This window comes from Chlorocebus sabaeus, chromosome 8, assembly GCF_047675955.1.
Source record: "Chlorocebus sabaeus isolate Y175 chromosome 8, mChlSab1.0.hap1, whole genome shotgun sequence".
NCBI lineage: Eukaryota > Metazoa > Chordata > Mammalia > Primates > Cercopithecidae > Chlorocebus > Chlorocebus sabaeus.
The window spans coordinates 105,979,435-106,226,671 of record NC_132911.1 but is presented as its reverse complement, the minus strand read 5'-3'; the positions used below and the strand labels follow the sequence as shown (position 1 = coordinate 106,226,671).

The following is a 247,237-nucleotide window of genomic DNA, read 5'->3' as shown; positions in this document are numbered from 1 at the left end:
CACTTTCCACTTGAAGATTGTTGAAACAGAAGTAACACTCCAAAGTGTTCTGAGGGTTTTCAGGTTACCACAGTTTCCTGACTGCAGAGAAATCAAGAAAGTGTCTTTGTCACACTCAATTCCAGCCTGCGGAAGAATCTGCTTCAGTGATGAGGAGTTTGAAGCTTTGTCCTTCCAAGTTATTCTTCCAACTATATAGGCTTGGCCAAAAGCCTGTAGTTCTGTTTGTTTTTTTTTTTTTCCACCAGAAATATGTTTGTGATTCCAGGACCTGAACTGGAAGATTTTCTTCTTTCAGTACAACCAAACTATCTGACTAACAAGCCAAGTGGTAAGTGAACTCCTCCCTGTAGAATTGTTTGGAAAATTGGCGTTCCTTTTTTTTTCTTAAGTACACACACGAGCTTCTCTTCAAGTTCAATAAGGACTTCATCACCTGCCTTACCCTTACTTCAACACCTGTGGTTGATGATATTGTGCTACTATTACTTGACAAAACCTCTTGAAAAGATGGTGATTTGGGGATCTGGCTTGGAGGAAGTTGAAGATATTCACAGCAGTAGACCATGTGGTTGAGGCTGTTGACAGGGTCTTTGACACCAATGCACGCTGACCAACATGCAGAGCTGCTTTCCTCTAAAAGGCAGTGTGAGGCCTGGTGTGGTGGTTTACGCCTGTAATCCCAGCACTTTGAAAGGCTGTGGTGGGTGGATCACTTGAGGCCAGGAGTTTGAGACCAGCCTGGCCAACATGGTGAAATTCTGTCTCTACTAAAAATACAAAAAAAATTTAGCCGGGCATGGTGGCACATACCTGTAATCCCAGTTACTTGGGAGGTTGAGGCAGGAGAATCACTTGAACCCGGGAGGCGGAGGTTGCAGTAAGCTGAGATCACGCCACTACACTCCAGCCTGGGTGGCAGAGCTAGGCTTTGTCTCAAAAAATAACTAAATAAAATAAAAATAAAAAGGCAGTGTGACTGGATGGGCTGCCACACTTCCAAAGGGTCCCTCCCAGGACCCGAGCTGGAGTTTTCTTTCCATCAATGTGTACTTGGCGAAGGCTTTCCACAGTTTTGAAGAAGTTAGTAGTATCTATTTTTTCCAAAATGGCCTCAAAAACATGGTTTTTGTTTTCATTTTTGTTTTTGTTTAGAAGGCATTGGTCAGTATACAAATAATGTACAAGACCCAGAAAGTCATAAACAAATGTTTGTAGTTTTGTTCTTTTCCATGCTGCAGAGAAAGAGTATCACTTTCAATTATTCAAAGATCTGCTTTAAAACATAAGAAATATTATACATATAAAATGTAAGAAAGGAATATTACACATTTTGGAGTGGGTGACACCAATGGAAATATTCTGCCTCAGCTTCAAGCCCTCAAAGAGACCAATTTCAAGACATGTGCCTTCACTAACATCTCTCCAATCACGCAAAGATTGTTTGGCTTGTTAATGGGATAAGAAATCTTACAAGATGCAGCTGGAGGCTGGGTGCGGTGGCTCACGCCTGTAATCCTAACACTTTGGGAGGCTGAGGCGGGAGGATCACAAGGTCAGGAGATCAAGGCCATCCTGGCTAACATGGTGAAACCCCGTCTCTACAAAAAATACAAAAAAAAAAAAAATTAGCCGGACGTGGTGGTAGGCGCCTGTAGTTCCAGCTACTCGGGAGGCTGAGGCAGGAGATGGCGTGAACCTGGGAGGCGGTGTTTGCAGTGAGCCGAGATCGCGCCACTGCACTCCAGCCTGGGGACAGAGCTAGACCCCGTCTCAAAAAAAAGTTGCAGCCGGGCGTGGTGGTTCATGCCTGTAATCCCAGCACTTTGGGAGGCCAAGGCAGGCGGATCATCTGAGGTCAGGAGTTTGAGACTAACCTGGCCAACATGGTGAAACCTGGTCTCTGCTAAAAATACAAAATTAGCAGGGCGTGGTGGCGTGTGCCTGTAGTCCCAGCTGCTCAGGAAGCTGAGGTAGGAGAATTGCTTGAACCCTGGAGGTGGAGGTTGCACTAAGCCGAGATCACGCCATTGCCTGAGTGACACTCCAGCCTGAGTGATAAGAGAAAAACTCTTCTCAAAAAAAAAAAAAACAACTTATAAGATGCTTCCAAATAAGCTTCTTAATTTGAGATGAAACCATTTGACAAGATCCTAGTCTTCCCCAGACAGGATCCTTCTCATGAATCCACACTTTCCGAGATATATTTCAGGATATGGAGATGTCAGCTGTTTTTTCAGCTTTGTCGGAGTCAGGTTCTCATTGGCACAATCTTCCCTCATTAGAAGCACCGAGAGTTGGTATCAGATTGCATTAGCAATGAAAGATCACGGGGCATGAAAATTTAGCCACACTGTACTTTCTTTTTTTTTCAACATTTTAAAAATTAAGCTACACCCAACAAAAGCAAAGACAGACATTTTTATTCAAAATAATAGGGTATACTTTATTTCATTTTCATCAATGGTAAACTATTTTAGAAATCTTAAAGTAGCAACAGTAACAATTGTGTATTATCCAACCACATACTTACTTTTCATGTGATAAAGACAATTGAAGCAAGCAGAAAGTCAAATTTGAAAATCTATTCCAGCAAACTGCTCAATTCACTAGTTACCTGTGTAATTAAAGAGCTGATTGCAAAAGCTTGGGAGTCTTTGAATAATCTCTAGAAGTTCCCCACAGTAGTGAACTATATAATGAACTATGATGACCAATTCTATAGGTTTAGAAAGAATTACACATCGTCTAGCATGTTACACTTTCAACTACATTTATAAACTATTTTATTCTATTCTATTCTGTTTTATTTTTTGAGACAGAGTCTTGCTCTGTTGCCTAGACTGGAGTGCAGTGGTGCAGTCTCAGCTCACTGCAGCCTCCACCTTCCAGGCTCAAGCTATCCTCCTGCCTCAGCCTCCTGAATATCTGGGACTACAGGTGCATACCACCACTGCAGCTAATTTTTTTAAAGGTTTTGTAGAGATGGGGTTTCACCATCTCACCCAGGCTTATAAATTATTTTATGCTGCCAGTATCTTCACAGATACAGGAGAAGTAGAATATAAAAAATTGAAACTAGAAAATTGTGATGTTCTTTCATTTCCTGCTAGACCTCATATGACTAATTTAGAGGATAAGTGTGACAAGACCACCTGGAATAACGGTCTTGACTTTTCTTACATACACTTGACTACAACACTCTGTTAACTTTTCACTCATGTTAGCAGCAGTATCTTAGGCATAATCTTGTGTCTTATTCATATTGACTCTGATTTCCTGCAAATAATTATATAACCCTGGAGAGCTAGTCTTGGCCATGTCTTCATCATCAATAAGACACTGCCTTTTTTTCTCTTTTTCTTTCCTTTTTTTTTTTTTTTTGTTTGAGACAGAGTCTCACTCTGTCCCCCAGATTGGAGTGCGGTGGCATGATATTGGCTCACCGATATTGATATTCACTCACCTCTGCCTCCCACGTTCAAGTGATTCTCCTGCCTCAGCCTCCCAAGTAGCTGCGATTACAGGCACACACCACAACACCTGTCTAATTTTTGTATTTTTAGTAGAGACAGGGTTTTACCCTGTTGGTCAGGCTGGTCTCGAACTTCTGACTTCAAGTGATCTGCGAACCTCAGCCTCCTGAAGTGCTAGAATTTCAGGCATGAACCACTATGCCCAGCAAAAGACTACATTCAAAAAGTGTCTTGGTCAGGTGTGGTGGCTCATGCCTGTAATCCCAGGACTTCGGGAGACCGAGGTGGGTAAATAGCTTGAGCCCAGGAATTCAAGACCAGCCTGGGCAACATAAAAAAACCCAGTCTCTACTAAAAATACAAAAATTAACCAGGTGTGTTGGTACATACCTGTGGTCCCAGCTACTCAGGAGGCTAAGGCAGGACAACCCCTTAAGCCCAGGAGGTCAAGGCTGCAGTAAGCTGAGATCACACCACTGCACTCCAGCCTAGGCAACAGAGCAATACCATGTCTCAAAAAAAAAAAAAAAAAAAAAAAAAACTCTTTGAGGAAAGGAAATCAGTTTATTGAAGAGATATCAGTTTATTGAAGAGATATCTGCACCGTTCACCCCCATGTTTATTGCAGCATTATCGCAATAGTCAAGATATGGAATCCACCTAAAAATGTCCATCAACAGATAAATGGATAAAGAAAATGTGGCATATATACACAATGTAATACCATTCAGCCATAAAAAAAAAGAATGAAATTTGGCCAGGCGCAGTGGTTCATGCCTGTAATCCCAGCACTTTGGGAGGCTGAGGCGGGCGGATCATGCAGTCAGGAGTTCAAGACCAGCCTGACCCACATGATGAAACCCCATCTCTACTAAAAATACAAAACTTAGCCAGGCGTGGTGGTGCGTGCCTGTAATCTCAGCTACTCAAGAGGCTGAGGCAGGAGAATTGCTTGAACCTAGGAGGCAGAGGTTGTAGTGAGCAGAGATTGCGCCTCTGCACTCCAGCCTGGGTGACAGAACGTGACTCTATCTCAAAAAAAAAAAAAGAAAGAAAGAAAGAAAGAAAGAAAGAAAGAAAGAAAGAAAGAAGGAAAGAAAGAAAGAAAGAAAGAAAGAAAGAAAGAAAGAAAGAAAGAAAGAAAGAAAGAAAGAAAGAAAGAAAGAAAGAAATAAATAAATTCTGTCATTTGCAACAACATGGATGAGCCTGGAGGACACTATGTTAGGTGAAATAAGTCAGACACAGAAAGATAAATACCATGCATTCTCACTCATATGTGAGAGCTAAAAAAACCCAAAAGAGCCCATAGAAACAGAGAGCAGAACTGTTGTTCTTAGAGGATGGGAAGGGTAAAGGGGAGGGTAAGGTAGGGAGAGATTGGTTAATAAGTACAAAATTCCAGATAAAGAAAAGGAATAAGTTCTAGTGATCTATAGCATTGTAGGGTGAGTATGGTTAACAAGAATTTATTTTATTTATTCACATTAGCTATCATTAGTTTATTATAAAAGAGAGACATGGAAACTACTTATGTGATGAAAGGTTTCAGAACTTCAGTGGAATGGGCAGCTTCATGTTGATGCATTTTAATAGTGATTTATTTCAGTCTACGTATTTTCCAAGAATGTCACCATCTCTGAATAAGAAATAATTCCTGGCAGGGTCCAGCATGGTGGCTGATACCTATAATCCCAGCACTCTGGGAAGCCAAGGGGGTGGCTTGAGCCCAGGAGTTCAAGACCAGCCTGGGCAACATGGTGAAACCCCATCTCTACAAAAAATACAAAAATCTGCTAGGTGTGGTGGCGTGCACCTGTAGTTCCAGCTGCTCCAGAGGCTGAGGTGGGAGGATTGCTTAAGCCTGAGAGGTTGAGGCTGCAGTGAGCTGTGATTGTGCCACTGTACTCCTTCCTGCCTGGGTGACACAGTGAGACCCTGCCAAATGGAAGGAAGGAAGGAAGGAAGGAAGGAAGGAAGGAAGGAAGGAAGGAAGGAAGGAAGGAAGGAAGGAAGGAAGGAAGGAAGGAAGGAAGGAAGGAAGGAGAAAAAAATCCTTGTCATCTAGAACTACTTCGGTGCCTTCATATTGTGGGAGAACTTTATCTTCAACTTTCACACTAACTGGTTGAATTTCTTCGCCCTTTCCTTTAGAGCCTGATCCAACAACTACTGCCATACCTTTCCTTGAGATTTTTCTGGAAGCACAATGCCCCCTTTGGTTACAGCTTCGGTGACACTTCTTTCAACCAATACTTTGTTAAAGAGTGGAAAGAACTTCTAAGTGCTCCTGCTGCCACTGATAGTACTCTGCTCTCACATTGCCCTGCAAGTAGAGACCTCCAATAATTTAAATTTTAAAAAAAATTATTTTATTTTATTTTGTTTGAGACAGGGTCTCGTTCGGTCACCTAGGCTGGAGTGCAGTGGCGTGATCATGGCTCATTGCAGCACCAACCTCCTGGACTCAAGTGATCCTCCTGCCCTAGCCTCCTGAGTGCTGGGACTACAGGCACTCACAGATATGCCCAGCTAATTTTTTTTTTTTTTTTTTTTTTTTTGTATTTTTTGTAGAGACAGGGTTTTGCCATGTTGTCCAGGCTGGTCTCGAACTCCTGAGCTCAAGCCATACACCAGCCTCAGCCTCCCAAAGTACTGGGATTACAGGCATGAACTACCACAACCTGCCAATTTTTTTTTCTTTAAAGGGAGATGCTCTGTGTTGCCCAGCAACTCTCAGGCTGAAGCTAGTCTTCCGCCTCAGCCTCCCGAGTAGCTAGAACTATGGCACGCACCACCACACCTGGCTGGTTAACAATGATTTCATGTATATGTTCAAAAAGCTAGAAGAGAAGATTTTGAATATTCCCAACACAAACAAATGATAAATATCTGAGGTGATCTATATGCTAATTCCCCTGATTTGATTGTTACACATTATATACACGTATCGCAATATTACTCTGAACCCATAAATTTGTACAGTCATTATGTATCAACTAAAAGGAAAACGAAATAATGAAGGATGCTAAATGCTTGCCCGACCTATCTTGTAGCATTGATGTCAGTATTGATTAGGTTACATGATAAGAAAACATCTTGTAACCTCTCAAAAAAAAGTAGTCTTTGATATTTTCCGTGGTCATCTTGCATAAACCAATAGTTTTTCTTTGTACTATCAGTCTTATAATACAGTATTGAATACGCTGAGAAAAATAATCGTATATATGATGTCCTGCAACTATCCTGTCTTTATCATTTCAATGATTGTGAATTTGTATATTTATAGAAATCAATTCATGGACACCAAAAAATAATTTTTATTATCAGATGAAATAAACTCTTAAAAGCAAGTGCTGGCTGGCCACGGTGGCTCACACTTGCAATCCCAGCACTTTGGGAGGCTGAGGTGGGTAGATCACTTGAGCCCAGGAGTTCCAGACCAGCCTGAGCAACATAGTGAAAACCTGTCTCTACAAAAAAATATTTAAAAATTAGCCAGGTGTGGTGGTGTGCACCTGTAGTCCCAGCTACTCAAGAGGCTGAGGAGGGAGGATCTCTTGAGCCAGGAGGTTGAGAGTGTAGTGAGCTAAGATTGTGCCATTGCACTCCAGCCTGGGCAAAAGAGAGAGACCCTGTTTACAAAAAAAAAAAAAAAAAAAAAAAAAAGCTGTTTTCCAAGAAAAATGAAATATTTTCACCTAAGAATGTCTTACTCTTTTCAACTTGTCTGGAATGAGTAAAGGTAATCTATTTGCAGTGGTTTAACCACAAATATCAGGCCGGGCATGGTGACTCACACCTGTAATCCCAGCACTTTGAAAGGCTGAGGTGGGTGGATCATGAGGTCAAGAGATTGAGGCCAACCTGACCAACATGGTGAAACCCTGTCTCTACTAAAAATACAAAAATTAGCTAAGCATAGTGGAGCTCTCCCGAGTCCCAGCTACTCGGGAGACTGAGGCAGGAGAATCACTTGAACCCAGGAGGCAGAGGTTGCAGTGAGCCGAGATCGTGCCACTCTCCTCCAGCCTGGCAACAGAGCAAGAATCCATCTCAAAAAATAATAATAATAAAATAATAAATAAATGTGTACTCTCAAGTTGCAATGTTTTAAAATAAACTTCAACTGTTTCATGCTTTCTGAAAAATTTCAGTGCTTCCTAAAAATTGTCAAAGCAATTTTCCATCAGAAGTTCTTCATGACTGATTTTTTTTTTTAAGTGGGAGAGAACAATAAGTAACAGAATATTGCATTCTTTGAAGTCCATATCCCACCAAAATTGTATCCTTAAAGCTTTGCAATTTACCTAAGATGTTTTGTAATTTGCAGGTAAGTTTGCATTGATACTGCCTATCACATAATTTTATGAACTTCAAGCTTTCTATAACTTCCCAAGTGGAAGCTGAATCATTCAAGTGGAAGCTGAATCATTCTCTGGCCAATAGATGAACTCTGATTAATTATTAATAATGATAAAGCTCTTCACTGCACATTACCATCATTGGCATCATTCCTTGATATACAATGAAATATTAGCACTTTTTGTAAAAGATAATAAAAGACTTTTGTTTTGACAATGTTTTAAAATAGTGACAGTTCCAAAACAAACAAAACTCACACAGGTATACACAACCGACAACAGCTGAGAAAAATCAGACACAAAAGGAGAACAATAACAAAAACCTGTGTGCACCAAGCCTTGCAAAACTGTGCAGTTGTTGACAAAAACAAATTAGACCACGTGGGGAGCAGGCAAAACACCAACTGTAGAACAATGCCACGTTCGCTATCATTTTAGGTGAGATGCTCAGTAATGTCCCTAGTTTTACTTTGTTTTAAAATTTTGTCTAGTTGAAAAATGGGATATTTTTATGTTTTCTCAAGGCAAAGAGAACCATGACTTATATTTTATAATTTGCATAGCTTGTTTGAGAGGTATAATTATTGTTACGCTTCTGGGATGCATAGCAGGCCCATGGCAATGCCTCCCCAATCTCTACCACTAGCTCATGCCCCTCCCTACATTGACACCATACAGTTCTTCCAGAAACCAAATAACCACTTAGGCATAAGCCTGGTTTTTAGCATATGATATTTTTCTAAAAGCTTAAGTATTTTATTATCCTATAGTTGAGAAAAGGGGGCAGTGGGGCCAGGCGCGGTGGCTCACGCCTGTAATCTCAGCACTTTGGGAGGCCGAGGCAGGCGGATCACGAGATCAGGAGATCGAGACCACGGTGAAACCCTGCCTGTACTAAAAATACAAAAAATTAGCCAGGCGTGGTGGCGGGCGCCTGTAGTCCCAGCTACTCGGGAGGCTGAGGCAGGAGAATTACTTGAACCTGGGAGGCGGAGCTTGCAGTGAGCGGAGATCGTGCCACTGCACTCCAGCCTGGGCGACAGAGTGAGACTCCATCTCAAAAAGAAAAAAAGAAAGAAAAGAAAAAACAAATATTTAATTTGAATTAGTTGCAACCTTAGGTTGTCTGAGGATACAAGGAGTTGGCAAAAATCAATTCTTCTCCATGACTTTATTTCTACCCCTTTGTTTCTGTTCTCTTTCCTGTAATTCTAATTAATGAGAGAAAGACTTCATTACCGTACTCTCACATTTCCTTCCTCTGTTTATTTGTTCTACTTTCTAAGAGATTTCTTCAACTTTATCTCCCAAGCCTTCTATTAAACTCTTAAAATTTAACAATCATTTAAAGCCAAGGCAGGTGGATCACTTGAGGTCAGGAGTTCAAGACCAGCCTGGCCAACATGGTCAAAACCTGTCTCTACTAAATATAAAAAAATTAGACTGGCATGGTGGCGGGCACCTGTAATCCCAGCTACTTGAGAGGATGAGGCAGGAGAATCACTTGAACCCGGGCGATGGAGGTTGCAGTGAGCCAAGATCATGCCACTGCACTTCAGCTTGGGTGACAGAGTGAGAATCCATCTCAAAAATAAATAAAAATAAAATTCCCTAAATTTCTCTCTTGTTCTCTGATTCAATGGTTTTTATATTTTTCTAGTTTTTAGGGTGCAATTTTTATTTCCCAACTGTTTCTGAATATATAATAGGGTATTATTTTTAAGTTATCCAATGTTCTCTGAATCATTTGTCTCTTCTAGGGCCGATTTCTCTGTTTAATTTGGTTTTTCTCTTTCTTGCTGCAGCCTTTTCTTGACTGTCTAGTGATCCTGGGTTGCTCATTGATATTAAAAATGAGGCAATTGGAAAGCTTATTTATTGGGAACTTGACTATGTGGATGAGCTTGTGGAATGGAAGGCCTTTTTTTTTTTTTTTTTTGAGACGGAGTCTCCCTCTGTCGCCCAGGCTGGAGTGCAGTGGCCGGATCTCGGCTTACTGCAAGCTCTGCCTCCCGGGTTTATGCCATTCTCCTGCCTCAGCCTCCCGAGTAGCTGGGACTACAGGCACCCGCCACCTCACCCGGCTAGTTTTTTTTTTGTATTTTTTTAGTAGAGACGGGGTTTCACTGTGTTAGCCAGCGTGGTCTCGATCTCCTGACCTCGTGATCCGCCCGTCTCGGCCTCCCAAAGTGCTGGGATTGCAGGCCTGAGCCACTGCACCCGGCCGGAATGGAAGGCTTTGATCACAGATGAGTAGTTGGGAGTCAGCCAATTTGCTTTGGGACCCCAAAATACTAAAATGCAGAGTTCCTACACTGTCATCTAGTTCTCTCCAGACAGGCTGGTCAGTTTTCTTAGAGAAGGATCTTCCTATTTATTTTAGCCTCAAGGGTAAACACTAGGCAGCCTGACATTCTGTAAGCAGGGGAAGGAAAGGCAACTGCTCCACAGGCAGACTCCTGTTTTCAGCAGTCTGTTTCACACTTCACATCTGCACTCTGTTATACTTGCCAGTTTTGGGTCTTTGAGTCTTGAATGTCTCTGAGTTTCCACAGGGAAATCAGCCCCTTCTTCAGTGAAAGCCACACCTGAAATATTCACGATACAGTTTCCAGCCCTGTGCTTTGTCAGCTACCGCTCCATTTTCTGTTTTCTGTCTCCAGAAACATGGATGACCTCTCTCATCAGCTCACTGTCACCCAGGCTGGAGTGCAGTGGCACAATCATGGCTCACTGCAGTCTCAACCTCCCAAGCTCAAATGATCTTCCCGTCTCAGCCTCCCGAGCAGCTGGAACTACAGGTGTGCACCACTAGGCCCAGCTAATTTTTTTGTAGAGACAGGGTCTCACTATGTTGCCCAGACTGGTCTCGAACTCCTGGCCTCAAGCAACCCTTCTGCTTCAGTCTCCTAAAATACTGTGGTATTACAGGGGTAAGCTACTGTGCCCAGCCTCAACTCATGTTTAACATTATTTGAGATTTCCTCTTCATACAGAGGAGTATCTCTTTTGGGAGGGGATAAGAAGAGTTATGGACAGGGAGGTGTTGCTGTCATTATTTTATTTATTTATTTATCTTTTTTTTTTTTTTTTTTTGAGATAGAGTTTCACTCTTGTTGCCCAGGCTGGAGTGCAATGCACGATCTCAGCTCACCACAACCTCCGCCTTCCGGGTTCAAGCAATTCTCCTGCCTCAGCCTCCCAGGTAGCTGGGATTACAAGCATGCGCCACCACGCCCGGCTAATTTCTTATTTTTAGTAGATACGGAGTTCCTCCATGTTGGTCAGGCTGGTCTCGAACTCCCGACCTCAGGTGATCCACCCACCTCTGTCTTCCAAAGTGCTGGGATTACAGGCGTGAGCCACTGCGCCTGGCCTATTTATCTTTTGAGACGGAGTTTTACTCTTGTTGCCCAGGCTGGAGTACAATGGCACAATCTTGGCTCACCACAACCTCCGCCTCCCAGGTTCATGTGATTCTCCTGCCTCAGCCTCGCTAGTAGCTGGGTTTACAGGAATGCACCACCACGCCTGGCTAATTTTCGTATTTTTAGGAGAGATGGGGTTTCTTCATGTCGGTCAGGCTGGTCTCGAACTCCCAACCTCAGGTGATCCACCCTCCTCAGCCTCCCAGATTGTTGGGATTACAGGCATGAGCCACTGCACCCAGCCTCTGTCATTATTTTCTAAGACCTGAGTTATTATTTCTGTAATTATGGGTTCATCCAAAGCCTCTCATTTTTTTAAATTTGTCTGTTTGTATGCATCCAAATAAAACAGGCATCATTATTCTTTGTAAACTTATTTTTAATCTACACAAATGAAATTGTGCTAAAGATCTTAGTCACCTTTTTATTTTTTTTTCAATCAGCTCAAGCTTATTAATTACATTTTTCAGGCCAGGCACAGTAGTAGCTCATGCACAGTAGCAGCTCATGCACAGTAGCTCACACCTATAATCTCAACACTCTGGGAGGCTGAGGTGGGAGGATCATTGAGCCCAGGAGTTCAAGACAAGCCTGGGGAACATAGGGACACCTCCATTACTACAACTAAAAAAAAAAAAAAAAAAAAAAAATGGCGTGTACTTGTAGTCTCAGCTATTTGGGAAGCTGAGGCTGGAGGATTGCTTGAGCCCAGGAGTTCAAGGCTGCAGTGAGCTATGATCATGCCTGTGACTAGCTCACTGCATTCCAGCCTGGGCAACATAGTGCGACCCTTTCTCTTAAAAAATTTTTAGGCCGGGCGCGGTGGCTCAAGCCTGTAATCCCAGCACTTTGGGAGGCCGAGACGGGCGGATCACGAGGTCAGGAGATCGAGACCATCCTGGCTAACACAGTGAAACCCCGTCTCTACTAAAAAATACAAAAAACTAGCTGGGCGAGGTGGCGGGCGCCTGTAGTCCGAGCTACACGGGAGGCTGAGGCAGGAGAATGGCGTAAACCTGGGAGGCGGAGCTTGCAGTGAGCTGAGATCTGGCCACTGCACTCCAGCCCAGGCCACAGAGCAAGACTCCGTCTCAAAAAAAAAAAAAAAAAAAAAAAAAATTTTTTTAAAAATCCAACTATAATTGTTGATTCATCTATTTCTATCATTCTTCATTTAATATGTATTTGAAGCTGATTTATTGTTTATATGTACATGGTGGTTATACCATCTTGTATTTATTAACGTAGACTATCCTGTACTAACTCTTATGCTATTTTTTACTTAAATTCTATTTTGTCAGATATTAAGATTGCTCCCAGGCCAGGCGTAGTGGCTCAAGCCTGTAATCCCAGTACATTGGGAGGCTGGGGTGGGTGGATCACTTGAGGTCAGGAGTTTGAGACCAGCCTGGCCAACATGGTGAAACCTTGTCTCTACTAAAAATACAAAAAATTAGCCAGGTGTGGGGGTGGACACTTGTAATCCCAGCTACTTGTGAGGCTGAGTCAGGAGAATCACTTGAACCCAGGAGGTGGAGGTTGCAGTGTGCCAAGATCACACCAGCCTGGGCAACACAGTGAGACTCCACCTCAAAAAAAAAAAAAAAAAAAAAGAGATTGCTCCCTTGGCTTCCTTTTAATTTATTTTCTTTTCTTTTTCTTTTTCTTTTTTTTTTTTTTTTTAGAGACAGAGTCTCACTCTGTCACCCAGGCCAGAGTTCAGTGGCACGATCTCAGCCTCCTGGGTTGAAGGGATTCTCCTGCCTCAGCCTCCCGAGTAGCTGGGACAACAGGCGCCCACCACCACGCCCAGCTAATGTTTTTGCATTTTTTAGTAGAGAAGGGGTTTCACCGTGTTAGCCAGGGTGGTCTTGATCTCCTAACCTTGTGATCCGCCCGCCTCAGCCTCCCAAAGGGGTGGGATAACAGGTGTGAGTCACCATGCCCGGCCACTTAATTTCTTATGATTGCCTGGTATGTATCTGTTTTTATCTTTCTATTTTTAACTTCTCTTTCTGTTTTAAATGCATCTTTTATATAAACATCTTTCTTTGAATTCAACATAGGTGTCTCTGTTTTCAATGAGTAACTGTGACGGTTAATTTCATGTGCCAGTTGACTTGGACATAGGGTGTTTAGATATTTGGTCAAACATCATTCTGGGTGTGTCTGTGAGGATGTTTCTGGTGGAGACTGACATTTGAGTTGGTAGACTGGGTAAAGCCGATTACCCTCCCCAGTATGTGTGAGACTCATCCAATCAGTTGATGGCCTGAATAGAACAAAAAGGTTGAGGAAGAGGAATGCCTGCCATCTGATTGCCTTATCAAGGGCATCATGGGTCTGGCTTACGCAGGAAAGACAACTCAGAATTGCAACCTATTGATCCATGCTAAAAGAAAAGATTTCGCTCTACATTTAAAGACCGGTGTTTATATGTTATACGTGCTTTTATGTTTTGACTTAAAATAAAATGTAGCTATGTGTCTTTTTTTTCCCCCCCAAAAACTTGATTTTGTAAGCAAGTCTTTTGATTATCAGGCAAACTAACCATCTTGATTGCCTCTGGAAAGGGGGCTTTTCCTGTAAAATAGTGAATCATCAAATGCTTTTCAAAACCTCTAAACCCCTGTTGTCTCAGGCTTGCGAGAGTGGGGCCTTTCACTTTGTGCACTCAGTGGAAAGGTGCCTGTCATGGTGGGGGAGCTTTCCTTACCATGCTGACCTGTAGCTCTCCAGTTATAGCTCTCTATGTTATACCTATGAGGAGGTGTAATTGGTTGCCACGATGTTTTTTTGTTTGTTTGTTTTTTGGTTTTTTTTTTTTTGAGGCAGAGTCTCGCTCTGTAACCCAGGCTGGAGTGCAGTGGCATGATCTCAGCTCACTGCAGCCTCTGCCTCCCAGGTTCAAGTAATTCTCCTGCCTCAGCCTCCCGAGTAGTTGGAATTACAGGCATGCACCACCACACCCGGCTAATTTTTGTATTTTTAGTGGAGACGGGGTTTCACCATGTTAACCAGACTGGTCTTGAACTCCAGACCTCAGGTGATCTGCCTGCCTCGGCCTCCCAAAGTGCTGGGATTACAGGCGTGAGCCACTGTGCCCCGGCAGTTGCCATGAATTTTCACAGAAATTTTTCACTTCCAGGTGGGGTAGGATCTGAAACAGTCTCCCCACTGCATAGAAGTCCCTGAATTACTGAGCTGATACATTCTTGTCTGCAGCATCTCAGGTTGTTACTGTTTCAGGGACTGGAAACTCAAATGCTTTAGGGGCAAAGTAGGTAACCCACATGAGAAAAGCAGGACAAAGGGCCTGGGTGCAGTGGCTTATGCCTGTAATCCCAGGATTTTGGAAGGCTGAGGCGGGCAGATCACCTGAGGTCAGGAGTTTGAGACCAGCCTGGCCAACATGGTGAAACCCTGTCTTACTAAAAACACAAAATTTAGCTGGGTGTGGTGGTGGGCGCATGTAATCCCAGCTACTGCGGAGGCTGAGGTAGGAGAACTGCTTAAGCCTGGGAGGTGGAGGTTGCAGTGAGTCAAGATTGCAACACTGTACTCCAGTCTCGGCAACAGAGAGAGACTCTGTCTCAAAAAAGGGAAAAGAAATTGGGAAGTTGAAGAAGACAGAACTGAAAAATAAAGAAGAGCAAAATAAAAATTTTGAGAGGCAGTACAAACACGGCCTTTGTGACTCAGAAAATCTAGTTTTCTAGATTATGGGTACACAATCTGTTTCAAAGTAAGTTCAATGATATTCAATTACTTTTTTTTTTTTTTTTCAGATGGAGTCTTGCTCTGTTGCCCAGGCTGGAGCACAGTGCCGTCATCTCGGTCCACTGCAACCTCCGCCCCCTAGGTTCGAGCGATTCTCCTACCTAAACCTCCTGAGTAGCTGAGATTACAGGTACCCCACCACCATACCCAGCTAAATTTTTTAGTAGAGATGGGGTTTCACCATGTTGGCCAGGCTGGTCTCGAGTTTGTGACCTCAAGTAATCCGCCTGCCTTGGCCTCCCAAATTACCAGGATTACAGGTGTGAGCCACCACACCCAGCCCTCAGTGACTTTTTAAATACTGTCTTATACGCTGCAGAGGTCATGAAAATTTTCCACGTGCTTTTGAGAAATTCTTCTTGAGAGATTCTTCTCTGCTCATCAGTGAGGAATTAATTTTGAGTGACTTCCAAATCCCTTTGAGAAAAAACTGTGTATATTGTTTTCCACCACTCAATTGCATTAGAGCATTAGTGTGAAGATTTTCGGCAGAGCAAAAATTGAGTGTATTATGATTATTTAAGTGTTAAAAGTTTTAGACAAAGGTTTCATTTTGTCTACAAAGTCTGCCAAACTCTGGCTAAAACAAAACAAATAGACAAGCAGTATAAAATTAGGCATCAGTTACATGCCTTTTTTAATGAAACCTATTAGAAGTAGATAATTGTGTAAGAAAATTAGAGTTGTAGTAATAAGAAATTAAAAACTAACTAAAACACATCAGAACCAAACACCCAGAAAGAGCTCTGTTTTATGGTTCAAGCAAACAATAACTAAAAGGTGTAAAAGTTAATTCTCTGATTACATATATTTTGGGGAGTTATTGAAGTTGCTGAAGATTAAGGATATTCAAACAGTTACAATTTCGGAGGCTGCTTTGTGATGTTACCTTGTTTGAAGCAGGACGTGATTAGGAGGCGGTTTGTCACTAATAGGAAACAGGCAGCAGCATCTAGATATAAAACTTAGAATAACTGCAAATCAGTTACAACTTGTATAATTAATGGGTTAATTGTTCATATTAAAAGTAAAAATATTTTATATTGTAACCTTAAGTAACTAGATAAAATGAAATGTAACACATAGTAGGGGACTTTAGTTTTTGACATTTTATAACTTATGTGTACTTAAAGAAGACTGTTTTGCCATAAATATCGAGTTTTTGAGTGATTATTTTAGGCAATAATCCAGGACAGGAAATACAAGATTAGTGTCAAAGTCATATGCCTACAATGGCCAGGTACAGGACACAGTAAATGAGGGTGGCCTGGTATGAGAGCACAGAGACAGGGACCAACTGGGAGTGTAAATTTGATTAGAAAGGGACAGCTGTTGACAGATGGGAAGGTGGGTGACATGATCTCCAAAAATTTTAAGTGATTTTGGATATAGGGATTTTTGTGTGGCATCTCCTGATTTTTAATTTAGCAAATATTTCAATTTAAAGCAAAAACCTGCCAGGTGTGGTGGCTCACGCCTGTAATCCCAACACTTTGGGAGGCCGAGGAGAGTGGATCACTTGAGGTCAGGAATTCGAGACCAGCCTGGCCAACATAGTGAAACCCATCTCTACTAAAAATATAAAAAATTGACCGGGCATGGTGTGTGTGCCTGTAATCTTAGCTACTTGGGAGGCTGAGGCAGGAGAATTGCTTGAACCCAGGAGGTGGAGGCTGCAGTTAGCCAAGATCACGCCATTGCACTCCAGCCTGGGCAACAGAGTGAGACTCTGTCTCAAAGAAACAAAACAAAACAAAACCTGGCAGTTAGCACTTGTGGAGTTAAAAAATAAAATTAGCTGGCTGGGCGCAGTGACTCACACCTGTAATGCCAGCACTTTGGAAGCCTGAGGCAGGAGGATCACAAGGTCAGGAGTTCCAGACCAGCCTGGCCAATATGGTGAAACCCTGTCTTTACTAAAAAATACAAAAATTAGCTGGGTGTGGTGGCGGGCTCCTATAATCCCAGCTACTCAGGAGACTGAGGCAGAAGAATCTCTTGAACCCAGGAGGTGGAGGTCGCAGTGACCTGGGATTGTGCCCCTGCATTCCAGCCTAGGTGACAGAGCACGACTCTGTCTCTAACTACCTAAAGAAATAAATATTAAATTAAATAAATAAACAAAAAAAACCCCCAAAAACCATGAATCCAGCAAAACCTATACTGCCTGGATTCAGCTTGCTGATCATCTCTAGATTACCAGAAGAAGAATGACATTTACATTAATTAAATGCCAGGTTATATACATAAAATAAGTTTATTTATATTTCAAGTAACTCAGTATACAGGTACAACCATGTCTATAACACAATGAGGAAACTGCAGCTTAGAGAGGTTAGGATAGCATTGATAATCACTTCTATAGGTAGCAAAATGTCTCATAAGAAAATTAAACAAATCAAGTGATAAATGGACCACAAATGACCTAGCATAGATCTGTTAACTATAATAGGCGGAAAAATCAGTATGAAAGCAGAATACTGTATTTAAGGGAACACACACTGAGAGAAGACTGCATGAACAATGTAATGTAAATTTTATTTACATTTTTTTTACATTATTTTTATTTTCCTCGTGTGATTTAGACGTGGAGAGGGTCTCTGCATTTGTGAACTTGATTTCCAGTTCAAAACCCTCAGATTTTACTGAGATGGCTAAGCTCTTCGTCTGAGTTTTGACCCTTTGTTTTTCTGCTTTTCTACTCACAATGGAGATTGGGAGGCACCTCCTGGGATAAGGTGGAGTTACTGCAGGAATTTCCTCTCTCACTGCATTTGAATGCAAAGTTCCACAGGAGGTAGTTTTCAGGACATATTGCTGAGTTGGTGTAACACTCAAAATATAGTAGAGATGCTCTAACCATATAGTTGCATTTAGAAGTTGAATTATTCTTTATACTTTCTGAATGTCTAGAATGTTCGACATTTGATATATATTATTTTAAAATCAGAATTAAATGCTACTTTTGAAGTGTAATAGAAAATAGTAGATAGCACATACATTTAAAACACTAACTGGTCTGCAAACAGCTTGGAGGAACAGCTTTCCTGGACAACCTTAGCCACTAAGTGTTCATTCATCCCATGCTTAACTCCTGAGCTTTGACATTTGTGTCCCTACTGAGGCTTCTTGACTTTCCTGGAATTCCATTGACTGGTCTCTTGGAAGACCCAATCTGGATTCATTGTCATTTAAGAATAAGTTTCCCCTCTTCACAGCCTGGACTCCTCCACGTGCACTGGCCAGTCTGGGTGTGGAAAGTTCCTTCCCAACTATTCTGGTAAAATTCTTTTTCTCCTCTTTGAAACCACCATCCATTTTCATCTCTTCTGGTTTAGAAGCCATTCACTGAATTTCTGTTACTTTTGTGGTTACCCTTAAATTTTTAAGTAAGGACATGTAACTTGACAATGTCTAAGTTAATCATCATTGCCATAGCTTTCCTCCTCTCTGAAACCATACTAGACCGTAGAGTGACTTCACTTGGATTATTCCCCCTCACTTCCATATTGTTCCATCGTTTAGTCTCGTTTTTTCTTGTTACGTTGTTTTCACTGTTTTTCCTATAATCAACACTTGTTGAATTTGCCCAGGTGTTTCCTGATTTCTTTGTTCATCACTGTTTCTTGAGTGTTGCTCTCTTTTGAGTTCAGTGTCCTTCTTCTGAATATACCTCTGTGAGTAGTCCCTACAGTGAGGTTCTCTTGATGGTGAACTCTCTCATATGCTTGAAATGTCTATACTTCACTGTTTCTCCACCATGATAGGTAAACTAGGATGGCAGTTATTTTTTTCTCAGCACTTTGAAGATATTATTCCATTAGCTTTTGGTTTTATTTATTCCATTAGCTTTTATTTATTAGCTTTTGGTTTTATTGGTTAATTTTATTTATTATGGGCCGGGCACGGTGGCTCACACCTGTAATCCCAACACTTTGGGAGGCTGAAGCAGGCGGATTACTCGAGGTCGGAAGTTCGAGACCAGCCTGGCCAACATGGTGAAACCCCATCTCTATGCACCTGTAACCCCAGCTACTCAGGAGTCCGAGGCAGGAGAATTGCTTGAGTCTGGGAGGCGGAGGTTGCAGTGAGTCAAGATCGCACCACTGCACTCCAGCCTGGGCAACAGAGTAAGACTCCATCTCAAAAAAAAAAAAAAAAAAAAAAGTATTCTGCTTGGAACTTAGTGTGAATACTAAATTTCTATTTTAATTTCATCTTCAGCTTAAGCAGGCTTTTACCAGGACAGCCTCTGTGCAACCTGAGTTGAAGGTATGTTTTTCAGAAATGTGTGTGTGTGTGTGTGTGTGTGTGTTTGCTTCTGCCGGAGTCCTGCTTTGTTTTGTCTGAATCATGAATTTCCTGTGTTGCCCAGGCTGCTGGTGGCTCGTCTCGAACTCCTAGGCTCAAATGATTCTCCTGCCTGAGCATCTTGTATAGCTGGGATTACAAGTGCACACCCACCACGCTTAGCTCCACATTCTATATTAATGTCATAGCTTGAAGATGTGCGAATCACGGAAGTGGAATAAACTGAGCCCCAAACTCATGTTAGGGCAAGCCATAGTGTGAAATTATCAGACGTGACTTTTTTTAAATCCCTACTTAAAGTCTAAGCTGAAACAGACAAGCTTCCTTGTTATTTCCCTGTGTTAGTGAGTGTATGTTTTCTAGTTCTTCCCTTCCCTAAGGGCATAACCATTCAAAGTTTTTAGCTACAAGCAGGGGTCTCAGTTCCAACTCTATGCCTACTCTACTGTCCCCTTGTGGTCATGAAAAACCAAGTGCCCTGATGACCTAGATGGAGGTCAATACCCGCAGCCAAGCTGCTGCAGTGGCAGCCTTAGCCCTTCTCTCTCTCTAGTTTCCAGTTTCAGCTTTGATTTTTGGCCTTTGGAGATTTCCCTTGCTTTCTCAGGGGCTCAGCTACACATTTAAAGGGATGTTTGTTGTGTTTTATCCAGCATTTAAAGAAGTTTGTAGCAGGAAGATTTTTTTTTTTTTTTTTTTTTTGAGATGGAGTCTCACCCTGTCGCCCAGGCTGGAGTGCAGTGGCGCAATCTTGGCTCACTGCAACCTCCACCTCCCAGGTCCAAGCGATTCTCCTGCCTCAGCCTCCTGAGTAGCTGGGATTACAGGCACCCACCACCACGCCCACCATGCCCATGTTGGCCAAGTTGGTCTCCAACTCCTGACCTCAAGTGATCCGCCCGCTTGGCCTACCAATCACTTGGATTATAGGCCTGAGCCACCATGTCTGGCTGCAAGATTTTTATGTTATCCCCCTAGTAGTTCTAGAAATGGAAATTCATGTAGTTCCAGTCTTCCTTCTTCTTCTTCTTCTTTTTTTTTGTGTGTATTTCTCCATATTCAAGATGCGGGAGTCTTTGGTTTTTCAGAACAAAGACTCCCCTGTCTAGAATATGGATAAGAGTTCCAAATATGGTTGGCATCCTTCCTACACAATAAATCGCATCACAGATCTCCTGGATTAAATATTTTATTCCACTTACTGTTAATTGTAAAGTACCAGAAGTCACCCCAGGGAATAGATTCCAGGGAAAACACCCCAAAATGCAACCATAATAGGTCTGTTGCCCGATGCACTCAACAAGTCAATACGTGGAGACACCATGTTACAGCAGAGAAAGAGGGTTCATCATAGGGCTGCCAAACGAAGCAACAAGGGGGAACCTCAAATCCATCTCCCCAAGAAGTTTGGGGCTAGAGTTTTTTTTGTTTTTCAGACGGAGTCTCGCTCTGTCACCCAGGCTAGAGTGCAGTGGTGCAATCTCGGCTCACTGCAAGCTCCACCTCCCGGGTTCATGCCATTCTCCTGCCTCAGTCTCCTTAGTAGCTGGGACTACAGGCGCCTGCCACCACACCCGGCTAATTTTTTGTATTTTTAGTACAGATGGGGTTTCACCATGTTAGCCAAGATGGTCTTGATCTTCTGACCTTGTGATCACCTGCCTCAGCCTCCCAAAGTGCTGGGATTATAGGCGTGAGCCACCACACCTGGCCTGTTTTGTTTTGTTTTTGAGACAGAGTTTTGCTCTTGTCACCCAGGCTGGAGTGCAATGACACGATCTTGGTTCACTATAACCTCTGCCTCCCAGGTTCAAGCTATTCTCCTGCCTCAGCCTCCCACGTAGCTGGGACTACTGGCACGTGCCACCACGCCTGGCTAATTTTTTGTATTTTTAGTAAAGACGGGGTTTCACTGTGTTAGTCAGGATGGTCTCGATCTCCTGACCTTGTGATCCACCCGCCTCATCCTCCCAAAGTGCTGGGATTACAGGTGTGAGCCACCAGGCCCGACCGTTTGGTGCTAGAGTTTTTAAGAGTCTGGGAGTGGGCCAAAGAGGGCAGGGTGAAGTCATGGGACAGGGATGAAGAAACTGTGTTCTCATGCTGATTTCATTCTTCTATGGGGGTCTTCAAACTGGTTGATGTCAGTTGTTTGGCTGGAATTCAGGATCTGAAAAACATCTTAAGCAATTATTTAAAGCCTTATGATTCTAATGTCAGAGATACTATCCATAGGAACAATCAGGATGCAAATGCGCAGTATTAGTGCACCCTGATTCATGCTTAATTATATCGAGAGGTTTTTTTTTTTTTTTTTGGTTTGTTTTTGTGTGTGTGTGTGTGTTTATTTTATTTTATTTTTTTGAGACAAGGACTGTCTCTGTTGCCCAGGCTGCAGTGCAGTGGCACAGTCTCGGCTCACTGCAACCTCTTCCTCTCAGGCACAAGCAATCCTCCTGTCTTAGCCTCCTGAGTAGCTGGAACTCCAGGCGTGCGCCACCATGCCCAGCTAATTTTTGTATATTTTTGTGGAGATGGGGTTTCACCATGTTGCCCAGGCTGGTCTCGATCTCCTGGACTCAAGCAATTCGCCTGCCTCAGCCTCCCAAAGTGCTAGGATTACAGGCGTGAGTCACAGAATTTTTGTTAATCCTGTGAGGACAGCTTCAAAGTCTCCTTTTATTCTCATTTTTGCAAGTTCATTTAGAATTTTAAAAACAATTTCAGCCAGGTGGTGACGCATGCCTATAATTCCAACACCCTGAAAGGCTGAGGCAGGAGGATCACTTGAGCCCAGGAGTTTGAGACCAGCCTGGGCATTATAGTGAGACCTCATTTCTATAAAAAAAAAAAACAAAAAACAAGATTAGCTGTGTGTGGTGGTGCCCACCTGTGGTCCCAGCTATCCAGGGGACTGAGGTGGGAGAATCACTTAAATCCAGGAGGTTGAGGCTGCAGTGACCCAGGATCGCATCACTGCACTCCACCCTGAGAAACAGAGCAAGACCTAATGCAAATGACCCTTATTGACATGAAATCTCACCCATATTTTAGAGATTCCCAGGCACTGGGGGAGACAACCCCTTTTATTGGGCTTATTAAAATGAGAGGAGGGCCTAGTTTACAAGGCTGCCTTTAACGCATTGATTTGATTTGCTTTACATTTGTTTTGGATGAAATTCACTTCAAAAGTGGGCCTGACAATTATGTTAAAGGGGATTTTCTTGTTGTTAAGGTCAAGAAACATTGCCTTCATTTAGTATAGATCAATTGAAATGACCCAGCTTAGTGCTAAAGCAACTGACAAGGAAAAAGATGAGCTTTGATTTTTATAAAATGAGAAACAGGAAAGCAGGAGGAAAATGAGAGAGGATCTCAGGAAAGGGACGGAAGGTGGACACAGACAGGTTGAAACTTTGGGATGTATAAGAGTTAGGGACCTGGTCGGGCACAGTAGCTCATGCCTGTAATCCCAGCACTTTGGGAGGCTGAGGTGGGAGGATCACCTGAAGTAAGGAGTTTAAGACCAGCCTGGCAAACATAAGGAAACCCCGTCTCTACTAGAAATACAAAAATTAGTCGGTCATGATGCTGCACGCCCGTAGTTCCAGCTACTCGGGAGGCTGAGGCAGGAGAATTGCTTGAACCTGGGAGGCACAGGTTGCAGTGAGCCGAGATCATGCAGTCCAGCCTGGGCCACAGAGTGAGACTGTCTCAAAAAAAAAAAAAAAGTTAGGGACCTGCCTGGAATCATGGCACACATTTTGACATGGAGTCTCATTCCACTCTGTCACCCAGGCTGGAGTGCAGTGGCACGATCTCGGCTCACTGCAACCTCCACCTTCCGGGTTAAAGCAGTTCTCCTGCCTCAGCCTCCAAGTAGTCGGGAATACAGGCGCCTGCTGCCACACCTGGCTAATTTTTTGTATTATAGTAGAGATGGGGTTTCACCATGTTGCCCAGGCTGGTTGCGAACTCCTGAGCTCAGGCAATCCGCCCACTTTGGCCTCCCAAAGTTCTGGGATTACAGGCATGAGCCACGGCACCTGACTCAGTTACCTCTTTTAAGAGTGCCATCTGGGCTGGGCGTGGTGGCTCACGCCCATAATCACAGCACTTGGCGAGGTCGAGGCGGGTGGATCGCTTGAGTTCAGGAGTTTGAGACCAGGTTGACCAATGTGAAGAAACCCTGTCTCTACTAAAAATATAAAATTGGCTGGGCATGGTGGTGCATGCCTGTAATTCCAGGAGGCTGAGGCAGGAGAATCACTTGAACCCGGGAGGCGGAGGTTGCGGTAAGCCAAGATCACACCACTGCACTCCAGCCCGGGCAACAAGAGCGAAACTCCATCTCAAAAAAAAAAAAAAGAGGTAACTGAGGCCAGTCGCGGTAGCTCACACCTGTAATCCCAGCACTTTGGGACTTTGGGATGCCGAGGTGGGCGAATCATAAGGTCGAAGTTTGAGACAGCCTGGCCAATATGGTGAAACCCTGTGTCTACTAAAAATACAAAAATTAGCCAGGCGTGGTGGTGGGCGCCTGTAGTCCCAGCTACTCGGGAGGCTGAGGCAGGAGAATCGCTTGAACTCAGGAGGTGGAGGTTGCAGTGAGCTGAGATTGCACCATTGCACTCCAGCCTGGGTGACAACAGCAAAACTGTCACAAAAAAAAAAAAAAAAAATCTAAAACTACATTTGTTGTAACTTTGTCTTTTGACAACCTTCTTCCAATCCTGGGTCTCCATTTAATTACTGACCTTCCTTCATTGGGTAGCTACAGAGAAAAGAGAGTAAAAAGAGAAAGAGAAGGAAGAAGTGAATAAAAGACAAAGAAAAGGTGTGTGACCTTTTCCTCTTCTCTCAATCACTGAAATAATACACCACTGATTTCCCTATGCATGGGAACTCCAGAACTTGAGCCAGTTCAAGGTAGGTGCCAGAGCCAACCTTTAATCATTGGTTGATTCAGTAACCATGTTCTGTAATATTATTCTCAACATTTGACAATGACATTACTCATAATGATTGGTATCTCTGTGTGAACATGGCTGAAAGACCAAGGCTAGGCTAATGGTCCTGTATAGACTGCACATATAAAACCGATTTTTTTTTTTTTTTTTTTTGAGATGGAGTCTCACTCTGTCGCCAGGCTGGAGTACAGTGGTACGATCTCGGCTCACTGCAACCTCTGACTCCCTGGTTCAAGCAATTCTCCTGCCTAGTCTCCCTAGTAGCTGGGATTACAGGCACATGCCACCACACCCAGCTAATTTTTGTATTTTTAGTAGAGACAGGATTTCACCATGTTGGCCAGGATGGTCTTCATCTCCTGACCTCGTGATCCATCCACCTCGGCCTCCCAAAGTGCTGGGATTACAGGCATGAGCCACTATGCCTGGCCATAAAACCGATTTCTAGTCTGTGGAAACAACCACTCATTAAAGCCATTTGTGCACCCGCCTATTTTGCCTAGTCACTTCCCTTCTGCAAAACTCATCATCCATTTCTGATTACAAAATACTAGGTTAGTCTGTCTGCCCTTGTTTCTAGCTAATCACAAGTATGATGTTCTGACTCTGCTAAATACCAAGGAAAATCAGGAATACAGAAGTCATAGGCTCTGACCAAAGTAATGAGTGTAGGGTTTTACACATGAGGTACTCAAAACATCTGCTGAATGAATAAATACATGTTTTTGAGAATTGTCTTTACTATACCAAGGTGAAAGGGTATAGTGATAATCTGACAGAATTTAAAAGCAATATTGGGGCCGGGTGTGGTGGCTCACGCATGTAATCCCAGCACGTTGGGAGGCTGAGGTGGGAGGATCACTTGAGGTCAGGAGTTGAGTCCAGCCTGACCAACATGGTGAAACCCCGTCTCTACTAAAAATACAAAATTAGCTGGGCGTGGTGGCCATGCCTGTAAACCCAGCTACTCGAGAGGCTGTGGCAGGAGAATTGCTTGAAACCAGAGGAGGAGGTGTGGTGAGCCGAGATCGCACCACTGCACTCCAGCCTGGGCAACAAGAGCGAAACTCCGTCTCGAAATAAATAAATAAATAAATAAATAAATAAATAAATAAATAAATACACTATTGGGATAATTAATAACAGTATCTACTCACAGGTGTTGCTGAAGATGGAATGGACTAATATTGTGAAAATGTCCAGTAAAACTTTAGAGCCCTGGCCGGGTGCAGTGGCTCATGCCTGTAATCCCAGCACTATGGGAGGCCGAGGTGAGTGCATCGTGAAGTCAAGAGATCGAGACCATCCTGGCCAACATGGTGAAACCCCGTCTCTACTAAAAATACAAAAACTAGCTGGGCGTGCTGGCGCGTGCCTGTAGTCCTAGCTACTCGGGAGGCTGAGGCAGGAGAATTGCTTGAACAGAGAAGGCGGAGCAGAAGTTGTAGTGAGCTGAGATTGTGCATTGCGCTCCAGCCTGGCAAAAGACCCCTCTGTCTCAAAAAAAAAAAAAAACAAAAACAAAAACCCACAAACTTTAAAGGCCTATACATATGTTAATTAGCATCAGTATATGGAATATAGATATTATGGATAACTAGTCCAAAGATTAGGAGTCAAATATCCACTCTTCCCCAATGGTTCCCAATTGTGTGACCTTGGGAAAGTTACTCAGAGTTGCTCCCTCAGACTTATTTTTCTCATCTGTAAAGTGGGGATATTCATACAGTTATTTTCCTTCCATGTATAGATGAGAGAGTTATTGCAGAATGCTTCAGAAGTTGTAAAACATGATGTAGATGTTGATTTTTGTTTGTTTGGATGATTAGTACATGATCCAGTGGACAGAATGCCAACGGATACACACTATTACCCCAAGAGTGACAATTTAAAAAAATACATTTCTCAGAAAGTGTATCCATTTAGGGTCGGTGCATATGGTTGTTGAATCTGTGGACCCCTCAAGGGGTCCACTGCACTCTAGCCTGGCTGCCGAAGTGAAATGTTCCAGCCACTGAGGCAGTCAGAATTAAATCAACCTCATTGTAAGTATCAGGAAATCCATCTCCCAAGCAGCTCTTTCCATGACTTCTAATGGATAGTGAAGTGGGAAAATTTGCATTCCCTGTGGGTTTGATAGTGACAACACTGGATAGAGAATTGTGAGCTGATTTCAAGGCCCAATTGTACTTTCTGATTGTGTGGTCACAGACAAGTCATTTATCACTGCTTAGCTGGAGAAGAGAATAATGCAATCTACTCTGCAGGACTTTTAGGAGGCTAAAGTAAGTTTGTGCATGAAATGTCATTTTGTAGACTGCAAAGCACCAAACAAATGTAAGTATTGGTATTCTTCCCAGACACTGAGGGAGATGTTACTGAGCACTAAAATTTCCTGACACATAAACAGCAGAAGTAGAGAGAATTGGTGGGGGGAGGGGGGGAGAGGCGTGGCAGAGGTTGGGGAGCAAAAGGCCTGGATAATTCACACACTGGAATAATCAACTCCTGAATCATATAGACTTAGCCAACCTGGGTCCAATGTAGAGCTCTGGTAGCAACTGCAGTGGCTGGAAAATGAGGCTTAGCAGGAAAAGTTGAAGGGGCTGTTTCTTCTACAGAAAAGATAGACGAGAAGGAACCCGCGCTTTCCAGGTACACACAGGCAGCCTTGGGAAATGTGGCCAGCAGATGTGCACCATTTCCAAAGAGAAGGGGCTGACAGGTGTCTGGTGAGGATTTGTTTGGATGGACACAGTGGGAGTTTTCTGTACCATACAGCAATGGAGCAGGCCAAAGCTGGCTCTAGAGCTGCTATGAGCTGGTCACGTACTCAGCTAAGAGCCCCCAGCAGGCGGAGCGGAGCAGGGGAGACAGCAGCCCGGAGTTTGGCCATGTTGAATAAACAGGCTGGCCCCTCACAGTGAAAGTTTTGTCTTTGTGAGATGGAGCTAAAAGATGCCCCTAGGACAGGGACCTTACCTTGGCAGGTAGCTCACCCCAGAACTAAACTGTACTTTAATCCCTAAATTTGTTCCTTGTGACAATTTACTACAGCCTTACATAACCCTAAATATACAGCAAAATTCTGAGCTAGGCATGGTGGGGCACGTCTGTAATCCCAGCTACTTGGGAGGCTGAGGTGGGAGGATCACTGGAGGCCAGGGGTTCAAGCCCAGCCCGGGCAACATAGTGATAGTCATCACTCATTCATTCATTTCTTATCTTTTGGGCTGGTGACACTTACAGACTGGTAGAAAAACCAGGGTGAATATCACCTCAGTTTTTCATGAGGCAGTACACTGAACAAAGACAAGCTTAGTGAATAACTGTGGTATAAAGTAGAGGAATGGAAGGCCAAGGCAGGGGGATGGCTTGAGGCTAGGGGTTCGAGACCAGTCGGGGCAACATAACAAGACCCTGTCTCTACAAAAAATAAAAAAAAATAATTAGGCTGGGCGTGGTGGCTCATGCGTATAATCCCGCACTTTGGGAGGCAGAGGCGGGTGGGTTACTGAAGATAAGGAGTTCGAGACCAGCCTGGGCAACATGGTGAAACCCAATCTCTAGTAAAAATATAAAAAACATTAGCCAGGCATGGTGGTGGGCACCTGTAATCCCAGCTACTTGGGAGGTTGAGGCAGGAGAATCACTTGAACCTGGGAGGTGGAGGTTGCACTGAGCTACGATCATGCCACTGCACTCCAGCCTGGGTGACAGAGCAAGACTCTATCTCAAAAAAAAAAAAAATTAGCCAACATGGTGGCGCCAAACTGTAGTCCCAGCTACTCAGGAGGCTGAGACAGGAGGATTGCTTGAGCTCAGACAGTTAAGGCTGCAGTGAGCTGTGATTGTGCTACTGCACTCCAGTATGAACAACAGAGCAAGACCCTGTCTCAACAGAAAATAATAATAATAATAATGATAAAAAGAGAATAAAAGAGTGAGCCATGGAATCAGGGGTGAGAACCATCTCTCCTAACTGTGGAGAAGAGAATAATATCATAGAGGAAGTAGCATTGGGGTCAGGGAGTGTGGACAGGTAGCTTTCGGCAGGGCAACCAATGGCAGGAAGGGTGTTTAGGGCATGAATCTTTGTGTGGAAGTGGGTATTTGATTTTTTATTATTCATGGGTTTTACCATGTCTTTAACCGAAGTGTAGGCCTTTTTTTTTTTTTTTTTTTTTGAGACGCGAGTTTCACTCTTGTTGCCCAGACTGTAGTGCAAGGCACGATCTCACTGCAACCTCAGCCTCCTGGGTTCAAGCAATTCTCCTGCCTCAGTCTCCCGAGTAGCTGGGATTACAGGCATCTGCCACCACACCCGGCTAATTTTGTATTTTTAGTAGAGACAGGGATTCTCCATGTTGGTCAGGCTGGTCTGAAACTCCCGACCTCAAGTGATCCGCCTGCCTCGGTCTTCCAAAGTGCTGGGATTACAGGTGTGAGCCACTGAGCCCAGCCTCGTACGCTTGTTAAGAACAGCAAGTGTGCATTATACTTCTTTCATGAGCTGTGCAGCTCACAGCACAGTATTCCCTCTATATCCATGGAATCAATGTCTCATTCTGTCCTGCTTTCCCAATTCTTGTCCACAATTTCTCCTCAGAGACATTGCTCTAACCACATCCTTCCTCTAGGCTTTTATTTATCCTTCACATGTTCAAATCATATCCATCTTGTGAGGCCACCTTCTTCCCCCTTTTTTTTTTCTGAGACAGGGTCTCGCTCTGTCGCCCAGGCTGGAGTGCAGTAGCACGATTTCAGCTTACTGCAAACTCCACCTCCCGGGTTCAAGGGATTCTCCTGCATCAGCCTCCCGAGTAGCTGGGATTATAGGCACGTGCCACCATGCCTGGCTAATTTTTGTATTTTTATTAGAGACGGGGTTTCGCCATGTTGGCCAGGCTGGTCTCGAATGTCCGAACTCAAAGTGATCTGCAGCCTCAGCCTCCCAAAATGTTGGGATTACAGGCGTGAGCCACTGTGCCTGGCCAGCCACCTTCCCTTTTTATCCTGGAGAGAAAGGACTCAATCTCCTTTGAACTCCTATTTATAAAGCTGAACCACAAGAAATTGTTGTTTCTGTAGATCAAAAATGGCCAAATACTGGCTATTTTATGTGGTTCAACCTAGTATACCTTCTGCTGACTCAGCGCTCAGTCTCATTTTGTAGTACTTTCCATCACTAGAATGACAGTTTCTTTCTTTTCTTTCTCCCTGCCTCCTACTCCCACCCCCACCAAATGGAAGCCCCATGAGAGCAGGACCTGTGCTCTTATTCTTTGTTGTGGTTCTAGCGCCCAACATACTGCATGGTGCATGGTAGGAGCTCAATGTCTGTTCAGTGAATGAATGAATGCTTTGCCCTGGGGTTTGGGCATTAAACATATTTGATCTGGTTGTGGGATTGCGTAAGTCTCTCAGTTCTAAAAGTCAAGTTGTGAAAATAAATAAATATTTAAATAAATAATAAAAAGAAAAAAATAAAGCCAAGTTGTGGGGTGTAGCAGGTCAGTGGTTCCTCAAATCACTGGTACACTAGAAACACCTGCAAAGCGTTTCTAGGGGAGCAAAAGTCCTGGATAATTCACAAACTGGAATAATCGCAAATTCCAGGCTGACTCCAGATCAATAGAATCACAGCAGTGTGGAGCAGCCCAGAAATCTGTAGGTATCTTTGTCTCCAAAGATGAGTCTCAGGTAGCCACTGGAATAGCTATCAAACCTGCACTTGTGCACGACCAGATTCCATGCACCCACGGGGCATGAACTGCAACTATCTTGGTAATTGCCAGGTTCTCAGTGCATGGCACAATGCCTAGCAGGTGGCAAACAGCGACAAACAGTTGTTAATGCATCTTGGAGGTCTTTTAATATTTCTGAGAGCACCTTAAGCTGCCAAGGCCCATTAGGCTAGTTGAAAGAGGTCTTAGAAGATTGAGCCTGAGAACCTAGGGTCCCCTTGCGCTCCCACACTTCAGACGCTTGTATATTTGTGGCAGTGTGTAACAAGCCAGGTGTCATTGAGCAATTTAACCTCCCTGAGCCTCAGATTCTTATGTGAAAAGAGGGCATTAGGTTAAATGACCACTAGGGTCCCATGGGATTGATCTTGCTTTCCATAAAGACTACTACATACTGTGTGACTTTGGGCAAGTTACTTCTCTTGTTGAGGCATCTGAAATCTCACTTCTCCCACTTCTTGTCACTGACTGTAAGCCCCATGAGGCTGGCAGAAACCTTAGTTATCCCATAGCATGTATCTGTAATAGTGCTTGGCATACAGTCATATATAGTCTCATATGTAGGTAGATAGATTATGTATGTATGTATGTATGTATTTATTTATTTTGAGATAGTGTCTTGCTCTGTCACCCAGACTGGAGTGCAGTGGCATGATGTTGGCTCACTGCAACCTCTGCCTCCTGAGTTTAAGCAATTCTCATACCTCAGCCTCCCCAGTAGCTGGGATTACGGGTGTGTGCTACCTCGCCTGGCTAATTTTCTTATGTTTTTAGTAAAGATGGGTTTTGCAATGTTGGCCAGGCTGGTCTCCAGCTCCTGGCCTCAAATGATCCGCCTGCATCAGCCTCCCAAAGTGCTGGGATTACAGGCATGAGCCACCTCACCCGGCCAATAAATCACTTTATTGGACGAATGATAGGAATTTTTTTAATGCAGTGAAAAGGTAGAAGCTAGCTTAATTAAAAATTGTATATGTCAACCCGAACTCAGTATGCTGCTAGTTGAAAACTTAAAAGTGATACATATCTTTCCTCCTTTATTTATTTATTTATTTATTTTGGTAGAGATGAGATCTCCCTGTGTTGCCCAGGCTAGTCTCAAACTCCTGGGCTCAAGCGATCCTCCACCTCGCCTCCCAAAGTGTTGGGATTACAGTTTGAGCCCCTGTGGTTGGCCCCTCTTTTTAAAATAACAAATGTATTGAGATATAATGCACATACTATAAAATTAACCCATTTAAAGTGTGTAATTTAAAAAGCTGGGTGCAGTGGCTCACACCTGTAATCCCAGCACTTTGGGAGGCTCAGGCTGGTGGATCACCTGAGCTCAGGAGTTTGAGACCAGCCCAGCCAACATGGTGAAATCCCATCTCTACTAAAAAATATAAAGATTAGCTGGGCATGGCGCCGGGTGCCTGTAATCCCAGCTAGTCGGGAGGCTGAGGCAGAAAAATCGCTTGAACCTGGGAGGCGGAGGTTGCAGTGAGCCGAGATCATGCCATTGCACTCCAGCCTGGGTGACAAGAGCAAAACTCCATTTCAAAATAGTAAAAATAATAATGCTATAATGAACATTTGTGTAGAAGTTTTTGTGTGAACATACATTTTCAATTCTCTTGGGTTGGTATCTAGGAATGGCTTATGGTAACTCTGTGTTTGACTTTTTGAGGAAATGTCAAAACTGCCAAACTGTTTTCCAAAGTAGTTGCTCTATTTTACATTCCCATCAAGAATATATGAAGGTTTTAATTTTCCACATCCTTGCCAACATTTATCTGTCTTTTTAATGTTAGCCATCTTAGCAGTTGAGAAGCAGCAGTATCACATCATTGGTTTGATTTGCATTTCTTCGATGACTAATGATGTTGAGAATATTTTCATGTGCATATCGGCCACTTGTATATATTCCTTAGAGAAATACTGATTGAAATAATTTACCCATTTTATTTTTTCAGATTTTAAATTTTATTTTATTTATATATTTATGTATGTATTTGTTTTTCAGACAAGGTCTCACTCTGTTGCCCAGGCTGGGATGCAGTGATGTGTCTCAGCTCACTGCAACCTCCGCTACCCATTTCAAGCAACCCTCCAGCCTCAGCCTCCTGAACAGCTGGAACCACAGGCATGAGCCACCACACCCAGCTCATTTTGGTATTCTTTGTAGAGATGGAATTTCACCATGTCGCCCAGGCTGGTCTTGAACTCTTGAGCTCAAAGAGATCCACCCGCCTCGGCCTCCCAAAGTGCTAGGATTACAGGCGTAAGCCACCACACCTGGCTGGATTTTTAACTTTATTTGGCACTATGATGTGTTTTATCCGGGTTAGGAGGCTTGACTTAATTTCAGACAACTCAGTGCTCTCTGATAGTCTTTTATCCTAATATGAGCTTTAATTTTTCACCTTCAAAATACTTATTTTCCAGACTACAGTCCTTGATGGAACAGTCGGGAGTCAAATATGCTGCCTTCTACTTTTTGTGTTATTACATCTTCACAACCCAGGACTTTACTGTTTTTTACTCATCTTCTTTCATACGTTTAAAACCAGGTACAGTGGCTTACACCTGTAATCCTTCAGCACTTTGGGAGGCTGAAGCAGGAGGACTGCTTGAGCCCAGGAATACCAGATATAGTGGCACACACCTGTAGTTCCAGCTACTTGGGAGGCTGAGGTAGGAGGATCACTTTAGCCTGGGAGGTTGGGGCTGTGGTGAGCCATGATCGTGCTACTGTACTCCAGCCTTGGATGACAGAGAAAGACCCTGCCTGAAAAAAATAAATAAATTTGAGCTCATTTTCAGCCCCTTGTTTCCCCTTTGCCCATTTAAAAATGGGGTTGTCTTTTTATTGTTGAGTTGTAAGATATATATATATACACACACACACACACACACATACATACTCCAGACACTAGTCCCTTATCAAATATATAATTTGCAAATATCTTCTCCCATTCCATGGGTTGCCTGTCTTGATGGCATCCTTTGAAACACAAAAGTGTTAAATTTGTTTAAGTCCAATTTATCTATCGAATTAAAATGAGTTAAATTCAATTTATCTTTTTTTTTCTTTGCTGTTTGTGCTTTTATATCTAAGAAACTATTGCTTAATCCAAGGTCACAAAGATTCACTCATGTTTTCTTCTGAATTTTAGAGCTTTAGCTCTTGCATTTAGGTTTACAATTCACCTTGAGTTAATATTTCCATATGTATATAGGTATCAGGTAGGGTCGATCTTTAAACAACAACAACAACATGATGTTTAGATGCCATGAAGTAGGTGGCAATGCCTTAACCTCATGCATGTTGTCAGGTCTGAGAGCCTCTTCCATCCTTGTCAAGGGGAGTGCTAATGTTCTCTCCTTTCATACAAAACAGTATTTTTATCTTTCTATCTTTTTTTTTTTTTGAGACAGTCTCGCTCTGTCACCCAGGCTGGAGTACAGTGACGCAATCTCAGTTCACCTCCCAGGCTCAAGTGTTCCTCCCCCCTCAGCATTCCCAGTAGCTGGGTCTATAGGCGTTCACCACCATGCCTGGCTAATTTTCTGTGTTTTTGGTAGAGACGGGGTTTCACCATGTTGCCCAGGCTGGTCTCCAACTATCAAGTAATCCACCCGCCTCAGACTCCCAAAGTGCTAAGTTTACAAGCATGAGCCACCGTAAAAAGATCTTTTTTTTTTTTTTTTGAGACAGAGTCCTGCTCTGCGGCCTAGGCTGGAGTGCAGTGTCGTGATCTTGGCTCACTGCAACCTCTGCCTCCTGGGTTAAAGCGATTCTCCTGTCTCAGCCTCCCCAGTAGCTAGGATTATAGGTGTCTGCCACCGCGCCTGGTTAACCTTTGTATTTTTAGTAGAAATGGGGTTTCACCATGTTGGTCAGGCTGGTCTCAAACTCCTGACCTCAGGTGATCTGCCCGCCTCGCCTTCTAAAGTGCTGGGATCACAGGTGTGAACCACTGTGCCCAGCCAAAAATCTTTTCTTATAGTGAAATTTAGCACACATATAGAAAAGTACACAAAACAAAAATGTACAGCTAAGGCTGGGCGCAGTGGCTCATGCCTGTAATCCCAGCATTTTCGGAGGCCAAGACGGGTGGATCACTCGAGGTCAGGAGTTCGAGACCAGCCTGGCCAACATGGTGAAACTCCGTCCCTACAAAAATACAAAACGTTAGCTGGGCGTGGTGGCGGGCATCTGTAATCCCAGCTACTCAGGAGGCTGAGGCAGGAGAACTGCTTGAATCCAGGGGGTAGAGGTTGCAGTGAGCCGAGATCACACCACTGCACTCCAGCCTGTGTGACAGAACGAGACTCTGTATTAAAAAAAAAAAAAAATGTACAGCCAAGTAAATGATAATAAATGAACACCCTGTAACCAAAACCCAGGTCAAAAAATAGATCGCTGTCAGCACTCCAGAGATTCCCCTTGTGCTACTTTCTAATGAAAACTCCTTCCTTCCCCATAAAGTAACTGCTACCCCTTAAGGTAACCTCGTTTGCTTTTCTTAGTTTTGCTCCCTAAACATGCATCCTTAACAACAGAGTGTCACTTTGCCAGTTTTTGAAGCTTATATCAGTGAAATTGTACCATTTCTGATTTCTTTTATTTAACATTATTTTTGTGAGATTCATTCAGGTTTTGCAAAGAGCTTTGGTTCATTCATATTTATTACTGCATGGTATTACACTGCATGAACATGCCATAATATTCTATTTTTCATGGTTATTTGGATTATTTACAGTTTGGGGCTGTTACAAAGAATGCTGCTATGAACATCTTTTTCTGTGTCTTTTCTGTTCAAACAATTCTCCAGCCTCAGCTTCTCATGTAGCTGGGATTACAGGTGTGCACTACCCAGCTAATTTTTGTATTTTTAGTAGACACGGGGTTTCACCATGTTGGCCAAGCTGGTCTTGAATTCCTGACCTCAGCTGATTCGCCTGTCTCAGCTTCCTGAAGTGTGGGGGTTACAGGCGTGAGCTACTGCGCCCGGCCTATTTTTTATTTAAAAACTTTTTTTTTTTTTTTAAAATAGAGATGGGTGTCATTATGTTGCCTAGGCTGGTCTTGAACTCGTGGGCTCAAGTGATCCTCCTGCCTCCTCCTCCCAAAGTGCTGGGATTATAGGTGTGAGCCACCATGCCTGGCCCTTCCATGTATTTAGATCATCTTTGATTTCTCTTAAGAAAAATTCTTTTTGATATAATATAGTTTATTTAAAGGAAGGGAAGATCATTCAGCTTGGGTAGATATAAGGAGAATTGATATCAGAAAAAGTTTTGGGTTAGTCAAGAAGAGATGGCATATGAGCTGAATCTTAGAAAAAAAAATGTAGGAGTAAATTAGGTAAATAGGACAGAAGTATATTCCAGGCAGAGAAACAACACAGGCAAAGGTATGGTATCAAGAAACCATATGATACATAACTCTAAGTAGTTGGAAAACGTTGATACATAAATGCAAAGAAGAGAGTGGCAGGGGCGACTGATGTAGACAGGGGCCACTACCTGGGAAGCACAGAACACTCAACCAAAACTTGGGGATGTGGGTAGACCTTCTAGTAGCTGACAGTCTCATCCATCTTCTGGTCCTCTGTGCTATCAACCTACTCATCCATGTTACAATGAAATTCAATGTAGTTGAAGCTTCTGCTCTCTGTGTAGCTTTTTTCTTTTTTTAAGAGACAGGGTTGGCTGGGTGCAGTGGCTCACATCTGTAATCCCAGCACGTTGGGAAGCCAAGGTGTCACCTGAGATCAGGAGTTCAAGACCAGCCTGGCCAATATGGTGAAACCCCATCTCTACTAAAAATACAAAAATTACCCAGGCGTAGTGGTGGGTGCCTGTAATCCCAGCTACTTGGAGGCTGAGGCAGGAGGATTGCTTGAACCCAGGAGGTGGAGGTTGCAGTGAGCCCAGATTGTGCCATTGTACTCCAGCCTGGGTGACAAGAGTGAAACTCCGTCTCAAAAAACAAAAACAAAAACAAAAAAAGAGACAGCGTCTTGCTCTGCTTTTTGGGCTGGAGTGCAGTGGTGCAATCATAGCTCACAGCAGCCTCGATCTCCAGGGCTCAAGCAATTCTCCTGCCTCAGCCTCCCCAGTAGTTAGGACTACACGTGTGCACCATTATGTCGGGTAATTTTTTTTCTTTTTTGTATAGATGGGGCCTGGCTATGTTGCCCAGGCTGGTCTTGACTCCTGGCCTTAAGTGTTGGGAATATAGTTGTGAGCCACTGTACCCAGACAATGTGTTGCTTTTTTTGAATTCTCCTGGTGACACCTGAGTTCTTTCAGGGCAGTCTGGGCCTATATACATACATTTCTGTAGTGGTCATTTCAGTTGCCATTGACGCATATATGCTCCATTTGTACCATGGGTATAGATGAACATCCAAGAACTCTTGTTTTCAGAGCTTCTTTTTCCCTCATGAGGACACTGCATTTGTATATTCTTTTCTTTCTTTCTTTCTTTTTTGAGATGGAGTCTCGCTCTGTCGCCCAGGCTGGAGTGCAGTGGCACAATCTTGGCTCACTGCAAGCTCCACCTCCTGGGTTCATGCCATTCTCCTGCCTCAGCCTCCCAAGTAGCTGGTACTATAGGTGCCCACCACCGCGCCCGGCTAATTTTTTGTATTTTCAGTAGAGATGGGTTTTCGCCATGTTAACCAAGATGCTCTCGATCTCCTGACCTTGTGATCCGCCCGCGTCAGCCTCCCAAAATGCTGGTATTACAGGAGTGAGCCACTGCACCCAGCGCGCATTTGTGTTTTCTGAATTCTTGGCTTGGACTTAGGTAGTGCTGTTTCATGAATTCCCTCCAGGAAATATCCTTGTTGTGTACACACAGCCTGCAAAGGATGCAGAGCAGGGCCAAGAGAGTGCCCTAGATCTTTAGAGGATGCCATCTCAGTCACCACGGCCCCCATCCAGATTCAACATTTCGGTTCACTGGTTGTAGTGGGGATCAGTATATAGAGCTGAAGAGCAGAATGTGTTCTCTTCCTTCTCATTGAGCCCAAGAGGTGTTTACCGGTTTACCCTAATGGATACAACCCAGGAAGAGCCGGATGGAAGAGATGCATAGGACTAGGTATGGGAGAGAAGTGTAAGGAGCTTCCATGCCTTCCGTGTTCATGCCACTCTCCCAGCACCTCCACATTGTCAGCGGTCTGGAAGCTCCTCAAAAATACTTTAAACCTGTGTACAGGCTTTGTGCATCTTTTATTGGTTGTTCTTATATATTATTTAATCATTTTAATATTATTTTAAATGGTGTTTTAAAATGTTAATTTCCTAATTCTTTTTTTGTATATAAGACAATGAATTTTTGTTGGACATTAACCTAGCTATTAACAGCTTAGTTAGTTGAACAACCTAGGAGCAACCCTTAACTACTGTGAGATGGAGTGGGATTGGGTCCCAGTCGCTTGTGGTAGTAAAACACTTATCAGCCCACCTTTTATTGGCGTTTCTCCTATCCTCATACATTTCTCCATTCCCACACAGTGCTTCCTGCAATCAGCCTCCAAATAAACGATTTACAGCCAAATCCTTGTCTCCAGGTCTGCTTTTGGGGAAACCAAATCTAAGATATGGCCTATTTCAGAGAGGCAGTCCTTCAGGTATGAACACTGAGTAAGTAAGAGGGGTTTGTTAGCACTCCCCACTGCACTGGGTGAAACTAGACATCAATCCCTGTTGTCTTAGCCCCAAGTACCTGTCAGACCTGCTCTACCTCAGCTTCTCAGTTTGTATTTCTGGAACTGAGATGCATCCCAGGGGAAAAAGTGGCTCCAAACAGAGGACTCACTTGGGTCTTATTCATTCCTTGGACCCTGGTTTGGTAATTCATCATTATTTTGTTAGCTTTCTGGGCCATTAAGCAAATGTGAAGAAATACTTTGCCTGACTTTTCCAGCTGTCCTTGAAGGGAGAATTAGTTCAAATTATTAGAAAGGAGCTCCCTTTAAAAAGGAGTCTGTTTTCTAAGGTTGTACTGCACTATACTCTTCAAAGAGCTTCTGTTGACCCCTGCTTATCTCCATTCCCTTATCTGTATTTCCTCAGCCCCCACACATGTGATGGTCTTTCACAACTCCATGCCTTTACTTGTTTTTCTCTGTTCAAAGTGTGACCCACCAAGGTGTTACAGCCCTGGGAGAGGAAAATTCTTCCTAATATGCCATCTGGGACAACAAAAAGGTAGCAAAGCCAAGATGATTATCAAAGACCAGAAAGGCAGTTTGCCAATAGGCTCTCTAGAGGGAGCAGACCAACTTTCAACCAGGAGAAAAAGTCTCAGTTCTAGGAAACTAGGAGTGGGTAAATCAAGTCGAAAGCAGGATAAAAGCATAATGAAAAGATGAAGGAGAGATTTGGAAGAAAGAGAAGCGAGGCAAACTATGGGCATGGTGTGGTTAGGGGGCAATTCTAAAAAGATTAGATTTAAGCCAGGTATTCTATTTGCTCAGAACATTCTTTTTTCTTTGTTTTTTTTTGTTTTTTTTTTGTTTGTTTGTTTGTTTGTTTTTGAGACCCAGTCTCGCTCTGTCACCCAGGCTGGAGTGCAGTGGCGGGATCTCAGCTCACTGCAAACTCCGCCTCCTGGGTTCATGCCATTCTCCTGCCTCAGCCTCTCCAGCAGCTGGGACTACAGGTGCATGCCACCACGCCCGGCTAATTTTTTTTTTTTTTTTTTTTGTATTTTTAGTAGAGACAGGGTTTCACCGTGTTAGCCAAGATGGTCTCGATCTCCTGACCTCGTGATCTGCCTACCTCGGCCTCCCCAAATGCTGGATTACAGGCGTGAGCCACCATGCCCGGCCTGTTCAGAACATTCTTGAAAGCTCAGCTTGGCCAGATGTGGTGGCTTAAGTCTGTAATCCCATCACTTGGGGAGGTTGAGGCGGGTAGATCACCTGAGGTCAGGAGTTTAAGACCAGCCTGGCCAACATGGCGAAACCCCATCTCTACTAAAAATACAAAAAATTAGCTGGGCGTTGTGGTAGGCGCCTGTAGTCCCAGCTACTTGAGAGGCTGAGGCAGGAGAATCGCTTGAACCTGCGAGGTGGAGGTTGCAGTGAGCCAAGATTGCACCATTGCACTCCAGCCTGGGCAACAAGAGTGAAGCTCCGTCTCACAAAAAAAGAGAAGGCTCAGCTTAAGTGACTTTTCTTAATTCTCTTGGCTGGAATCACTTCCTCCTTCAACCTCCACATTACTCTTCTTCCATTTATCATATCATTTTTTTTCTCTATTGGCTTTGAATAGTCTGTTCCTTCTAAATTATTAACTTCTAGATGGCAGTTGTGGTACAGTGGAAAGAACAATGGAATCCAAGTCAGAAGACCTGGATTTCAGTCTCAGCTTCAGTACTTACCTCAGGTGCTTGAGCCCTGGTGTCCTCATCTAGGTAACGGGGATATTATAATTTACCCTATAGTGTGATTAAAGTATTAAAAGGTAAAAAGTGTAAAAGTTGAACATAGATGGGAGGGCAAGGTGGGCCAATCGCTTGAGCCCAGGAGATCAAGACCAGCCTGAGCAGCATGGCAAAACCCCATCTCTACAAAAAAAGACAAAAATTAGCCGGGCGTGGTAGCCTGTGCCCGTAGTCCCAGCTACTCGGGAGGCCAGGGCAGAAGAATTGCTTGAGCCTGCTAGGTAGAGGTTGCAGTGAGCTGAGATCATGTCATTGTACTCCAGCCTGGTGATAGGAATGAAATCCTGCCTTTAAAAAAAAAAAAAAAGTGGAACATAGCATCTGACAAGTAAATGTTTCCATTTGCTGAGCCTAGGTGTCTGACATACATTACCTTATTTAGACCTCACTGCAACCCTGTGTAGATAGATAATTACTATGGAATATTTAACAAATGAGGAAAAAAGATGCAATGGTAGGTTAAATCTATTTTTTTTTTTTTTTTTTTTAGAGGCGTGAGCTAGCGCGCCTGGCCAAATCTAATCTAAATCCAAGTAAGGCCACGTAGTTAAGTAGCAGAAACAGAACTGAAATTTAGATCTGGGCTGGGCGCAGTGGCTCCCGCCTGTAATCCCAACACTTTGGGACGCTGAGGTGGGTGGATCACCTGAGGTCAGGAGTTCGAGACCAGCCTGGCCAACACGGTGAAACCCTGTCTCTACTAAAAATACAAAAATTACCCATGGTGGAGGTGCCTGTAATCCCAGGCACCTCAATCACCTGAACCCAGGAGGCGGAGGTGGCAATGAGCCGAGATAGTGCCATTGCACTCCAGCCTGGGTGACAGAGCAAAAACTCCATCTCAAAAAAAAAAAAAAAAAAAAAAATTTTTTTTTTATATCAGTTTGGCTTGAAATCTAGTGGTGTCTACTGGTTTACCTCCTTCCTCAGGACTCACAGGGACATCTAATAGTGACCTTGAAATCACTTTTTAGTCTAAACTAATCTGGGCCAATGGTTGAGCTGGTAACCTACAAAAGTGTTCCATTATCTGCCTCAACGGTACTGGGTCTATCCTGATTTATAAGTAATTTTTCACACATTTTGCTCAAAAGAACTTCCTAAGCAAAACTGTGTGTGTGTGTAATTCATTAACAGACCACCTCTGTAGAAGGAACTTCATGTTCTCAGTTTTTGCCTTCGAAGAGGTACTTGATCTTTTAAAGGAGGTCATAGACCTTTGAGAAGAAAGTCCTGAATTGGTTCCTTAGGGGAAAAAATAAAAAAGATTTATTTGATTAAAAAAAAATTTTTTTTTGAGATGGAGTCTCGTTCTGTTGCCTAGGCTGAAGTGCAGTGGCGTGACCTCAGCTCACTGCAACTTGCCGGGTTCAAGCGATTATTCTGCTTCAGCCTCCTGAATAGTGGGGATTACAGGCGCGCACCACCACGCTTGGCTAATTTTTGCATTTTTAGTAGAGATGGGGTATCACGAAGTTGGCCAGGCTGGTCTTGAACTCCTGACCTCAGGTGATCTGCCAGCCTCGGCCTCCCAAAGTGCTGGGATTACAGGCATGAGCCACCAGGCGCGGTGGCCAAAACTCTGAACGTGTCTGATAGAAGGAATTCAGTTTTAAAAGATCTTATCTTGGCCAGGCGCAGTGGCTCAGGCCTGTAATCCCAGCACTTTGGGAGGCCGAGGCGGGTGGATCACCTGAGGTCGGAAGTTCGAGACCAGCCTGGTCAATATGGTGAAACCACATCTCTACTAAAAAAGAAATACAAAATTAGCCGTGGCGCATGACTGCAATCCCAGCTACTCCATAGGCTGAGGTAGGAAAATCGCTTGAACCTGGGAGGCGGAGGTTGAGGTGAGTCAAGACCTCGCCATTGCACTCCAGCCTGAGCAACAAGAGCGAAACTCCGTCTCAGAAAAAAAAAAATAATTTTCCGTTCTGATTCCACTGATAACAAATTGAACTCCTTCGTAGAACAGGTTTATTGTCTTTCATTAAAAAGTAATAAAAAATCACGAATCATTTATATCAGGAAATTAGTGGAAATTTCCACATTTTGTCTTTGGACATGTGATGGTGGTGAGGAAACTGGGGAGACTGAGGAAATAGAAGTTGCTGCAAAGTCAACTCCATGATCCTACCATCTCTTTCTGGAAAGGCCCTTACATAACTACTTACTTTTCCAATAAAAGCCTGTATATGTCTTGCCCCTTAACTGATTTTACCAACTTCCACTTTAAATACAACTGCGGATGAAAGATGAGAGGCAACAAGAAACTCCTAAGGATCCGCCAAATAATTAGGGCTGCCCCAGGGGAATACGGGCGAGAGAACGCAAGAGCCCCTCTTCCTCCTCACCTCCTCTGGGACTCACACTTACCCTCCCTCCCGGCGGGCTCGCCCGCAGCCACCTCCTTCCCTAACACGTGCTCTCCGGAACACTCACTCTGGAGACATCCCACCCCCGGCGGGGCTGGGCTCGGGAGCCGAACGGACCAATCGGCACGCGCCTTACAGCGTCGTGGCCGGACAACGTTGAGCCGCCCAATCGAGGGGGCCTTACCGCCCGTTTCCCGGAGCCCCGCCTCTCGCCGCCGCGCCCCCGCCCGCCGGTCTCCTCCCTCCTCCTCCTCCTCCTCCCGTTCGCCCCTCCCCCGCCGCTCCGGAGCGGAGCCTGCGAGACGGAGAAACTGGGGCAGAAGTGAAGATGGCGGCGGCGGTGTTGGCGGCGGCGGCGGCGGCTTCTCGCTAGTGACGCGCGGTGCGGGCTCATCTCCTTCCCCACCTCCCCTAGTCCGGACCCCGTCCGCCGCCGGGACCAGACCGTCCCCGTAGCCCGCAGCCAGCAGCCGCCCCTTTCCTCCCCCGGCCGCCCCTCTCCCAACGCCCGTCTGCCGCTGGCCGGCGGCGCGCCCCTGGTCCCGGCCGCCAGCCTCGCACTCCGAGCTGTCGCCGGGGGAGCGGGTGGCGTGTGGATTCGCCCTCCTGCCCACCCCTCCGGGCCACGGACACACGCCCGGCAGGGAGGCGGCGGCGGCCCCTGCGTATTTGCTTCCCTCCATTTGGGGACTGGGAGGCGGCGGCGGCTGTGGGTTTTGGGGAGGGGTAGAGGGCTGGGGGGCGGGCGAGAGCGGGAGGGGGCCGCCCTCGGGAGGAGGACGAGAAGGAAAGCACCATGACGTCCATCCATTTCGTGGTTCACCCGCTGCCGGGCACCGAGGACCAGCTCAATGACAGGTAATAGGGCCGGCGGGTCGGCGGGCGCGGGGGGAGGGGCGCCCTCCCTCCCTCCCCTCCCCCACGGGCCGTACCGGGCGGGTGCGGGTGTTTACGCGCCGGCCGGCCAGCTGGGGTGGGGTGCGGGGGTCCTTACTGCCTCCTGCTAGGCTCCTTCCGGGGCAAACTTCTGATCCCGGGGGCAGGGGGCCGCGGGGGGAGCGCGGTGTAGACGGGACTCGCGGTGTAGACCGGAGAGCGCGCTGTAAACCCCCTCCCCCCTCCCGAGAGGAGCGGCGTTGAACTCGGCGGGGATGGGGGGATGGTTTCTGGCTCCCGGGGGGCAGGCGGTAATTACTGCCCGGCCAAGGCCCGAGGAATCCATATTAGTCAAAGTTGAATTGAGACAGACAATGCGGATGGGGGATGGTGGAGGTAAAAAGAGAGGGAAGAAGAGAAGCGGGGCCAGGGGCCCCAGGGTAGGCTAGGCTGGGCTCGTCTCGTCCCGGGCCCCCGGCAGCTGTGTCCGGTGGGGTGGTCTGGACCTGGGAATCCCGGGGTGGGGTGGTGAGGAGAAGCCGATTCCCGGCAGATCGCTGGGGGCAGGGGGGAGGTGATGGTTGGGGGAGGGAGTGAGGGAGGAAGCGCCATGATTATTGTTATTATTATTAAATTTGAGCCCCTGCAGTGAGGTTTGTCTGCCCCAGGAGGGGATGGATTCAAGCGGGGGTGGGGAAGTGCATTGGATTCCCTTTGCTCTCCTCCTGAAATGGTGCTGGCAGCTCCTGCTACCAGCCCCTGTGATGCGAGCTTTTTTGTTTCCTTTTCTATTCTAATGATAGTGTTTTCCTGAGTTGTAATTTGACAGCTGAAAACCGTGCGTAGAGTGTCAAAGGAAAACTCTTACGTTTGCAGTTCGCAATGCTGCTTTTCTTAACGCGCTGTAAATTTCTGGGTTGGGTTTGCTATGGGCGGAGGATGAATTATGATTTTATTTTATTTTTTGTTTTTTATAAGAAGGCTGTTTTGGTTTGGATTTCTCCCTTTCTTCCGCCACCGTTCCTTGCCAGTTTAGGATATTGAATTGCGGTGCCGCATGCTCTCAGGGAACTGAGATAAAGCAGGAAAAGTTCCTTCACTGTTGGAAAACAGACTCAGGAGGTTGAGGGAGGCCTCCATTAAAGCATGTCTTAGAATCTAAGGCTCAGATCTAATGATGGGCTAAATGTTTACAGGATCAGAAAGTGGAGCATTTTAAGTCTTCCTCTCCCCCAATACTTCAGTGCTCTCTACATTTCTTTTGCGTATAGAAGGCCATCTGGTCCCAAGTTTAGAAGTTAGGATTTTTGCTAAGTGACCGGGTGACTTAAGTTGCAGATGCCCTATTTGTTATGCGCTTCCCGGAGGGAGGAAGAGGCCTAACTTGCTGTTGAGATACTGGCCTCTTGTCTCTGTATCTAACCGCCTCAAGTGGAGCAGACAGCTTTTAAATCCAGAGCTGGCGGTTTAGTTTCTGCACTTGGTTCAGATTTGCCTAATCTTTGCTGTAGCCATATTGTATTTAACATGTTTGGGAATCTTTTGAAATACTTACTGAAAATACTAACCACTCAGAGTTGTCACATAATTTTTTTTAATTCTGAAATAACTTTTAAGTTATTTAACATTTTGTTATGTGGTTCTTAGTCTGATTTTACTGCATTAAAGATCTTTTGGAGACATTAACATAAGATATTTTGGTAAAATTTAGAAACAGGCTAGTAGTGAGGATAACTACGGTCATTAATAGAACCGTGTTGGTAGTGCTTGTCTTGTTACTTACAAAATCACACCAGAGAGGAGAGAAGTAGGGCATGTTTTCTATATTAGTCTTAACTTTATGTACCAAAAATCCTGACTAGCTTACTCAGTTGACTCTGCATGCCAAAACCTATTTTGTGGTCGTGTTGGGCATTTTGATTCATTTTTGAGCATTCCTTTTGCTTCATCTATTTGATAAATTTATGAGTAATGTATCTTTTTAAATGCTAATTCTTTTTCCATTCCTAGTATAAACAATCAGCTTTGATTCTTGTATCATTATACAGCATTAAAAATATTTAGATCATTGTGACTTTTAATTTCATGAAATTAGGAAAAAAGTGAACTTGAGCATGTGCATCAAGGTGGCAGATATTTGAAAAATAGAAAGGTACTGTAGGTGAAATGATAAAGACCTATATGGTTGTATCTAGTAGCGGTAAACATGTCTTGTCCGTTGAGATTTGTGAAGGCAGCATTTAAGATAGGCACATACCCAAAGTTTTGAAGTAATTGATTTGTGGCAGGAGCTGTTCTGTGTCTCCCTTTCAAAAGGAAGGCTCCTTTTTGCATACCTAGTTGTAAAGTAATAGGATCAACCTGTCACTTGAGAAAAATCTGTTTCCATAAGAGACTGGTTTTCTGGAACCTTTTGACTAACTAGAATAAGCGTATTTTCATCTAAAGATAAAAACTTTACCAAGTTTTAGTAAGTTTGGCCAATAAAAAGGAGACTGCTACTGTAACTTGACTTTTTTTTTTATTATGAGAAATGTATGAGAGTCACAAATAAAATGATCATCATAGTTACGTATGAAAAGGGTGTAAATCGACTTTATACTTTGGTCTAAAAGTAATAAGATTAGACAGGCAGAATGGTACTGCAAATAAATTGCTCAGTTGAAGAAAACTTTTGGTTCCCAAAACAGTAGTGTTTTCTTCTCCAAATACGTTTTCTTTCTTTACCCACATCCTGTTAAAAAGTCAAATATTTTCTTCACCTTAATAGTCTGATGTCTCAAGTGTCTAAAATGTACAAAGCATGAAAAAGGAACCTTTTTTTTTTTATAATTTGTGTTTTCAGACTTGCCAATAATGAATAATAATGATGCCTGAATGAAATTGATGAATATAGGTGGGGATGGCTGGGGTGGAAAGAAGAGGATGTTGGCTGTGACTTCCGAGAATGATTACAAGGTACCTGGCACAGAATGCTGGGCCCTCAAGCAAATATTCATTGAGTTGAATTGAAACCATTCAGTGCTCAGATACTTTGGACATTTTCATCTCCTTTCCAGTGGATTTCTTGAGTTAGTACTATGTTCCTGCTTAAAACATTGTCTCAGAGAAACAGTAAAACAATATAAAGAATGTGGTTCTGCATGTCGAGCTTGAGGGGAGAGCTGGAAAGGCCTGCTCACTAATAGCCTGGAAAGTGCCTCACTAATGAGCTGAAAAAATAGGCACAGAGATTTACAGCATTTATCCAGGGGTACAGCTACTGAGAGACAGCTGAGGTCCACATGATGGGTCTTCTGACTTTTTTTTTTTTTTAAGTTCAGGGCTCCATTCCACTTCACGTGGCTTGTATTCCAGAATGGTTTTGCTGTCTCAGACATCCCAGCCTTCAGGCAGCCACCTGTCTTAGAGTTTTGGTTCCATTTTCCCCTCAACTGCTCTCTCTAGGGCTCCTGATCAGTTTATGCCTTTTTTTCAGAGGCTGACCCTCTTAACCTTTTCTTGGTACTAGGTTAGGATAGGTCTTCTTAAGGTGATGTGGCTATGACATTTGTTGTCCTTGTCCTAAATTATTCCTCAAGATGCAGGTTAGTTACAAAACAAACCAGTTCTTATTGCTTGTCTGTATGTGGGATTTTCCTGTGAGATTTGCCTTTTGGCATTACAATGTATTGGGCAATCATAAACAGTCTTTATTGAGATTGTCATATCAAAAGGATTTTTCTCTAAGGAGTTTCCCTTTCAGGTGTTATAACACAAGGTAAGATACTATAGACAGGAGTTTGAAACTGTGCTGGTAGCCTAGTCGTTTAACCTCTTAGAACCTCCCACATCAGTCTCTGAATTAGGTGTAGCACTCTCCTCAAGGTCAGGGAGGAACAGTTGAGACAGTGGATGGGAAAAGATCAATATTATAATGTGGATTCTGTGGAAAACATTATGAAGAGATGGTTACTTTTAACTTTTTATGTGTTGCTTGGTTTCCAGATAGCAAAGCAGGAACTCAAAAAAGTTGCCCTAGAATATCCTTAGCATTGAGAGCAGAATTGACTCTTAGTTCTAGATTAGTACTTCTCAGCTTGGTGTGATTTTGCACCCCTCCACACCCCACCTCCTCCCCATATTGGACAGTGCATGGAGACATTTTTTTATTGTCACAGCTGGGGCACTGCTACTGGCCTCTAGTGGATGGAGGCCAGAGATGCTGCTAAACCTCCTATAATGCACAGGATAGCCCCCACAGCAAAGAATCACGGGGTCCAAAATGTCAGTTGTGCTAAGGTTAAGGAAGCCCATCCTAGATGATCTTCAATGCATTTAGTTGTAAAAATAAGTGAAAACGACTTTTATGAAGAATATTTCAAGCAGTATACATTCTTTTTTTTTCTTTTTTGAGACACAGTTTCACTCTGTCATCCAGACTGGAGGCAGTGACCCAGCCGGTCTCAGCTCAGTGCAACACCTACCTCCTGGGTTCAAGCGATTCTCCCTCCTTAGCCTCCCGAGTAGCTGAGATTTTAGACCCACACTGCTGTCTGGCTAATTTTTGTATTTTTTAGTAGAGGTGGGGTTTCGTCACGTTGGCTAGGCTGCTCTTGAACCTAACCTCAGATGATCCGTCTGCCTCAGCCTCGCAAAATGCTGGGATTACAGGCATGAGCCAGTGTGCCTGGCCGTAATAGATGTTCTTAATTTTTAAAACATGATTATTTAAATTAAGATTAAGGTCCAGCCAGTGGCTGACGCCTGTAATCCCAGCACTTTGGGTGGCTGAGGCGGGCGAAACACTTGACGTCAGGAGTTCAAGACCCTTTGGCCTGGCCAACATGGCAAAACCCCATCTCTACTAAAAATACAAAAATTAGCCGGGTGTGGTGGTAGACGCCTGTAATCCCAGCTACTCAAGAGGTTGAGGCAGGAGAATTACTTGAGCCCATGAGGCAGAACTTGAGTCCGTGAGGCAGAGCTTGCAGTGAGCCGAGATTGTGCCACTGCACTCCAGCCTGGGCAACAGAGCAAGACTCTGTCTCAAAAAAAAAAAAAAGAAAAAATTAATTAAGATTAATTGAAATTAAATAAAAATTTAAGTCACTTCATCCGTAACTAGTCACATTTTAAATTCTCTGTAGCCCTACTAGCTACTCACTACCACATTGGACAGTGCAGGTACAGAGCTGTGCCATCGTCACTGAAAGTTCTCTTGGATAGTGTTGGCATAGAAAGTGTGTTTTTGCACAAGTCTTGGCATTTAGTGAGTGTTTGTTATGTTTATTAAGAACTTTTAGGTTTTAAAGACTCAGGCATATCTTCACCCTCTCAGTAGGAGCCAGAAAATATGCCAGGGATTATATGAACCACAACAAAGGTTGTGGTGAGTAGGGGTTATGATAATTGAAAGCTGCTTGAAATTTTATTGTGCTGCATCAAAAAACAAAACAAAAACAACAACAAAAATCAATCAAAACCCCCCCCAGACATTAAGTTGTGTGGGATAGAGCATCATATCACCAAATCAGTGAGAAATCTCACCATTTGATTATTGAAATTGTTAGCTAAAAACAATACTAAATTCATTATGCCAGGTGCGGTGACTCACACCTGTAATGCCAGCACTTTGGGAGGCTGAGGTGGGCGGATCATCTGAGGTCAGAAGTTTGAGACCAGCCTGGCCAACATGGTGAAACCGCATCTCTATTAAGATACAAAAATTAACTGGGCGTGGTGGCGGGCGCCTGTAGTTGCAGCTACTCAAGAGCCTGAGGCAGGAGAATTGCTTGAACCTGGGAGGCCGAGGTTGCAGTGAGCCACGATTGTGCCACTGCACTCCAGCTTGGGTGACAGAGCGAGACTCCATATCAAAAACAAAAACAAACAATAAAAAACCAATACTAGATTTATTGTATTGGAAAAGTAGTCTGGCCTAATAAAACGTTTAAATGAATTTGCTTAAGTAAGATTAACAACAGGGTATAGAATAACCAAACAAAAATAGAAAATCAAAACAAAGGCAGAGCAATTTTATAAATCAGGAGATCTGTGTCTGAATCATAGGACTAGGAATAAACAGACACTTGTGAAGAAAATTACAGGATACACAGGAATATGACTAGGAATAATGGGTGAAATTAGGAAAGGTCAGAGTTTTTTCCCCTAACAATTAGACAGTTAGGTTATTTAGGAAATAGTCTCTAAAGGAAAATTTAATTGCTGAAGACTGAGTTACATGGATGTAGGTCTTATAAGGTATATTAAAGGGAGCAATTTTATGTTGCAGGAGGATGTACTTAATGTCTCCCTTCCCTCATTTTATCATACATATTTATTTTGTTTTTTGAGTCTTGCTCTTGCCCAGGCTGGAGTGCAGTGGCACCATATTGGTGCAGTCTTGGCTCACTGCAACCTCTGCTCCCTGGGTTCAAGCAGTTCTCCTGCGTCAGCCTCCTGAGTAGCTGGGATTACAGGTGCCAGCCACCATGTCCGGCTAATTTTTGTATTTTTAGTAGAGATGGCGTTTCACTATGTTGGTCAGGCTGATCTCGAACTCCTGACCTCGTGATCTGCCCACCTAGGCCTCCCAAAGTGTTGGAATTAGGCGTGAGCCACTGTGCTCGGCCATATTACACATATTTCTCATTAAGAAGACAGACTCCAGTTAGCATCCATGTTTCTGTAATTTTGACTCCTTGGCATTCTGGTCAAAGGAAAATAGCCACTCCTCTTGGCTCACTGTGGTTATGAATTGCTGATTTATTTTTAGAACTGTTTTTTAAGTTTTCCCGAGTATTATTTTTAAGCTTTTTTATTTTGGAAAACTTTAACATATACAAGAGTAGAGAGAATAATATAGTGAACAACCGTGTTGCCATCACCCAGTCTCGACAGTTGTCAACTCATGACCAATCTGATTTCAACTCTCCATTTATTCTCCTCTCTCAGGTAATTTAATTGCTATAGCTTCACTATATATCTCAAAATATGAAGCCTTTAAAAAAAAAACCTGAAAAATCCTTAATAACAAAATTGCCCAGATTTTCCTGTTGTCTCATAAATGCTTATTTGTGATTGACAATTTTGATAATTTTACTTAATACAGCTGATTGGGTTCTAACATGTTAAAAAATTTGACATTCGTAGAATAAGAGAAACTTGCTTGGATTGTAACCTTAGAAGAAGGGGCCACTGGGGAATTATTTAGTTCCTTAAAGCTCAGTGCTGGCCGGGCGCCGTGGCTCACGCCTGTAATCCCAGCACTTTGGGAGGCAGAGACGGGCGGATCACGAGGTCAGGAGATCTAGGCCATCCTGGCTAACACTGTGAAACCCCGTCTCTACTGAAAATACAAAAAAAATTAGCCGGGCATGGTGGCGGGTGCCTGTAGTCCCAGCTACTTGGGACGCTGAGGCAGGAGAATGGCGTGAACCCAGGAGGCGGAGCTTGCAGTGAGCCGAGATAGTGCCACTGCACTCCAGCCTGAGCGACAGAATGAGGCTCCGTCTCAAAAAAAAAAAAAAAAAAAAAAAAAAAAACCCTCAGAAAAAAGCTCAGTGCTATAACTTGTTTTTTTTTTTTTTGAAATGGAGTTTCGCTCTTGTTTCCCAGGCTGGAGTGCAATGGCATGATCTCTGCTCACTGCAACCTCCGCCTCCCGGGTTCAAGTGATTCTCCTGCCTCAGCTTCCCAAGTAGCTGAGATTACAGGTGTGAGCCACCACGCCCAGCCAATTTTTAGTAGAGACAGGGTTTCACCATGTTGGTCAGGCTGTTCTTGTATGCCTGACCTCAGGTGATCCACCTGCCTTGGCCTCCCAAAGTGTTGGGATTACAGGTGTGAGCCACCATGCCCGGCCTCAGTGCTATAACTTCTTAACCTCCAGAAAGACAGCATTTTGTCAACAGTCACTTGTAGTTGTTAGATAATGATGATAAGATAGGATTCTTGAAATTAAATGATTAGTCACTTTGAGAAATAAGATTGTCATGTGAAAAGTTTGCAGCATTTTCATAAATTAATAGACAGGTGAGGTATTAGTAAACTGGACTTGGCTATAAGAAATTATTCTCTGAGATCATATTTCTTACTACTTTCTGGAGAGAATCAGTGAGGTGGTTAACAAACCCCTTCAAAGTTAGAAATACAATAAATTCTTAGATAACCATGCTTTGTAACATTGTCATTTTGTCAGGATATTAAAGAAGGTGTTAATATTTAATGTTATTTTACTTGTAAATATACTATTTATGTTACTTGCACAGCTAAAGTACTGTTATTTGTTCAATTTCTGACAGTATCATTCACTTGATAAAATGTCTTTGACTCTTATTTTCATCTTTATTGAGTTATACTTTACAATCAGTAAAATTAACCCATTTTAGGTGTACAGTTTGATGAATTTCGGCAAATGTGTTCAGTTGTGTAACCACCACCACAATCCAGGTACAGAACATTTTCATCACCCCAAAAAGTTACCTGGTGTCCCTTTGTATTTTCAGTCACGTCCCCCAAGGTCCTGACTACCTAGCAACCACTGTTCCGCTTTCTCTCACTGTAATTTTTTCCTTTTTGAATTTCATAGAAATGGAATCATGTATCTGTTTTCTTTTGCTTAGAACAATGCTTTTGCAACAGATCTGTGTTGCAGCATGTAGTGGTTTTTTCTTTTCTATTAAAAGTAGTATTTTCTTTGCTTGAACCAGGGAGGCAGAGGTTGCAGTGAGCCAAGATCGTGCCATTGCACTCCAGCCTGGGCAACAGAGTGAGACTCTGTCACAAACAAAAAAGGTAGTACTTATTTCATGACTGTACCACAGTTTTTAAATCTGCTTTCTAGCTGATGTAAATTTGGGTAGTTTGCTCTTTCTAGCTATTCTCTAATCTTTATTTTTTTCTTGTTTATTATTTTAATTTTTTTTTTTTTTTTTTTTTGAAACAGGCTCTTGCTTTATTGCACAGGCTGAAGTGTAGTGATGTGAACATGGCTCACTGTAGCCTTGACCTTCTGGGCTCAAGCGATCCTCCTGCCTCAGCCTCCTGAGTATTTGGGACTACAGGCTTGCATTATCACACATGGCTGATTTTTATTTTTTTGTAGAGTTGGAGTCTCTCTGTGTTGCCCAGACTGGTCTTAAACTCTTGGGCTCAAGCAATTATCCTGTCTCAGCCTCTCCAAGGTGCTGGGATTACAGGTGTGAACCACTATGCCTGGCCTTATTTATTTATTTATTTATTTATTTATTTAAAATTAGAGACATGGTCCTGCTGTGTTGCCCAGTCTGGTCTCGGACTCCTGGCCTCAAGCTGTCTTCCCACTTTGGCCTCCCAAGTGTAGTGGTTTGTTAGGAGACACTGTGGTTTGCCGGAGACACCGTGGCTTGTAGGAGACACCGTGGCTGGCCTGAAGTTTTTCTTGGCTTCAATTTGTTACAATATTTTTCATAGGAAAAATCCACTGATAATAAAAACCTAGATTTTTCTTGACAGCAAATTTTTGTGTTAATTAAAAAACATACTAGTATATGTAAAAAGATTATATTTTAGAATTCCATTAAATGTAATGGTTGTATTCTAGATTGCTAGTTATAACGATTATGATAGTGGTTAGTCTACAAAGCACTGTGATGAATGGATCAGTAGATAAGTTTTTATTTTCTTCCCCATGAGTTCAGATCCCATTTCTGTAATATAGAAGTGTCGAGAACCTGCTGTTTCAAGAAATTGGCTCTGCTCCAGCATGAATCTGCTGTTCAGAATTCAGATGATGAGGTATTCCAGGTCTTTACTTGAATTCAGATACCAGGTCTACCTCACAGACAACCTGGAACTCCAGAGATGGCCTTACCTGTGTCTTCAAGACTCTTACTTACAGGCATGATGGAAATTCATTTGGGTGTTTTCTGTGACAGCCTCCTTGTTATGAAGTGAGAAGTGGAGGAAGATGGTTTTTTAAGCCTAAAGAAAAGCTAAATTTGAGATTAGGAAGTTAATTTGATGGAGAAAACTAAGAAAGCACAGACAATATGGTAGGGTTATTTTAATTTCTAAATGATGAAAACAGAGTTTTATATGGAAGGCTTTGGGGAGAGGGGTATTAGGTTTTTTCAGCTCATTATCTGTTTTCTTATGTTGTAGTAGTGACTTTGTTTCTTGTCCAGAAGTAATTCGAACTTGTCCAATTATTGCTCTGTAACAGCCTTTGCCTCTACAAACCCTACTTTAAGTCTTTTAAGGAAGCATTACCAATCAAACAATTTTTATGAAATTGTGGGCAATTGTAGTTTAAACATTTGTTCTCTCATTCTCTCTCTCTCTCTCTCTTTCTTTTTCTTTCTTTTCTTTTTCTTTTTTGGAGACAAGGTCTCACTCTGTCACTCAGGCTGGAGTGCAGTGACACAGTATTGGCTCACTGCAGTCTCAATCTCCCAGGCTCAAGTAGTCCTCGCATCTCAGCTTCCCTAGTAGCTGGGACTACAGGTGCATGCCACCACACCTGGCGAATTTTTGTATTTTTCATAGAGATGGGGTTTTATCATGTTGCCCAGGCCGGTCTCAAACTCTGAGACTCAAGTGATTCTCCTGCCTCAGCCCCCAAAGTGCTGGGATTACAAGCATGAGCCACCATGCCTGGCTAAATATTCATTCTCTTAATAGGCTTATATTTCTCGTGATGTTTAAACTTGTCTTCATCTCCAGGATATTCATAGATGTTTTCCTTAAGTGATTGTGTTTTTCCTGCTTATCAGGTATTCTGATTATTATATGTAGTTTAGAGAATAATTGAGTAGGGGGAGTATGGGCAGTGGGACCTTTTGTTTCTGTGGTTGTTTTTTGGGGGAAGTACTTTTTTTTTTTTTTGCCTCTTATAGTTGTCAATAGGAGGATGAACCCAAATTGCTGCTACATGAAATGATCGCTGGTAGAGTTCTGTCACTGCCTAGGGGATGCAGAAACAGAAATGAGTGATTCCTGTAGTATAGGTTGGCAGGCCATGGTTTGTAGGTCAGAGATGACATGCGGGCTGATTTTGTTGGCATCTGCTCATCTTTCTGCTACTTTTGAGAGCTGAGAGCTGCTGAAGAGTACATATGATACTTGCATGCAGAGACAGGAGTCTGTACTGTAGTACAGTACAGGAATTAGCAGCCACCCCATACCGTCCCTGAATGTTTCTGGTTTCATGAAACTCTAGAGTGGCAGGGACTTGAGGACAGTTGGTATTTTGCTTCTCTCTAGGGTCTCTGCTCTTCAGAGGGCTCTGGGAATGTGAAAAGCTTCTTCAGTTGACATGAAGATTCAGTCTTTGTCTTTCTTTGATCAATTTTAAGACATTCTTGAGAGATAATAGCATGTTTTGGGGATTGGGGACATGATACGTTTAAGTTTTTTTTTTTTTTTTTTTTTTTTTTTTTTTTTAAGTAGAAGGTTTTTCTGACAGTTGAATTGAAATTATTGTAACATACCTAATCAAATTGTAGTAAAATCATGGATTGTGGTGGCTTTTCCCAGTTAGGAGGTCTTTTGATTTAAAGCAGTGCATCTCATGGGATGGACTGTCATAAGGAGCAGCAAAGCTTGAAGACCACTGTGTAGTCTTCAGGAGCAGCAGAGCTTGAAGACCTCTTTTCTTTGTCTTAACATTAATTGATGATGGCAAATAGGGCCAAACTTGCCAGTTCTTCACTGCCTCCAACTTTCCTTTTCCCGTTAGACTTACAGGTTTTATACCTGTCTGTTTGAGAATAGAATATTTTCCTGTTCCTTGATTTTCTCTCTCTCTCTGTCTCTCTTCCTCTCTTCTGTTCCTTGAATTTTACTCCCACCGTGTGTGTGCGTGGTAAAACTAAAATGCGAGGAAATAATTTTCTCAATTAAGAGAGAAATTTTTAAGCTAGAGTAGTTTGTTTTTGTTCACTTCTTTTTTTTTTTAACCACAAAATTGGGAAAATTTAGATTAAGTTACATAAATTCTAGGTCCTCTATACAACTGTGAGATACTGAAAGGATAGCTTTTTAAAATGCATTTGGGTGCTTGTAAGGTCACAGTCTAGCTGGGAGAAATGAGGCTCATCCATAGATAGTAGCACTATGAAAGACTGGTACAAGAGGTAGAGTTTGGGCTGTGTAAATGTTTTCCATGCTATTGCCTGCACAGAGTTGGAGAACAGTGTTAAATTAGTTTTTCTTGTTGAGTAAATGCTTGTGTGCTTCCCATGTGCAAAAAGTGCTACGCCAGGGATGGCTGGTGTGTTTCAATTGCCATACCAAACCATCCTGAAACTTTGGGTTGAGAAGTGTTTGGAACTTTTTCTGGCTCATGGGGAAAGCTTGGAGAAGAGTGAGGTTGTAGATTAGCGAGCTCAGGGAGTGGCATCAGGTGGGTATGCCATGTATTGTTTTTGTATCTTTTTTTTTTTTTTGAGACAGTCTTGCTGTGTTGCCTAGGCTGATCTTGAACTCCTGGGCTCAAGCAACCCTCTTGCCTCAGCTTCCTGGGAGTAGCTGGGATTACAGACAAGTAGCTAGGATTACAGGTGAGTGCCACTGCACCTAGCTTGTTTTTCTAACCTTTTATTTTGAAATAATTACAGACTCAAAAGAAGATGCAAATTAGTACAGAGAGGTACCATGGATCTATCACCCAACTTCCTTCAGTGGTAACACATTATGCTAGATATTTTTGGCATCCATGTCAGAATACTAGAGATAGAAACATTCTCTGCATGTGCATTTTTGATTTTTTTTTTTTTTTTTTTTGTTGAGACAGAGTCTTGCTCTGTCGCCCAGGCTGGAGTGCAGTGGTGCCTTCTTGGCTCACTGCAACCTCCACCTCCCAGGTTCAAGCGATTCTCCTGCCTTAGCCTCCCGAGTAGCTTGGACTACAGATGCCTACCACCACGCCTGGCTAATTTTTTGTATTTTTAGTAGAAACGGGGTTTCACCATGTTGGCCAGGCTAGTCTCAAACTCCTGACCTCCTTTGGCCTCCCAAAGTGTTGGGATTAGAGGTGTGAGCCACTGCACCCAGCCAAAATTGTTTATTCTAAGATAACATAGATTAGAAGACATAAGTTTAAAGAAAACTTTGCATTTTTAGATGTGATTGTAAATTGATGAGATATAGACTGGGCACAGTGGCTCACGCCTGTAATCCCAGCACTTTGGGAGGCCGAAGCTGGCCGATCACCTGCGGTCAGGAGTTCGAGACCAGCACGGCCAATGTGGCGAAACCCTGTCTCTACCAAAAATAGAAAAATCAGCCGGGTGTGATGGCAAGTGCCTGTAATCCTAGCTACTCAGGAGGCTGAGGCAGGAGAGTCACTTGAACCTGGGAGGTAGAGGTTGCAGTGAGCCGAGATCGTGCCATTGTACTCCAGCCTGGGCGACAGAGTGAGACTCTGTCTCCAAAAAAAAAAAAAAAAAATTGATGAGATAATATGTAGTGATTTAAATTTTTAGATAGTCTGATATGGTGGTAGATAGAATGTAAGTTGGAGTAAGCAAGATCGTGAATTTGTTCTTTGTATCCGACACTGGCTATATGATGATACGACCTTGAATAAATGATACAACTCATTTGTAAAATGAGAGAGTTGGGCTAGATCATTTGGTCTTTTTTTAAACTCCTATTTCCATGCTCTTGTGATTGTGGTAGGGAATAGCTTTTTTCATCATATACCTGTTTGCCATTTATATGTCTTTTGAGAAATGTCTATTCAGACCTTTTGCTCATTTTTAATTAGATTATTAGATTTTTTCCTGTAGAGTTGTTTGCGCTCCTTATATATTCTCATTATTAATCTCTTATCAGATGGATAGTTGTAAATATTTTCTCCCATTTTGTGTATTGTCTCTTCACTTGGTGGATTGTTTGCTTTAGTTTGCAGAAGCTTTTTGTTTATTTATTTATTTATTTATTTATTTATATTTTTTGGGATGGAATCTTGCTCTGTTGCCCAGGCTGGAGTGCAGTGGCATGATTTTGGCTCACTGCAACCTCTGCCTCCTGGGTTCAAGCAATTTTCCTGCCTCAGCCTCCCGAGTACCTGGGATTACAGGCACCCACCACCATGCCCAGCTAATTTTTGTATTTTTAGTAGAGACAGGGTTTGACCATGTTGGCTAGGCTGGTCTCGAACTCCTGACCTTGTGATCCAGCCTCCTTGGCTTCCCAAAGTGCTAGTATGAGCCTCCGCGCTCAGCCTGCAGAAACTTTTTAACTTGATGTGATCCCATTTGTCCATTTTTGCTTTAGTTGCCTGTGCTTGTAGGGTATTACTCAAGAAATCTTTGCCCAGTCCAATGTCCTGGAGAATTTCCCCAATTTTTTTTTGGGAAGTTTCAAACTTTGAGGTCTTAGATTTAAGTTTAACCCATTTCGATTTGATTTCTGAGTATGGTGAGAAAGTTTTATTCTTCTGCATATGGACATCCAATTTTCTCATCACCGTTTATTGAAGAGACTGTTTTTTCCCCAGTGTATGTTCTTGGCACCTTTGTTGAAAATGAGTTCACTGTAAATGTATGGATTTGTTTCTGGGTTCTCTTTTCTGTTCCATTGGTCTGTGTGTCTGTTTTTATGCCAGTACCATGCTTTTTGGTTACTATAGCTCTGTAGTATAATTTGAAGTCAGCTAATGTGATTCCTCCAATTTTGTTCTTTTGCTCAGGATAGCTTTGGCTATTTTGGGTCTTCTGTGGTTCCATATAAATTTTAGGATTGTTTTTTCTATTTCTGTGAAGAACGTCATTGGTATTTTGATAGAGATGGCATTGAATATATAGATTGTTTTGGATAGTATAGACATTTTAACAATACTGATTCTTCCAATCCATGAACATGGAATATTTGGAAAAGGGTTTTTGTATTATAGAATGACTCAGAGGAAGAAAGAACTGTGAATCTATGATTGTCCATGATTTCTTTTACTTAATTATGTTGATGAATGGAAAATAAGTGAACAAGGAAAGTGGGAAAAAGATTTTTATTCTTTTTTGTTGTTGTGGTTGTGGCAGAGTTTCACTCTTGTTGCCCAGGTTGGAGTGCAGTGGCGATTTCGGCTTACTGCAACCTCTACCTCCTGGGTTCAAGTGATTCTCCTGCCTCAGTCTCCTGAGTAGCTGGGATTACAGGCGCGTGCCACCATGCCTGGCTAATTTTTTGTATTTTTAGTAGAGATGGAGTTTTGCCATATTGGCCAGGCTGATCTCGAACTCCTGACCTCAGTTGATCTGCCTGCCTTGGCCTCCCAAAGTACTGGGATTACAGGCGTGAGTCACTGCACCCAGCCAGATTTTTATTCTTTAACTCAGTGCAACAAATACTTTGCCAGCTAACCTGTGTATACATTGGAATACAAAAATGGCTGGCCTCTGCCCTCATGGAGCTTTCAGTTTAATGAGGAGACAGACATGTAAAGAAGGAATTAAGTGCTAATTGATAATATAAGTGATAGGGAAGAAGGATCTAATGGTTGCGTAGGAAGGACTTTGAAGACAAGGTTGCAGGACCTGTGGACTGGTTTATCCTCTTCCTTCAGTTCTCTTGAATTTTGGTCTATAGGCATTGATGGAGGGAAGATAGGATACCTGAGCCTTGCAGAGAGTCTATTTGCTCATTGTGCACAGGCTGGGATTGACTATATGGCCTCTTCAAATGCTGCTCGCACAGATACTTAAAAATGAGACCAGGTCAGGCAGCACTTTGGGAGGCCAAGGCAGGCAGATTACGAGGTTACGAGATCGAGACCATCCTGGCCAACAAGGTGAAACTCCGTCTCTACTAAAAATACAAAAAAATTACCTGAGCGTGATGGCATGTACCTGTAATCCCAGCTACTTGGGAGGCTGAGGCAAGAGAATCGCTTGAACCAGGGAGTCAGAGGTTGCACTGAGCCTAGATCGCGACACTGCAGTCCAGCCTGGTGACAGAGCAAGACTCTGTCTCAAGAAAAAAAAAAAAAGTATATATAGATAGATAGATAGATAGATAGATAATTTGAATTTAGATATATCTGTTAAGCTTTGTAATAACATTTTATCTATCTTTGGAAAGTTTGTTTTATGATATTGACACTAATTATCAAGTATTGCAATTCCTGCAGAATTTGTAGAGTGATACTGTGTATCCGAAAGATACTGTGTGCCTACCACAGACAGGCCCTATGGAAGAGAGCTCTGAGAACTGGAAAGACTATAGAGTTGGAGTTAGGAGGCTTGGTCATTCCACTGACCAGTCACATAGTCATTTTCATGCAGTGAGTTTCATTTTACTTGTTTGTAAATGAGGAGGTATATTTAATGTCTGAAAGTCCATTTCAGCCTTGAATCTGTGTGATTGTAGAGCTATAGATACTGTTTTATGAGTTACATTTGATATATGTTGGCCAGTTCTGCCATTTTAAGGTTTGATTTTTATTTCCTGCCTCAGACCTGCCCTTCTACTTTTTTTGTACTTATTCTAATAGGTATTTAGTAGTAGTGGACAGAAAATAGAGCTTTCTAAACTCTTGCTATCAAAGTTTAACTGAAGAGGAGCTCTTAAAAAGCATCCCCAGGTCTTCTTTATTGCTTCCTCACCCCTTCCCCCTTTATTTTGTTTTTTGGCATGGAGTCTTGCTCTGTCGCTCAGGCTGGAGTGCAACTTTATCAAGTATGTGATAAAGCAAAAGCACATTGATGATGGCATATCACCTGAGTTTGAAAATGTTTGTTTACTTTTGATTTCTAATGGATTAAGGGTGTTGCTCTTGTTTTTTGGGAAGGCTGTTTAGGAGGTCCTAGTACTGCCAAATGCTCAATGAGAAGCTTTTTAACTTCTGTTTTCCAGGAAACCCATTGTTCTGTGTATTAGACTGTAATAGATATTACCTTGTGACTTTACACTGCTGAGTAGAATGTTTTGAGATGTTCATCGAAACTTTACACCAAGAAGGATTTTAGGTTTTATTTTATAGCTGACGAAACTGAGGGCCGGAGTGCTTAGGTGATCAGTTAAGTGGCAAAGACTCCACCCTACATTAACTTAGCCTTATTGCATTTCCTTTGCAAAGGATAGAGGAAGTTACTTGTTTTTCTACGTGTGTGTGTGTGTGTGTGTGTGCGCGCGCGCATGTAATTATGTATTAATGTGAACACACACTGTGTATATGTATGTTTGTGTATTTATGTAATTATAAATATGAATACACGGTGTTTGTGTATATGTATCCGAACAGGGGTGTGCGTGTGTGTGTGTGTGTGTGTGTGTTTGCGTGTGTGTGTGTATATGTGTGTGTGTGTGAAGTCATTAAAATGGTGTTTAATTATTCAGCAAGATTTAGGGGCGTCTGCTGCCTGTCATTCTAGTCTTGGGTATCTGGTGGTGGTGGTTGGTTCATGAAAAGAGACAATTACAGGACCGTGTGACAAGTACAGTAAAAGGGGAAAGTTCAGGATTCTTCACTAGAGGCACCAGTTCAGTCTTGGGCAGGGGAAAAACTTACCTGAAGAAGTGTTGAAAATGAGAATCGGGATAGTGAATGAAGAGGAGGTAGGCTGAGGGGTTGGTGGGGGAGCTGTAGGATGTAGGACAAGGTGTTAAGAACTAGAAGAGCTCTCTAGGCAGAAGGAAGAGCACATGCGAAGACCCAAAGGTGAGAGACTGCTGTGTATTTGAGGAACTAAAAGAAGCCCAGAATGCTTAGACTGATGTGTACATAGAGTTTCAAATCAGTTGAATAATTTTCTTATAGAAAAGGATGTCTTGTTAATTATCTTCAATAATGACTTTGGTAATATCATGATCAAGTAAATATGACGTGCTAGGCCATAAATTGGCCATAACTGGTAATATAGTTGGTTAGGCATAGAGTAATGGAACCAGTGCACTAAGGGTTATGAATTCCATTTTCCATGTAGGCAAGTTGCTTCACCTCTCTCCAGCCAAGTTGTTGGTGTTTGCTATTGTTAATTAGGATGATCAAGCTTGAATGGATGATTCAGGTCAAATGCCTCACTGTCGTTGGGAAAAAACCTGCACATCTTTCGGAGAGACCTGTAGAATCACTGAACTGAATAAAAGACAATGTATTTTTCTATCTAAGAGGTGAAAAAGTCTATGATACTAACCGTGGTAAAGACTAAAGTTTCTTAAGTGCTAAAACAAAATGACGGTATACTTGCCTCTGGGTTATAGTTGATTACTTTTGATATTTCTTGATATGATTTTTTATTTTATATACTTCTGTATATGTATATATGTTATTTTAATAATAGAAAAAGAATAAATTCTGGCCAGACGCGGTGGCTCATGCCTGTAATCCCAGCACTTTGGGAGGCCAACGCGGACAGATCACGAGGTCAGGAGTTAAGAGACCAGCCTGACCAACATGGTGAAACCCTGTCTCTACTAAAAATACAAAAATTAGCCAGGCGTGGTGGTGCGCGACTGTAATCCCAGCTACTCAGGAAGCTGAGGCAGGAGAATCGCTTGAAACCGGGAGGCAGAAGTTGCAGTGAGCCGAGAGTGTGCCACTGCACTCCAGCCTGGGCGAGAGCGAGACTCCGTCTCAAGAAAAAGAATACATTCCTAGGAAAGTGTTTTAGCTTATTTAACTATTCACCTAAAATAAGAACATGAAAATCATTGAATAAAGAATGGTGATTTAGTTTCATCTAAAATATTTTTTCCTCCAGAAATTTTTTGTTTTTTTAAAGACAGAGTCTCACTCTGTTGCCCAGGCTGGAGTGCAGTGGCAGGATCTTGGCTTACTGCAACCGCCGCCTTCCTGGTTCAAGCAATTCTTGTGCCTCAGCCTCCAGAGCAGCTGGGACTCCAGGCGTGTGCCACCATGCTTGGCTAATTTTTACATTTTTAGTAGAGATGGAGTTTCGTCATGCTGGCCAGGCTGGTCTCGAACTCCTGGCCTCAAGTTATCTGCCTTCCTTAGCCTCTCAAAGTGTTGGGATTACAGGTGTGAGTCACCATGCCTGGCCCTAGAAACTTCTTAAAAGAAATATAATTCCTTTTTTTTTTTTGAGATAGAGTCTTGCTCTGTCCCCCTGACTAGGGTGCAGTGGCGTGATCTCAGCTCATTGCAACCTCCGCCTCCCAGGTTCAGGTGAAAGATAATACATTATAAATTTACCTTTTTTTTTTTCCCCTGTATTTTCTTTAGGAGGCATTCCTTAAATGGAGATTCTTGACTGGGGTGTGTGTGTGTGTGTTTGTGTAGTTTTAGTGAGATTTTTATTTTTGTTTTTTCCAGTATTCTATTGTAAACATTTTCAAACATGCAGAAGAATTGAAAGAACGAACAATGAATTATCTGGATAACCTTTTAGAAGGTAGATAATACCTTCTAGGTTCAGTAAATTTTTTTTTTAAGTGAAAGCAAGTTTATTAAAAAGGTAAAGGAATAGAGAATGGCTAGTTGGTAGGCAGAGCAGTCCCCAAAGGCTGCTGATTGCTAATTTTTATGGTTATTTCTTTTATTATATGCTAAACAGTAGCATATACCCTAGTAAATAATACACCTGACAGGCCAACTCTCAACCATCATACTGGTAACATATACCAATAGAATGTTATTTCCGGATCTTAATAATAGGGATTATTCATGAGTTTTTCTGGGAAAGGAGTAGGCAGTTACTAGGAACTGAGGGTTCCTCCCCATTTTAGACCATATAGGGTAACTTCCTGACGTTGCCATGGCATTTGTAAATGGTCATGGCACTGTTGGGAGTGTAGTAGTGAGGACTACCAGAGGTCACTCACATTGCCCTCTCGGTTTTGGTGGGTTTTAGCCAGCCTCTTTACTGCTACCTGTTTTATCAGCAAGGTCTTTATGGCCTGTATCTTGTCCTGACCTCTTATCTCATCCTGTGACTTAGAATGCCTAACTGTCTGGGAACGCGGCCTAGTAGGTCTCAGCCTTACTTTAACCAGCGTCTACAATTCAGGATGGATTTGCTGTGGTTCGAACGCTTCTGACATATTTCCCCCCTCCCTTTTATAAGAAAATCTTTAATCCTAGGGATTGTAAAGGGAGGAAGATGGATCTTCTGTAACTTCTTGACTGAATAAGGGTGATGATAGTCCTGCCTAACTTACTAAGATTTTGCTATATTTGCAAAATATGTGTGTATGTAAATAACTTTGAACTATTTGAAAGTTGCAGTCATTGTAATACTTCATTTTTAAATACATGTGCTTGTATCTTCTAAATATGAACCTTTTTCTCCTTTTTCTATATAACCACTGTACCGTTATCACACTTTATAGGAAATTAACAAAACTTCCCTAATACCATCCAATACTCAGTGTATATTCATTTTTCTCCACCTGTCCTCAAAATGTGTGTGTATAATAGTGGGAATTTTTAAACCAGAATTCAGTCAAAGTTCACATGCTGCATTTGGTTTCATTTGAATTTTATCGTGCAGTAATTTTTACAAACATATTTGTGGTTTTTCCAAGGGCTACATGTAATCATTTGATGTTGACATTCTATATTAAAGCACAATTGTCACTTTCAGTTTAATTTTCTTTGAGACAGGGTCTTGCTTTGCTGCCCAGGATGGAATGCAGTGGCACCATCACTGTACACTGCAGCATCAACTTCCCAGACTGAAATGATTCTCCCACCTCGGCCTCCCAAGTAGAGATGGGGTCTTACTATGGTGCCCAGGCTGATATTAAATTCTTAGGCTCCAGGGATTGTCCTGCTTCGGCCTCCCAAAGTGTTGGGATTACAGGCGTGAGCCACCACACCCATCTTCGATATTCATTGTCTTTTTTTTTTTTTGAGACGGAGTCTCGCTCTGTCGCCCAGGCTGGAGTGCAGTGGCCGGATCTCAGCTCACTGCAAACTCCGCCTCCCGGGTTCACGCCATTCTCCCGCCTCAGCCTCCCGAGTAGCTGGGACTACAGACGCCCGCCACCTCGCCTGGCTAGTTTTTTGTATTTTTTAGTAGAGACAGGGTTTCACCGTGTTAGCCAGGATGAAGGGTCTTGATCTCCTGACCTCGTGATCCGCCCGTCTCGGCCTCCCAAAGTGCTGGGATTACAGGCTTGAGCCACCGCGCACGGCCTATTCATTGTCTTTTAATTGGTCTGTGTATATGTTTGTTTGTCACTGACGTGTATGTATGTTTTGTTGAATTTCTCAGCATTGCTTTCTCTAGATCTCATGAAGTCTTGTACCTTTTGCAAGATTGGCAACTTCATTTTGCAAATATTTTGCATCGGACTACATGGTATTGTCAGATTAACAGCCTGTGACTAGCAATGGCTTAGCTTCAAAAGATGTGGAAGCAATAGGCCAGTTTGTGCACTTGTTATGTTTACAGGGATGTTTGGAGACCATTTTACTAAGAGATTAATGGTTGGTGAGGGTTTTGGGTTTGTCAGCTTTTGTTCCCTTACGCAGTCTCCTGATTGCAGGGACGAGGAAATAACATTCTATCAGTATTCGTTACCGGGTATGATTGTTGAGAGTTGGCCTGTCAGTTGTATATATAAAAATGTGGCTTTTTTTGTTTTTTTTTGAGATGGAGTCTCGCTGTTGCCGAGGCTGGAGTGCATTGGCACGATCTCAGCTTAGCCTCCCGAGTAGCTGGGATTACAGGGGCCTGCCACCACGCTAGGTTAATTTTTGTGTTTTTAGTAGAGACGGGGTTTCACCATGTTGGCTGGTTGGTCTTGAACTCCTGACCTCAAGTGATCCACCCACCTCAGCCTCCCAAAGTACTGGGATTATAGGCCTGAGCCACCATGCCTGGCCCAAAGTGTTGCTTCTTGATACTACATAAGGATTGACTTTGACTGGGCACGGTGGCTCATGCCTGTAATCCCAGCACTTTGGGAGGCCGAGGCGGGTGAATCACAAGGTCAGGAGACTGAGACCATCCTGGCTAACACGGTGAAACCCCGTCTCTATTAAAAATACAAAAAATTAGCGGGGCGTGGTGGCAGGCGCCTGTAGTCCCAGCTACTTGGGAGGCCGAGGCAGGAGAATAGCGTGAACCTGGGAGGTGGAGCCTGCAGTGAGCCAAGATCGCACCACTGCATGCCAGCCTGGGCGACAGAGCGAGACTCGGTCTCAAAAAAAAAAAAAAAAAAAGGATTGTCTTTTATTTTGAGCAAATGTACTACTCAGATGAGTCTATGGTTAAATAGATTTGTAAATAAGTATTTGAAATAAATGTTGAAGGAAGTTCATAGATATAAATTAATAGAAAGTTTTTATGTTTTTAAAAAATAATCCTTCTTGGCCGGGGTGCGCGTGGCTCATGCCTATAATCCCAACACTTTTGGAGGCCGAGGCGGGTGGATCACGAGGTCAGAAGATCGAGACCATCCTGGCTAATGTGGTGAAACCCAGTCTACTAAAAATACAAAAAATTAGCCAGGCGTGGTGGTGAGCACCTGTAGTCCCAGCTACTTGGGAGGCTGAAGCAGGAGAATGGCGTGAACCCAGGAGGTGGAGCTCGCAGTGAGCCGAGACTGTGCCACTGCAGTCCAGCCTGGGTGACAGAGCAAGACTCCATCTCAAAAAAGAAGAAAATAAAAATCCTTAATATTAATAGGAAGAAAATTTGTTTTTTAAATGTAGTACAGTAGAAGGAAGATGGTAAGGAAGATAGTAAAGATGAAGCATAAATGAGGCTTTAGTCATACACTAATGGAGCCATGGCCCAAGAAAATATTGAAGCCAGGGCTACCATGTTAAGGCATGCATCCCAAGAAATAAAACCAGGCTGGAATTTCTTTTTATGACCTAGCCTTAGAAGTTTTGCAGTGTCACTTCTGCCTCATTATCTTTGCAAGAAGCAAGTCATCAGGCTAGCTTATATATGAGGAAGAGTAATTAGACTCTGCCTCTTGATGGGAGAAGTATCAAATAGTTTATGGATTTCTTTTAAACCACGGTGATCATTAAGAAAATGATAAATTAATAGTAAAGCATAATTATTTAGAAAGAGATTTGGGTACTATGAATGTTTTAGAAAACACTGATACCATGTATTTGAAAACAAACTATAAGGACTTAACATTTATGGCATTGGACAGAATAATGCATATTATGGAAGTATAACTACTAATGAACAATTTCCAGAGAGAATTATTGAACTCGACAGTTGGTTTACCATCACAGAGGCCCCCCTAAAAGCATCTAGGTCCGAATCACAAGGCAAGTCAATATAAATGTGTTTCTTTGACATCACTAGTATTACTCATATAGTCAGGAGATTGATTAGGTACATCGTTTAGGAAATGTGAAACACGTGAAGTCTTCTGAGACTTAAAGATTGAAATGTGAGTTAGTGATTAGTTCTGCTTCCCAGGTTCAAGTGATTCTCATACCTCAGCCTCCTGAGTAGCTGGGATTACAGGTGCGTGCTATCACACCTGGCTAATTTTTGTATTTTTAGTAGAGATGGAGTTTCGAGTTTTACCATATTTCCCAGACTGATCTTGAACTCGTGGGCTCAAGTGATCCGTCTGCTTCGGCCTCCCAGAGTTCTGGGATTACTGGCATGAGCTACCTGCCCGACCAGGAACTTTTTCTTAATCATGGTTTGACATAAATGTTGGAGAATCTTTTACATTAGAGATATTTTGAAAGCCTAATGGGCTGTGAGTTTTATAATCAATACAGAAGTTTTCTTTGTGTGATTACATGGAACACTGGTAGAAACTGACATTATAGTAAATTATTGTTTTGTGGAGGTCTCCCTATGGAGATTGAAGAACGTAAGTTTCTGGGCTAGAATTATATAATATTTAGAGGCTGATTAGGTAAATCATGATGTTTGCACATTTTAATGTTATTTTAATGCACTGTTATTTTTAGCATTGTTACTATGCACGAAGCACTGTGTTTTCCAAACGTTGTTTTATTTCACATCCTGACACTGTTCTTGGGGAAGAAATTTGAGTTGAAGGAGATAGTGTGGTTCTCTTGCTGTACAGCCGCGTAGTGGTGGGTCTCTGAGCACAGGTCTTTTTTTCTTTTTTTGAGACAGAGTCTCACTCTGTCACCCAGGCTGGAGTGCAGTGGCGCGATCTTGGTTCACTGCAGCCTCCGCCTCCCGGGTTCAAGCATTTCTCCTGCCTCAGCCTCCAGAGTAGCTGGAACTACAGGAGCCCTCCACCACACCCGACTGATTTTTGTATTTTTAGTAGAGGTAGGATTTCACCATATTGGCCAGGCTGGTCTTGAACTCCTGACCTTGTGATCCGCCTGCCTTGGCCACCCAGAGTGCTGGGATTACAGGCATGAACCACCGTGCCTGGCCTATATGAACTAAAGTTTTAAATATTTGTAGATAAAAACAAAATGTCACAGTAAAAGACTGTGCTCCAGCCTTTAAAAACAGTACATTAACTGTTAGCTTTTGTCTACATGAATTTTTAAAAAAAACTATTAAAATTTTAATCTGTTGGCAGAGGACAGGATCATTATTGCATATATTTTCTTCCCTTTTGCGTGGGATTTGATGGAGAGGACACCATGTATAAAGTGACAGTCTCCATGCTTATTTTTTCTTTTTTTGAGACGGAGTCTTGCTCTGGTGCCTTGGCTGGAGTGCAGTGCTGTGATTGACTGACAGAAACCTCTGCCTCCTGGGTTCAAGCGATTCTCCCGCCTCAGTCTCCCAGGTAGTTAGGATTACAGGCGTGCATCACCACACCCAGCTAATTTTTATATTTTTAGTAGAGACGGGGTTTCTACCAGCCTGGCCATTTTGACCAGGCTGGTCTCAAACTCCTGACCTCAGGTGATCCACCCGCCTTGGCCTCCCGGAGTGTAGAGATTACAGGTGTGAGTCACCGCACCTTGCCTCCATGTGAATGTTGAAACAGGGACCATGGTTCATGTTTGAAGTCAGTGTGCCAGTACCTATTTATGAAGCTCTTGCTTCTCCATCCTTACATGCTAGGGTGTGATATGGCGGACTACGCACATCATATTATAATCATTATATCATTACCATAGTAACACTAAATTGTTTCTGTCTTTTATGTGTTTGGGTGAGAAAGTTTGTGAACAGTTGGTCTCTGGTTTTGTATAATATTCTAATATCTTTAGTCAATCCACACAGTACCTCCTTTGTACTAAATGCCTAGATGTGCAAAAAGTTACAGGCCTTATCCTTAAGGGTAAGCTTACTATATAGTTCGGAAAATAGAAATGTGAAAGGTAGAATAGCAGTATCAGAGATGACAATTCAAAGCAATAAATGATTAATTGCAAAATTGAATGGGATTAGCTGGGTGCAGTAGCTTGTTCCTATAGTCCCAGGTACTGGGGAAGGCTGAGGTGGAAGGATCACTGGAACCCAGGAGTTTGAGAGTTGGAGGCTATAGTGCAGTATATGATTGTGTCTGTGAATAGCCACTACACTCCAGCCTGGACAACATAGTGAGACCTGTCTCAAAAAAGAAATAGAGCCGAGAAATTCTGGAAGAGGTCAAAAGAGGAAGTGCTTACTGGACTGTGGTACCTTAATTATACTAGTTGTAGGTATTTTTGATAGATCACTTGGGTGGGATAGAGGTAATTGTAAATGTAATTTGGAGAAGTTGAGATAACCAGGAATTTGATAGATTCCATGCTTCACATTATTTTTACAGTAAATATGAAATACAGAACAATTTATACATGAACTTCAGTTATGTCCAGGTATTGAGTTAGTTATGAGATCTATTTTGAATATTTTTCAAGAGTGCTTATTTTTTAATGGGATGTAATGATAGATATTTGGGTTCATCTGTGATCTCTTCATCCAAAGTGGTACTGATTATAAGAAGTAGCAGTTGTAATAACAGCATTTCTGCATCCCCAAATTCCTTTTTACCAGTCTCATTTAACAGTTTTTCTTTCAGTCAGAAATGGTAACAGAAGAAACAGCAGGAGCAGCTAACATTTTGTACTAGGCTCTGTACTAAGCATATTGTGTGCTGTAATACCCTGTTGATGCAAATGTCTAAGTAACCTTTGCCATCATTCAAATGAATTTCTGTTTAAAATTATTTTTTGGTATGTGTTGAGCGACTCAGTAACCCTTCGTTGGTGTTTCAGATGAAAGCTCTTGATTTAGTTTAAAGGTCAGGCCTTTAGGTCTTGATTGTTGTGGTTAGAGTTTTTCTTGCTTGTCTGGTCAAGCCAATAACTCAAACTAGTAAGAGAGTTTAGAGAGGTAAGGTCAAGGCCCTTTTAGACTTGCTGGTTTTAGGTGGAACTTGGAACTCCTTTGTAGCCCAGCAGAGTTCTTTTGGTTTTTAAAGAGACTTGTCACTAAATTTGTCTGTGTGTGTGTTTTATTTTGGTCTTTGCTCTGTTCCTCGCTCTTCTTCACCCCAAGCTCCTGTCTTCCATCTGCTCTATGGCTGTTTACCCATCTCTTCCACCCTTGTCTGAAGCATTGTGGGTATTATATTCTCATGCCTTCTGTCTTACATGGTGCTGTCCTTCCTTTTAGAGCATCTTGGGGCTTCTCAGTGGCTTCATGGAGCCTAGGAACCCTGTAACAATGTGTTGTCTACCTCTACTTATTGATGTACGCAATTCAGATTTTTTCTTTTTTGAGACAAGGTCTTGCTCTGTCACTCAGGGTGGAGTGCAGTGGCACAATCATGGCTCACTGCAGCCTCAACCTCCAAGGCTCAAAAGCGATACTCTGACGTCAGCCTCCCAAGTAGCTGTGACTATAGGCGTGTACCACCATGCACAGCTAATTTTTAAGTTTTTTGTAGAGATGGGGTCTCACTGTGTTGCCCACATTGGTCTCAAACCCATGGACTCTGTGTTCCTCCCTCCTTGACCTCCCTGAGTGCTGGGATTACAGGCATAAGCCATCGTGCCCAGCCACAGTTCAGATTTTTAGGGCACTCCTGACGATTTCTGTTAATGTATACTAACCTTTAAAATATTGAAAGATGATTAAAATTGCTCGTATACATTTTAAACACAAATAGTACCTTTAATGTTCTATCACCTTTGAGGAAAAGATGAGAATCATTGCTGTACAGTTGGTTGGACTAGTGAGTCTTTGTACAGTACTTCATCCAAAAAGGCAGGATTGATTTTTGTTTTTTTCATTTAACTGTTTCAGTGGCATTTTAAGGAATTTTCGATCCATTTTGATTGTTTAAAAAGTTCTGTGTCATTTTCAGAAAGGCTTGTCCCTACTCTGTTTCTGGTATGCCATTTTTTTGGTTTATTAAGATGAAACCAAATTTTTTTTGGCTGTACATTGTGTTGGCTAGATATATGATTTCTGGTTGGGAATAATTTTTCCTCAAAATTTTGAAGGCATTGCATCATTGTTTCATAACTTCCAGTATCCCTTTTGAGTTCAGTTCTGTTTTGATTCTTTCTGCTTGACATCCCCCTAACCCTATGCCTTAAGACCTCATGCCCTGAGATATTTTAGGGTCTTCCTTTAGTCCCTTGGGTGAGAAATTTCACACTGATGTACCTTGATGTAGGTCCTTTCCTTATTCATTGTATTTTGGGTCCAAATACTTCATGGGTCCCTTTATTCTGGAAGCTCCTGTCATTCAGGAAATTTTCTTGTTATTTCTTTAATACTTTTCTCTCCCCATCCATTTTACCATTTTTCTCTTTTTGGAATTCCTGGTGGTTGAATGTGTGACACCTTCATAGCTACTGTGATTTTCTTACCTTTTCTCCCCTGTTTTCCATCAGACCGACTTCTTAAAAAATATTCTGTTAAATATATATATATTTCTTTTTGGGCTGGTTTCCCCAAAGAGGAATCCTGTCAGGTAAGAGAGTGGCTGTAAGCATTCTGGGATGGGGGCTGATTACTGATTTTAACAGACAGCTTTCACTTTTTCTTCTGGTCTCTGACACCCCTTCTCCTTTCCACACCGATTCTGGGTGTGTTCCCAGGCTATTATTACTCTGGTTGAATTTTGCTAAGTAGGAAATGTTTAGCCTCTGGAAGGGGAGCAGTCTCCTGTGTAGAGGGTGGAGAGCTAGGGGTTTAACTGCTCCTTATGCTAATTTCCAACAGTTCCTGTTTTGCATTATCTTCAGGCTTTAGAGGAATGTGATGCCTCCAATTCCTAAAAATTGACCTGTTCATTTTCGGCTTCCTCCTGCCATGTAGGGTTTAGGTTTAAAAGTTTTGTCGTGAACTCATTGACCACTTGTCTGTCGGCTTTCCAGCTTCCAAAATTTGTTGAATGCACTAGCCTCCTTTTTCTCTTTGTCCTTGTAACTTTAGAATTCATTTGTGTTTCAAAATTTGTCATCTTAGTGGAATTGCAGGAGGTATTTAAGATATACATACATTTAACTAGAAGTTACATGCATGAAAATTATTCCTGTTTTCTCTAAATATACAACTTCTCCATACCGTGTGTGTGTTTTAATGTGATTCTCTCTTTAGCACACACACTTTTCTCATAATCTCTGCTCTTGTGTCTGTGGTTCTTGACCGTGGTCTGTTGTTTGCTCTCAAGGAGAGGCTTGAAGCCTGCTATTGGCGTTGCAATAACTCTGCATTTTCCTCCTGAATATGAGTATCCCAGGATATGCACATTTAATAACTAACTTATCAAAGTGCACTCAAGCCTCACTCAAGATTTAATTTTGTGAGGCTTCTGTTGATCTTCAGGCTTTAAAAAAATTATTCTAAAGTCACTATAATCAGGGTTTGTGTATTTGTGTGTGTGTGTGTGTGTGTGTGTGTGTGTGTGTGTGTGTCTCCCTCTACCCTTGTGTTACATTTCTTTTTTGAAATGTTTTTCTACTTACTTTGCTTTTACAAGTAGATTATAAACTACTTGAGATGTGTGGATTTGAATCAGTGGTTCTCAGCTTTCCTTTTTTCCTAAGAAGTTTAGGCTTCTTGAAGGGTAGGTTACACTGGATTCTGTAACTGTGGCCCACTATTAAGGGTGGTATTCCCGAGTATGTAGAGAAGCCCCCTCCACAGGTGTTTCTGTTGGTCTCCTCTCCCTGACCTCCTCCCCTGCTGTATTTTATAGTTCATTTTATTTCTTGTAAAACCTTATACTGGGGGCATTCAGGAAGTATTTGTTAATTGAATTGGACCTGTGGCAGATTGTGGCCTGATGGCAAGGATAGAGGGGAGGTTTTCTTACATGCCTTCTTTCCCACTTTTCCTCTTAACTGAGTAATTACAGGTAAATCACTTAACCTCTGTAGTCACTTGTCTTCTCAAATGTAAAACAAGGAGACTATTATACCAGAGACTCACTATTAAATGGAAATATCTGTATGTTTCTTTTCCCTGAGATCAAAACAGTTAAGAAACATTGAATTGTACAATTCTCTGCTGTGGTGCCATTTTCTAAGAAAAGCTTCACAGTCCATGATTAGTGAGAAAAAGGTTTTGTTTTGTTTAGAATGCTCTTTTTATTTTTTTGACTTTTTAAAATTTAAAAACCATCTTTTCTTAAATGTTAGTAGTAGTAGTTGTTCTTTTCTGAATCTCATTTGGAAAAATAAAAAGTTGGTAAAATTATATTTGTTCTTATAATTTGAAGGAAGTTTTACTTATCTGTTAAATTCAGAAGTCAGAGATAAGTGCTTTATGCCTTAAAAACAAATCTGTGACTCCTCACTTTGGGGAGCGGGTTTCTGTATATTCATTAAAGAAAGGTTGTTGATGTTTGTCAATGTTTCTGCCTTTACTGATATTTTGTCTGCTTGAACTGTCAGTATCTGAAAGAAGTGGATATGGCTTGGCTGTGTTCCCACCCAAATCTCATCTTGAATTGTGATCCCCATAATCCCCACATGTCAAGGGAGGGACTCGATGGGAGGTGATTGGATCATGGGGGTAGTTCCCCCATGCTGTTCTCATGATAGTGAGTTCTCATGAGATCTGATGGTTTGGTTTGTTTGTTTGTTTGAGACAAGGTCCTGCTCTGTCACCCAGGCAGAGTGGTGCAGGGGTGGGGTCTTGGCTCACTGCAAACTCTGCCTCCTGGGCTCAAGAGATTCTCATACCTGAACCTTCCCAGTAGCTGGGATTACAGGCGCACACCACCACGCTTGGCTGATTTTTGTATTTTTCATAGAAATGGGGTTTCACCATGTTGACCAGGCTGGTCTTGAACTCCTGGCCTCAAGTGATCCACCTGCCTCGACCTCCCAAAGTGCTGGGATAACAGGCATGAGCCACCATGCCCAGGCGAGAGCTGACTGGTTTATAAATCAGGTTTCCCTGTTCTCGTTTGGTTTATAATTCAGTTTTCCCTGTTCTCATTTGCTCGCTCGCTCTCTAGCTGCAATGGAAGACGTGTCTGTTCCCCTTCTGCCATAATTGTAAGTTTCATGAGGCTTCCCCAGCCATGCAGAACTATGAGTCAATAAAACCTCTTTTCTTTGTAAATTACCCAGCCTCGGGTATGTCTTTATAGCAGTGTGAAAACAGACTAATACAGAAGTATATGTTAACTTTCTCTGCTGAGCGTGATGGCACTTGCCTGTAGTCCCAGCTACTTGGGAGTCTGAGGTGGAAGAATCATTTAAGATCAGCCTGGGAAATATCATAGGGAGATCCCACGTCCCAAAAAAAAAAAGGCATGTTAAATTTTTCATTAGAGTTGACAGCTTCTCAAATGGCCAGTTTTTGTTATATATGTTGTTGAGGCTGTGGTATTAGAAACTTTCAGATTCATGAACATTATTCAGTGTTCTTTGTAGTTTGTTCCTTTTATTATTATATAATCTCTGTCCCTATTAATGCTGTCTTCACTACTGATACCTGACTTTTTTCCCCTTAATCTTTGACTTGTAATATGTGAGATTAATCTATTTGAATAAGTAGACTTATTTCTGCTCTCTGAATTTCATATTTTTTGATCCATTTACTTTGCTGCTGCTGCTGCCGGTTTTTTTTTTTTTTTTTTTGAGTCTAGCTTTGTTGCCCAGGCTGGAGTGGCATGATCTCGGCTCCCTGCAGCCTCTGCCTCCCAGGTTCAAGTGATTCTTCTGCGTCAGTCTCCTGAGTAGCTGGGATTACAGGCATGTACCACCATGTGTGGCTAATATTTGTATTTTTAGTATGGACGGGGTTTCACCATGTTGGTCAGACTGGTCTCGAGCTCCCGACCTCAAGCTGACCACCATGTTGGTCAGGCTGACCTCGAACTCCTTGGCCTCCCAAAGTGCTGGGATTATAGGCATGAGCCACCACGCCCGGCCTCTTTGCTGTTTTCTTCTTCTTCTGTTAGATAGTTAGTTTTCTGCATTCCTTTTTTCCCCTCCCTCGTGATTCGAAAGTTATAGACTGTATTTTCATTATTTTAATGGTTACTATTAAAAGTTTCAGTTACATAGTGTTCTGCTAAAAAGGTGGGCCTAACTGGCTTCTAGGATGAACCCAGCTCTGGCACCCAGTCTCTTTTACTCTGTTTTTCTTGTGTGGAGATACTCATCTTGTATTTCATCTCGGCTTTGTCTTTTGGTTTTCTCTTTTTACAGTTGCCTTTCATAGCTACATATATAGAGTAGGAGACGTTTTCCTCAGGGTGAACTCAGTGCATCATCCATACTTCAGCCATTCTTTCACTCTACTGATTTGCATATCTGCACATAATATTCAGTAAATACTTGTTAAGAAGTGTTTCGTACATTGTTTTCCTTTTTGTTTTAGTTTTACTCACTTTTTTCAGCTTTTGATGGAAAGGAGAGAAAGTGGAGATAACAGGACCAACCACATCTGTAGAATGGTTTTTACATAGACTGTCCACAATCCGGGTTGGTGGAGTGGTCAGGGTAAGAAGGAAGTATAGAGAATTTAGTCTGGGACAAAGGATCTGTATGGTCCAAGTGTGAAATGACACTTACTATTATGACAATATTATGACACTATTATTTATTGATAATATTCTAATAAGACTGCCTCCATTTTGTTAGGTTTGTTTTCTGTTTTTATACACATTGAAGTATTAAACAGATGCCAGTTATCTTTGTGGGAAACAGGAGGGCTACACTGCTGTGTTGTAGCTATGATGATGGCGACCGCGTTTTACAAACATTTGTGTTCTCCTAACAGGGTGATTAATTACTAGGACAGGTTTGAGATGGTGGCAGTTACAAAGAGCATCTGGCTGGAGATGAGTTTAATGTTTGCATATACCCCTACTCACTCCACCATCTTCCCCTTTCAGAAACCCGAAGAGAGGAGGTAGCTGATTATACCAACAAACTTGTTATGCCTTGAGATGTATCTCTGTGACTAGTAAGTGATTTCCAGGCATTTTTTTAAAAAGCACGGCAAAAAAGGCAGCAGTACTGGGGAAGATAATTAGGGACTGGAAGGTAGGCAGCTCTTCTTCATAGTCTTTCCCAAGATTAGCTCTCTTACTGTCATATCCATGCATTATCTAAAAGACCCACTTGTCCCTCCTGCACCCACCCCGCCCCTGTATCTACTGAGAGAAGATGAGAGTGGACACTGAGATGGGATGCATGTGACTTGGTCAGTAATATTAGTCTGTAAACTAAAATATTAGTCTGGGACCACTTGTTGAGTCTGTTGAGTCAGTGTACATTGAGCTATTAGGTTGGTGCAAAAGTAATTGCAGTTCTTGCAATTTTTTTTTTTTTTTTCTTTTTTTGAGACCGAGTTTCACTCTTGTCACCCAAGCTGGAGTGCAGTGGCACGATCTCGGCTCACTGCAGCCTCCACCTCCTGGGTTCAAGTGATTTTCCTGCCTCAGCCTCCTAGGTAGCTGGGATTATGGGCGTGCGCCACCATGCCTAGCTAATTTTTGTATTTTTAGTAGAGGCTGGATTTTACCATGTTGGCCAGGCTGGTCTGGAACTTCTGACCTCAAGTGATTCACCTGCCTTGACCTTCCAAAGTGGTGGGATTACAGGTGAGCTACCGCGCCTGACCTGGTTCTTGCAATTTTAATGGCAAACTGCAATTACTTTTGTACCAACTTAATATTTATTGTGTGACAAAGAACTGGAAGCATTTTCTGGTGGATCCTCGAAGACTAAAACCAAGCTTTTATTATGGTAGTTGTGATACCACACAGAGAGGAATCATTTGTGTTATTTTGTGCTCCATAGTGACAAAACACAATGATGGAGTCCTTAAATTTGGCTGTGGCAGGTTTTTAAATTTTGATGACATTTGTTTGACTCCTTTGGTTTAGATAGCTGAAGGAAGGGTTTCTAGCTTAGAGACCCATTAGAGTGCATTGAAGTAGGTGCAGACTTCAAAGAGCCATTTGATATAGCTTTTAGACCCATTCTGATTATGCAGATCTGTAGGTTTTCAGTAAAAAAAGAGGTTGTCAAGTGGTTTGATTGTACAGCTCACTTGATTAGTTTGGCTTAATGGGAGTAAAGATGCCCAGCAGGGTCTGCTTATATTGGAGAAGGAAAAACAATACTGAAATCTATTGCTGTCTCCTAAAACAAGGCACTTTTGAATCATACAGATCTTTCATTTTCCCACTTAAAGGAATAAAAATACCTACTGCCGTATTATTTGGATTGAAAACATTTATTTGGGCTGTAGGTATTTTACCTGTTTTGGTTTTTTTTTTTTTTTCCTGGTGAGATGGAGTCTCGCTTTGTTGTCCCGGCTGAAGTGCAGTGGCGAGATCTCTGCTCACTACAACTTCCGTCTCCTGGGTTCAAGCGATTTTCCTGCCTTAGCCCCCTGAGTAGCTGGGACTGTGGGTGCGCCCCACGACGCCCGGCTAATTTTTGTATTTTTAATAGAGATAGGGTTTCACCATGTTGGCCAGGATGGTCTCAATCTCCTGACCTCGTGATCCACCTGCCTCAGCCTCCCAAAGTGCTGGGATTACAGGCGTGAGCCACCATGCCTGGCCAGTATTTTATATTTTTTAACAATATGATTTTAGGCACAGCAGATTATTATGCTCTTTAAAAAATCCTTTCAGTTGATAAGGAAATTGGGAAACCATTTTTAGATGAGGATAAAAGACAGGAAAAGCAGATTGTCACTGTTGAGTTCTACCTTTTGGAGGAGGTTTCTATGTTCTAGATACACTCTTTTGGGTTCTGGGGTAGAGAAATGACTGAGACTTGCTCTACTTCAGGAACCTTAGCTCTCAAACCAGTGTCCTCTGGTTCCCCAAGATCTTAATAGTGAGTGTTCCATGTTCAGCTTCAATTTGGGAAGCATAAGATTAAGCATAAACAGGCCTTTTCATTGTAGGGCTTATTGGAGGCTTAATGGAGGTGTATGAATTGTGAATTTCTAAGAGGGGGCTGTCCTAAGCAACGGTCTCCAAACTGGAAATAGTATGCTTATTTACTGCCTCCCTAAACGGACCCCTACTTTTGTGAATATTTTAATCGTTTTGTGTATTTATGGTGTTTTAGAGTGAGTCGTGAGTTCCAAACCCAGTTGAGCCATCAGAATTACTGTGGATGTGTAGACATTTTTTAAAAACAATTTTAAGTTGGTAATATGTTCATGTGATCTAAAAATAAAAAATTGTATCTGTAATCCCAGCACTTTGGGAGGCCTAGGTGGGCGGATCATGAGGTCAGGAATTTGAGACCAGCCTGGCCGACATAGTGAAACCGTGTCTCTATTAAAAATACAAAAAAATTAGCCAGGTGTGGTGGCGGGCGCCTGAAATCCCAGCTACTCAGGAGGCTGAGGCCGGAGAATCGCTTGAACCTGGGAGGCGGAGGTTGCAGTGAGCCAAGATCATGCCACTGCACTTCAGCCTGGGCAACAGTGCGAGACACCGTCTCAAAAAATAAAAGTAAGTAAGTAAATAAATAAATAAATAAATAAATAAATAATTGTAAATTGGCATACAGTGAAAAGCCTCCATCCCTCTTCTGTTTCCTGGCCTTCTACTTCCCTTCCTCATAGATGATTAGTATTATTCCTTCCAGAGATATTTCATGCATGTACTAATATTTATTTAGCCAGGATATATATTATTGAGCCTTGTATTTAGAGTTTTCTGATTTAGTAGGTTTAAATGGGGCCTAAGAATATGTCTTTTTAATTGTTGCCGGGGGATTTCGATGATCCATATTTAGGCACTCTTATTTTAGAGGGTACACATTACTTTTGCATGTGATGTTACCTATTTCTCCAAACAACTTTGTGAAACAGATACATTTTTGACAGAAGTGGGAGCATGAGAGCAAGAGATGTTAAATGATGTATCCAAGGTTACACAGTGTCAGAGCTAGGAGTCAAAACCCAGGGCTTTTGACCGCTAATTTTGCCTTTTCATAAAAGCTACAATGTTGTTGATTGCCCAAACCAAAGAAACAATTTAATGTGTATGTTTATATCCAATTATTCCTATTCTGGTAAGCATTAGATGTTAGAATATTTTATTGTATTACTTGCCCATTGGAAGACCTCCAATGATTGGACTTTCTGTAATTTTCGTATTAAGGCACTTCACCAGTTAGATTCCTGTTACCAATGTAAGGCCCTTAGGCAGCCAGGCTCTGCACTATAATAGGCTTTTATCTGTAATTTTGCTTCCTGATGAGTTCTCCTTCCCCCTTGCTATTGCTTCCAGTTTCCATTTGGTCTCTGCAGCACATTTCCTTAACACCAACCCAGATATAAACCACAGAGGAGGGAGAAGGAGAGGAGAAAGAAGATTCTCTTCTTAGGGGAGAGGACTGGGAGAGTATCCCACGACTGTAAAGTACTGAGTGACTTTCCTGTTTATCTGCTAAACTCTTTCTGGGGCTAATTCTTAGAGTTTCAAAAATTCCTCATACTCTTGTAGCACCATTTGAATTACAGTGTAGCCTACGGGGGATTATTTTGCAGGACAACATTTGTTTGGTGTGTTTTATAAAACCTAGTCTGCTAATATTGGTCACAGCAGAATGTTTTAAAACCACTTTTTATTTTTTATTTATTTTATTTTTATTTTTTGAGACAGAGTCTCACTCTGTCGCCTAAGCTGGAGTGCCAGTGGCACACTCTTGGCTCACTGCAACCTCCGCCTCCCAGGTTCAAGTGATTCTTGTGCCTCAGCTTCCCGAGTAGCTAGGATCACAGGCATGCACCACCACCCCTGGCTAATTTTTGTATTTTTAGTGGAGATGGGGTTTTGCTGTTACCCAGGCTGGTCTTAAATTCCTGGCCTCAAGTGATCTGCCCGCCTTGGCCTCCCAAAGTGCTGGGATTACAGGCGTGAGCCATTGTGCTTGGCCAAAAATTACTTTTTAAGTGTTTAAAAATTTTGAAAGAAAGATTTTTTAAAAAGTCACAAATCTACCGTTTTGAGGCAATGTAGGGCCTAGAGCTAAGACATGAATGCCCATTTATTAAGCTCCCCCCATCCAGATAAATAAGCATTTACTATGTGTCAGGTATTGGGAATTTTGAAATTAATAAAACATGGTTCTTGCCTTAGAGTTTGTTTGGCAGTGAGGGAGACAGATATTTTGTTGCACAAGTAGTTTGAGTATGAGAAGCGCTGTTGGGAAGTATGCACTAGGTATATTGGAATTCAGAGAAATGCCTAGTTTAGTCTGGAATGAAGGGTAAATTAAAGTTTCCCACAGTTCGGTTCAGTGTAGGCTTGAGACTAGTAGCTACGTGTGCAGAAGGCCACAGGGATATAGTTATTCTATCAATCTGTCTAATATCTGTCACCTACCTACCTACATGTTTTCTTTTTTCTGACAGTGCCATTCAGAAGGGATATGGTTATTCTAAGGCCGAGGGAATAGTTATGTAAACAAAAATAAAAGAGTAGTTTGTGAGTATAATTTAGTTAGGGAATTGTGTTTGGAGTACAGGCTCCTTCTGGGAGAGAGAGAGATGTGATTAGAGTGACAGCAGTGACAAGAAGAGAAAAAAACGCCGAAATAAAAACTCATGTATAAGAAACAGGGAGTTACAGTGTGTTCACAGATTTCTTTTTCGAAGAACTCCCAGAGTTAGCTGTCATTCCCTGGATCCTCAAGTTCCTAGCAGATCTTAGGAATCAAATAGGGCCCTATTTAGTTTGAGAACCACTTCAAGCCAGAGCTTGGCAGAGTTGAAGTAGCAATATAGTGAGCTATCCAAGGATGAAAAATACATTTCAGTAATGTTGATAAATGGCTGCCATTTATTGAACACTTAAGTGCCTGCTCTTTCCAAGGTACATTACAAAATTATCTTGAATCCTTACAGCAACACTACCAGACAAGTGGTAGGTAGTTTCTATCTGCATTTAATAGAAGAAGAAACCTTCCGTGCCTCTGGGATGTTAAAATAAGCTCTATCAAAGTTCCAGAGCCAGTTAAAGTAGAGATGGAATCAAACCCAGGTTTCTGTGACACTACAGCATACTCTTCCCACCTCACCAGGCTACCCCTCACCAGAGTGAGGTGGTGCCCGGGGCTGATGAGATGGCAGCTTAGGACATAAAATGACTGTTTCAAAGGCAACAAAACTGCGATTTCATCTTTGATGTTAATAAAATGGCAACAAGAAGCCATCTCCGTAAATCTTGTACAAAGAATCTCTCCAGAAACTAATGGCATCAAGATCGTCGATCAGGAATATAACCCCCTCATTTTCTTGTTTCTATAGAGAAATCAGATTTCATTACAGGTATTATTTCAGTTTACAGTTCTTTCTCAAGGACTGAATAACTTACCAAATAGCAGTGTTTATAGTGTGAAGTACATCAACTATCTCATTAGACATTTTATTTGTATGTAGAGTTAAGTTTGGGTTTGTGGTAATTTGAATACATTATCCCCATTTGGGAGATGCTTTAAGGAATGAAGTCACAGGTATTCAGAATGTGGATGGTCTACGGTGAAGAAAGCCTAGTACATTCTCTTGAAATTTTGGTCGGATGCTACACTTTTTTGGTCAGCAGCTCTGAAGAATTCTTTTGGTCCTATCTGCTAGCGTAGTTTGATTCTTGCATGTATGTATATATAGTCTTACTGTTAAGCAAATGAAATCAGATAAGAGAAGGACTTATGAAATTATTAAGAATAATTAGTGTATAAAGGCCGTATCCTGAGTCTTTTCTTACCGAATTTCTTCTTGTTTGGCGTGTGTGTACTTTCCCCTTTCCTGTTTTGAATGGAGCTGAAAATAACATGATTGATTTTGCTTTAAAGAAACATGACTCATTTTGTGTGTGTTTGTGTGTGTTCAGCATTTCGTTTTTCAGAGATGTGTTTGTCTTTCAAATGGCCCTGGTACTTTGGGATTTCGGTCTCGTTTTCACCTAATTAGGGAGTGTTATTTGTGATACAATATAAGAATTTCTAATCAGAGTATTTTTCAGGTTAGAGGAAGAAACTGGTTGTAGGTATAAATTTTTACAAAGTTTAGCCAATGAAATAACCATGAATAATGTAATTTTTCTCTAGTTTGCAGAGCATTTTTGTCTGCAAACTAGAGAAACATGAATTTTCTCAGTTTAATAGAAATCTTTTTGACAGTTTCAACTAAAAGTGATACTAAGGGGAATAGTTAGAAGTAGTTCACATTAAAAACGCTTATATCCCTTTATGAAGTTACAATATATATTTAGAAACTTCATTTTCTTCTTTGAATGCATCTTGAAGGTGAATGTTATTTAGGATAACGTGAATGCATTATATATAAACTGGCATTTATCATCTTCATAAGCATTAATAAAAGTGTAAGTCCTCCTTACAAACTGTGATTGAAGAAGCCAGCAGATGGAACTTGCCTCACAAAAACCACCTTTTGTCTTTCTGTGTTTTGTTTTGTCTTTCAGTTTGGGGTCATTTAACCCAAGAGTAAAGTCAGTCAGATGTTTGCTACTTGGCACAGATTTATTTGGGTAGGCAGTAAGTGAGAAAAGTGATACCACTGTTTTAGAAATTGTTGAGCCAAATTTAAAGAAATAAAATGTGGTTAAGGCTTGTGACTGAGCAAAGGTTAACAAGGATCAATGTGCAAGCTGAAATCTGAATTATAAGACTGTGATCAGATTGCTTTTCGCCAAAGAAATAACCTTGTAGTAATTCTTTAATTCTTACGTGTCAAACCCGGATGCCTATAGTTGCTAAGCTCTGCGTCCAGGCTGGAGTGCAGTGTGGCGATCATAGCTCACTTTTACCTCAAACTCCTGGACTCAAGAGATCCTTCTGCTCAGCCTCCTGAGTTGCTAGGATTACAGGCATGAGCCATCATACCCAGCTACACCATTTTATAATCTGAACAGATTCAGAGGCCGGGCGCAGTGGCTCACACCTGTAATCCCAGCACTTTGGGAGGACGAGCCGGATAGATCATGAGGTCAGGAGTTGGAGACCAGCCTAGCCAACAAGGTGAAACCCCGTCTCTACTAAAAATACAAAAATTAGCCAGGCATGGTGGCGGGTGCATGTAATCCCAGCTACTCAGGAGGCTAAGGCAGGAGAATCGCTTGAACCCGGGAGGCAGAGGTTGCAGTGAGCTGAGATCGTGCCACTGCACTCCAGCCTGGGCGACAGAGCGAGACTCTGTGACTCTGTCTTTAAAAAAAAAAAAAAAAAAAACACGCACACACGGAATCAGGCATGGACAATGTATTCAAAGTACAGGATTAGACCAACAGATTTTTTATAACAGTATGAAAAATTCATTGATAGGGTTTCAGATTTAACATTGTAACTAGTTTTTGAGAAACTATGACTTACCGAGTTTTGATGTAGTATCAAAGAATATCGAATGCTGGTCATGGTGGAATGCATCCATAGTCTCAGCTACTGGGGAGACTGAGGTGGGAGGATCACTTGAGTCTAGGAGTTTGAGGCCTGAGCAACATAGTAAGACCTTGTCTGTTTTTTTTTTTTTTTTTTTTTTTTTTAAAGAAAAAAGGATATCCGTAATTTAATGTGGAGAAATGAGAACTCTCATATACTGTTGGTGGGAATGTAAGTTAGTACAGCCATTATGGAAAACAGCATGGAGGATCCTCAAAAAACTAAAAAATAGAACCACCATATGATCCAACAATCCTACTGCTGGGTATATGTCCAAGAGAATTGAAATCAGTATATTTAAGAGATGTTTATCATAGCACTAGTCACAGTAGCCAAGATAGGGAATCAACTTAAGTGTCCCCTCAGCAGATGACTGGATTTTTAAAATGTAGTGTATATATACAGTGGGATACTGTTTAGCCATAAAAAATAATGAAATCTTGTCATTTGCAACAACATGGATGAGCCAGGAAGACGTTATATTAAGTGAAATAAGCCAGGCACAGGAAGACAGAAACTACATGTTCTCATTCATATATGGGAGCGGAAAAAAGTTGATCTCATAGTGGTGTAGAGTAGAAAGAATGGTGTTTACTAAAGACTGGGAAAGGTAGTGGGGAAGGTAGGATGAAGACAGATTGGTTAACGGGTACAAAAATACAGTTAAGAAGGAATAAGTTCTAGTGTTCAGTAGCACGGTGTGGTGACTATAGTTATCAATAATTTGTTGTATATTTCAAAATAACTTGAGGAGAAGATTTGAAATGTTCTTATCACAAATGATAAACGTTTGAGGTGAAATCCAAATTATGCTGATTTGATTATTACACATTGTATACATGTATACACGTATACACGTTGTGTACATGTACACGTTGTATGCATGCACCCCATAAATTTATCTATCAGTTGAAAAGAATATCCCTGGGAGGTCAAGGTGGGTGGATCACCTGAGGTCAGGAGTTTGTTTGAGACCAGCCTGGCCAACATGGCGAAACTCCATCTCTAAAAAATTAGCCAGGTGTGGTGGTGTGTGCGTGTAATACCAGCCACTTAGAAGGCCAAGGCAGGAGAATTGATAGAACCCAGGAGGCGGAGGCTGCGGTGAGCTGATACTGCAGCATTGCACTCCAGCCTGGGCAACAGAGGGAGAATAAAAAGAATATCCATAATTTGAGAAGCATTTAAAAGGCATATAAGTAGGAGGTTATTTTGGTTGGCATTTGTGGCTGTTTTGGTAAGAAGAATGAACTATTACTCATTTTCCCCCCAATGTCGATTTAATATTGGTCACTTTAATGGCACTGTCATTTAGAGTATGGCAGTTCTCTGTGAACCTCCAAGATTCTTACAGGGGCTCTGAGGTCAAAACTGTCTTTATAATAAAACAGAGGCTTTTTCACCATTTTGACATCTGTGCTGTGGTTTAAAAGCAGTGGTGGCTAAAATACTGGCTTTTTGGCAGAAATCAAAACAGTGGCACCAAACTGTACAACTAGTTGTCATTGTATTCTTTGCTTTTCTTGTACTTGTAGGGGAAAAAGCCAGTTTCACTTCAAAGTGTCCTTGATGAAACAGAAGTTATTAACTTTGTTAAATCTTTACCTTTGAGCATAAGATCGTTTTAAGAGCACTTTGGCATTTGTTTGAGTTGCACACTAAACAAGCCCCTTTTTTCATGGAAACAATTTTTATTTGAGACTGACTGACAAATAATGGTTATTCAGACTTGGATATTTAACAGACATTTTCTTGAAAATGAGTAAGCAAGCCTGTTACCTTGAGGAAAACAACGAAGGTCTTTGTTTATAGTGATAAATTTGAGCTTTCAAGCAAATTTTAGAATTTTGGGAAACTTGTACCCATTGCTGTGAGTTTGACACTGTAGATTGATAGTAACATTAGCAAATGTGATTTTTGAGTATCTGTGTCAGTCAGTAAATCAGTGTTTTCCAAATGACCAGTGTATGCTGGTCCAAATGACAAAATCATGCTCGAGTTATTCAAAGTTCATTAATAGGTTTCAGATTTCCACATTGGTGTCAACCTTTAAGAAATCATTTGCTGAGTTTTGGTATAATCTCAAAGAATAATGCCTGTAGTTATCTGGAAAGGATATTAAAATATACCTCACTTTTCCCTAACTTTTCTCTCAAGGGCCAGCTTTTCTTCATATACTTCATATACCAAAACAATATACTGTGATAGATAAAGGCAGAAGCAGATCAGAGAATCTAATTTATATGAAGCCTGATAATAAAGAGGTTTGCAAAAATATAAAAGAACTCTGCGTGTCAAATATTTTTGGGAAAATTTTTTATAGGAAGCTAATTTATGTCAATATGTAATTAGTTTATTTTTTAAATATTCAGAAATTTCATTGGTTAACTTTAGTGTTATCAACAGATGTAGCCCACATAAACAAAAGATTTTTGGGGTCCTCAATAGTTTTTAAGAGTATAAGGTGGTCCTGAGATTTAACAAGTTTGAGAATCAAACCTTAGAAGAGGTGAAGAAAGGAAGCTGCTGAGGAAACTGTGATAAAGAATATTATATGCATTTTCCACCGCAACCAAAGGTTCTGATTTACTTTCAGAGAAAACCCTCCTAGGCTGGGCATGATGGCTGACACCAGTAATACCAGGGCTTCGGCAGCCCAAGGCAGATAGGATCATTTGAAGCCAGGAGTTTGAGACCAGCCTGTGCAACATAGCAAGACACTTCTGCCCTATGCCCACCCACCCCACTCTTGTCTCTACAAAAAATAAAAATTAGCCTGATGTGGTGACATGCGTTTGTAATCCCAGCTACTCAGGAGGCTGAGGCAGGAGGATCTCTTGAACCCAGGAGTTTGAGGCTGCGGTGAGCTATGCTTACACCACTGCACCTCCACTCTGTCTGGGTGGCAGAGCAGGACTGTGTCCCTTGAAAAAAAAAAAAAACAAAAAAAACCAGAAACCCTCCTATAAGAGCTAGAAAGAAATGAACATATATGGTCTTTGCTTTCTTGAAGCCTAAATTCTTTTGTTCCTGGTAACATTTTTAGTTCCTGTGTGGCCATCACAACAGTCTTACTCATTGATTCCTCATTGTTAAACTCTTAAGTCTTCTGTGGTCAACTGTGAGATGAGAAAAATTAAGGACCAAATGGGGAGTTTTAAATATAGCTAAATTTATATTTGTTTATTCTAAGATTATAGCCTTCCTACATTTTTTGATGTGAAAACATAGTGATTTTTTTTCTGTGTGTGTTGTCAAAATAATTATATTGCATCTCTCATTTTCCTACCCTCACTTCACATTTACTGTTCCATGAAATCCTAGAGTTGGAGTACCGAAGATCAGGGTTAAATTCAGATACAAGCATTGAAAAATGGATTTTTAAAAATGTGTCTGAAAATCGAGTGTCTAATTCAACTTTCAGGCATATAACGAGCAAGTTTTTCATACACAGATGAAGAGACTCCTTCCTCACTGGTTGGTGCTTCTTGCTTGGGCTGAGGCAAACAGAAGGCTAGTGTGACTCTTTATGGTAGCCCCAGCCCCAGTGGAGTGTATATATTTGTGTGAGATTGTAATTCATCTGGGGGAAAGGATACTTCTAAGGCTATAGGAATAATCCTTCCTGGCTGTTTGCCATTCCCAACCTCATAGGCCAAGGTAGCTCCTAATGTTTGTTGTAATACAGAGTGCATAGGGGGAAAGGCATTGCTCCCTTCGCCCAGAAACAAATCCATGATGCAACATGAGCTGAAGACTCAGTTGGTATAGGAGATCTTATAACAAAGATCTCCTTTGGGCTCCCCTATGAACTTGCCTTAGGTGGTTCGCCATTGGCTTCCTCCAGGACTGTGTGGAAAAGGATTTGGGGTTGGGATACCCTTTGCATTGAATAAACTAGCCCAGGATGTCAGTTTGCTGGGGGTGGGGCTGGAGTGGGGATGTGCCTTCTAGATGTTGGCACCAGTAAATGATCATCAGAAAGGATCCAAAGTTTATGTAGCCTTTTCCCCCAGGTATAGTGGCTGGCAGGTGGGACCACCCCACGTGATAGTGTGAAATTTATTGATATCAGTGATAACATGAAACAGTTGGCATGAGAAGAAACGTTTAAGAAGTGGCAGTGTTTATGGTATGGTGCAAAAGTTGTGTAAAAGAACTGTGTAAAAATTGAGGACTGACTGCCTCTATACTTAAGAAAGTACATGATAATTTAACTGTGGACCATGTTCTGTGGTTAGAGATACGTTGTCTTGTTAGAGAAGTGCTCGTCTCTACCATATATGTAGTACACAGTAGTTGCTCCAAAACAAAAAAAAGTGTAGGCAAGATCACCACTCCAAGACGTAGGCTTTTAGATTTAGACAGTTTGCCATTGGAGAAATGCCAGAAATATTCTTACAGTATTTCTTTTTCTACCAGAATATAGCTGGTCACAGATTTTTTAAGTGTACTGCATTTTTGTTTTGGCAATACCTGCTTTCTTTGACATGGATGACAAGAGGTGGATTTTAAGACTTTTTCTCCAGGAGTCTGTGATTTAGTGTTTTAGGTAACCTTCACTGACTGTATCTGTTGGTTCTTTGCATGAATTATTAAGCCCTTTACTTCAAAATAAAATCATCCAGGTATGTAAAAGTTTTATTCCATGAGTGGATATCCAGAGTTGGGGTGGGGTGGGGTCACTTTAAAGGCAGTTTCCTAATATGATTGTTAGGAAATTATGATTAGTGTTTTTTTTTCCTTTCATGGTAAGTGATCTTTTAAGAGTTATATGGGCAACTATCTTAAATCTGTATATTCACACTGTTCACATGTTTAATTTGAGACGGAAGACCTGGAGAGTTAGTTTTGTTGAGATTAAGATCAGGAACATTTTCTGCCTCTGAAATGAGTTATGTACCAGTAATGTACTTTTTTCATTGTTGGAACTGTATCCATAAAAGCAGAGGGGTAAGGAAAGACTTGGCAAGTTGTATTCTGTCTTAGCTTAGAGTCTGTGAAGACAGTTCAGATAGAAACACAAATGACTAGGTATGAGAGAATTTGTAGACTTCTGTAGGAAGGAAATTACTAGGAAAGGTTCATGGAGGAGGTGGCATTTGATCTGGGTGGGAAATAAGTGGAATGAGACTGGAGGAAATGCACTGGTGGCAGATGATGCCACCTTTGCCATTAAGGTGCTTGCTGAGAGTCACGAAACATGAGTGGATGTACATTGTTTAACAGTTCCAGGTATATGGAAACCATCACCTTGTAGAGAATGTGATGTCAGAAATATCTTTCTGTATTTGAGAATTGAAGCCTTTGAAGGATTTAACTATACCTTTTTTTTTTTTTTTGGCTTTAGAAATTCAGCAAGAAAGGATCCGTCAGGGTTAGTCCAGTTTAGGGGTATTTGAACATGCAGATATGTTATATGTCAGAGGTAGGCAGAGAATTATGAAACTGAAGAACCTGCACTTAGTGCTGTTGCCAGTTGAGGATCAGTGAAAAGATAAATAACCTTTGAAATTGTAATGTTAAATTTGGGGAGAATGAGCTTGAACTTATAGGGGATTTCAAGTATAGCAATGAAATATGTTAGCTTCTACCAAGTACCGTTACACTGTTTTCCTGTCTCTGTTAATTAACATCAATTTGCTGTTACCTTACATTGTTACTTTAAAGAAAAATTTCAGCCTCTAGATCTGTAAAATGATCTATACATTTAAAGGAATGAAATAGTTTATTTAATCAGAATATAGAATAAACGTAGAGAATAGAAGTGTAGAGTACTAAGGATTGTCAGAAGCTTTTTGCTAACTTATTCATTGTGTGTTACAACCACCTCACCAAAGTTCACCTGTCGGTCCTTGAATGAGCTTAAATGCTATTATGAGGTTATTTTCTTTGTTTTTGTTATTTTTTTTTATTATTTTTTTTTTGAGATGGAGTCTCACTCTGTTACCCAGGCTGGAGTGCAATGGCGTGATCTCGGCTCACTGATCCTGGCTCTCTGCCTCCTGGGTTCAAGTGATTCTCCTGCCTCAGCCTCCTGGGTAGCTGGGACTACAGGCATGCACCACCGTGCCCAGCTAATTTTTGTATTTTTAATAGAAACGAGGCTTTGCCATATTGGTCAGGCTCGTCTTGAACTCCTGACCTCAGGTGATCCGCCCATCTCGGCCTCCCAAAGTGCTGGGATTATAGGCATGAGCCACTGTGCCTGGCCAATGAGGTTATTTTCTAATATTATGCTGTACTCTTAAAATTGTTTTTCATCATAACCACATGTAAAAATTTATTCTGAAATGGAATTTGGTGAGCTTCAGTGTTTCTTTTTGTTTTAAAGGGAGAGTAAATTTTTGTTAATATTGCCTATGTAGTATTGCCTATTGTAAACATTGTATGAAGATCCTTTAAAGTAGGCCAATCTCTATTGTATAGAATAATTAGCAAACTAAAAAAACTTCAATTTTTTTTTTTTGGCTAAAGGAAGGGAACAGCATGGATAAGTTAGCAAATTTAAATGAATGTTATCACAGGCCTGCAGTGATTCTGTGATTTGCCTGTCTACTGAGGACTCTATAATGTAAAAGATAAATAAATACTTCTTAAATATAGCTTACTTTTTTGGCGGTGAAGATTTATTTGTTACTGTTATCTGGATTCATGTAAACTAATTTGTAGGGCCCAGTTTAGTCATGATAACTGTCTTGAGATTTGAAAGGATGATATATTTTATGTAAATCTATGGACTGAATTTAAGAGTTTTTTAAAATTTGATATTTGGGGAAGCATTCTAAATGTCTGTATAAAATCATTTGAAAGTTTCAAATGGGTACGATAAAAATTGAATATTTCTTTGTAAACATTACATATATATCTTCCATTGATACACTTGCTTTTCATATATTCATAAGCATTTGAGGACTGAGGCTGGGCACTGTGGCCCATGCCTGTAATCCCAGCACTTTGGGAGGCCAAAACGAGTGGATCCGTTGAGCCCAGGAGTTTAAGACCAGCCTGGGCAACATGCTAAAATGCTGTCTCTGCAAAAAATAGAAAAATTAGCTACAGGCCTGCACCTGTAGTTCCATTTACTCAGGAGGCTGAGACAGGAAGCTAGATTGAGCCTGGGAGGATGAGGTTGTAGTAAGCCGTGATTGCACCACTGTACTCCAGCCTGGGCGGCAGAGTGAGACCCAGTCTCAAAAGAGACAAAAAAAACAGTAAGAATTTCAGGAATAAGAATTTTCAGAACCAGAGATGACTAAAAGAGTTCTTTCTCACATAGATGAGAACTTGAGACCTAGTGGACTTTTAGTGAGTCCAGGTAGTAGTAGATGAGCTGGGAGTAAACCCCAGATTTCTTGCTGTTCGGTGGCGTTGTTTCCCATACAAATTGATGTGCATTTCAGGCATGTATTTCAGATGTGGTTAGGTGTCTCACCAGGACTTTTAAGATTAGAAAATTTAATTGATAGCAGTAACCATTTGTGCTGTCTCTCCCGATAGCCTGAAATTAGAGTTCTTGAGTTCAAATATCTTTTAGCATTCTGATATCCTCAAAGCTTATTTTAGTTTTACAGATAATTGCCTGGAATATTTGGAGCCATGGAAACAACATTTAATTCTTATTCTCAGGCATTGCCCAGTTTTGAAAAAGGCCTTGACAATTTTTTTTCTCTACCAATACTATATATTTTGTGAAAGCTCTGGAGGCACTTTTGAGCTACTTACAAAGGAATGGAAATGAATGAGTTTAGTTGCATGCCAGTGAACAGGTTATCTTCTGAAAGTGTCACTACTGTAGTTACTCATAGTAAATGTGGACCCAGGAAAGTGAGAGCTCCTTCTGCTTCTTAAGGTCTTCTAAAGGCTGCTGTTACTTTCCAGAGCAAACCCACCGTTGTTTATCTTCTCCCTATTTTCTAGTCAGCCTTCTCTTAGAGCTCATGGGTTCCACAATACATTACTCTTAAGGTGTTTTATCTTGGAACACAGACGTGTGCTTTGTAAATGGGCAAACTGGAATTCTTTGAAAAAGCTTAACTTTCTTGAACCAATGAAAACATGTTTTGTTAATGGCAGTAAATGCAAAACTGGGCTACAAAAATGAAAATGTATTTTATTGGGGGCCAAATCACACATGATCAGATATTGTTCTTTAGGAGTGAGAATAAGGTCACCAGTAAGTATCTACTTCTTCACAGAGAAATAAAATATGGCCGCATTTGAAAGTCACTTTAGGCTGGGCGTGGTGGCTCATGCGTGTAATCTCAGTGCTTTGGGAGGCCGAGTTGGGTGGATCTATCGCGGTCAGAAGTTTGAGACCAGCCTGGCCAAAATGGCGAAACCGCATCTGTACTAAATACAAAAATTAGCCAGTGTGGTGGCAGGTGCCTGTAATTCCAGCTTACTCGGGAGGCTGAGGCATGAGAATTGCTTGAACCCAGGAAATGGAGGTTGCAATGAGCGGAGATCACACCATTGCACTCCAGCCTGGGCAACAGAGCGAGACTCAAAAAAAAAGAAAGTTACTTTAGATACTGAATGCAATTCAATATGAGACAGTTACTGTGCACCTTTGAAAGACGCTTTTCACTAGGAGGATAGAACTCACAGGATAAAGTTAAAGAACAACTGACTCCTAATTGAATCTCTTACTGAAATAATTAGGTTATTTTCCCATAGATTATATATGCTTTGTGGCAGGTTTTAAGTCCTAAACTGGCTTTAATGTCATTTATTTTTGGAGTATGTATAACATTTTTATCTGTTAGTACAAATGATTGAAATTTGATTTTATTCATTTTTGTCACTCTTTAGAGAGCAGAATTCGTGGACTTTTCTATTGATTTTATGTTCTAATTTTTCCCATTGCTTTCTACAATTCTTAACTTTTACAAGGATTATTTCTGAAAAAAGTTTTAAAAGATCAGATCAGTTAGTGTTTTTTTTTTATTTTTTTGATAACTTAATAGAATTGAACTCTTAAAATCTACATTTGATTATATCTTTACATTGTAAAATGACTTCCTTAGGTTGACAAAGTACCTAGTTTAGTTTAGCTATTATAGTGTTTTATATTCAAGACTGTTTTCTTAAGAGAAACAATAAAATCATAACAGAAAATACAAGTTAATATCTCTTTGTTATGTAGCCCTTTGAGATTTTTCTAAATCTGTTCAATACTGTTTTAAATGCTATTAGAAATGGGAGGTGTTGTCCTTACTTTATATAGATAAGGACTTTGATGCTCTGGTTTGTTCAGTATTGTGTTATAAGACCGTTCAAGAACTTGAGATGATGCCTTAAGTCAATTAGGCTTTCTATTTTCATTTCATGATATCCATGTGCACTCAAGAATCTCTTGGCATGGATAACACAGTTTTTGTTTTGTTTTTTTTAAACAAATGAGCCTTTGGTTGGGCATTGGTTCAGGTACCAACAACTTTATGCTACCTTTTCTATAAACTCTAGAAGCTTCAGTTTTCTCACCTGGGATTAATGAGAAAATGGGATTAATACGATTATCACTGTTACTGAGGTTGCAAATGGGGTGGTGAGGGAAGGAAATTGCAGAGTCTGCTTGTGATCTTTTTGGGACAAAAATGAAAGAATATGAAAAACAGTCTAGAATATGAAAAACATTCTTACCATAGCAATTGTTTTGTGTGCTACTATTGGAAATTACCAAAATAATAGTACAAGTACCTGTCAGAATTACTTGTTTACAAAAGATCTGTCCATGTGATTTGTTAATGTTTTGTTTTGTTTTAAAGGTTACGGGAAGTTTCTGAGAAGCTGAACAAATATAATTTAAACAGGTAAGAGTTTTAAAATATTTAAATCTTCTGACAAAGAACAATTTTTCTTTATTAAGAAAAAACTCATATTTAGGCAGCAGCCTGATATAATTAAGATTAATGTGGTTGTGTTAGACTTTAAGAATCTTTTAATCTATCAGCTTTTAATGAGTTGGGCTTATTTGAATTATAAATTACATTCATGCTTTTTTTTTTTTTAAATCTGGCATACAGGGAGATATATATGATTATGGAGATATTTTTAAATTATTGCTTTAAAGTAAATATTAGTTTAAAAAACAGGTGTTGCCAACTTTTTTTTTTCTAATTGATTTTAAGAATAAACCCTGTGACGTATTTACCATTTAAAAAATAATTTTACTTACTTTTTCTTTTTTTTAATCTCTCAGCCACCCCCCTTTGAATGTATTGGAACAGGCTACTATTAAACAGTGTGTGGTGGGACCAAATCATGCTGCCTTTCTTCTTGAGGTAAATTATTCACTCTCAGAGAAATGAAAAATAAACAGTTAAAATAGAATTGTGCATCATTGTATTTCTCCTTTATAACAGGAAAATAGCAGTTACTTGAAAGAGTTATCTTGAAGATCTCCCAGTTCTCTTTCCTCCTCTGGCCCAGAGAAAGCTTACATGATTTACCAGAGTGTAAAACTAATTAGTAACAGAATGGGGGAGGCTCCTAAATCTGGTCATTTTCTTAGTTTGAATTTTGTTAGATTGAGATGTTGTAAATTATTTTCTGCTGGTTTCTTGACAGTGTATGTATGTCATATTTCCCCATCTCAGATGTGAGCACCTTTTGGAAGGGAGTTTATTTATTGTCTTCTGAATTGACTGACAGTGATGGGCACAGAATCTATTGAATAAATTCAAATTTTAATACATATTTTTACTTGGAGAATTTTTTCTGTTTTCTTTGCTTTTAGGATGGTAGAGTTTGCAGGATTGGTTTTTCAGTACAGCCAGACAGATTGGAATTGGGTAAACCTGATAATAATGATGGGTAAGATACTATGTCCTTTCTATTTAATATGTATTTAGCTCTTAGGTATTATATTAAACCTGTGTTTTGATTTTGGTAACCCTCAACTTAAAGCATCACAGAAAATTATATGCTTTTAAAACAGTGAAACTATTACTTTCTAGTTTAATTTTAATTTTTATGCAAGCAGTGATTCACAGCCAAAGTAGTAACATTAAAAGTAGCAGAGGAGCTGCTTATCACTTGACAGAAGCAGCTATCAGAAGAATGATAGTACATGTTTAGTAGGTATCAAGTCACATCTACTCTTTAACTGAAATGATTTTATAGATCATTTCCAAATTAAGCAATGCAATTTGAAATAACCGGGTTGTAATGTTGGTCTTCAAAAATTTACCTCTTGTTTTCCCCCAGGTCAAAGTTGAACAGCAACTCGGGGGCAGGGAGGACGTCAAGGCCTGGTAGGACAAGCGACTCCCCGTGGTTTCTCTCAGGTTCTGAGACTCTGGGCAGGCTGGCAGGCAACACCTTAGGGTAAGTTGTGGCCTGTTGAAGGCACCATCTTACTGATGGTCTGTATCATCTTCCTTTGAGTGCTCTCAGTCTGAATGATCATCTTCAACATTATATCTAGCAATGGAGTGAGAAAATTCTCCTGAACTCTGGGCAGGAGTTCATATTGCTCAGGGTGAGCCACCATGATAAAAATAACCCACACAGGCTAATTACAATTAATTTAGGCTCTTGACCTTTAAAAAATGTGTATAATGTTTATATGTGTTTATAATATGCCATTTATTTCATTTAAAATTTTAAATGATTTTATCTTTGGTCCTCTCTTACAACTTATTCTTGGGTAAAAGAAAGTCTAACATTTATTTATTTTTGGCATCCAAATCTGGTAGTTCTTTCTGAATCAATTTAATGAAGTTTGTAAATGATGTAATTAAACCTTACTTATTTTATTATTTTTATTTTTTTGTAGAGATAGGGTCTTGCTGTGTTGCCCAGGCTGGTCTTAAACTCCTGGCCTCAAGTGATTCTCCTGCTTTGGCCTCAGCCACTTTTATCTAAAGTTTATGTACTGTTAAACTAAAGAAACCATATACGGCTGGGCGCAGTGGCTCACGCCTGTAATCCCAGCACTTTAGGAGGCTGAGGCGGGCAGATCACAAGGTCCCGGAGATCGAGACCATCCTGGCTAACACGGTGAAACCCCGTCTCTACTAAAGAATACAAAAAATTAGCCGGGCGTAGTGGAGAGCACCTATAGTCCCAGCCACTCGGGAGGCTGAAGCAGGAGAATGGCGTGAACCCGGGAGGCGGAGGTTGCAGTGAGCTGAGATCACGCCGCTGCACTCCAGCCTGGGCAACAGAGCAAGACTCTGTCTCAAAAAAAAAAAAAAAAAAAAAAGAAGCCATATACAAATTTCGAGCTAGATGCTTTTACTCATTTTATACCTTGATTGGTGTAACTGGCCAGATTTTCTGAAAGTAACCAGTTAATGATTAGATTATGCTACTTCAGTCAGCATGTGTGTTCAAAGGCTGCTCACAGAAAACTAGAAGCAGTTTAACTAGTTTCAAAATATAATTAAATAGAGGAGGAAGTTTTTGGCTTTTTTTCCTCTAGACCACAAATTGGTAGGTAAAGTAAAAGTTAGATTTGAAAATTGGGATTGGGTATGGTGGTTTACACCTCTCAGCATGTTAGGAGGCCAAGGTGAGTGGATCTGTTGAGTCCCGGAGTTTAAGACCGGCCTGGGCAACATGGCAAAACGCCATTTCTACTAAAAATACGAAAAAGTAGCTGAATGTGGTTGCACATGCCTGTAGTCCTAGCTACCCAGGAGGCTGAGGTGGGAGGATCATCTGAGCCCAGGAAGTTGAGGCTGCAGTGAGCCGTGATAATGCCACTGTATACCATCCTGGGCAACGGAAATGAGAGACCCCTGTCTCAAAAACAAAAACAAAAAAGAAAAAAGGAGTTGAGGGGGAATACCAAAATGATTACTTTCTTTGCATTTGTGTTTTCATGCTGAACTAAATTTATTTTGAAATGTGAGGAAAGTTATTTAGTTGAGTACATCCTTTAGCTATACTAAATATAACTCTTGTCTTTGTTAAAATGTTATATGTGCTCTGTTAATGGTCCTAGGCACACAGTGTATGATAAAGAATTCTGAAAGTAGCATGTAATAACATGAAATTTTATTTCATGTGATAAAACTGGAAACATTTTGATTACATTTAAGAGTAAGTATTACCTGTTATACCATTGCCAAATAGTACCTTTCTTAAAGATGAACATTTTTTTGTTTAGTTCAAGGATCAGTAAAGTATAGCCTGCATGCCAAATCCAGCCACCCCCGTTTTTATTGAAAGATAGCCATACTTATTGTCTGTGACTGTCTTTGTACTATAACAGCAGAGATGAGTAGTTGGGACAGACTAGCTTCCAAAGCATAAACTATTTATGATTTGGCCCTTTACAGTAAAGGTCTGCTCATTCCAGGTTTTGCTTATCAGTTTATATACTGGCATTTGTTCCTAATCCTATACTCTATTTAATTTTTAATTTTTTTTGAGGCGGAGTCTCTTGTCACCCAGACTGGAGTGCAGTGGCGTGATCTCGACTCACTACAACCACTGCCTCCCGGGTTCAAGTGATTCTCCTGCCTCAGCCTCCCAAGTACCTGGGACTACAGGCGTGAGCCACCACGCCCACCTAATTTTTGTATTTTTAGTAGAGATGGGGTTTCACCATTTTGGCCAGGCTGTTCTCGAACTGCGGACCTCAGGTGATCCACCCGTCTTGGCCTCCCAAAGTGCTGGGATTACAGGCCTGAGCCGCTGCACCTGACCTACTCTTATTTATTTTTAAATTTTACTTTTCATTTTGAAATAATTTGACCTTAAAAAAAGTTTACAAAAATAGCACAAAGAATTTCTGTATACGTTGCACCCAGCTTCCCTAAATGTTAATGGTTTACATTTACATAATCATCAAAACCAAGAAATTAACATTGATCATTGCTTAATATACAGAGTTTATTTAAATTTCTCCAGTTGTCCACTAATACCCTTTTGTCCAGGATTCAGTCCAAGATCCCCAGTTGCGTTGAGTTGTCATGCTGCTGCTGCTGCTTTTTTTTTTTTTTTTTTTTTTAAAAATAGTGGTAGGATCTTGTTCTGTTGCCCAGGCCGGAGTGTGGTGGCACAATGATAACTCACTATAACCTTGAACTCTGGGACTTAACGCAATCCTCCTGCCTCAGCCTCTTAAGTAGCTAGGACTATAGGCATGGGCCACCACCACACCTGGCTAACTTTAAAATTTTCTTTGTAGGTAATTTTTAAATTTTTTGTGGAGACAGGGTCTCACTATGTTCCCCAGGCAGCCATGCTTCTTTAGTTAGCTCTAATCCTGGCCAGATCCTCTGTTTTTATCTTTCCAACCCTGATGAGTTTGAAAAACCAGTGGTTATTTTGTAGAATGTTTGGATTTGTCTATCGTTTCTCGTGATTAAACTTAAGTGATATATTTTTTGCAAGAATACCACAGAAGTGATGATGTGCCCTTTTCAGTGCATCATATCAGGTGGCATGTGATGTTACTATTGTTTTATTACTGGAAAGGAGGTGTCCTGTGATTAGTTAAGATGGTGTTTACCTGTTTCTCCACTATAAAGTTAACTATTTTCCTATTTTTCATTAATATGTATTTTGTGGGGAGATACTTTGTGACTCTGCAAATATCCTATTTCTCATCATACTTTTGCTCACTGAGTTTAACATTTGTTGATGATTCTTTTTTTGTCTGAATCAGTTGCTACTGTGGTGTTGGCCAAATGGTGATTTTTTAAAAAGACCTCATCATTTTTTTTACATTTATTAATTGGAATTCAACTGTAAGGAAGAACTTTCCCTCCTCTACCCCATTTCTTTATTTGTTTACTTTTTATTAATTTATTTATCTAATTTGAGACAGAGTCTCACTCTGTCACCCAGGCTGAGGTGCAGTGGCGTGATGTCAGCTCACTGCAGCCTCTGCTTCTGGGTTCAAGTGATTCTTGTGCTTCAGACTCCTGAGTAGATGTGATTACAGGCGCGCACCACCACGCTTGGCTAATTTTTGTATTTTTAGTAGAGACGGTTTCACTATGTTGGCCAGTCTGGTCTTGAACTCCTGACCTCAAGTGATCTGCCTTCCTCGGCCTCCCAAAGTGCTAGGATTACAGGTGTCAGCCCCCGCGCCTGGCCTTATTTTTTATTCTATTTTATTTCTTTTTCTCTTATGTTATTTGCATCGTTATGGTCTCATGGATATTTGTTTTATTCTCTGGTTTATAACCCATTTACCTTACTATGTTGCTCAAATTGTCTTAGACTTAAATCCTCTTAAAACTTGGAAATAACCAATTATGATAGAATGTATGGCAGAATGAAGTAGAACGGTAGAATTTTGTGACTTTATTAATAAAAATATACAACAAATATAGTAATAAAGGCGTATACTTGAGTTTGAATAAAACCTCTGTAGACCTACTCTGAAGGAGATTAGGGCTAATTTTAAGACTTTAAAATGCAGACAGAATCGTTGGTTTTCTGAGTCCCCTTACCCATTACTTACACTCCCCGTAACCCCCTCTTCATGCCTCTGTTCTCTCTGCCAGAACAGACTGTGTAAGCATTCTTTAAGCATTAGGCCCGTGATTGCAATACCGTAAAGTGTCGTAATACCTCCTGACCAACTTGATGCCAGTGATTTGTTTACTTATATTTGAGTTTGCAGATGTTTACAAAGTGTAAGCACTTAAATTCTGATTGTTTCTCTTGGCCTGTATGAAAAAATTGTTTGCAGTTTGTTGAAGGTGAAATTGTGATTAAGCTATTTTGTAAATCAAATTTTTTTTACAGTCACACATTTTCCTTTATAATGTGTTTCCTTGATTTGTATGATGCTCTTTTTTTTGTTTTTCAATTTCTGTGTTAATTACAATTAATTTTAAAGAAGTTTGCAATTTATAACATGTATTAGGGAATCTAGGACAGGCAAATCTTGAGTCCTCAAAGGGGAGTCTTTAAACCACAAATTTACCGAATACAATCCAATATGAAAGAGACTGTCCCCGGAGACCTTGGTCCCCACTCCCATCCTGCAGAGTCCGTGCCTGCTCACTTTTGCTGCTGGGAGTTGTCCTGGATCAGGGAGTGAGCGGTCTCTTTGAGAGCCACGTTTGAAAGAGTTGGGATTATTGGTACAGTTTTTTAGTGTGGTTTTTTTTTTTTTTTTTGAGAGACAGGATCTCCCTCTGTTGCCTGGGCGGGAGTGCAGTAATGTGATCTTGACCCACTACAGGCATGCATGCCCCACCACACCCTGCTAATTTTTGTATTTTTGGTAGAGCAGATTTTGCCATGTTGCCCAGGCTGGTCTTGAACTCCTGGACCTCAAGCGATCTGCCTGCTCCAGCTTCCCAAAGTGCTGAGATAACAGGCGTGAGCCACTATGCCCGACCAGCATGGATAATTGGGAATTGATCATTTATTTTGACTGATTATTTTTAGGAATACATACTGGTCCATTTAATGCTTTTTCCTTAGAAGATTTTGCTAATTGTCAGATTTGTGTGCTAAAGATTTCTAGCTGCTACTGTTTTCTTTCTTTAATAATTTAAGTTTATCCTGCAAGGTATTTAAAAAATCTCCTAAGTATTTTTGTTAAACTCATTTTAAACCTGCTTAAGGGTAAGAGCACCAGATTTATTTGGGGAAGAGAAGGGAGTTTATTTGTGTTTAATAAATAGTAAGGTGAATATGGACCTGTTAAGTGTCGAAAGTTCTATTCTGTTACTTGTGACCATTGAACAATAAGCTGCTTTTCGTTGATTTGAGCTACCATATTCCTTTAGGGTTTACTCTGAGCTAATAGCACATGAATTGAAATGTATATTTTTACTTGCAAATAGTTGAAGCCCCCACCAGGTAGGTAAGATAGTTTGTAGCAGGATTCTGACAAACTGGATTCCGTGTTTTTTAAAGGAGGCAGCTGGTAAACTGGTGTTGGCTGTAGGAAAATACAGGGCCACGGCTGGCAAATTCAAATCTGTGTGCCCCTCCCTTCCTTATTTTGTCCCAAGAAAACTTGCAAATCTGGATTGTGTGATAATCTCTTATCTTAAATGTTGGGACTAATTGATATTTTCATGGAAATAAATACACAGTCGCATCATTCAAACGTGTGTGCACGCATGTGTATGTACATTTAAAAAATAAACTATTTTAGGATAGGGTTTTTTTTTTTTTTTTTTTGGAGACAGGATCTGGCTCTGTCACCCGGGTTGGAATGCAGTGGCATGATTTTGGCTCACTGCAACCTCCACCTCTTGGGTTCAAGCCATCCTTCTACCTCAGCCTCCCAAGTAGCTGGGTCTACGGGCATGTGCCACCATGCCCAGCTAATTATTTTTTTGTGGAGACTGGGTTTTGACAGGTTGCCCAGACTGGTCTTGATCTCCTGAGCTCAAAATCTGCCCACCTTGGTCTCCCAAAGTTCTGGGATTACAGGTGTGAACCCAGCCTATGGTTTTAGATTGACAAAAAAATTTCAAATATCATACTGAGAGTTCCCATGTACCCCATGTCTAGTTTCCACTATTATTAAAATCTTATGTTAGTATGGTACATTTGTTACAATTAATGATTGAGTAATGATACTAAAGTTGTCTATAGGTTATTCACATTTCTTTGGTTTTTTGTAATGTCCTTTTTCTGTTCTAAGATCCCATCCAGGACTCCATATTATATTTAGTCACCATTTCTCATTAGATTCCTCTTGACTATGACCGTTTCTCAGACTCTTCTTGTTTTTGATGATACATACACATTTTAAACCAGCCACCTTTTTGAACAAGACTTGGCCCATAGGCTTTAAGTTTGCAAGCTGTGGACTAATTGCATACGAGGCATGATATCCTTAGTTCATTTTGAGTCATTCTGTGTACCTTGAGAACTGTGTAATGGGGTCAAAATTGTAGGATTAATTTGATAAGCAAACCACAGAAAGTAGAAACAAGTTTTCCCAGTATTTTTTAGTTTAACATTAAAAATTACATTGCTCACTGTAATTATAGATAAAAGAAATCAGCTGATTCCAATACTGTCCTTTATGACTACCAACAGACCTCTATTAGAATATGCTTAGTTTAACACATTAATCTTTATACAGATAGTGAGCTGGTTAGAGGAATGTTCAGGGGTGAGTGAGGTATGGCGACTGGTAGGTGGTTTGGATTCTGTTAGGAGAAAACACTGCACATGGCAGGCCAGAGTGGGAATACCTGTATTCTCTATGGCAACAGTCAGGTGAATGGAGAAACCAGAGAGATACTTTGACGGTTGTCTTTAAACTCAATCGAGGGCTTGTGTAGCAGAGATTGTAAACTGGCAGCTGCTGGTGGTGTAATGGATTAAATCAGCAGTGCTTAAAGAAAATAATTTGAGTGTTTTTAGATAGGCAGATAGTCTCTCCTGTCTTCCCTCTTATCTTGGCTTCCCTTGTTTACGTAACTTATCTCCCTCCCGTGGAGATTTGAGTTTGAGATGCCTGTAAGGTCTGCCCAGGAGCAGATGTGTACTTGGTTGCTATTTCTGATCAGGCTTGTAATAGCACTTGCTTGTGGAACAAATTGGTGATGGATTTCTTAGTGAAAATATCGAGTCTTCCCTTTTATCTATGATGACCATATAATTTATTGTCTGAACAGGGATGTTTTTGAGTGAAATTAATAATTAGGCTTAGCCAATAGGCTTAAACGGGCACTATCATAGGCAAACTGGTATATATAGTTATAATTATATCATTTTAAGACTCTTTAATGTGGTTTTTCCTGTTTTCATGTTGAAATAATTTATAAATTTTAGCTCTTCAATGTTTTGAAAATTGCCTGAAGATATTTTTTCCTGAAAGACTTAGTTTTTAAAACTCATAGGAAACTATAAAGTAAAAGTGCTGATTTAATAGTTGATTTTTGTTGTTGTTGTTGTTGGAGACGGAGTCTCACTCTGTCACCCAGGCTGGAGTGCAGTGGTGCGATCTCAGCTTACTGTAACCTCTCTCTCCTGGGTTCAAGTGATTCTCCTGCCTCAGTCCCCCCAAGTAGCTGGGACTACAGGCGCCCACCACAACGTCTGGCTAATTTTTGTATTTTTAGTAGAGATGGGGGTTTCACCATATAGGCCAGGCTGGTCCTGAACTCCTGACCTCAAGTGATCCGCCCACCTCAGCCTCCCAAAGTGCTGGGATTACAGGCGTGAGCCACCATGCCTGGCCAGTAGTTAATTTTAAAAACAATTTAAGGAACTTCTTTTAGAGACAGGGTCTCACTCTGACACCCAGCCTATAGTGCAGTAGTGTGTTGATAGCTCACTGTAGCCTCAAATTCCTGGGCTCAAGCAGTCCTCCTGCCTCAGTCTTCCAAGTAGCTGGGACTATAGGCACACAAGTAGTTGATTAGTAGTTGATTTTATTCCCTATTTGTGTTTCATTGGTTGTGTGTTGTTTTCTGATGCATAATTATTTTAATATATAACTTGAAAACATGTCTACTTTCTAGAGTAGTACTTTCTTTAATACAACTTCAGTTTTAAGTGAATTTAACATTTAATTGTAAAACCATAAAATTTACCATTATAATCATTTTTAAGTATACAGTTTAGTAGTGTTAAGTATGTCCACACTGTTGTGAAACAGCTTTCTCGAACTTTTTCATCTTGTGAAGTTGGAACTTTATACTCGTTAAATAACAACTACTCTTTTTTTCTCTCTCTCTAGTCCCTGGTAGCCACCAATTCTACTTTGTTTCTGTGAATGTTTACTTAAGATGACTCATATAAGTGGAACCATTGAGGTTTTTTTTTTTTTTTTTTGGTGACAGGCTTATTTCAGTTAGCATAATGTTCTGAAAGTTCATCCATGTTGTAGCATATGATAGGATTTCCTTCCTTTTAAAAGCTGAATAGTAGTCTGTTGTATGTATGTATCACATTTTGTTGGACACTTGGGTAGCTTCTACTACTTGGCAATTGTGAATGATGCTGCTTTGAACATGCGTTTGCAAGTATCTTTAAGACCTTGGTTTCAATTATTTTGAATATATACCGGAAGTGCAATTGTGGATCATATGGTAGTTCTTTTAATGTTTTGAGGAATCTCCATATTGTTTTCCAAAAGTGGTTGTGCCATTTCACAGTCCCACCAACAGTGCACATGGGTTCCAGTTTCTACACATACTCGCAACACTTGTAATTCTTTTTTTTTTTTGCTTGATAGTAGCCATCCTAATCAGTATTAGTTGATATCTCGTTGTGATTTGGTTTGGATTTCTCTGATGATTAACGATGTTAAACATCTTTTCATATGCTTGTTGGCCATTTATATATCATGTTTGGAGAAATGTCATTTCAAGTCCGTTGCCCATTTTTTCATCAGGTTATTTAATTTTTTATGGTTAAGTTGTAGGAGTTATTTATATATTCTGGATGTTATCCTCTTACCGGATATATGATTTGCAAATATTTTCTCTCATTCTGTAGGTTGTCTGTTGATTGTGTCCTTTGATACACAAAGTTTTAAAGTTTGATGTAGTGCCATTTGTTTATTTTTGCTTTTGTTGCCTGTGTTTTTGGCATCATATCTAAGCAATAATCACCAAGTCTGTGAAGCTTTTCCCTTATGTTTTCTTTTAGAAGTTTTATCATTTAAGGTCTTATGCGAAGGTCTTTAATTCATTTTGAGTTAATTTTTGTATATAATGTAAGATAAGGGTTCAACTTCATTCTTTTGCATGTGGATATCCACTCTTCCAAGCACCACTTGTTGAAGAGACCATTTTTTCCCCCCTAAGTGGTCTTAGCGCCTGTGGAAGATAATTTGGCCATATATATGAGGGTTTATTTCTGGGTTCCATTTTGTTTCATTGGTCTTTTTTGTTGTTATCCCTAACCCATACTGTTTTAAATACTTTAGCTTTGTTATATGCTTTGAAATTGTGAAGTGTGAATCCTTCAACTTTGTTCTTTTTCAAAACTGTTTTGGCTGTCTGGGCTTGCCTGAGATTCCATGTGAATTTTTAGGGACAAACTTTTCAATTCTTTTTTTGTGTTTGTTTTGTTTTTAAGACAAAGTTTTGCTCTGTTACCCAGGCTGGAATGCAGTGGCACAAACATGGATGGCTCACTGAAGCCTCAACCTGTTGGGCTCAGGCATTCTGCCTGCCTCAGTCTCCGGCATAGCTGAGACCATTGACGCGTTTCACCATGCCTGGCTAATGTTTTGATTTTTTTCTAGAGTCAGGTCTCGCTGTGTTGCCAGGGCTATTCTGGAACTCCTGGGCTCAAGCGATTCTCCCACCTTGGCCTCCAGCGATCCTCCCGCCTTGGCTTCCCAAAGTGCTGGGATTACAGACATGAGCCACCATGCCCAGCTAATTTTTTATTTGCTAAAGAAGAAAAGTCATTGGGATTTTGATAGGGATTGTGTTGAATGCTTTGGGTGGTGTAGACATCTTAGCAATATTCAGTCTTTCAATTCATGAACCCAAGACACCTTTCTTATCTGTGTCGTCTTTAAATTTCTTTCAGCAGTGTTTTCTACTTTTCAGGTTATAAGTCTTAGGTTTTATTCCTAAGTACTTTATTCTTTTTGATGCTACTGTTAAGTGGGGCTTGTTTTCTTTTTTCTTTCCTCTCCCTTCCTGTCCCCTTTTTTCCTTTGCTCTTCTGTCTCCCCTCTCCCCTATCCCTCTCTCCTCTTGTCTCTTTCTGTGAGACAGAGTCTTGATCTGTAGCCAAGGCTGGAGTGCAGTGGCACAATCATGGCTCACTGCAGCCTCCGCCTCCTGGGCTCAAGCCATCCTCCCACTTCAGCCTCCCTGCTGGGACTACACGTGAGTGCCACCATGGCTGGCTAATTTTTTATTTTTTGTAGAGATGGGGTCTTGCCATGTTGCCTAGGCTGATCTCAAACTTCTGGGCTCAGGTAATCCTCCCTCCTGGGCCTTCCAAAGTGTTGGGATTACAGGTGTGAGCCACCATACCCAGCCTGGATTGTTTTTTTAATTTTTTTGTTGACGTAATGTGCTTTTTAATGAACAGTTATTTAAACATGACATTTATTAACTGAAATAAATGCTGTTTCATACTGCAGCCTTGAGGATGCACTGTATTGCTTTTCTCCAAAGTTATCTTGGGCAGTTCTTAGGCTATAAATACAGATACTGCATAAACATGAATTGGTAGTGTACATCAGCAAGTACAGAAGCCCATCAAAAGGATGACAACAGCTTCTCTAGGTTTATTTTTTCATTTTACTGAGGAAACTATTTAAACAGTTTTTTTGTTTAGCCAGAGATTGGGCTTTCCAGTCAGGTGAGAGGAGAAACCATGGAAGTTTGATATATACTGATTTGAGAATCATTATTGGTTAATGTATTCCAAACTTTTAAAGGGGGGAAATGGTTTGGAAAATCAAATTGAAATGAAGTCTCTTTGCATTGGGAGTTTGAAGGTTTCAGCCTTAGGCAGCGAGTACAGTAGGAATTGAGAGTAAAATACCTCTCTCTAGGTCAAATGATCTCCAAGTATTAGATTCATTTTGAAGAGAACAGACGCTGCCCTAATTTAAAAAGCTGAAGTGACTTGTGTGACCATTTTCTTTAAGATGTGATTAAGTACAGAAGGCAGTCATGGTTATCTAGATGAGTTGATTTGAATCTTAATGTTCATGTTTGGGCAGTAAGTGAAGATGTAGATGTCATGCCCTTTCTAAGTTGTTTTCTCACAGGAAAAAATTACCATATTTAAATAGCAGCTCCCTCTTGGACAAGGTGGTTGATAGTGCTGAATATTAATGCAGTACTATCTTAGCAAATGAATGTTTATTTCATGGGAAGCACTGAATTCTAAACTCTGAATTTTAGTTTTTGTGTAACAACATTGGTAATTTAGTCTGATAGGTCTTTCATGCAAAGGCAAGATGTGTTCACTTTATTTTATTTATTTTATTTTATTTTATTTTATTTTATTTTATTTATTTATTTGTTTGTTTGTTTGTTTGTTTGTTTGTTTGTTTTGAGACAGAGTCTCGCTCTGTTGCCCAGGCTGGAGTGCAGTGGCGCGATCTTGGCTCACTGCTACCTCCGTCTCCTGGGTCCTGGTTCAAGCAGTTCTCCTTCCTCAACCTCCGGAGTAGCTGGGATTACAGGCATGTGCCACCATGCCCAGATAATTTTTGTATTTTTAGTAGAGACAGGGTTTCTCCATGTTGGCCAGGCTAGTCTTGAACTCCTGACCTCGTGATCCACCCATCTTGGCCTCTCAAAGTGCTGGGATTACAGTTGTGAGCCACCGTGCCTGGCCGATGTGTTCATTTTGTAGTTGTGATTAAAAATACATAGGTGGCTTTAAAAAATTATTTCCCCAGCACTTTGGGAGGCCAAGGTGGGCAGATCACCTGAGTTTGGCGGTTCGAGACTAGCCTGACCAATATGATGAAAACCCGTCTCTACTAAAAATATAAAAATTAGCCAGGCTAAAAAAAAAAAAAGCCAGGCTATGGTGGCCCACACCTGTAATCCCAGCTACTCAGGAGGCAGAGGCAGAGGTTACAGTGAGCCAAGATGTTGCCACTGCACCCCAGCTTGGGCGACAGAGGGAGACTCTGTCTCAAAAAAAATTTTTTTGTAAGGATGCAAAAGTGTGATGTTTATCTTTATAAAAAGTGAAGTTATATTTAAACATTAAAAAAATTGGATTGGGCATGGTTGTACACACCTGTAATCCTGGCTGCTCAGGAGGCTGAGACGGGAAGATTGCTTGAGCCCGGGAGTTTTGAGACCAGCCTGGCCCACACAGCAAGACCTCATCTCAAAAACACAAAAAAATTGGGACAGTTGTCAGGTATCTTAGTGCATGCCTGTGGTCCCCAGCTACTCAGGAGGCTGAGGCAGGATGATCACTTCAGCCCAGGAGTTCTAGGCTGTAGTGTATTTTGTTTGTACTTGTGAATAACCAGTGCCCTCCAGCCTGGGCAACATAGCAAGATCCCATTTCTTTAAAAAACAGTATTATTATTTTAAAGCCCAGTTCTATTACCTTATTCTTTTGTCGAAACACTACGTAACATGTTATGTCAATTAGGCAAATAACTTTATTTTAGCTGAAAATAATAACAGTGAGACCCAAGCCATCAGAATGATTGTTTAAAAATGCTAATTTTATAAATTCTCCAATATTTAGAAGCCGCTGGAGTTCTGGAGTGGGTGGAAGTGGTGGAGGATCCTCTGGTAGGTCGTCAGCTGGAGCTCGAGATTCCCGGCGGCAGACTCGAGTTATTCGGACAGGACGGGATCGAGGGTCTGGGCTTTTGGGCAGTCAGCCCCAGCCAGTTATTCCAGCATCTGTCATTCCAGAGGAGCTGATTTCACAGGTATGGATCTTGTAGAACACTTAATGTCAGACAACAGGACAAGGTGAGATTTTACTGAATATGTGGGTTGTAGTCATGACTCATATCATGAATTCTGAAATAACTTTTTCTATTTTGATCCTATAAAGTTTGTTTTGTTTTGTTTTGAGAGAGAGTCTCACTCTGCTGCCCAGGCTGGAGTGCAGTGGCTTGATCTCAGCTCACTGACCTCTGTCTCCTGAGTTCAAGCAGTTCTCATGGCTCAGCCTCCCAAGTAGCTGGAATTAATGGGTGTAGCCAGCACACCCAGCTAATTTTTGTATTTTTTAGTGTAGACGGGGTTTCACCATGTTGGCCAGGCTGGTCTTAAACTCCTGACCTCAGGTGATCCGCCCGCCTTGGCCTTCCAAAGTGCTGGGATTACAGGCTTGAGCCACCACACCCTGTCCTAGAAAGCTGATTTTGATAAAGAATTTAATCAAAAGAAAATTACCATAGCACTTCTTTTTATTTTTTATTTCAGGCCCAAGTCGTTTTACAAGGCAAATCCAGAAGTGTCATTATTCGAGAACTTCAGCGAACAAATCTTGATGTGAACCTTGCTGTAAATAATTTACTTAGCCGGGATGATGAAGATGGAGATGATGGGGATGATACAGCCAGCGAATCTTATTTGCCTGGAGGTTGGTGGATCACTGTCATGTTTTTCTCAGTGCTGGAGTGCTCTTTGGACTGGGGAATGGAATTTAAAGTACATAGACTTTTCTGAGTATTCTTTTCAAGGTGGTAGATATTTTTCACTGTAGAGCTGCTTGATTTGATTGTAAAGTTTCTTTTAAGGGAAAATGGGGAAGTGGTTTTGCTCAGTGGATTTGTGCTTGATCCCAACAAAGATATGGCTGTATGTGCATAGCTTTATAACTAGATGACACATGACTCTACAGTATTGTTTTTTGATGCCCTTATTACTGAAAATATGTAATAACTGAACTACATTTTGATCTTGACTGTCTTATCTCTGTGATGTCACAAGTGTTGTATCTTTTTTTTTTTTTTTTTTTTTGTTTGAGACGGAGTCTTGGTCTGTCACCCAAGCTGAAGTGCAGTGGCGTGATCTCAGCTCACTATAAGCTCTGCCTCCTGTGTTCACACCATTCTCCTGCCTCAGCCTCCTGAGTAGCTGGGATTGCCGGCATCCGCCACCATGCCCGGCTAGTTTTTTGTATTTTAATAGAGACGAGTTTTCACTGAGTTATCCAGGATGGTCTCCATCTCCTGACCTTGTGATCTGCCCGCCTCGGCCTCCCAAAGTGCTGGGATTACAGGCATCAGCCACCGCGCCTGGCCACAAGTGTTATATCTTAACGAGTGATTTATATTTCTTGTGATTATGTAGTAAGTAGCTCAGGCAACATTTATGCATTTGGTGTTCTTTAAAATATTTGTTAGTAATGTAAGTTGTGTTTTTCCTCAGGTGATGTCAGTCCCTAGTTTTTTAATGTATTTTAATTTTTAGAGATCTTTCAGCAGTCTACAGATGCTCTTTGTGTGTATCCTTCAGTGATGTTTGTTTCTGTTTATAGAGGATCTTATGTCTCTCCTTGATGCTGACATTCATTCTGCCCACCCAAGTGTCATTATTGATGCGGATGCCATGTTTTCTGAAGACATTAGCTATTTTGGTTACCCTTCTTTTCGTCGTTCATCACTTTCCAGGCTAGGCTCATCTCGAGGTAATTTTGCATTTATTTATTTATTTATTTATTGTCGCAGGCTAGCTGTATGGAAAGATAGTGGTAGAATCGACTTACTGTATTTGAACTTCTAACATTGCAGTTATTATTAGTTTTTTATGAATGCTTTAGCATTAAAATTATTTTGAAGAGCCACAATAGTATTTTAGAGTTGATCTTATTTACATTGTGGAATTGATGTCAAGGACTATGACTTCACCTAAATGTATTTTTAATTAGGAATATGGATTCTGAACTAAAAGCAGAATTCTACTTTACAGTGACATGCAGCATTCAGAAAACAAGTCTTAGTTTATTTGTTTAAAATAAGGAATCTGTTTATTTTAAATCCTGGTTAGATAAAATAATGAAATGTGAAAAAAACTTACTAGAATGGGTTTAGGACCAATATTAAATGTGTAGAAATGTTTAGTTTATTAAAACACTTCTTTTTTTTTTTTTTTTTTTTTTTTTTTGAGACAACGCCTCACTCTGTTGCCTAGGCTGGAGTACAGTGGTATGATCTCAGCTCACTGCAGCCTCCACCTCCTGGGTTCAAGAGATTCTCCTACCTCAGCCTCCTGAGTAGCTGAAATTACAGGTGCCTGCCACCATGCCCAGATAATTTTTGTATTTTTCGTAGAGACTGGGTTTCACCATGTTAGCCAGGCTGGTCTTGAACTCCTGACCTGAGGTGATCCGCCCGTCTTAGCCTCCCAAAGTTTTGTGATTACAGGCATGAGCCACTGCGCCCAGCCTAAAATGCTATTTTCAGAAGTTTGAGGCCAGGCATGATGGCTCATGCCTGTATTCCCAGCACTTTGGGAGGCCGAGGCGGGTGGATCATGAGGTCAGGAGATGGAGACCATGCTGACTAACACAGTGAAACCCAATGTCTACTAGAAAAATACAAAAAAAAATTAGTCAGGCGTGGTGGTGGGTGCCTGTAGTCACAGTTACTTGGGAGGCTGAGGCAGGAGAATGGTGTAAACCCAGGAGGCGGAGCTTGCAGTGAGCTGAGATCACGCCACTGCACTCCAGCCTGGGAGTGCAGGCTTTTTTTTTTTTCTCCAAAAAAAAAAAAAAGTTTGAAATCCTTAAAAGATACAGTACATGGTAGAGGTTAGAAAGATTTTGAAATAAATAATCCTGCCTTTCTCTGCATATGTTTGTGTATAGCTTGTTTACATTATAATTGTCAATATTTTTACTTTCCAGAATGTAAAACTACTTGATTCAAATAACAGAAATTAGCTGTATTTACTGATCTTTAAACTGGAAAATATGCCATGTTATATTGAGAGCTTGCTGCGTATACTTTTAGTACTTAGGAATAAAGTTTTAAAATAACAGATCTGTGGTGATCTTTTAATATATTGAATGGACTATGTAATAGCGTTATGAATTTAAAAATAAATGCATACTTTACTGCCTTAAATGTATCCAGTAATATATTTTCAAATATTCCATATCTAACATAAATAACTCCTTTAAATGTCTCTTCCCCCCTCCCCCCCGCCTTTCTTTTTTGAAACGGAGTTTCGTTCTTGTTGCTCGGGCTGGAGGGCAACGGCATGATCTTGGGTCACTGCAATCTGCCTCCCTGGTTCAAGTGATTCTCCTGCCTCAGCCTCCCAAGTAGCTGAGATTACAGGCATTCGCCACCTCACCAGGCTAATTTTGTATTTTTAGTAGTGACATGGTTTCACCGTATTGGTCAGGCTGGTCTCAAACTCCTGACCTCAAGTGATCCACCCACCTTGGCCTCCCAAAGTGCTGGGATTACAGGCATGAGCCAAATGTCTCTTTTCCTATGTTCATTCTATGTAGGCATTACTTTTAGTTTGAACCATATGGAATAGCTAATACTTGACCACTTTTGACCTATATATATGGCAGTTTTGTATAGTTCAATTTAATTATTGTTTCTAATCCTTATTTATCCTATTCTTAGAAAGTTTATTTTGGTTATGTTATTTAAAAAGTAATATATGAGCAACTTCAGAAAAACTGACTTTAGATAGTTTGTAGGCCAATAGCCATGGGAAGCATTTTGATAAGGAAATCATTTTATAAAGATTCCTTTTTAAAAAAACAGACTGTCTGGTTCCTCAAAAAAATTTAAGACTTATTCATAAAAATCTGTCCTATAAAAATTACTCTAAACAAGGGCTTGGTTTTTAAAAACTTTCTACTTAGCTTACATTAATGGATTCATAGTTTAACCTTTTTAGGGTTTTTTCTATGTGTACATTTTTTGAGTTTGCTTATATGTGTAACATGTGGAAGTTTTAAATTTATGTGCTTTTTAAACCCACCAGTAGACAAATGAGGAGTGTATATTTTCTAGTATATAAATTGAATTCATAGTAAGCATTTCTAATGCAAGCCAACAATTTAAAATTCTTTTAAAAAAACCAAATATAGTTCAGAATAAAGCAGTTCAGCTCTAAAACCATATAGTTGAAATATAGAAAAGTCTGCCTCTAATTTTTTACAATACTAGTTATAATTTTTATACATTCACTTGAAAGGGTTGATGTTTTGAATGTTGCATGTCAGCCTTATTAGATATACATTTACATAAATTTTTATGAGTAGATAAACTGCTATTAGTTGCATCCTGAAGGGTCTTTACTAGAGAGTGGCTTACTTTTATCCCACTGGTGTGACCCAATTGCATACCAGTTCTCCTTCTTCCCTTAGAGAGAGACTCTGAGCTGTTGCGTGAACGTGAATCCGTTTTACGTTTACGTGAACGAAGGTGGCTTGATGGAGCCTCATTTGATAATGAAAGGGGCTCTACCAGCAAGGAAGGAGAGCCAAACTTGGATAAGAAGAATACACCTGTTCAAAGTCCAGTATCTCTAGGAGAAGATTTGCAGTGGTGGCCTGATAAGGTATTTGGAAAAAATTCACACCGCTTCTGTTTAAGTAGATCCCTGACAACCCCTCCCTCCAAGGTTTCCATTTTATTTATTCTGGTTTTTGTACTATCACTCAAGGAAAAACACAAATATAAAACAATACTTTTGTTTTGTTTTAAAATATAAATAGAATGTATCTTTATTTGGCACTCCATGAGTCATCTCAGTGAGATGTATTCAGTGGTGCAACGTATCTTACTGCTTGATGAAGTAAATCAGAGTAATTAGGATGGTAGTTCTAGATAACACATCAGCATGCTATTCCAGTACTTCCTTTCTGGTAATAATTACTCTAATAAATGATGTTACATTCCTTGGTAGAAATTTGTTTTGTCAAATTTCTGAAGTCAGGTGGACACCAGTTTCTGCAGGGCGTGTTTTTGGTCATTGATACAGCATGTATATCATGACAAGATTAGGGATCTGTGTTCCTTGATTAGTTAACTATGCCATTTAATGGCAGTGAGTTCTGACAGATCCTTTGCTGTGAATGCTATGGGAGACAAAGCTGACTGAACAGGAATGGGCTAGGGGAGTATGCTCTGCATCCTGAGGAACAGTGCAATGACTGGATTATAGAAAACATCTAGGATTTGGTAATTGATTTGAATCTTTAAAAATCCATCACTGCCATAAGTGAAACAGAGTTGATGCATCCTGTTCATGGTATGTATGTAATTGATAGTTCATCTTCAGAGGCTCCTATTGGAACCCATGTTTTTCACTTGTTTTTTACTGTGTCTCTTTTTTCTTATTTCCAGAACCATTTGGGTAGGAATTTTTCTGAAGCAGAAATAAACTAAAAGAAGATGGGAACTTTGGGGCCCTACTAGCAGATAAAGGGAGCCTGATAAGGATTTCTTTCCTTTCTTTGATTTAGAACTTGAATCTGGGATATTGAAGGGAAATATTATTTAACTTTCCAAATTTACGTTTCCATAGTTACTGTGAGTCTTGTTGTAGTTCATTTATTTTCCTCTGCATTCAGCTCATGTGGCAAGCTTGAATGCAAGAAGGAACCTGAATTTTAATCAGTCTCTTTGGAAGCAAAAGGTTATTCTGTCTTCTTTGGCAACTGCCAAACTTTCCCTGAATTGCATTCTTTTACTTATTTCCCTAAAGCTAGAAATGTCCCAAGTTCTACTTGTACTTCATGTGGTAGGGAGTGATTTAAACCATTGGGCTTTCACTTTTTTTTCTTTTGGTACATCATTTACCGTTTCCTATTTCTCTTGCCTGAATCATGTTGGAGCTGTGTCTGTTTCATATTGGCAGGAAGTAAAAGAGGACTCTTGAATTATGTTTTAATAGGGCCATCACGTATTATTAATCTAGGTTTCTTTGTCATGTATTATTTTTGATTAATGAAAGTATTTCTGAATAGTACAAGTTTAGCAAGCCTAGTCATTATACTCTGTTAGATTTAGCTAGCCCTTATTGGCCTGGCTAAAAATATGATAAATATGTTTTTAAGTACACTTTGTTTTTAGAGACAGTTGTAAGTGCATCATGAAATCTTGGCACTTTAGACTTTTAGTGCATTATTCCTTGGTTTGTTTAGCCACTGAGTGAATGGAAGAAGAGCGGTATGTGAAACAAAGTATATCCTACCTATATTCTTTTTTCCATTAAACACCAAATTTAAAATAGCAACATCGAAAAACACTTTTTACTAGCACATGATTGAAATCTAAAAATCATACTTGAATTCTGGGAAAGAAAACAGCTTAAGCCTCTAATTAAACTGTTAAGCATTAGCATAGTGATCAATAAATACCATTAGGTGCTTGTTTGCAGGGCTGAATGCTACAAGAGAATATAGAGAGCTATTAAAGGGAAAGAAGATCTTGTTTTTAACTAACTTTAGGAAAACAAAGTATTATACAGAGGCACAGGATAAATACCATGTGCAGAAACTGGCAATATGTGGGACCTATATTGGTTTCCCAAAATTAGTTAGGGGTAGTGATTCCTGAGGAGCAGAAGCTTTTGGGGGGAGGCTTGACAGGGAATAGAGAGGTAGGCGGAGAATACAGGGAGATAGGGTGTCAGGATGCACTTGGTATTTACCACTGGGAAGAGGAGGTACCAGCACCAGATGAGAGTGGTCTGCCAAGAGTAGGGGCTTGTCTAATGAGGGGTCCAGTAGGAATTCCCAGCTCAAGACAGTTTGAATGTCATACTAAGGCTGACACTGGGAAACTAGAGCAGTTGCAGAGCATGCATCTATCATTTTATCTCCTTCATGCCACAGACATTGCTGCTAATTGCCTAGTACCTTGCTACTTATGGGGGCTATATTAATCACAAGATTGGATATTGAGCCTGTCTTAAGAAACTTGTGAGGTTTAGTGTAGGAGACAGGTGATGGTTACTCATTCAAAGTAATATTCTTAAAATGTGGCTTCCTTTATAATCTTGATTGAGGTTTGCTTTTAAAAAAAATCTTGGTAACTTGCATTATTTTGACTGAAAGTGTTATTTCTACGTTCTTGACATACCAGGCTGCTAAAGGATAGTCTCAATTTTGTACACAGTAGTAAACTTGGAATATAGCTGGAAAAGACCTTTGGCTTGCCTCTGATCCATTCATTTTTATGGAGAAGGAAACTTCATGTCTTTGCTTATTTCACATGGCTTGTAAATGGCAGATGTAGCAATGAAGTTTCTTTTTAAATATGGGAAGGATTAGCTTTTTTTAAGGAGTAGGGGCAATCAAAATATGCATCCTAGTTTAATTTCAGAAATGAGCTAATATAATACTCTTAAATATTAAGTATGGTTGCTAATGTTCATAGTAATTTTCATTTTGCCCCTTGTTAGGGTACAAAGTTAATTCTGTTGGTAAAGGAACTGGATTAGTACCTACTTTCCCAGCATCCATTTAGAGGAACAACCAGTTCCTCAAAATTCTACCTTTTTTTTTTTGATGAAATTTCGCTCTTGTCGCCCAGGTTGGAGTGTAGTGATGCGATCTTAGCTCACTGCAACCTCTGTCTCCTGTGTTCAAATGATTCTGTTGCCTCAGCCTCCTGAGTAGCTGGGATTACAGGCACCTGCCACCACGTCCAGCTAGTTTTTTGTATTTTTAGAAGAGATGGGGTTTCACCATGTTGGCCAGGATGGTCTTGAACTCCTGACCTCAGGTGATCCACCCTCCTCAGCCTCCCAAAGTGCTGGGATTACAGGCGTGAGCCACCGTGCCTGGCAGTTTTACCATTTGTAAGCTAATAAAATTATTTTAATGATAGGATGTTCTCTTTTATTTAAGGTTTTGTGGTATAATATTGATCTGAAAATATTTGAGGTGACTGTAAAATACAAAGATTTCCCAAAATTATTCTTTGAATTAAATGTCAAAACTAATATAATATAAAAGCATAATTAAAAATTATAGGCATCTTGAAAGCTCCATAAAGACAGAAGTAAGGGTCATTTAATCATTATTAATTTAGAAACCTTGACTAAATATATGCCATGCGTTAGACCTTTTGTTAGATGTTAGAGTAAGAGATTTTATAGGAAGAAGAAAAATAATAGTAATCTGAGTAAGTACTATAATAGATTTCCATACATACATACATAATAGCTACACAAGAGCACAGGAAGCATTGGGAGATCACAGGAGGCTGCGCAGAATGATTACAAAGAGTGTGGACTCTGAAGTCAAGCTGCTGGATTTCCTGTCTTAACCCTGCCACTGTCTAGTTGTGTGACCTAGATCAAGTTCTTTCTTCTCTCTGCCTTGGTTTTCTCATATAGATAGAGGTAGTAATAATTTTTACATTATGGGTTTGTTATGAGAATTAAATGGGTTAGTTTATGTAAAGTGCAAAGAGCAAGGAGAAACATGGTCCTGTCCCACATAGGGAGAACAGGCAGTTCCTGCAGATCATAGGAGGGTGAGAGAGCCCTGTTGGGTATTTCCAAGTACGTTTATGTGGGAGTTGTATTTTATGTGCCAGGTTCTCTGTTGGTAGTGAATTGGACACAGACCAAAAAGATACAGATCATGCATGCCCCCTTTATCTGACTGGACTAGAATGAATTCAAGTTATGAAAACATTTTATTACAGTAATAATTTAGTGTAATAGGAAATTAAGGGCAGCCTATATGTACCAAAGTGAGAAGGGGAGGGAGTGCCTAACTAAGTCTGTGCTCTAAGTCCAAGGTTATGATGCTCACAGTCAAAGTAGCCAAGTTTATACTGGTTTCTGAAGGTTTTTACCCCGAAACATCAACTTTCTTATTATGCTATCCCTACTCCCTAAAATCCATCCTTTCTTTCTTGTCTCCCCCTCCCTCTCTTCCTTCCTCTCTCCTCCCATACTCTGCCTCCGACTCCTTTCTCCCTGCTCCCTTTACTCACTCTTCTCTAGCCATTCTTTCCATCCTTCCGTCCATCCACCTTTCCATCTAACCATCTATGCATCTACTGTTTTTTACTGTTTCTTTGACTTGTATGACTGCTCGTTACATTTTGTATTGCTGGAATAGCTTTGATAATTCATTTACTTTGGTGAGAAGAGGTAATCTTTCAATTAGGTGGTTCTATAACATGACTGTATTTTCTCTTAGTCATTTTTGCAATTTATTTTTTCTAGTTTAGAAATTTAGTATGTTGCTGAATGTCTGCAAGTAAATTGTAATTATACATGTGTTTATACCAACCTACTTCCAGTAAAAATCTGAACCAAACACATTTTACAAGGCCTAAGCCAGACGAAGACGCCAGAGGAAAAGAAAACCATAGGCTAATAATATCTTTGAACATTGATGCAGAAATCCTCCAAAAAAATTCAGGAAACTGAATTCAATACATATCAGAAAGATTATACATCATGACCAGGTAGAATTTATTCCTGGCATAAGGCTGGCTTTATATATACACATTAATCAATGTGATAGATCGTGTTAGCAGTATGAAACCTGAAAATCACATGAACACCTTGATTGACGCAGAAAAAGCATTTGGAAAAGTTGAGCATTCTTTTTTTTTCTTCTTTTTTTTTTTTTTTAGACGGAGTCTCGCTCTGTTGCCCAGGCTGGAGTGCAGTGGCGTGATCTCGGCTCACTGCAAGCTCTGCCTCCTGGGTTCACGCCATTCTCCTGCCTCAGCCTCCTGAGTAGCCGGGACTACAGGCGCCCGCCACCACGCCCAGCAGATTTTTTGTATTTTTAGTAGAGACAGGGTTTCACTGTGTTAGCCAGGATGGTCTCGATCTCCTGACCTCGTGATCTGCCCACCTCGGCCTCCCAAAGTGCTGGGATTACAGGCGTGAGCCACCATGCCCGGTCGAGCATTGTTTCTTGATAAAAACTCTTTAACAGTTTAGGTGTGAAAGGAAAGCTCCTCCATATAATAGAAACCATATATGAAAAAACCCATAGCTAACAATCAACAGGGAACAACTCAGAGGTTTTCCAGTAATATTTAATGCAAGGCAGGGATGCCTGCTCTTGCCAGTTCCATTCATCATAGTACTAGAAGCACTAATGAACATCAAACAAGAAAAAGAAATAAAAGACAACCAGATTGGAAAGGAAGAAGTACAATTATCTCTATTTGCAGATGGCATGATCTTATATGTAGAAACCCCTCCAAAATTTCACAAAAAAACCTGTTAGAATTAATAAATTCATTAAAGTTGCAGGCTACAAGGTCAGCATACAAAAATCAGCAGTATTCCTATACACAAATAACAGCCTAGCTAGAAAAGAAATTAAGAAAATAATCTTGGCTAGGTGCTGTGGCTCGTGCTTATAATCTCAGCACTTTGGGAGGCTGAGGTGAGAGGATCTCTTGAGTCTAGAGAGCTTCATGGATGGGAAGAATTACTATTGTTATACTGCTCAAAATAACGTACAGATTCATACGTAATCTCTATCAGAATTCCAGTGGCATTCTTCACAGAAATAGAAAAGCAATCCTAAAATTTGTAAAGAACTATAAAATACCCCAAATAGTGAAGGCAATAATGGGAAAATTGTAGGCACCATACTTCTTGGTTTAAAATAAACAAAGCTATAAGCAATCAAAACCATATGGTACTGGCATAAAAACAGAAACATAGACCAATGGGACAGAATAGAGAGCCCAGAAATAAATTCAAACATACATTATTAACTAATTTTTGAGAAGGGCACCAGTGGGGAAAAGATAGTATAAGTGGTACTGGGAAAACTGGATTTTCACATGTAAAATTGGATTCGTATCTTAGACAATACATAAAAATCGACTCAATAGACAAAAGACCTAAATGTGAAGTATGAAACCTTAAGACTGTAAGAAAGTTTAAGGAAAGCTCCTTGACATTGCTCATGGCAGTGATTTTTGGATTTCACACCAAAAACTCAAACTTCAAAAGCAAGAATAAGTAAATGGAACTACATGAAACAAAAAGTCTTTGTGTACAGTAAAGAAAACAATCAACAAAATAAAAAGGCACCCTAGACACTGTGAAAAACTATTTGCAAACCATGCATCTCATACGGAGTTAATATTCAAAATTTATAAAGAACACTTGAAGTCAGTAGCAGAAAAATAACCTGATTAAAAAGCGGGTAAGGACCTTGTAAGACATTTCTTCAAAGAAGACATAAAAATGGCTAACAGATATTTGAAAAGGTGCTTAATAAGTCAGTAATTGTCAGGGAAATGCAAAAGTGGTTTTACACTGTGACACACCATCTCACACCCATTAGGATAGTTGTTATGGAAAAGACGAGATAGCACATGTTGACAGTGATACAGAGAAAAGAGAACCCTCATATGCTATTGGGAACGTAGATTGGTACGGCTATTTTGGAAAGCAGTATGAAAGTTCCTAAAGAAGTTAGAAATAGAGCCACCGTAGGACCCAGCAATCCCTATTATGTACGTATGCAGTGGAGAGGAAATCATGCATATCTGCACTTGGTGGCCCACGTGTGTAATCCCAGCACTTTGGGAGGCCGAGCTGGGTGGATCACCTGAGGTCAGGAGTTCGAGACCAACCTGGCCAATGTGGTGAAACCCGGTCTCTACTAAAAATACAAAGAATTAGCCGGGCGTGGTGGCATGTGCCTGTAATCCCAGCATCTCGGGAGGCTGAGGCAGGAGAGCCGTGTGAACCTGGGAGGCGGAGGTTGCAGTGAGCTGAGATTGCGCCATTTCATTCCACCTTGGGCAGCAAGAGCGAAACTCTCTCCCAAAACAACAACAAAAAAAAAGTATCTGCACTCTCATATTCATTGTAGTATTATTTGTAATAGGTAATATATGGAAAAAACTTAAGTGTCCTTCATGGACAAATGGATAAAGAAAACACACAGACACAACAGAAAAAAAGGAAAAATATTCAGCTTAATAAAGATCCATTTGCCACAACATGGATAGACCTAGAGGACATTATGCTAAGTGAAATAAGCAAGACACAGGGAAAAAACATACTGCATGATCTCACTTATATGTGAAGTCTTTTTTTTTTAAAGGTCAAATATACAGAAGTAGAGAATAAAGCAGTGGTTACCATGGGCTGACAAGGAGTGTGGAGGTGTGAGGGAAGGAAAATGGGGTTAAAGGATCCACAGCAGACATGTAGGATGCAAATCTAGAGCTGTAATGTATGTCATGAGGATTACAGTTAATAAAATGGTATCATATTGTGGATTTTTGTTGAGTAGATTTTAGCTGCTCTTGTCACAAAATAGTAACTGTGAGATGATAGATATGTTGATCTATTATAGTAACAATGTAAATATCTACATGTATCCTATAACATGTTGTAAACTTCAAATATATACAATAAAATTTATTTATGTGTTTATTTAGTTAGTTTTTTGAGATAAAAGTCTTGCTCTGTCACCCAGGCTGTAGTGCAGTGGTATGATCTTGGCTCACTGCAACCACCGCCTCCCGAGTTCAAGTGATTCTTGTGCCTCAGCCTCCCCAGTAGCTGGGATTACAGGCATGTGCCACCATGCCCAGCTAGGTTTTGTATTTTTAGTAGAGACAGGGTTTTGCCGTATTGGCCGGGGTGGTCTCGAACTCCTGGCCTCCCTCAAGTGATCTGCCTGCCTTGGCCTCCCAAAGTGCTAGAATTAAAGGCGTGAGCCTCCACGCCTGACCAAAATTTATTTTAATAGAATCTAAAGGGACTTAAAAGGGGAACATGAAGCCACAGTAGTAGCAAAGACTGTTAAAAGTCAAACACAAAGAGCTAAGTAATAAAAGTTGATGGGAGTGGAGGGAGAAAAATTACAGAGAAATCTATGCTAGGTAAACTTGCTGAAGCTGAACATAAAAACTTTGCTTTGTGCTCTGCAACAAAACTGTTTCAATTTGAGGGGTGCATACATTCTGTATTTTCACTAAGCTCTCAGAAGGTGCTCGATGAGACTTATGTGATGAAGATGCAAAAGTGATTCAGCAACTCAGAACTGTTCCCCCCCGCCGAGGTGGAGTCTCCCTCTGTCGCCCAGGCTGGAGTGCAGTGGCGCGATCTCGGCTCACTGCAAGCTCTGCCTCCCAGGTTCACGCCATTCTCCTGCCTCAGCCTCCCGAGTGGCTGGGACTGCAGGTGCCCACCACCACACCCAGCTAATTCTTTTGTATTTTTTAGTAGAGACGGGGTTTCACCATATTAGCCAGGATGGTCTCGATCTCCTGACCTCGTGATCCACCCACCTCGGCCTCCCAAAGTGCTGGGATTACAGGCATGAGCCACTGCACCCAACTCAGTCCTGTTAATTAACATTAACTGGCAGGGCTGGTGGCTCAGGTCTGTAATCCCACCACTTTGGGAGGCCAAGGCAAATCACTTGAGATGAGGTGTTCGAGACCAGGCTGGCCAACATGCTGAAACCTTGTCTCTACTAAAAATACAAAAATTAGCCAGGCATGGTAGCGTGCATCTGTAGTCCCAGCTACTTGGGAGGCTGAGGTGGGAGAATCGCTGGAACCCAGGAGGTGGAGGTTGCAGTGAGCCAAGATCATGCCACTGCACTCCAGCCTGGGTGACAGAGCGAGGTTCTGTTCCCCCGCTAAAAAAAAATTAATATTCCTTACTGTCTGGGTCTATTTTTATCTAGTCTAGAGGAAACAATAAGTAGATTTATTCCCTTTATATTGTAGAGTTGTATGTTACTCTGTTTCTCTGAATGGTGTTGAGAGGAAATGGACCATTTCATTTGACCCCTTGTTTAAGCTCTTTGGAGCAATCTCCCTGTTGGAACCAGCTGATCAGACTTGCTGGTTATACTGCTTCACCTTCATTGTGCTTCCCACACTGAGGAGAATGAAGGCAGAGGGTTCTAAAAGTGGAAGTTGGCTGGGGAACATCTTTGATTTGTTTTTATTGACATCTGGAAACTTCCAGGATTAACTAGATGTGTCACAAATATAATTTAATATGAAGTAAGAACAAAATGAAAAATCATAAAAAGGAAAAGCTCGGCATAAAAAGCATATGAAAAAGTGGATAGGCAGAGAGAAATGAAGTGTGAATGGACACAGTTGGCCAAATTGCAGTGTATCCTGTAGCTGCCATCCATTCCAATCATGACATGCAGTACATTGTATTTAGTGACAGGAGTTGGAGCTGCTACCTAATGATAAAACCAGTGTTTGCTCATAGTAGAAAATATGTGAAAACCAAGTTTTGTGGGGCAAAATTTAGGAATAGAGAGGCTAACTTTTTCACAATATAAATTAGTAAACATAGGTGTGGCCAGTTAATAGAGTTGGTGTTGCTGGGCCAAGTGTTTTTTAAAGCTTTGGCCACTATTTCATGTCTCATATTTTTAATAGTTTTCCTTCCCGCTTTGAGGAAAGATTTCTAGTTAAATTTACGATCCATTTATGTTGGACAGTTGCAGATTTACTGATTCAACTTCTTTTTGTTGAAAAATAGAGCTACAAACTACTGCTCTTTAAGGAAACATGATAGCCACTTTCTCTAGTTGGATTGAGCAGATGTCAGCTTGCTCAGAAGCAGCAATTCATATTTAATAAAAACATTATTTTCTATGACTTACAAAATGAGTGAGCTAAAATACTGTCCTTGTGTATGTATTTGATTATTTTGTATTTCTCTACATATAATAATTTTCTTTAATACGGATAAATCTGAAGCAGGCAAGACATAGTAGGTGATTTTTTTGTCCTCTTCCTGTGGGTTCATAGTTGTGCTATTCATCTTCATTTGTCCATAGTGGATTTTCAGGGCCTGTAGGGGTTTAATTGGCTCATCCAGGCCTTATCACCCTGGGGGACATTGCCCTATTTCTGAAAGATAAAGGCAAGGCAGTTCCAAGAGGGCCTCATGCACCATGCACCAGGCTCTTGCCACTGGGATGGTTTGTTCAGGATTGTACTGCTCTCGTAAGGCATTTTTACCCAAAGAAGCTGGAGTTAAGATTCATTTGCTCATTCAACAATTGGTCAATGTGTTCCTGCTTTGTGTCATATACCAAGCTGGCATATGGTAATGTAGTTGTGAGTATGATATTGGCCTTTCCACAAGGAATTCAGTGGGGAACACAAACATTAAATAGAATGTAATGTGATCACAGTGTGGTCAACTCTAGACTGAAAGTATGAATAAAGTGCCATAGGGGTTCAGAATGGGAAATGGCCCATACCGCCTGAGAGATCTGGCAAAGGCGTCGCAGAGGAGATGACATTTAAGCAGCATTTTTAAGGTGAGGTGGGCATTGACCAAGACACAAAGGTATTTCAAACATATTAGGCATGGGCGCAGAGTCACGAAAGGTCATGATGTGTTTGAGGAACAATGAAAAATTCAGAATTGCTGCTTTGTGGTGGGGAGTAGGAGAAGAGGTGGGATGACTAGGCAGTTTGCCAAGCAAGGAGTTAGGATATTGTTTTGCAGCAATTTAGACGTCAATAGAGTCCTTAGAGAAGTGACTTGATGTGATTGGTGGGGTTTTGTTTTGTTGTATTTGATTAGTTTTAAGGAGGCGAACATTACTGGCATGATGGGAGAAAGAAACAGGAAAAATCGAAAGTCAGTATGAGAATGCTATAGTTGTTCAAGGAAATTGTGAGGATCTCAGCCAAAGCAGGGATATGGGGACAGAGAAAGAGAAGAATCGGGCCGGGCACGGTGTCTCACGCCTGTAATCCCAATACTTCGGGAGGCTGAGGCGGGTGGATCACGAGGTCAGGAGATCGAGACCATCCTGGCTAACACGGTGAAACCCCATCTCTACTGAAAATATAAAAAATTAGCCGGGCGTGGTGGCGGGCGCCTGTAGTCCCAGCTACTTGGGAGGCTGAGGCAGGAGAATGGCGGGAACCCGGGAGGCGGAGCTTGCAGTGAGCCGAGATTGAGCCACTGCACTCCAGCCTGGGCGACGGAGCAAGACTCTGTCTCAAAAAAAAAAAAAAAAAAAAAAAGGAATCTGAGAGCATCGTAGACATGGGAACCTGGGAGCACCTCTCATCTCTTTCTTTTCTCTCATCAGTCAATTTGATTGTCATGTCTCCCATTACCAGGTGGGTGGTGATGTCATTCATAGAGATAGGGACTACAGGGAAGGCACAGCTTTGCAGGAGATGGCAGATTCATTTTAGAGATGTCATTGTGCTGTTTAAGACAGCTGTAGGTAAGTCTGGAGATACGAGATTTACGCATTTAAAAGCATGATGCTCTAGTGGATGCAGTCACTGAGGCTGAAGGTGAAGCACAATTTGAATACAGGGACAAAGACAGAATCAGTGGCAGGGAGTGCATGGTAGTACCAGGGAGATGGAGGGAAGACCAAGCATAGTAGTGCATGGTAGTAGTGCCAGGGAGATGGAGGGTAGATGGAAGACCAGTAGAGAATGGTGACCTGTGAAGTAAGGAGAGAAGGATGGGTTCCATAACAGATAATGAACTGAGGCAAATCATTTGAAGAGTTTAAAGAGAAGATGGATTGATGAAATACATTGGGCATTGATTTGGCAGTTGGAAAAAATGTTGTAGCCATCACTGAAAACTGGTAAGGTGAAACATGCCCAGGCAGTAATTCACTTTACCATGTTAGACTGAAGGAGAGATTTAGATTTGTTTGGATGGTTGTTGGGAGATATGAGAAGGAGTTGCATACAATGCGTCTGTGGGTTATCTTTAAATAGGGGAGGAAAATCCTTCTTTCTCTGAGATGGGGAGAAGGGAGGAGGTGAGAATGGTGCTTTCATTAAGCAAATCTAGAGCTAGGAATATTGAGGAAGCCTGTGCCTGAGAGCTATCATTTTCTGGTTGAGTCAGAGATGAAGTCAGGGGAGGAGATTAGTCATAGTCGAATTTGATTGAGTGCTCTTTGCACTGGGCTCTGTGCTGTGTACTTTATCCAGCTGACCCTTGAACTATGAAGGGGTTAGAAGCACCCACTCCTCATGCAGTTGAAAATCCACGTAACTTTTAACTCCCCCAAAACTTATTATTGCCTCCTGTTGACTGGGAGCCTTAGCAACAACATAAAGTTGATTAACACATATTTTGTATGTTATATGTAGTATATACTGTATTTATATAATAAAGTAAGTTAGAGAAGAAAATGTTATTAAGAAAATCCTAAGGAAAAGAGCATATATTTAGTATTCATTAAGTGGAAGTGGATTACCGTTAAGGTCTTTATTCTCATTATCTTCACGTTGAATAGGCTGAGGAGGGGAAGGAAGAGTTAGAAGAGAAGTTGTTTTTGCTGTCTCAAGGATGGCAGAGGCTGAAGAGAACTATAAGCAGACCCTAACAGTTCAAACCCATATTGTTCAAGGGTCAACTATATATGTTACTCCATTTGGTTTTTACCCTGTAGTCCCCTCTCCCTTGCCATGATTTGCATTACCTTAATACCCATTTTAGAAATGAAGAAATGGTTTCAGAGAAATTGTATGGTTTACTTGAAGTCACATACTTAATAAGTGTTGGATCTAGGTTTGGGACTCACTTAGTCTGATTCTATTATAGTTAATTCTTAACCGTAGGATTGAGAAGAGAATATGAAGTAGAAAGGTAAAATTTGATGCAGCTTCTATGAGAAAGTCAGTAATGGTTTGTAGATATCCATGCTAAAGGTAAGGGAAGAATTGCTAACTTGGAGAATTCCAAATTTGGTCTCTTTTACATCCCCCAATAAAAGTGACTTGAAAATAGGGTTGACTGGTACAGGTAAAATAGAAGATTAAAATTAGTATTATTTCTGTGTAACAGTCAGGCATAACCTGTTGTTATTGTGTTATATTAATAAATCTTGTAAACTTTACAAGTTTTAGCTGAGCACTATAACGTTACCATCTGATCAAATAAAATTAAATTTTGGCAGAAAACCAGAAAGACACCGTTTGTTTATCATACCCTGGGGTCAGAATCCCAAAGAAAGTGGAGAAGTACCGTGTATAGACCAATAGCATTTTTGCAACCTAAAATCTGTTATTGGCAAATTTTGCTGTGAGATTTATAGGAAGCTTTGTGGCTCTGATCATTGGTTTTATGTTAAAGAAAATTATTATTTATTTACATTTACTAGCCAAGCTTTTTATAATTTAATTGCATTTCAACTTACTGCATGTATGTTAACATAAAAGTGAACAAATTATTACCTTAAATATAGGCATTTGTTTCCATAGCTTGAAAGAGCTTACAGGGAAAGAATCTTTTGATTTGACATCGTTCTTCTCTGCTTCAGCTCCTTATTCTGTTTTTCTTTTTTTCCCTTCACTCATTCAGCACATTGATTGAGCACCTACTTGTACACTTAAGTTCTTAAGTTACAGTGGTGAATAAGACAAAGCTTATACTTGAGTGAGATAGTGTATAAACAGATGTGTCAAGTTGTGAAGTGCTGTGGATTAAAAAGAAAGCAGTATAAGGAACTGAATGTGAGAGTGGTGGTTCTGTACATAGCGTCATCAGAGACAGTCTCTTGAGGGAATGTCACCTGGGAAAGAGTAACAAGACAGAGGGAACAGCAAGGACAGTGGTCCGAGGGTAGGGTCATAGTAGACATGGTCCAAGAATAGGAAGAAGGCCAGTGTGAATGGAGGTGAGTTAATGGAGGGAGCTAGGGCCACCTTAATTGGATACCTTGTAGGCTGTGCTAAAGACTTGATATAGTTGTGGTTTATGTGTTTTCATAATTAATCTAGATTTGATGAAGTGATTAAAGTGACAGTGTTCAAATCAGTAGATTTGGCAATTTTTATATTTATAGTATAATATTTTACTTTATAGGATGGAACAAAATTCATCTGTATTGGGGCTCTATATTCTGAACTTTTGGCTGTCAGCAGTAAAGGAGAACTTTATCAGTGGAAATGGAGTGAATCTGAGCCTTACAGAAATGCCCAGGTATTTTATTTTATGAAATCTTGTATTGAATAGCTCTACATATCAGCATATAAAATAGTAATTTTTTTTTATGCTTTCAAAGAATCCTTCATTACATCATCCACGAGCAACATTTTTGGGGTTAACCAATGAAAAGATAGTCCTCCTGTCTGCAAATAGCATAAGAGCAACTGTAGCTACAGAAAATAACAAGGTATGAAACACTTTGCATTGATAAACATTTCATGCTTTAATTATTGTTTTCTTTTTTTCTTTTTTTGCTCCTTTTCCATCTTTTCATTTTTGATCTTTCTATGTTAACATAAATACAAAGTGTCTCAAGCCTTAGTAATCTAATGTATATTTTTGTTGGCTAGTTTATACTGTAACTTTAAAAATAGAAATGCTAAGGTGGGTAGATCATGAGGTCAGGCGTTCAAGGCCAGTCTGGCCAACATAGTGAAACCCCATCTGTACTAAAAATATAAAAAATTAACTGGATGTGGTGGCGGGTGCCTGTAATCCCAGCTCCTCAGGAGGCTGAGGCAGGAGAATTGCTTGAACCTGGGAGGTGGAGGTTGCAGTGAGCTGAGATCATACCACTGCACTCCAGCCCAGGCGACAGTGCAAGACTCCGTCTCACATTAAAAAAAAAAAAGCTTTCTGGTTTAAGAAAAGGCAAAAATATTCAAGAAAATTGCTAAGAAAAGATGTTGAGAAGCTAGGAAATGCCAAATGAGAAAGTATGGATATTATGCCTCAAATTATCGGTTTGGCTTTAAAGTCACTGAATTGTTTTGTTTTGTTTTTGTTTTTTTGAGTTGGGGTCTTGCTTTGTTGTCCAGGCTGCAGTGCAATGGTCGTAGCTCACTGCAGCCTTGAACTCAAGCCTTCCGAGTAGCTAATACTGTAGGCCCACACCACTGTGCCCTACTGATTTTTAAAACTTTTTTGTAGAGGCAGAGTCTCACTGTGTTGCTCAGGCTAGTCTCAGACTCCTGGCCCCAAGTGATCCTCCCTCGTTGGCCTCCCAAAGTGCTGGGATTACAGGCATGACACCTGGCCTAAAGTCACTAAATTCTTTTAAAAATTGGTAGAGCAGATGTTTACTTCTGACCTTAAAGATGGCCTTAGACATTCATTTCAATAACTGCTATTTTGATTTGTGTGAAGAAGGTATTTTAGTTTCTAGTCTTACTAAGTACCTCTCTGAATTACTTATTTTTATAGCATATAACTCAAAACATTTTAGAACTCCAGTCTTTAAAGTATATATGCCTTGCCCTAGTTTTTACCACAATCCTTTTGAAAAGATGGCTTGATTTTTTTTAAAGTTCTAATATTTTGTTCTTTAGGTTGCTACATGGGTGGATGAAACTTTAAGTTCTGTGGCTTCTAAATTAGAGCACACTGCTCAGACTTACTCTGAACTTCAAGGAGAGCGGATAGTTTCTTTACATTGCTGTGCCCTTTACACCTGCGCTCAGCTGGAGAACAATTTATATTGGTGGTGAGTCTATAGGGAGGAGGAATTTATCAGCGAATGCTTGTATATGTATAGAGAGATGCTTTGAGTAGTGGAATACCAACATGAGAAGGTCAATTAAAAGATAATGCCTTATGGCAGGGAAATTTCACTTTGGAACAAAGTAACATTTTAAAAAACTGTAACAGTTACATTTATAAAAGTAGTACATACTTAGTGAATATAATTAATAAGTTTTATAAAATATAAAGTAGAAACATAAATCGTTTAGAATCCTACCACCAGAGATAACTACAATTAACATTTGGGGGTATTTTAAATCTTTTTTTCGTCTACATAAGTGTGTACTTTGCTTTTACATAATTGAAAGTATAGGTTATAGAATTTTTTTTTTTTAATTTCATTGTATGAATATTCTCTACCTTATTTAATTATAGCATTACTGTTAGAAGGTGACCTCACATTTTTTCTGTGTTGTATTTTAAGGAGTTAACAGCAAATTTGCATTTTGGAAACAATATGCAGGGGAGTTTCCTAATGAAGTATAATTATTTGGAAGAAAATGTATCAATTAGGGCCAGGTACAGTGGCTTACATGTGTAATCCCAGCACTTTGGGAGGCCAAGGCCAGAGGATCGCTTGAGCCTGGGAGTTCGAGACCAGCCTGGGCAATACCGTGAGACCTAGTCTCTACAAAAAATACAAAAAGTAACTGGGTGTGGTGGTGGGTGCCTGTAGTCTCAGCTATTTGGGAGGCTGAGGCAGGAGGATCTCTTGAGCCCAGGAGGTAGAGAGTACAGTGAGCTGAGATCAGCCACCTGCACTCTAGCCTGGGCAGCAGAGCAAGGCCCTGTCTCAAAAAAAAAAAAAAAAAAGGAAATCAATTGATGAATTTCCCATAAAATTTAATTATAAAGGTTTAATAAAGTAGATTCAGTTATTAATCTTACGCACAAATTAGAATTAAGATGAAATTGTACATGTTAATAGTTTTCTGAGGCGAAATTACTGGAGAAATGCCAGAAATGCTTAACTGATAACATGTGTAATTTCATATTTATTTAGTGGGCTGTTTTACTGCTTATTTGACCAATTTGTGTTTTTTGTTTTCAGGGGTGTAGTTCCTTTTAGTCAAAGGAAGAAAATGTTAGAGAAAGCTAGAGCGAAAAATAAAAAGCCTAAATCCAGTGCTGGTATTTCTTCAATGCCGAATATCACTGTTGGTACCCAGGTAAGTGATGAATTAAGCCTGTCTTCCTGTCTTAAGGGACCTCATTTCTCTTCAGAATCACTTTCTTCCCTTGTAAGCAATTTTACAGGTAAGCATCATTTGAAGAATCAGTTTCCAGTAACATGTATGTGTCACATCATTCTTCCTTCATTTAGTAGAGTAATACTGTATAGATTTTGGTCCAGTATCAGTAGGTTTCCCTATGGGGCAAGGTTCCCTGGTTTTAAGAATCACTTGCTACTTTTAAAATGCAGAATCTGGAACCTCTTACCTGAAATGTTTAAGTTTGTTTGGTGTTAGGGCCAGGCATCATTGTGTTTAACAAACATCCCGGGTGATTCTTACGACTAAACAGTTTGAAAGATTCTGCTCTATGGGGATGTTGTCCCCGGGTGATTCTTACGACTAAACAGTTTGAAAGATTCTGCTCTATGGGGATGTTGTCAGCATGAGGCAGGGGGCTTTGTCAAATCCCCATTTCTACCACTTTCTGGTTTTTGACCCTGAATGAGATGGTTTTAGGCTTCTACAGGTACTATTTTCTGGAAGCTGATATTCTTAATATCTCAGTGGTTCTCTTAAGTGTGGTCCAGAGACTCCTGCCTTCTCCTCAACCCTTTCAGAGTCTGAAAATTTCCTTCCTTTTTCTATTACATATTTGTGTTAGGCTGAATTAGCTTCCTATTAGCTATTAGCTAATAGGTTCCTATTAGTTTCCGATTAGCTGAATTAGCTTTGTCAGAAGAAGGTATCACCAGATTGAATGCAGAAGCAGACATGAGAATACAGCTGTCTGACATTAAGAGATTTGCTAAAATATAAACAGTGTTACTTGTCTCGCTGCTGTTTTTTTGCAAATCTATTTTCCATAAAAATTGTTTATATGAATGTGGGATTTTATTACTGTAAAATATTTAAAATTTTCTCAATTTCAATTACTAATATGTTTGATTTACTCAGTTTTAATTTACTGATTATTAAAACTAGATACGACCCATATAAACATAAGGTTTTTGGGATATGCAGTAATACTTAACAGTGAAAAAAGGTCTTGAGATCAAATGAGTCTGAGAATGTCTAATTTATTACATTCTGGTTGAGGTTTATCTTCTGGGTAAAACTTAATGCTTATATTCATTACAGCAAATGCTGTTATGAATGTTTAAAAACGTAATCCTTAAAACTTAAGACAAAATGGTGGTTTTTAATTATAGAATGTGTTAATTTCTTCATCTAGCACTTTCAATGCAGGGTTTTTTTTCTCATTACAAAGGTAGTAAAATGTACCTAATTCTCTTTCTTCATGACACCTTTCTTCTTGGTCTTACTTATGGTTTTCTTCTGCCTATTGGTCTTCTAACCAGAAAATTTTCAGCGATTACCCACTATTTTGAACATTATTGATTGGCCTTCATTATTTATATTAGTTTCTTTGGACAGGGTATACTCTCTCTTTTTCCCCCTGCTCCTACCCCCTCTCTTTGCCCCTCTTTTCCTCCTTTGTAGGATCCCCCCTTTGCCTATTTAATTTAAATACTGATTTCAGATGTCCTGGACATTCTTTAATTGCACTCATGTACTAGCAGAATGTCGCAGCAGCTGCCATATCAGCAGGTAGGATGGCATTACTGTAGGCAGGGAGAGCAGAAAAAATACTTTAAAGATGCACTGGAGAAAAGCTATCAATAAAAAAGCTTGACACTAAATTGCTGAAAGATAACATATTAAAATACCTTGGTATAGAACCAAAGTTGTATTTTAAACCTGTAGAATACTGGAGGCTGAGGGCAGTTGCAGCTGCAGAACAAGGAAAATATTCATGTCTTAACATCAAAAATAACTGTTGGTCACTTAGAGTGTTCAGCAGCATCTGTATTTATAGGTCATCTTAAGAACTATTCATTTTATGCCACGGAGTTAGAGTTAATAATATGCAACTATTCTTTGGTGTACCTCTAAGCCAGTGTTTCCAGTTTCTGCACTTTTCAAATGTACCACCATCATCTTCTGTTTGTTTCATTTAATTATAAGCCACAAAAAATCATGATCTTCGTATATACCTCTGGTCATTTATCACATAGTAAGATTGGGATATTGGAGAAATCAAAAGATATCTCCAGAAAAAATGTTCCTATCTAAGATGGAGATATTGTTGGTGTGTTTAACAGTGCTGTCTTGAAGGCCATTGGTTTTCAGAGTATGACCTGAGGTTAGTCCCTGACAGTGAGAGTTTTTTTTTTTTCCTCTGTAGGTTATTTACTCCTGAACTCAGTTAAACTTCTGACACTAATGTCTACATATTCTTTTTTAATTTAAAAGAAAAATTATTCATGGAACCTTCTGGCTAGCAAGAAACAATAGTCTTCTGGAAGAAAGACACATCTATAGAGATGAAGTTATAGAGCCTATCATGAATTAAGGGAAAAAGTTATTTCAAATTGTAGGAAACAGACAAGTGTAATTGTTTTATTCACATTTTACTTTTTAAGTGATAATGCCTTTTAGTTTCTTCTCTGCTGTTTCTGCTCTGTTTGTTTGTAGCAGAATGGTTGGGATATCTGCTGCATGAAAATTTAAAGTTAATGCAAAATTTTTAGCAAAATTGTTGAAATTATTCCTGTTCCTTAATATCAGAAACAAATTTTCTTTTCTTTTTCTTCTTGTTCTTTTTTTTTTTTCCTGAGATGGAGTCTCATTCTGTCGCCCAGGCTGGAGTGCAGTGGCGTGATCTGGGCTCACTGCAACCTCCGCCTCCCGGGTTTAAGCAGTTCTCTGCCTCAGCCTCCCAAGTAGCTGGAATTACAGGCACATGCCACCACGCCCAGCTAATTTTTGTATTTTTAATAGAGATGGGGTTTCACCATCTTGGCCAGGCTGGTCTTGAACTCCTGACCTCATGATCCACCTGCCTCGGCCTCCCAAAGTGGTGGAATTACAGGCGTGAGCCACCACCACTCCCGGCCTAGAAACAAATTTTCTTAATGAAGACCTTTAAGGTGATGCTTTTTCAGCCTTATTGATTGGGTAAGATTATATTGGGAAACTAGGAAGCCCAGTACTTTTATGTATTATATTTCATCCATTTGAAATAAATATTTTATATGTATATATATATTTAAAGTTATGTCATCTTGATGATGGTTTTCTTTTGTTTGCTAGGTATGCTTGAGAAATAACCCTCTTTATCATGCTGGAGCAGTTGCATTTTCAATTAGTGCTGGGATTCCTAAAGTTGGTGTCTTAATGGAGTCAGTTTGGAATATGAATGACAGCTGTAGATTTCAACTTCGATCTCCTGAAAGCTTGAAAAACATGGAAAAAGCTAGCAAAACTACTGAAGCTAAGTAAGTACTATACCTTAACTAATCGTGCTTTTACACCAGTTCCTTGTTTGCTCTGCATATGAATGGGAATAATCCAGGAAGACTTAGAGGTATATAGTGAAGTTGTAAACTCCTAACATGATAGGGTCTTGTTAAGGTTCCCAGGAAATTCGAAAGGAATTACTAAATTTTACTGTTTGTAACTTGGCTAATATTTGTGTATTAAAACAGTTGATTTTAATATCCAGATGACATTGTAGCATTCTTTTGATGCCCTTGTTTTGTTATTAGAGATATCCTTTGCAGGTGTTTTGTGGCAGTAATAATATGTTTAAGCCTTACTATTAAGCCGACATTCTCCTCTCTCCTTGTGCAATCATCTTAATTTCTACCTAACTTCCTGCCCTACATCTTGATTATTGAAAGGGTTTTTTACAGGTTAATGTACTCAAGAGGGAAATATCTGTAAAGAATTTGTAAACGTTTTTTGGGTTGAAGGGATTTGTGAATAGAAACACCACTGAATTTTGTATAGCCCCACATTTCTGGGGCTGGCTTATTGTTTGGAGAGTGGTACAGAGATCTTAACACCTGTGCTTTTAGAAACATCTACTCATCTTTAAAAATAATCGTTTGTACTGTAATTTGGTTGTTTGGTATGTGAACTTTAAAACTTCAGTAAAATTGTTAAATAACATTTTTTCTTAATCTTATAAAATATAGGTGACCAGTACAGTTATGTGGGAGAGTAGTGATAATCACGTTCTAGAAATAACATTTAAAACATCAGTGTATTTTCTTTTTTTCTAAATGTATTCAGTCATTGAAAAATGATAGGGATTTTACTGTACCTACAGCTTTTTAAGGTTCCAGACTTTTTTAGTTTACTTTCCATTTATACTCAGATGTTATGATTATAAATTTACTGACTTTACTGCTGTCATTCCTCTCAGTGTCAAAAGTGCAAACTTAAATGTAGAAACAGTGATTACTATTAAGTTAAATGTAATTTTTAACAAACCAAAGCTATTGCACTTTATACCTAATTAAGGTTTTGCTTTTAGTTTTAGGGTTCTTTCTCTGTCTTGGTTTTTAAAAAAAGATTTGTAGACTTTTCTTCTAATTACGTTGAATTTTGTACTAAAAATAAAAGGAACAAAACATTTTCATTGTCTTATGAACTTTGTAAAGAACATTTGAAATAATTTTGATGTGTACAAATATAAACAAGATTAGAATAGAACATGCTATTTAAAGCCTGTAATTTATGAAGTTTTTCAAGATCTTCCTTTAAGTCAGCCATTTCAAATATTAGCAAAAGAACTAAGTGAAATTAAATGTTAAGAACATAGTCTTTTTCATGTCAGTAGTACCCTTGTTTGCCAGTCATTGAAATGCATTCACTTTAAAGGTATGCTAGTGATTAGTCAGTATTGGCTTCTCCCCACCATCGCAGCATTTGTGGAGCAGCCAGGAGTATTCACTGTGTGCTTATCCAGATCACTCTTGTTAAGATCCCAGTGAAAATAATACCGGCTTTCTTTTGGATTGTTTCTAAACTCAGGTGAAATTTCTGATGAGAGTAATAGGAGACAAGAGGGTTAAGATGATGGTCCAGATTATAATAGGTATATAAATAACAAATTTGTGAGTAATCAGTGGCTTTTCTGATTAAAAACTGATTTCTACCCTTTAATGAATAAAAATATTTATGTTTGTACCATCTGTAGAATGCCGTTTAGTTGCTTTAGTTATTTTCTTAAACAGAGTATTAAATAACTCAAAGAAGGCTAGTTTTTTAATCCTGTCACCAGATCATTTAAGAATAAATTTTTATAAACCGTTGTGACTAGAGTTTCTTCTTTGAACTCTTAAGAAATTAATGGTCTAATGGGCTTTTTACTTACTTGCCTTTACCATTTTTTTTTTTTTTTCGGTTAAATTGCCATATCCAAATCTTAGTGTTGCAGGGTGAAACTTACGTGCTCAGGAGGCTTTGATAAAGCTGTGTTGATAAATTAAGGGTAAATTTTGTTGTTATTTTTAGGTAAAGCTTATCTGAATCATTGTCTCAAGTTGTTGGTAGCTTTTATATTTTTCCTTCCCATATTAAACCAGTATTTGAAAGTATGCATTGTGTACCTTTTATTCTTGAGTCTTAAAAATATACAATAAAAAATTAGTATAAATACACAATTTAATAAAAATATTTTTAATATTCATTCTCTTATAAGAAAATACTTGTGGTGTCTTTAAAAAATACTAGTTTCCATTATTTCATTTATCTAATTATAAGGAAAATCTTATTTCTTATATCAGGCCTGAAAGTAAGCAGGAGCCAGTGAAAACAGAAATGGGTCCTCCACCATCTCCAGCATCCACCTGTAGTGATGCGTCCTCAATTGCCAGCAGTGCATCAATGCCATATAGTAAGTTTTATTTGTTGTACACGTTGGTCAAAATTGGTCTCATGCAGACAGCTGTGTTTAGTTTGTTTCTGATTTAAGGCAACTCATATCATTTTTTACATCTTTTTATATAATTTGTATCTCTATTACTTTGATTTTTTTTTTTTGCATAACTTTCTTTGAATAGAAAGATGGTATTTACAGTGTTGACTATTTCTGTTGTTTTTCCGAATTAGAGTTTTAAAAAGATATGTGAAATTCATTATAGTAATAGAAGGAAATAATTGCCACTAGCTACTCACTTTTGTTGAGACTCTTTATTATTGTAAATTGGTTATGTTTTGGTCACAACTTTTGCTCAAAATTTGTAGAATTTATAAACTTACTACCACACCATGGATAGAATTTTTTCAAAAGTTCCTTAAAATAAATTTTATGATGTAATTGCTTTGCAATTTAGGAAATTAAAAGTTAGACTTTAGTAGTTATGTGATAATTTTCTTAAAACTATCTGGCAGATCTTCCTTTTTAAACTTTGGTTAGATAACCCTAATTTTGGGAGTACAAAATACATTTTATCCTATTTCTTTGCACTTGTTTATACTAGTGTTAATACAGTTAAACATTAATGGTTATTGTTGTTCTTCACTGTGAATTTATTTGAAGTACAGATTGATTAGAAAACTCCAATTCATAAAGCAGTAGCTTAGGAAATTTTTGAGAACCTTCACTTAGTATCCCTTTAAAGATAGTCTTTCTTATAAATTTAGATGAAATCTATAAAGTCTCTTTTACATTTTCTTTTTGGTACTTACCATTTTGTTGTTGTCTAAGAACGACGACGGTCAACCCCTGCACCAAAAGAAGAAGAAAAGGTGAATGAAGAGCAGTGGTCTCTTCGGGAAGTGGTTTTTGTGGAAGATGTCAAGAATGTTCCTGTTGGCAAGGTTTGTTCAAAATATCTAAGAATTAATTACTAACAGAACTATAATGATCTTGGTTATCCAGGGATTTGTGGTTCATATTTGAGTCCCTTCTTCAGGGCTGTTTTATTGATTAGCTTCAGTGGTATCTTTAGTTGCACCCTGCATCTGATGCAGATCTATCTTCTCAGTCCCTGACAGACAAAGAGATTTTGCCTCTCCTTGAGCATTTGTGATGATATGTTGCTTTTTTAAAAAACCTATTATTTGGGAATAATTTTAGATTTGTAGAAAAGTTGCACAGAGATACATTACTTTTTGGTACAGCCCATTCTTTGGATCTGTTAGACAGTTCTAATTGAGATCATCTTCCATGACATTTAAAGTTCTTACATAGTACTGAAAAATCTTATTACAAGTCACCTTCCACTTTTTCTCTTCACCCTGAAGAAAGTTTTGCCTTCTAAGAAATCATCAGTTTGAATGCCATTAATTTCACTCTTCTACTGATACATATTTAAAATGCACTTGCAGTTGTAGAATGTCTGTAAAGTAAAGGTTTTCATGATTACTCAGTAGTTTCTGAAATGTGATAGTCTTTCATTTATACTTAAAGGAAAGAGCAGATATACCAGGTTCTGCAGCTTACAAAGGTCTTTCTCATATACTATTTCCTTTGATTCTCAAAATAGACCTGTAGTTTATGGGTGGGTGTTTTCTTCTAAGAATAAGATACTGGCTTAAAATAAAAAGCATCAAGTAGCAGAAGTGGGACCCAAATTTGTCCTGGTTTCAAGTTCTGTGCTTGTCTTTCTGTGTGTTGCTGACCCTATCCCTGTGTTGACCGTATTGTAGCCACTAGCTGTATATGTGGCTGTTTCAATTTGTTAAAATCAAATAACTTAAAAAAGTCAGCACCTTAGTCACATTAGCTTCATTTCAAGGGCTCAGTAGCCACTTATGGCTAATGGCTGACACATTGGACACTGCCTGTGTAGAATGTTGCCATTTTCAAGAAAGTTCTGTCAGACAGAAAGCTGCTTTAATGTAATTAAGAGGGGAGATGGGAGGATCCCATGGGCTATATACTTCAGTTTTTCAGTTGATTGCTGAAAACATTCGCAGACTGTAATCAGTGGCTGCGTGGGTCAGTTTTCTCTAGCAAATGAGCCTTGAATATAGATGTCAATAGCAAAACTTTGGTGAGTCTGTCTAGGTTAATTTTATAACTTGGTGATCATTGAAGAAACATACAAAGAATTGGATTCCTTTAACGTTAAATTAGTTCAGTGAATAGAATTTGTATGTTGATTTTATTTTAATGTTCATTGAATTTGCCTATACTTCCAGGTGCTAAAAGTGGATGGTGCCTATGTTGCTGTAAAATTTCCGGGAACTTCCAGTAATACAAACTGTCAGAGCAGTTCTGGTCCAGATGCTGACCCTTCTTCTCTTCTGCAGGATTGTAGGTTACTTAGAATTGATGAATTGCAGGTAAGTGTAAAGAAGTCATTCAGCAAGTGAATATTGGAACTGACTCCTTGAGTTTATTATGGAGTTTGAAAGCAAACTTCCTTTTGTGTGATGCAGGTTGTCAAAACTGGTGGAACACCGAAGGTTCCTGACTGTTTCCAAAGGACTCCTAAAAAGCTTTGTATACCTGAAAAAACAGAAATATTAGCAGTGAATGTAGATTCCAAAGGTAAATTTTGTAACTTTTCAGCTGGCATATTCTATATTCCATTAATACTTGTTCAGGAAATGGGAATATGATAAAATAATTCAGGGCACTGGCATTTTTTTGTTCCCTGTCTGTAACATTATGGAATGGCATGTATCTGTTTGAATTGACTTACAAGTGTGGCCAGAGAGGTTAAAATATTGTAGATGTTATATTAGAGATAAGATGTATAACAATTTTTCTTCTCATTTATGTGCTTCTGAAGGTGTTCATGCTGTTCTGAAGACTGGAAATTGGGTACGATACTGTATCTTTGATCTTGCTACAGGAAAAGCAGAACAGGAAAATAATTTTCCCACAAGCAGCATTGCTTTCCTTGGTCAGAATGAGAGGAATGTAGCCATTTTCACTGCTGGACAGGTAGAGGCTCATTTTTGCTTTTTAAAAGTGATAGGACAACAACGGCATTTTTCTGAAGTTAGGGGGTCTGGCTCTGGTTAGCTTGTTAATAAATGATTCAAAAATTTAGAATATTTAACACATTTGAATACTAGGTTTGTTATTGTTATTACTAAAATCTAATTTGAAAACAAATATGCCTTTTGTAAAAATCAGATACATCTTTTGATTAGGAGTCAAACTTAACCGTTTTCCCATTATTATAGGAATCTCCCATTATTCTTCGAGATGGAAATGGTACTATCTATCCAATGGCCAAAGATTGCATGGGAGGAATAAGGGATCCCGATTGGCTGGATCTTCCACCTATTAGTAGTCTTGGAATGGGTGTGCATTCTTTAATAAATCTTCCTGCCAATTCAACAATCAAAAAGAAAGCTGCTATTATCATCATGGCTGTAGAGGTAATTTGAGTTTTGAAACTACTGGGCATTTTTATTCAGAAAACACCACTAAATAGTCTTGAATAGATCTTGCAGCAATCTTAAATAGATCATTCATTGCCCCTTTCTTCCCTGAAAGATCTAATAGTCTATTAAGACAACATAGACAAGTACATCAGTGATTATATGTAATTTAAGTGTTTGAGCAAGGTGTACACAATGTTGTAGGAGCACAAAGGGGAGAGATATAAATCATACTGTGACTGTACCAAAGACTTCCTTTAAGAAACGATACCTGGACAGATCGGATAGGCGTCCCCTAGACACAGGGATGGAGTTGGGAGGTATTATCCCAGGCACCAAGAGCAACCTTTGTGAATCTTAATTGGGAGAAAGTACTTTTTTTTTATATGACCAGAATTCTGGTAGGGATCCTATGGGTCAGTGAGTAGCAACTGAAAAGGCTGGAGAGAGGCACTAGGGTGTGTGTGTGTGCTCACCTAACGTTACCTAAACTTTAGCCTGAAAGTGAGGAGGAGGAGGAGGATTATAAGCCATTGAATGATATGCTTTTGATTTTTTAAAAAAGATTAGCAGTGGCTGGTGGGTGTTTAGAGAGCAGTTGATAGAGATCAGGAGTTTAGAGATCAGATAAAAAGATTAATGTAGGCTGTGCGTGGTGGCTCACGCATGTAATCCCAGTACTTTGGGAGGCAGATGCGGGCAGATCATTTGAGGTCAGGAGTTTGAAGCCAGCCCGGCCAACATGGTGAAACCCCGTCTCTACTGAAAATACAAAAATTAGCTGGGCATGATGGCGCACGCCTGTAATCCCAGCTACTCAGGAGGCTGAGGCACAAGAATCACTTGAACCCTGGAGGCGGAGGTTGCAGTGAGCCAAGATCGCACCACTGCACTCCAACCTGGGTAACAGAGCATGACTACATCTCAAAACAAAACAAAACAAAAAAAAAGAAACACTAAAAAAAGAAAAAAAAAGTTAAGGCAATAATCCAGGTTAGAAACAAAGTAAATGTCAACTTTTGGAAACGAGGAAGGAGGGGATGAATTTAAGAGATCTTAAGGAACTAGAACCTACAAAGCTTGGTAACTGGATTTTAGCTGTAAATGGAAGAATTAATAAAGCTTCTGATTTGGACATGTTTGATGGTAGGGAGGAAATATAACGGGGGGAACAAATGGGATAAGGGAAAAGGATGAATGTAGTTTTAAACATGTTGTCATTGAGTATTTGTTAGATGTGGAGACAGTGCATTAGAAGCTATCGGAGCAATTTCAGCCGAGTGACCTGGTATCACTGAACATCTTAAAAGGATCACTTATGACGTGCTGAGAGTACTAGGGTGAATGTGAGTAAGTAGGAGTGCCAGTTAGGAGGGATATGATAATAATCCAGGTGGGAGATGATAGTGACTTAGCCCAGGGGATGGAGTTATGAGTGAAATGTGACTAGATTCTAAATACATAGTCTTGTGTTGCTTAATGACAGGGATACGTTCTGAGAAACACATTGTTAGGTGATTTCATTGTTGTACCAACATCATATAGTGCACTTACATGAACCTAGATGGTATAGCCTATTGCTCCTAGGGTACAAACCTATATAGTGTATTTCTACACTGGATACTGTAGGCATTTGTAACACAGTGATAAGTATTTGTTTACATAAACATAGGAAAGGTACAGTAAAAATATGGTCTAAAGGATAAAAAAAGAGGTGCACCTGATAGGGCATTTACCACAAATGAAGGTTAGAAGATTGAAAGTTGCTCTGGGTAAGTCAGTGAGTGAGTGGTAAGTGAATATGAAGGCTTATGTTGTTACTATACACTGCTGTAGACTTTATAAACACTGTACACTTAGGCTACACTAAATTTTTTTAAAACTGTTGATTTGTTTGTAATAATACACTTAAAACACATTGTACACAGTCAGGCACAGTGGATCGTACCTGTAATCCCAGCACTTTGGGAGGCCAAAGCGGGTGGATCACTTAGGCAAGGAGTCTGAGGCCAGCCTGGGCAACATAGCAAAACCCTGTCTCTATAAAAAATACAAAAATTAACCGGGCGTGGTTGTGCCTGTAATTTCAGCTACTTAAGAGGCTCAGGCACGAGAACCGCTTGAACCTGGTAGTTGGAGGTAGAGGTTGCAGTGAGCTGAGATCATGCCACTGCACTCCCGCCTGGGCAACAGAGTGAGACTCTGTCTTAAAACACACACACACACACACACACACACACACACACACACACACACAGTGTAGCCATCTAAAATGTTTTCTTTCCTATATCCTTAAGGTTTTTGTTTTGTTTCGTTTTTGTCAGAGTTTTATTTTCTTTTTTGAAAAAAAAAAAAAAAACAAACTTTTAGGCTTGGGAGTACGTGTGAGCTTTTACTGCAAGATAAACTCATGTACAGGGTTTTTTGTACAGATTGTTACATCACCCAGGTATTAAGCACTTTTTCTATTTTTAAAATTTTTTATTGCCTTTTAAAAAAATGTACAATTTACAGTGCCTTCTTCTGTAATACCTCCTGAAGGACCTGCCTTAGGCTGTTTTAGTTAACTTTAAAAAAAAAAAAATAGAAGAAGTACACTCTAAAATAACCAAAGAAAGTATAGTAAATACTTTAGAAATCAGTGACCTAGTTTTTTTATCATTATCAATACTGTACATAAATTGTATGTACTGTACTTTTATATGATTGGCAGTACAGTAGGTTTGTTTATGCCAGCATTGCCACAAACAGTATGATTTAACGACAGCTATGATGTCACTAGGCAATAGGAATTTTTCAGCTCCATTATAATCTTACAGTACCACAGTCATATATGTGGTCCATCATTGACCATAATGTTTTTATGAAGCACATGACTGTACTAGGTATCTTTTTAAGGTAGAACTAATGCATTTGCTAGTGGCTAAATGTAGGGTATCAAATAGACAAAGCAAGAGGGTTAATGATTTTGGAAGAATGAAGTTGTCATTGAGTTGAAGACTCAATGTAGAGGTAAAGATTCAAGAGTTTGGTTTTAGACATGTGAAGTTTAAGATGTCTCTTCCAATAGAGGAAGTGAATGTGAAGACATTGTAATAGATGTCTCTTCTGGTAGAAGAAGTGAAGGTGAAGGTTCAGGAATTTTGTTTTAGACAGGTGAAATTTAAGTTGTCTATTAGAAGATTATCGACAGATTCCTGAACCAAGAGGAGATGGTGAGTAGAAAGTTAGATGTATACGTCTGACTAACAGAGGAAGGCTCAAGCTGGAGAAGTTTACTTGGGAGTTGTTTTTTTAGAGAAATTATACTGAACAAGATCATAGAGGTTGTGAGGAGAAAAGGTCCAAGGACTGAGCCTTGAGAATAGTCTCAACATTTAAATGTCAGGGTGATAAAGGGGAACCAGCACAAGAGATCGAGAAGGAACATCCACAGGGCTGGAGGAAAGCTAGAATGAGTTGTGTCCTGGAAGTCAAATGAAGAGCACGTGTCAATCAGGATGCTGGGACCAACTGTGTCAAATGATGCAGTAGGTCAGTGAAGTGAATACTGAGTATTGACTGTTGGATTTAGCTCCATCTAGGTCATTGTTGATAGTGGGGATGAAAGCATTGTTAGAGTGAACTTAGGAGAAAATGAGAAGTGAGGAGCTGAAGATAAATACAAACAACTTTTTTGAGCAGTTTTTCTATAAAGGATGGAAATGGAGTTTAATATGGGGGCATATTCACCCTCCATTAGGTTGGAGGTGAACAGTACTTTTTAGAACTGCATTTAAAATAGAGACCCAGACTCATTCTTAGCTTAGGTTTGCTTGTAACCTATTGCACTAGTGGTTTCAAACTAAAGGAGGTGGTGATACAGAGGTAGCTGTGGTCTGAACTTGATGTCTAGAAATAGCCTTCGTATCATTTTAGAATTCTTGATGGGCTACCAATACTGAAAAACCACAGGATTTATATTTAAAATCCAGATTTTCAGTTGCTCTCAAAAGATAGAAGATCTGGTGAAATTGGGCCTTGTAATCTATATCCCAAAAACATTAGACTGGTCTTTACAATTCATTGCAGTTCTCACTACTTAGAGTTTGTTGCTCCAAGTGCTAGTGATGCCATTTAGTATACAGCTTCTGTTATCTCTTTTACACACAGCCTCCTTCACTCATTTATATTACTTCAAGTGTAGGCATTTGATTCTGTGACCTCTTCACTTTGTCAGCATCTGACAGGTAGAGTCATCATCCCACAGGTAGGGATAAGGTGTGTCATCATTAGTCTTTATACCTCAGTGACTAGGGCCTACCACACAGTAGTCCCACAAGAAATTTTTTATCGAACTCACTCTGCCTTTTGCTATAAGAATAAGTGACAGATGTAACATACAATGATGCAGAGTAAACTTTTCTGCTTGTAACACAGCTAAGTAGTATTGATACCCTCAGTGTGAGAGCCCATCTACTACAGTCTGGCAGGTTGGAGATGAGTTTCCTGTAGAGTAGTAGCTGCTTCTGACTAAATAATTGGCTATTGCGTGAAACTAGTGTATATCACAGCAGTGTACCACAAAATATCTTGATTTTAGTTGCCCTTTGAAAGTACTCTGTTCTTTGTTTTCAGGGAGACTTTGTTTGACATTTTCTCTTAACATATTATGTATAAATTTCCCTATGTTTTGGAACGTTTAGTATTAAGCTCTTCGTGTACTGGAGCTTGCTATTGATGAGGTGACTTCAGAGCCATAGTTCCACAATCAAAGTGGCCTATCTCACGTGTGGTTGTTAGTGAAAATAGTTGTTTAAGTGTGTTTTCCTGTGTGGACATCTATTCTCCACCCGCTCTCAAGTTGGGGAGAGGAGAGAGCTTATTTTGACAGTTTTCCAGAAGGTGACAAGTTGTTCAAATGCAGTTTTCTTTTTTCCTTCATACTCCCACATGCTCTTTTCCCACCTGCCTTTTTCTAGTTATAGTTAAAATGAATGACTTTATTTTATAAAACTAAAGCTTTATATTCGGTTCATTAAATATTCCACAACTACAGTTTTCCATTCTGAAAGAATGAACTTCTTGGTATGTTCATGCTATTTGTCAGAAAGCGAATGATATGTTCTATAAATACTTACCAATACCACTGTGTCTTTGTTAATTAAATTACACCTGTCATGATTCCTGCAGAATTGAAGGTTTTGGTTTTCATATAAACTTTAACAGCATAAGAGGGCTGGGTGTAGATTGCACATGCCCAGCACTTTGGGAGGCTGAGGTGGGGCATCACTTGAGCCCAGGAGTTTGAGACCAGCCTGGGCAACATGGCAAGACTCTGCCTCTACAAAAAATAAGCCTGCTGTGGTGGTACATGCCAGCTACATGGGAGGCTGAGGCGGGAGGATTACTTGAGCCCAGGAGTTGATGCTGTAGTGGGCTGTGTTCGCATCACTGCACTGCAGCCTGGATGACAGAGTGAGACGCTGTCTGACACACACACACAAAAGCCTAAGAAGGTGAGAGTAAGCCTGGAATAAAATTTATATCCTTTGCTTAATTGGCTATCATTATTAATAGGGTTCTAATTAGATAGTTATATAACATGAAGTAAAAACCAGGGATTGGCAGACTAGGGCCCAAAGGCCAAATCCAGCCACTCCTATTCATTTATGCATTGTATGTGGCTGCTTTCCCGTTTCAGTTGCAGAGTGAGTTAGTTGAGAAAGCTAAAAATATGTACTTGTCCTTAACATAAAGTTTATCCTCCCTTCTCTATTCCTGTCGATTGTATGTTCTGCTTAAAGTCTACCCTTATAAGTTCTGTTTCTTTTGATAGGCCACCTGAAATTGTCTCTACTTATTTGCAAATCTGATTATATATTATTGCGTTGGCCGTGAGAAATTTTTAATATATGTAATGTGCTACTCAAATTCATTGAGGTTTTTTCCCCCTAATTTGTCTGAGCACAGAAACAAACCTTAATGCAACACATTCTGCGCTGTGACTATGAGGCCTGTCGACAATATCTAATGAATCTTGAGCAAGCGGTTGTTTTAGAGCAGAATCTACAGATGCTACAGACATTCATCAGCCACAGATGTGATGGAAATCGAAATATTTTGCATGCTTGTGTATCAGTTTGCTTTCCAACCAGCAATAAAGAAACTAAAGAAGAAGAGGGTGAGATTAAGAACCATAGCAAGGTCTTTAAAGGGAGTTTTTAGGCAATTTTGAAAATGTAACAGTTGTTAAAGAAAAGCAAATCACTATAAAGATTTGTGTGTCCTTTTTTTTTTTTACTTTCTCGGAAGGTAAAGATGGGTATGTAACAAAATTTTCCACTAGTGTGTTTTTATTGTCTTTAATACTATATGATGTATACAAACTGGATATATAATACTAAATGAACTTTACTGATTTTATAATTGCAGATGACATTTATTACATGAGAATTATTTAGCAAGTTAAGCCAAGTTACATTGAGGCAACTTTTATCTAAATTTTTAGAATATAGAGGAGAAAAATCACTTAATGAGGTGTTATGTTTTTGGAAGGTAAATAAGCTTTTTTTTTTTTTGACATAAACTTTTTAATTGGCTAAATCAAGGCAGAAATTTAGAACAAAGTGTAAATATGTAATTCATAATGTTTTTTTTTTTAATTTTAAATTTGCTGATGATATTCTGGTAGCTACATTTTTGAATAGTGGTTTGCAGGTTTCTGACCTTTCTATCATTATCATTGAATCAGTAAGTATTATACATAATACATAAACTAAGACTGAAATACTGGTAAGTAGGTCTTTTTCTATTTTAATTGTGAAAGCTAAATTTCAGTCTTCTTATTAATGACCTTATTTTTTCCCTTCGTGGATTGAGAAGTAAGGCGGAATAAGGAAATAAATCACATATGAAAGATCTTATAGTTCAATCTGTCTTAAGTGTTAGTTGCTCTAAGGAGGAAAAATTGAACAATTGGTTATCTAATATGTGAATTAGAGTACTAAATATATAGAAATTAGTGTTTAGTGGACTGTACATACTCAGTGTATTAGTTTTAAAACTTAAATTGATCTTAATTTTTTCTCATTTTTCAGAAGCGGAGCGTTCTGAAAGAAATACATTTGCAGAAAGGCTTTCTGCTGTTGAGGCCATTGCAAATGCAATATCAGTTGTCTCAAGTAATGGCCCAGGTAATCGGGCTGGATCGTCAAGTAGCCGAAGGTAATGTGATTTTTACCAGGAAACTTTAATTGGAGGAAAAAACCAAGTACAGAAAGCAGTGTATCTCTTACCTGTCGTGTACATGAATTGGTGGGTCCTTTTTTGTTTCATTTTTGTTCCTCCCAATAACACCCTGGGAAAAATAATCTAACAAATTAAAGTTTAAGGTAGAGCTGGGACACTTAATAAATTTGAGATAATTTAGACAAGTAGTTTAAATTTGTTTCTTTTAATTTGTTCTAAATTCATCATCTTGCTTCCTAGGAAGTTACTGTCTTATTTGAAGAACAAGTAGTATAATAATTGAAGGAATCTTAATCTTTTCAGATTGCTTATTTAGGTCAGTTTCTCAGATATCTTGATCTGGGAAAAAAATGAAAGGCTGATGTGTATTATGAATGTTTGATGTTTAAATTTTCAGGCTGAGTTTTGGGATGGACAAACTTTTATAACACATTAAATATTGCTAGGTATTTGACTAGATAATGAATATAAAGAATTCAGGATATAGTTTTCTTTCTGTAGGAAAAAAATTTATTGTCTGCTTGACAAGATCATTAATGGAAGCACTGCTTACTATGTGCTAATGTGGTAGGTTGCAAAGTCTGCTTAAAATGAAGATTCTCCTTGCCTATTTTCTGTTTCGTAGTTAACTATTCCTTTAAAAATGTGTATTCTTAAATTGGCAACAGGAAGGCTACCAAGTTGATCCAAGTTGATACTTTCCCAGGTTCAAAAACATCCTGAAGTGATATTTATCAAAAAGTATTCGTGGGTGACCAAATTATAATTTGAAACAGTGCAAAAGCGTTATATAGACTAAACAAAATGGAAATTATCACCAGTTTATTTATTCAGGACTATACTAGGCAGACAAAGTGTTTGGTCTAAAGTGGGAAGCAACTTAAATTCTTCATGAAGAAATTAGTGTCTGAATTATTTCAGGTATTTCATTTCCTCAGGGAAATTACAGGTGCAAATCAAGTTGGACTCTGATATGGTTGGTCCAATGCCAGTGCTGCCATCTTTTTTTCATGTCAGGATTATTTTGAAGGCAAAGACTAAAAGGAGCTTCAAGAGTGGGTGATGTGTTGCTCACAGAAATAATTTGCAGAGTAAGCTCCTTTGAGGAATTTGCCGAAGATTTCACTGCAGTGCTCTTAACCAGTTCAAACTCAGGGCTGCTGGTTGAACAGATGAAAGCACAGGAGTCTTATTATCCACGCCGGGCAGTAGGAAGTCCACAGACTGCTTCATTGAAGTGAAACCCTCCTCTAGCCTCCAATGGATTTTCTAGGCGATGCCCCTTGATGAGTATGCAGGCTGGGATTCATGAGCTGTAAGCTCAAAACTGATGCAATTTCAATATTGAATGGAATACTGTTAAATGCCTTCAGATGATGATTTGACTCAGAAGTTTTATTATGTGACTCAATAGTTCCTGAGTACAAAGGGCAGATTTAGTGGAAAGCTTGATTGATGCATCTGATTGCAGGTGTATGTACTCTAGAGATTGTTAATCTGGAAGACACATGACCTTCGCTTTTTTGTCACAGTGTTATGTTTGAACATGACTGGATTCTAAGGCTTCTGTAGCATGGATATAACGTGCTTACAAAGAGGAAATTACATCATCCTTGAATTCTTCCATATTGTCAGAAAATACGATGACTCCAGGCAAGCCTATACGAAGAAATGTCAAAACTCTGAATCTTAGCAGCCAAGGTGGTATCTCCTCAGTATTGTCCTCAGCCACTGAGGATACAGGTGAATCTTCATGAATTGTGTACAACATCTTGAAGAATAATTTTCTTTTTTTGTTTTTTGTTTTTTGTTTTTTAAGAATCTATATGAGGAGCTGGGCATTGTACTTAAAAATGTTCCCAAGACCTAATGAAGAAAAGAGGTTAAGGACAATTTTAAAAATGACAAGGAATGACCCCCTCATTTAATATTGAATTGACTACATCACAGCAACAAAGTTGGGAGTTTGCAAGTTCAAGATGAGACTATGGTCTCAATTTATCTTCATTTATTCTTAATCTGCTTTAAGCTAGAAGTTGGAGAATAGCCCACATGTTTTTTGTTTGGCCTGCGCAATGTTAAATTTTTTTTTTCCTTTAATTTGAATGCCTTTAGATAAGCATGTGTGCCTCTAGCTTGTCACTACCCCCATTTCTTACACCTGACTGCCCTTATTTTACCTTTCTGACCCATTAGCCATTGAGTTTATGACTCTGGTGTAAGCATTCTTGAAAAGGCCAAAACATGCATTTATTTTCAGGTTATTTGTAGTGTCTCCCAATTATTGCTGATTTTTTTTTTCTTTGTGCTTTGAGCAAGACACATTAGGATACCAGGTGTCTGTTGAGCTTAATTAAAATTGTATAGGAGCATCACAGTGTGAACAGTCACCATGGTGTGTGCTGTTACTGGTAAGGAGTCTTCCTTTTCCTCTCGGTGATGTCTTTGGACAGGGAAGTGACCTGGACTGAAACAGTCACTGTGCCATGCTCCCATCCACATTATAAAAACTCTTAAACTCCAATTTCTAAATTGGAAAAAAGAAGATATTGATACTATAAAAGAATTAACTATAGTTATTTTTTAATAGTGAATACTATAATGGCAAATATATTATTTGAGACAGTAACATTTACATTGCAGAATCTTCTAGAGTGTTTTTATTCCAAAAAAAGTCATAAATAAGTCTTATAAAATAGATATGTTCCTGAACATAGCCTCTAAAAGTAATTTTTGTGAATGCCTTTTTAAAAAAAGTTCCTTATAAAATTAAAAATGTATTGATATGGAAAAACACACTTATCCTCAATTAAATAACAATTGCAATTAGAGATTTAAACATTAATAAAACTTGAAATTATTTCTAGATGTATTATGCGTATCTAGTAAGGTGTTAGGTCTTTCACATGAGAATGTCATGTCTGAGATTAATTCTACACGGGAGAATGAAGTCCCTTATGTGTTGTCTGGCCCTCAACATGAAATTTTTACTCTTTATCCATTTACAAGCTCTAAAATTGTGACTGAGTGAAGGGATTTGCCTTTTGTGCTCTCTCTTAAATCATTGTTAGTTCTAAATGTATTAATTTTGTAGCCGTTGTAAGGTTTTATTCAAAGGTAAAGTATAGATTTTCATACAGGTAGTTCCCACTTCCCCTAACGAGTTCTGTGTTTGTGATTATTTCTTTTTCTTTTTAGTGATGTGTACACCTGTACAGTATTTTTTTTTTTTTATAGCAGGAGGAAAAAAAATCATGCCCACACATTAATCTAACAACACATTTTATAAACTCTAGTTTCATTCATTCATTTCTTTGGGATGCAAGTTATACTGTTAAAAATTCTTTTTTTGTGTGTAAAACTCTAAATTGGTGTTTGTTTTAAAACTACTCATTGCGTGGATATTAGTTCAGTTGCTTTTGAGATTATAAAAGGGATTTAGTGTTGAACAATACTGGTTTTGTGCTAATCAGTATGATTGCTGATGTCTACTATTAAACTTAATTATTACTGATTATAAATGGGGGATAGAAACTTTTCGTTTTAATGTTTAGCTGTTCTTTTATCTGAACTGTATGAAAGATTATTTCTAATCTTACTTCACCGCAGCTTTCGTTCCCTGTGCTTAAGTTTGTGTGGGAGCTTAATATAGTGACTTTAGTGCTGAACGGTGTACTAGGAGCCCCCAGTTTTATTTCTATCCCTCACTGACTTATTCTGTGATTCCAGAATTGGCATTTGTACTTCACTTCCCTTGCCTGGAGTGCTTGCTTGTAGGACATACTTTCATCTTCTCAGATGAGAAGTTCTGTACACCATTTCATTATGTGTAGATATGGTAGTGAGCTCTGATTTTGTTCATGTTCTTTTAGTTTGAGATTACGGGAAATGATGAGACGTTCGTTGAGAGCAGCTGGTTTGGGTAGACATGAAGCTGGAGCTTCATCCAGTGACCACCAGGATCCAGTTTCACCCCCCATAGCTCCCCCTAGTTGGGTTCCTGACCCTCCTGCGATGGATCCTGGTAAGAGCTGTTATTTAATTTCATTTAGTGTTTAACAAAAAGAGCAGGTCATGAAAGGAAATAATTTTAACATTTTAAAGGGATATGTAGAAATTTGAGAGATTTGAAAGTAGTATGATGAATATTATAACTAATTTAGCTATAAAAATTAGATTTAAGGTATTTATATTTTAAAAATTAAAATTCCAGAACTCTTGTCAGGTGTTCCACTTTTACTGAAATATTAATTTCTGTACCGGTAAGAAGCTCAATAATCCCTTTATTAGTAATTTATCAAGATAGGTCAATAGATTTGCCTAGTGGATTCCTTCTCTTATAGTTTGGAAAAGAAGTTTCCACTTAAACTCTATCCAGTTTGACCTTTGGCTTGCAGAGAAAAGCCTTAAGGCCAGTTAAGAGAACATGTTAGGAATATGTTGCCTATAATGATATACATCCTACTGTTCTGTTTACTGAAAGATGGTGACATTGATTTTATCCTGGCCCCCGCTGTGGGATCTCTTACCACAGCAGCGACCGGTACTGGTCAAGGACCAAGCACCTCCACTATTCCAGGTAAGAATCTGTACTCTTTGTCTGCCTAGTCTTCTGGAAGAAAAAAGGACACAGTTTGGATATAGGGGTCTACAGATCTACACTTTATCTCACAGAGACTTTTCTTTGCTTGAAAAACATCTAATTCTCTGAATTACCTTCCATCTGTCAGTGCAAATATGTGGTGTCTATGTACATACATTTAGAAATCAGATGAGATTTGTAAAATGTTGTTCATAAGTTTAAATTCTTTGTGATGAAGTTAATTTATTACTGATACTAGAATATTGTTCTGGTGGCTTATATGCCTGATATATTATTCCAGGATATTCTTAAAAAAAAAAATTGTAACTGCTCCTTGCAGAGCAGGGCTAGCTACCCCATAGGCAGTGTGCCCTATTTTCTATGTGCTTATGTACCCCATAGGCAGAGTAGCCCAGAATATTCATTTACTGTGTCTTCTTCATTCTTGTTTTGTACCAAATGGATCTGCTTAATTACAGGTCCTTCCACAGAGCCATCTGTAGTAGAATCCAAGGATCGAAAGGCGAATGCTCATTTTATATTAAAATTGTTATGTGACAGTGTGGTTCTCCAGCCCTATCTACGAGAACTTCTTTCTGCCAAGTAAGAGGTTTTGATATATTTTTCATATGAAGATTTAGCTTAGCTTAGCTTTTACTATTAAAGTTTATCTTCTGACACTATATGGACAACAGTTATGTAAATTTAAAACAATTTATGAGAATCCAGCATGATATTCCCTCTACTACTAAGCTCTGTTGAGTGAAAGAGACCGTCTCAGTATCATGTAGTGTACACTAAATGAATACAAACTGGCTTTTATGTTAGCTTGATTGAGTTGTATATTTATATGTGAAAGACTAAAACAAAATTTAGGTTTTTGTTTTATCATGAACATTTATTTTATCAGGAAGGAAAATAAGTAGTAATTAATATTTTTACATATAATTTTTCTTATTTTAGGGATGCAAGAGGGATGACCCCATTTATGTCAGCTGTAAGTGGCCGAGCTTATCCTGCTGCAATTACCATCTTGGAAACTGCTCAGAAAATTGCAAAAGGTAATTTATTTCAGATCCTAAATGAGTTACATATTTTTCAGTTTGGATAGATTCTCTTCGGTACACATATTATAATTATTCAGACTGAATTTCCATATATGTAAATGATACAATTGGTTGGAAACGATCAAGATTTGTGTGTGTGTGAAATTCATGTGTTATCATTCTTTCTTGAAGTGTACTGTATCTTCCAACTTTCCATCAAAATACAGCTAATATAAATTTATTGATTTAAAAATACTCCATAATGAACAGTGTAAAATCTTTGGAAAATAAGATGGGTTATTCATAGAACCTCTTGGTAGTTAATTGGTGTTAAGTGATATAACTTTACAGAATAATAGACAAATGTCTTGTTATTTCTGACTTAGAATTCCTACTAAATAGAAAGCATTAAGGAATATCAATTCTTACCTTCCAGCCTTTGAAAGATTAAAGTAGTTATCTTTTTAAAATACTGATAGTTTATGAGATGGTCTATAATTTGCTAAATAGAGCCAGGACTTGAGTCTTAACCGCCTGAAACAGAGCTAAGGATTCAGATGGCTGATGTATAGTGTGTTTATGGGCGTCATATGTGGGCATGATATAATTATGCTTTACATTGTTCCAGAGTTAGTTAGATTTCTTTGCATGTCATCTTTGTATATCACTTTTTAAAATTGATATATAATTTCTGGTTTATACTATGTGTATGCTAAGGCCTTCCATTTGAAGACGTTGGATGGCTAATTAAGTCCTTTGCTGCAAGATGAACTGATGTGTTCTTGCTTTTTTAGCTGAAGTATCCTCAAGTGAAAAAGAGGAAGATGTATTCATGGGAATGGTTTGCCCATCAGGTACCAACCCTGATGACTCTCCTTTATATGTCTTATGTTGTAATGACACTTGCAGTTTTACATGGACTGGAGCAGAGCACATTAACCAGGTAAGTTATTTTTACATTTTCCTGTATTAATCATATCTTTGTGTCTTTTTTCCCTATGACTATCACTAGACTTACAGTTTTCAGCTTTGGAATTGTTAAGTCTGATATGAAGAAAGTTGATTTAATTCCTAAGTAAATGAGGCAGAAGAGCTGATTGCTCAGTTAAATATGGCATACCATGAAAAGTGGAAATTTTCACTGGGTAGTATAATCTGATCCGCAAATCTTGATACAGATTTTATAACTACAGTGCCTTTTTGGGGATGATACAAATTATTTTTTTCAACTGGTAATATTTCTATTTGTATAATATTATAAACTGTGTATTTGCTGTAGCCTTTTAAAAGTCCTAGTTTTCCAAAGCACAATAATTTTGAGATTGAATTGTTTTAGAAAATACCAGAAATGATAATTATGATGAGATATACGCATACTTATAATTATTCCTTTAAAAGTACACTCTTAATTTTAGGATATTTTTGAGTGTCGAACTTGTGGCTTGCTGGAGTCACTTTGTTGTTGTACGGAATGTGCAAGGGTTTGTCATAAAGGTCATGATTGCAAGTGAGTACAATTCTAGTTTTCTTTAGTTTAATATTATAAACTGTTTAGATTTATATTGCTGTATGGAAATAATCGATAGTCATGTTTTAATTTAGAAAGCATGAGGTTATGTTTCTCTTGTTTAAGTCAGTTTATGTATAATAATGTGATTCTTGATTTAAACTATACTGTGAAATATTTGGTTTCTTTGCTAGTTCTAACATTGCCCTCCTTAAATAAAAGTAGGTGATTATACATTGTAACTAGGATCAGATTAGTATTTTGAGAAATATATCTACAGAATGTTCCCGAGTGTATTATGCAGCAGAGGTCTCAGGTGCCCTGTAGTAGGGTATACTAGGAGAAAATTGCCATAGGCCTGGAGGGAATCATGGTGAATGTTTGGACTGTGTCTTTCTTAAACTAAATGCAACAATCTTTCATTCAGCAACAGTTACCACAACTAGTTTTGTTGGTTTTCACAGACCTGAGAAGCAATGAAATACCTAGCACTAACATCTGTGGTGTTTTAGGATTATGGATAGGGACTTCAGTATAAATGGCTACAAATGTTATAATAGAGAATTGGACTGTAAAAACCATCTACCATACCATTAAGTAATTGTATAGGACAAGTGAAAAATTTTAATAGATATTGCATTGCTTATTTATAATTTTTGTTAAAAGAATTCTGGTTGGTATTTTTGTCTTCCTTATTTTAAGCACCTAAAAGTGTGATAATCTGTTGTTATTGATTGTTTGCCAAGGGTACTAGATGCCAGGGTGGTGGTGGTGAATAGTCCTGACAGTGTTCCCAATCCTATCAGAGGCCACAAGCAAGAAATATCTGCCCATAGAGTTATAGGGTTCATTAGGTCATATGGGAGGACCACTTGAACTGGACTGGAGTGGTGGGGAATTAGGGAAGAAATTCCAAAAGTGGCTATACCTTAGAGTACCTCTTCTCATAGGAATTCTGTGTTGGTTTATAGATGTCATTACTACCAAGTAATCCTTTTGTTATATAAGCTTTGACAGTTATACTTTGCATTTAGGAATTAACAAGGGCTCTCTCTGGTTTCAGTGAGTTATACCTTCATAATGTCAACATAAACCTTTGTATGTTTAAAAACTTTCAGTTTTTGTACTTGTGTATAAATTCTCTGTAGACTCAAACGGACATCACCAACAGCCTACTGTGATTGTTGGGAGAAATGTAAATGTAAAACTCTTATTGCTGGACAGAAATCGGCTCGTCTTGATCTACTTTATCGCTTGCTCACTGCTACTAATCTGGTTACTCTGCCAAACAGCAGGCAAGTAGGATTTTTAGGACTTACAATAAGTTAAATCAGAAGAGCGCAGCATACCTGAGTAGCTTTTCGGCCTCCCTTCTCACGACAACATTCTATTTTGCAGGGGAGAGCACCTCTTACTGTTCTTAGTACAGACAGTCGCAAGGCAGACGGTGGAGCATTGCCAGTACAGACCACCTCGAATCAGGGAAGATCGTAACCGAAAAACAGCCAGTCCTGAAGGTGAGTAAATTAGACATTTATGACACTTGTGGGAAGCAATATGTTTTATTTTTGTTTTGATCACTATTTCTTTTTCATTTTAGATTCAGATATGCCTGATCATGATTTAGAGCCTCCAAGATTTGCCCAGCTTGCATTGGAGCGTGTTCTACAGGACTGGAATGCCTTGAAATCTATGATTATGTTTGGGTCGCAGGAGAATAAAGACCCGTACGTATTCATTAAAACCTTTTTAGCTTTATGTATTTCCTACATTAGTGTAGACCTTTTACAGTTCATTCTGTTTTTCCTCCTCCTCAAGTCTTAGTGCCAGCAGTAGAATAGGCCATCTTTTGCCAGAGGAGCAAGTATACCTCAATCAGCAAAGTGGCACAATTCGACTGGACTGTTTCACTCATTGCCTTATAGTTAAGTGTACAGCAGATATTTTGGTAAGTTCTTTGAATGTGTATTGCAAGTACCTGAAAAGTATGCTTTTAAAGTACTCTTCTTTGCTGTGAAACTAGGAAAGAATTTAAACCTCAAGATCCAGTGCTAATGAGGTTATGGTAATAACATACTCAGATAGGGATGGGGTGGGATTGCATCTCTTCTTCTCTCTGGAAAGCCATAAAACTGTCAGTGCCCTCAGAACCTGTCATAAAGAAATTTACGATATGAGAAAAATAAAGGCATGTCACAGAATAATGTAAAATTTAAAAACAGAAAAATACTTTTATCAGCCCAATAATAACGTAATCTTGAATCAAATTATAACCTGACCACTTACTGGAATGTGATGCAGTAATTTAAAAATAAATCTTATTGTAAATAACATTAAAAACAACAACCAAACTATGAAAATTGGGTGTTTTCTGTAGCTAATATTTATACAAGAAACTACGCACAGAAAAGAGACTAGAAAGTAACAGTGGTTCCGTGAGGGAGAGATGGGATTATGAATTTATTCATATCAACAGTTGAGTCTGCCTTGCTGTTTTGGAAAGTGCCCCAGACTGAGTTAAACATATTCTTCCTCTGATTTGATACATTTGGTATTGTTCTTCTAAATACTAGTTGATATACCGAGGACTATGGGACAAAACATAAGAAATCATACATTTAGGAATCACTATATGTCAAGCACATTGGCAGGTATATTTCATAAATTGACCTTATAAATGTTTTGGTTAAATTTGTTTTGAGGTTTTATTATGAAATGTTAATGCTTAAAAAACGTTAGAACTTATAAACATCGTATGAAATATCTTAACATTAATAGAGTGAATATAATTTTGTAAAGCTTTTAGATACTCTACTAGGTACACTAGTGAAAGAACTCCAAAACAAATACACACCTGGACGTAGAGAAGAAGCTATTGCTGTGACAATGAGGTTTCTACGTTCAGTGGCAAGAGTTTTTGTCATTCTGAGTGTGGAAATGGCTTCATCCAAAAAGAAAAAGTAAGGCATCCTTTTTGATTTTGGCTTGGATACCATTTTCACACTGTTTTTGTGATAGTGATTTATGTATATGAAAAGATAGATTGCTTATATTTCTCTTTTTGTTCTAGCAACTTTATTCCACAGCCAATTGGAAAATGCAAGCGTGTATTCCAAGCATTGCTACCTTACGCTGTGGAAGAATTGTGCAACGTAGCAGAGTCACTGATTGTTCCTGTCAGAATGGGAATTGCTCGTCCAACTGCACCATTTACCCTGGCTAGTACTAGCATAGATGCCATGCAGGGCAGTGAAGAATTATTTTCAGTGGAACCACTACCACCACGACCGTCATCTGATCAGTCTAGCAGGTAAAATTGCTACCAGGTAACAGATTCCAATTAATCCTTTCCTTGGAAATGTCGTGTTTGACTTCTAAAACCTTTGCTAAGCACTCAGGTGGTGTACATGATCAGTTGTATAACATAAATAACAGCCAAAAAGCTGGAATTTTAAATATTTTTCTACAACAACGATATTATCAAGGACAGGGCTAAAATAACTCCATTATAAATGTTTCTAATTATAAGATTATTTGTTCTTAAGTTTCATTTATCTTTTCTATTTGTTTGATAGTTTCCCTAATTACACTGTAAGCTTGTTGAATCAGGATGTTGAGCAACTTAAAACTTTCTGACGTTCTTTAGCACACTGCTTCTCAAACTTTAATATGTATGAAAAAGACTTGGGGCTCTTATTAAAATGTAAATGCCCACTCTAGAGGTCGGGAGGTGGGGCCTCCAACTTTGTATGTCTTTCAAGTTCTCAGGTGATGCCACTTCTGCTGGTTTAGGTACCAGACTTTTCAGTAGTAATGCTCTAGATCTTTGGCAAATATTTAGTGTATTTTGTTTTTTCAAGTCTGATTTTGTAACCATGTGCATGTGTGATGATGTTTTAATAGGGACCTGTAGGATCTAAAGACCCTTCTCCTCCTTTTCTGGAGAACATTTCTGTTACTAAGGGCGGCCTGCTTTAGTATTTGGGATAGCTCCCAAGTTGTCATCCTTGGGTTTGATCTGGGTTGGTGTTGAGTATCTGCTTTCACTATTCTCCTATATGCCAGTATATGTGTCCCAATTTTTCCTTTAATGTCAGGTGTCCCTTTAATCTAAATCCAGTTTTGTCTGACAGAGCTCTCCCATAGTGTCCTTGATACTGATATACCTCCAGGACTTGTTGAAAACTGTTATAAATCAAGCTGTATATCTTCAGACTTGTCAAATCTATCCTGTTATTAAATGATTCTGTTAGTGAGATCTGCTTGGACTCCGTATGATTTTCCTGATCTTGATACCTTGTGAGGAACTCATTAGTTACTTAAGTGGTATTAGTTTGTGAATTCTTAGTATCCTTCCCTTGATCTTGTTCTGGAACATAAAAAATCGATGGCTGTTGAACAGATTTTGGGATCATCTCATCTCTAAACACTGCCCATTAAACTGTTCCTAGTAAGTTTCAAGATTTTGTGTCATCTTGTTCTTAGTCTCGTTATTAAAGTATTATATACTCTTAAACTCTCTTTATTCCATTCCCTTTGCTTGTTTCTTGAGGCAACTTCCTAAATCTTCCCAGCAGGAGATCTCATGTTATAATCAAGAAATAGTGCTAATGTTTTCTTCAAATGTTAAAAGTTCTATTATAGTACAGTACATTCTTACCCATAAAGGGTGTATTTTGACTAGTATTCCAAGGATATCTTAAGTTTAAAAACACAGACTTGACCATTCTCTGGGATTTCACTTGTGTTGGATTATAGATGGTGTATATCACCCCATTGAGTGTGAAGTCTTAAGAGTGGTTTTTTCCGTTGCTTCTTTCCACCTCTTGAAAATGTTCTTGTTATGTTCTTAACAAATAATCTGTTTCTACTTTATTTCCATGTCTTTCATATAACAGTAACTAACAGTTACTGAAATTTTATTATGTACTAGGAACTTTCCTAAGTATTGTAGACACATTACCTGTTTTAATTTTCCCAATACGTCATGGATAACCACTATCATTCTAGTTTGTAAAATGGGGAAACTACGGCTCAGAAAAGTTAGGCAGCTTCTCCAGTGTAACACAGCTAGTTAAAGTTTAGATGCTAGACTTGTCTTGACAGATCCTTCCTTTTTTTTGTATTCTCCTGGATAGTAGATGGCAGAGTAGAGAGGAAGACTGCTTGGTGCTTGCTGATAGTGTTGAGCCGCCACACAGTTAACCAACACTGAACCAGACTTTATAGTGTAGAGTGCAGTCCAAAACTCTCTAAAATGCAGACTTGTAGTTAGAAGTTCTCAAAAGAGAACTTCTGCATCCGTTCATGGCTGAGATAGGTAAGTCTCTTGAGGTATGATTTTTCTGTTTCACTCCTTCATGGTGTTGTCCTTTTAAGATTTATGTTCAGCTTTGTATATGTGAGGGGGACAGAAGAGGAGATTACTGTGATAACTTTTTATCCTTTGCTTAGCCTCCGGACTCTCATGTGAAATCTGTGGTTCCTTGAAGCCCTTCTAGCCCAAGAGACATCAGTAGGTACCTTTGGGACTATTCTCTCCAAGTTTTATACAGTATAATCATTTCTCTTTATCACCAGCATAGCTGTCCTTTTTTTTTTTTTTTTTTAATATCTAGCATATATGTGTGTTCCTTAGCAAGAGTGGTTTCTCTGCACAGTCTGCCAAATTGCCGGAACTAGAAGTCCCCAAAACTTAGAAGTGTATTAACAGGACTTTTTAGACTAGGTTTCAGGACTGTTGTGCTTCACTGTGCCAGCAAGTCTGTTGGGAAAAAAGTTGAAGTCACACAGGTAACTGGGGAGTTACACAGGTTGAGTATTCCTAATCTGAAAGTGTGAAATCTGAAATGCTGCAAAACCTGAAACTTTCTGAGCACCACCATGATGCTCAGAGGAAATGCTCGTTGGAGCATTTTGGATTTTGGGATTGAGGATGCTCAACTGGTAAATATATGTAATGTAGATACTCCAAAAAAAAAAACACACACACACACAAAAAAACGACACACACAAGATCAAACACTCTGGTCCCAAGCATTTCAGGTAAGGGATGTTCATGTAATATGTTTTATGTATTGGTATTTTTAAATTACTTTTTTAAAATTTTTTGTAGAGATTGGGTCTCGCCATGTTGCCCAGGTTGGTCTTAAATTCCTGTCCTCAAGCAATCCTCCCACCTCAACCTCCCAAAACATTGGGATCACACGCATTAGCCACTATACCCAGCCTGTTTTGGCAGTATTATACATACTAAGTGCATAACTTCTTAAAGTAAGCACTTTGAGGGGACTATAGTTCTTTGGATGTTTGTTCCATGTTTGTTTGTTTTAAAAAAGAAATACTCATTAGTTGTGGCTTCACACAATGCTGACTTTTATGTTTTAATATTGAAATCTCTTTAGTGGTTGGAAATACCCTTTTTCATCTCTACGGATTTTCTCTTAGCCTTTCCCACTTTTGTAATCCATAATCTCCGTTTTACCAGTTACTTATAGTTCTAGTGTTAAACATCATATTGAGACCACTTATCTGTCTGTTTGAAAGCATGATGTTTCAGTCAACTCTCAGGTGTAATGGGTTTGATTCTCATTTCTTATAGCAACTGAGATAAGGAAAGAACCTGTCAGTGCAGTCACTTAAAGATCTTTTGATTTCAACATCTTTTACCCCCCATTTCTTTATCTATAAATAATAGGTGACAGGGTTATTTAGCCAATTTCAGATTTCTGGCCTGTATTTTAAGCTGTATTTTCTGGTTCTCCCTTTTCCTTTTATAATCCAGTCAACTGTCTTTTCTTGGTTGTTTCCAAGTCAGGTGTTTAGGGAAGTGAAACTTTTGCCACTTTGCCTTTGGTTATGACTCTATTTTAAAATCATGCTTTTGAACTGATGTTTTCCCCACAACCATCAGCAAGTCATTAGTTAATAAGCTCATTGAAAGTAGAAATCATGTCAGATCTCCTAAAAGTTAGATCACTTGTATTAAACACTTCCTGTTAATGGACAAATGGTGCTGTCAGAGCCTTTGGAAACTGAGACCTGCTGGCAGAGGAGGAAAAATCTTCCTGTAGAATTTTTCGATGGGATGGACTCATACAAATATGTGCATCAACACAGATTTGAAATGACTTAAAAAGAAAAAAACATACTCTGAGATTTATATTTTCTGACATATTATAGATTAAGTATTGTTTGTTTCCAAGAATTCTTAGCTCAGATTTAAAGTCACATCCTAGCAAGTGTCTCACATGTAATAAATGAGTTAAATAAAAATATGTGTTGCATATCTGAGCTGTGGCAGCAGTATACTCATAAGCTTCTGATTCTTTACAGCTCCAGTCAGTCTCAGTCATCCTACATCATCAGGAATCCACAACAGAGGCGCATCAGCCAGTCACAGCCTGTTCGGGGCAGAGATGAAGAACAGGATGATATTGTTTCAGCGGATGTGGAAGAGGTGATTTTAATTGTGGTAGATTTAAAAAGCTTTTATTTTGTGGGAAAAGAAAAGTAGTCACTAGAAATTACATTAATAGTAGCTTGAGACTACTATATGCATTTGCATCCAGTTTGTAGGTGTTTGTTATATATTCTCATTTGTGGTTATACATAGTGAAATTATTTTAATAATTTATGACTTACTGGATATTAGGAAATTGGACACAAACTTGTCTTTACCTAAGGATTAAGAGTTGAGATAGTCTCAGTGTTAACAGCAAAAATACTCTTTCTTTTTTTTTTGAGACGGAGTCTCACTCTGTCACCCAGGCTGGAGTGCAGTGGTGCGATCTCAGCTCACTGCAACCTCTGCCTCCCGGGTTCAAGTGATTCTCCTGCCTCAGCCTCCCGAGTAGCTGAGACTACAGGCATGCACCACGCCTGGCTAATTTTTGTATTTTTAGTAGATTTGGGGTCTCACCATGTTGGCCAGGATGGTTTTGATCTCTTGACTTTGTGATCTGCCCGTCTCCATCTCGGCCTCCCAGAGTGTTGGGATTATAGGTGTGAGCCACTGTGCCTGGCCAGGATGTAATTTTTGATAGCAAATTGTCACTAACAGATGAAGATTTTCAAAACTGCTTGATACATGATTTTGAATTCTCTATGGTTAGGGATCTTTGCATTTTAGTTAACTAGCTACTTTGGGAGAACGCTGGTAGAGATAAAGGTTTATTATGTACTTTGATTGTCTACAAATAAGATTCTGGATTTAGGTTGAGGTGGTGGAGGGTGTGGCTGGAGAAGAGGATCATCACGATGAACAGGAAGAACATGGGGAAGAAAATGCTGAGGCAGAGGGACAACATGATGAGCATGATGAAGACGGTATGCAGGTTATTTGAGAAATTACTCAGTATGAGTAAATCAGGTACTTTTAAAGGGAGATACTAAATACAGCAAGAAACCTCATTTGAATGTGTAGTGAAATGGTCAATTTAAACTTTCTGCCAAGGGTTTCTATAGCATCTATTTGGAAAATTTAGGTGCTATATATAATAGACATATAAAATAATTTCCGTTTTTTCTTTTTAAGTCAGTTTCTTAAAAGACTTTTAAAAACTAAATCATAGGTGCATTATGAAACATTTGGAAATTAAAGAAAAGGAAAATAAATCACCCATAATTACACCCAGATGCTGATAACTTGTATATTTACTTTCAGTCCTCCCCTGCACTGCCCTGATGTGCTAGTCTGTTGACTACCATAATTTCCCTAGCCATTCTTCTAAGGTTGAGTAGTTACTGAGTCTTTTTTTAGTAGTTATCCCTTCTCTCTCAGACAGTTCCCCTTCTCCCCAACTCCCACCCCCCACGCCTTCTTAGTTACCATCCTTATGATATTCTGGCTTATCAGACCCTGTTTTAAACCATAGTGAGTCTGTGCTTTTTTCTTATTTAAATGTATTTTTTTAGGGAGTGATATGGAGCTGGACTTGTTAGCAGCAGCTGAAACAGAAAGTGATAGTGAAAGTAACCACAGCAACCAAGATAATGCTAGTGGGCGCAGAAGCGTTGTCACTGCAGCGACTGCTGGTTCAGAAGCAGGTATGTTGCCTTATCCCAACAACCTTCTTGCTTATGCTAAGGCTGTGTGTGTGTATTCAGTATGGATTTGTTCATACTTTGTGTGATATACGCAAGGGTAGCTAAGCATTTTTATAACTTCATCCTTGTTCTCTGGGTATTAGAAAAGAAAGTATTATTTTAATAACTCTTTCTCCAGCTTTTCTGGTTATTAAATAATGAATGAATTTTAAAGTTTATTTAAAAGATTTGTATTTTCTTGTCTTTTTTTTTTTGGAATTGGGTCTCACTCTGTCACCCAGGCTGGATATTCCAGTGGTGCAGTCAGAGTTCTTTCCAGCCTTGACCTCCTGAGCTCCTACCTCAGCCCCCTGATCGGGCTAATTTTTTTTTTTAAGAGATGGGATCTTGCTGTGTTGCCCAGACTGGTCTTGAGTTCCTGAGCTCAAGGAGTCATCCCACCTCAGCCTCCTCAGTTGTTGGGATTATAGGCATGTGCCACTACACCCAACTAAAAGTTATTTATTTAGGAGACTGAGGCATACGAATAACTTGAACCCAGGAGGCAGAGGTTGCAGTGAGCCGAGATGGTGACACTGCACTCCTGCCTAAGCCACAGAGCCAGACTTAAGTTATTTTCTAATAAAAACTATTTTAGTGGTGGATTTTGTGGATTATTAAATACAGTCTGGCATTGTGTTTAATATGTATGTTTTCCTGAATGAGGGAGTAGATTGTAATTTTAATTATTAAACTCACAATGTTTTTGGTTTTAAAAATAAAAATTTTAGGAGCAAGCAGTGTTCCTGCCTTCTTTTCTGAAGATGATTCTCAATCGAATGACTCGAGTGATTCTGATAGCAGTAGTAGTCAGAGTGACGACATAGAACAGGAGACCTTTATGCTCGATGAACCATTAGAAAGAACCACAAATAGCTCCCATGCCAATGGTGCTGCCCAAGCTCCCCGCTCAATGCAGTGGGCTGTCCGTAACACCCAGCATCAGCGAGCAGCCAGTACAGCCCCTTCCAGTACATCTACACCAGCAGGCAAGTCCGAAAACTTGGTATTCCTAAGAATACTTAGATAGATTTTTAAACTTATGCATGTTCATCTGGGGATAAAATTAGTTTTATGATAGTTCCTCATTGTTTTGTTGAGTTTCAAATATAAAAATTATGCACATATGATTATAGCAGGATTTCCCAGTCTTTGCATTATTGCATTTTTGGGCTAGATAATTGTGGGAGGCTGTCTTGTGCATTGTGGGATGTTAAGCAGCATCCCTAACCTACACCCACTAGATAGATGCCAGTAAAACCCCTCTCACCCTTCTTCCCCTCCCCTTGGCTCCCACAGTTGTGATAACCAAGAATGTCTGCAGATACTGCCAAATGTATAGACCCTTTGGCAGGGTGTGGGGGGGTGCTATGGGGATCAGATTTCCCCCAGTTGAGAACTTTATATTAATTCTTGTCCCCTCCATACTCCCCTCCCCAAAATAGTGTGGTTTGGGCAAAGTTTTTTGCTTGGCTACCACAATTGACCCTTTAGATTTATATAAGTATATATAATCCCAGAGAAACACAATTAAAAAGTAACATTAGCTCATTGTCGTTGTCCTTTTTCCTTATAGCAAGTTCAGCGGGTTTGATTTATATTGATCCTTCAAACTTACGCCGGAGTGGTACCATCAGTACAAGTGCTGCAGCTGCAGCAGCTGCTTTGGAAGCTAGCAACGCCAGCAGTTACCTAACATCTGCAAGCAGTTTAGCCAGGGCTTACAGCATTGTCATTAGACAAATCTCGGACTTGATGGGCCTTATTCCTAAGTATAATCACCTAGTATACTCTCAGATTCCAGCAGCCGTGAAATTGACTTACCAAGATGCAGTAAACTTACAGGTATGAAAGCACTGAAAAGTTTCTCATTCCAGTGTATTTTTTTGGCTGTCAATTATGAGAATTCCAGTATTAGGGGAATTAAATGTTACAAATGTTTAAAAGTTGACATACTGCTGCTATATCGAATTTAGCTCTGTTTGGATAGTTTTAACTATTTTAGTTTGGTCTTCATAGAACTATGTAGAAGAAAAGCTTATTCCCACTTGGAACTGGATGGTCAGTATTATGGATTCTACTGAAGCTCAATTACGTTATGGTTCTGCATTAGCATCTGCTGGTGATCCTGGACATCCAAATCATCCTCTTCACGCTTCTCAGAATTCAGCGAGAAGAGAGAGGATGACTGCGCGAGAAGAAGCTAGCTTACGAACACTTGAAGGCAGACGGTATGAAATTCTTCATATATATACAGAACGTCCCTAACTTAAAATGGATCTCCAACTTACAATTTTTTTTTTGTTGTTGAGATGGAGTCTCGCTGGGCGCAGTGGCGCCATCTTGACTCACTGCAAGCTCCGCCTCCCAGGTTCACGTCATTCTCCTGCCTCAGCCTCCTGAGTAGCTGGGACTACAGGCGCCCGCCACCACGCCCGACTAATTTTTTGTATTTTTAGTAGAGACGGGGTTTTGCCGTGTTAGCCAGGATGGTCTAGATCTCCTGACTGTGTGATCCGCCCGTCTTGGCCTCCCAAAGTGCTAGGATTCCAGGTGCGAGCCACCGCGCCTGGTCCCCAATTTATAATTTTTTTTTTTTTTACTTTATGATGGGTTTATTGGGGGTATGAAATGCATTTAGACTTTATGCATTTATGATGAGTTTATCAGGACATAACCACATCTTCAGTCGAGGAGTATCTATACTTGTGTGTTTTGATAGAATCTTTGTATCCTAGAAGGGTAAAGCTTCTTAGTTGCTGTTATGTAAGACCTCATCTTACTGTGAAGGGAGAAAGAAATGACTTGCTTGCATTACTTGTTAAGGCAGAATAGGCTAGTTATCATCCAAGCTATTTTTAAAAATCCATTCATATCATAGGAATCTGATCTAGGATTTTTTTTAGGAATCTAAAAAAAAGCCTTTTTATTTTTGAAGTTATTGGTCTCTGTGTTTGTCTCATTATCCTCAAGACCTCCTTCTCTCCTCTTAGAAAGTTATTTGACTATGATTGGTTATGAATGTACTTTGTACTCAGGAGGGGGACAGTATGTGCGATTACCAGTGCTGCTCTTTTTTTCTCAAATCACATTTCTTTTTTTCTGCCTCCCCCAGCCTGTTGAATTATAATTAAAATATATATCTATGTATTTGTTATATTCTTTTCTATTCAGTTATAAAGTGACCTTTTTCAGGAGTAGGTATCAGCTCAAATATTGAACAACAGAGCAACAGCAGTAATATAGTAAAAGTACCTCATACCTAAAGTCAAAATGCAAGGATTTGGTTCTATCTTGACCTCAGGATAAACAACTTTGTTACTCTGGGCAGATCATAAAGTGAGGAAAGACAAAGGTCTAAAGATTCCTTAGAAAGACAGTGATAGGCATCTACAGTAGAGGTAATAGTTACTAAAGTAGAGCAGTGAAGACCAAAAGGAGGGGAGAGAAGCATTGAAATCAAAAACAGAATTTAGGGCCTTGTTGAGGGATTAAGTAGCAGGGGCATCATTTATATTTAGACCTTGATCCTGAATAACTAATAGGAAAATTAAAGAGAAAATCCTGGAGTAGTGTAATGGACAAACTTGCTTTTGAACACGTGAGAACTGGGGAAAAAATGGTAGAAATGTCAATTATGCAGAATTGAATGGTTGGTAAAGATATCTGTACTAAAGATAGAGTTTTGAGAGGTAGCAGCTTTCCTGTCCTAGGAAGGCTGCTTCACAAAGACGAAAGCCTTATCTTTGTTAGGCTGTAGTCCTTACCCCAGAGAACATAGAATTCTGATAACGGATCATGATTGGTGGCGGTGTTCTGTCAGCTTTAGTGTAATGATTCACATATCACATATAATTCACCCATTTAAAGTGTCCAATTCCATAGTTTTCCAGCCCTGTATAACCTTCATCATAATGAATTTTGGAATATTTTAATCTTCTCTACAGAAAACCTATTAGCAATCATTCTTCATTTTCCCCTACTTCCCCCCCCCTTCCCCTTCCTAAGCAACCGTTAATCCGTTTTATTGATTCTGGATATTTCCTGTAAATGGAATCATACAGTATGTGGTCTTTTGTGACTGGGTTCTTTAACTTAGCATGATGATTATCAGGTTCATCTATATTTAGCATACATTAGTACTTCATTATTTTTCATTTCCTAGTAATATTTCATTGTATGAGCATACTATATTTTGTTTATCCATTCATCAGTTGTACATTTGGGTTGTTTTCACCTTTCCACTATTATGCATAATGCTCCTATGAATTTTTGTGTATAGATTTTTGTGTAGATGTGTATTTTCAGTTCTCTTGAATGTATACCTAGTTATGGAACTGCTGGGCCATATGGTAACTGTTTGTAACCCTGTGAAGAACTGGCAATACTGTTTTCCAAAGAGGAAGACATTCTCAGTAGCAGTGTATGTATGAGAGTTTTAGTTTTTCTACATTTTCACCAACATTTACTATCTGTCTTTTGTTATAACCATCCCAGTGGGTGTGACCTAGTATCTTTGATTTGTATTTCCCTAATGGTCAGTGATGTTGATCATCTTTGTATGGACTAACTGGCCATTCGTTTATCTTCTTTGGAGAAATGTCTTATTTGGATCCTACCCCCCTCCCACCTTTTTTTGTTGTTGTTGTTGAAACGAGAAACGAGTTTGGCTCTTATTGTCCAGGCTGGAGTACAGTGGTGTGATCTTGGCTCACTGCAACCTCTGCCTCCCGGGCTCAAGCGAGTCTCCTGCCTCAGCCTCCTGAGTAGCTGGGATTACAGGCACCTGCCGCCACACCCAGCCAACTTTTTTGTATTTTTAGTAGAAATGGGGTTTTGCCATTTTGGCCAGGCTGGTCTTGAACTCCTGACCTGAAGTGATCCACCCACCTTGGTCTCCCAGAGTGCTGGGATTACAGGCATAAGCCACTGCACCCGGCCTTGCCCAGTTTTGAAATTGGCTTGTCTTTTAAAATTGAGGTGTATGAGTTCTTTATTCTGCTTATAAGCCCATTATCAAATATTTAATTTGGGAAGATTTTGTCCCATTCTCTGGGATATCTTTTCACTTTCTTGATGGTACCTGTGAAAGTACAGTTTTAATTTTCATAAATTCCAATTTATATCTGGGTGTTTGTTGGTTTGTTTCTTTTTTGAGACAGGGTCTTGCTCTGTTGCCAAGGCTGAGTGCAGTGGCGTGATCTTGGCTCACTGCAACCTTCACCTCCGAGTTTCAAGCAGTTCTCCTGCCTCAGCCTCCCAGGTAGCTGGGATTACAGGCGCCTGCCACCATGCCCAGCTAATGTTTGTACTTTTAGTAGATACAGGGTTTCACCATGTTGCCCAGGATATCTATGTTTTCTTTCATTGCTTGTGTTTTTGGTGTCATTTTAATGAAGTGATTCTCAAAGTATGGTCCCTAGATAACAGCACCATCAACCTCACCTAAGAGCTATTTAAAAATACATATTCTGGGGCTCTACCCCAGACCTACTAAAACTCTGGGGATTAGACCAGAGGTCTGTTTTAATAAGCCCTCCAGGTGACTTTGATGGACCCTGAAGTTTGAGAATCACTCTCTTCAGGGAAGGAGTTTCTTTTGCTGTTCCAAAGGATACTGGAATTCCTTTTCTATACAAAGTATAAGACTGTAAATCATGCATAGTGGTTATATTTCTAAAGCTGAGCAGCAGGCTTAACTACTTTGTATTTATGAATATTCTTAGCTCCTCATTTTGCTTATTTATGATAGCAAATTTCACATTTGTGTTCTTCTAATAAACATTGTCATTTCTTTCTGTTCTTATAGACGTGCCACCTTGCTTAGCGCCCGTCAAGGGATGATGTCTGCACGAGGAGACTTCCTAAATTATGCTCTGTCTCTAATGCGGTCTCATAATGATGAGCATTCTGATGTTCTTCCAGTTTTGGATGTTTGCTCATTGAAGCATGTGGCATATGTTTTTCAAGCACTTATATACTGGATTAAGGCAATGAATCAGCAAACAACATTGGATACACCTCAACTAGAACGCAAAAGGTATCCGTTCTTGCCATGAGATTGATTTGAGAAATACTTGCTTGGTATAGTCTCTATTAGTACATTGTCAAAATTTGAAGTAAGGAGAATAGCATTGCAAAAGAGAACTAGCACAGGACCATTTCATGTGGGAAAGTAGGCTTGAATTTATCCAACCTTTCCCCATTGCCATTCTTCACTTAAAATAGGAAACCTAAGAATCTGGTTAAACTTCATGCTTGAGATAGTTTGGCCTGATTATCTGTCATCTTCATTTTTTCATTTTTTTTTTTTTTTTTTTTTAAAGGGATGGGGTCTGACTCTGTTGCCCAGGCTGGAATGTGGTGGTGCAATCAAAGCGCACTGCAGCCTCGAACTCCTGGGCTCAAGAGATCCTCCTGCCTTAGCCTTCCAAGTAGATAGGACTTACAGGCGTGTGCTACCATGCCTCGCTAATTTCTTAATGTTTTGGAGAGACAGTGTCTCATGATGTTTCCCAGGCTGGTCTTGAAGTCCTGGCCTAAGTGATCCCCCTGCCTTAGCCTCCCAAAGTGTTGGGATTACAGGCATGAGTTACCATGCCCAGTCCATGTTTTCTGTTAGAGTTTATGTAGGTACTCGTTATTTCTTCTTAGGTGATTTGCTTTTTCTTCTATTGAGTCCATTTTGTAATAATAGTACATAAACCTGTTCACTCTACCATTTCCCAGATTCTGACAATATATTGCAATGTTTGAAATTGGTTAGATACATTAGTGACCTTTTTAGTGTGTTTTTGCTTGTATTTTCCCTGACTTTTGCTACTGTTCATATTATACAAATACTTTAGGTAAAATGACTCACTTGTCTTTTTAAAGGACGCGAGAACTCTTGGAACTGGGTATTGATAATGAAGATTCAGAACATGAAAATGATGATGACACCAATCAAAGTTAGTGCACAGAAAATCTGCTAATCTACTTCAAGAAATGGCTGCCTCAGTAGTTCCCCTTCAAGCTTTTTAACTTCATTATTTTCTGTCTGGGTGGGAATTTCTCTTTTCTTCTCTATGTCTCATTTCTTACATTTTCTGTCCATTTGTGCTTACACATTCTTGCATTATACATTGCAAAACTAAGGATGTATTAAAGAAATGTTATAAACTTTCCAACAGCATTTTTTCTTTATCTTCTATCTTGTATTTGTCTTAGTATTATGTTTACCTTTACTCTTAATGTACTGTTATTACATTTAATAAAATCTTAGCAAAACCTTTGTTAGTATTGATGCAAAATAGATTTAGTCAAGAAAATGTGAATTACCAGTTACAGCTCCTAAATATCAGAATGCTAGCAATTAATACAATGAAAAGAGAAAATATCCCAACTCCATGCTTTTATCCAAAAGTTTTAATATCACACTTTGGGGTCTAGTGGAGTTTATTTGTGGGTTTCAGTTATTTCAAATGGGGCTAAATAATGCATTCGCCAGTTTGTTATTATCAACTAGTACTTTTATTCAGCCTGTGGAAAGACAATTGGCCTAATTGCCATTTTTTGAGAACCCAGCCATAGCTCACTGCCGTTGATATGTGATATGCAAACAAGGCACTGCCAAAGTTTTACTCCATTGAGGAGATTTGGTGCTAGTGTACCGACTTACTATCAAGATATGTAAATTGTTCAGACATTACTCTCTGCTTAGCAAATGCTCAGGTTTCAGCTCCTGATCATCTCCTCTGTTTGGAGTTGTCAGTGAGTTGGGTCCTGAATATACACATGAATCTAACTGTATTTGGGTGGTGGGTATCTCAAAAGATAAAGAGGAGGATATGGGAAACCTCTGTCCAATACAAAATGGCACAATATTGTTAAATGCTGATTTTTATTTTGCATTTTTTATTGTAACATACACATAACATAAAATTTGCACATAACATAAAACTTACATTGTAACCATATTAAACTGTTACATTTACTTTAAAAAATACCAAAAGTTTGGACTATAAACTTGTTTTTGTGTGGCATTAAAATTTTATAAAAGAGGTAGTAGGAATTTTGGATTGAGCAGATTAAAGGTCTGTTACCCTAATCCAGTAATTAAATAATTTTCCTAAAAAACAAAACATTTTATCTTTTTATGTTTAGGTGCTACCTTGAATGATAAGGATGATGACTCTCTTCCTGCAGAAACCGGCCAAAACCATCCATTTTTCCGACGTTCAGACTCCATGACATTCCTTGGGTGTATACCCCCAAATCCATTTGAAGTGCCTCTGGCTGAAGCCATCCCCTTGGCTGATCAGCCACATCTGTTGCAGGTGAATTAAACAAGTTAGTCTTAAGGTTTCTTTCTAATTGAGTTTATTTTCTTTAAAGTATTCAATGTAACTAGAATATTTCTGTTAAAATTTCAGCCAAATGCTAGAAAGGAGGATCTTTTTGGCCGTCCAAGTCAGGGTCTTTATTCTTCATCTGCCAGTAGTGGGAAATGTTTAATGGAGGTTACAGTGGATAGAAACTGCCTAGAGGTAAGATAGTAAAAGTTTTTGCAATATAGTATTTATTAAGGACAACTTGTCCCAGCATATAGATTTTTAGAAATGCATTAATTTAGACTATTATATTTTCTGAAATGAAGTGTCAGAATTTCCTGCCTTGTGATATAATGTAGGACGAATTCCAACACTGTCACTAACTTGCTGTCAGATCACTTCATCCATAAAATACCATCCTCCTTATGTGCTTTGTCTGTTTCACAGAGCTGACTGCTGTATGTGGCTGAAAATTTAAATTTTTCATGTATAATAAAAGTCTATAGATGAGCATGTGTAATTTTGGCTACAACTAACTTGCTGAACTAATTTTAATCAAGACTAGATAAATAAGATAGCATTAATGATGATACCTAACATTTGTGGACTAAATCTGTCTCCTGGGCATTGGTCTCCATCTTCATAACTATGTTTGGTAGAATGCATTATCACCCTGATTTTTTGGGTAAGAAATTGAGTCTTGAAGAGAGTAAGTAAATTTCATGTGGGAATGTCTGTGTCGCACAACTAGTTAAGTGGTAGATCTAGTTTTCAGATAGAGCTCCGATTTGGGAGCCTAAAATTATACTCTACTGTTTGTCCACTGAAAATGTAGTAGAACATTAAAAAGCAGGTTTAGAAGACATGTAGTTGAACAGAATGTTTTTTATTATCTTAGTAATAAAGAGAATACAGTACTGAAAATATTAAAAATATATGAGACTTAAGTACCACCGATATTATGAAGATTTATTTAAAAGTTCTCTGAAGTTCCAAGGCAAGAAGTGAATTTATTTTATTTCATTTTATTTTATTTATTTTTGTGAGATGGGGTCTCGCTCTGTCACCCAGACTAGAGTATAGTGGCACATTCTTGGCTCACTGCAACCTCTTCCTCCTGGGTTCAAGCTATTCTCCTGCCTCAGTCTCCCAAGTAGCTGGGATTATAGGTGACCGCCACCACGCACAGATAATTGTTTTGTATTTTTAGTAAAGACAGGGTTTCGCTATGTTGGCCAGGCTGGTTTCCAAGTTCTGACCTCAAGTGATCCGGCCACTTCAGCCTCCCAGAGTGCTAGGATTACAGGCGTGAGCCACTGTGCTCAGGCCAAAAAGTGAATTTAAGGGGGGAAAAAAAAAGCCGGATGTGGTGGCTCATGCCTGTAATCCCAGTGCTTTGGGAGGCTGAGGTGGGTGGATCACTTGAGGTCAAGAGTTCAAGACCATACTGGCCAACATAGCCAAACCCCATCTACTACTAAAATTACAAAAAAATTAGCTGGGCGTGGTGGTGGGCGCCTGTAATCCCAGCTACTCGGGAGACTGAGGCAGGAGAATCGCTTGAACCCAGGAGACGGAGGTTGCAGTAAGCCAAGACTGTGCCACTGCACTCCCGCCTAGGCAACAGAGTGAGACTCCGTCTCAAAAAAAAAAAATTGTCTGAGGTTGGTTTGGTAAATGCATTGGAATTGGTGGTCAGCTAGGGCCATCAGAACCATTGAAGCTCCAGAAAGGGAAAAAAACTTGCATATGATTCCTGTATTACTAAGTTGAGGACAAAATCTAGTTAGTTTTTTTCCCTTCATTTGTAACTTTTAAATGTAAATATTCATAGGTTCTTCCAACAAAAATGTCTTATGCTGCCAATCTGAAAAATGTAATGAACATGCAAAACCGGCAAAAAAAAGAAGGGGAAGAACAGCCCGTGCTGCCAGAAGAAGCTGAGAGTTCAAAACCAGGGCCATCTGCTCATGATCTTGCTGCACAATTAAAAAGTAGCTTACTAGCAGAAATAGGACTCACTGAAAGTGAAGGGCCACCTCTCACATCTTTCAGGTATTTGCTAAGACCCTTTGTTTTTATTGTTCAGTACAGTGTTAAAAATGTATATTCATGTTTAGTTACCATTTATAGACTTGCTGTTAGCAGCTCAGCTAAGGGGAAACTGAATAATTAGAAAGAGTGGAACTTTCTAGATTTGTGATTCACACTTATCTGTGCTCCTTTTCCAAGTCTGTAATTCTCTTACAAGAGGTAGGTTCTTTATTTATCTAATAAAAATTTGTTAGTATATACTGTGGCTCAGTATGATTTGTTGACTCTGTTTTTTGGTTACATGGCATAATAATTTTTTTGCTTAGATTGGAGTTAAAAAGCTAGTTTGAAAATAAGATACATTGTATAAACATTGTCTAACAACCACATAAGGCAGGGGAGAATTGTGGACTTGGGTGGCCCAAGCTTCCTAGAAGCAGTATGGATTGAATTGAGGTGGTTAGAATGTGCAGAAACAGACTGGAGAGAATTAGAGGTAAGGAGGCCGGTTAGAAAGGTGTTTGTTGTTATTAATAGTTTCAGTTAGTTGGGGGAAAGATGCTGAGGCAGAATGTTGACTTTGGGGATAGAAAGGACATGGTGGAAAGGAAGAGAAACTTAAGATGGACTTGATTACTTTGATGGAACAGGGGGAAGAAAAATTAAAATCTGCTCTAAGTCAGGGCGTTAGGGAAAGAGATGGTACTATTGAAAAAAAATCAGAATTGTCATTGTGGTGAAGAAGCCATATTAAGTTTTAGCCATGCTGAGTTTGAATTGAGCATCATTGACGTGGACATATTTATTTAACAAATGGAAATTCTGGTTCATGGTGCAAGTTTGAAGTAGAGGTGGATCTGGGAGTCACCTAAATGGAGATGGACATTGGACTTTAAGGAGAGGAGATAAAATGAAAGATGAAGGTAAGACATAGCCCAGGGATTTATCCGTATGTAGAAGACAGAAGGAATAAGGGAGGAAAAATAGTAAGTTCTGTGGGGAACAAGTAGCTATGGAAAAGTTCTCTGTTAGGATGCAGTTTGAAGAAAGTTAAGACCTCAGAATATTTAAAAAAAAAAAAAAAAAAAAAAAAAAAAGTAAGTTACTACCATTGAACAAAAAACAGTCAGTCTTTGAAATTGGCTAAAGTATTTCCTCCCCCCCGCCCCTTCCCTTAAACTTCTTACAGGCCACAGTGTAGCTTTATGGGAATGGTTATTTCCCATGATATGCTGCTAGGACGTTGGCGCCTTTCTTTAGAACTATTCGGCAGGGTATTCATGGAAGATGTTGGAGCAGAACCTGGATCAGTATGTATTTTGTGCACTTTAAATTCCATTCTGCTTGATAAGCACATATTTCAGGGAATAATCTGTCATGCCTTTTTTTTTTTTTTTTTTTTTTTTTAAGATCCTGACTGAATTGGGTGGTTTTGAGGTAAAAGAATCAAAATTCCGTAGAGAAATGGAAAAACTGAGAAACCAGCAGTCAAGAGATTTATCACTAGAGGTAAAGGTATTTAGATTTTCTTATACTATACCTGTAGTACGCTATTTATATAAATTTTAAAACATACAAAATAACAATAGCTTTACTTAGGTATATGTACTTATAATTAAAAAATTAAAGAAAATAAAAGAAATGTTAAACTGCCAAATTTATTTTTTATTTGTGTGTGTGTGTATGTGGTTTCTTTTTATTTTTTTCTTATTGTAACCATCAAATTTAGAATAGTGGTTTTCTCTGGCAGTTTGTTTCCCTAGCATCCTCTATGAATTTTTTTGTTTTAGTTTTTAAGTATCATTATGCATGCCTTGATTTAAACCTTTTTTTATGTATTTAATTCCATTGAGATTATTATTCATATTGATGCTCAAATTGTGTCTTCTTTGGCTAATGGGAGTCTTGAGTCAATTTTGATTCCTCAGTCCTTTTGGCATTGGCCCAGTAATTTTTGATAACTTTCTTACTTCCTGGTATGTTTCATCTTGTGCATTTCCTGTCACAGACCTTAAATCGGCCATTTCTTAAAGTAGTCTTGATTCCTTTTAGTAGGAAATTGTGTTTTGAGATTACAGTCTGTGCTATAAGGTTGCAAATTGCTACTGGGTTGATCATGGTTTCTAGGCCTTTTTAATTGATAACAGTGTGGCAGTGCATTTTATTTTGTTCTTTTTTTAAAAAAATAAAGTAATGAATTAATATTGATACTCCCAATTCAAATTCAAGATGTAGAACCACAGGGTTGTTTTTGTTATTTTTGCTTTTTAGATTTTTTTTTTTTTTTTTTTTTTTTGAGGCAGAGTCTTGCTTTGTCACCCAGGCCAGAGCACAGTGGCATGATCTTGGCTCACTGCAACCTCCGCCTCTTGGGTTCAGGAGACTCTCCTGCTTCAGCCTCCTGAGTAGCTGGGATTACAGGTATCTGCCACCATGCCAGGCTAATTTTTGTATTTTTAATAGAGACAGGGTTTCACCATGTTGGCCAGGCTGGTCTCAAACTCCCGACCTCAGGTGATCCACCTGCCCCGACCTCCCAAAGTGCTGGGATTAGAGGTGTGAGCCACCACACCTGGCCTTGCTTCTTAGATCTTGTCTTTATCTCCTTTCTTTCAGACTGAATATCCAGCTTCCCAACAACATTAATTAAATTACTCACTTGTTTTAATGCCACAACATACACAGTAGCAGTCTTAGAATTACATCACTGGAATCTGAGGTGGAAGGATGGCTTGAGTCCAGGAATTCGAGGACAGCCTGGGCAACATAATGTGAGAGACTCTGTCTCTTAAAAATAATTATAACATCAACACTACCACTAACAAAATGATTATTCAAAATAATTAAAGATTTATTTGCAGATGTTTGTCCTTAGATCATATACAGTTAGAGATAACACAGTTAAAGGAGGTTTATTTTAAAGTCACTTGAAGTAATTTCTCTTTGTAGGTTTTACTACCAGCTCTATATGATTAGGACGTTTTGTTCATTTTGCTTTCAGATTTTAGGGATTCCTTTTTCCTCTTTTGGTTTTATTTTGTAATCAATGTAAAATATCTACAGTGTGGCAGAGTGAACTCTACAAAAGGATGAATATAAGTCTATTCTTGTCTCTTTTACCATTTTTTCAAGTTTATTTCCTTCCCTCCCTTTTAAAACATATAAGCATATGTGTGTATTAATTACATACTTCCTCCTACCTCCCCAAACATACTATACATTTTATTCCATCTTGCTTTTCTCAGTTAATAGTATATCCCAGAGAAAATGTGAGATGTTCTACCTTCCTTTTATAGCTGCTTAATATACTGCACTTTGATTGTTATCGAAGTTTTTACAGCTAATCCCTTACAGGCTAGGTATTCGGGCTTATTTCCAGTCTTTTGCTATTACAGATAGTGTGATGAATGGCCTCGTGTTTTTTTGCTAGTGTGTCTCTGAGATAGATGCTTAGACGTGGAATTGCTGGGTCAAAGAGTATGTGCGTGTAATTTTGCTAGACATTGACAGATACTTCTGCATAGCAGTTGCGTAATTTTGCATTTTCACCATCAATGTGAGAATGCCTGATTCCTCAGTCTTGCCAGCATTTGTTAAACTTCTAGAGTTTTGCTAATCTGATAGGTAAGAAATAGCACCTCAGTATAGTTTTAATTTGAATTTATCTTATTTTGAGCAAAGTTAAACATTATTTCATATATTTAGGATAGTAGTATTTAACTCAGTTGATATGCCCATTTTTTTTTCTAAGTTGGCTTTCTCTCAGATTTCAGAGGCTTTTTATGTAGCTATAGGTGATAGACACACTCATTAATGATTATATATATCTTTGTGAGAAAAGATGCAAACAATTTTCCAGTTTGGTTAATTCCCCTCCAGCCTCCCACCCACTTAGCTTGTCATCAAGGAATTCATCTGTGTTTTTTTCTGTTTTTTTTTTTTTTTTTGACATCTCTGATTATTTGATATTCTGGTGTATCCCAAAATTGAACAAGATTATTGTTTTCCAATAAACCTTTGAAAGAAAGTGTTAGAATTGAATTAAATTCTGTTGTCCTGATTTAATTTGCAAGACATTTTTGTGTGCTTTAAACCATTGTATTTTGTAATGGATAAGCTTCTGAGAACTCTGATTACTTTGTAGTTTTTTAAACTCTCAAGGAAAAGCTAAAACTAGATTTTCAGATTGAAAATAGAAAAATTCAAGCTACAAAAAATTCTAACTACTTTCCAACATTGAATTTACTACTTTTTGACTTCTTGATGTGTTTTAATAGGTTGATCGGGATCGAGATCTTCTCATTCAGCAGACTATGAGGCAGCTTAACAATCACTTTGGTCGAAGATGTGCTACTACACCAATGGCTGTACACAGAGTAAAAGTCACATTTAAGGATGAGCCAGGAGAGGGCAGTGGTGTAGCACGAAGTTTTTATACAGCCATTGCACAAGCATTTTTGTCAAATGAAAAATTGCCAAATCTAGAGTGTATCCAAAATGCCAACAAAGGCACCCACACAAGTAAGTAGTCTACAAATAACAAGCATCATAAAATTTCTTTCCTTGTTCCTCAAACCAACAGTGGTAATCATGGTTTATATATGTGTGAGAGTATAAATTTCCATTTTTACATAATTTTGTTCTAGATTGATTTAATCTTATTTAAACTATTCTAATTGACAACAATTTCTTACTTTACATTTATTTTGATAAATTTATTTTGATAAATGTTTGTGATTGTACTAGTTTTTCATCTCAATTGTTACATGTTGCGGGTGGGTAAGAGGTTGTAAAATACCTAGTGATATAAAAATTCATCGAGCAAATTGCAGCATTTCCTCCACTTCAATATTTAATCCACATGGATATTTGAGAAGAAAATGCTACTCTAAGAGCAGTGCTGTTCAAATTACTATTTCCAAACTTGTTGCTGTTCCCCAGTGAGAAGAAGACTTTGCAGCCAAGTGTAAATCAACTGTGTCACTAAGCTCACCGTTTAGTAAGACTTAAAAAAAAAAAAAGAATCCTGGTGCAAGCTTATTACCTCACTGAGGATCAGCACTTTGGGGTTAGGACTCTTAGCTAAGTTTTAAGATTACAATGAGCAAATTTTAAAATTTGTGAAAATTACAAAAGCCTTAGGAGATTCACATCAAGTAGGAGCAGAAGATTATCAGACTTGTAGGTGGATGGAGACTGAATGAGCTATAGAAAGGATTGATGGTGAGAGTTCTCAGCTTTTCATCAGTTTCACCATTTCACTTTCTTTAATGTTATAATGAAAAGAAATGAGGAGATGTGAATGAGGAAACTCGAGGAAACTGGGAAATCATAACATTTCAAAACTATCTTTTTTGTACACTTACAGTAAACCGTACTCTGGCTTGGGCTTAGGAATTTAAACATAATCATAGGTAATATTCTGGTGGCCTTTAATGCTTTCATGGCAAAAACTAAGAACAGATGATATTTAAATGAGTCTAGTCATGTAAGAAATTTCAGCATTATTTATAGTGACACTGTCATAACCTCACTTGCTGTATATTATTTCACAGCTTTGACATGACAAGGGAGAAAATTAACAAATATTGAGTGAACATCTATTTTGTGCCAGGTATATTCTACACAGTCACCTTCAACCCTGAAAACCCATAGGGAGAGAAAGGCGATAACAACACAGATGCTAGGGAAAGATAATCTTTAGCTGTCATGTTTTCTTTACGTTTGTCTCATTTCTTTGCATTGACTGAAATTTAAGGTAGTTGAATTTGCATTCATCTAAATACAGTATATTTCTTATTTTCTTCTAGGTTTAATGCAGAGATTAAGGAACCGAGGAGAGAGAGATCGGGAAAGGGAGAGAGAAAGGGAAATGAGGAGGAGTAGTGGTTTGCGAGCAGGTTCTCGGAGGGACCGGGATAGGTAAATTTTGTGTCTTTGATTCAATACCACCTTTTTGGATGAATTAGAGATAGGCCTGTAAATGAAAGAATCTTGATTATGGATTGTTTTTTAGAAAAGTAAAGTTTTAATTTTGAACATATATATAGTAACTAAGAATAGTCTGTTAATAAAATACAATAACTAAGAATAGTCTATTAACTAATAAAAGTTCTGCTTTAAAAACCCAGAAGCAGTTGAAATTATTTTCTCTTTTATCTGACTCAAGTTACTGTTTGAATTTTTTTACCAGTATCATTCTCTCCTAAGTTTATCTTAAACAATCTTAATTTTTCAGGCCACATGCGGTGGCTCACACCTATAATCCCAGCACTTTGGGAGGCCAAGGTGGGTGGATCATCTGAGGTCAGGAGTTCAAGACCAGCCTGACCAACATGGTGAAACCCTGTCTCTACTAAAAATACAAAATTAGCCAGGTGTGGTGGCGCGTGCCTGTAATCCCAGCTACTTGGGAGGCTGAGGCAGGAGAATTCTTTGAGCCTGGGAGGCAGAGGTTGCCGTGAGCCGAGATCGTGCCATTGCCTTGCATTCCAGCCTGGGAAATAAGAGCAAAACTCTATCTCAAAAAAAAAAAAAAAAAAAAATTGATTTTGGCAGATTGTGCTATTTAAAATCTTTGAAGTTTTCTCTTGTTAGGATGGATTGCATTTTACTTTTGACTAAAATTTCCAGAATTGTGTGTGGACTCTTGATATCTGGTATGTTAAGGTCCTACTCCCTTACAATAAAATTTTTAAATTAAGTAACAAAATCTAGATAATCTTTATTTCCTAACCATCATCTGTTTTGGCATTCTCCCACCTTGGTACCATAACTGAACAACCTGTGTGCTCTAGTTTTCTAACTTTTTTACTAGTTGTGCTAATATTTTTACTTGTTAGTCAAAGGAAATGAAGTCATAATAGTTTTCGTTCTCTTACAGAGACTTTAGAAGACAGCTTTCCATCGACACTAGGCCCTTTAGGCCAGCCTCTGAAGGGAATCCTAGTGATGATCCCGATCCTTTGCCAGCACATCGGCAGGCACTTGGAGAGAGACTTTATCCTCGTGTACAAGCAATGCAACCAGTGTGTACTGTGTACTTAGTTACCTCTTAACTGGCTGTGTTATTTTTTTGCTTTTGAATTAAAGATGGTGTTTAAAAAAAAATTGTCAGCTACTGGCAAAACCACATGGTTGAGGACTCTTTTTACCTCTGCAGTAAGAAGGAAGCTCAGGAGGGAATAAGGCAGTGTTTACTGAAGGGTAACTGTATAGCTTGAATTTATTTTTTCCTCCAGCCACCTTATGTTGGGACACTGTCTCCGTTCCACCTTCCTTGCACACTAAATAATTTGCTGTGCATTATATTTATTTGTATCTTTATTTGAACAAATTATTACTACTTTTGGAGCAGACTGTTAGCAAACTGTAGTTGGAACACATTAATGCTGATTAGTATAGCAGGAAGAATTTTATTTTGAATGTTCTATCAAGTTTTTCTTTATATGATACAAAATACACAAATTAGTTGTTTTTTGTCTTTATGCATAACTGTATGTACACATTTTATAGTGAAGGAATAACAGAAAACTATTATTTCTTCTAGTAAGTCCTCAGCCTTAAACATAGGTATCTTTTTCTTTACCCTATCCCCTTCTTTTTTTTTTTTTTTTTAACCCTAAGTAAAAGATATTTCTGGCTCTCTGATGAAGAAAAAAAAATATGGAAGTTGAGTATATGTATGTTTAACTCAGAGATATAAAAAAACCTAAAAAGAAAACTTGTCATACAAATATTATAAGTAGCCTTAACAAGATGTGGTAGTGCAAGGACTGTTTATTCCCTGCCAAATTTTTCTATGATTGATCTTCCAGTTTCATAAAAGACCTTCCAGTTTCATAAAAGACCTGGTTCTGAAATTTTTGTATTTCTTACCCAAGTTTCTTGTTTTATTATTAATTTTTTAAATAAAAGATTGTAGATGTAATTAGACAAGAGGTTTTAGAGAGTAGTCAAGTTAACATTTGTTCATCATTTACAGGCATTTGCAAGTAAAATCACTGGCATGCTGTTGGAATTATCCCCAGCTCAACTGCTTCTCCTTCTAGCAAGTGAAGATTCTCTGAGAGCAAGAGTGGATGAGGCCATGGAACTCATTATTGCACATGGACGGTAATATGTACAATTGGGAAGGCATTTCAGTTTAAACATCAGCTACTTATTTTCAGTATGTGGGGGCCATCATATCTTAAAAAATATGTCATAAAGTATAAGACTTTAAATGCATTTTTATTTTTTTAATGTATTTTTCAATGATAGCTTAAATTCCATAGTGAGACAGCTTAGTTCTTCTCATGTATTAGAAGGTTTTAATAGTTAAAGGTTTTAATAGTTAAATAGTTAAAGGTAGGGTTTTAATAGTTACCTAGGTTATTTAGAAATTACTTGAAAGAAAGTAAATCTCAAATTCACTTACCAGAATACCCTCCTGGCAAAGGCCATAATATACCTGTGTTCTTGCCATAACCATGAAATTTCTTTTAGTCTTCCTGATTTATCTTAAAAATTCATGCAGGTTTTTGCTTTCTGTTCTGTAAAGTATGAATTTAATATAAAATCTAAAAAATATCTAACAGATTACATATCCCTTTTTCCAAGGTGACAAGTAAAAGTGACTTAGGAAGATAAGGTCAGGTGTGGTGGCTCGCACCTGTAATCCCAGCACTTTGGAAGGTCAAGGCGGGCAGATCACCTGAGGTCAGGAGTTCAAGACCAGCCTGGCCAACATGGCAAAACCGTGTCTCTACTAAAAAAAAAAATTTTAAATGTCTGGGCACGATGGCTTATGCCTGTAATCCCAGCACTTTGGGAGGCTGAAGCGGGTGGATCACAAGGTCAGGAGTTCGAGACCAACCTGACTAACATGGTGAAACCCCGTCTCTATGAAAAATACAAAAATTAGCCGGGCATGATGGCAGGCGCCTGTAATCCCAGCTACTCGGGAGGCTGAGGCAAGAGAATGGCTTGAACCCAGGAGGCAGAGGTTGCAGTGAGCCAAGACCATGCCATTGAACTCCAGCCTAGGCGACAGAGCGAGACTCTGTCTCAAAAAATAAATAAAATAAGTAAATAAATAAGCTGGGTGTGGTGGTGAGCGCCTGTAATCCCAGCTACTTGGAGGCTGAGGCAGGGAGAATTGCTTAAACCCGGGAGATGGAGGTTGCAGTGAGCTGAGATCGCGCCACTGTACTCCAGCCTGTGTGATAGAGTAAGAGTCTGTCTCAAAAAAAAAAAAAAGATAGGTCACATTTATGCTGTAGTTTCTATCCTGGGGCTACTCTGATACCCAGTTTGAAGCTTTGAAGTGTTTATTATTTTAGATGAAAATTTGTATTATTTTTTCCTAATCATGATTTTGAGTTAGGAATTTAGATTAGATACAGTCCTAGAGATGTATAAGCTGGTAGGCTGTGCACTAGAGCTAAACAGCCACTTCCAGAGCCTTTTAATGGTCCAAGCCAAAGACTATTGAGAGAACTGTATTTTCTTTGCTGATGCTCCTGCTTTTCTTCTCTGGATTTTATGTACTGTTTGTTTATTCCTCTGCCCTGTCTCTGGAGCTACAGCACACTGATATAGCTTAGTCCATTATAGAAAAATCAAGAACAGTGTACATTTTTGGTAAAACAATTTTTGTGAATATATGTTAAGAGTTGCATATTTAGTCATGTTTTCTGTTGAATGCAACCAATATACAACAATATTGATGGCTTTCACCTGGCTTTCTGGAGTAAACCATGAATTTATTAGTGCTCTAGAATCATTAAATTCACTAGAGAATTTGAATCCTATTGGATTGCTTTCTGAACATTTTTGTGTTCTTCTACAGTGCTCCCTCTGAGCATTGTAGAAGTGTTCCAGCACCCCTATGAAGACCACATTCATTTTGTCAGGTAGCCTTTAGTCCATTATCTTGAATCATACATGTAGGATCTAGTGATAAACTTTTTTAAAGATTTGTATTACTAACTTCTCTGCTCATACTGCATTAGTACTAGTGGGTGCATTGGATATTTATTGACTCCAAAACTTAAATATATTTTTTAAGTAAGTCCTTTTAAATTTAAATTATACACTAAACTCTAGAAGTCTCCGTTATGTGGAATGTGAAAGACTTTTTGTTTTTAGGGAAAATGGAGCTGATAGTATCCTGGATCTTGGATTAGTAGACTCCTCAGAAAAGGTACAGGTAAGGAACATTTTATTCATGTGCTGATAATCACAGAATTTAAATTGTAAGGAAATTTAAATAAAGGGGATGAAAGCAGGATTTCTGAAGAAACTGTCTTTATAAATAAAATGAATGTTTACAGTAGAGAGACAGAAGCAAAGGTAAATATATCGGTATTATGCATAGAATCAAATAATAAGGTTGGCTTAATTACGGCTCAGTGTAATGCCACCCATTGGTTGGTGTCCATTTGAGTACAGCTTGAATTAAGCTTTACTTTGAATATGTAACAAATTGAAGAGCAGAGAGGCAAAGATGTATAGAATCCTAGGGCTAATTTGCTGGGCACAGTGGCTCAAGTCTGTAATCCCAGGACTTTGGGAGTCCGAGGCGGGTGAGTCACGAGGTCAGGAGTTCCAGGACTCATTCTTCAAAGAAGTAACTGGTGGCAACGTTATGAAAACAAGTGACATATCATGCTATAGCATAAGGGAGGCTTTTTAGTTGGCATTGAAACAATTGCACATAGAAGGTGAGACTTCCAATTTGAACCTAACTAGGTTGATTGCCTGCTAAATTCATATTGATTTACTAAGACTCAGAGTTTTCACAACTACTTCGCAATGTCCAGGACACACTCTAAAATTACTCAGCATACAAAGAACCAGGAAAGACTGGACCCACCTCTCAGGAAAAGAACCAATAGATGGCAACCACGAGATGACCCACTTGTTGGAATTATCAGAGACTATCCCGTGTTCTGCAAGATAATGGTGAACACTAGTGAATGGAAAGATAGAGGTTCTCAGCAGACACATAGGAACTTCAAAAGAGAACAAAGGGAAATTTTTATAATTAAAGGTGCAATATCGGAAAGAAAAAAATTCACAGGATGGGTCAATAACTGAATGAAGGTGTTGGAGGAAAGTGTCAGTCAGCTTGTAGATAGATGGAAATTACCCTTTCCGAAGAACAGATAGAGAAAATATTTAAAACAAAAGGATAGTTTCAGGGAGACCTGTGGGACAGCTTCAAAAGACCTAACATATATGTCACTGAAATACTCAGGGGAAGAGAAGAAATTGCTATAGAAAAAATATTTGAAGAAATAAGTCATGGCTGGACACTTCCTAAATTTGTTAAAAGACATAGATTTCCAGATTCAAGAGTCAGTGAACTCAACAGAAGAAACTGAAAGAAAACTATGTCCAGATACATTATCATCAAACTTCTGTAAAATAAAGAAATATTCTTGAAAGCAGCCAAAGAACGGTTCTTTACCTATAGGGAAACAGTGATTTGAAAGACAGTGGATTTCTCACTTTTGGAAGCCAAAAGTCCAGAAATTCAGCAAAGTGATGACAGAATTCTGTATCCAGTGAAAAGAATTTTCAGGCAATAAAGTGAAAGAAGCTTACCCAGGTTTCATTAAATGACTTTATTTTAACAACAGAGATGTTAAAGACCTAATAATACACAAGCTTTGTGTGTCATATTCCGAAAGGGCAAATTAAAAGTTGATTTACCTTTAATATTGTTATACACATATGTTTAAATATTTATGTTGCTCTTCCTACCTGACTTCATTTGAATGATTTCAGAGAACCATTTCGTATGTTTTGTTTTTTCAATGAATCTTGGGGCTCACTCTCTGATATTCTTTGTTAGCAGGAAAACCGAAAGCGTCATGGCTCTAGTCGAAGTGTAGTAGATATGGACTTAGATGATACAGACGATGGTGATGACAATGCCCCTTTGTTTTACCAACCTGGGAAAAGAGGATTTTACACTCCAAGGCCTGGCAAGAACACAGAAGCAAGGTTGAATTGTTTCAGAAACATTGGCAGGTAAAAGAACTTTAATCTTGGGTTTGAATTTTTTTTAAACATTTCAATTTATGAGATTTTCTAAAGTATATTTGTTTTAAAATGTATGTAGGCTGGGTGTGGTGGCTCACGCCTGTAATCTCAGCACTTTGGGAGACTGAGCCGGGAGGATCACTTGAGCCCAGGAATTGGAGACCTGGCTGGGCAACATGGCCAAACCCTGTCTTTACTAAAAATAAAATAAAAAAAAAATTAATGGGCACGGTGGTGCATTCCTGTAGTCCCAGCTACTTGGGAGGCTGGGGTAGGAGGATCACCTGACTGTGCCAGTGCACTTCACCCTGGGTGGCAGAGTGTCTCAAAAACAAAACATTCTCAGCCTGGTATTCCTGTTGTTGTTTTTTTTTTTTTTTTTTTTTGAAAAAGTGTATGTGCTGTACTTTATGCTGAATAGAAAGGAGGCTGTAGAGAATTTCTCAAAATATGTGTGGGGGGATATATGTATTCTAGAATTATTTATGTATTCTAGAATTATTTATATCTTATTTCTCTGTCTTTGTTTTTAGGATTCTTGGACTATGTCTGTTACAGAATGAACTATGTCCTATCACATTGAATAGACATGTAATTAAAGTATTGCTTGGTAGAAAAGTAAGTGATTTTGATGAACTTAATTGTATTCACAATTGCAGAAATTTTCTTTTATAAAATAATCAAATGCTAGCATACTGTTTATAGCATTAATTAACTATTAAATCTTAAAGCATTACAGCCATTATAAGTAACTTTAAAACATTTAATTATACAATTATGGTCAACAAAAGTAAAATTAATAATAAATTAATGACAGAAAAAGACTATGGGGAGATGGCATAGCAGAGTGGATAACACAGGCGGGGCTGGGGGTCTGACAGACCTACGTCCTGTTGCCAACAAATATGCTGACATTTCTGCCATGTTTCCCCATTTATAAATTGGTAAGAAACACAACATCGTAAGTACCTGGCAAATAGTAAGTGCTCGGTAAATTGTATCCACTATTATTAGTTGTACTGGGTGGTAGAGAAGGTAGTAGTATTGAAAAGAGCCTTCCAGGCCAGGCACAGTGGCTCATGCCTGACACCTGTAATCCCAACACTTTGGGAGGCCAGGGCAGAAGCATCTCTTGAGCCCAGGAGTTTGAGACCAGCCTGGATAGCATAAGAGACTCTGACTCAATCAAAAATGTAAGAAGTTAACTGAGTGTGGTGGCATGCACTTGTGCTCCCAGCTATACTTGGAAGACTGAGGTAGGAGGATCTGCTTGAACCCAGGAGTTTGAGGCTTCAGTGAAGCATGATTGTACCACTGCACTGCAGCCTGGGTGACAGAGCGAGACCCTGTCTCAAAAAAAAAAAAAAAAATAGAGCATTCCAACTTCAAAAATACATATAAGAGGTACATGGGGGTGGCCAAAGAATGTAAGAAGTACAACACAGCATGCTCAATATTGATCTCTGGATGATGGAATTAGCTTATCTTCTTTATGCGTTTTGATAGTTTGATAGCCTTCACTTCCCTTTATGATGGCAGGGGGAAAAGAAAAACCGTTTTGCTTTAAAATAATATACAATGCTAATTATGTAGCTTTTGATTTAAAACAAAACCGTCCACGTTCCTAAAAATACTTTAGAGAAATTACTTGACACAAAATAAATGGAATAGATTAAGTCCTTTTTTTTTTTTTTTTTTTTTTTTTTTTTTTGAGACAGTCTCTGTCACCCAGGCTGGAGTGCAGTGGCACAATCTCTGCTCACTGCAACCTCCAGCCCCCAGGTTTAAGTGATTCTCATGTGTTAGCCTCCCGAGTAGCTGGGATTGAGTAAGTTCTTACTGTTGTTAACAGGTTCTTGGAAACTGCAACTCTTAATTGAAATGCAACCAGTTTTTTCTTATCAACTTTATAATGAAATAATGTTATTTGAGAACCTGCTGTTTGTCATTTCAAAGTTGCAGCCAAGAACCTATCAAGGCTTTAATTAATCAATTTTTTTGAGATAGAGTCCCGCCCCGTTGCTCATGCTGGAGTGCAGTGGTGTGACCTCGGCTCACTGTAAACCTCCACCTCCCAGGTTCAAGCGATTCTCCTGTATCAGCCTCCCAAGTAGCTGGGACTGTAGGCACACACAACCACGCCTGGCTAATTTTTGTATTTTTAGTAGAGATGGAGTTTCACCATGTTGGTCAGTCTGTTCTCAAACTCCTGACCTCAAGTGATTCCTCCCAAAGTGCTGGCATTATAGGTGTGAGTCACCATGTCCAGCCAGTGGCTTTGAGGACTTATGTTAGTTTTTTTCCAGAGGTACATGTCACACATCTGATAAATAAGCATGTTTAAGCATGTTAAAGCTGTAGTCTCCTAATAATTCTCTTTAATCAGACCTGATGAATAATTTTCTATTAGTACATGAATATCATATGATTTTTTTCTTTTTAACTCTGACCCTATTAAATTCTTAAAGTGTTCCAGCTAAAATGTCCTTATTTAAAGAACTAGACTCAAAGCTTGGCAACATAAAATGGTTGATACATTGAGTCTTCAGCAGGGTTTAGGAAACAGCTAATCAAATAGACCCAAGTTTAACCCAATAAAGTGACCTTGGGGCAAGTTACTAAATTTCCTTGAGTGTCAGATTTATCATCTGAATTTAATAATCTGTATTTTATGTTACTATCAAGAATAAGATGTATATTAAGTTCAGAGCCAGCTGCTCCCCATAATTGGTGTTTAATAAGTAGTGCAAAGTTTTGCAGTTTTAGAACTTTAAAACTATTAGGCTTTTGGCTTTATATTTTTTCAAAATATAACCCTTCTTATGCTTTGAAAAGCAAATATTGTCAGAGCCAAATATTTATTAAACTTCTCTCTTTAAACAGTTATATACCGAGTGGGAAGTTATTCTATGTCGGTATATCTTCAAATTAGATAAAATTCTTTATCAGATTTTAATTTACTAATTAATTTAATGAAGCTGTTTCTTTCATAACTGAGTTTCATATGATTACTTTTTCAGGTCAATTGGCATGATTTTGCTTTTTTTGACCCTGTAATGTATGAGAGTTTGCGGCAACTAATCCTCGCTTCTCAGAGTTCAGATGCTGATGCTGTTTTCTCAGCAATGGATTTGGCATTTGCAATTGACCTATGTAAAGAAGAAGGTGGAGGACAGGTAAAGCAAATATGCACTTTTCTGATTCTGGCAAGAGAATTTGGTTAATCTACTGTGCTTGTCTTATGTATAGACAGTTTAGTTAGGGACTGAAAGAGAAGAACATGTGTGAACACATAGGAGAAATGGATACTGTAGGTGTTAAAGATGGATCAAGAGTTAGTGAGACAGACTGAGGTAGAAGGGCTTGTACTTTTTTCTTTTTTTTTTTTTTATGGAGCCTTGCTCTGTCACCAGGCTGGAGTGCAGTGGCACCATCTCAGTTCACTGCAACCTCTGACTCCCTGGTTCAAGTGATTCTTCTGCCTCAGCCTCCCCAGTAGCTGGGATTACAGGCATGCGCCACCATGCCCACCTAATTTTTGTATTTTTAATAGAGATGGGGTTTCACTATGTTGACCAGGATGGTCTCCATCTCCTGACCTTGTGATCCACCCACCTCGGCCTCCCAGAGTGTTGGGATTACAGGCGTGAGCCACTGCGCCCAGCGGCTTGTACTTTTTTATGGCCTAAAATGTTTCCATCTCTTAGATTCTGGTCAAATAAAGAACTGTGTTTATATTTAAAAATTTTAGGAACTAGTTTTATAAACAGTTAATGTTTTACTGCTTTGACAAAATTGCCTTTAAATAGCACTGGTAAATTTTTCACAGGTCGAACTCATTCCTAATGGTGTAAATATACCAGTCACTCCACAGAATGTATATGAGTATGTGCGGAAATATGCAGAACACAGAATGTTGGTAGTTGCAGAACAGCCCTTACATGTAAGTGTTTCTAGAAAGTGTTGTGTGATCCAGTGAGGCTATTTGTGTCTTCATGTGTGGTAACCTAGCTAAGTATATATTCAGCTTATTTATAAAAGGCCAAAGTTTTTAAACCAAAATATTTTATTTACAATGTAAATTACACCTAATTTTAAGAATTCAGACAAAGTACTCATTTTCTTTTTGATGAAACTATTGGAAAAACCATGCCATTGTGAGACAGTAGCGTTGGCAAACGAAAGTGTGGAAAGGGTGCTTATGGTACCAGAACGACTGTTGTAGGGTCCTACTGTTTTAGTGGTAGAGTTACTGAGACAGACTGAGAGGAACAAAGGCTTTTTATACCAAAATGTTTCCATCGCTTACGTTCTGGTCAGATAAAGAATTGTCTTTATATTTTAAAATGTATGTGTAAAATAATATATCTTAGTCCTTTGTCCTACTATGTTAGTGGTAGGACCCTAAACCAATCCTTTTGATACCACAAACACCTTTAGTTTTATTACCAAAACTAATTTGGGTAACCTGCTAAAAGAACTCACAGGACTCAGAAGCAGTTGTACTTAACAGTTATGGTTTATTATAGCAAAAGGACCCACAGCAAGATCAGTAGGGGAAAAAAGAAATATTAGGCAGAGTCTTGAGGAATCCAGGTGCAGGGTTTCAAAATTCTCTCTCAAGTAGGGGGATGAGTTATTGCAAGAACACAATTCTTCCACCAGTGAAATGTATCAACATGTATACATTGTTTGTGCTTAGGGAAGCCCACTTTGGAGTCAGAGCTCAGTGTTTTTATTTGAGGCTAGTTCCATTGGCATTTTCTGTCTGCACAACCAGCCATGATTACTGAAATTCCAGAATCCCTGAAGAAAGCACACATTCATCTTGAACTGCATTGTTTGCACAAATAGTCCAGGCAGTCTGATACAGCATGGTTCATTGCTCCAGACATTCAAAACAGCCTGGTCAGCTAGTAATGTTGGAATATCGCAAAAACCAAGTTCTCAAACACCAGCCAACACCAGCCGTACAGTCAGGCCCTTCTAAAGAGTAACATCAATCCTACTATGTTAATTCTTTCCCCATCCAGGGTTAAATTTTTTTTTTTTTTTTTTTTGAGACAAGAGTCTCGCTCTGTCACCAGGCTAGAGTACAGTGGCCCAACCTTGGCTCGGTGCACCCTCTGCCTCCTGGGTTCAAGTTATTCTCCTGTCTTAGCCTCCTGAGTAGCTGGGACTATAGGTGCGCACCCGCACGCCCAGCTGGTTTTTGTATTTTTAGTAGAGATGGGGTTTCACCATGTTGGCCAGGGTGGTCTTGATCTCGTGATCCGCCCATCTTGGCCTCCCAAAGTGTTGGGATTACAGGCATGAGCCACCGCACCCAACCTGTAAAATGTTTATATAGCTTTATGACTGGTGGTGTTCAGTGTTTCTGATCCCTGTGCTACAATAATTGTGCAGGCTTTGGAGTTGTACTGTGAGTTCAAATCATGGCTCTACCACCCTCTAGCTGTATGATGTTACCAAATTAAGTTTTTTGTGCCTTGTATCCCTCCTCTGCAAAATGAGGGTGAGATTAAATTGAATTAGGTAAGGTACTAAGACAATTCCTGGCACATGATAATTTCTCAGTAAACATCTAGCTTTTGAGTTTGTATCTGGGAGGTTTGTTGTCAATGTATCTTTCCTGAGATGCTGACAGGATACCACTTTTGAAGACTGAAGCTATTCTTGATGACTAGCCTGTTTGTTATTAACATAACTTTTAAAATTGTTAAACCACTGGTATATAACACTACTACTTCACTTTTGAACCTATAGCTTATTCACTGTGCCTTCCCTCCCCACTTCCTGCCTTTCTCTCTTTTGAATCTTAATAAAAAATACAGGACTGAATTTGTTTTTGCTTTCTGGTTTAAAATGGGAACTAACATTCTTAGAGAAGGCTGCTAAAATTAGATCTTGTGCTTTAATAATATAAATAAATGTTACATGGAAAATGAAGTATTACTGTTTCTGAAATTCTCTAGGCAATGAGGAAAGGTCTACTAGATGTGCTTCCAAAAAATTCATTAGAAGATTTAACGGCAGAAGATTTTAGGCTTTTGGTAAATGGCTGCGGTGAAGTCAATGTGCAAATGCTGATCAGTTTTACCTCTTTCAATGATGAATCAGGTAGGACATTTTTAAAAAGTTTAAAGAATGAAGTCTATAGATAGGTCAGTCAGCATTTTCTGAGTTTGAAGTTCTTAGATCTCTTTATAGGGTTTGGGAAATTGCTTGTATTACTCAAGCATTAAAACAATTTTTTTACATTATTTTTAAAGGTATGTTTGAAGTAAATAGTATTTTGATGGCTTAGCATTAGGTTATTCTTAACTCTTTTACTGCTTAATTTTTCTAGGTTTCAAAAAATATGAATACAAACAAAAATTTTTCATGGTGAGCAACTGTATAAAAAAGGATTCATATATACTGATTAAGAAAAAGTAATCCCTGTGACAACTCTGGGCTTTTCTGATTCATGTTGCTTAAACTCCCTAATGAAAGAATTTGTATGATGATTGCTTTATAGAGCTGGACCCAAATCGCACTTCTAAAAACACAGTAGCACACAAACACTTCCTAGATTCTAGGAATCTAGGAAGAATAAGGAGTGGTGGTGATAATCCTCTTGAAAGAAAAACCTTTGTCTCCAGTGTTTGATTTGCTGCAATTCTCTCTTTTGAAAGTCCTATGGTCTAGGAATAGGCTTTTTAGCTGTGACTGTACATTAGAAGCTCCAAGAAGTTCTCTGTGAAAGGATTATACCTATATTCCAAGATTATTATGTACACAAAGGTACTGATTTTTTCCCCTTTATTTTTCCTATTTTGCAAGCAGCTTCAGCCAAATTATAAATTGTAATAGTTTTTGTGCTACCTTGTAATACAGTTTTTAATACTAATAAGAATTTGTCTCATTTACAAACCAAAAATTTAGGAAGGAAGACAGAGTATCGAAAGAAACTGCCCAAGATCTTGCCACTCCAAGTATGATCCTCGGATCAGCAGCATTGGCATCATCTGAAAGCATTTTAGACAGGCAGAATCTCTGGTCTCCCCTCTCTGCATTCCCCACCCAGTGAAAGAATGAGAATCTGCATTTCTTGAGATCATAAGAATAATGACATACAGATGAGATTAAAGTCATGCAAATATCAAGTTTAAGGCTGGTGGTTCATTTGTCTTGTTTTGGTCATATTGAGTCAGGATTGACTAATGAACTGTAGAGGTTTTGCATTATGCAAATGCTCTTAATTTCCTGTATTAGGAATTAGACACTCCCCCCCAAGTCTTAAATAATGTTTTAATCTTGCATCCTTTTATTATAAGATTAGTAATGTTCTACAGATAATAACAACAACTGGTATAGTGTATTTTATTTCCATTCTTCATTCTTAGGAGAAAATGCTGAGAAGCTTCTGCAGTTCAAGCGTTGGTTCTGGTCAATAGTAGAGAAGATGAGCATGACAGAACGACAAGATCTTGTAAGTTAAAATTTATTTCACAAGATTTGTAGAAGGAAATATAAAATTTAAAAATACCATGTATGATGGCCTTTTAGGTTTGTAATGGTCATTTTAATTTGGGGTAGGGCAATTATAGAAGGTCACAAATAAGGCAATTTTTGTTTTTCTGCTCTATAACAATATCTGAAGTATTACTAAAGCTGTAAGCAGAGTGAAGTACATTTAGCTGTTAATATGCTGTCCTTAGTCCCAGAAGATAACAGTTTATTGTTGCAACATGGCTTTTTATCTTTCTTTCTTGTACTGCCTACATATGCTTCTCCCTGTATACATCCTTAATCCTTTTGACTAGTGCCAAGTGTTGACAGAATTGCTGAGTATTATCTTGATTGTTATCTGCACACTAGGAAGAGAGTAGCTTCATTGTGATATGTGGGTACTAAATCTTTCAGAATGTTCTTAGTACAGAGCCCCAGCTAACTTAGAATCATAAATTAGATAACAGAAGCTTTGATCTTAGTGTAAAGTCTGCCTCTCAGTGGAACTTACGTCCACCCATCAAGTAAAACCATAACCCAATCATCCTGCCCATTAATCTTGAAAGGCAATATGCTGCTTTCTTGTAGAAATTTGAAGGACATTCCTTATCTAGAAAACCTTGGAAGATCCTTTCTATACTCGTATTCTTCATGGTTCCTGGAACGTTTCTCCTGTCTAACCAGCCTTAGTTCTAAACTAGACCGCTCATGGAAATACTTTAAAATGATCAGGTTTCTAGATATATCCTTTATTTTATTTGAATAAGAGGGAAGTGGTTACTTGTGCAGGAAAGAAAAAACTTGCAGATTCCCATTTACCTTCATTCAGACAGGAGTTTATTTTGGAGGTGGTGGAGGGAAGGAGGGGAACTCATCTTTACATGGCTCTTAAGTGTATTCTAATATTTCTCTGCTATGGTGAGATAGGTTTGTTCAGCAGTCCTAACTGCCACCCAGTTCATTTCTCAGCTTTTAGCCACCCTGGTAATTTTGACTTAGTTTGTTCCCCAGGTGGGTTTGATATAATTGGTCAGCATTTGACTTCCCCAGTCTTGTGGCTCTTAAAGTTCCCACTAGTGCCATATACCATAACTGTCCCTGTTGGTTTCAGGATCACCTAAATAGCTTAAGTTCTGCCACCTTTAGTCAGTCTTTAGATTCAGGGCACCTTGTTTCCTTAAGACAAGGGCCATATCAAGTCTGTAAGAACCACCAAAAACAGAAATAGAAATGATTGGCTATCCGGTGTAAGTTCTAAGTTATCTGTTTTAATCTATTCCCTAGTTTTAATTTTCTGCCGTTTTTAAACCAGTATTTCCTCAGTCCAGTCAGACAACTTAAATCTCATGACAGTTTCTGCCTTCTACTGAAAGAAAAATTTGCTAATGACTCAATCTTAGAAAAAAGAAAACCTTCTATGAAGACCTCAGAATTTCCTGTCAACAGCTTTAATTTGTGAACCCTAAACTCTTACTGAAAATCTGTGTTTAGGGTGTAAGCAATATATCATGGTATCTTCCTCCCCCTTACCCTTCTCCTCTTTTTGGGAAGTCATCCTTCACATATTGTTGGTTTCATCCTGATGCATCTAGAGGACATAAGAATGGGGTTTCTGAAACAGTTCTCCCATGAATTAGTTAGTCCTGCAAATTATAGGTTTCCAGAGTTACTGGGTAACACTATAGTTTATTTCCCTCTTGGAGCATATAATTCACTAGTAAAAGTATTTCTCTTCTTCCAACTTCTTGGAGATCCAGCAGTGAGGTCATCTACCCTGGTTAACCACATTCATCCTTGAAGAAACACTTTACATTAAGCCTGTTTCTTATCTATGAAATGAGTGGTTTGGATCAGCTTCATCTCCAGAGTACCGGTTTTCTATTTCTTTTCAGATTTTATAGATCCTGATACTTAGGTTTTCTCTTTTTTCTTTTTCTGTCCCTTTATATAGAATTCTAGATGAGCTTGCCCATGCAACTGTGCTTCAGGAAATCATAAGTTTGTTTAGGTTTCCTAGTCATTCTAGGAAGTTGGATATACTTCATTGTTAAATTGTGTGTTTTAAAATGATTAGATTTAAAAAAAAGCTTTTCCTTAAGAGAGAGAGAGACACTGATGCATATGTATATATGAAGGGATGGATTAATGAGGAATGTTACATGTTCAGTGAAATATTTCAGGGAGGCGTATCCTTGGTTAAGTGAAAAAGCGTAAGTTAACATTTACTGAGCATCATTTACACTGTGTTGTACAAAGTTTTATTATAGATATATGATACAACTTAGTGTTAACATGGCTTATTGCATGAATTTTGATGCATAGATGTTCCCCAATAATTACTATTATAAAATGATTCCGTATCACAATGTAGCAGTAAATACTTTTTTTGCTTTATTATTTACATTATTTTGCTCCTTAATGCAAAATAACTTTTTAAGATAACCTGTGTAAGTTTTGAACCTAAGACCATATCTTTTGTTTGGTAGCCTTTTTTCCACTAATAGACAGTTTATGGAATTTAGCTGCAAGAAAGGCTCTTAAAAACCATTTAGTCCAACAGCCTCATGTTACAGATGAAAATACTGAGGCTCTGTAACAGAAAGTCACCTTTTTTTCCCTCTACTCTGGACTTACTCCCTTGGGGGAAAAAAAAACAACAAAAACCTGTCTTGAGGTATGAATGATCCCTTTCCTTTTTAGTATAAGAAAATATATTTAAAACCCAATTCAAACTAATATCTCCTTTCATAACAATAGGGCTAGTTAAGAGTTAAATATTAACCTGTTAAATTCCTGTTTAGGTTTACTTTTGGACATCAAGCCCATCATTGCCAGCCAGTGAAGAAGGATTCCAGCCTATGCCCTCAATCACAATAAGACCACCAGATGACCAACATCTTCCTACTGCAAATACTTGCATTTCTCGACTTTACGTCCCACTCTATTCCTCTAAACAGATTCTCAAACAGAAATTGTTACTCGCCATTAAGACCAAGAATTTTGGTTTTGTGTAGAGTATAAAAAGTGTGTATTGCTGTGTAATATTACTAGCGAATTTTGTAGATTTTTTCCATTTGTCTATAAAAGTTTATGGAAGTTAATGCTGTCATACCCCCCTGGTGGTACCTTAAAGAGATAAAATGCAGACATTCCTTTCTCAGTTTATAGCTTAAAGGCCTGAGGAGCACTAGCAACATTTGGCTATATTGGTTTGCTAGTCACCAACTTCTGGGTCTAACCCCAGCCAAAGATGACAGCAGAACAACATAATTTACACTGTGATTTATCTTTTTGCTGAGGGGGAAAAAATGTAAATGTTCTGAAAATTCACTGCTGCCTTTGTGGAAACTGTTTCAGCAAAGGTTCTTGTATAGAGGGAATAGGGAATTTCAAAATAAAAAATTAAGTATGTTCTGTGTTTTCATTTTAACTTTTTTTATGGTGTTTAATTTGTGGTTGGCTGCAACTGTGTATCATGTATATGGAACTTGTAAAAAAGTTCGACATTCAGATCTTAAGAGATGAAATCACTTTTACCTACAAAAACCACTTTTATTGCGGTTTGACTGCATTGAGCTCTAGGATATTAAATGATATCACTAATATTTTGCATGTAATTTGCTCATTTGAGTGAGGGCACTTTTTTTGTACATACGATGGGGCCAATGCACAATACTTTTATCACAATCAACTTTTTCTTTGTATCCCTATTTCAACGAGCAGTCAGTCAAGAGGTTACTGCACTTCAGTCTAACTAGACATTTGTACTAAGGTATTTCAGTTATGTAAACTCAGCCTGGGCACTTTCTGATAACTGTAAAATGTTTTATAAGATCATGATTATTGAAGATACATTTTGGAAAATTTTAAATGTTCGTGAGCAGCTTAACTACTTTTGTATCTAGCCTTTTTTAAGTATCTTGTTACATTTACTTTTTTAAATAAAGAAATTACAGAAGAAATGTCAAGTAATATTGAAGAAACAATAGTTTTTATTTATGTAGTTGTACATTTTTAAACTAAGGGCAATACACTGACATGGTTATGTGCATAAAAATTTTGATTTAAAGAACTGGAAGTTTATATACACCTGGACTATAAGAAACAGAAGAAAATCAGTCCACATTTTACAGTTAGCAGAGAATCCTAAATGGCACTGGCCTGGCCACCTTTTCTTTTTACAAATGGGGGAAGTGAAGTGTGACCCCTTACTTGGCATAGGAAGTTAACTTACACCTAATAACTGACAGGTTTTTTTTTTTGATGACCCATTAATTATATAGCCTAGGATTAATATCCCAAAATTACTCTGGTTTAAGTAGCTTTATTCAGTGGCATAATAACACTGTTTTCTTCACTAAGTCTTCAGTGAAGTGACTTAAAACAGTCACTTTACATATTAAAAATGAGGAGAGCAATTCTCTGGAATCTCTCAGTTCCTTTGTAGGACTTCTGGCCTTGAGGATAGTCTTCATGTTCAAAGGCACTATGCTTTTATTACATAACTTCCTTCAGAAGACTGAACCACATGATATTCTCAGCCCTGTTAACACTAAAAATATTTAAAGCTGAATGATAGTAGTGACTCATTGTATTACTTAAAACTTATATAACACGCTGTATTAGATGTGTGTAAATTAGCCAAAGGTTATTTTACAAAGTGAGACATTGGTTTTTATGTCTAAATGCTATTTCTGAATAAATGAAATAGTAATTAGATCAAGAGCTGATTAGCATCAATGTGTTTGAAAGATATAAAACTTATATATCACCTTAACCTCTGTATGCACATGATGGGATTGATAAAATATTAAATGAGAACAAACTAGGTATGATTAGGACATTTGAAACCCTAATTGTGAATTTATTTTTAATAGTTACTGAAATGAAAATATTTAAAATAATGCACAATGTCTTAAGTCTTCCTAAATCAAGATTTTGGTTAAAAAATACTTTTAGTAATATTAAAAACAGATTTTTTTTTAAGTAAATCATAAAATGGTTCTAAATGTAAAATAAAGACATGTAAAATAAAGTTCTCTTTTGGTCTCGTTTAGTGTTTAAATCTAACAATTGAAAACAAATTTAGGAAGAGAAGACCAAGGATGAACTTTACTGAGTGTTTTCAGAGTTTGCTACTACTATTTTTTTCCCTAAATCATCTGAATACCAAGACTACCCAGAATAATGGATAACTGGGGCAGACTTGAGAGGGTATTTTTAAAAGAATGATTTCACTATTTAGTAGCTGCCCCCAAACAACATCCCTCCCATAAAGATACTATTTTTACATGTTTAAAGGTAGTCAGCAATTCCTCTGTTTAAACTCAAGATAATCCCTTGAGGCAGTAGTTTCCATGCTTCTGTAGTAAGATTCAGTTGTAGAGTCTGTTAATGCAGATTCTTAAGCATTCCTCCTCATCTTGCCTCCTTTCTGATTCAGTAAGTCTTCGGCAGAGGCCAGAAATCTTCATTCAGATCATCCCAGGTGATTGTGAAACACTGCCCAAAGAATATTTCCTTTCTGTTTACAAATATAAAATTTTTTAAGCTGAAAGCTCCTGAGAGACCAACCTTTCCTACTTACAACTACTTATAACCTATGGAAAAGTACATCTATTGAGAAACTAGTCCTAGATTGGATTCTTCCTCCTGATAAAGGGGCTGGTTGAAGTGCTTTCAACAGACACTGCTTGGGTAGTGAATGAAAATATTTTTACTGTTTATATCAACCTATTGTAAGTAGGCATAAGCATAGATGATTTAAACACCATTTGATTACCACAGAGGTGATAGTTTTATGAAAAACAATAGGAATGTGTTTAAAATGTGACCTTTAAATTCACCTCAAGGTATCTTAGATTAAACAAAGTATCTTCTGTTTCTCTAAATTACTTTTATTATAGTACTTAGTATGTGCCATGCATCTTATTGAGTGTTCCACATATATTATTTTACCCCATGAGAAAGAGACTGTTATGATCCTCAAGAGGAATGGAGACACAGGTTAAACAACTTCCTCAAAGTTACACAGCTAATTAGTGCTAAAGTGAGGTACAACTCCAAGCATTCTGGAACTTGTGTATATACTACACGTTGTGCAGTACTATTCTGTGGAAGCGATAAGTGAGTTGATCATAGGATAATCAAACATTCCAATGAAAGTCGTGGCTGCATTATGAAAAGGCAGTAATTCATACATTTTTGCTAAATGTTTCTAAAAAACACTTTTGGCCTGCGTAATTATCCCCAAGGATAACAATTTGAACTCTGACGATATGAGAACTGTCTAAAATCATCCATGGTACCTTAAAATGAAAAGCTAACTTTTTTTTCTTAAGTTTTCGCATAAGGTATAAAGAGCTGCTTGCTCTAAAAGGGCAGATGTGTGTTTCATGGGTAAAATAACTCAATTTTCTGAATCTTTTTCAGACTCTATTTCTAGCTGCTAAACTTTAAATCAGTATTTAAAATTTAAATCAGCTACAGGCTGACTTTGATACAAGTACGATCTCTTCAGGAAAAACATTACCAGCCCATGTACTTGTATCTGAAATGCTATCTTCAATGGGGAAGATGAAATTTGGCTATTTATGATGTTTAAATGCATTGTGATTCTCTGGCAAGATTATGGCATGGTTCTGGTTAGATGTGTTTTGAGTTAGCCCTAAGAAACTATCTGTAAACAAAGTGCCTCAGGCTCCCAGGTAGCCAACTACGTTTTTATATGTTCAGTTTTGTCTAGTGAAATCACAGGCACTGTTACTACCTGTAGAAATGGAAGGCTTATGTGACAATCACCTTTAATATATTTACTTTTTAGTACCTTTATGGAACAAATACCTGAATTTGTGTTGTTTTCTTAAAAATTCTGCCTACATAAAAACAGTCATAGTGATCCTCAACTACCAAGAAACAGGTTGGGGTATGGAGGAGTGAGTAAAAACAAAACAGTCAACGCCTGTAATCCCAACACTTTGGGAGGCCGAGGCGGGCGGATCACGAGGTCAGGAGATCGAGACTATCCTGGCTAACACAGTGAAACTGCATTTTGTAAATTTTGTAAAAATACAAAAATTAGCTGGGTGTGGTGGCGCGTGCCTGTAATCCCAGCTACTCAGAAGGCTGAGGCAGGAGTATCACTTGAACCAGGGGTTCGGAGGTTGCAGTGAGATGAGATCACGCCACTGCACTCCAGCCTAGAGACAGAGCCAGACTCCGTCTCAAAAAAAAAGAAAAAGTCATAGTAACCTCAAAATATAGGCACTGAAGTCCAAGTACAGTGATTAGAAGGAGAGGGTTTGATTCTTAAGAGTTTTTGATCATCAGGTTCCTGCTTTAACACAGACCAGAAATAGCGAAATTAAGATCAAGGAAGCTAGAAAACATTTAAAAACACAACAGAACTAAGCCATTTAATGTAGAAACATTTGGTTAGCACCAGGTCTAGAAGTCTGAATACTGCAAATATTGCACCTGCTACATAAGGATGACATGCCAGCAGCCTTACCCAATTCAAACATAACACTCAAGGCTAACATTTACTTTACGTCAGGATAGTTATCCACTCAAAACTGTTCTATATGCTCTGGAAGAAAGTGGTGAAGCATGCATTTAAAAAGATACGTCCAATGTTGATAAAGTTTAAGATGTTAAAAGAAATTCTGTAACCTGAAATACAGGGCCTTAATCAAAGTAAGCACTTCTTTTTTTTTTTTTTTTTTTTGAGATGGAGTCTCGCTCTTTTGCCCAGACTGGAGTGCAGAGGTGCAATCTTGGCTCACTGCATCCTCTGCCTCCCAGGCTCAAGCGATTCTCGTACCTCAGTCTCCTGAGTAGCTGGGATTACAGGCACTCACCATCATGCTGGGCCAATTTTTGTATTTTTATAGAGACGGGGTTTCACCACGTTGGCCAGGCTGGTCTTGAACTCCTGACCTCAGGTGATCAGCCCGTCTCGGCATCCCAAAGTGCTGGGATTACAGGCATGAGCCACCGCACCTGGCCCTCACTCATAATTTTTGAATGAAAGCATTTATTTATAAAAGGTGCCAAATACCTGGAACCACTATATTACCTATAATAAGTGCATCAGTAGAGCACTATATAGAAAAGCTATGGTCCTTGACTTGGATGAGGTGTACGTTTTCTTGATCACATGAACTTCTTGGAAGCATTGTAAAACACTGATTCTCTTATTTTTAAAATAAAACTTCAGCAGATCTTGGGATACCTGTTTAAGGGAGGCAAAAACTTGCCAAGTTTAAGGTACAGCAGCTGAAGTGTTTAAGTGATCTGAGAAAGTGAAAAAGAACTATGGTTTCTGGGCAAATTTTTGTCATTCTGTACTTTCCCCTACTGCTAATGCCCTAAACCAATGCAAGTTAAGTACAGTAACAAGAGAGCCCCTGCCCTCCCACAGCTATGACTTCACCTTAACAGCTTCACAGATATTCCAACTCTCACCACTCTTGGTCCATCCATGTACTATCCAAAACTAGTTTACGTGCCCACTGTCTGACTTCTCCTAGTGACCCTCCACAATAGCAGAGGTTATCAGAAACTCTATCCTTGTTCGCTTCTCTTAAGCCCAGTGTGTACCACAACGCCCGGTCAAAAATCATTTATGAATCAGTAAATTATCTAGTTCCCATATCAGAAATGTGGAATCATTCAATTCCCTCTTTACCCCATATTCATATTAACCATCAAGCCCTACAGTTACTAAATATTGAACTCTTGAGTTAATCTACTTCTCTCCACATCCATATCCACCACCTTCTACCTAGACTATGTCAATAGCTTACTAACTGGTTTCTGTTTGTTTTGTTTCCTTTAATATGTAGAGGCAGAACAAGTTCTAAAATGCGTATTAACCATTTTACTCCCTCACCTGTTTAAAATACACTGACTTTCCACAGATGGCTATGTAAAATGAAGTTCAAACTCAACAAGGCCTTTCGTGATTGGTATCCTGCTTTACAGCCTTATATTTACTTGCTATCTTGTTATACTGAAAGACTTGCAGTCCCCTGGTAGGTTATGACCTCTGTCACCTTGGAGACTGTATAAATACTGCTCCCTCTGACCTTACAGCCCACTCTCCATGGCCCCTCCTCTTGGAATGGTTAGTTCCTATTCAGAATTCAGAATCCGGTTTACCCACCTCTTTGAGGTGCTCTCCTTGACCTGCCCTCCACCCTCCACCTTGACAAAGCTGTCTTACTTTCTTTGTACTCCCTCTGAATAATGTGTCTGCTTGATTTCCCCCTTCTACTCCGTAGGTTTCTATAGTGTGGGAACTCCATCTCAATTACCTTTTCCTCTACTCTAAGTTCCTTTAGTGTAGGAACTGCATCTCAATTACCATTTCCTCTACTCTAGGTTCCTTTAGTGTAGGAACTCCATCTCAATTACCGTTTCCTCTACTCTAAGTTCCTTTAGTGTAGGAACTGCATCTCAATTACCTTTTCCTCTCCAGTGCCCAGTAGAATGTTAAAATTCATTCAATGGATTCAAATGACCAACTTCAATGCAATTTAGGAACATACTGTTGTAACTTGTTGATTTTATCTCACCTGGAACTCTGCACCTTTGAAGTGTTGTCTTATTATCCAACTCTTATGACCCAAAACTCCTGTCTTTCCAATGCTCTCACACTTATGAGTAAAAGTAAGTTGCCTTACTTCTTTTTTTCTGCATTTAGCCTAGACATATCAGCAACTTATTCTGAAATAGTTAAGAGGGAAAATGTTCTTTGTACTGAACTTGAAATTTTTTAGAAAAAATATATATTGCTTGCTAATTCTTTTGCAAAAACTGCTTTACTTACTATTAATGTGAAGGGTTGCTAAGTATGGCTTTCAGGTTGTCACAGTTGGATCAGATCTACGGCTGAGCCAATCACTTCTGAACCACATAACTAGAAACCCCCAATTGGATTTCATGAGAATCATGATCTTGACATGTCCAAACAACTCACTATTTTCCTACTAAGACTTCATTGGCAAAAGGCACTGCTAACTGCCTAGTCTCTGGATTAGAAACTTGTAGTCATTGACAGGCATGGTGGCTCATGCCTGTAATCCCAGCACTTTGGGAGGCTGAGGCAGGCAGATCACCTGAGGTCGGGAGTTCAAGACCAGCCTGACCAACATGGAGAAATCTCATCTCTACTAAAGATACAAAAATTAGCCAGGCATGGTGGCACATGCCTGTAATCCCAGCTACTTGAGAGGCTGAGGCAGGACAATTGCTTGAACTCAGGAGGCGGAGGTTGCAGTGAGCCGAGATCGTGCCATTATACTCCAGCCTGGGCAACAAGAACAAAACTACATCTCAAAAAAAAAAAAAAAAAAGAAGGAAAAAAGAAACTTATAGTCATCCTAGAATCCTCCCTCTACCCTAAAGTCCATATCCAACCACTGATCAAGTCATCTTGAGTACATTTACTTAACTCACATGCACGGATTCTTCTTGCATTCCTCACTACCACTGCCTTATTTCAAGCTTGCTTTATCCGCACTTGCCTATTCCAATTAGCTCTAAGCCAACCTAACTCCAAAATTCTCACCTTCCTTCACACTGGAAGCCTTCCTGAATTATAAATGAATGGCTCATTAAATATAGACCTGTTTAGTGGTTTTCAAACTAGGGTTCAGGATCTGCCAATTTTCCACAAGCATCTTATTTTGATTCTTAATATATATGCAGTATCTTGAATTACCTGGTTGACCATTTATGATGGCACTTATGTCAAATAGACAAAAATTTAAAGAATGGAATTTAATATGTAAATGACACATTTATTCCTTATGAAAGGCAACTGATAAAAAGAGTTATAGAAAAAGTTATCTATCCCATGGCTAGGATGCAAAAAAACATGCTTCATTAATGGTCACTATAAAATTCACACTGATGCAATATAGTTTCAGCAAAGCAACATCATTATTCATTGCTTTTGGTTGCAAAGTGGAATTTTACCATTTCTATAGTCTTGTTTGTATTTAATTTATAAATCTACTTTTAGTTGTGTAAAGCTCCAAGAGTAAGGAGTTTGTTACTGGTCTTAGGTTTGTACATACTTAAGTAACAATACATATGTAGTTTAAGTCAGTATCAAAGTGGCTGTGAAAATTTTTTTATTTAAAAGGGGTTGAGGCCAGGCACGGTGGCTCACACCCGTAATTCCAGCACTTTGGGAGACCAGGGGAGGTCCATCACTTGAGGTCAGGAATTTGAGACCAGCCTGGTCAACATGGTGAAAACTCATCTCTACAAAAATACAAAAATTAGCTGGACATAGTGGCGCATGCCTCTAGTCTCAGCTACTCAGAGGCTGAGGCAGGAGAACCCCTTGAATCTGGGAGGCGGAGATGGCAGTGAGCTGAGATCACGCTACTGCACTCCAGTCTGGGCGACAGAGTCGAGACTCTGTCTCAAAAAAAAATAAAAGGCGGGGGTGTTGAGACATCAAGTTTGAGAAATGGGTCACCGGGCGGATCACAAGGTCAAGGGATCAAAACGACCCTTGCTAACATGGTGAAACCCTGTCTCTACTAAAAATACAAAAAATTAGCCAGACGTGGTAGTGCGTGCCTGTAATCCCAGCTACTCAGGAGGCTGAGGCAGGAGAAACGCTTGAATCCAGAAGGCGGAGGTTATAGTAAGCCGAGATTGTGCCACTGCACTCCAGCTGGGCGCCCAAGCGAGACTCCGTCTCAAACAAACAAAAAAAAGTTAGTATTGATGGCCCATATGCAAAGGGAAGCGCATTAGACATCACCTTTTAATGGGAGGTGTATCCAAGTTCTGGAACAGCATATGGTACCAGAAATAGTGTATGGCCATTTTTGGAAAATAAAACATGCCATAAAGTCCATATGAAAATGCAGAATCCTCTTACTCCTTGAGATCTTTCAGTTACACATGTTATTGTTTTCATTTGCTCTCCCAATAACTTTGAACATCCTAGGGGAAACTCAGCCAGACTACACTATTCTAAGTACTGTTGTGTGTTTTTGCTATGTTATTTAAGAATATTCAATTCTGCCATAGAAATTGAGAGAAACTAAGTATGGGAGCAAATGACTTGTTAGACATAATGAAATTTGTAAGATGTATTATGTATAAATAAATAATTATGCTGTGAGGCATGTTAAAAATAGGATGAACAGAACATATGTGTATTGAACATACACAAAAATAATGGAACACACGAGAGTTCCGTTTTTAGATTAAAAGGGCTGGAAAGACCAAGTAAATCTTTTTTTTTTTTCTTTTGAGACGGAGTTTCGCTCTTGTTGCCCAGGCTGGAGTGCAGTGGCGCAATCGTGGCTCATCACAACTTCTGCCTCCCAGGTTCAAGCGATTCTCCTGCCTCAGCCTCCCGAGTAGCTGGGATTACAGGCTTGCACCACCACGCCCGGCTAATTTTATATTTTTAGTAGAGACGGGGTTTCTCCACGTTGGTCAGGCTGGTCTCGAACTCCTGACCTCAGGTGATCTGCCAGCCTCGGCCTCCCAAAGTGCTGGGATTACAGGCGTGAGCCACCGTGCCCAGCCCCAAGTAAATCTTAAATATTCATAAGGGAATGATCATGTTACTGCCAGACTGACAACTACATTATCCCTAAATCAGCCACTCACTGGTGAGATCCACTCTGGCCCCACACGTGCTCTGTCCAAGAAACACAGATACCATCCATAACTGCTCAGTAGGTTTATAATAACTGGTTATAAATCCAGTTATAACTGGAGTCAGGTTGCAGCAGTTCTCCAAAAGAAAAGTGTGTGCTGGCTCCACCTTCTACCTGCTGAGCACTCTTGCTCATCCTCACTATGGTCCTCATAGTGACCATATGGTCCTTCCACCAGCAAGGAAGGCTGATGCATCAAACAGTACATGAACAATAACATTAAGATTCAGATGGTATAATCCTTCCACTCTTTCCCCTTCCCACATCCTAACCAAAATATGTTAGTCCACTCAATCTCTTTCCCCTTGCTGTTATGTTTTAAAATGATTTAATAGGGTACAGCTTGTATGCTTGTTTGGCACAGAACTGACACCCATTTTGTGAAGTGGCAGCTAAGAAGACTGGCTGACGGAAAGCCCAAGGAAGGAGGCAAGATCGAGAACAACAATCCTATTAATTTGAAAGTGGCAGGGCAGAATGGGTCTGTGGTGCAGTTTAAGATTAAAAGGCATATTCCAGCTGGGCGCAGTAGCTCACACTTGTAATCTCAGCACTTTGGGATGCCAAAGCGGGCGGATCACTTGAGGTAGGGAGTTCGACATCAGCCTGGCCAACATGGTGAAACTCCGTTTCTACTAAAAAAATACAAAAATTAGCTGGGTGTGGTGGCAGGCGCCTGTAATCCCAGCTACTCGGGAAGCTGAGGCAGGAGAATCACTTGAACCTGGGAGGCAGAGGCTGCGGTGAGCCGAGATCCCACCACTGCACTCCAGCCTGGGTGACAGAATGAGACTCCATCTTTGGAAAAAAAAAAAAAAGGCATATACTGCTTAGTAAATTAATGAAAGCCTATTGTGAACAGGGTTAGGCAATGAGGCTGATCAGATTCTAGACTTCATGTGCAACCAATCAATGAAATAGACACACCTGTAAAGTTGGAGAGGGAGGCTAAAGATACAATTAATGTGTTCCAAGGACAGGAGGTCTTGACTGAAAAAGGAGTCTGCTACCTTAATACAGAACTCTGTTCTTAGGTACCAAGAATGCATTTTCAATTAGAAAACTGCAATTTGGTTCCACCACACCCTGACTACTATATTTTCTCTATCCTTTCATTTTCCTCTTCCCCATTACTTTATTGTATGTAAAGTATATATTAGTTACAATGTAACTATGTAAACAATTAAATGTGTAACTATAAGATCTCTAGGAGTAACAGAATTCTACATCTTCATATAGTCTTTATGGCATATTGTATATGCCATAGTTATAATGCATAAAAGCGTATTGCATTTTTTAACCAAATGGCCAATGTTATCTTTTGATCCACATCAAATGAAGACAGGATGGGGGAAGAAATATGGTTTTGTGAAGACTCCTCCCTTCTCCATTAGTGCCATGCTCATTGAGGTCTTATCTTTATATTAGTTATTTAGTTATTTTGCTCCGTTTTAACAACAACAACAAAAAACAACCCACACATAAAACAAACAAAACACCATAACAGTTTTTGCATATCTTCTTCAGTTTAAGAACTGTAATGTATTTCATTTATGATTGTAAAGCCAAGGACAATTTTTTTGTTTTATTTTGTTTTTTGAGACGGAGTTTCGCTCTTGACATCAAGGCAGGAGTGCAATGGCACGATCTAAGGTCACTGCAACCTCTGCCTCCCGGATTCAAGCGATTCTCCTGCCTCGGCCTCTCAAGTAGCTGGAATTATAGGCATGCACCACCACGACCGGCTAATTTTTGTATTTTTAGTAGAGACGGGGTTTTGCCATGTTGGTCAGGCTGGTCTCGAACTCCTGGTCTCGAGTTCCATGACCCTCTGGGATGGCCTGACTCATACGTGGAAGCTAGCATTGCATCAAGGTAATTTCCCACCCTATAAGTGTTTTAGCAAGTAATATATTATTAAATTCACACAACAACCTTATGAGGAAGGGATTATTATTCTTATCCTGTAGATGAGAAAGCTGAGTCTCACAGAGGTTGACCCAAGGTAGCATGGCTAACAAGTGAGGGAACTAGAATGCATGCCCATGATGATTCTTTTTCACCAAACTCATTCATGCTTGTATCATGAATACCTAAACATGATGCCCGACACACAATATTGTTTGATGACATTAAGTGAATGAATCTGATTATTTGCCAAGTGGCCTATAGTAAATTGAGACTCAGTTGCTTAGTAGAATCTATGTGGCTATTAAAGTTCACAGATGAAAAAAATTTCACTCAGCATTTGACCCCAGTAGTTGCTTTAAGAAGGCCTGTCTACCCCCACTCTATGGCAGGTTTGAGAAAGAGCTTTCGGCATTTTCAAAGCTTACAGTGAGATCTTGATCCTATTTACCATCCTTCAGCCATCCACAAAACAGGTGCATGCTGTTCAGGTCACGGCAAGATCCCGTCAATCTTTCAGCTTCAAACTACTTAAATCTCTCTTCCATTTTATTTTTGTTAGACCAAACTATTTTTTTTTCAAAAAAAATTTTTTTTTCAAAAAAAATTTTTTTTTCAAAATGTTTTCCTGACTTTAGTAACTTGTCCGTCTCCCCCTCACTCACCCGCATTCACACACACACTTTCCCCCAGCCACTTCCCCTTTTCGGTTGCGTACGCACGAAACCAGCCAGCCCTTTCCCTACCGAAGTGTTTGGCGGTGTAGCTGCCCCGTCCCCAGCGCCTCACACAGCAACAGCGCGTTCTCTTGGCCTCCCGCAGTGTCTCAGGACAGGCCGGGCTAGCGCAAAGCACCGTGTTCCTGGTGCACCACGAGGGCGAGCTCGGGAATCTCGAGCCGACCTGCAGGACACCTGCCGCACCAGGTGGCTAGAACCCGGGGAGGGCGAGGCGAGGTGGGACCGGGCGGGGTGGGCAGCGAGCCGACTCCCTCACGGGGCCCGCAGTAAAAAGAGATCGCGAGGGCTCTAGGCGAGCTCCTCAAGAGTGCGCTCCCGGAGCGGGCGAGCGGAGGAGGCGGGACCGATGCGGTGAGGTGGGGCCAGCTGGAGTAGGCTGGGTCGTTCAGAGCCGGCGGCGTCCCTCAGGGGAAAGCCGGGCGACTGGGCGGTGCAATAGAGTAAGGCGGGGCCAGCGGAGGCAGGGAGATTTCCTTAGGCCGCAGGCGGGGAAGTGTGGCTGGCCGGGATAGGCGGAACCCCGAGGCAGGGGAGGCGGCGCCTGCCGAGACTGGGAGAATCCCTAAGGCCGCAGGGGGGGAGGCAGGGCGGGCAGAGGCGGGTAGGATCCCTTAGGCCGCAGGCTGGGGAAGCCGGTGGGCCGAGGCGGGGAGATTCCCTTAGGCCGCAGGCGGGGAGGCGGGGCTGGCCGAGGTTAGGCGGAGCCCCGAGGCGGGGGAGGCGGGGCCAGGCCGGCGCTGGTAGAGTCACTCAATGGACCGGCTAGAAAGCGTGGCCGGCGCGGCGGGGTGGGGCCGGCCGGGTCCCTAGCGCTGGGGGCGGGGCGGACCCAGCGGACCAGCGGACCACCTGCGTACTGTCGTAGTTGGAGGTAGCCTGCTTAGCTCAGTTCCCTCAGCGCCTGTAGCTTCGGCGGAGTCTGCGCGATGGGTGACCCGGAAAGGCCGGAAGCGGCCGGGCTGGATCTGGATGAGGTAAATGCTGCTGTCGCTTCTTCCCCCTCCCCGCAGTCACGCCAGCCCGTTAGATTGCAAGTTGCAGGACCGCTGTAGGAAATGTTATTCGTCGCGGTCAGGACAGGCCTGTCCGCCCTCCCTCGCCGCAGCCTGGCTTCGTCGTTGCGAGCGCCGAGGAGGCCGTCCCCGGGGAGGGCGGAGGAAGGAGCTGACTTTGAGTTTGCGTCCTGCTCCGCTGCTCTGCCCCGGAGCCAGCCAAGGACGACGCTTGGAGGCCTCAGGCCGGGGTGAGACTTACCCCTGCGTTTATCCGCCTCACGCTCTCCCACCTTCCTTCCCTGTTTTGGAGCCCTGGCTAGGGAAACTGAGGCAAGGAAAGAGGACTGTGGCGGCTCTGCTGGAGAGGTGCATACCATTTGGGATGGAGAACGCGTGTGGAAATTGACACGGGTGGATGGGGTGAAGATGACACGTAGAAGGGGACACGAAATCCTCATGACCTCCTCCCAATGAAAAAATCAGGGTAGGAGGCCGGTTTTGCTCTGGCCCGGCTCCTTAACTAACTGAATCTTGGCGTCACTTTCTTCCTTTATACAATGGAAGTGATAGTTCACAGAGAATTAAGTAAAATGCTTTATGCAAAGTGCCACGAAAGTTGTAAGTGCTTTTAAGCCCAAGTTGTTCATCCTGTCCACAGATCTTATGCTGATAAAAGTACCTAAAATAAACCAGAATTTGTTAGACTCTAGGATTGTATGGTAGTTTAAGCTGTTGCTATATAATTTGCAAACTGTCATTTTGCAAATACTTCTAAGTCGTTTGTGAACAAGAGAAATGCTTTTTGTACTACTGGAACCTGTTGCTGTGGTGTCTTTGTTTTAATACTGTGAAGATTTGGAGGAAACAAACGTTTCCACCCCCAAGAAATTCATGCTTGGCCCTACATTTCTTTGGAAAGTTGTGGATTCCAGGTTTGGGATTTTATTTTATTTGACTTGATTTTTGTAAGCATTTAGTAACTAACTGTAAATATCCCTCAAGCTTTTTCTTCCTGTTTTTAAACAAATGCGTTTAGTACCAACTTCCTTACTCAAAGGGGAAAATTCAGACTTTGCTGTTTATGCTAATGACACCAGCAGTGATTCAGGCTTAACACCTGGATATTAAATTTTATTTATTACTCCTATCTCGATACAGACCCGCAAAGACAGAATTTTAGATTCAGAATGAATTTTAGTGCTCCAAAAGTTTTTAACTTGAGATGCTGGGATGCCTGAAGCACTTTGTTTTTCTAGATGCCAGAGTGCCTAATAGGAGACCTGTATCAGTTACTTGGAGTATTTTGTAAAAAATGTAAATTGCTGGACCCACACCCCAAACATAGTGAATCAAAATCTCTTGAGATCTGCATTTTTAACAAGTACTTCAGCTGATCCTGGTACACATATTAAAACAAAAACAAAACCCCCCCACTGTGTTAAAGAGTCCATAGGTAGACTAGAAGGGGCTTTATAAGTCTGAAGTGGTATGTAGATTTTCTATGTGCAGATGTTAATCTTCTGAGAAAGGGGTCCATAGTTTTTGTCAATTTCTCAGAGTTAACTATTGCTAATCTAATTCGTAGTCTATTTTCAAGGTAAAGTTTAGGCCAGAAAACATTAAATGGCATGCCCAGGACTCAGTAGTGGAGCTAAATTTAAAACCAAGTTCTTGCACCTGGGCCAGTATCCCATTTGTTCTGTCAGATTTTGTGGGATGAAAATGATACTTACAAGTAGTGTATGACTATGACAACATGCAGATATTTTACAGAAGTAGAAGAGACATAAAGGCAAAGAAACAGAAGTGGTAGAATTGGGGCTGGATGAGAGGTGAGAGCCTGGTATGATGCCAGCCTAGACTGGGGCATCATAGATGCTTGCTGGGGAATCTTGACCTAAATTGTTGTCCTGACATGCCCAGGCATATCTCCCAACTGGATGACCAGAAATTGAGTCAGTCAGTAACTGAAAGTACCATTCTGGAAAAGACAGTAGAATGTCACTAAGGAATGCCTACTGCTAAACTTTATTTCAAATTCTCATCGCTTCACACCTGTGCAGCTACAATAATTTTGTTGTTTTTCTATCTCCTATATTACCTGCCATTCAATCCTAATTACCATTGCCAAGTTAATCCTTCATTAGACCAGTGCCTCTGTGTTACTGACCCTGTACCCCCCAAAAAACTCCCAAAAGGGTCGCAGTTCCTACCAAAAAGCCTGGCCAACACCTTAGGCTGGTGAAGTCTTGTTGAAGCTGCTTTTCTCATGCTAACTGCCACATCTTAATTCAAGTCCTCATTTCCATCTTTGAAATTGATTCCTTAGTTGCTTGCAAAATCTAGTTTTTTATCAATTGATCCTATACGTGGGTTTCTGATTAGTCTTCCTAATGCAACCTCTATTCATGTTAATTCCCATTCAGAAACTCTCCATGACTATTCCCCCAAATCTGTGGGGTACAGATTTTCAAACTGTACCCTGCAGTGAACGCCAGCACCTGTGGTTGGGGCAAATGGGGAGAATTGGAGTATGAGCCTTCCAGACCTCCAATGTTTGAAGATCTTTGGCCACAAAATTGATTCCTAACTTCTTAGTCTGATTTATCTTAAAAGTCTGGATCCTTTGCTTTAGCCAAATCACATCATTCCTACTTTTGCTTTTCCTTGTCCTGCATCCATTTCAGTCTGTTTTAATCTCAGCTGGCTCCTCTTCTTTCATCTGCCCTTTAAATATCAGCATTCTCTAAAGCTGTATCCTCAGTTGTCTTGCTACTCTGTATGTTCTCTCTGGATAATCACATCCATTCCCTTGGCAACCACTAATGGGATCTCCATCACTCCTGTTCTGCAGTGTTATATTTTTAACTGCTTACTGGACATCTTGAAACTGAATTCATTATATTTTTCCTTTCTTTTCTTTTCTTTCTTTTTTTTTTTTTTTTGAGCCAGAGTCTCACTCTGTTGCCAGGCTGGAGTGCAGTGGCACCATCTCACCTCACTGCAACCTCTGCCTCCTGGGTTCAAGTGATTCTCCTGCCTCAGCCTCCCGAGTAGCTGGGATTATAGGTGCACGCCACCATGCCCAGATAATTTTTGTGTTTTTAGTAGAGACGGGATTTCACCATGTTGACCAGGATGGTCTCAATCTCTTGACCTCGTGATCCGCCCGCCTTGGCCTCCCAAAGTGCTGGAATTACACGCGTGAGCCACCGCACATGACCTGAATTCATTTTCTTTTCTAATGACCTAGTTGACTTTGTAAGGATATTGTGTTTGTAACTTTGTTGTTATCACCTGGCTTGGTGGGAGGAGTTAAACTTCTGTTAAACATCTAATGTGAGAAGCAAAATTTTTGTTTGATTTATTCATTTATTCTCCAGGTACTGAGCACCTTCTATGTATTTTTTACGTCTTGTTATCACCCAGTTACTGGAGCTGGAAACATCAAGGGCATCTTTAACTGTTCCTTGTCCCCTTGTCCCAAATTCAAATTTTTAGCAAGAATAATTCATTCTACTTCTGAATATCACTTAAATCAATTTTTTTTGTGTATTTCTAGTTCAGGCAAGAGATGGGTAGTACAATAATCTTTTCATTGTTCTATCTGCCTCTAATTTCTCTTCTAATCTAGTGATGTTTCTACAAAAGCAATCTTAAAACATACGTCTGATTATGTTATTTGCCTGATTAAAAACCTTCAGTGGCTCCCAATAGCATACATGTTAGAGTTATTAGATGCCAAAGTGTTTTATATATAAGCAGCCCACTTCGACCTGCTCCACAATTTTTTAAAAATCAGATTACTACTAACCAATTTTGCTCCTTTACTAACCCTATAAAAATATAGATACCCATGAGCTTTGAAGTTTCTGTGGCTAGTAGGCTGCTCTCTCATGCATCCATATATTTCTTTTTGTTTTGTTTTGTTTTTTGAGATGGAGTCTTGCTCTGTTGCCCAGGCTGGAGTGCAGTGATCTTGGTTCATTGCAACCTCTGCCTCCTGGGTTCAAGCAGTCTTCCCACCTCAGCCTCCCAAGTAGCTGGATTTACAAGCATGCGCCGGCACGCGTGGCTAATTTTTGTATTTTTAGTAAAGATGGGCTTTCAACATGTTGGCCAGGCTGGTCTTGGACTCCTGACCTCAAGTGATCCGCCCGCCTACCTTAGCCTTCCAAAATGCTGGGATTACAGGCATGAGCCACCACACCTGGCCAGCCACCGCATCCAGCCGGCACCGATATATTTCTGTTCCCACTAGAGGCTGGGTGAGGTGGCTCATACCTGTACTCCCAGCACTTTGGGAGGCTGCAGCAGGAGGATCGCTTGAGGCAAGGAGTTCGAGACCAGCCTAGGCAACATAGCAAGACCCCATCTCTACAAAAATTAAAAAAAATTAATTAGGCATGGTGTCATGTGTCTGTAGTCCCAGCTATTCTGCAGGCTGAGGCAGGAAGATCCCTAGAGCCCAGGAATTTGATGCTGCAGTGAGCTATGATCATACCACTGCACTCTAGGCTGGGTGAAAGAGCAATACCCTATCTCTAAAAAAAGAAAAATTTTAAAGCTAGAAAGTGTAGGTGATACATTATGGTGTGGAATATTCAAAACACTTGGGGCTTTAGTCGGTGAGCCAAGTTTAAAAAAGTTTGACCATATGGCAGAAGATTAGTAAAAATAAATATAAATAAATGTATGTGTTTAGGCTGGGCACAGTGGCTCACACCTGTAATCCCAGCACTTTGGGAGCCTGAGGCAGGTAAATCACCTGAAGTCAGAAGTTTGAGATCAGCCTGGCCAACATGGTGAAACCCCATCTCTACTAAAAATGCCATAGTTAGCTGGGCGTGGTGGTGGGCACTTGTAATCCCAGCTACTCAGGAGGCTGAGGCAGAAGAATTGCTTGAACCGGGAGACGGAGGTTGCAGTGAGCCGAGATCATGCCATTGCACTCTAGCCTGGGTGACAGAGCGAGACTGTCTCAAAAAAAAAATGATGTGTTTAAGTCACATAGTTTAAGGAATACACCATTTTCTTTTGATTCCTACCTTTAGCCAATTTTCAAGTATCTGTTTGGATCGCTTTGCATAATAAAGCCTCTACTGTATTATTGTCACTATAAATATTGTTTTTTCAATTTTGTTTGGCTTTGGAAAAAAAATTAAAAGCTTGGTTCAACTCTGAAAAATCTGTACAAATGGTTACAGGGTTTTAAATTTTTTTTTTTAACTGCCTATTTTTCACTCTCATGGTATTCTTCAGTTAAGCAGAGATACCAAGAGAAACTTTCATCTGAGGTCATCCAAAAAAAAAAAAAAGAAAGATAACCTTGAAACACAAGTTTATGCATTGATGATTTGCTGATTTCCTTTCTGTACAGTATAAAACATTTGTTTTGGTTATTTTTATTACTATTTTAAAAGGATAAAAACATTTAAAAGTGAAATTTTCTCCTGGTGTTTGTGACATTAAGGGGATCACAGAGTTCACTGGGAAATGTTCTCTGCTGCCTTTCAGGTTTCATCTCCTCCCATTGTCCCCCACTACCATGAAGTCCAGACTTCTAGTTCTTCAAATAGAAAATGACTTCTAATTCTTCAAAAATGTCACATACCATCATATCTTTTTTTTTTTTTTTTTTTTTGAGATGGAGTCTTGCTGTGTTGCCAGGCTTGAGTGCAGTGGCGTGATCTCAGCTCACTCCCAGGTTCAAGTGATTCTCCTGCCTCAGCCTCCCGAGTAGCTGGGACTACAGGCACGTGCCACCACACCCAGGTCATTTTTGTATTTTTAGTGGAGAGAGGGTTTCACCACATTGGCCAGGATGGTCTCGATCTCTTGACCTCATGATCCGCCTGCCTCGTCCTCCCAAAGTGCTGGGATTACAGGCATGAGCCACTGTGCCCTGCTCATCATATCTTTTTTCACATTGTTTTTTTCTTCTAAAATATGGGTTCTTAGATTAGGTCCACAGATGGTACTCTGGAGAGCCTAGAGTTTCAAGATGCATGAAATTTCTGAAGTTGTATTTAAATGTATGTTTGCGCACGTATCTAAGCATTATGAAATAATATGTCATCTCTAGCCCAGCTCAAAGGTTGATGTTGGTTAACCTCCTTCTCTTCACATTGCAAAATCCTTTGTAATACACTCCTAATCCAGCTCCTCCTCTTAATAGTCTACAGGTTTTCAGGATAGAACAGGAGAATGTATATACAAATGCGACTTTCATTCTAACTTAAAGGTACTAGTCTTCAGCAGATCATTTATTTATCATCATTTAAAAACTTCATTCATCGTCAGGGCATTTGGTGCTGAAGAGTGACTACTTGTGGTGTCCTTCCCAACTTTCAGTAACAGAAGTATGGAAGTTCCCAACTTTCATACTTTCAGTATATCCCAAATTTCAGTAACAAAACTAGCAAAGGCCAGGAGTTTGAGACCAGCCTGGACAGCATAGCATGATGCCCATCTCTACAAAAAATTTAAAAATTATCCAGGCGTGGTGATGTGTGCACATAGTCCTAGCTACGTGGGAGGTTGAGACAGGAGGATCACTTGAGCACAGGAGTTTGAGACTGCAGTGATCTGTGATCACACTACTATGATCTATATACTCTAGCCTGGGTGACAGAGCAAGACCCAGTCTTAAAAAAAAAATTACTCAAATATTTGTGGAATGAGTACCAACTAAGTGCCAGGTACTGTGCTAAGCACAGGGATTCTACAAGGGGGAAAATGGTTTTTACTTTCAAGAAGCACAGGAAACTATAGACAATTAACAGGGAATTACATTGCAATGAGCTATGTACTTATATCTAGAACCTAACCCAGGCCTTTGGGGTAATATGAAGAGGGGGAAATGTGATTGATTTAGTGGTTATTGTGTTGTGTCACTGATGTATTGAGGTCCTATGTTAAATTACAATTTTCTAAAGGTACCTAGAAATCTGAGTACAGGAAGAAGAGAAATTAGCAGCCCATTTACTTAGCTAACATGCTTGGCACAATACCAAGTTCTGGGAACATCACAACAAATAAAAATTGGTTCCTCTTCTCCAGGGCTCAAGTGTTGTATCTGAGGAGGCCCACACCTTTAAACAAATAGTTAAAATCAAGACAACCTGTACTGTGATGGCAGTAGGTATAAAGCATGCAAGCACCCCTGTATTTGTATAGCCTTATGCATGTATTTTGGGCTTTCTTCTTGCTAAGGCTTAGCCGCCGCCTCTATAACACTTTTGGTGAGGTGACAATGGGTGGAGGCTGGAGTAAGGAACATAATGGGCCTGTCACAGTAGAGAGAGACAGTTTTGGTTAGGAGTCTAGAATTTGTATGTGTTCTAATCCTGGTTTATACATGTTTAGCTTATTGGTATGTCCTTTGTTTATACTCATTCTCACGCATGTGCGACTCTTCTGATCCTCTTCTGATGTTCCCGCTGACTATTTTAAATATATATACATGGCACCATTTGCTCTTAGAGTGCAGTCATATTTTGAAGCAGTATGAATACATGTTTGTGTTTCTCATTTTATTCACAAAGCTTTGAGACAGCCCACAGTGAGATCATATGCAGTAATGTTAAAATGTAAATAGAAGTAACAAATTGGAGTATCAGAAGGTTAAGATGAACAAAGGTTAAGTTGTAGGTAATGAGTTTTCAGATAAGTATTATAGTATTTCAGTGAAGAGCAGAAAGAAAAAACATTAAAATAAAGTAGCTTCTACCAGTAGCTTATTCATTCCGGCATTCTATATCAGAGAGACTCTAAAGGGACATTTTGTTCACAAACTTAGAAATTTGTCCATCATGACATTTATGGATCTAGCTTTCTACTTATCCTCAAACTAGCAATAATTACAATAATTTTTGAGTGCTTATTGTATACCAGGCTTTGTTTAAAGCACTTTTAATCATCAGAATAAACCTCTGAGGCAGGAATTACTTTACAGCTGAGGAGTCTGAGGGTTAGAGAAGTTAAGCAGCTTCCTATGGTGACACACGCACTTCCTAACAGTATTAGTCAGCTACCAGGTGACAGTAAGGATTCAACCCAGGCAGACAGGCTCTCAAACCAGTGCCGTCTCCCTGACTTCCCTAGATGTATGTTTAGGTATGAATAAAGGAGAAATGTCTATATAAAAAGCATGTTTGTACTTTATTTTTCAAAGAGATCATCTTCAGATACCAACGACAATGAAATAAAGTCAAATGAAGAGCCCCTCCTAAGAAAGAGTTCTCGCCGGTTTGTCATCTTTCCAATCCAGTACCCTGATATTTGGAAAATGTATAAACAGGCACAGGCTTCCTTCTGGACAGCGGAAGAGGTACGTGGCATTGCCTTCATGAGCATTCATGTCCTATAGTGCAGTGTTCCCTTCTTGTTTTACAGGATATTGAAAAACTTTAACTTATACGTTGAAGAAGATCAGTTGCAGAAGATAAGTTTTGGAATTACTGAGACTAAATAAGATGTTCTCAATGTTTTAGTTTAGATTACTATCTATAAACAAGTTTTCTGCTGCAACAATGGCATCTAATTCTCCCAGATTTTTATTTCCAATGTATTAGAACATTTTCTTTTTCTTTTTCTTTTCTTTTTTTTTTTTCTTTTTGAGACAGAGTCTCACTCTGTCACCCAGGCTAGAGTGCAGTGGCACGATCTCGGCTCACTGCAAACTCCACCTCCCGGGTTCAAGCGATTCTCCTGCCTCAGCCTCCCGAGAGCTGGGATTACATTCACCCACTGCCACGCCCGGCTAAGTTTTGTATTTATAGTAGAGACGGGGTTTCACCATGTTGGCCAGGCTGGTCTCAAACTCCTGACCTTGTGATCCATCCACCTCAGTCTCCCAAAGGCGTGAGCCACTGCACCCGGCCAACATTTTCTAATTTTAAACAGACTTTGAGTTTGATATGGCCAAGTAAGACTAGTCTCACTAGTCTTATAAGGTCGGCAGAATAAGTAAAATTGCAGCTCTAGTCAAAAAATGAGTGAAAGCTGGAGCAACTCTGCTTCCAATTGAGAGACTTATCTGATTGTACAAAGGGAGGCGCTGCATGAAGAGTTTGATCTTCAAACTCTTCATGGACTCACTCCTGAGTCAGCCAGGTGGAATTCACAGTGCTGCTCCCAGTTTGGCCGTGCCCTCAGCTACATCAGACGTGACAGAGTTGCCACTGAAAGACCAGCTGTAGAATGCTTTCTGTTAATTCCACCTAGGAGATCAGTTGAACACAGCAAACTAGAAAATATTTGCTGGTTGGTAAGGGCAGTGGTCATGAAAATGATTGCCCTGTAGTCTAACTGAACAAATAGTTATTGTCTTGATCTTTGATGGGTGATACCTGTACAGCACTCTTGTTCTGTATATGTTTGTATATGTATCTTTTTAGATAGATGTATCTATTTGGATAGATAGATTTGAATCTATCTATTTTTTCAAGAAGTTAATTCTATAAATGTTAAACACATGCTGTTAAGAATGCTGGCTATGGGGTCAGACTGCCTAGGTACAAATCCTGTGCCACTACTTACTAGATATGGGACTGGGAAAGTTGCATGACCTCTCTGTGTATCCTCATCAGTAAATTGGGCTAGTTGTACTTGGCTATTTGGGTTGTTATGAGGATTAATGAGATGTTTAAAATGGTAGTTGACACTTAGTAAGCACTAAATAAAGGTAAACTATTATTTTATGCACAGAAGGGGGAAAATTTAACTGAGAAATCAGAAGGCACCAATGTTTGAAGTTCTATTACACTAATTTTACCCACTTTGCCGTCTTTGTTACATTGTAGTGTTACATATTGTCAACATCTTTGTTATATTATAGTTGACATATACAGCAAAAAACCAAACCACACAAAAACAAACACCCAATATTTTCATACTGGGTCATAATGCTCGACACACCTGACTGTCCCTAACTGTCTGTGGTTTTTAGAAAGTTTTTTTGTAAGATACGGTTCAGAGAACAAGTGGAATACACAGGTGGCTTTTTGGTTCATCATGTTAAAAAGGTACTTAGGATTCTTAGGATTCTTGAAATTCATTTGGAAATTAACTTGCATCTTTTAGCAAACATAATATGTGACCTGTAACAAAGAAGCACTAATTTTTAAAAACTGAAATCTACAGGTTGATACATGTTTTTTAGGTAATTATAGGAAGATTCAAATACATATTTTGAAGATAAGTCAAACACATTTTTAGTTCCACATATTTTTCATTTACAAATTATGTAAATTACCATTTGATAAGCTTAAATGGTTGAGCTTAATTCTTAAATATGGCTGATCAACAGAAACCCTGATCAAAAGACAAAAGTCTGGGGTTTGGGACTTTTTCCTTTAAAGCCACTCAGGCAATTATGATAATTATATAGTTTGGAATCAGTATTTAAATGATGAAATTGAGAATTTGCTCAAATAAGAAAAAGCTAGGCAGAAAGGAAATATGACTAATGTAGTATAAATAAAATTTACAAGACCTTTGAAAGTGAGTGTTCAAAGAGATAATTTTAATATTTAAAAGGAAGCATCTTACAATATTAACATTTAATATCAAACATATATTTTATGTGGCTCACACCTGTAATCCCAGCACTTTGGGAGGCTAAGGTGGACAGATCACTTGAGGTCAGGAGTTCGAGACCAGCCTGGACAACATGGTAAAACCCTGTCTCTACTAAAAATACAAAAATTAGCCAGGCGTGGCAGCAGGTGCCTATAATCCCAGCTACTCGGAGGTTGAGGCAGGAGAATCACTTGAGCCCGGGTAGCAGAGGCTGCAGTGAGCCAAGATCATGCCACTGTATTCCAGCCTGGGCAACAGAGTGAGACTGTCTCAAAAAAAAAAAGTGAGGGGTTATAATATATTAGAATGAAGAAGATGTCCTTCAGTTAAACCAATTGAGCTTTTAATAGAACAGAACTTGATTTTTAGGTTGCATATTAAAAGATGAAGACAAATGTTTCCTCCACCCTGCTCCATTGTATCCCCAGTGCTTAGCACAGTGTCAGGTGTGCAGTAAGTGCTCAGCAAACACTTAAAGAATAAATTAATGGGAAAAAGGGTTTGGAAAATAGCATAAGTACTCAGCAAACACTTAAAGAATAAATCAATGGGAAAAAGGGTTTGGAAAATAGCATGTGATTAAAAGGTTGGGACATTAAGTCCTTTTTGGAAAGGTCAAAGAGATTGAGGCTTTGTGTTTTTTGTTTTGTTATTGTTGTTGTTGTTTCGAGACAGAGTTTCTCTCTGTTGCCAAGTGGCACAATCTTGGCTCACTACAACCTCCGCCTCCTGGGTTCAAGCGATTCTCCTGCCTTAGCCTCCCAATGTCCCCTGGGCTAGAGTGCAGTGGCGCAATCTCAGCTCACTGCAACCTCTGCCTCCCAGGTTCAAGCGATTCTTCTGCCTCAGCCTCCCAAGTAGCTGGGATTACAAGCACCTGCCTCCACGCCCAGCTAATTATTTTTATTTTTAGTAGAGACGGGGTTTCACCATGTTGGCCAGACTGGTCTTGAACGCCTGACCTCGTGATCTGCGTGCCTTGGCCTCCCAAAGTGCTGGGATTACAGGCATGAGCTACTGTGCCAAGGTGAGGCTTTGTTAGAGTAAATAGAAGGAAGGCAAAAGACAAGGACAGTTACATATTTCAACTGTTTATGAAGTTAATCCTGAGAAATATTTAAAAGATTTTTTCTGACAAAATTGAAGCAGGATAGTTTCTCTGATCCCTTCGCAGGTGGGAACTGGAATGCACACGCTGGAGCTAGCTGGCCGCTTTGGCGCTGGCAGGGGCAAACTCCACTCACTTGAACCCACTGTGCTCAACCCCTTGAGGGAGGGAGCATGCAGGTGAGCAGGTGCAGGAGCTTGGGCAAGTTCTTTTGGGCACCAGCAGGAGCAAAACTCCATGCAGGCCTCGTGGCAGTATCTGTGGGGAGTACCCACAACCCTTGAAGACCCAGAAGGAATGTGTTATAGTTAACTCTCTTTTAGCTTTTGCTGTCCGTGGATGGCTTGTTTTAACAGTTCAGTGGGCCCTCTGCCTTTTCACATGAAACAGTTGGTCTCCACCAGTGAGGGCAGAGGGTCAGTGTGACAGCCTTTAGCATCCACACCTGTGGCACCCGAGCTCTTGTTCAGCATCCAGGAAAAATCAGATCACATGAACAAATCGAAGGGTGGTGAATACAGAGGATTTTATTGCTGATGAAAGTGGCTCTCAGTGGGAAGGGGAGCTGGAAAGAGGATAAAGTGGACTCCTCTCCAAAGGATGCTGTCAAACTGTCCCTCTGAAGTTAAGCTGCTTCTCTCTGATGTTCAACCATAGTCTCTGTCATCCAGCTGCTTCTCCTCTTCTCCTCTCCTCTTCTCTGCTGGTAGAGCCTGGGGTTTTTATGGGCATAGGGTGGGGTAGCAGGGCCACGGATGGTTTTGGAAAAGGCAACATTCGAGTGGGAGAACAGGAATGCATGTTGTCACTTTGGGCTGCAGTTCCAGGATTGAGGGTGGAGCCCTCACCGGGGACCACCTTCTTCTGCCCAGAATTTCCCTGCCTCCTGTCTCTGTCAAAATGATGTCTACATATGCTGTGTGATGCTGTTTGGAGGTGGGATCTTGGGAGGTAATTAGATCATGTGGGTGGAGCCCTCATGAATAGGATTAGTGCCCTTATAAGAAGAGACATTAGAGATTTGATCTCTCTCTCTCTGCTATGTCAGGATACAGCAAGAAGGTGGCCATCTGTAAATTAGGAAGAGGGCCTTCACCAAGAACCCAACTAGGCTGGCATCCTGATCTTGGGCATTTAGCTTCCAGAAATATTAAAAAAGAAGAATAAAAGTATGCTGTTTAAGCAACCCAGTCAATGGTAATTTGTTATAGCCCCCAGAACTGACTAAGACAGGGTACATTGAAAGACAATTTTTGGCTGGGTGCAGAGGCTTAGGCCTGTACTCCCAGCACTTTGGGAGGCCGAGGCGGGCAGATCATTTGAGCTCAGGAGTTCAAGACCAGCCTGGGCAACATAGCAAAACCCTGTCACTACCAAAAATACAAAAAATTAGCCAGGCATGGTTTTGTGCACCTGTGGTCCCACCTGTGCCTCTGGAGGCTGAGATGGGAGGATTGCTCGAGCCCAGGAGGCAGAGGTTGCAGTGAGCTGAGATTGTGCCACCGCATTCCAGACTGGGTGACAGAGTAAACCCCCATCTCAAAAATTTAAAAAATAGACAATTTTTAAATTGTAGGTTTCACCAAATTCTAAAGTACATCTCCCTTAATTCCAAAGGCTAATTCTAATGAACATTTTCAAAAATATTTCCATTCCCAATGGAAACCATGCCTACATATAAACTGCTTTAAAACCCAGATTGTTGGCCACAGGTGGCTCACACCTGTAATCCCAACACTTTGAGAGGCCGAGGTAGGAGGATTGCTTGAGGCCAGCAGATTGAGACCAGCCTGGGCAACATAGTGAGACCCCATCTCTTTAAAAAAAACAAGACAAGGCCAGGAGTGGTGACTCACGCCTGTAATCCCAGCACTTTGGGAGGCCGAGGCGAACAGATCATGAGATCAAGAGATCGAGACCATCCTGGCCAACATGGTGAAACTCCATCTCTACTAAAAAATATAAATAATTAGCTGGGCATAGTGGCACCTGCCTGTAGTCCCAGCTACTCAGGAGGCTGAGGCAGAAGGATTGCTGGAACCCAGGAGGCGGAGGTTGCAATGAACCAAGATCATGCCACTGCACTCCAGCCTGGCAACAGAGCGAGACTCCGTCTCAAAACAAAACTCAGGTTGTTACCTGCCTGGCATTACTTCTGGATATAAAAGTAGATTGATTACCTGGCAGTAAAGTAGCAGCTACAGTTGGTTAATAGGTGCTTAATTATCTAACACCATAGCAAATATTGTATAAAATGTTAAAGCACTGACTGTTGAGAATCATTAGCTTATTCACTTCAGTGCCTTCTTGACTAGTTTTTACTCTCCCCACTCCCCTTTTAGCCCTTCTTTCATTTGCTCTGGTGCCAGTAGATTATGTTAATTTGGATATTTTTAAAGTGCATCCTGGCCAGCTTCTTAATTAGGCAGAAAATTTGATTCTGTTGTAATTTTTTAAAGATAAATTTTATTGTGTATGTTTAAGGTGTATGACATGATGTTATAAGATACATATATATAGTAAAATGGTTACCATGGTGTAATAAATTAACGTTTCCTTTGCCTCATGTAGTTTAGCTGTTCCCCCTCCCCCACCAAGAGTAGCTGTAATCTATCATTTAACAAAAATTCTCAATATAATACACTTATTAGCATAACATTTTTGTTCTATTTCTTTGCAATGCTAACATCTTTCTTTTTCCATAGTTTACTGGTAGTGGGATATTCCTACTTAACTTTACAATGGAAGTTAGTTTCCCAACAGTTTCCCAAACACATTGAGAAGAACTTAACTCCAAATTAAAATTTTTGAAAATCTTTTTATTCCAGGTCGACTTATCAAAAGATCTCCCTCACTGGAACAAGCTTAAAGCAGATGAGAAGTACTTCATCTCTCACATCTTAGCCTTTTTTGCAGCCAGTGATGGAATTGTAAATGAAAATTTGGTAAGATTTTTGCTTGATTTAACTTTTGTTCTCCTTTAGCAGTTAAATGATGATAATGTCATTAAGATTATTAAATTGAGCCAGAGGAAAGATGTCTAAAAAATGAACTAGATGAAGCTTAACTCTTTAAATGTTTTTCTGATGAATTGCTTATCCTTTGACCAGCAAATATTATTAAATCAAGCATAAATTATACCAGTCAAAACTATTTACAGTGCAGTAACATGAGTTTGATTTTTACCCTCAGATGATAAGCTTAATAGAGAACCTGCACCTTAATAACCTTTGGAGCTCTGTAATAGAATACTGGGTTCTGGCTCCCTATTTTGAAACTTAATTATGGTTGATCAGAAGGCATAATTTCTTTTTAAAAAGAATAGAAAGATAGGCCGGGTGCGGTGGCTCATGCCTGTAATCCCAGCACTTTGGGAGGCCGAGGTGGGCGGATAACGAGGTCAAGAGATTGAGACCATCCTGACCAACATGGTGAAAACCCATTTCTACTAAAAATACAAAAATTAGCTGGGTGTGTTGGCACGTGCCTGTAGCCCCAGCTATTTGGGAGGCTGAGGCAGGACAATTTCTTGAACCCGGGTGGCAGAGGTTGCAGTGAGCCAAGATGGCACCACTGCACTCCAGCCTGGCGACAGAGCGAGACTCCATCTCAAAAAAAAAAAAAAAATGTGTGTGTGTGTATAGATATGTATGTGTGTATATATGTATATATATGTGTATATATATACTATGCAGCTAATTTACCATGGATAATTGATGGATAAACAGTACTGCCTAGGATACTGCTTAAAATAATCCATAAGGTCTTTCTGACCTGTTTGTTACGTGACAGGCAGTTTTTAAGTGATAATGCTGATGTCCGGATTCTGATTTGCAGTGTTTAATGAGAGCCTATAGAACTGGATATGTCTGTTTCCCTTATCTTCTTAGGTGGAGCGCTTTAGTCAGGAGGTGCAGGTTCCAGAGGCTCGCTGTTTCTATGGCTTTCAAATTCTCATCGAGAATGTTCATTCAGAGATGTACAGTTTGCTGATAGACACTTACATCAGAGATCCCAAGAAAAGGTATTGTTGGGATTTTATTTACAAAATATTGCTTATGGCTTGGTTATATTCAGATCAGAATTTATTCCAAAATTCAATGTTAAGGAAAGATTCAAGTATGGAAGTTTCTGAGCATACTATTTTCTATTGCTTAATAATGTATTGAGTTTAAAAAAAAACTTGTTATAGAACCGGTTAACCTTTAGATATTTTATCTTTAAGAACTGTTCAGTAGCATCTTCTGTTTAGAAATTGAATACTCAGATTTAGCTGGTTTTGTATGAATCAGATTCAAACTAATAATTTGAGTTTTATTTCTATTTTATGGGCATGTAAAAATGTATAAAAACTACTGATCTGGTATCATACCATAGAGTTACAGTTATTATCTCTGATTAAGTTTAGTCCAATTAAGAAAAACAAGTGAGGCCAGGCATGGTGGCTCACGGCTGTAATCCCAGCACCTTGGGAGGCCAAGGCAGGTGGATCACCATGTCAGGAGATTGAGACCATACTGGCTAACACAGTGAAACCCTGTCTCTACTAAAAATACAAAAAAATTAGCTGGGTGTGGTAGCGGGCACCTGTAGTCCCAGCTACTAGGGAGGCTGAGGCAGGAGAATGGTGTGAACCCGGGAGGCGGAGCTTGCAGTGAGCCAAAATGGCACCACTGCACTCCAGCCTGGGCCAGAGTACAAGACTCTGTCTCAAAAAAAAAAGAAAAACAAGTGAATAACTTTGCTGTTCATTCTTTTGTTTTTACAGGGAATTTTTATTTAATGCAATTGAAACCATGCCATATGTTAAGAAAAAAGCAGATTGGGCCTTGCGATGGATAGCAGATAGAAAATCTACTTTTGGTATGTGGCTCTAATTTATATATGATGAGATTTGCCTCAGGTGATATGACAGTATTTTATGTGGTGTGACTATCCAGTACTAATCAAAGTTACAGCATGGAAAAGGAGTACAAATATCTCAAATGCACCTTTACCAAAATCATTATTCCTAATAATTAATTAGAAAGTGTTGGTAAAATAAAGCTGTTATCTATTCTACTTAATAAGTTGGAAGTTGAAAAGTTAAGATGTTAGTGCATAATGACAGTTAAATAGGAGTCAGTCATATAGCAATAACAAGAGTATTATAGCAATTCACAGTTTGTACCTGGCTTTTAAGTTTATTTTAGGAATTTTTTTTTTTTTTTTAGACAGAGTGTCACTCTCACCCAGGCTGGAGTGCGGTGGTGTGATCTGTGATCTTGGCTCACTGCAACTGCCGCCTCCCAAGTTCAAGCAGTTCTCCCTGCCTCAGCCTCCTGAGTAGCTGGGATTACAGGCACCTGCTACCATGCCCAGCTTATTTTTGTGTTTTATAGTAGAGATAGGGGTTTCACCATGTTGGCCAGGTTAGTCTTGAACTCTTGATCTCAGATGATCCGCCCACCTCGGCCTCCCAAAGTGCTAGGATTGCAGGCATGAGCCACCACGCCTGGCCTATTTTAGGAATTTAAAGCAAGTGAAAACTTAACATTTTTGAGAAAACAAATATCTAGTTTCTCAAAAACTAAAGATTAATGTAATCAACCAGGACAAAAAAACAATTTGTAATAACAGGTTTATTTTTCATAGGTAAGCTAAATGCAAACACCCTTCTGGCTGACTTGAGATCCCATAGCATTTTTTTAAGGAAGTGTATCATATTATGTCTTACACATAATAGTTGTTCAATAAATATTTACTAAATTTAATTAAAATATTTCTATGTTTCATTTGGATAGCTCTAAGTACACATCTCATTCTTATCTGTTTTTAATTGGTGTTCTTTACTTTTTGGTTTTATTCATTATGTGAGGAAGCAAGTCTCAAAATTTTTGGTCTCAGGACTCTTTGTACTCTTAAAAATTATTAAGAGCTCCAAAGTGCCTTTACTTGGATAGGTTATAGGTATTGATATTTCTGCATTAGAAATTAACATTGAGATAATTTAAAAATATGTATTAGGGCATTCTAAGATAGCAATAATCAACCCATTACATTTTAATACCGATAACATTTTTATATAAGTTTCTGTATTTTCCCAAAAAAAAAAGAATAGCATGCTTTTAAATTTCTATAAATCTTTTAAATGTCCGACTTAATAGAAAACAGTTGGAGTACCATATCTGCCTTTGTATTCGATTTGTTGCAGTGTATATGTATGTAGTATATGCCTCATTTAAATACATATTATAGTTTAAAAAGGGAGGAATATTTTATTTAGCTTTTCAGATTATTATGGATATGTCATGTAGCTTCTAGAAAATACCATTATAAAGTATGAGAGACTGGTAGTTAAAAAAAATAAATAATGCCTTAATGTTAATATGAAAATAGTTTTGACCTCACAGGTCTCCCGGGTCTGTAGATCTCTCAGGGACTCCTGGACCACACTGAAGAACCACTGATATAGTGCATATATGGGCCAGCATGTGGTATACCAGGGATGAAGCAGATATGTTTGCCTCCTTGCCTTCAGTTCATTTCAAAAATGAGAAAGGCAGCCGGGCATGGTGACTCACGCCTGTAATCCCAGTGCTTTGGGAGACTGAGGTTGATCACTTGAGGCCAGCAGTTTAAGACCAGTCTGGGCAACAAAGCAAGACCCCCATCTCTACAACAAATTTAAAAACTAGCCAGGTATGGTGGCATGCATCTGTAACCCTGCTACTTGGGAGGCTGAGGGAGGAGGACCACTTAAGCCCAGGTGTTTGAGGCTACAGTGAGCTATGATCCACTGTGCTCCAGCCTGGGTGACAGAGCAAGACCCAGACTCAAAAAAAAATTAAATAGGAATGAGAAAAGCACTGGTTCTCAATATATGTAAAAATCATCTGGAGAATTTGTGGAAAAACTCTTAAGAATCCTGCCAAAAGTGATGTAGGAGGCCCAGCTGGGACTGAGAAATCTGCATTTTTGTATTCAGTTGATTCCCTCACACGGAGCTTCAGAAACACTATGGGAAATGCTGGCTTTAGAGAAAAAAGAAGGGAAAAGGCAGAATGTTCCATATACACTGAAAATACTAGTATGGACAAGTAGTGATGAAAAATGATGAGCAGGCCCGCAGAAAGCATGTATTGCATGAACTACCCAAGAAGGACAACCTAGAAATAGAGAAAACAGAGAAGGCTGGCAGTCACTATGTAACTACATGAGGACTCCAGCTAGATTCTTCATATTACTTAATCTCAAGGGAAACCCCATTTTGGGTTCTAATTTAGGGTCTCAGAGGAAAGAACATGTTCTAAAATTGTGGAGCGGGAGTTGAATGAATGTAGAGTGGAAGAGGGAAAGGGGAAAGGGTGAAGAGTGCATTGGTGACTCTCGTTTTTGGGCGTGGAGCTAAAAGACAGTAACATGGAAATATCGCCTTGCTTTGCTGCACACTGTTACTTTCCTTTAACCAGCTGAGGAAGTGCTATTTTATGAATTGATTGGGCTATCTGCACCGTTAGTAGCTATAAGTTGACAAGGACAGCTCTTTCATCTGGCTTAGGGTTTTGCCTAACATTTTTGGTGACCTTCTTAGTGCCTTTTGCACTAAGATCCAGCATAGCAGCTATTCTTTCGTTATATCCAGACTCTTATAAGCCTTTATTTTTAGCTAAAGAGAAACTAAGAATATTTCTTTAAAAATTATTAGTTTGAAAGTTTATGTTATAACAAGATTCAATTCCTATAGAGCAAAAATTTTCCTTATTATATATCTGTATAGATTTTTAAAAATTGAGACATCTTGTTTAATTTTTAAAATATTTTTAAAGAACTTTAAAATATATAGATTAAAACTTAATATATGTAATGAAATTTTATTTCAAGCCTCAAAAAATATTAACTACACAATCTTAGTACATTGCCACCATAGAGGTCAGCTGTATCTTAAAAATATATCCAACCTTCCCCTCTTTAAAGTGAATCATGAGGCCTTTACATTCACTATAGTTTTTAGGAGAAATGTTCCGGAACCCTCTTTTTATTTCACATATATCTCAAAAAATTGTAAAATGTGCCACCTGTAATCCTTTAATCTTCTCCAAAAAAGAATAGCCTTCTATAACTATGTTATGATTTTCATTCTTTAGTATTCACATGAATGTATAGCATGGTTACAATACCAATTTTCCACTAGGCACGGTGGCTTGTGCCTATAATCCCAGCTACTTGTGAGGCTGGGATGGGAGGATGGCTTGAGCCAGAAGTTCAAACCAGCCAGGGCGACGTAGAGAGACCTTAGCTCTTTAAAGAAATAAAAAAATTAGCCAGGTATGGTGACGCACGCCTGTAGTCCCAGCTACATCAGAGGCTGAGGTGAGAGCATTGTTTGAGCCCAGGAGTTTGAGACTGTTTGAACCATTAATGCACCATTGCACTACAGCCTGGGTGACAAGAGGAAGACCCCACTCTCTAATAAAAATAAAAATATCAATTTTTCTTTTATTCACGTTTGTATTTAATTATAGTCTACTTCCCTTACAGATAATTATCCTTTTGATGTTACCTTAATGTCAATGAAAAAACGTATCAATAACTATAAGTTATCTTAATAGTAAGATAAAAGATACAGTAAGTTATATGTTAAACTAATGACAAGTCTCTATCTTAAGAATAGTGATTATGCTGATGATGATTTTTGAAATGGGCTCACTCTGTCGCCCAGCTGGAGTGCAGTGGTGTGATCATAGCGCACTGCAGCCTTGACCTCCTGGGCTCAAGCATTCCTCCCACATCAACCTCCCGGGTAGCTGTGACTACAGGTGTGCACCACCACACCCAGCTAATTTTTAAATTTTTTGTGGAGATGGTGTTTTGCTATGTTGCCCAGGCTGGTCTCTAACTCCTGCATTCAAGTGATCCTCCTTCCTCGGTCTACCAAAGTGCTGATATTTCAGATGTGAGCCACTGCAGCACTTAGCCTAGAGTGGATTTTAATGTCTTCTCTCATCTAGTACTTCTCTAGGTTCCATTGACTCAGTTCAGGACTTGTGTGTGTGTTTATTTATTTATTTATTTATTTATTTTATTTATTTATTTCTTTGAGACGGAGTCTCGCTCTGTCACCCAGGCTGGAGTGCAGTGGCGGGATCTCAGCTCACTGCAAGCTCCGCCTCCCGGGTTTACGCCATTCTCCTGCCTCAGCCTCCGGAGTAGCTGGGACTACAGGCGCCTGCCACCTCACACGGCTAGTTTTTTGTATTTTTTAGTAGAGATGGGGTTTCACCGTGTTAGCCAGGATGGTCTCGATCTCCTGACCTCGTGATCTGCCCGTCTCGGCCTCCCAAAGTGCTGGGATTACAGGCTTGAGCCACCGCGCCCGGCCTAGGACTTGTTTATTAAGTGACTTTTTTGTGTGTGGTCCTGTGACATGTACTGAGGTATAAACCATGATGTCATCTATGAAAAAGGTTTGTAATGCACTCAAGCACTCAGCTGCCTGTATCTCACAGTCTAATAGACCAAACCTTTCTCCTTAGACATATATAAATACTTTTCTCAAGCATATGCAGTGTGGTGACATAAGCACCTTGTGAATGACCTTTTGGGTTAGAGCTCTGATCATCCTGCATAATGTTACAGATATGCTGCCACTGTAGACAGTTTCTTAATAGGAGATGGATTTCTATGAAGTCCTTGCCTAACAATGAGTAACCTTTAAAATTGGCCCTTTTGTATTTAGCAGAAAACGTACTTTTGCTTATGTTATGGGGATATTTTATCTAATAGATATACTTATTATCCTCAGTTGGGCTTATCTATTTTTTTTAAATTGCAGATCCATGCCAATGGTTTTTGAAATGTTTGCAGATGGTCTGTAAGATACCATAAGTTTCTAAAAATATAAACTTAACCTCTCCTACTTTCAGAGGAAGACACTTGTCATAAAGTCTACCTTCTACTCACCAGTCTAGTACACACACACATATGTATACATACTGCACACATATGCATGTACCTGCACTCACAGTCATGTGTGGGGCACACATAAATCACCTGTTGTTTTGAGTATGGAAGGTCCTTCTTTGTCCAGACACCAAGACCTATAGAAGTCCATTGTCTGACAGAGGATTTGAAGGAGGCATACCTTTCTGCTCCAGTAGGTAGAGGTGGCACATTTTCTCCTATGGAGATCTTTGGCCATGGCACTAACTTGTGTATTTTGTTTCTTTGCAAACAGTCATGGTATTTATTGATATATATACACTATATATATCAATAAATATTTATTACCATATATTATTGATATATACACCATATATATCAATAAATATTAAATTTATCAAATATACATATTTGCATATATATATGCAAATGTTTGCGGTATCTGATATTTCAAAAACTGAAGTGATTTTATGTCTCCCAGGGGAAAGAGTGGTGGCCTTTGCTGCTGTAGAAGGAATTTTCTTCTCAGGATCTTTTGCTGCTATATTCTGGCTAAAGAAGAGAGGTCTTATGCCAGGACTCACTTTTTCCAATGAACTCATCAGCAGAGATGAAGTAAGGAACGGAATGTTTTTCTAGCTATATTTGTATTCATATTTGATGTTCATCTATTTTTCTTTTCTATCTTTTTTTTTTTTTTTGAGATAGGATCTCATTCTGTCACCCAGGCTAGAGTACAGTGGCACGATCATGGCTCAGTGTAGCCTCGCCTTCCCTGGACTCAAGCAGTCCTCCCATTTCAGCCTTCCTCGTTGCTGGGACTGTTGCAGGTGCCTTCCCTTGTTGCAGGTGCCACTACACCTGACCTAATTTTGGTATTTTTTTTTTTTTAGAGACAGGGCTTCACCATGTTGCCCAGGCTGGTCTTGAACTCCTGGGCTCAAGCGATCTGCCTGCGTCAGCCTCCCAAAGTGCTGGATTACAGGCATGAATCACTGTACCCAGCCCATTTATTTTTCTTTCTCCTGAAAAATGCTATGGTGACACAGGTATCCTGGTAATTAAAATGGGAAGTCACGTCATCTTGCTTTTAAGACACTGCATTTTCCTCCTGTGTCTCTTACCATTTCTCCTCAGCCTCCTGGTCATTCTTAATATCAGTGTCCTCCTAGGTTCCCGCGCTGGCCTTGCTCCTTCACTGTATATGCCCTCCTGGCTGATCTTATTTACTGTCATGAAATCAGCTACCATCTAAATGCTCATAACTCCCAAAACCTACCCTTTGTCCCAGATATTCTTTCCTAAGTGCCAAACCCATGTATGCTAGTGCATGTTCGACATTTTCTCCTTGAAGTTCCCCCAGGTGTCGCAAACCTGTTATTTCAGAAACCAAACTCATCATCTTTCTCCAAAAATTTGTTGTTCCTTCTGTTTTTCCTATTTCATTGAGTGTCTCTATCCTTCGTTTCCAGTCATCTAATTTGAAATCTAGGAGTCATTTTAGATTGCTTCTTCTTTTTCAGCCACATCCAATCAGTAACTAAACCTGGTCTCCCTCTGCTTGCTATACCCTTTCCATCTTTCTTACCACTTTTTTTTTTCTTTAACCTTTTTTGGATTACTTTCTCAGAAGAGACATCTCAAAACTTTCCTGATCAATTAGGTGAAATTGGCCACTCTTTCTTTTATGTATCCATTTGAAACCTGCACCTGTCCATATATTGGAGTCCATAGTATGTATTGTACTTCTTATTTCTCTCTTCTGCTAGACTTTAAGCTCCTTAGTGCAGGGACTTTGTTTTATTTATCTTTCTGTTCTCAATGTTTTGGCTATTATAGCCATTCAGTTAACATTTATTTATTGCCTATGCTAATCCTTAACTTCTCTGAACTTTGGTTTCTTCAACTATAAAAATTAACCATTTTGTTAGAATGCCATGAAATAGTGTATGTGAAAGTATTTTTTTAAATGCCATAAAATGCTTTGTATAATTACTTTTTGCTTTTTCATGTCTTTAAATATTTAATAACTTTTGTTAGAAATGTCATATAGGATTGTTATAGAGAATTGAGAGAATAAAAAATTAATCTCAACACACAGAGAACCACATTTACTGTTTTGTTGATTTCTTTATAGACTTTTTTCTACATTTAATTCAATTTAGATATATAAACATATTTTAATCATTCATATATTTAGGAGTTGAGATGTTCTTTTTCCACTTGGCAAAATACTGCAATCATTTTTCTATGGCATTAAGCACCTTTTGAAAATAGTAGTTTTGTTAGATATATGAGCTAATGAATGAATCATTTATTTGACTTTTATAATTAGAAATTTAGATTATTTCCAGGTTTTTTGTTTTACTATGGTGTAAAATGAATACCTTTACATATATATGAGCTTTGTCCTCCCTTTATATTATTTTCCTAAGCTTGATCACAAAAAGTAGAATTACTAAGTTATAAAGCTATGCATACATACATACTTGCAGATTTTTTTTCCAGTAATTTTATAACAATTTTCAGCCCCACCTAGCAATGTATAAACATTTTCTACCATACTCTTACCAGAATTTAGATTAATTTGCTAAATGTTTGGCAAATTTGATAGGGGTAATTGGTATTTCATTATTGGTTTTATTTGCATTGTTTATTACTTGAACACTTTTTTCATAATGATATTAGTCATTTGTATTTTTTCTGTAGTTGCCTACTTTTATCTTTTGCTTTTGTTTCCGGTTTAATATTAACATTTTTCTTATTTAACTCTGAGTGCTCTCACTATTTTAAGGTTATTTCTTCAGTAGTCTATTATCCTTAAAGGAAGAGGTCATGCTTGCTTGTTCGTTGGTGTATTCCCAATGTACAGTGACTGATTGGGTCCTTTCAACAAGTATACGTTTATAGCATTTGTTATATTTATAGCACAAATATAATATAAAATATACATTTGCTTATATTTATTTCATATATTTTCCCGATTTTTCCTTTGCTTTTTAATTTTTGTTCTTTTAACATACAAAACCTTAAATTTTATGTAATCCTCTTCCAGAGATAAATTAATTACACATATTTTCTTCTCGGTTTTTTAACCTTTAACTCTCTAGTATAGTTGGAATTTGTTTAGTCTAAGTAGGATTTAGCATAAATATAATATAGTAAATAATAAGTTAGAGTTTAACTTAATTTTATTTCAAACACTCTTAGGAAGTTTTTTCAATTTGCCTTGTTAAGTAATCCATCCTTTCTTCATTGACTTGCACTGTCTTCTTTATTATCTATTAAGGTTTTATTAGACTAAAATCAGTTTCATGGCTATTTTTTCTTCCTTATTGACCTATCAGATTTTATTCTATAACAAACCATTTTAATTATTATAGTTTCATATATTTTAATAATTTGTAGGGTAAATATTGAAACTTTTCTTTTGAAAGTGTTCTTACAAGATTCTGTCCATTTATTCTATTCTTTTTTTTTTTTTTGTGAGACAGGGTCTCTCTGTCACCCAGGCTGAGTGCAAGTGGCATGATCCTGGCTCACTGTAGCTTTGACCTCCAGGGCTCAAGCAGTCCTCCCACCTCAGCCTCCTAAGTAGCTGGAACTACATGCATGTACCACCACATTCAGTTAATTAAAAAAAAATTTTTTGTAGACACAGGGTCTCACTGTGTTGCCCAGGCTGGTCTGGAACTCCTAGGCTCAAGTGATTTGCCCACCTTGGCCTCCCAAAGTACTGGGATTACAGGCATGAGCCCCTGTGCCCAGCCTTCCAGATTAACTTTTGAATTAAAAACAATCCCATTTAGGCACTTGACCTCTGTGCCCGCTTGGGACTTAACCTGTGTGTACTTTCCTTTCTTTTCTGCTCTAAAGCCTTTTAAAATAAATTACAAGCACACACACACACACACACACCAATTCCATTGAGATTTTGATTGGTATTGCGCTCTGTAATAAGTTACCTGTCAGTTTTCATCAACACTTTAACATCTTTCAGCCTTGATGGTAATTTCTTCTTTCTTCCTTTTTTTTGAAACAGGGTCTTACTGTCACCCAGGCTGGAGTACAGTGGCATGACCTCAGCTCACTGCAGCCTTGACCTCCCAGGTTCAAGGGATCTTCCTGCCTCAGCCTCCTGAGTAGCTGGGACTACAGGCATGCACCACCATGCCCGACTAATTTTTGTATTTTTTGTAGAGATGAGGTTTTGTCAGGTTGCCCAGGCTGGTCTCAAATTCCTGAACTCAAGGAATCTGCCCACCTTGGCCTCCCAAAGTACTGTATTACAGACATGAGCCACCATGCCTGGCCTGGGAATTCCATCTTTCTATATCCGACCTCCCTCTCTTTTCATTTTGAATTTTTGAAATTTTCTTTTTGTTTTTTTTGATATTTAGCTCTATACTATCTATTCTGTGTTTTGGAGTCCTGATTATTTTAGGTTGACTCTCCTTGGCCTATTCTCCAATTACGTAAGATTCTATACTATTTATTGCATTTGTATAACCATACTCAGGGGTATTTCACAAGTTTATTTTCATTTTTGGTTGAGTTATCTGTAAGATCATCTCTGCTTTATATCGCTTCAGGTGATACTCATCGTTGTTCAGTTTCCATTTTCTTATTATTTGCTTATTGGTATTTTTTATTTCTATTTATTTATTTATTTATTTTTTGTAGAGACTGGGTTTTGCCATGTTGCCCAGGCTGGTCTTGAACTCCTGGACTCAAGCAATCTGCCCATCTTGACCTCCCAAAGTGCTGAGGTTACAGGCATGAGCCACCGAGCCCCACGTCAGTTTCCATTTTCACTGGAACTGAATTTATTTTTATCTTGAGCCTTTCTTGTTTAATTACAAATGTTGTATTTTTGAAATCTGTTATTTAAATACTACTCATTATTTTTCAATCATTCTTTAATTATTTTTGAAATTTAAAAATTAGTGAATTTTCATTTCAGGCTTTCTTGCTTTATTTTCCTTTCCAAAATGCTTTTATTTGCAGATTGATTGTTCATAAATTAGTTTTTCTATAATGTTGATGAACTAAGATTTGCCGGCATTGAACGTTTTTGTTATAAGTTATTCTATTGGCATTTAATGAGATTTGAAGGAAGGAAGTTCCTAGTCCTATTAACCCTCTTCCATTTTCCAGAAGTTCTGCGTTATATTCCTAGAACCACTTTATATGATGCTTGACCCATCACTGTGTGCAAATAGCTGATGAACAGTTATTTGACAGTGACGTTTTTCTTCTCTTTTAGGGACTTCACTGTGACTTTGCTTGCCTGATGTTCCAATACTTAGTAAATAAGCCCTCAGAAGAAAGGGTCAGGGAGATCATTGTTGATGCTGTCCAAATTGAGCAGGTAAACCAGGAAGTTTGTGTAATTAGCACATCTCTCTTTCTCTGATGTTTGTTCCACTATTATATTGACTCATATGAAATTTTGTAGGTCAGTAAAAATTTTGTAGGTCATTTTGTAGGTCAATAAAAATACCAACAATTTTATTATGGTCGATCTGACAATGCCAGTACATGATACATTACAATTATTATGTCAGTTTACAATTTGCTTTATTCAGTCAGTCTTTATTATATATTAAGGTTTTATGTATACTAAAACCTGTTTCAGGGCTGTTTTTCTGTCTTACTGATCTCTGTCAAATTTTATGCCATAATCAGCTAATTATAGTAGCTTTGTATTTTTATATTTTTAGTGACTAGAGAACAGTGATGATTTTTTATTTGTTTTGTATTTTTAATAATGTAGCGAGGTACCTAGCTTGAAGCATACACAAATTTTTATAGAAAGAATAAGTAAATTAATGAAAAGTAACAATTAAGTTAGAGTATGTAAAGATTTCTTACTAGAAGGAGCTAGATGTTCTACTTACGATGTGTTTTTATCATTCTAAAATTATTATTTTTTTTTTGGTAACACCGCATAGTTTAACAGGCATAGTTTGTATATTGGAAGAGGAAAAAGGCATAACATGTACTTTGGTATCTTTAGTCATTTTGAGAACTCAATCCAAGTGGTTAATATATTTTTATTTTTCCTCTTAACACTTTACCACTACATAGTCTTTCAGTATGGTTAGAGCTCATTTTATCTCCCAACCCCCAAATCTGTTTCTTTCTTTTTTCTCATTTTCTTTGTTAATTGAGTTTTTCTCTCTTTCCCAGCTCCCTTCCATGGTCATGTTCTTTATGATGATCATCTTTGAATCTTTTTCCAGATATTTTAGAACAAAGTATCTTTTTTTTTTCTGTTGAGAAAGCGTACAAATCCAAGTCTTATATCTGCTACTTTAAGAAATCCAGTAATTTGGTAGTTCATTTCCATTTATTTTGGCTCTTTGAAAACGTGAAAAAATGTGAATAGTAATACCCCAACCATTTTTAAACATACGGACATCATTTGCTACATTGAAAGAATTTATCCTAATATATTTCCTTGGACAAAATCAGTCTTAGAAATAAAACAAAAGTTTTATTTCTATTTGGAACATACATATTTATAGTTTTGTTTATGCTTTATTCTGTTTTTGTTTTCATCCCAGGAGTTTTTAACAGAAGCCTTGCCAGTTGGCCTCATTGGAATGAATTGCATTTTGATGAAACAGTACATTGAGTTTGTAGCTGACAGATTACTTGTGGAACTTGGATTCTCAAAGGTAATGTGTTTAAAAATGTGATACTACTAGTTAAAATATAGGAAAGCAAGGACCCTAAAATATATTTTACTGAAAGCATTTGTAACATACTGTTCTATTTTTTAAATGTCCATGACAGAGACTTGTTTCATATGAACAAGGTTTTACAAAATCCTTTGAAATTTAAAATTAATAACTGAAGTAGGAGGCTGGTAAAATATTAGAACTAATAAGCTCAATAAATTATTTTGCAATAATTTCAGCTATATATTTAATAGGATTATTTTCAAGGGGTTAGGTTTAATATGCATATGTATATTCACGTATGCATATTATAAATCTCCATGTGTCTATGTTGTAGTTTGGGAGTTAATACTTTTAAATATGGAATAGTTATTAGGAAGACATTAACTGTCATAATGTAACTCTTTGAACAGAGTTATCCAAGTTATTTTTGTCATTTATCAGAGATAATGTACCTGAATTTCATCACGTGTGATTTTCCTATTACTTAAGACATGGAGCCTGCAGCCACACTATCTGGGTTTGAATCCTTGTTCCACCACTTTCTAGCTGTGTGACCTTTGGCAAGTTGCTTAACTATCTCAATTTGCTCATCTATAAAATAGAGATAGTAATAATATTTACTACAAAGGATTGTTGATGAGTTGATACACTTAAAGCACTTAAAATAATATTAGACACATAAACTCACACTAGATGGTCACTTTGTACTTAAGTGAAACACAGAAATTCACTATGTACTATACCATGGTAATTAGAAATTACAGATTTTGATTTCTTGTCGTGAAAATGTAAGTTTAAATTGTCTTTAATGAGAATCCTTATGAAATCTATGATGCTGTGGTAATCATTACCTATTTTGCTAATGTTGTATTAGCAGATATAGCAGAATTATATTCTGATAACCACCCAGGTACTTAAAGAGTCAAGTGTGGCGTAGGTTTTTTTGGTAAGATAAACTACATTTTAACGTTTTATTGCAAGATCTTGTCTTTGTTTACTGATTAATGAGAAATCAAGATTATAACTATATTAATATAATCTCTTAAACTTATAAACCTCACACCTGTAATCCCAGCACTTTGGGAGGCCGAGGTGGGTGGATCACAAGGTCAGGAGATTGAGACCATCCTGGCTAACATGGTGAAACCCCGTCTCTACTAAAAATTCAAAAAATTAGCCAGGCGTGGTGGCGGGCACCTATAGTCCCAGCTACTCCGGAGGCTGAGGCAGGAGAATGGCGTGAACCTGGGAGGCGGAGCTTGCAGTGAGCTGAGATCGCACCACTGCACTCCAGCCTGGGCGACAGAGTGAAACTCCGTCTCAAAAAACAAACAAACAAACAAACAAACTTATAAACTATGTGTATTAAAAGAAATTGGGTTTGCTCATAACTTTTACCAATATTTTTGTTATTAGAAAATGAATTTGCTTATTTAAGCCATATAGTGAATTTGCTATTCTTTAACCCATTACCATATCCTCACATCCATATGTTCATGTTCTGCTGCTTATTAAAAAACTGCTGACCCTTGGGTCTGATTTTCCTTTTGGGAACTTGCTAACTGTAGGTATGTAAAACATGCCACTTCCTGCAGAAGAAGATCTAAACACAATGTAAAACTTTGTTTTTCCACAGGCTTCAAAATATCTGAATAAATTCTAAAATGCAGAAATTATAGAGGCCTTAGATTTTTAATGCAATAAAAGTAGAAATTGATTTAATAATTGCCAAAAGCTTCATCTACTTAGAGATTAAAAAATATATCCTTTAGGTCAGGTGCAGTGGCTCACACCTGTAATCCCAGAACTTTGGGAAGCTGAGGTGGAAGAATCACTTGAGACTAGGAGTTTGAGACCAGTGTAGGCAACATGGTGAAATCCTATTTCTACAAAAAATTAGCCAGGCATGTTGGCATGCCTGTAGTCCTAGTTACTTGGGAGGCTGAGCTAGGAGGATCACTTGAACCCGGAAGGCAGAGGTTGCTGTGAGCTAAGATTGTGCCACGGCACTCTAGCCTGAGCAACAGAGTGAGACCCTTTCTCCCTCTCTCTCTCTCTGTCTCTCTCTGCATATACGTATATCTCCTTTAAAATGAGATTTAAAATGAAAATAAAAGTTAATTGAAAATATAAAGTAAATGACAATATGATTACTATATATCAAAACTTGTAGGATCTGGGCGTTGTGGCTGACTCCTGTAATCCTAGCACTTTGGAGGCCAAAGCAGGAGGATTGCTTGACACAGGAGTTCCACACTAGTTTCAGCAATATAGCAAGACCCTATCTCTACAAATAAAAATAATAAGGCTGGGCACAGGGGCTCACGCCTGTAATCCCAACACTTTGGGAGGCCGAGGCGAGTGGATCGCCTGGGGTCAGGAGTTGAAGACCGGCCTGGCCAACATGTTGAAACCCTGTCTCTACTAAAAATACAACAATTAGCTGGGCATGGAGGTGGGTGACTAGAATCCTAGCTACTCAGGAGGCTGAGGTGAGAGAATTGCTTGAACCCAGGAGGCAGGTTGCAGTAAGCCAAGATTGTGCCATTGCACCCCAACCTGGGCAAAAAGACTGAAACTCTGTCTCAAAAAAAAAAAAAAAAAAACAAAGAAACCACCAAAAACAAGCCATTTAATTTAGTTTGGTCTTGGTTACTTTGTCCGTGCTGTGAATGACTTAGATCTAATTTTTTGAAAAGTCTTCAGTTGTAAAATCCAATGAGTCTGTGACTGTTGGTTCAGTGCCCTTTCACTGTATCTTGCTGTGTATCATAGCTCCAATATTCCCTCACTTTTTACATACAATTTCTGATGGGGGAATTTCATAGAATTTCACTCAGCCACACACAGCATATGAGTTTTTGGAAAAAAGATATATAGATATTTAAAGCTTTATTTAAAGATATAGCTTGCAATTCACCCATTTAAAATGTACAATTAATAGTTTTTAGCGTAGTCACAGAGTTGTGCAACCATCATAACAACCTATTTTAGAACATTTTTATCACCCCAAAAAGAAACTCTATCCCTATTAGCAGTCAGTCACTCCTCTTTCCTCCCCTTACCCACCTTGTCTTCGGCAACCACTAATCTAATTTTTGTGTCTGTAGATTTGCCTCTTCTGTATATTCTATTTCATACAAATGGAATCATAATAATATGTGGTCTTTTGTGGTTCTCTTCTTTCCTTAGTATAACGTTTTCATGGTACCTTCATGTTGTAGCATGTATCAGTGCTTTATTCCCTTATATGACCAAATAATATTCCACTGTATGGATATACCAAATTTTATTTATCCATTCGATGGGCATTTAAGTTGTTTCCTCTTTTGAGCTATTGTGAATAATGCTACTATGAACGTTCATGTACAGATTTTTGTGTGGATGTATTTTCATATCTCTTAAGTATACACCTAGGAGTGAAATTGCTGGGTCATATGGTAACTCCATGTTTAATCATTAGAAGAACTCCAGATTGTTTTCTAAAGCAGCTGCACAATTTTATATTCCCACCCTGTATGAGGGTTCCAATTCCTCCACATCCTCACCAACACTTATTACCTGTTTTTTAAAATAGTATAGCCATCCGAGTAGGTATGAAGTGATATCTCATTGTGATCTTGATTTGCTTGTCTCTAATGGATAGTGATGTTGAACATCTTTTCATTTTGTATATCCTCTTTAAAGAAGTATCAGTTTGTCTATTTAGACACTCTGCCCATATTTAAAATTGGGTTACTTGAATATATGTTTATCTGTGGTGTTCATATTTTTTGCTGGGATACTCCTAAATTGAGAAATCCTCTTCTGTTACCCTTGTGAATCACTGAAATATCCCACACTTTCCATCAAGCTATATCTCCAAGTCTGCTTCTTGAATTCTTTTTCTTTTTTTTGAGATGGAGTCTTGCTCTGTCAGCCAGATTGCAGTGCAATGGCGTGATCTCGGCTCACTGCAACCTCTGCCTCTCAGGTTCAAGCAGTTCTCCTGCCTCAGCCTCCTGAGTAGCGTAGATTACAGGCACCTGCCACCATGCCTAGCTAATTTTTGTATTTTTAGTAGAGACGGGTTTCATCATGTCAGTCAGGCTGGTCTCGAACTCCTGACTTCAGGTGATGCCACCCACCTCGGCCTCCCAAAGTGCTGGGATTACAGGCTTGAGCCACCATGCCTGGGCTTGCTTCTTGAATTTTGAAGCAGTAAAAAAGCTTCTTGTTAGCATAGTCCCCCTTTTTATTTGGAGACATCTAGTGACTATGGATAACATTTATTGTGTCTTCCCTGATCACGGTCCCTTAATGACAATTTGTTGATTATCTGTTCTCTTATTAACTAAGAAACATATTTAGAACCACAGTAGATTGTTGCTAATTTAACATTTTATAGTATCATGTATGTGTGACTAATAGTAATACCTATGAAAAATGCTCATGGTGTATTGGATATCTCAAGCTGTGAGAACATTTTCAATTGGGCAGTATTAAATATTTCAATTCCTGAAATAGTTGTGTTTTTTTCTATTTATGAGAATGCCAGAGATGCTAGTAGAGTTTCTTGAGGAGGTTAGTGGTCGATCTTGGGTCATCTTACGATTTGTCAGCCTTGAGTGCCTCCAGGGTCTTAGGGGAATGATGGGATCTTGTAACTGACTAGACAAATTTCCAGAAACCTGACCTCTGTTTTGGTCATCTTTGCTCTTATTGTGGGATGTAATTTGATCTGTTCAGAATGTCTAATGATATTTCTTTCCTTTTTAGATTTTTCAGGCAGAAAATCCTTTTGATTTTATGGAAAACATTTCTTTAGAAGGAAAAACAAATTTCTTTGAGAAACGAGTTTCGGAGTATCAGCGTTTTGCAGTTATGGCAGAAACTACAGATAACGTCTTCACCTTGGATGCAGATTTTTAAAAAACCTCTTGTTTTAAAACTCTATAAACTTGTCATTGGTAAATAGTAGTCTATTTTCCTCTGCTTTAAAAAAAATTTTAAAGTATGTCCTTTAAAGGACTGGGGGTTTGCTCAAAAGGAAATCCAAAACTTATTCCACACAATTTGCATTTATGTAATTTTCCTGTTTAACAGCAAGAGTGTGGCCTAAATGCTTTTGTCTTGTCACTGAAATAAAAGATGGCATTATGTGGTTAAGAGCATGGGGTGAGGGGTCAGACGTGAGTTTAAGGTTCTGCCCTTACTCCAATGTGTGACCCTTGGCAAGTCAGTTAATCTTGATAAACCTCAGTGTACTTATCTTTAAAATGGGAGTAATAGTAGGTCCTAAATTCATAGAGTGGATATGAGGATTAGGATGCAAAAATAAATGCTTAACCAACACTACTACTGTTAGCACCACTACTAATTATCATGTTGATAATATTAATTGCAGTGATGTTGTAATAAAATACTTTCTTTTCCTTAAAGTAATTGTGATTCTAGGTCCTAGGATCTAGAATTAGATCTTTGTATTTTTAATGCTTAGGGGAAGAATATAAGTATCTCCTTAAAAAGAACTTAATTCTCATTAACGCAAGAATAAGTTCTTTGAATTCCTCAGTATGTAGTAAAGAAAATTTAGTTTTTAGTTGCTTTGGGAAGCCTACTTATGGAGTGGAAACCGGGAGGTTATCGTGGTAGTTGACCTTGTAAGAAAAATGATTCTTCTTCAGAAATTAAAAACATAATTATTGCCAGATTTAGCCCTGGAATGTTTAGAATCAGGCCAGAATAGCATTTTCAAATAATATTCTAAGAACTATTAGCCCCTCTAGATATTTTGTAGGGGAAAAATGGGATTCTATGGTCAGATGAGTTTGGGAAATGCTGAACACTTCATTCTTTAGCAAGTACAGTCAGTACATCAAAGACTGAGCAGTTCAGTGTGGTACATAAATTTATCTCGCCCTGCATATTCCCAACATACTTAACACAGATGTTTTTTACCTGTTAACATCTCACCCAGCTAGTGTTCCTCAGAACAAAGATTAGAAAAAGCTGGCCCAGAACCATTTATACGTAGATGAAGGGCTTATGGACTGAGAAAGGGAGAACATGGTAGGAATTATTGAATCATTTCAAATTTATGCCAGGCTGAATAATGTACCAGCAATTGACTTTGGCTGTGTTTCTTTATGGTTTTATAACTCTTGAGCTGTTGTTAAGAGAGAGTTCTTTTAATGTGACTATGCTACATGCTAGCCAATGATGAGGGAAAGGAGGTTTCTCTAGAAGAGACTGATGAAAGGCCGGGAACCAAGGTTTTTGAGAAGTCTGCCCCTACTTGTTTTTAGTAAGTATCAGGAGGTAGCCTGAGCCTAGTTAAAGTTAAACCTGTCTTTGGATGAAGAAGTCTTAATACTGAAATACTGAATTTTTAATACATTATTATTTGGTGTTCTGTATACCCCTTCAAGCAGTTGTTTCCCACTCCCAACAAACTGTACTTTATACAGTTCTGAATGCTAAAACTTAGAGATTTTATCTTTGCATAAATTTTGGCTCCATTCTTTCCGTAACAGTCTAATCAAAACTGGGAGTTCTCAAGTGAATGCAAAAGGAGCAGGCCATAACTTTATTTGTTAGAGAGACTGTCAGAAATTTGAGATCTTTTGGCCTACGATAATACCATTAATTTTTGCATTGCTTCACAGTTTGCTAGGTCTTTTTACATCATCTAATTTGATCTCAAAACAGCTTGACAGAGCAACTGTAATTGAAATATTACAGATGGAAAGAATGAGGCTCAGGGAAGTTAAATGACTTGGCCAAGATCTGCTCATCGTCACTGTACAGTATTTTTTTTTAGAGGTTGTAATGTCTCATATTTAGTCCTTTGCCATCTATGTTGATTTGCTTTTGTCTGTTTCCTCATTAATTGAATATACTTTAAATATATACATTAATTAAAGTATCAAAATATAGAGAAACATTTGAACTATATTCAGGTAATATGTTTAAAGATATTTATATATTGCCATACAAAAACTTAACATTTAAAACTGATAATATCTGTAATGACATCAGAATGAGAGAAAAAAAGTTGTACAGTGTATATTCCTTGTTTTGAATCTAAATCTTTTTCGTAGGTAATGACTGATGCCTTAATGTGAAGCTTATTTATAATAGCAATAAACCTAACTGGATTTGGATGAAGAAGTCTTAATACTGACATACTGGATTTTTAATGCACTGGTTTGTTATTTGGTATTCTGTCTCTTTTTCCAGGCCTCCAGGTTGCACATTTATTTATTATGTTCAATACTTTGGTTCTTAGTTCTTAAAGAATCAAGAAGTTGTGTAATCTTTTAAAAATATCTTGCAAGTAAAGAAAAAAATTAAGAGTGTGTTTACAACTGTTTTCTCTTTTTTACAGCACATGTATTTAAATCATTGCTATAATAAAGTTAAGTTCATTATTTAGGAACATAAAAACTTGTAGTTCTATGATAGATTGCATTTATTAAAAATGTTTCATTGTAGCACATAGAAATATGGCCAGGAAGGACTTGAGAAGACAGTTTGATCCATTGCTTTTAGACAGGACTGGGTTTTGCTGTCCAGTCATATACAGTAATAGTTTTTCTTACAATGTAAGCTGACTCCAGTCTTGTCTTGATATTAACATATGAAATTTTTATAATTGTCTTATTTAGAAACATCCATATTTTTCTGCTTTTTCTATTGCCATTTTTTATTTGTGCATGAATTGATTATTGAGAAAATGTAGCAGTTTGCATATTTAAAAATTAATCATTTTGCCTTTTACATTTAAATATGCTAATATCACTGTCATATAATTCCCAAATTTCATTTGTAGATACTGAGCTAAGGGCTAATGTCAGGATCTGATTTTTAATGCTAAAGCTGCAGATGGGCTAAATAAAAACCAAATTAGTCCTACAATCAAGTATTATGTTTTTAAACCAAGTTGTGTGAATTGATAGTGGACTTGGGAAATATTCCCCATTAGAATCTGGATGAGTGGCACAGAATTGAAATCTCTTTGTTTCCCACCATTTCCCTTTAAGTGCTCTGCTCCTTTGTAAACAGTTAAAGATTTGAAAGAGAATCTGATATTCGTGAGGGATTAGGAAGAAAGGATTTAATCCCTTCAATTTGGGGCTTAATCCTGTTAAAGAAAATGTAAGTGAAAATGGAAGACTGGAGAGAATGATTGCTTTTTGTACAGTTAAATAAGGTCACAATATTCTTACGTACTTTGTTTTACAACTGTGTTTTCATTTTTTCAAATGTCTGGTCATTTACCAAAGTATTTACTATTTACTGTGTACATAGAAAATTTTATTATGTGTAGTCTATCTAAATTTTTTTTTTTTTTTTTTTTTTTTTTGCTGAAATACATTATCGTCAATCAAGCCAACCCTGCATGTACAGAATTTGTTTCTTTTCCAAATAAATTAGTTTTCTTATTTTTTTGGTTCAGTATGTTGAAATAAACTATCATAGCTTCATCATTTTGTCCATTTCCTTTTTGAGGAAGTGCAAGGGCTACCCTAATAAAGGAATGTATATATTTACTGTTTGTGTCTGCAGATAAATACATACTGGTTTGTTCAACTGTCACCCCGACCACAGTTTTTACATTAAATGAGATCCCCAGTTCTCTCACCTGTCTTTCTCCCAATCCATAAGCCTCTCTTCATGTCTGTTTGTTTCCAGCTGAGATTCTACAAACATCATATTACTAGTAGTAGCACTCATACCAGTACCCTCAACGCTGTCCCTTATCTGCTTTTTACCATACATAGAAGAATTTAGAAAAACCCCCACGTCTGTTTTGAATGAAACAACTTAGTTTTTCCAGTATTTGCACCCCAGCAGCCAAATGCTGCTAGAAGAAAAGTCATACAACGAGGCAGTTAGATTCTCTACGAATTCATGATTACCCTATCTCAGCACTATCTGGAAATCCGACTACAATTTCCTGGTAAACTTGACCTCCGTTGTGCACAATTGCTTTTTCACACCTCCTCTCTCTACCTCTACCCCCGTTTCCCAAAGAGGTGACCATATCTTTGTGGACTTTGCACACATAGAGATATTCTCAGAGTTCGTAGAAAACTTTGACAATATAAGAGCCCCAAATCTAGAACTTAAGAAGTTAGCAGTAGATATAAATTCCCATGTGTTTTTTCTGCTGTGAAGTCATTACAATCAGGGAGTGATTGAAAATATCTGGGACTAACAGCCATTTAATTTTGGGGACTGCTGCTCTCATTCCCACCATGCGGTTCTCCCAGGGCTGCCAATCCGCTAGTAGGCACTGCTTCTGTCTGGGCACAGGCTTAAGCATGTGATCCAGACTGGGCCAGGTCCTTACCTAGGGTTTTCCTAGTTGAAACTGAAGAAAGAGAACTGCTTTTATTCTAAAGACAAGCTAGAGAGAGTCCTAGTTCTAAACTCTCTGAGGCCCAACTGTATTCTTTGCGTAGTTTCATTTTCAAGGTAATAAATGCTACTTTTGGCCTAAGATAGGTCAAATTATGTTTCTTGATTTTCAACCAAAAGGATTCTAGTTAAAACAGAAGTTGATCCCTGGAAGAAAAAAAAAAAAAAGTAAGTGGAAATAATCAGGGTATTTATGTGAGTATCAGGGTCAGCAAGAAACAGATGGCAATTCAAGTTAGGGTAATTCAAAAGTTTGGCAAAAGGACAATTTAGAAAGTTATGGACAGGAAACCGTAGGAAATAGTGTAGTGCATGGGGCTACCAATTAATTACAGGGCTGTTACCACCCCTGCATTCAAGGAGTTAAGCTTGAGGGAGCAGTTAAACCAGAGGGAGAGAATTACGGATAAGATGTGATCTTTATTTAAAGGAGACAGCAAGCCTAAGGCAACTTTGCTGAGAAGGAGCCAGAAAATAAATACTCTCACCTTGTTCCTCTTGCCTCCTATTTCCTTCAATGGCTCCCCATTAGCCAAAACCAACTAGGCACAAGAGGGCAAGGGAGCTTGATGCCATCCTTACAGATCAGCCTCCAAGAGTAGGGTGGAAAATGGATCCGGAGGACATATAGAAGACATGTCACAAAGAGTGCTGGAAATTATTGGTACTTTCCTCAAAGAATTACAAGAAAGAGATGAGCTCAGGAAACAATTAGTAAGTTTGTAAGAAAAACCAAAAGGAAATCAAGAGACAAAAAATTAAGTACCCTGCAGGGTTGAAAAAGCAGGCTGATTGTAAACCCCCAAAATAAGGTTGGAATTGAGAAAATTTCTTTTTTTTTTCTTTTTCTTTTTTTTTTTTTTGAGACAGAGTCTCGCTCTGTCGCCAGGCTGGAATGCAGTGGCACAATCCCAGCTCACTGCAACCTCCACCTCCTGGATTCAAGCGATTCTCCTGCCTCAGCCTCCCGGGTAGCTAGGACTACAGGCATGCACCACCACGCCCAGCGAATTTGTATTTTTAGTAGAGACAGGGTTTCATCACGTTGGTCAGGATGGTCTCTATCTCTTGACCTCGTGATCTGCCAGACTCGGCCTCCTAAAGTGCTGAGATTACAGGCGTGAGCCACTGTGCCGACTGAGAAAAATTCTTGAGATAAGAATTCATTAAGACAATCTTGGCAAAGGTAAGAAGAGAGGTGTGAGAAGGTAATGTAAGCCTCCTGAGAAGGTGGGAAAGCGCAGGTGGAGGGCTTGACCTCAGACACTTCCCCTATTGTAGCAGGAGGGAAGCTAGGGGAGGTGAATGGATGGTGATGGGGTATGTCTGTAGTTTAGTGAAGAGACATTGTAAACTTGTTGTTTGTTGACTTAATTTCTCTGTGAAAGAGATGATAAGGTCACTTCCTTGGGAAGTGGGGGTAGGGGCAGCAAGGGAAGGTGTGAAGAAACAATTGTGGAGGATGGAGATCATAGTAGATTCAGTTTACCTTAGTGTACGGTTTTTCTCTAGCAGCAGCTAGAGTACAAATATGTAAAAACTGGATTGTTGCATTCATAACGGGATTTTCCTGGATTTTTCTATGTATGGTAAAATGTATGTATGTATGGTAAAATGCAGATGAGGAACAGAGTTAGGGCTATTCATAGGAATGCCACTACTAGTAATATGATGGACTCTGGAATCTTAGCTGGCTAGAGAGACGTGAAGAGAAGAGGCTCATGGATTGGGAGAAAGTAGATGAGTGAGAGGACTTGGGGGTCTTGATTAAGTCTAAGAACTGTGATGGGGGGAGTAGGTGAACAAGTGCTCTGGAAGGGGAGGAGATTGTGGTCAGAGTGAGGTGCTAGAATTGGTGATTCAGAACATGGTAAGTGTGGGAGAAGGAGGCTGGGGTTTGATGCTGGGGAAGCGGGTGGGCTCATGAGTGATGAGAACATCAGGGAGCTGAGTCCAGGGTTTTGCATCTTGGGTGGATCCTGAGAGCCAAGTGTTTAAGTCTTCAGTGAAAGAGAGGTAATGTCAGGAGGACAAGATGAGGAGTAGGAGAGGGAGGTATAGCTGAGTTGTGAGTCTTAAAAGAGCAGGGTTGTAACAAAAGAATGGGGTGTCTATGGTCTAGAGGTGTCAGTGGGATCAGAGGACCCCAGCGCAACTTTCCCCACATACCTGAGAGGTCCGTGGGGTGTGAGAAAATAAAAGCTTTCTTTCCTAAGGCGACATGGGA

At 39.3% G+C, this 247,237-nt stretch overlaps 2 protein-coding genes and 1 non-coding gene across 8 annotated transcripts; 2 read left to right on the top strand and 1 right to left on the bottom strand.

Annotated features, from left to right (window-relative positions):
* Positions 1-33,330: 33,330 nt before the first annotated feature.
* Positions 33,331-33,456, bottom strand: LOC119624972 (U6atac minor spliceosomal RNA). The gene has a single exon (XR_005241132.1). It is a non-coding gene; the product is annotated as a U6atac minor spliceosomal RNA (small nuclear RNA).
* An 8,764-nt stretch (positions 33,457-42,220) lies between these two features.
* On the top strand, positions 42,221-194,392 carry UBR5 (ubiquitin protein ligase E3 component n-recognin 5). Of its 6 annotated transcripts, none has more exons than XM_008001259.3 (59): positions 42,221-42,760; positions 92,246-92,290; positions 92,680-92,761; positions 93,217-93,293; positions 93,687-93,806; positions 106,572-106,761; positions 107,264-107,423; positions 108,324-108,473; positions 111,162-111,373; positions 125,624-125,740; positions 125,823-125,933; positions 127,075-127,229; positions 128,319-128,436; positions 131,596-131,780; positions 134,079-134,188; positions 135,002-135,114; positions 136,441-136,584; positions 136,681-136,792; positions 137,037-137,191; positions 137,437-137,634; positions 143,590-143,800; positions 144,717-144,843; positions 148,740-148,891; positions 149,351-149,446; positions 149,929-150,052; positions 150,413-150,510; positions 151,290-151,438; positions 151,911-152,002; positions 153,151-153,297; positions 153,401-153,519; positions 153,603-153,729; positions 153,821-153,950; positions 154,802-154,962; positions 155,073-155,312; positions 159,338-159,461; positions 160,219-160,330; positions 160,919-161,050; positions 161,821-162,078; positions 162,666-162,934; positions 163,109-163,320; positions 166,899-167,129; positions 167,966-168,039; positions 169,235-169,407; positions 169,504-169,617; positions 171,236-171,456; positions 172,625-172,745; positions 172,846-172,944; positions 175,713-175,956; positions 177,246-177,357; positions 178,319-178,463; positions 179,420-179,550; positions 181,567-181,627; positions 183,281-183,456; positions 184,002-184,086; positions 186,489-186,644; positions 187,298-187,411; positions 189,444-189,588; positions 190,857-190,942; positions 193,764-194,392. In XM_008001259.3, exons 1-59 carry the CDS (start codon positions 42,699-42,701, stop codon positions 193,974-193,976), a joined length of 8,397 nt encoding a protein of 2,798 aa, XP_007999450.1. In that variant the 5' UTR covers positions 42,221-42,698; the 3' UTR covers positions 193,977-194,392. The 6 variants fall into 6 exon arrangements, with proteins under 6 accessions (XP_007999450.1, XP_007999449.1, XP_007999451.1 ...); XM_008001258.3 differs by having other exon boundaries at positions 183,278-183,456; XM_008001260.3 differs by having other exon boundaries at positions 42,637-42,760; positions 111,180-111,373.
* Positions 194,393-207,286: 12,894 nt separating this feature from the next.
* Positions 207,287-244,073, top strand: RRM2B (ribonucleotide reductase regulatory TP53 inducible subunit M2B). The gene is given in 10 exon segments (XM_038000225.2): positions 207,287-207,496; positions 207,498-207,551; positions 215,480-215,635; positions 221,824-221,940; positions 222,886-223,019; positions 223,764-223,858; positions 229,398-229,531; positions 234,183-234,287; positions 235,486-235,599; positions 240,364-244,073. Coding segments are annotated over 10 exon segments (1,272 nt in total). The 3' UTR covers positions 240,517-244,073.
* Positions 244,074-247,237: the final 3,164 nt, after the last annotated feature.

What these genes read in the sequence shown, in the direction of transcription:
- UBR5 (XM_008001256.3), top strand. Translation starts at nt 42,699, where the DNA reads ATGACGTCCATCCATTTCGTGGTTCACCCGCTGCCGGGCACCGAGGAC. An exon ending in CTCATTATTGCACATGGACG is followed by an intron (nt 179,551 to 181,566) that starts GTAATATGTACA and finishes TTTTGTTTTTAG; the next exon opens with GGAAAATGGAGCTGATAGTA. An exon ending in AAGTATTGCTTGGTAGAAAA is followed by an intron (nt 184,087 to 186,488) that starts GTAAGTGATTTT and finishes TTACTTTTTCAG; the next exon opens with GTCAATTGGCATGATTTTGC.